General features: G+C 37.8%; 4 protein-coding genes across 37 annotated transcripts; 3 read left to right on the forward strand and 1 right to left on the reverse strand.

Moving 5' to 3' along the window:
* Nucleotides 1-23,509: 23,509 nt before the first annotated feature.
* PAM (peptidylglycine alpha-amidating monooxygenase) lies at nucleotides 23,510-162,390 on the forward strand. Of its 16 annotated transcripts, XM_083817898.1 has the most exons (30): nucleotides 50,916-51,102; nucleotides 61,921-62,053; nucleotides 62,968-63,062; nucleotides 64,050-64,163; nucleotides 66,952-67,006; nucleotides 78,268-78,780; nucleotides 79,834-79,954; nucleotides 89,135-89,192; nucleotides 98,687-98,774; nucleotides 103,404-103,489; nucleotides 104,862-104,945; nucleotides 113,392-113,440; nucleotides 113,917-113,984; nucleotides 115,648-115,728; nucleotides 115,845-115,921; nucleotides 116,225-116,328; nucleotides 121,975-122,162; nucleotides 123,374-123,442; nucleotides 135,638-135,943; nucleotides 141,121-141,250; nucleotides 149,369-149,485; nucleotides 150,014-150,086; nucleotides 150,630-150,837; nucleotides 151,479-151,679; nucleotides 152,712-152,854; nucleotides 155,675-155,774; nucleotides 157,138-157,191; nucleotides 159,317-159,520; nucleotides 160,971-161,027; nucleotides 161,556-162,390. In XM_083817898.1, the coding sequence occupies exons 6-30, from the start codon at nucleotides 78,689-78,691 to the stop codon at nucleotides 161,735-161,737; spliced, it is 2,940 nt and encodes a 979-aa protein (XP_083674024.1). In that variant the 5' UTR covers nucleotides 50,916-51,102; nucleotides 61,921-62,053; nucleotides 62,968-63,062; nucleotides 64,050-64,163; nucleotides 66,952-67,006; nucleotides 78,268-78,688; the 3' UTR covers nucleotides 161,738-162,390. The 16 variants fall into 16 exon arrangements, with proteins under 16 accessions (XP_083674014.1, XP_083674028.1, XP_083674015.1 ...); XM_083817899.1 differs by lacking the exon at nucleotides 66,952-67,006; XM_083817900.1 differs by lacking the exons at nucleotides 62,968-63,062; nucleotides 64,050-64,163; nucleotides 66,952-67,006.
* Nucleotides 162,391-171,318: 8,928 nt separating this feature from the next.
* On the reverse strand, nucleotides 171,319-182,872 carry GIN1 (gypsy retrotransposon integrase 1). 2 transcript variants are annotated; one of them, XM_083817906.1, is made up of 8 exons: nucleotides 182,741-182,872; nucleotides 179,357-179,502; nucleotides 178,212-178,405; nucleotides 176,792-177,097; nucleotides 175,913-176,041; nucleotides 175,652-175,816; nucleotides 174,929-175,217; nucleotides 171,319-171,939 (listed from the first exon to the last, which is right to left on the reverse strand). In XM_083817906.1, the coding sequence occupies exons 2-8, from the start codon at nucleotides 179,493-179,495 to the stop codon at nucleotides 171,641-171,643; spliced, it is 1,521 nt and encodes a 506-aa protein (XP_083674032.1). In that variant the 5' UTR covers nucleotides 179,496-179,502; nucleotides 182,741-182,872; the 3' UTR covers nucleotides 171,319-171,640. The 2 variants fall into 2 exon arrangements, with proteins under 2 accessions (XP_083674032.1, XP_083674031.1); XM_083817905.1 differs by having other exon boundaries at nucleotides 175,913-176,101.
* On the forward strand, nucleotides 182,668-235,121 carry PPIP5K2 (diphosphoinositol pentakisphosphate kinase 2). 13 transcript variants are annotated; one of them, XM_083817881.1, is made up of 32 exons: nucleotides 183,019-183,161; nucleotides 183,728-183,847; nucleotides 192,098-192,496; nucleotides 193,955-194,150; nucleotides 194,870-194,960; nucleotides 195,873-195,958; nucleotides 199,663-199,817; nucleotides 200,324-200,425; nucleotides 202,816-202,977; nucleotides 204,098-204,219; nucleotides 205,307-205,408; nucleotides 205,959-206,045; nucleotides 206,960-207,039; nucleotides 207,122-207,227; nucleotides 208,265-208,350; nucleotides 209,021-209,146; nucleotides 209,247-209,368; nucleotides 212,375-212,557; nucleotides 214,462-214,603; nucleotides 215,649-215,872; nucleotides 216,698-216,825; nucleotides 217,020-217,134; nucleotides 218,414-218,521; nucleotides 218,622-218,738; nucleotides 219,432-219,605; nucleotides 221,971-222,144; nucleotides 223,370-223,439; nucleotides 225,454-225,573; nucleotides 226,442-226,504; nucleotides 230,127-230,258; nucleotides 231,824-231,952; nucleotides 233,322-235,121. In XM_083817881.1, the coding sequence occupies exons 3-32, from the start codon at nucleotides 192,353-192,355 to the stop codon at nucleotides 233,423-233,425; spliced, it is 3,750 nt and encodes a 1,249-aa protein (XP_083674007.1). In that variant the 5' UTR covers nucleotides 183,019-183,161; nucleotides 183,728-183,847; nucleotides 192,098-192,352; the 3' UTR covers nucleotides 233,426-235,121. The 13 variants fall into 13 exon arrangements, 12 of the variants coding, with proteins under 12 accessions (XP_083674008.1, XP_083674002.1, XP_083674009.1 ...); XM_083817882.1 differs by lacking the exons at nucleotides 183,019-183,161; nucleotides 183,728-183,847 and adding an exon at nucleotides 182,668-182,754; XM_083817876.1 differs by lacking the exon at nucleotides 183,728-183,847 and having other exon boundaries at nucleotides 182,879-183,019.
* A 6,727-nt stretch (nucleotides 235,122-241,848) lies between these two features.
* Nucleotides 241,849-251,806, forward strand: MACIR (macrophage immunometabolism regulator). Of its 6 annotated transcripts, none has more exons than XM_083817925.1 (4): nucleotides 241,866-242,007; nucleotides 244,584-244,678; nucleotides 246,466-246,619; nucleotides 249,417-251,806. In XM_083817925.1, the coding sequence occupies exons 3-4, from the start codon at nucleotides 246,494-246,496 to the stop codon at nucleotides 250,059-250,061; spliced, it is 771 nt and encodes a 256-aa protein (XP_083674051.1). In that variant the 5' UTR covers nucleotides 241,866-242,007; nucleotides 244,584-244,678; nucleotides 246,466-246,493; the 3' UTR covers nucleotides 250,062-251,806. The 6 variants fall into 6 exon arrangements, with proteins under 6 accessions (XP_083674055.1, XP_083674050.1, XP_083674054.1 ...); XM_083817926.1 differs by lacking the exon at nucleotides 241,866-242,007 and adding an exon at nucleotides 242,040-242,357; XM_083817924.1 differs by lacking the exon at nucleotides 244,584-244,678 and having other exon boundaries at nucleotides 241,851-242,007.
* Nucleotides 251,807-254,227: the final 2,421 nt, after the last annotated feature.

The following is a 254,227-nucleotide window of genomic DNA, read 5'->3' on the forward strand; positions in this document are numbered from 1 at the left end:
ACAAGGAGACAATCTGTACTGCTGAAGGACATACTTAGATGCCTGACTGCTATTGGTCTAACCTTCTTACATAGCCTATTCCCTGCAACTCTTCTGTTTTGTTTCCTTTATACAATATGACAGCCATGATGGGTTTAGAGCAGTAAATACATGCTGCTGATGCTTAAATAATTTTTTTTTCTTGTTATCATCATATTTATCAGTCTAAATGTGATGCCGCATGTATTCCTCTTCCTTGGCTGATAACGCCAGCAGAGCAGCACAAATGTCACCCCCTCTACCTCTAGGGACAATCCTGTACTACAGATTTGGCATTTTAAAAATTTGCTTCATATGACTCAATGCGTTCAAATGTGTTTTGTAGTGTAAAGCACTAGCTTGAGTAACAACTGCAGTATATGTGTTACATACAGCAATAGTTTTCTCTGATATTTTTCACACTGAACTGAAAGGCAGCTCTTATTCTCCACTGCCTACCACTAAGTTAGGTCACTGTAGGAACTAAACTAGTCAGGGTTGTTGAGTCCAGGCTATTTGAGAGAAAAGCTTCTCTTTCCCCTGAGGGGGAAAAAAATAAAAAATAAATAAAAATAAAAAAGCAAGAGGAAGGAGCAACTCCATGAATTTGGAAAGCAGTTCCTGTCAAAGTTTTCCTAATTTAAACCAGACAAGCAGTGACTGATTCACCTTTTCTATTGTATAAAATCACCCACCTAATATTCTGGGTTTTATCAACTACAAACCACTGCATTTATGTTAATTTTCAAGAAGCTCTGCTGCAGCTGCTGCAAATTAAAAGTTAAACTCTGGAATATGTAAGACAAGTCTTATTGCAGGAGAAAAATTCCTTCTCAGGGTCAAACAGGGAGCCTTTAGCAGAGCAAGAAATGGAAGGTTAGTCCATTGCCTTTACCACAAAACCACGCTTCCTTCCTTAAACATATTGGCTAAGTGTACCACCTCAGAAATTACTACATTGGTCACCAAGATAAAAGCACTTCAGGAATTGTGAAAGTTTCCATTTCTACAGTAATGGAAACATGATCAAATCTCACACATTCTCATTAATTCTGCTTTCCAGTGTGGCTTGTTTCTGTGGTTTCTGCTACGGGGAAAAAAGAAAAAAAAAATAAAAAGCACAAATCCACTTAAACCAGCATCTGAGCAAGCCTGGGCTGTCTGCGTTTGCCAGAGTGTTCTGGCATGGGAACGTGGCTGCTGTGGGTCTGGTGCTTCTGCCATGACCGGTGAGCGCTGGGGTCTGTGGCTGGTCTGCAGACCACTGAAGGCTACTGCAGCCTTGTGGTGACACCTGCTCCAAAATCCAGAAAACTGGAAAACAAGCAATGACCCTGCACATCCTTTCCTTTTGCTCTTATTTCTACTTCAGTGCATAGCATACTTTTTTTTTAACTTTACTTTTTTTTTAATAACAAAAAAATCATATTTTTATTACATAAATATGATACTTCATAATCTGTTTTCCCTAGCAGAAGAAAAACTGGGGAGATTAACCACTGATTAGAACTCAACTGCTGTCTAATGCCTTTCATTTCAACATAGAAACCTTTATCCAGGGAATGTGTACTGGAAATTAAAGCCCTGCGCACAGGGCAGCCAGAGCTCAGCGCGTTCTACACTGACCTGCTGGCGACTGCCAGGAACAACATGCAGAAAGAGCTGTTTCCAGAGCAGTTGAGTTATGAAGCATTGTTTTCAACGATTTGGTTAAAAAATGTGTTTGATTCATTCAAATAAGAATGTGACTGCAGAGTTTGTCTTCTGTAATGCTATTACTATTTGATCGTTCATTATTTATTTGACTGTATTTGGGAAAACACTTGAATTTGCAGTCAGTGTCCTGCTAATAACTCAAGTCTTTTCCTCCTTTTTTCTCTGTCTCAACTCTTTAAATTCAATCCTCCGTTTCCTCTGGCTTACTTTTTCTATGCTGCTGAGAGCTAGCCAGATGGTGTTTGGGGTTTGCTCCTAGAATACAGATCTCATTAAGCCAGGAGTCAGTGGCTTAACAGGTCTTTATCCACATTACCTCATGATAAAGACAGCAAAGCCAGATCAAATATCTTAACCCAGTTAGAAGCTGCTCTTCAAGACAGCTTTGCAATTTTGTCTCATTCCTTCAGATAATAATGTAATGTCTGATACATATGTGTGTGTGCCCATGTGCATGCATGTGTGCATACCCCCATAACTTTTTTCTTGTGAATGCCATTTTTAGCTCTTCAGTTACTCTACAGAGGCACAAACTGCTTTATCCAGCTTTCATATTGCTTGTTCAGATGGAAAATATGGCTAGGTAAATATTGTGTAACAGTATAACTGATTTTTTTTCTGAATATTACTATCTTAATTATAAACTGTAGGTATTAACACCACCGTTTTTAACTTTCATCCATTGTATAAAAAGTAACTATATGAAGGTATTATAATATTTTCTAATTAAGAAATTTTTGAAAATCTACCTACAGAATTTTTATGAATCTGTAACTCCATGTTTCAGTTCTCCAGTATATAAACACTGGTGACAGCCAGGTTGCTGTCCAAAGCAAAGTTTTTTCTTCATGTAAGAAGACAGCCTCCTGTTCATAGAGGCAACAAAGCAAAAATAATTTGTCGCAGCAAACTGCTTCTATAAATTTGACAAGGAATTGTAAAAATGGAGACAATGGATGACAATTTTCCCCATCTTATTAATGACATCACATCATAAAACACATCTGAAATACTTAGGTTCCAAAAAATAAATGGCTTTGGATAATAAATAACACTATGGCATAGCTTGTATTTAATAAGACATAGCTGTGTAGACAGCATCTTTTGCAAGATCAGGGAGTAAGACACTCCATTCAATATCAGTATATTGTTAAAATATTTTTAATGTATTTAACAACTGTTAACAGGTTATTGTGAAGGAAGCTGGGTCAACAGAAGATTTTTTTTTTCATTTACATTGCATCTTAACAACTTTATCAACTTCATTTGCAGAGGAAAGCTTAAAAGGCTGTGAATATACATGACGATTTCAATCCATCACCCTGTGGTGAGCTTCTTATGATGAAATTGCAGGAGGAAGAGAAGGGAAAGCAATGCAAGGAAAGGAAGAAAATAAGAAATGAAACGCAACATAGCTGAACATATTTCTAGCTTACTGCATCTCCTTCTTAGGAAGCCCATGGGGCATCCTGAATCGTGTAACTAAATACACCATTGTGCAGCAGCTTCTGACCATTCTGTTGCTGCGGTCAAAGAGCAGCAAACACAGCAGGGACCTCCAGCACCTGTCTCAGGCTGCCAGGTGATGCCACTCTGGTGTACAGTAGCAAGAGCCACATGGATGTGCTGGCAGTGGGGACGTGTTCTGGTTGTGACTTGCACTGCACATACAAGGGGGGGGGGGATGAGGTGAGACTGTGGAAGGGCAAGGAGGGAGAGGGTGCAAGAGGAGCGAGCACAGCTGAAAGCTAACCAGAAAAACTAGACTTGCTAGTTTTGTCCCAGTGTGTTGATTTGTCCATGTGTGTTTATGGTAGGTGCTTCCATGCCGAGAAAATCTAGGACTGTGATGGAAATATAAAATAGGTTCCTCCTTCGGTATCAATAATGAGTAATTTTTGGCATCAGCATTTGTGGCTAGATTAAGTGGGTGACCTAAAGATCTAGTCCAGCATCTTTCATCATCCCAGAGATATGGCCTCCAGATCTTTCCCTGGATTGTCTAAAACAAAGAAATGCTGGAAATAGATAAAATGTTACACTTCCATTTAACTACAATGTGTTCATGTCTCCTACTGAGTTCCTCATATTCTTGTATATTTGCTTCTGGTTTGTGCAGAACAGTTTAACCACTCATAATCTCTCCCAGTATTGCCACAGCTTCAGGACAAAAATACAAAATTAAATAATAATAATAATAATAATAATAATAATAATAATTTTTTTAAAATATTTTCTATGTTGTGTAAACTACAAGTTCTGAAAGACTATTAACTGGAGCATTGTTTTTTGCCCTGCTATTCTGAAAATGAACAGAACAACCTGGAAGTGAATCAATTCCTGGGTAGAAACAGACCTTGTCATATTTTCATAGCACTCCGGAGTCATTTCCTCCTCTATTTCAGAGAAGAACCAAGGCACCACAAAAAAACATTGAGAATTTATTGTGACAATAAAATTAAAATGAGAGCATAATAACAACAAGTACAAACATACACACACAAAATCTGGTCATTTAGTGAGAAACATCCTTTCCCTCATGACTCATTCACCCACGTCTCCAAATGCCTTTAAAATAGATGGGCTGGTTTGCTCTCCGCTCTGCACCATGGTCCCAGCAGGACTGTCAGAACAGCTGCAAAGCTCTTGTGCTTTAAGGGAGATGAGGCCTGGGCCCACACCAGCCCTCTTCAGCTACAGATCCAAATATCTTCTACTTTCTGATGCAGAGCCAGTGAGCAATAGGATTTTTATTTGCATTGAAGAAGTCAAAAGCTGGCTATCTTGTCTGCCAGAGACTTCCACCCCATCACTGGCAGCATCATGTCATAACCCATCTTCTCATACGATGGGCTCCAGGGTGACCTCGCAAGAATGTCCAGCATGTGGCACCTCATCTAATGGGCCCACAAGGATGCCATACAGGGGGTGGGCATCTACTTACACAAAGTAGGAAATCTGGCTGGTCTGTTTTGCTTTTATTTGTCTGCAGTCTATCGTATTCTTTGGAGTTCAAGTATGTGGAAGGTATTTTATCACATTCAAAGCAGTGTAGCAGTTATTAAGTTAAACTTCTCTCTGTGATTTTGATAGTTGTTTCCTTTTCTTATCTCCTCTCCTTTCTTTGGATTCCCTAAGATTGACCCAGATTCCAGGAATGCCCCAAAATGAAACAAATAACTCTTTATACTTAGTTATGTTTTGCTTTCCTATCTTTTCAAATAAATTTAAATAATGAAATCTACATGCTAATCCCCTAAAACAAATCCTGAAGCTCGGGAACAAGTCAGCTACTGCTTTGCTCATTTCCTCACTTGTAACCTCTAAGACTTACAGATTCATGCCATCAGGACAGCTTGCTTTGTCTGCATTAAGTGGATCTAAGCCTTTAAGAAGCAATTCTCTAAGCCGTACATGGTCTAGTTCATTCTCTGTCATTACGTGTAAACTGATCTCTGACTTGAACTGATCTCCTGTGTTCCTCTGTAAAGAAAGATGCAAAGTGTTTAACACTGCTGCCACCGTTTCGGCATCTCCTGCTTATAAATTGTCCGGTATCAGTTTGAAGTGGCCCAGTGGTTTCTTTAATCCTTTGATTAAATCTTTCCAGGATAACATTTCAAAAGGTAGTGAAGGCCATGACATGAATACATGCACTGCGCACTGCTTGTACTTAGACATAAAGCAGACAAACACTTGTGTGAATGTCTTGTTCCACAAAAGCAAAAGACTGCTCTCCTCCTGCACATTGATTTTACCACTGCGTAAGCCTCAGACATTTTAAAATATTATGAGAGTATCCAAGAGTTGCAACAGGCAACCCCCCAAAGCCCTTCCTCCTTTCCTCTTAGAAATTATCGCTTTATCAATTTATGTATTGCTTGATATATAAATCAAGATTTTTATTTTATTTTATTTTTGAAATGGAATATCAGATTCAAAGTTAAAATACATAAATAAAAGCAATAACAACACATTATGTACTTGTCATACAGGGCTGTTTCTAATGGATGAGAGAGGGTGCACAGGTATTCTCTTGACAAGTAATCAGACACATGTACTGCACCAGGCAGCAGGAGGTGGGACAGGCAGAACAATAGCATCATTACTATCTTGGAAAAGTCTAATCCTGATTGTTCTTCCTGCCCTTTTGATTATACAAGGAATAGTGGGAAGAGAGATTGAGACTGACATCTGTGTTTTCTAAGAGGAATTTGTGTTACTGTGCTTGACCTGCAGACATCTTGATTGTCCAGCGAAGATAATCACAGTGATTGGAACCAGAGCTTTGAAAGAATGAAGGAAAGAAATACCAGAATTTACCATGTATTTCTAGATTAGAATTGATACTTGTTTAAGAGGTAATCATAAAAATCAAAACACATTATTTTAATGTTCTTATTAGTTAAATAACAGTAATTTTCTCTGTTATTAAAAAAAAAAGACACCAAGATCTTTTCTCTGAAAAATATCAAGATGGCATACACAAAAGAACACTCACTGAGAGAACTATAGGATAGAACTGCTTTAGATGTTGCATTTTCACTGACTCAGATGCTTGTAAATGGCTCATTTTCTTCATTCACTACCTTTAAAATGGAGCAATGAACTGGACTGCATGTGTCTCTTCTCTGCTTAGAAGCTTCCTTTAGTCCTAAAGTGAGAACACATGAGTTTTCCATGGAAAACTAATGGAAAGTCAATGAATCCGAGTCTTTGCACTGAGTACAGCTATCATTCAACTTCAAAACTTGCTGTCATTTAGTTCCAGTTGCCTTCTAATTTGCTGTTCCAGTTTTTAAGTCTTTTGCTTATGTTCTCAAAAGAACTTTTTTTTTATTTTTTTTCCTATTATAGCCATTTTGTGCCTATTTGGGGCTCGGTATCCTGCAAGTTTCCAGGATTGCTCTGTTACTGAGAAGAGAAATGTGTAATATTTATGTTAAAAGTATTTTTTTCTATAGCCGTGTGTTCTTGTGAAAGATATCCTGTTAAACTCCTTGCCTGTCACCAGCTTTATGTCTGCAATGGCACTGTGTGGAGTGGTTTTAACAAAATATTAACTAACTTAATGTGTAAGTTCTACATTTTCGTTGTTCTCACTATATTCTTGGTTTGCTTTCTGTCTATTATAAAGTTTGAATTTAATAATTGTTTCTGCATTATATAACATGTTGCCCTATAAATCTTGTATCGAAATAAGGGAAATATTTATTTCCACCGCAGTTGAGTAGAGTGGGCAGCATTCAACACAATCTTATAACTCACAATGTACCTTACTGAAACAACTCTTACTAGCATCTACAAATAACAGTCACTTAGTTTCTTAAGTTTGCATGAAGTTTCTACGGTGTGTGTTGTGTTCTCTTGTCTGTGCCTGGTTATAAAGGACTACATAAAAGATGGAAACAGTAAGAGTAGCGCAAGAAAAACAGCTTTCAAGGATGCAGATTCTCACCAGCTTTTTCAAATCATGTCTATCCTTGCAAAGTAGTAAAAAATGTAGGGTCTTAGGATGGATATTTATGTATTTGAGAATATGAGAAGGAAAAACAGATTCTTTGTAAAGAACCTACCCATAAATGAGGACCAAAATCCAACATAATGCTCAGGCTGACTGGATCCTGAACCTTCATGGAGTGTCCTGAAATTAAATCATGAATTATTCAGTTTACACAGAAAAGTTTATGAAAGGATAAGGTGATGTGGTTACTTTTGATAGCAGGTTTTTGTGTTTTTGTTGTTTGTTTGTTTGTATTTGTGTATATATATTTTTAATGCAATTTTTAATGAAGCAAAACATTTTATAGATGATGTAAAATTTGTCCAGAAGAAAACAAAACCAACCAACCAAACAAAAAAACAAACAAACAAACAACACAGTAGAAGTAGATTAATGGGAACTAAATGTCATTATATGAAAAGAGGGTAGAATAGGTGAGATAAGTTGCATTAATAATGTCTGGAAACTCTTATATATTGCCAAACCACGTTTCTGCAGCAGATAACTACCAGCAACAGAAACCCTTTCCTTAAATGGCAGTAGGTTAAATAAGCAGCAGCAATATGATGAAGGTGCTTGTGGATTCTTGTTTCAAAGAAGAAAAACTACAGCTCTGTCCTCTGGAGGCATAATTGAGTAACTGAGTTATGTAAATTAGAGATGGGCTGGCAGAAAGAATGTCACAAAACTGACAGTCTGCCTCTGAAAAGTCATGTTATAGCTTCCCAGTTTCCACACACACCAGTGCAATGAGTTGGTTCTAGCAAATTTCTGCACACTTAGCAGTTGAAGAAAAGGCTGATCAGTTTGATGTGCTGCAACTACCTGCAATCCCCTTCTTCCTCTTTTTTTTTTTTTTTTTCTCCCCAACTGCTCTTCCTCTCCTTTAACCCCCACCAATGTAATCAGAGTGTCAAGACACAAATTAATCTGGACTTGAGGCAGTGCTAGAAATGTCAGGCTTAATGGCATCTCAGGCACACGAGGTCTCAGATCATGTTTCAGCCTTATAATAGGCTAAGTTTTGATAGAGTTAATATTTTCTGTACAGACATTCTATAAGAAATCATTGTTCTAGTTTCCAGTCTTGTCTTCTCTCTCTCTCTTCTTTCCAAATAGAAGCAATTCAGAATGTAAATGAGACCAAATAGGGGATGAATGTGGAACACTTGAAGGAAATGGGGCAATGTATTTCATTCATTTCCAAGAGGAATTAATACATGTGCTTAGTGATTATTATTTAAACATCAACATTATTAGCTATTGCATTCTGGTTTTGTTTATATATATACGCATATATCATATATATATTCTTTTTCTGGTTACTGATCACTTACTTTGGTGCAAGAAGCAGCTGTTTTAGGGGGAATGCTGTAATGTTTCCTTCTCTTAACCGACGAAAGCACTGTGCAGCACTGGAGGTGTGAACAGAAATAACCTGAAGGCAAGGGAAGTTCATATAGCATACAAAATATACAGTACATAAGCAGCTATAGCTGCACTATATGTTCTAAGTGATAGCATTTTCTTATTTTTGGCAACTCATTCAGGCAGAGGTAATTGTATAGAACTTGAAGAAGTTCTCTGTTTTCCCCAACAGCCTTGTCCAAAGGTTCCTGTGTTTCATCTATAGAATATATGGTTTGCAAATTGACAGAAACTGACAGGTCTTCTACAATTTGGGAAAAAGTCTGTACCCCTTCTTTTCATAATTCTTCTTTTAAAGTTTCATAAGGTCTTTCTAAAAGAAGTAAACATACATAAGCAACAGCATTGAGAGAAAAGCTGTGAACATTGCAAAAAATATAGAAGATGGTTGTTTCCTAACTCTAGATTTCCAGCAAAAAGTGTATTTTGCATTAGATACAGATGTTGATAAGAACTTTTTGTGTCCACCACTTTATTATGAGTGAGAATGTTATCACAACCCAATGACACAGTTCTTCCATTTCCTAACAGAGGATGACTAGCCTTCACACACTGCACAGTAACTAAATATGGCAACTAATGTTCCAGAAGATGTTGCCACCAGCTCCTGATACTGACTGATGAGCATTATATAATGCAAATTGGAAATGAGAGGTTACACTGTCAAAACAATCCAGTGAACATTAATTCACATACACATACTTATTTCTATCTGCCATTGGCATTGTAGCAGTAATCAACTAGAAAGAATTGACCAACACAAATATCTGTGTGAGATTAATTTAATATAAAATAAGTTTAGCCTTCAACAAAGGGGCGTACTATGTCATCTTGCTCTGTTCTTTTCAGTAAGTGAAGCAATCCTAAGAATCAAAATAGAAGAAAATAGATCTGGTATGACAACCTAGTCTATGCTATAATAAGCCCCAAAGATGCTTTGAAATGCCCTTGATATGTTTCAAGCTATTTTATTCTGTTATTGCTGAGAGATGAGGAAAATATTAAACTCTTGTCTGTATCCTCAACAAATCTTGTGGGTTTCTGGAAACAGAACTACAGGAGAAGGTGTTCATGTAAGAATATATTTCTGATTTGGGAATAGGGGGAAATGCTGATATTCATTATCAAGACAGTCATATGGGGAATAAAACTGTATTTCCTTAATTAAGCAGAAAAAATGAGTGTAGGTTATAAAGTGGAAGTCAGAGAAGATGGAAAGATGAGCTGGAAAACAGCTTCAGGAAACTAAACTTAGAATGGTTTCTTTAATTTAGTTTGAAATGTTGGTAGAACTGCATGGGGAATAATATGGCTGTGATTCTATGCAGTAATATGTTATTTTTAGGTCATTCAAGCTGTGAATAAAACAAGAACCCCTGGGGAGACTTTTCTCTTTCTTTTGTAAACCTGGCCTCCTGCTAAAATATTTTTGTTCAGCTGTGGTGGCATGGGCTTTTTACAAGCCTCTGTATTGGTTCCACTTACTTCTTCAGAGAGAAAAAAAAAAAAAAATTAATAATGAATATGGGAATAGAGATGGTGCTTACAGCATCTCAAGGAAACAGAGAGAAAATAGCTGAAGCCTGAGCAAAATATTGTCCTTTAATTGGCCAATTAATATCAGTCTAGGTCAAAAAAAGGCAAAAATAAGTCTTGTTTCTGACCTTACAGCAGTTTAATTTTCATAAAATATCATACATATTGCATCTGTAACTAGCATAAAGTCCAGCTGTATTCTCCTTAAATCTTTTTCACAATGGTATTTGTTGGTCTAATTTATTTTTAGCTGTGGAATTTTCCATTGACTTTGATTTTGTAAACATAGATAGGTTTTCTTTTTATTATTATTAAAATGGAGGGGGTAATTATAAGGTTAATTTATCAGCTTCATCCAGAGTTGTAATTATAAGGGACAAGTGAATTGGTAAGTTCAGGACAGGACTGAATACATGGCTAGGAAATGAAGATGCTAGAATTCCCTGCCATGACACAAACAAGCAGTAAGTCATGACAACCACAGTAAGCAGCATCGGCCTCTGGTCTAAGATACTGTCGAGAGACTTGAAGGATATGGGAAGGGTGGATACTACCAATAATACTGGAAGCTGTATGAACATAGGAAAGCCAGTAAGCCAGCTGACCTCTTATTTCCTTAGTTTTCAATCCCTTTTGTGAGTTTTCCTTCTGCCTTCTCTGTTTAAAGAAACACATTACTGATATTCTTTGAGCACTTAGCAGTTAGCTCTCTAACACATGAATAAAATTTAAAGAAAATAAGGGAAGCATGATGCCTCTGGTTTCCATGGGCTACAAGGAAGGAAAGCTGTAAAAGAACCTTTTTCGCATGGTCCTTCTTACATTCAAAACAGGTCCTGTTCTATACTCATCCCTATCCTCTGCCCTATTCCAATGGCAAAAGCTTCCTCTGCACCGAAGAGCCAAGAGAGTTCATGCAAAGCAAAGAATGCTCAGTGGTACATGATTGCACATCGTCTGGGCAAAAGTACATTGCTAGGGAGAACAGCCACGTAGGCAGCTTGGCCAAAAGGGAGTGGTTTTATGCCAGTTTAGGGAGCATGCAGGTAGAACTGTGTAAAATGATATAACAAAGTGACTCTATTTTGACACAGTGAAATCCACTATTTCCATACTTTGCAGGCCAGCTAACTTGCTTTAGAGTTAACACTCCATCTACACACAGAAATATAATTCATATTCTGAATATGTATTTTCCTTAATGTACCCAGCTGCATGTGCAATTGTGGGTCCTTAGGAGAAGCCCCAGCCACGGAATGATTGACAGAAACAATGATTTTTTTGAAGTCTTTGCCTTTAGGTATGATTTATTAACACAGGTACATACACGTACGCACACACACAGACACGTTTGTATATATACAGAGAGAGAGTAAGATGGAGAGCATTAGAAGTCTTTCCATATCATCTCATCTGCCTGATTTTCTACATCCAGCTCAGGAAATAATCTTTATCCCACAATATCCTCAATACCCCGACATCATCCTATCCAGGATCTAAAACACGAATGAACCAGCTTGCGCAAATCCCTTGCACTTAGAAGAATGGCATCGAGGATACTCTCCTCTTCAGGGCATTTGTTTGTAGTAGGATGAGATGGGGGGTGAGAGGAAGAAAGAGAGAAGAGGTGTGAACACAGCGAGGGCTGTGGTGCCTTGCTCTCTCCTCCCAGGAGCAGGCCGCAGGCCACCCTGGCCGTGAGCAGGAAGGGGCCATGCAGAGCCCGTGGCACAGCCTGCCCAGGCATGGTGCAGCCCCGCACTGCAGCCTCACCGCCCCAGCCACTGCACTGCAGCTTCTGACCGTCCTGCACAGGCATCAGAGACAAAGCAGCAGCACCAGCCCCTCAACACAGGTGGTAAACTCACAGCATGCCAGCCCGCTGGCACCGCGTTGCCCGGTTCATCGTCCCTGTCCCCTAAGCACCCCTACCTGTTTTGCATTCCTTTTCGCGAAACCTCGCTTCTTTTATGTATTGCTATTCTTCGTGTCATTTCCTCCCCCTCCTTTCTCCCCTTTTGAAGGGGCTGTGCTTTGTTCGTAACAGCATGATGTTAAGCCTGATCCCTGGAAGAAACGCACCAGTATGAGTCTCACTGACAGTTTCCGAAAGGAAGAAAGATGCCTGACAGCTCAGTGGAGAGGTATTTGCAGAGCTCTGGAGGGAACGTTTTCTTATTTTGGCCAGGAGCTCTGGCTTGGTTGCCATTGTGGGCTAAGCCCCTCCAAGAGAAGCTCTATTTTACTGACGAAGAGAAGGTTTAATTTGCTCTTCAGCTTCAGTCTCCATGATGTCAAGGTTGAATTTAGTTCTCGGTCATGGAGAGATTTTTATGATGCACAGTAACTTTTCACACATGGTAAGCATGCCAGCTATATAGCTGAGGCATAATTACTAAAGAAATGTTTGTTAGTCAAGACTCTTTTCTAGATTATTAAGGTTTTGTTCCCCCTACAAAATCTCAAACAAATATGAAATAAAAACAATTAAAACTTTATATAACTAGAAACCCCATGTAGCAAATGATGTGATGTAATTACTGAACTACTGCCTAATCTGTTAAATGAACCAAAATCCTAAATGAGTAAATCTGCTGGGTATTTATATATTCCAAGGCAAATAACCTTGTGATTATATCATTAAGGTTGGTAATACATTGCCCTTTAAATCAGTGCTAATGGAATGTTTGTTAAGTTGCGCTACAAATTTCCTAAGCATCAAGAATCACATTATATTTCCAGTGTCAACTTTAAATGTGTCCTCACGTTCTCTTCTGCCTTACATCAATGAGAAACCCATGACATGCACATTTCCAATACAACCCACCATTGGTAGTGTTGTTTCTGACCTCCTATATTCTCTTGAGCTGGTAATTGCGTGCTATTACAATATCTGGGCTGTAAAAACACCACTGTTATAAACATCTGTGGCCATCTGCTGTTGGTCTGGGGCAGTAAGACTAACCACACTCTGAAACAAGCTACTGGCACTCAGAGAGGTGGCAACAGAGTATGGCTTGCCCATCCGCTTTCCCTGGGAAACCTGCTATGCTTTGTAAACCAGGTAACCCACCTGCCTCATTCCTGGCACAAGAACCAGGATTCAAACAAGCACCATGGTAATACCAGTATGAATATATGCAGGTTGGGGGGGGGTCTTGGGGTGGGGGTACTAAAGTCTCTGAATTTCCCAAACATTTCTAAATATTCTCCAAAATTAGTATGCATTTAGCATGAAAAGTGATGAAGAGAAAAGTAGGAAGGAAAAAATTTCTAAGGTTGCATCTACTTTTCATTAGCCTGTAGACACCATTCACACCATTCACAGCACCATAAAACACTGGTTATGATTCAGTGTTTGAAGTTCAGAGAGATACGATGTGTTCAGATCAGTGGATAGACATTTCTATCAATGGATAGACATTTGTGGCATGAAGTTATTTTATAGATCTTCAAACATACCCTACTGTTCTGCATCAGCTGACGAACAAAGAGCATTGCTCTGTTTTGTCCATTTGAGTGAACCTGATTTTCCAGCAGTACTATATATTTCAAAAAAAAAAAAATGGAAATTCCAAATTCCCAAATAAGGAAAAAATACTTTTAGTGGTTGAACAATTAGGGTGCTTTAATTTCAGCTATATGCTGAAGAGGAAGCAATATGTCGCAACTGCCACACTCACACTTGGATCAGGAGCAGGAATCCACTGCATAATGCACCAGAGATAAACACACGATCCTTGTCCCCTGGATCATTAGTAAACAAATTGAGACAACCTGCTTTTAGAACGGCATGCATTTTTCAATGTCTGCTGTCCAAGGTCAAAAACGTTCAAAGTTCAAAACCTTGCTATCTCATTTACTGTCTGCTATGAGATTAAAAAAAAAAAAAAAAATTAGTATTTATCTAGTAGTGTATATAATATGCCCAGGTGCTGACAGTAAAAACAAAAAGTCAAATAAAATTAAATAAATGGAATATGTTTTAATATTGCCTGCTGGTATACTGTCAAAGAAAAATGTTGACGGAAACAATAAATATGCACTACAATCACAGTAGTTTTCAAAAAGGTCTTTTTTCCAAAATTATTTAATTTGAAGGAAGATGTACATAAGATATATCTGTCTATAACCCGCAGAAGTACCTAAATGAAAAAGTATTCATTTTAGGCATAATGACTTTGCTTTGTGGCAGTGTAATGGAACAGGTAACTTTCTGGTCTCTCTTTCACTCCACTATATGAGCAAAGATTTCACAAACAAGACATTAAAGTTTTACTGAGGAATTACTGTTTCTGTGAATATTTTCATTTTCTTTAATACCTTGTGTCAAATAAACTGTACTGACAGATGCCTCTAAAGGATATACATAACATCAGTACTCTGCTCAATATTTCAGTTACAAATAACAAAAAATATGGAAAGAATTATTTTAAAAATGCATTTGTAACCTGATGGATTTGCTTTATATTGGATGTCTTCATCCCATGATAAACAATATCAGTGGGATACCTCAAGAAATCTGTCCAGCTGATTACTAGAACATAAATAATAAATAATTGTCATTTTAATTCATTGTAACACAGAAGTATAAATAAATTTACAGATTCACGTAGATTTTTATAATAGCATTCTGGAATTGAATTATCTAGCATAAGCTGCACCTGTGAAGACACAGCAAAATTTGAATGAGGATAGGCATGTGCATTTCAAATAGGCTGCCAGCCTCATGAGTTTGAGCCAAAGTCCTTAACAGCAAATCCCCTAGTCCCAGTGATGGGTTCTTTCAAGACAGTTCACTTCAGTTAGGTGTATGTGGCCTTGTGGATAACTCACTAATAGGAGTCTGAGCTGGCCTTAGCCAATCCTTCAGCTCCTCCTAAGCTTTAAGAAGATCTGGCTGTTTACCGTGAATATTCATTATTCTATTATAATGTTACTTAGTTTAAAATGAAGCTTTCAAATTAATTTAATGAAAGGACCTGTGTATGTGACATCAACAAATACGACACATTCAACTTCTCTTTAACAAGGTAATGCTTACAGCACTCCAAGAAACTTCTGAGACAGCAATGGCATTGAAATGAGACACATTTCTAATAATTTTGAATTTCATGAAAGAAAATATCAACAAAATATTTGACAAAAATATATGGAAGCTAGCACTGACAACTTTAGTACATTCTAGGAGACAAAGACACAGTAGTGACTGGAAGATTATCTGCAATTTGCATTCTGTATTTTCACAAATTCCTGGTATATTTTAAGTCATTACCAGGTAGAGTTTGTGGACAGGAATAAGTGAAGATTCCTAACATGTCAAGTGCAATGCTTGTGTGTTTTCAGGGAGCAAGACCAGGCTTTCTTGAAATCTCTGCAGTGTATGAACAGAAATATGCATTTCACCTTTGGGAAAATGTATTACAGTAAAGCATAAAACCCAGAAACAAGCTCTTCAGGAGTTTTTCTCCTTCAGAATTCTAGTGAAAAAACAAGTAGGCACCCACTATTATTATTCTAAGCAGGAACACTTAGAATTCTTCGTATGTATTTTCAGGATATTTGCCAAAATGTTAAAGCATTTCTCAGTTATTATAGTGTGTCACCTGGCTTTGGCTTGTTTGTGCATGCTTTTATTTATTTATTTATTTATTTTCTGAGAAACCAGTTAGTAATTTTCTCCAATAGGGACACTGTCTCTTAAAGCGAATATTTGCATTTTTATTCAATGAAGACCAGCGCACTGTACACTATGGGCACCACCTCTTTTGAAATACTTCTTTATTTCTTACACAAAAGACATAGTAATAGCCATACTAATTCATAGTTATGAATAGAATAACCTTCTGCACCACATTTTCCACTGCCCTCTCTGCTATGGTTAAAATGAAGAGTTTAATGGTAGCTTGTCTGAATAATGTAACCCCACCCCTGCTGTTAAGAGAATTTAATGGAAATGTAGCTACTTTATTTTATGATCTACAGTATAAAGCTCACAAAGAGCCTGACTGTGTAAGTGTTTTGTCACTCTGCCATCCCAAACAACAGGTCCACTATTAGAAAATGCGGTTTAACAGAACAAATATTTTCTTTCATAAAATTATGTTTATATCTGTGGTACAAAGGAAAGTTCAAGTAAGGGAAGGCTGACTGAAAAAAAAAAAAAAAACTTGTACAAATGCAGTATTTTAAGTGCAGAATTTCACTTAGTCGAAATGAATCCTCAAAACAGAGGATTAGGGGTAGCCTACTGGGCTCCATATATAATGTGGGAAATGAGTCAGATGTCCTAAAAAAATCCAACAAACTATAAAAGATGACCTGAAACATGTACATGCTGAGCAGGAAATCCTCTAAATTTAAACTACTGAAAATAAAAGGAAAGGACAAAAGGTAGTCATACTGAATCTTTCAGTTCTTCACTGTTTATAAGCCTGAATCAGGGCTATAGTCAAATGTAAATTCAAGGATATAGAGACAGGAAGAAATCCTCTCTTAAGAATAATGTGTACATGTATATTTAGTTGATGGAACATGGCAAAACTTGCCATCAAAGATACATGCTAGGGTGTTGCTGCCATATTCAGTGGTAAGACTATTTTCCATGAGACCTACCCGGGGATGATTACTGCAGCTGTAGATCACTTGGACACAGTGAAGTTTCAGCCGGTGCTACTTAGGTGTTTCACTGAACTTCTACTTAACTATAGGCTCCCAGATGCAAGACAAATAGTATAACAGCAGTTTTAATTCCCAAGCATTTTTTCTCCACACTCCTCCCCCTGAAAACCTGCTCCCATAAGAACCAAAAGATCTATTCAAGCACACGTAATTTTTCTGCTGACCAACTTGTATGTTACACTAACTTTACACTTTTTTATTAGAAACTCTATGCATTCAGCAAAAGAGGATACACTTGGCTGGTTGCGAAGGAAGCATCTAGGCTCCTTCCTCCAGAGAGTTCAATGACATGGACGGGAATTACTAAGACTGTGATAAGTATTTCTCACCTATCCTTGAAAAAAGACAAAGCTCCAAGAATTGCTGTTAGTTTTTCTGATGGATAAGACAGTCATAACCTGTCATCAGCATTCTATGTACATTTTTACAACCGTGGTTTGTGCTTTAAGTTTACATCCATAACGAGTATAACAATTTCCAAGATGGAAATCTTTATATCTCTGCATTAAGTTGACTGAAGATGTGGGGTTTTCTGAATGCAAGCAAACACCATTTTGGTACAGAAACAGAGGAATCTCGTACAAGCATTTATACAAACATGTCTGCTCTGAATGCAAAGAGCATTTGCATATAAAAGCACCACTGAAACGTTCCTGCGTTTACATTGTTTATTCACTTTAAGGAATTTGCACTAAATGCCAAAGGAAATTCAATAGGGATTGAACCAATGTGGTACTTCAAATGTCTCTTGTTGGGATTGATGTTCTGGGTTTTCATGTCATGTGTATATTGTCACGATGTACAGCAGATCTAGCCAATGACTGAATTTGATTTTAGACTTAGAGATAGAATTCCTTGATTTATAAACTATAAAGAAAGTAGATTAGTAGCATCTTAGAAATATATATATATATATATATATATCAAAAAAGCATTTACAGGAGGACTACAAAAATCAGAGGAAAAAAATACTGAAATCTACAAGACACGGACAGGTATTTCACAAGGTCTAGATATCTGGATTTTATGTCTTTTAGGAGGAAAAAAAAAAAAAAAGCTTGTTTGTGGTTTAAAAACTATTCTGTGTCTTTGTCCATGACAGGTGCCAAAAGCACTATCTGCATTTTAGTCAATACTCATTTCAGTCCAGCATTTCCCCATAAAAACAGGCAATTTATAATCAGGTTTAAGTTCAGTTATAATGGATTGTAGAATGGAGTTAAACCTTTTGGTTTATATTTAGAGGACTCCAGCAACATAATAGGAATGAATATATCTGCCACAATGTAAGAAATGAAAATGGATGAAAAACAATGTAGTTGGCTCTAGCAATACTATGCTCAATTATTTCAGAATAATTATATATCAGGCTAAAAATTAGACTCATGTTGTTATCTGCTCTGTTGCAGGACCAAGTGAAAGGATTCAGTTTCTGGAAATCTGGGTTCACTGGCCACAGACAAAAGCATGTCATGCATGGGGGAATTTCAGGTAGGTTTGCATACTTTGTTCAGCTTTCTGCCTGCGAGCCAGGAAATAATTGGTTTTGGTGGCATGCTGTGGTGTCATATCCCCCACATATTCCAAATTCACTTAATGGCTTGCTATCATTCTCTGTAGGTGATCATTGTACACTTGAGGGACAATGACCTCTGCAATGAAATACCTAATTATTGACCCAAAGGCCATCTGCCAGACTTCAGCATTTTATCCTGCTGCTTGCCTCATCTGGTTAGAGGTGCTTCCAGGGCTAATCTTCTGGCTAGCAAAGATCAATCCAAGACAAAGGAAGCAAAACGAGTGAACACATTACAAGGAGGGGGAAGATGAGTTCCTGATTTAAGGATTAAATGAATTTCCAAGGTTCTGTTTGGAGCAGATGGAGTAAATCTGTCTGGAAAAAAAAAAAAAAAAAAGGTTAGATATCTTCCTTTCCTCAGAGGCCTCAAGTAATGGCTGTCTTCTTTGTCACACAAAGTGGAAGTGGATATCTGAACTGGATGCTCTCTTTTCAAGAACAGGTAATTTGGCCACCACCCTCACACATTTCACAGTGATGGGATCTTGCCTCCTTCACTCTAGGAAAGGGGTATGGTTCAAGACCTCTGCCTTCCAGAGTGATTCCCTAGTGACTCTTGCTCTACAATACTTTTAGAACTCGGACAAACAAATTCTGGGATAAAGAAGAATAAGGAAAATAAATTAACTAAGTGTTATTGACTGATAGCTTAATAAAAGAGCAATACTTTGGGAGTTTGGGAGATTATCTAATTAGTTCTATATTCACAACTGGGTATCTTTGTTTTTAGTCTTAGAAAACTGAATAGTTGACAAGATTCTGTGAAACATGGTAGAAATGGGGGGAAATGCCTTATCTTCTTTACACTGCTGTTGTAAAGCTCAGTTAGTTAGTATTTAAATACTCTATAATAAACCTAAAGTAGTAAGTAAATATTAAATTATTTCACTCTTTCTCTTATCAGCGTCATAACATCATTCTTTAGCATTAATTTTGAACAGAATATTGATTTTACTGAGTGACTGACGCAAAGTAAGAGCTGGCACCCATCCAGCATCCTACTGCTTGTCATAGAACATACAGACTTGGCCATGATCTATATTTGTGATTGAATGATCTGCCCAGCACTCATTCTGAGGCTACATCCTTGTCCAGAACAGTAACTTTGGTGACATTTTGCATTGTTTGTGTGTAATAATTAGCTTGCAATGAACCTACCATCAGTTAGCCCATGACAAATCCAGCTATTTTGATTTTCAAAAGGTGTGGATGCATGACTCAACCCATAGAAAAGTGCTTTAATTCCAGCCCAACACTGGTAAGTTTTCCCCTGGATAAATTGCGGCTAAACATTGACATTTTTTTCAATTGTTTGTTTTGCAGTACTTGTTTCTCACACTTTAAACCATAAATCTGCTTATTTATACATAGCTGCCACTGTATGATTTGCTCTGGCCTCAAGAACTGCTGCTCTGTTCATGTGCCCCTGGCTGCAGTTACCTTTAAAAAAATGATGTTAGCATAGAACAAATTGCCTCTAAAAGTTAAACAACTGTTGTTTGTTCAGTGGACTTTGCTGGCAGATTCTGTCTTGTTCTATGCAAACAAACATTTATAGGTATAGTCAATTACGGAAGTATATGCAGAGGACAATTTGGCATCACCAGTCTTCTCCCTTTATCTTCTTTCATCTCCTCTGTCCACAGCTATTGTTCTTTCAAGGTTTCATAACAGTACCGGGCCTTCCTCCTCACTAGTGGGTGTATTTTCAGTTTTCTGAAATCTGTCACTATTTTGGAATCTTATCTTAAAACCGAGTAATGGTAACACTTTTTAAATCCTTACAATGTAGCAGCAGCACAATTCCCCATCAAGCATAGAGGACTACTGCCAGATTTGCTCAAAACACTTTCAAAATTTGTTGTTACTTCCCTTTTTACAAACAAGCATTGTTACATTAGGAAGAGGTAACCTTTTAGAATGACGTTAGATAACCTTTAGAATCACTAATCACTCACTCTCACCGACACTAGACACCTTAGTCATCGAGTATGTATGGCAGAAATTAGTGGTGAGCTGGTATCTGGCATCAGTCACAGCTTAACACAGTCAAGTACCAACTATGAATGTTGAACTACGGTTTTCCTTACACCAAATACTTAGACAAAGTCTAAGATGGAGTCTAAGGTCTGGTTCATATCTACTTAACACTTTGGCAAGTCTCCCTTCATTATTATCACAGACATCCAATTGTTTGGAGAAAAAAAAAAAAAAAGAAAAAAAAGTGAGTGTATATATATACATATAATAAATAAACAAATAAATAAATACATTTTAGTGAGACATTTGTAGAGATCCCAGAGGCAAACAGGCAAGAGTAAGGTTATTTAAAGACAGATCATAAGCCTCAGGAGATATGTGGATAATTTTCAAGGATGGTTATTTATGTTGGTACATTCAGATTAATGACAACTAACTGAAATGCTAGCACTGGGGCACCAGTAATCACTGGCACACACATTCAGTCATGTCAGATTTCTCATATGACTTAAGACCAAAAGACTAGTGTATATGTAGGCTAGCAACACCCCAAATAGATCAGATAGATCCAACAATATTTTCTGCTCTGAAGCTATGTCTTAGTATAAACCATCCTCAGCTGTATGTAAAATACGGCATCATTCTATATAATAGTTATGAATGATTTTTCTTTACAGTTTTTTAGGTATTGGCCTGGCAGAGCTAAAGATTAGTATCTTCTGTTCATACGAAAGGCAGCAGTGCCACAAAAAGCTTACCTCCTCTGAAATCCACAGGGACCATTGATTGCACACAGGTGCTAACCTTAGCGAAGTTTTGCTAAGGGTGCTAGCAGAGATAATTGAATTTGTGGCATATTTCCCTGTTTACCCAGACAAAATTAAACCTCCAATGGAAAGTTATTTGTTCTGTTGTATTTCTGCATTATGTTGAGGTATGAGAAGTACACTAAGTATGTCTGTGATATATATCTATATAATACATATCCAGCTCATTGGTTCTCTTTTTAAAAAATGGATTTTATCTTGAAAAAGATCTTGAAAAAATCTTGGAAATAACGATGAATAAGACTGCAGCCTGAAGGAGTTCATGGGCTGATTTCTATCCTCAAAAGAGCTCTTCAAAGACTTTCATCCTTTATGCTGCCAGCATGCTGCTCCATTTGCAAAGTAAAATCTCCACGCTGCTCTCCAGTGTATATGCTGTCTGCGCTTTTATATATGCTAGAGAAAAAAAGGAAGGGTGGCATTTTGTTCTGCCTAAAAGGGAGGTGGAAAAGGAAATGAGCTTCTCTGCCAGAAACAGAGGAGATGATGCTCAAAACAAAGAACAAAACAGCTTTCATTCAATTTATCAATGAATCTATGTGTTTATTCATCCAGCTAAAATATTTCATCAATATATATGCTAGCAGCCTTTATGATTTAACATTTACTATAGCTGTTTGCCGGTGCCAATACTACTGTGTTTTAGAAGCGCACACAGGAGGACTGCATGACTCAGAAGCTTTTTGGACGCATTCAAATAATACTTTCTCATACATCTATAACCGGCATGTGGCAACTCCGTGCTTGGCACTCATAATGAACATCTCTGACAGATGAATGAGTACACTCGACGCAAAGTTTAGTACATAAAATTCAGTCCATTCCTGCATGCAATAAAGTCTAAGTGCATTATCATGACATTGTACCCACAGACCAAATAAATCCTTCAATTTGATATAATTTTCACCTCAAATTTAGTTACTTAAGCATGCATCTACTTTCCAAATATTTGAAATATTTGTTGAATTAGGACCTAATGCAGGAGTCTATAGATTTAAAGAAAGGGTTTGCAAAGTAAAGAAACATGCCCCTCCCCCCCCCACCAGTTTTATTTCCACAAAAGCCTTATAGTAATTTATCTTTTATGAAAAAGAACATTTGGAATACTTTGTCTTTATCAAAAAGACATTAAAGTATATACCCAATCATGTATGATGACAAATATTTTTAAAACTCGGTGAAGTCAGCCTCACAGGAAATTAGAGGGCCTAATGCGTGGTAAATTTATTTTTCCGCACTTCATGCTAGGAGGCTACAGCCTAAGTTGCAAAATAAAAAAGCTGTTTTATTTTTCTATGCCAGAATATATCATATTCAAAGAAAAGGACAGGGAAAGTCTCATCTCAGGGTTCAGAAGATGAGGAGGCAAAAGTTAAACAGCACGTTTTAATGTATTCATTTTATGTGCTTTGCGAATCAGTACGGATTCATTTGGCAAAGAGACAAGTAACATAACTGAAATTAAAGTAAAAAACAAAAAACAAAAAACAACATTCAAACAACACTCAAAGTAATGAAAGCAATACAGGCAAATGGAAGTAAGTACAGCAGAATTATTTAGAGGGCCATTAAACATTAAGTCTAAGGTAGATTGTATAATGTTTACTATAGGAGTTGGCAGCATTTCCTTAAATTAGTGACCTCTTCTATACAAAGGTATTCACAAAAAGCCGAAATGTTGATTTCTTCCAACTTTGAAGATAGCACTTTGAAAAATCCGAAGCAACATCTTAAAGAAAATCTTCCTCAATGTTCCCAATTCCTTTTCAAAAAGTCGATAGCATAATTCGTCAGTGCTTTTCAATTTCCCTTTTCAAAGGCTTTGGCTCCGTGTACTAATACTTGCAGGTCAGATGTCCTGCACTCACAAGAAGGGCTGGTTTTTGAGGGCCCTGGTATTCCCAGAAGACAGCCCCAGGGAAGGTTTGCATACCCAGGACTGTTTGGGGCTCCTTCCACGGCCCAGGGTAAGGCCCGAAGCCCTTCGGCCGGGCCTTCAGCTTCCCGGCCGAGAGGCGAGCAGCCCGGCACAAAGTTACGCGGTACCGGCAAGGAGGAGGGCCGCCCGGCGATACGGCCGTGCCTCTGCCGGGAGCCCTCGGCACCTCGCCGCCCGCCGCCGGGGACCGAGACGCCCTGATCCAGCTCGGCCCCGCCGCCCGCCACTGCTCGGCAGAGGGCGACGTGCACGGCGCCGCGTCCCGGTCGGGGCGGTGCGGGCGGTGCGGGGCGGGGGGTGGTGGCGGGGCTGTCTCCACCCCGGGGCGGTGCGGGGCGGTGGCAGGAAGGGGTCGCGGCGGTGGCGGCGGAGCGCGGCAGCCCCGGGTGTCACTGCCGCCGCCAGCGGAGCGCGGCCGCCGCGGTGAGTGAGTGGGGACGGGGGGCGAGGAGCAGGAGGTGGCTGCGGCGGTTTGCTCCGCCGGTGTCTGCGGACGGAGGGGCCCCGGGCGCTGTGCCCCGCCGGACGGGACGGGACCGGACCGGACCGGACCGGACCGGACCGGGCGGGACGGGGCCGCCTTCCCCGGGAGGGCGAGGGCCCGGCCGGCGGGGCTGGAGCTGCCACAGGGACCGGGGCCGGGGCCGGGGCCGTGCCGCGTCCCGGCTGGCCGGTGGTGGCCGGTCCTCAGCCGGAGAAGTTTCCTCCGGGGCCGTGGGGACGGAGACGGCGGCGCTGGGCCCCGGGTCACCCCAAAACACCGAGGGGTCTCCGCTCGCTGCCGCCCCAAGGCGAGTCTGAGCCGCGATGTTATGGCTCCCACCGCCCTGCGAGCGACGGCTGTCGCTTTCCTTCTTTCTTTCTTTTCCTTTTTTTTTTTTTTTTTTAAACTCTCTTATTTTGTGGCTCACGCACCCGTCCGGGGTTTGTTCGCCTCTCCCCCAACTTCGTGGTGGTGGCTGCTGGAGGGGCCCGGTGACACCGCTGCCGGCCTCGGGCTCCGCGGGGAGGGAGAAGAGAAAAGGGAAAAGGGAAACCTCCTCCGGCAGGCAGCGGTGTGGGCAGGGTGCTGGCGCGGGGACTGCAAGTTCTGACTGCGGGAGCCCGGGGTGCTGCCTCCTGGGCGTGGGGGGGCCCCTCCGTGTCCTCGCGCGTGTTGCAGCGTTAAGAGGGTTGGCACTAAATCTTGCGTTCAGACAGCTACAGCTCAGTCCCCAAATATCATTTTCTTAACTGATTTATTTTGTAGAATGTTATTGTTTTCACTGTGTGTCTGATAGCACAGCACAGCTTGGGTTGGAAGGGACATGAAAGCCCACCCAGTTCCAACCCCCCTGCCATGGGCCGGGACACCACCCACCAGACCAGGCTGCCCCCAGCCCCATCTAGCCTGGCCTTGGAACACCTCCAGGGATTGGGCATCCACAGCTTCTTTGGGCAACCTGTGCCAGTGCCTCACCATCAGGAGATTAAAAATAATTCTGACAGAGATTGGTGAGCGTTTGCCAACTCGTGCTTGCAGAAAAAATGGAAAGCAGGTTGAATTTGGTTTGAAAGCTGAGTCCTGAACTCAGCTAGTTTCTGTGATGTGCTGGTCCCACTACAGGTGCAAGTGGAAAGGAGAGGCCCGTGGGTGTGGGCTGACAAACAGCCAAGAGCACGTGGGGAACACGCACACCTTCCTCCCTCAGGCTTGTGGAGGCAGAGAGATCTGATCCAGAGTACAGGTCCACCTCTGCGTTGCTTTGTCAGTTTCCTTGTCAAGTGGTGAGATGCCCTCCAACCCACTGCGTGTCGAATAGAATAGCATATGAACTAATCTGCTTTTTCAGATGTTATTTCCCTGCATGTGGTTGATTTCAGGGAAGTGTTCGGTTTGAGAGAAATTTTCTTCTTGATTCCTGTGTGTAGATCCTAAGGAACTGTGGTGATAAAGGCATACGTATTGAAGACAAGCTTGTTCCTGGCCTGTTGCCTGGTTTTACAAGTAGTCATGGCTCAGGATTTCTGCTGCAGTCCTCCTCTGACAGGTTGAGGGAAGTACCCATGTTGCGTGCTCAAGAACAATGGTGTGTACAATGAAATGAAGACTGTTTTTAAAAGTCACTAACTTGCCAGTTTTCCACATAACAATTTGATCTGACTGTCACTGATCATATTTGAGATGAAGAATTTAGTAGAGCTCCTGGGATGCTTATGTGTGTAATTATATCCAGACTTACAGTTACTAGTGCAAACAAAGATTTGTAAATGATCACAAATTGAGCCAAACAAGCTAGAGAAATTGTCTGATTTGTATGTGAAAACAGCTTCTAACAATTAGGATTAACACTTCATGGAGAAGATTACAGATTATACCATACCTTCCATGTTATGTACGGCAGGTTATACTGTATTACTCTGTTCTTGCGTCTTCAGAAGGATATCTGGAGCTGGCTATGCAGCTGAATTGTTGCTAGATTGGCTTACAAGTCTGGTCTAGAATAACATTTTGTATTCTTCAAGTCAAAGTATTTCAAGCAATTAAAAAAAAAACAGTTAAAGCATCGTAGTTCAGTGTAATGCTAAAGAGACAGAAAGAAACACTGGATGTACTGTAACTACATAGCATTGTTGAAGTTCTGTGTGTTTTTTTTTCTCATGCTGCAGAATTTGGTTTCATCAAGTAAATGCAGGGTGTCTTCCCAAGGCACAACTAAGTATTTTCTGATTACAGAAAACGGCAAATTGGAAAGTGGTGGAACCAATGAGACTCTTAATATCTGTAGGTTTAAAATCTGTCAAACAGTAGCCTTCCCTTCTCTCTGCTTGTTAAGCTTTTTTTTTTTCTGTTTTCCTTTCTTCCTTTTTTCTTTTTCTTTTTTTTTTTTTTTTAAGGCAGTAAATGAGAATATATAAAATGGACATACACTGGGCTGCTGAGAGACAGTGACGTTTACTCCTTAATGAATAATACTCTTCATTTCTCTGTGATGATGTTCTCCTTCCTAATGTTCTTTTTTTTTTTTTTAAATAGTGATTCAATATATTCCTACAGAAAAATGTAAAGGTTTTATTGAAAAATATTTCAATTCAGTATTTCATAATGATTATGGGTTACTTTGTAACTTGTGTTAAAACTAACTTTTGTAAATTTGCTACTAGAATTATGTGGGAATAAATGTGTGGAGAGCTTCTTTCTATGTAAAACTATGATAAATTTTTGGAAGGATGAGATGAAGTCAAGCAAGATTGAGACTGGCTTTTGAAACTCACTGTTTGTTAGATAGAAGTCTTGATGGTACTGTTTTTTGTTTTGTGTTTGTTTGCATCAAATTGTGCAGAGGGCAACCTTTTCATCTGTACGTGAGAAAGAGAACGAAATGTAGAAATCATGTTTAGAGGGTGTGTGGAGATTATGCATGAAGAGATGCCAATGGGAAGAAAGTTTTTCTGATTTAGTTAATAGAATCAAGCTGACTGACTTCTGTCTGAGGAAGAGGCTTAGCAGTCATGAGTTTGAAGCGCTCTGTCTCAGCAGCATTCCATGTATCATGAACACTTACCATAGTTTTTGCAGTGAAAGATGTCTCTCTCTCTCTCCCTCCATCTACCAGTGTATTTTATTATCTTTATTCAAATCTTTCACTTAGAGGAATCCCACCATTCAACACAAAGAAAAAAAAAATCTGTGCTTTGCAGAAACTGAAAGGCAACAAATGATAACCAAGGTTATTCTGGCTGCAGAGTTGAACTTCCTACATTTGATGCAATGGCCATCTTGACAAAAACAGTCTGTTTTAAGGTGCTGTGGTTCTGTAACAGCTAAACAGAGTATGTAATCAGAGCAAATCAAACAGGTGAAAGCAGTTCACAGGCAATACTGCATACAGGGACATAAAGCTTTTACTTTGAACAAAACCCACTTCAGTCACTTGCATTTATTTTCTCATAGGTCTCTTTTTCATCCTTTTGTACTCATTCTTTCACGCTCCTATGTTCATGAATACCAGGGTAGATGGAGGTATCCTGTTGGTCTGGCTGGGGGTAAGGGATGCTGCCTGCCAAGTCCTCATCATGTATTTTGAGTTATTTGTGACTGGTAATGATGTTGCATGATCTTTGCTGCGTTTATGTTTGCTTTTGACAAAGGATGAGGATGAGTCATGCCACATACTTGTGGTTCCACATAACATGGTATACTCTTGCATGTTACATCGGAGCCTGACGGTTCCTTTTGTTATCAATACTCTTTCTTGGATTTTATGGCTGTTCTTGATTTCTTTATTTGCAGCATGCATGCCATTCCTCTTCCTCTTGCTCTGATTTTTTAGCCTGTGCTGTTGTGCATTCATGCTCCTGGTATGCCAGTATAATATTTACTATATAAATCTCTATAAAAGAAGGGTATCTCAAAAGGTTGGTTGAAGGAATGTGTTATGAATCTGAACATTTGTTTGTGCTCCCTTTTAAAATCATCTATCATTCTGTCATGATCCTTAGTGTGATGGGTTAATCGAGGCTTAAATAACTTACAGGTAAATATGTATATTTGCTTCTGACACTCCCATTGGGTGTAGGAAGTGGCCTATTCATTTTCAGATTTAAGGTTTTTGACTTTTTTTAAAGCTGTGGTACTAGATAAAACCTAGAGGACCACTGTAAAACTATAAATGTTTGGTTTGCTTTTATCCTCCAAGGATACAAGTGAATTTTTGTTTAGCTGTGCATTTGCTTTCTGTTGTAGGCCTGTAAATCATGTCTTCCAATCTTTACAATAAGACACTCATGTTAAGGCATACTGTGGATTGTCTTTGTTTTCTGGATTGTTTCAAAAATGTCCATCTAGTTTCCAGCATATAATTTTTCATGGTCTTCATATACTCATTTGTTCTTGTTTAATATGATGCAGTAGTTTAATTCTTACTTCCTTCCTTGTAGTATTTACTCTGCTTTCTTTATAAAGAACAATCATGTCTTGTCTTAGACTTTTTACTGCTAGATTCAATGATTTTGGCTTTCACTTGTTTTGTACCAGGAAAATTAAGAGCTTGTTGTGATTCTAGTAGCCCTTTCTCCTGCTGGATACAGCTTGGAAGTATCTTTCTTGTACACAGTGACTGGGACTGTACCTGATCTTTCAGACAAAGACAATGACGCTAGTATAAACAGATAGGTGATGGAGAAAAATAGGAATGGATAACACATAAAATTGCTTTTTATTATTTGTTGTTATGAATACATAATAGTAGCTTTGATTATATGCTCACAGGATACATCTCTTCTTTACAGCTGATAAAATGGTAGATAAGAACAGAAAATCCCTACGTTTGACTTAAGAACAAAAATTTAAAAATACTTCAATTGTTTTGATTCTCAAAATTGTCCATTTCTTTTTTATCATATTCTGAACTTACGGTGAATGAGTAATACCTCTTCAACACTGCTTCAGCAGATTCTGTAGATGCAGAATATTGTATTTTAATTCTGTCTCATTTATATGAATATTAGATATGCTTTTTTTGATTCTGTCCAAGTTAATGAAACTCTGTCACATCATTCTTGTTTGAATGCAGGCTGTGGTTGTCCTTCCTTGATGAGTTTCGTACTTATTTTTTATATATATTCTAATGCAGTTTCTTCTAGCTTAACTAATAATCTTTCATGCTATAGTATGGCTGAAAATACACGCAGTTTCCACTAGACCAACTCTATTGTGTTTTCTTTTGTCTGGAGGGAGCATCTCTTATTTCATCAGAGAACAATGGCATAATCTGCCAATAGAACATAAATATTTCGTTTCTTCTGGCACTTCATTTTTCACTTCCTTCTGTCTCTAATTATTCCTAACTTCAGAATCTGTTTAATTTCCCCTTCTATTTGATTCTGTTTTATTAAATGTATCTTCAGTGAAACCAAAATGAACTTGCATGTAGGTATGTAGATAGTAAACAGAAGTAATTCCAAGGTATATTTCTAAACTACAGGATGATGTCAACCCATAAGTTGTCTGTCTGATGCTTCCAACAGTAAGTTTCAGAGGTCAGTAGCTTATAATGTTGAGAAATTTAAGTGTCGGTGGTGAGCCATTCCATGTTGGGGTTGAGATGTAGCTTTGCTATGAAGAGAGTAGAGACAGAGATTAGAAGAGAACTGGAGGAGAGCTATGGGAACTGAGAAGAAGAGCAGCTGATATGAAGGTAAGTCCCCTGAAGCAAGCCAGTGTGCAGAGGAATGTGGTGTCACTGGAAGAGTGAAGAGGAGGCTGATGTGAAGTGGGGTAGAAGACAGGAGGCAGTCAAGAACAGACTGGGATGGCTCATGTATCTAACTTGTATTGCAGCAAGTGTGTTACTTCTCACGTCTTCATTAACAGGTGTTTAAAACATTCCCAACTTCTGTACTTGTGGATGACATCAATTATTACTGGGTATAATTGGATGTTTTGCTCTGTGATGTTCATTAGTATGCATTCACAATCCAACATCAGCAATGCACTGTTATACTACTATCTTCATCTGTGTTGTTCCAGGAAGCCATAGAATTTTCTCTTGGAAGCAGATTCCTCCTTGTCCCCTCCTCAGTTGAGTCTACTCAGTGTGAAACTACACCTTTACATCTGTTCAGGTATTGAAGTCGGTTATAGCCCAGTGTTTTATCCACAACAACAGTGCTTACTTATTGCTGGGGGATTGGTTTTGATTCTGGGATTCCAGTGATTATTTTGCTTTACAAGTCAGCTATAATAGAGTTCTTTTCTCCTTAGGCGTCGTTCATGGGTCCTAAAGCTAGATGGTTTAATGAGTAGAGAGAAGAAAATTGCAAAGCTGACTTGATAGGTTTTCATGCTTAAATACTGCATTTAAAAGGGAAGGGGGATGGATGGACAGAGAGAAAAGCTATACTTCACTTTAAAACACCAGTGCTCTGTTTCAGACTTCCATGTTATATTATTTGGTTTTCTGTGGATTATTTATATTTAGAGTGGTTGGATTTTAGTTCTTTTCTATGCATGTTGTACTCTGGACTCAGTTAAGGAGCTGGATTGCATGGTACTAAGAATCCCAATCTCATTATGGAAGAGATTAGGATTTCTGGGGTGGATTTTAATAAATCTTTATCTTGGTTTAAACAAAATAGCTTTTGCTTTTTACTTGCCTACTGATGTTTTTGCTGGAACAGTGTTAATATATTTTGATCACAAAATTATTAGTTTTCTAAAGTTTGTTAATTCAGAGTAGTCCTTTCAGAAGACCTTTCTGTGATACATACATTTAAAAAACAGTTTAAAATGTTACATAGCTTTTATTACTCGTGACAGTTGATGAGAATGTTAATTAAAGTGGTATCTATTTTTGTTTTTCTCGTTTCTTTTTTGACAGCGAAAACATGCTTCTTAATGCTCTTTTTTTTTTCTTTTCTTTTTTTTGCCTTGTCTTACTGCTTAGAGGGATGCCTTTCTCCTAGAGAAATCACTACAAAATAACAGAATGGCTGAAGTTGGAAGGAGCCTTTGGAAGTAATTTAATACATATAATCTCACACCCCACTTAAGCAAGTTCAGCTAGATTGAATTGACCAGGACTGTGCCCGGTTGGCTTTTGAATACCTTCATAGATGGGTACTCCACATCTTCTCTGGGCAGTGCGTGGCCATCTTTGACCACCCTCGTAAGAAGGTGGCTTCTTGCGTTTCAGTTCATGCCTCTTGTCACTGGGTGCTGCTGAGAAGAACCTAGCACTGTTGTCTTTGCTTTCACACATGTCCCCATCAAACCGATAATTATATATATATTGATAAGATTCCACCCTCTCCCGCCCTTGATTCTCCTCACCTCCAGGCTAAACAGTCCTACCACTCCTCATATGACAGATGTTCCAGTCCCAGCATCATAATTTCTATAGCCTGTTCCTGGACCCTGTCCAGTATGTTCATGCTTCTGCTGCACGAGGGAGCCCAGAACTGGACGCAGTACTCCAGGTGTGGCCTCACTAGGGCTGTCTAGAAGTGAAAGATCACCTCCTTTGACCTCCTGGTTGTTCTGTTCCTCATGCAGGCCAGGATGTCCTTGGCTGGCTTTGCCACAAGAGCAATGAGTTGCTGTCTCCTTTCTGTCTTGTCCTTCAGAACCTTCAGGGTCTTTCTTGCAAATCTACTTTCCACCTGGTGAGTCCTCAGCGTATACCAGTGCATAGAGTTGTTCTTCCCCTGGTACAGGACTTCTCCTGTCAGCCACTCCTCCCAGTTTTGTGTTATCTGCAAATGTGCTGAGGGTACAGTATTCCCCTCCACCCAGATCGTTAATGAAGATGTTGAACAGGATTGGACCCAGTATTTATTCCTGGCGTATAATGTTGGTGACCAGCTTATGGCTGGTCTTTGTGCTGCTGATCACATATGAGCCTGGCAACTCAGTCAGTCCTCTTCATTGTCTGTTCCTCTAGGCTGTTTTTCATCACTTTGTCTATGAGGATGTTATGAGGAACTGTGCAAAATGCACATTGTTGGGTGATTTAGACTGTGTACTTAAAATAACAGTTCTCTGAAACAGTGTGCTATATAGATGTTCTGGAAATTCATGGAGAATGATAGTGCTTATGTGGGGGTTCTGAGTGAATCTGCTGCTGCATGGTATAGGTCCAACTCCAGCAACAGCTTGAGGTTGTTCTTTGCTGACAGTAGCTTTGCAGGCCTGAAAACATGTTTGTTTAGGGTAAGGTCTCAACATTTTAAGTGTGTTTAAATTGTTAAAACAGTGGATTATATGATAATACCATCTAACTCCCGTAAGAAATTGCCCATATAATTCACTCAGGAAAGACAGTTATCTTTTGTATCTTCCGTAAGTCATAAGCTGTGATGGTAGTAGCAGTGACTTATTACAGTCTTTCCATTGTGGAATGACCCTTAATAACTCTCTTGCACCAAAGATGTTTAAAGTTAGTTATTAGCTTTCTTTCATATAAATCTAGCTGGGTAGATGAGGGGAGAGCGGATGTGGTTTACCTTGACTTCAGCAAGGCTTTTGACGCTGTCTCTCATAACATCCTCATAAACAAGCTCAAGAAATGCAGCCTAGATGAGTGAACCTAGAACAGGTTGCCCAAAGAGGTTGTGAAGTCCCCTTCTCTGGAGATATTCAAAACCCGCCTGGATGCCATCATGTGCAATGTGCTCTAGGTGATCCTGCTCAGCAGGGGTGTTGGACTCTATGATCTTCAGAGGTCCCTTCCAACCTCGGCCATTCTGTGATTCTGTGAAACTGTTACTGATGAGAATAATCTGTTTTTCTGTCTTTAAGTGGTCAGCAATACATAGCAATCTGTGAGTGTCAACAACATGGAGGTCCTTCCCATGTTGGCCGTCCTCCATCCCTAACATACACACACTTTTCTGAGGTCCCCGTTCCTGACACTCTGAGGTGTCAATCAGCACAGACATCTACTTAAACATGGGTGTTTTAGCTCCAACCATAGTATCCATTGACTGCCAAAATATTCTGGACTGGTAAGACTTGGAGCATCGGTGTAATCCACAGGTTGCCGACAGATGTCGCTGCGGATTTGTGCAATACTGAGACTTCTCAAGGAGATTACCCATATCCACTTTCTGCAAAAACAGATTGAAATCACGTCTGTGGAGCATATTAAAGAGTATTGGCTGAGTATGCCAAAATTAAGAATATAGCCTCCTGTTCTTGGACCAGCATTTTGGAAGAGATCAGTTTGCCTGAGAGAGTCCTCTGTAAACGTTATTGTCTGTCCTGTGCTGAGATTAAATTCATATCCTGTTTCAGACACAAACCCAATAGACATTTCTGTGTGGTGGTGACCTAACGATAGTTGGTAAGTGGTGTAGCCTTGGACTCTCCCCCCTCTATTCAGACTTACTACTGCTTGTGCCAGCACTGTTGGCTGGTTCTACAAGGTGTGCGTAGGTGGAAGAATTCACAAATGTTCTTTTAGTAAGATGATATTATGCTCTACTAAACTGGTTCCCCAGGGATGATGGAGTATATGATAAACTCGTCCTACGTGGTTTTCACCAGCCCTGTTCTGGACTGTTTGTCCTGTGAGCCATTAACTGATTGAATACAAGTAGAAATACCTCACCATTGGCTTAATAAGCAAACACCTTTGATAGTGGCCTTCTGGTCAGCATGTACAGGAGGAAATACAGCCAGTTGTTTGCTACCACCACCTGACTATAAACCTTGACTCTGGAAGTAGCCCAGTATGATTTGTCTGCTGGGTGTGGCTGGGTGTTCTCCAAATTCTGACCCCAGAGAGGTTTGCTGCATATCATCCAGTCATCTGCTTGTCATCACTAGACTACAGTGTGAGACCTTTATATACTGCCCAAGAGCCAGTATAAAGATTTCTGAGGCTGTCAGTTCTTCCAGCACCATAGCCACAGCTATCAGTTTGACATATTGGCTGTTCCTCCTGTTCTCTTGGTAGTTTAGGAAGGCTTGTTGAGCCATTTTAAAGGCTGCTGCTTTCCGTTGGTGTTTCTCTTTAGCATTATCTTGTTGACTGATCAGTGAACCATGCATTTTGCTTCTGCTCTTGGGTTAATTGCTCATACGATGGAGCCTACTGCAGCCAAGATGGAGGCAGACCAGACTGGATAGAAAATGTGATTACCTAAGCCAATTTGTACTATTTTCTCCCGTAAAGCACTCACTGTATTTGGGCTGGTAGAGGCCACACAGAAATTCACCATTTCCATTTCATAGTACTAGTCCATTATGTCTTCCCAATTTATTGAATACAATCATTTGGTGGTACCCAATGTAAGGCCAGGAGCCCCAATATCAGTTACCTTGGCCCATTGGGTGATTCTTTGTTTCAGCTAGGGCTGAAAAAACAGCCCAAATATTTAGTTTTGCACCGATGGGGACAACCTCTATGACCAAAGTCCCAATCATGTATGTAGCCTGTCCATTTGCTGTCATAGGCTCCAATGAGCCTCATCCAGTGCTTGGAGCTTGAAAGGCTTATTGGCTATCTTTTGGCCTAACACTGCTTAATAAGCATTTTTTTTTTGGTCAGAGGTGGTTGCTTCCTTTTCTTCATGAAAGAACTGACTTTTTTTTTTTTTCCTTGTTTATAATGGTCTTAAGGTCTGGACCAAATATGGCATACATTGCCTCCAAAACCCCAAAGACTAATAAACTTGTACTTCTGCTCTGCTCTGCATTTCTGCTATATAGAATATGTTTTGTGTAGCTGACTTGGATATCTTTCTACAATGGCCCTGCTAAATTATCCTTCCAAATTTTGCTTCTTTTTCATATTTCTGAATTTTTTGATTATCAGTTCCCCAGCCATAATTTTGCATAGTCTCTGTAATATCACTCAGTGCTTCTCCCACTTCCCGCTCTGTGAGACGAGCAATGTGGATAACATAATCCACATAGCTGAGTGATCTACTGTGTGGGAGAAATACTGAAATCTTCCAAATGTGGGGCTGCCAGCCCATGGTGAATGATGGGGCTGTGTCGATAGCTCAGGGCAGCAGCACGCCAGGAGAGCACAGGTTGCTCCTGCAGTTCTTTAGCAGCTGGGCTTCCAAGGATTAAATGCTATCTGGATGGTGCCACGGCTTCAGACTCGACTCACTCAAGGAAAGTGGCAATGCTGGGTGCTAGAGCTGTGGGGGTGGGGGAACCCGATTTGATAATCAATAACCAGCTGTTGTTTTGTCAGAAGCTTCCAGGTGTTTTCATTGACCAACTGAGGCAAATAAGGGAGGAGCAGGCTGCGTTCTCCAGCTGTTCCAGCCTCTAATGGCTGCGTGGTCATCTGAGTGATCTTGGGGCAGTCTATACTGTTTGGATGCAGTCTGTTTGGGAGAGAGCCCAAACTGTTGGGACCCATAACCACTTTTTGCACAGTGATAGCGGAAACACTGCAGCCCGTGGAGGAGCCCCTGGTGGAGCAGGTGGATGTGGCCTGGAGGAGGCTGCAGCCCATGGAGAGCCCCCGCAGGAGCAGGCCACGGGCCGGAGCTGCAGCCCATGGAGAGGAGCCCACGCAGGAGCAGGGGGTCTGGGGGGAGCTGCCGCCCACCCGTGGGGGACCCGTGCTGGAGCAGTTTGCTCCTGGGGGATGGATGGACCCCGTGGTACGGAGCCATGTGGGAGCAGTTCTTGAAGAGCTGCTGCCTGTGGGCAGCCCCCGCAGGCTCAGTTCAGGAAGGATGGTATTCCATGGGAGGGACCCCACGTGGAGTAGGGGCAGGTAGTGACTGTGAAGGAGCTGCAGAGGCGAAGCATTAGGCACTGATTGCAGCCCCCATTGCTCATTTCCCTGTGCTGCTCAGGGGGAGAAAGTAGAAGAGAGTAGATAGGGAGAAGGTGGTTTTAGTTTGTTTTTAGTTTCTCACTGCTCTAGTCTGCTAGAGATAGGTAATAAATTTTATTCATCTCCTTGTGCTGACTCTGTTTTGCCTGTTATGATAGTTGTAGAGTGATCTCCCTGTCCTTATCTCACCCCTTTACCCCTTTTCATCATATTTTTCCCCCCTTTCCCTTTGAGGAACGGGAGTGAGAGAGTGGTTGTAGTAGAGTTCAGTTGCCCAGAAGGGTAAAACCACTGCAAAAGGTTGGGGTAATTAATAGGTTCTGAGGAGTTCTCCCTTTCTCAGCTGAGTGTGGAAGCAGAGGGGACCATCGGTCTGTCCACTGTCCTAGTTTCCTTTTGTGGTCTCTTTTGTCCTTTCACTTGCTTATATTTTTCCCATAAATAAAGTAGAGTTCCTGGTAGTTTTGTCATTTGGGACTTCAGATTCAAGTAAAGCTAAAAGCATCTTCTTTTGGTTAGCACTTTTGTGGCTTATCTACAGAATTTATATATAATGACATATCATTGCCTAACATGCTGTGATGTTATCTCCTTCATCTAGTCCACGAGTGTGCAGCACAGGCCACCCTGGGACACTCCATCACGTTCCCTTACAGCAGCTGCCCATGCTGACGTTTGGACTTCCCATGCCTTGAGTACAAGGCCCAGTAGGGCAGGTGTGGCTTGTTTGAGGAGCTTGTGATCTTGGACAAAATGTCTGCTACATGGGTACCCACACGACATCATAGTGTGGTGCGTTCGGAACGATTGGACCGAAGTTTAAAGAAGAGGTAGTGAATTAAATTTTTCAGAGCAGGCTTCTTTTCAATTTTTGTTTGTTTGTTTTTAAAAAAGAGGTCTTTTTTTAGGCTCATAGTCACGTAACTTGTGAAAGCAGAAATGCGCATAAAGCTTATTCATATGCTGATGTTGTATGCTCAGAAAACTCTTACAGGTAAAACTGCGTGTCTTGAAACAAAACGAGGAGTGCCAGATAACATGAAAAAGAGTGAAGCTTTTTTACCCTTCTTTGTGAAAAGATCAAACAAAATAACATTGTATTTGTCTGCCTTTGTTTTGGTCCATATTATACTACTGTTTTGGTTCTCCACCACATCCCATGGGATTTATGGAATACGCATTTCTTCATTTTCACTGCTTTTTATCTAACGTGATCCATTTCATTTTCAGAGCAAATTGAATTGAACGAAGTGGATACCTACAAAATCTTCTCTTCTGTTTTGCTTTTGGCAAAAAAATAAATAAAAAACTGCTTTTATACGCCATTGCTATCTTTTTTTCTGCAATAAACGTCTTCAAAAGAGTGGCTGTGATTTGCAGGTTGGTATTCTAAAAGTGGCTTCAGTGTCATGTGCTGCTTAGCCTTTTTTCGTAAGAGTTTGTGAGAATAATACAGGTAGCAATACTAGATTATCTGTGTTATTGTATCAGGTAATATACTGCCATTGAACTCATGATATGTTTCCGTGGAGATCTGGGTCACTTGTATTGAAATGATGATAAATTCAGTCTTTCCTGCTATAGTTGGCATTTGAATCTAATCAGAGTGGAAGCAAAATTGTTTGTTTGTTTGTGTTTTTTTGGGGGGGAAGAATAGAATATAGATTTTGTTGTTGTTTGCTACTTTTTACTTATTTCAGGGTAGTTGCCTGTAGTTAGTTATCAGTTAAATGAAATGGTTTATCAGTTAAATGAAATGGTTTCATTTATTTTTGAAATGGCCATGCTGTAGATCCAGAAACTTTATGCAGGTAGGAAACAAACCTAATGCTTCTCTGTCTCTTTAGGGAAAAGAATTCAACTTCCGTTACAAACAGTTCCTTTATTGCTATTTCTGATATTTGAACTATGTAAAATTAAAATTGAAAAAAACCCAAAACATTACTAGGTTAAAAAGAGTGACACTGGTATTATGTGTCAAAGAAAGAGTGAAATAGAGCTTCAGCACACTGTAGCAATGTTAAGCAATGCTTTTGGGTGTACATTAGTGCTTAGACATCTTAGAATACCTATACTGAGGCTTTTAGAATTGCTATGACACATTCCCTACTTAGAGATGGAAGTTTTGTTTTTGCATGGGGAAGGTCCCTCTGGGTGAGGTTAGCTGTATTCTGTGATATCTAATGGTAGAGCCTAGCAAAGTTAATCAGAAGCACTTTGCCTTTGTCAACTGTATTTTGCTATTTTTTTTTTTAATTTATGGTAGGCCTACTGCCTAGTGCTTCATAGTGTAGCACCTTGCTTTGTCAGGATACTATATGACAGCAAGAAGTAAACAAATAAGGAGGTCTCAAGGAGATTTCAAAATGAATTTGCACTGGAAAACAAGCTTTAACAACAAAAAAAAGGTGGAAAAAAGCTTCAGAAACTGCAAACTAAGGATTTTTTTCTTATGAATACAGAAGCAATGTCAAAATGTTCAAGATGACTTGTATGTAATATTGCACATACAGTACTTTCCTAATGTCAAGCTAAAGTGTTTTCTGAAAATGACTTGCAAACAAAAAGGATTAATGATTTAATTAAGCTCAAGCTCAACTCTCTTCATTTGCATAAGTGCAGTTTCCTGTCATCTTCAGGCAATTTGCAGTTTTTTGCAGCTATAAATAGTGTTCTTGTTATTTATTTATTCTGTTTGACCTCTTTTATTCATACTCTGTTCTGACTATCCATTTAGTGGACATGTTTGTACTAAATATGCCTGCAAAATAGACTATAAATAATTATCTTGTTACACTTGAGTGCTTTCTGAAGAATTTCTATGCACTGTGAAATACAATATGAAAGTTTCTCACGGTTAATTTCTTACAATGTTGGCAGCTTCATCTGTAAGGTACTGTCTGTAGTTGCTAAGGTTTGTTGGTACAAACTTGATGGACAAAAGTGCGCCAGAAGGTGGCTAACTGTGGCATAAAGCCACCTTAGTCATTGAATTTCTTGACGCTGCCAAGATCTTTTTGGAGGAAAGAAAGTTAATGGACCTTTCTGGCAGTGGGCAGAGCTGACTGCCACTCCTGCCTCTTGTTTCCTGACCCTAAGTCCCAGGATCCCCATCTTCCCTGCTAGGTCTTAGCTAGGCTGACCTTTTATCTGTTTTGTCCTGTCTCTCTGTTTATCCAGTCTCTACTGTTCGTTTCTTCAACCCATCAAATTTCATTGTAGACCATTTTTTTCTGAAAGTTGTTCTGCTGGTTACTTCTTCCTTTGCAATACTCAGGCATCTGTCCTACCTGATTTGAAACTGGGACATTTCTTTTCTGTTATGATGGTAAAGGAGTAGCAAAAAAAAAAAAGGGGGGGGGGTGGGCGGGCGGGGGAATGGCAGGCAGAATTTTCCTGCTGCTAGTTCAGATAACTGGATCTGGAACCAGACAGAACCAGACCTCTTTAAAGCTCTCTTTAAAACCTTTTATGTCTATCAAGTTGAATATTTTGGGGAGGGGAAGTGTGATGTGCTGTTCTGACAATACTATGCTAACTCACAAGGAGAGAGTACTAGGGCTATCGTGTTTGACACTTGTAGGCTTTTTGGTTTAATTTATCCCTACATTCCTATTTATAACAACTGTTTATCATTAAATACTAGTGGATGATCTCATTGGTTTGTCACTTTGAGAGCTTTCTCTTTTTCTCTTTTTAAGACAAAATAACTCTCAGCTTTGTAGCTACATCTTCAAAATACTTATTTAAAACACTTGTTTATCTATAATTGGCTTTTCCAAGTTGGTCTGTCTTTCTACAGTTTTCGCTTCATTTTTCTGCTCTGTTTATAATTAATGAGCTTTGTGCCCTCTTTTGCACTTGATTAACTTTTGTCAGGTAGTATTTTCATTTAATACAGAGTACTTTTTTCTTCAAGCAGTTGAGTTAGGGAAATCAACACTTTATTGAAACTTGGAAGACCACTGCCAAAAACTGTATGCCCTCTTTATACAGACTGACCTGAACTCTCAAGTTTGTGCTAGTGCTTTCAGGAGCAAATATTTCCAAAAAAAATGAATATATTTTCCATTAATATGCAAGATATATTCCATTACGCAGTGCTAAGAAACTGTATGCTCGCAACAGGACTCTGTCTGTGGTTGCTTTTGGTAAGCACCAGGGCTTTTTCTTTTGGAGGATGTTTAAATCATGAAGATCTTCATCTCTGTCTTATTTCATCTTTTTTGTCCCTGTCAGGACAATTTGACCTACATACAACCATGTCAGTTGGCTTAGGAAAAATTTTTGAGTTACTCAGTGTGTGTGTGAGATATGTATAATTTCTTTTCAATCAAAATAGTATATATTTAGTTATTACCTCAGAACTGACACTGAGACAATATCTATAAAATTGATCTTTGAGATAAGGTCTTTGTCAAGCAGTACGGTATTTGGGATATTAATTTTATTTGAAGTTGTTGGGGAGGGTTGTTTTTTATTTTTATTTTTTTATCTTTTAAATGAATGGATGGTAGTACTCAAGGGCAGGAATTGTCACATGCTGACCTTTTTACGAACTGCAAACTGATGTTACTCTTGGAGTTATGTTGGTATACTTGCATCTAAAACTGGCCTACTTTGTTTTAGAGTTACATAACCACTTCACTTCAATGGCTACCAGACCCCACCCCAAGCCACTCTCTCACTCCGCTTCCTCAACAGTGGAGAGAGAATAAGATGGGAAAGCTTGTGGGTCCGTATAAAGACAGGTGAATGGCTTACCAGTCACTATCACAGGCAAAACAGACTAGGCTTGGAAAATTAAGATAATTGCCACTTAAAATAGAGTAGTTGGTGAGAAACAAAGACAAAAACTAGAAGTATTTGGTCACACACACAGTAGAGAAATACTTCCTGATGTTCAGAGGAAGTCTCCTGTCTTCCATTTTGTGCCCCTTGCCTCTTGTCCTGTGACAGGACAGCACTGAAAAGAGCCTGGCTCCATCCTCTTTGCACCTTCCCTTCAGGTATTTATCAAAGTTGATAAGAACCACCCCCTGAGACATCTCTTCTCTGGGCTGAACAGTTCCTTCATCAACTTTGTGGCCCTTCGTTGGACTCCCTCTGGTATGCCCATGTCTTTCTTGTACTGAGGAGCCCAGAATGGGGCACTGTACTCCAGATGTGGCCTCACGAGAGCTGAGGAGAGGGGAAGGACCACCTCCCTTGGTGAGCTAATGACACTGTTCCTTATGCAGTCACAGCTGGCCTTCTTTGCTGCAAAGGCACATTGAGAGCTCATGTTCAACTTGGTGTCCATAAGGATGCACCACAGGTCCTTTTCTGCCAAGCTTCTTTCCTCCTCTGGTGCAGGACTTCACATTTTCCTTAGCTGAACTTCATGAGGTGCCTCTCAGCCCATTTTTCCAGCTTGTTGAAGTCCCTCTGGATGGCAGCATGACCCTCTGGTGTATGAGCCACTCCTCTCAGTTTTGTGTCATCAGCAAAGCTGCTGAGGGCACACTGCTCCATCATCTAGATCATTAATGGAGATGTTAAACAGGACTGACACAGTATTGACCCTTTGGGTATACCACTGGTTACTGGCCTCCAACTAGACATCATGTCACTGATAACCACCCTGTGGGCCTGTCCTTACAGCAAGCTTTCAGTCCACCTCACTGTCTGCTTATCCATCTCAACAGCTTGTCTATGACGATCTTGCTGAGGACAGTTTCAAAAACCTTACTGAAGTAAGGCAAAGTAGACAAAGTTTCAAAAACCTTACTGAAGTAAGGCAAAGTAGACAATATCCACTGCTCTCCCCTTGTCTACCAGGCCTTTCATTTCATTGTAGAAGCTTTTGAAGCTGGCTGAGTATGACTTCTACTTGGTGTATCTGTGCTGAATCCTTCTGATGGTTTTCTTCTTCTGCCTGGAAATGGTTTCTATAATTAGCTGCCTAATCTTCCCAGGGATTGAGGTGAGGCTGACCAGCCTGTAATTCCCTGGGTCCTCCTTCCTGCCCTTTTTGAAGATTTGAGTGACCATTTGCTGTCCTCCTGACCTTGCGTACTTACTTGGGTCACCAGGATTGTTCAAACGTTATCGAGTGTGGCCTTAAAATCACATCTACCAGCTCCCTCAGCACTTGTGTGGATCCCATAAGGCCTATGGACTTATGTCTGTTCAGTTTGCTTAAGTATTCCCTGACCCAGTCCTCTTCCACCAAGGATGCATTTTCCTTGCTTTAGACTTTGTACTGGCATCCAAGCCTTTGAGGTGGTTGTGTTTAATACGTCTCCTCACGTTTTCTAATGTAGAAAGAGGCCAACAGATTGGTGCGAGTAAGGTTAATTATTTGTTTCTACGTGGGCACAAAACTTATTCTGTAGAAATTAAATAGGTTTTATTTATTTTGATTGTGGTGGCTGCTGCTGTTAGCCATATCAGCTCCTGCTCTGGGTTAGCATTTTTCTAGTACGTGAGAGAGTAGAGCTGTGGCCAGCTGTCTGCCTTGGAGCACTCTTCTGCCTGTCAAGCTGGTGTTGATCTGACGGTAGAAGGATATGCTTTTAAATTAAATGTGACAGAAAACTGTCTTACTTCTTACCTACCCTCCAATTTCAAACTTAAACATTGTTAGTGTTTGCTCAAAGAATGCACTCTGAACCCAATAAAGCAAATATTATTACAGTCTGTAGTTTTGTCCCTGATTTAACAAAGCTTCTGGAAAAAGGACAGTAACACAGGCTTTGTAAAGGAGTAAACCATTTCTCATCTTTAAACAATTCTAGCGTCTTGCATGTATGAATTCTCTGAGGCCTTTTCTCTTGCTGTACATAAGCTGTCGGGTGGTTTATTTTTTCATTTTCTTAAACTTTGAGGTGTCCATAGCAGGTCTTAAGTGATTACAGTATTAAATTTCCATGAACTATACCCTGAGTTATTTCCCTCTTTCAAAGGAGGATTAAGGAAAATCACATTGTTTCATCTTAATCACACACAATCAGATAGGATTAGGCCCAGGATATTCAACTTTGTGACTGTTATTTTTGACTCATTTGCAAGCCAGAACTTCAACAGTGGGGGCTGTCATGTTCCCAGATTGAGAAAAGTAACTAAAAGTTGGCAATGTAATGAACAGCTACGTTCATTCTATGTTCCTGTTTTATGCTTATACAAGTTATTATATATTCATAACTGTGTTTTACAGTTAAGTAAAATACAAAACAGTCATGTCGCACTGTGGACATGAAGAATGTGATGCACCTGGTATCTGTACACTGATCTTTGCCATACATCTTTCATTTGTATCAAAATCTAAGTTGGTTTGTCATCTGTAAGTTCTTACGAGCTATGTCAAACTGTCTTTTCTTTAGTATCTTTGATTTTGCTAAAATCTTAATGCATATCTCCATAGTGTTTTCTTGGTGTTCATTTTGTAGACTAAGCACAGACACAGAAAGTACCCCATGCTTTTGGGCCTCCCTTAAGTGCTGTGTTGACATGGCAGCATCAGCTCCTAGAAAGAAACACTGAAACTTTCTGGGGGTGAGATATTTGGGTGTTGGTGTGGTGCCTGCTGCTGCCTGAGGAATGCCTCAACCACCTTCCTCCTTTTTGTTGTTGGGAGATAATGAGAGCATGTGCTGTGGAGTTCTGCCTCTGCTCAGGCATCAGGGCAATTTTCAGCAGTATCTCTGTATGGTGCTATCTGGTACAGCATTATTCTCCTCTCAAACCACATCAAAATATGATTGACTGGATTAGATAAGTTAGATATGCTAACTGTATTGTACGGTTAGTTGGTTACTACAATAGCTCATTGTTTTGCCTTCCAAGCAGTCTGTGACTTGGGATTATTATCAAGAGTGGTAGCATCATAACCGTTGTTTATTTTGTTATAACTGTTTGCTCTTTCATGGTGAAACTCAAACTGACTGTTACAATGGAGTGGTTTGTTTTTATTTAAACTGGTGTTAAGGACAGGTGTTGCATGTGTTACCAGTAGATATGGGTTTAGGATTATAACTCTGTGTGTGCTTGTTGCTGCTGCTGTTGTTTATTTTCAAAGGAGAGCTAAGAAATCGGATTTACATGTAGATAAGCAAAAAGTGCTTTGCTTGAAGGCTTGTTAAACTGTTTCTCTTAGCATGCTCTGTCTTTTCAATGTACTTTTAAGAAAATCTTTTCACAATACTATTTACTTTTTCTTTTTTTTTGCAAACTGCCACAGAAGGTTCTATGTAAATGACAAATCCCCACCAGAAGCAATTTCCTATTCATTTTGTGCTCTGACGTAGAATTATAAATTTGTGTTCTTTATGTCTACCTAGGTACTTTATGTGTAGGGCAAATAAATGAATCAATAATAAAACATGATGCAGTTGCAATAGTTTCTGTTTTCTTCTTCTATCTATGCTTTTCTTCTTAATATGTGAACTCTTCTTGAGGAAAATGTTACAGCTCTGTATACTGCCCTTTTTAGTGTTTTGCCTAGATTGTTGCTGTGATTTTGCGTTTTCGTTTCACTATTTATGAAGGGATTCAAATCCTTTGTTTTAATTGACTAATTCAAACATGTCTGACTTGCTGGATGCTTTGAGCCATCTTTAAATAAAAATGAACTTTTCAACATAATCTGTTTGCTCACCTGTAAGGCCAACATGGAAAAACAAATGGCAGTGTAAGGTGTAAGATTTCACTGTGAAGTTTCTGCTGAGCTCATTTAGGGAGTGCTTGCCTTGCTAAGCTTGCTTGCCAGCTGTTCCATAAAGCATTATCTTGTCCTAAGTAGATATTAAAATTTTCTTTATCAAAATTTACCTTCTGTGTTTCTGTCTAAAAGCTTGACAGGAGCTAGTGGGTATCATAGATGTAGTACACTTCTGCTGTGAAGTATTCGGTGCTGAAATTTGAAAGTTTTATAGTGCTATGAAACAATAAATCATGAACAGTATATCATGTTTCAGCATGAAACAGGAAATAGGTTGTAATTACCATGTTAAGTTTCCTCGTCTTTCCCTTCAGCTGGGATTTTCTTACCTGGAAAAGTAACCCACTTTTTTCAGGACAGTGACTCTTATTTGTGTAACAGTAACAGTGTTTGAGGCTGGGAACATCTATGGCAAATATGCAACTCTTGTTCCATAAGCAGTCTGAGGTCATACCATAACCCAGTTTGCTATAATAAAAGCTAGAAGCATAGAATCATGGAATGGTTTGGGTTGGAAGGGGCCTTCACGACCACCCAGTTCCAACCCCTCTGCCATGAGCAGGGACAGCTCCCACCAGACCTGGCTGCTCAAAGCCCCATACAGACTGGACTTGGACACTTCAGGGATTGGGCATCCACAGCTTCTCTGGGCAGCCTGTGCCGGTGCCTCACCACCGTCTGAGTGAAGAGTTTCTTCCCATTATCTAACCTAAACCTACCCTCTTTTAGTTTAAAGCTATTATCCCTTGTCCTATCACTACACCCCCTGACAAAGAGTTCCTACCCAAGCTTTCCTTTTGGCCCCCTTTAGGTCCTAAAAGTGTGCATCTCAAAGTGCGATTAATATGGCAAAGTCATTCTTCTAGAGCCAAGTTTCCAACTTTGGAAAACAAAGCATGCACTATCACCAAGACATTTTTGAGATTTGGAAATGGCATAAACCGAGTATGTCCCCTGAAGTGGAAGTGTTAAAATTACTGGACAACGGTGGAATGGATTGAGGAATAGATATTTATTTCTGTCTAGTATTTAGCTGGCCTTCAATGTGCTTTAGTTAGCTCTTAGGCCAGCAACGCAGTAAAGAAATGGTGACATAACAGTGACTGAAGGATAACACTATTTTAGGGCAAGGCAGGAAACTTTCTGTGGATTGAACAAAAAGCTGTGCTGACATTCCATTGGCAGAGCAGCAAAAGCTACCTGATAACCATGAATACATGAAGCTAAGGGAGTGGAAGGAAATTAGTATGCTTTTTTTTTCTGTGTCTGTGAGGAGCATGTGGACAGAGCGACACTAGGGTATTTTTAGATGATGGAAAGTTGTGGTTCACTTTGGAATTTTTGTCTGAAATGCAGAAATGTAAAGTGAGATGAACAGTAGGACTAGTCTTGCTATGTACCTCATTTTTCTCTCTCAAGGTGAACTGCTCCACCCTTAAAATGTAAGTAGATATCATTATGTGCATTGATGTTCCTTTTAAGGAAATGTATCAGATGTGAGAAGTTTTTGCCTTCTGCAAAAAAAACCTGCTCATATGTGTCAAGGATCAATATTTACAAGCATTAATTGGGTGTGGGTATTGTAGTACAGTGTTTGTATTTAGATGTTAATCTTCAAAGCTAAGCTTTGAACTGTAGGAATGATCCACGGGGCATCTTTTGCTACAGTTTTTAAAATACGAATATATCAATGCAAGTGCCTGGGTGCATGCTGTTTGTAAATACGTTGCACCATAACTATTTCAGAAATGCCTGGTCCTGATTCTGAGTTTTATTTTTATAGCTAATCCCTGGGTATTGCATAAAGCAAGCCCGCCCAAGCAGCAGACTCTAACTGAAGGGATGCACAGACTGGGAAAAAATAGGACATGTTTTAGGTGGTTAAATGAAAAAGAGTTGGGTAGCTGGAGAAAAAGTCACTTGTTGAGAACAGTTGTGGATCTATTCTTTTTTTTTTTTTCGTTTTTATCTTCCTTCCCCCACACCCACTCCCCACTGCTCCCTGCCGTAATGTGATCATAGCTTTTGTTTTTACCGAGTGTTTTGTAGCTGGTGGCAGGATGGTTGAGTGCCTCTGGGAGCCTTGAAGAGATGGGCAGCAGTGGTGGTGGTCTTTCCAGAAGCATGTGCATGTGTTGGTCCCTTCCCACACCACTGCAGTATCAGGAAAGATGTTTGTTATGGAGTTGTGTGCAAAAACAAACAACATCCAGACACAGTCTATAAAGAGAAAGCTGTGATAGCAGTTTGGTACTACGCTGCTTCTGTGAGAGCCTTTTAGGACTATGCAGTCCATAATAGACTTTAAGTGGGGCTGGTGCCAAATAAGAGCCAGATTTGAGTAGGTTTGGTGGTAGAACCAGGTGAAGCATTTAAAAATATTTTGCTTGGCCTGAAGTAGCTGTGTGTGTTATTTACCCTTTGTACGCTCCGTGATGTGGCCAGGTTCAGGAATCCATGCGGTAGAGTAAGGAGATCCTGCCTGAGGTTCTTTGCCTCCTTTTTACAACTAGTGTTAGTGGTAATAAGAATTGCTGCTCTGTTTCAACGTGTTAATCACTATAGAGGAATAGACAATCCCTAAATTTGGAGGGGTGTGTGTGTGTATGTGTGTATATATATATACACTGTGTTTACTTCATATATATCTACACACACACACATATGTATATACATATATATATGTATATATATATGTATATACATATGTGTGTGTGTGTATATATATGAAGTAAACACAGTAATCTTCTAATTCAAAATGTTTTCTAATTGAATTTTCGATTCATAATCCTTTATATCGCATCATAATATTTTTCGTATATTATGAACTTAAATTCATCTGGTTATTTTCAGCTATTTTCAATCTACTGCTAAGTGTTAATGCGTTTAATATTCAGCACTTCTTATAGCTGTACAGGACAAGCTATAAGAGGTAGTACCTCTTATAGCTTGTCCTGTACCCACCTGTTCAACAATTACTGACTTACATGGCTTATGCACAGGTTTCAGTAGGGATGGGGGTAAACACTGCTGAATATGTTCTGGGTAAATTTTGTGTGCATGGTCTTGGTCTCTTTCAAGAGAGATTGGGTGTGGGGGAAGAGTTCAGTGAAATATACGGGTGTAAGCAGTTTGGAATGCCTTTTAATAAGAACAGTACTTCAGAATATGCTGTCATGATTGCTAAAGAATGCAAACTATTTTTTTTTCCTCCATTCTTTCTATTGCTGTTGAAATGAGATTTCTGGATGATTACGGAGTCTTAGAAGCTTACACATATGAGTAAACAATTGCATGTGTCTACAAAAATGAAGTCAAGATTGCTGTTTTATATACACCAACCTTAATTTTTCAGTACTTGGCTTTCTGACCTTAAGAAGGAATTTGTGTGCTTGTCTCTCATTGTAATTTGCAATCCCATTCTAACATATTTCGATGCCCTAACCTTGTGCCTGTCTCCAGTCATAGTCCAAAATAATGTGATTGCTTATTGTTTTTCCTCTTAGAACCCACACCTTGTTCAGCTCAAATCAAGCCTCTAAGAAGCATGCCAAACTGTTACTTGGAATTTTATTATTTTTCTATTTCTTTTCTTTTTCCTTGTAATTGATACTTGTACCTTCTTGGTCTAAAGCGGTATTTTTTTGTGGAGATTAAAAAAGTAACATTATATAGACAAAGCCTTATGGCTGACAGTACCAACTTCCCATATCAAATTAAGCTACAAGGATGCTTGAGGAAGAAATGACTACCCTTTATTTTTACTTTCTTTATAAATGAGTTGTAGGTGGGTTAGCTTGAGATGGAAGAGGAGGTTGTAGAATTTTCCCAGAAAAATACTTTTCATAAGGTGTTCTAACTGAAGAAACTGACACAGTCACTTAGTTCCTAAATCAAGACTCTGAGGTAATGGATTTATTGGATTTATTTATTTTTACATTCTCTGAGGGGATGGATTTAATTTCTTAGAGGTGCCAGATACTGCCTGTCGCTCCTCATCTCAAAACTGAAAGGGTGTTGTGGGAAAAGTGTTACAGACGAATGTCACTTGAAATGCCATATGTGTCATTTAGCAGTTTAAGATTGCGTAGGTTTTCATTTTTGTCACGTGCAACTACATTTTCAGCTATGCAGTCAAGATACTAGCACTCCAGTTCTAGAACAGGCTTTTATATTTGGTTGCATATATCTGTTTTTTTTTTTTTTCTCCTTCTTTGTAGTCATTTGAGGATGAATTGGAAATGGCATGCACCTTTCACACCCTGGGTTTAGAAGGAGCTTCACTCCAGATGTTCCTCTGGCCCTTTCGGCTTCTGGTCGGGCACCTTTACCTGCTCTAACCAGCTTGTTGTGCCAGTCTGAGGGCGGAGCCAGAGGGGGCAGAGTATCTGCCATTTTCTGCTTCTGTTTTGAGATGCTTTTTGTCTCTGAACCCGCTCACCTACGAAGATGAGGGCAGTTCGTGTCCATTAGGGTCCTAATCCTGCCTCAGCGGAGAAGTAAGGAAAATAACTGGCTATGACTTTCTGCCTTGCTGCAGTTAGAGGGAACTTGTTCGAGTGCTGTGTATTTAACTTCTTGATAATGACAGTTCTCCAACTGTTCCATACATTTTTCCTACCAATTACATAGCATTAAATGTATGAAGTAGCAAAGGCTGTGATGGAGAGCAATATGCTTCTTTGTACCGTGGTTCAATAGTTTTTGAACCAGGCATGCATGCAGAAAGTTTGCTATGAAAAGCAGTCTATGTGTGTAAAATAGAAGTGTTCTGCGCTTGTACTTGAAAAAAGGCCAGCAAGTTTTTCTTTGGCTGGTTGTTTCTTAAAAAGTGCAAAATTTGATGTGTTGAATGACAGCTAATTCTGGAAGTGGTTGGAATATGAGGCCTTAAAAGCCTTCTTAATCTACCATGTCAGAATTTTCAACCTACCTGTGGGAAGCGCAGCTGTCTTGCAAGGATTTGATTAATGTTAGAATTGAAACTGTGGCACTTATTAAACAACCCATTTCAGCAGCTCTTCTAGACATTCATTTTAGACATCGGGGGAATCCTAACCATAAAGCGTTCGTAGGATCTCCGTGTGTTCGTGGGAAGCTGACATCAGCCTCCTGCTCAGGAGGCAGTTTTGATTTCTCTAGAAAGAAAGAAACGTTTCTGCATTGGCAGACTGGAGTCTAAACAGAAACCTGAACGTTTTAATTGGCACTCGTGCTTGATACCACAGGATAATGGTGTGTGTGGAGATCAGACTGCGGGCCATACAGTTCAGCGTGGTATGCTGTTCTTTTTCCACAGGTACAGAGTATGAACTGACCATCTCAGCTGTGATGTTGAAGTACTTGTATAATGAATCATCCTATGAACTATAAGTTTAGACTTCCAAGTATTCACAAAAAGCAATGAAATTACGGTAGCATTAATCTTCCAATGTTTAATGTATTTATATATTAAGAAAGCATATTTTACTTTTTATTTTTTTTTTAAATATCTAACACTTGTGGCAAATGGGAGTTGAGGACTAGATTGAAACAGAAGCTGTTAAAGATTTCCCAATAGTTGCATTTTTAAGGGGGGGGAAAAAAAAAGATTCTATCATGCAGTTTTGAGCCAAAAGAAATAGATGTAAATGATTGATTCTGTCGTTTCTGGGTAACTATCACACTCCATCTAGAAGAATTCTTAGTTGATCTCAGTGCTCGAGCAGAGCATTAGCTTGGGAGATGACCAAGAAGGGGAGGCTGAGTTCCTGGGGAATTCAAAACTGGAATGTTGGCATTGTTGTTTTGCAATGTGTGTCATATTTGTGTTAAAGAAGTGAAATTGCTTTCAGGATAACATTGTTATGCTTAAGTCAAACCTACAGACAATGATTCTTTCCCCCACCCATCATGCCCCTTAAGAAACAAAAACCCCAAACTGGTTGGAACTGAAAACAAAAAACAATGTGACTGGGTAGGGTCCCATTCCTGCTCCAAGGCTTGCTTTTTGGTTTTGTATAATTCTTGCTATTCATGTTGTTAGCTTTTAATTTTTAAAATAAGGAAAAAAAGGAAAAAAAACAGCTGAGCTATTTATATGCAAAATTAAGAGAAAATACTACAGTTCTTTTGAAAGTTTTGCCAAAACCTTGTATACAGCTATTTGTTGGTTATATCATGTCACTGCTGCTAATATTTATGTGAGCTTTGTGCTTCATGCATGATATAGTGACAGTCACTGAAGTTGAGAGACAGTGGGGTAAATATGTGGTGGCCTTAGGATTTTACAGCGTGCCAGTTGATGTTGTGCCTGAGCTGTAGTATCTGGACTTCAGATTCTGTTGTGACTGTTGACCCCCTGTTAAAGAGAAGCATCCTATACTGAATGCTGTGCCATTACTTGGAGAAAAGAATATCTCAATGCATTGGTATCAACATGTGCAAATAAGAAAGCAAAATACAAATGCTTATAAAATTGCTACCTGACAGTATTATTTCTTGACCTATGACTTTTGGCAGAGCTTGCAGGTGTCAGAAAATGTCAGTAATGGATTCAGGCTGTGGCATTTGTCACTTAAAAAGTCACATCACAATTAATAGATTCAGGATTCAGTGAGGGTTTTTTCCTGCGCAGTGTCACACTCGTTGCCTCTGTGACAGCCTTCATTTCCTACTTAGCAAATCAAAGCCTAGTAGCAAGAGCCTCAGGAAGTTGTTAAAGCAATTAAAGGCTTCTGTCTTGCAGCACATTGCATGGTTACCATAGTATCCTCTGCCTACAAGTCTTTACTGATGATGTCAGTATGCATACAGGGGCTATTCAGAGCATCTACATGAAGATGATTCAGCCCTTGCTAAAGATCATAAGCGCCCCTCCATATGTTCTGTTGTCTAGCATCGTTTTAGAAATTCATGAGGCTGGAAGGTAAGTGGCTTTTGCTTCATATTTAATAATTTTTTTTATATCCTAACACTGGGAGGCATTGCTTTTTTTATCCTCTGTTGCAGTCGTCCACAAAATACATAAACTGTGTTTTATGTGAACTAATTGCATAGCTTGTGTAATTTAAACTTGGCAAAGTCTAGATAATATTCAACAATATGAAAAATAGAAACTAAAAATTCTTTAAATTAAAGAATGCTTTACTGAGTAATTAGAGTTTTTTTCTTTTTTTTTCTTTTTACCAATTTAAATTCCCTGGGCTCTTATTTCTAATCAACAGAAGAGAACACAAAATATGTAATGGGAGCATTACCTAAGAGAAACAAGATCAAGCTTTTAATAAGAAAAAAATAAAGATAAAGAAAATAGGGGAAAAAAAGTAATTTGAATTGTGGGTTAGTTATGTGGATAATGGAGCAGTGGATAAACATAGTACACATGCAATTATTCTGCATGCAATTTTGCTTATAGCAAGAATGTTGAATTCTTATTGAAATTATGTTGTCACTCGTTAGCAAAGCAGAGGTTCTGGTTTTTATATTGAGTAGTGGAAAAACAATAAAACACTGAGGAATTTGATTCTTATGGGAAACTGACAAGGCTCTTGTACATTTTGGTCTTACAAGCTAAGTTTATTAGTAAGCCCAAGATGAAAAGCCATGAACTGTTTGGTTTCATAGGTGGATTTTTTTTTGTCTTCTCCAGTCCACTTTCTGCATTGCTTTACATCTTTATTGTTGCAACTGGCCATGTCCAGTGTTTAGTTTTTGATTCGGTCTTCTATCAAAAAAAAACAAACAAATAAACACAAAAAAAAAAATAAAACACAACCCTGGAGGAGCTGAGCTGCAGAATTATAATAAATAATTATTTTGTGTCTTCTTTTAATGCCATATAACTTCATTTTGGGTTTATTGTTTTTTGATTTCTCCACCCTGAAAATTCTATGGGGTTTTATTTGTTTAAAAATAAAAATCTGTGTATTTAATACTTAAAATTAAAACAAAAAATGTATGGGGTGGGAAGTGGGGGAGGAACTATTGGTGCAAGTGAAAACAAGTTTGTAAAAGGAGATTTTGGTGTTGCAGGAGAATATATGTTAATGCACATGAAGTGCATTTTGTACAAGCTCACCAATTTACCCTTTTTTCTAGTTAACTGTACAGCATACATACTTTAAAAATACTTAAAATATTAAAAATAAAAAAGCCATGTTTTCTTTCCATCTACTTGTTTTATTCTGGGTGTTTTGACCATAATGTCCATTGCTTTATTTAGATAGTAAACTGCCTGGGAGTGGGGTTCTGAAAGTACTTAGTATGCGTTGGCTATTAAATAAGGCACTTAGGCAGTCTAATGCTATGTGCAAGATCACTGGAAACATTATTAATCATTGTAGGCAAGGTGTACTAGAAAAATTAGACTGTCTAGTGATGATCATGTCTTTTCTTGGATTTTTTTTAAGCCCATGTAGACTAAGGATTTTTCCTTTCTTTACAAAGATAAATGTGCTATTTTTTCCTCTACTTGACTGCCTAACTATTGGATACTATAATAAAGAAGATTATTTCAGTTAAACTGAAGAAGCTACTTTCCCTTCCAGTGTTGGTATCTTTTAACTTTCACGTTTGATACTTACAAAAAATTGTTTATGTATGTACTAAAAGCAATCTAGTTTTGATCACAGTATACTCTATTATTTAACAGTTTTAGGTGCTCTGTTTTGGAAAAAAATACAGTGAAGTTTCCGTAGTCAGAGCTTTGAAACTACTTGTATTAAATGTCAAAAGATTTATATTATTTGGGCACATGCAATTTAGATTAAAGATCCACTCATAATTTTCCCTTCTGAAAGGGATGGGAAAAGAGCTGATTATGAGGATTTTGTGTTTTTTCAATTGAATTTAATGTGAGCAGTTCCGTATTATGGAAATACGGAAACATATTTCAAGTTGCATATATTTTGTTATCTATTGCAGCTTCTTGTGAAATTAAGAAGGTTAATGGTGGGCCTAAATGCAAAGAAGATTAGGATGCAAACACTAGGAATATTAAAAAAAAATAAATACTGGGAATACTATTTTTAAACCAGAAACTGTGTTAGAAGACAGATTCTAATCAGGAAAAAAAAATGCGTATCTGAAGTACATATGAGAGCAGTAGACTGTAGTTTTCATGTGTTTGTAAGTTCTTTTCATTGAACTGGTTTCTGTATACTTTTTGACATTTTTTTTTCAGTGGGCCAATTTGAATCTATACATAAAAAGGTGATTTGCAAGTTAGGTTATCATATATATTAAAGAACAGAACAAATGACTTATAAAAAAGAAAGAAAAAGGAAAGATTCTTTAAAAATAATACTCTCTGTTGGGCATGAAGTTAAATTGTAATTTTTAAGGTAAAAGTTGTTATGATATTAATTTAATCATAGAAATTGTAACTTGCTTAGCTTTCTTGAATAAGCATTTCAAATGTGACCAAATGAAATTTTAAAAAAATGCATACAAACATAAATGCTTACCTTTTTGCCAGTCCAGTTACGCTCTAACTGTAGTACCTACTACACTTAAATGTATATAAACCCTGTTCTGGCCAAAAGTTGGGGGGGGGTGGGGCGGGAGGGAAAATTGTTATAGTGCATTATTTACTCAAAATGTCTTTTTCAGATCGTGACATTGAATTATAATTGGAGTTTATAATTCTACCCTACTAGTTAAGCTAGATACTAACAATTAATCTAGATACTAACAACTACTCTTGTAGCATACTTAACCTCTGAAAGGGAATTAGTAGTTTTAAGTGTTACTTTTTGTAGTATGGGCTAATGGCAACGACATAGCCATTTTTATAATCTTTAGAACAGTATTTCTTGTCCTAAAAGACAGCATTGTATTAATTACCTTCTGTATCATTGTCATTTCTCTCTAGCATAGGCATTTGCTCTTAACTATAGTCCCAATTAAAAGCAACATGCTTTTAAACATTTCTTAAAGAGGTTGAAATGTCAATAAGCTATCAATTGTTACTGCCTAAATTTGCTTTTAAACTGCTTTGCTTGTATTGTCTTCTGGATGCAAACAATGTTACATGGTTATCACTGAAAGGAAACAAATTTTTGTTTGTTTTTGTTTTATTTTTTAAAGTCATTGGGGAAAATTTTGTCATATAATGCTGTAGTAAAGATTAATGATCTGACCGCAGCTCACATCAGCAGTTTGCTGATGATCACATACATAGATGGAGATTAAATTCCAGTCCTATTTCATTTTAATTCTGGGTAATAGCATCTTGAATAGTTACTCAAGTGGTTTTAGAAAGGAAGGAAAAGTAGGCTGTGTCTGGTTAGTGGCAGATACCTGGCAGCTACAACATGGGTGGAAGCCTGACTTTATTTTTTTCTCCTATTCAGGAGTTTTTCCTGCTTTGTATCCTTGGCATAGGAGGCAGCATGAATTTATGTACCCAACATAAATTATTTAGTATTGCTTTTGAGGAGCAGTTGTAAGAAAAAATTTTGCTTTGGCAGATTAGACGCAACCGTCCAATACATAACCCATGTAGCAAGGGAGCAGTGATTGTCCAGTGCACAGCTGTTTTTTTAATGCCTCTGTCTAAGGAGTCAGCAGTAGATTGGGGTTGTGAGCTTCTTTCTTTCTTTTTTCTCCCTTTCTTTGTTCCTTCCCTTCCTTTCCCACCAGAGCTCTAGACTCTGTTCACATGTCACAGTCAAACAATTCTTAATCAAAACAAGGCTTGTGTTTGTTCTTCCACTATAATCCTGTAAGGTCGTTTGTAGGGGTTCACGTTTGGGTGGACTCTGTGTTGTAATACTTGTAAAAGTACTTGAGATCCTCTATTAGAGTGGCATCATTAATCATTGGCATGTTTTCTCCATTCTCAGTATTCTGAGTAGAAAACTAGTAAGATAATAGGGGGAATAAGGGAAGGGATAAATAGTACTTTTTTTTTTTTTTTTAAGAAAAAAAAAGTCTGGAATACTGGCCATACAGCTTGAGGACATTGCAGAATTATGAGGAGTTTTAAAACGATACTGAGAATGAAGAGATGGAGATACTTATAAAAATAGACTGAAGAAGTTATTAAGCAAAAAAGGCTTGCGCAGGGTAAATTAGGAGCCCTTTCTGTTTCTATTATATAACAAGAAAACAAGATTACATAATAAACATAATGACATAATAAATTTTGATGATGTTAAGTAAATGTAATGTCTGGCTGCTGCTGAAAAGAGCAGTCTTGCTCATGCTTTCCTAGGACTCACTCTCTTGGTACCTTTCACTATCAGTCATAGGATGAATTTGTCCAGCTGGATGATGCAACAATCTGTAACAACACAAGTAGCCTTTGCACCAAATTAGCAAGATGAACCTATTCCACTTTAAGCTGTGGAATCACAGATTTTGTCATAGTCGAGAAGACACAATCAGCTGGCATGCAGAGCATAGGCACCTGAGCTTGCCCTGTTTGTTTTGTTTTGTTTTTTTTGGCTTAGCTGGAAAGTCAAACCATACCCTAGCATTTTGGTGGGGTTTTGTGTCTTTTAAAATCTCTCTGTTCGAGACAGCTTTTAAATACAAGAGCTGTTAGCTGGTACAAGTGATTTTAGTGAATTGATTTTTTACTTAATTTGAATTGTAAATTTTTGAATATTTTCACTAAGATTTTGTAAAGTTACTATTCAGACAGAAATCACAGGTAATTTTCTGACCTTGTTTGAACAAGAGAATCCATTTCAAGATCTGACAGTAGGAGCATGGCGTTCTTAAATGATGACCAAAAAAACCCAAAATCTTTCAAGCAAGGGCAGGGTGGAAGGGGTTAAAAAGGGCCAGCTGTGTATAGATAGCACACAGGTTGGCACCACAGTCAGGTGGCACCCTGTGTGGTCTGTCCTGCCATCTTTTCAGATTCCGTTTGGGCCCTTTCCTGGGTGAGGGCTCTGATCTGTGCACGCATGGGGCCTGGGCACCACCATGGGGATCCAACCGAGGGGCAGAGGGGCCCTCCTTTTTCGGTACCCATGTGTGTTGGACCACAGGTTTAAGGGCTGGCAGCTGGAGTGGGGCCTGGGGCCATAGGACCAACTGTGGTGACCAGCATAGGTCAAGCCAGGCTGGCCACAGGTGGGTGAGGTGCCCAGGGAAGCAGTTGTATGAGTACCTGTCAGGGTGAAGCCATGGGAGGAGATGGCTGGTGAGGGGACCAGGAGAGGCCAGCTGGCTGGTGGTGAGGCCACAGGGTGGTGTCCCTCCTGGGAGGACATGCCTGACCTTGCTTCTGTCTGGACCTGCAGATGAGGAGCCACAGCTGCCTCAGCTTTCTCAGCCTCATAGATCTGGCTAGATTTTTCCCCTTAACACAAAGTTTCTAAGCTCTTTTGCCTATTTTTGTCTCCACAGGATGGTGCGTCTGCCCTTTTTTTCCACAGAAGCTAATTATAATGGAGGAAATGTGTAGTCTTTGAGAATCAATCATTGGTGTTTACTCAACTGCCTCCTGTCTGTTATGGCTTTATTTGTACAGATGTATGTGGAATGCGGAGATGAAGGCTATGCAGCCTGTATTTAAGTCAATATGAGACAAATTGTGTCCCAATCTGGCTAAGATTTGCTGACAGGATGTGTGTAGTAATTTTAGTCTTAATAAATAAAATGACTTAGAGATAAGCATGTATGATTTTAGAAGATTGGATCCTTCAGTCAGGAGGACTACAAAGGTAGAAAAATCCATGTGCAACACTTGTGCGTCTTTTTCTGCATTATTCCAAAAATCTCCCTGAGAACTTTTCTGCTCTGTCCCTAAGATGTAGAATTTTCCCTCTGTAGCCAGATGAAAATGAAAAACAATCTGCATAAAATTCTTTTAACTGTCTGTCTTTCAAGTTCAGAGTGCCTTTCTTTTGCCTGAAACCATGTAAACATTTGTGACTAAACATGTTTAACAAAATGGTGATAAAAAAGGTAGAAACAGTAGTTCAAACTTCTGTTCTTTTAAAGGGATTCTTGAAGTTCTGGGGGTTTACGCATACTTCCAGTACATATTGACTTGTAACCTGTTTTTGCTTCATTGGTGTTTTGATTTTCAAAGTGATATTCTCCTGTTCTAAAACTATGACTTTCTGGTTTGGGGATTATTACAATATCCTGTATACGTGATTACTCTGCACTGGTGGGTAATTTAGGTGATCATTCTTTAAAGTATAAAGGAAAATATAAAATAAAAGTAATAGTGTACTGAGAAAAATGTTTTAGCATTCAGTAGAGCTTGTGTTATCCGGAGCTGGATATTTTGTGTCTACAGTGTTTAACTACAGCACCTAATTCTGGAGAACTTCTTTAAAAAGCAAAATAATCCCTTTACACTATTAGGCGTGTTCTGCATGAGGGCGGATGTAGGACTTCAGTGTATTTTATAGGATTTCATTTGAGGTTTATGTGGTTTTTGTTTGTTTTCGTCTTCAAGTCTCCTCTTCACCTCTCAATTTGCGGTGTTGTTAGTTTTGTGACTCGAATAGAAGTCAAAATGGTGAAGCCACACAATTATTTTGCTTTCTTGCTCTCTCTCTGTCTTTTGACTGTTTAACCTCAGAACAGAAGCAGTGCTGTGGTTCTAGCAGAGACATTAATTTATGATTCAATTAAGTACCTCTGTTTCTGTAGTACCATCATGTATTACCTCAGAGAGGTTATAGGTGAGGGTTGTATTCTTTGTTCTTTTTTCTTTTTTTCTTTCCTTTTTTTCTCTTTTTAAAGCAGTACCATTATTTTCAGTGCACTAAAATTTGTATAAAAGGAAGTGGACTTCTTCTGGGGGTGCTGCAAGAATCATGCCTGAAAAATCATGTTGACTTTAGTGAAATCTGCACAGTTTAAACTAGGAATGAATTTAATCTGAAATTGTCAGAATGTAAGTCTGTAAGTGACTAGCAGTGGAAAGGAGTGGGAGTCAGAAGGGTGCTTGAATTCCAGAACTAAACCTAGACTTGTGCAGAAACAAAGCACTTGTGTACCTCTGCAAGATATCAGTGTCTGACTTCTGTTACTTATTGAGCAAGTCCAATAGTTAAAAGATTCATCAGCCTGATTAATTAAATTCACTTGATGGTGTGTAAGGAGTCTCATGCCACCTGCCTGTGTCCTTACAACACACCTGAAAGAAGCTTTAGTGCACAAAGAATGGAGTGGTGAAAGATAAGTTGCTGTGTTCCTTAAGTGCTTCAGCCACAGAGAAATGCTGCTGTAGGGCTAGTGAAGGAGAAGGATTTTTATTTCTATCTTTTAGCTACCTTGATTTTATTTATTTATTTATTTATTTATTTATTTATTATTTTAAAATTCAGTATAACTTGAATGCTTTCACTTTATCAGGCATCCATGAAAAGAGGGTTATAGTTTACTCTGTGGTTAATCAAAGGGAAGTGAGACTAGTTTTGAAGGGCAGGAAAGGAGCATGCCATCTTCTTTAGAAAAGTACAGTAGAACATCAGTATGGCAGTGACTTGGAGTTTAAGCTGGGATTTATATTCAAAGGGAATGAACACGATAGTACAAAGTTTGCTTGTATTCTGGGAGGTGAGATGTGTAAGGCCACTGCATTTGTGTCAGTAAAAGGGGTTGAACCTGTTTCTCTCCTCCTGAGAAGGCAACAGTAGGCAATTTCTTTACTTTGTTTGAGAAAGTCTCTAGTTTTTTTTTTGTTTTTTTTTTTGATACAAAACCTTTTTCTTTTCAATTCATCAGTTTAAAAAAAAAAAAAAAAGAAAAAGAAATCTTGAAACAGTTCTGGTCATGATAACTAGGAATGAAGTACACAATGTCCATGTTATTTTACCTGTTAGTTACAGTAGCCTGACAATAAGAGGAGCTACCATGTAAAAATTATGAATGGTAAATTTTGTATTTTTGTTCTCCTGGAATTAGAGTTTGATATAATAATAAGAAAATAAACATCTGTCAGTTGTAGCTCTAATATAAGCTTTTAGAAGTGTCCAGGCTAATTATGGCCTATTCTAGCTCTGAGGACATCTGTTTTATTGAGGACATTGTGACTTTAGGAAAATCAGTTATGATGATGGGTTGTGAACAGCACTTTGGTGCAGGTGGACTTGATTTAGTTCTTGGCTTGGTCCCAAGATACCATGCAGGGTCCTGTGCTTCGGTTCCCAGTCTGTATAGTGAATTAGCTACCTCCTAACATCATGGAAGCTCTAGGAAAAGAATTTAGTAATACTTGTGAATTGATCTGTTTAGGTATAACTAGCTGTTGAAATAGATACCCATATATTTACAGAAGTACCCAGACAGTTGTTTTATGTATGTTTTGTATTCTTCATCATAAGTATTCTTCAGGAATGATTTTGTGACTCACCAGTAGTAATTTTTTTCCGTAGCTTTGTTTGCTATTTCAGAGCTCCATAATGTGTGTGCTTTACAAGTATGATTTAATACTGCTCTTTGTGTTATGTTGAATGTAACAGAGGCAGGTTATATCTCTTATCTTTTACTTCTATTTGTCAAGTTTGTGTGACAACAGTGTGTGAAATTCTGGTGTGTTATTGTATACCTAAAAGCTTTATGCAGGATATTACAAACAGTTCAAAAATGAAAACAAATGCAGTATTGTTACATTTTCCTAGACATGGTATTATTTGCTATACTTCCATGCAAAACATAAGCCTAAAATTTGCTTTTTTTATTTTAGTGAGTGAATGAGAGTTTATTTAAGGATGTATTTTAAACATATACTTTCACAGAAGATGTATTGTTGTCTTTTTTTCTTTTTTATCCAGGAAGCTATTAAGCTCTGTTCATATTTCAAGCTTTTAACCTTTTTCCCTGTAAATAGTTCATAATGGCTAGTTCTGTGTAACATCCTTTAGTTATAAAATGGTTTATCTTTTAATGTTACAAAATCGTGGAGCTGTTGCCGTTACAGTGGATGATTTTGCTGTAGCAGTAATTAAGACGCAGATGGAGCTCATCCTTCAAGTGTTTTTGAGTGGCAGATATTGTGGTCAGTGTTACTTGGTGCTGAACATGGGCACCATCTGTCTTCAGCCTGATTGCAAAGGGTGGTCTCAGGAGAATTTCTTGTGATCATTATGAGGTAATTTTAACTTTCCTACTTAGCAAGATATCTGTCTCCTGCCCAAAGATATTAAATATAATTGGAAAACAGATCTCCACTGTTGGATGAGACAGAAAAAGTGATTATTTTAGTGAGATCATTGGTCAGTAACTTTTTTGAATGTTTGTGTCTGCTGATGCATCTAATAATTAGTTAGTAGCACAATAAAATCAAAGTGAGAATGTTTCCAGTTTTCAGCAATACCACGGACTGGTTTATGTAGATTCTTAATTTTTATTATTACATTTTGTTTTGGAGGTCACATATTGTAAAATTTTGTCTACATAGGAGAACTCTTCTGGGATTTGAGAAAATTCAAAGTTAAGCTTAGACCTATGAATGTCTCTATAAAAAATTATTTGGTGCTTTTTTTGCCTTTTTTTTTTTGTGGTGGCTTGTTAGGTTTTTTTTGTTTGTTTGTTTTTGTTTTTTTTAACAATGGAGAACATGTATTTTTAAACTTAATCCTTGTGAGATTTTTTCTTTATCTCTTATCTAGTCAAAACTAGCCCTCCAGAAAGCTGTCAGACTTTCTACTTGATACGGCCAATATTGTGTTGAAAGAGCACAGTGTTGGCTTTTATTCATGGAATGTCAGATACAGCCTGAATTAACATTGAAAAAGACACTTTTTCTCCCAAAACATCACAATGGTCTTCAAATTATTGTAGCAGGTAGAGAGGCCTGATAAATAACTTGAGAACATGTTTTTCTTTGCAACTTAACTCAGGGTCTGAATGATTCTCTTGAGTCAAAGCGAAGTGACAAGACTGGTAAGTGATGCAGCTGTTTTGTCATTTGATACAAAATACCAATGGAAACAGTCTAGGTAAGTAATTACAGATTAAGCTGAATTACCTCATTTCAGAAAGGAATGAATAGGAAAAAATCAAGCATATAGGGAAAGCATGAAGCAGTGTTAGAACCGATTTTATATATTCCTACTGGAGAATGGTTGCAGCATCATGTGATTTTGTCTCCCCCTTTAAAACCTCAAGTGCAGTTCCTTGGCGAGCATTAAAATCTATTAAAACAGATCGAAAGCCAGTGGGGGAGGTGACTCAGCTGCTAGTCATATGTTTCTGGAAAGTTCTTCCATGTGGCGGATGTATGGTAAGGAGAAAGTTGACCTTCCCTCCGGTAGTTATGTTAGCGTTGTGTGAGGAGTGAGTACCTGCATCCAAGTGGCACTGGGCTTCCTCATGGCACCACCACGATTGTTCTGCCTCTGTCGTCTTACCTCCAGCCCAGCTCTGTGCACGGCTGCGCCCAGACTTAGCCCCTTCAAGGGAAGCATGGAGCACGAATGATGCTGTCTAGGTTCTCTGAGAGGCATCTGGGTGCAGGTGGAGTAGTGACCTGGCTGCCTGGTATTTCAAAGGTGCTTATTTCTGTGTGGCCCATAGGGTTTGTTACACCTCCAAAGGCTGCCTCTTAGGAAGCTATAGCTATGTGACGCATTGGGTGACTCTGATATATTTTCTGCAGTTACAGCACTAATAAATAAAGCTTTTATCTGTGATTGAAATCCTGTGTAAATCTACCTCAACCGTGGGGCTCAGGCTTTTGGCAGTCTGCCACAGTTTGTCTCGTCGTGCTTGCACACAGGTTGCGGCACAGCTCCAAAGAGGTGGCCATCTCTAATGTTTGTTTCAGGTAGCTTGTGTTGAGAAAGTAGCAAACTGCATTGAAACCTTCACGGGGAGCTGTACTTCCAGATATGCTTTCGGTCTACTGAGGGCGTGTAACTTTGGAAATGGAGAATAAGGACGGTTATGTTTCTCCAAGAGTGAGTATTAATTTCATATACTGTTTCTGTAGAGTTCTGCAAGGAATAAATCAGGTGTGCAAACTTAAAGGCAGTTATTTTTCCAGTAGGACCTTCTGTTTGATTCATTAGCTGTCTTCAACAAAAGAGTAACATTCAGTGTTTGTGTGTGTTAAAGCCATCGTTTCTGTTGCTCTGGAGAGGAAGGAGGCTTTGGAACTGGTGCATCTCTGTGTAGGGTGGCCCCCTCCAAATACACGCAGCATTCATTATGTTAATCAATGCTAAGCAGTGTCCCAATTGATGTTTGTTTACTTCATATTTTCTTAAACACCATACAGATAGAACTTAAAAGACCTTGCTGTTCAGCTTTTCTGTTTGCAAGTTTAGATACCAAAACATGTCTGTGTTGTTTTGTGCTTTTTTTCTTGTTGTTGTTTTAATTTGCTTTTATTTAATGTTTTTAAACAGGCAGTGTCAGCTTCATATTCTTAACTTGGCTCTTACCTTCGTAACAACAGCAGGCGCCATCTACATAAACCTTACTAAAATCTTCCTTAGTCTTTTTAGTGACACGCAGTGGTTGCAGAATGCAGCAAAGGTTTAAGGAGAGCACTGTACAAAGTAACACTGTAGGTTATTCATTAGCAAGGTGAGAACACTCAGTTGCAATGTGTGGGAAAACTGAAAAATTCCCAGCAGGTTTCATCAGGTAACAATTGGATAAAGAATGTAACAAGTTTCCTTATTACTTACCTACCTAACCCTTCCTGCCCCCTGGTACCTCTCTGCATCTTCCCCCTCTGTGCATCTCTCTCTGTTATAAATCTGTAATATGTAGTTAAGGCTTAATTGATACAATATATAAAAAGTTAACTCTAAAATGTGTCATAGATTTTTTTGTTCATTTGAGCACCTGCACATGACTCCTGCAGGGAGATGCTGGTGGCTCAGGGACAGGCATGGCATAACTCAGAGTGTGAGAAGGAGAAGGTGTAATGGAGGAGGGAGTTACAAGGACCTTTTCAAGGTAATGGCCATTTTTCCCTCGTTCTCTTCAATGTTTTGACCAGCTATTCTCACCTTGTATTATCTTAATAATAAATACTGTGGCTATATTTTGTATGGTAATCTTGTAAGAATCATACATAAGCATTTCTTAAACATCTATTACACAAGTGCACAGAGAAGTCTACTGTGTAATTTTTTGATGAGATGCCAGCCAGTTGCTTGGCATTTGAGCCACCTCTGCTTTCAAGTATTGTATGAAAAAACACCATTAAGGTGATTTATAAAGATCTGATAAAGTGCTGTGATTAATTCTCACATAAGTGGAAGACGTGAGGTCTTTGCTGGTACAGAACGCAGATTTACCTCTTGAAAGCTTTAGTTAGAAATGACATTCATTCGCTGCAGAGAAACGGCACTGTGTGATAATTCTTCATTCCTCACAAACAATGGGACTTTAAATAATGCATTAAACAGCCATACAAGGAGGGTTGTAAAAATATTTTACCAAAGGAAATTGCAACTGCTCACTGGACTGGCATGCGTAGTTGCTACAGTAATCCAGCTTTGAGTAAAGAAAATTGACATTGAGTTTTGAAGCCTAATTTTCAGAAGGGTGTTTGTATCTAAAATCAATACTCCTTGTTTTTAGTTCACAATCAGTTTACAATGTCCTAGTCTCTGGGTACAAAGTGCAGTTCAGCCCATGGAGTTTCTTTCTCACAGACGTGGCGTTTCCCATGTTTCAGTTTCTGATGTCATTATACCAGTCTGTGAGGCTCAAAGACCAGGTGCCTGCTAGTGTCTCTTGTACGTTTGTATTTTGTAAAAAAGTGTAGGATTTGATTTGAACCACGGGAAGATGATGTCTTGCTGGTATGAAGGTTTAGCTGTATGAGTTCTGCTCCTATTTCTAACACTTAAGATGTCTGAAGATTTCATCTTAAAAAGGCCACGTCAATTATGAAATTCCAGAATTACTGTCTGTCTTTGTTATCTTGTCACCTAGCTTCCATAATTGGCTTGGAAGTTTATCGTTGCCTTATTACAATAGATTCTTCAGTACCTTGATTTCAAGCTTGAAGTGCCGCAAGGTTGTTCAGGCAGAACCGACAGATTTATGGTAAGTTTAGAAATTATAAGTTTAGTTTCAAATGATAAGTGCAGGAAAGCTGTGTACTCCAAGCTGAGTTTGGAGTAATGTGTGTTCTCTGCCAAGCTGTATACCTCCATATGGGTGTTACAAGTTTCAGAAATGGAATGAATATGTAATGCTAAACCCTTTCTACTCTGTCCGTGACCGCTGTTTATGCTGTCCAGTTTCTATGGGCTGCCTGTTGTGGTCAGATTTTTTAAAACACTTTACTAGGTTTGCTCGCTAATTTATTTATTTTATTAGTCTGTGAAATAACCTGTATTATATTAAACTGTCAGTTAAAGTAACCCATTGCACAAAAATGCTTCTTCACTTGAGATAGTAATGGTGTTGAAAATGTTAGCTCTTCGCAACAACTGATCTAGGTACAGACTACCTTTCTGGTAGTGTGCTCGAGTCTGCTGGTAGGTGATCTGCTTTTCCTGTTGCAAGCTGAGCACTTTTTTTTTTTTATTTGGTATAAATTGTCATACTTCATACCAAAATATGTAACAAGGTCTCCTTTTTTTTTTTTTTTATCAATGGTTAAGGAAGACTTAAAACAGGACAATGAAATATTTGTGTAAACAATTTTTAATGCTGACCTAAAAACTTCAATCTTAGAAAGAGACTTGTAAGCAAAGTACAAAAATTTCAGTCAGAATACTTTCAAGTACTGCACTTTTGAAGTCTTTTGGGTTTCAGTTTTGGGGATTCAGCTTGAATAATTTACTTCTGAGTAAAAAGTATGTCTGAAAGTAGAAATAATGTTTATGCTAAAAATTGGTATAATGTTCTGCTTAGCATTTGAGAGGTAGATGTTTTTGGTTGTATACTAGCTCAATATGTAGTACTTTATAAATATTTTTTAATTGAATATTGTGGAAAACCCTATACTGATTTTTATTTTTTCTTTTTCCTGCATAAATGCATATTCATGACCCAGGAGGACTTTAGGCAGGAAAACAAAATGACATTTTCATATTTTACAGAGTAGTATACATGTAAAACAAACAAAAACAACAACAACAAAACGCTGCAAGATAAAATCAGGATTTTTGATCAGAATACTCAACATTTTCTCTCTTTTTGTTGTTGTTGTTCTAGCTTTTCTACTGCTATTTTTATCCAGAATATCCAGAATATTGTATTTATTTCTTCTATCTCCAGCCCCCTAGCTTTCACACTCTGAAAGAAAAATCAGATTATTTAAATAAATAAAAAAAAAGGTAAATCAGATTGGTAAAAAGTGGATAAAAGTTTAAGTTTCTGCCTGGCTACTTTTATTCTGTATTTGTTTATTGACAAAGGACACTAAGCTATACTCAAGTGGAAGTGTGGACTGATCAGGGGAAAGGTAAGCTGGACAAATAAGAAAGTACCGTAATTTTTTTTTTTGTAGGCCATAAGTGATAGTATTGTTTAGTTTATTCTTAGTTCTGTTTCATAAAAAGAAATCTACAAGTAGAATGAGAATAGGGGAAGTCATATGTTGTTAAAATTACTGAAAGGTGTTTAAAGTCTTGCTTTCAGATTTGTTTAATCTGTTGCCATTGTTTATCAAGCTGTGCTACCAGTAACTGATCTTCTCCTGATAACTTCTGGGGTCCTGAGTCCTTTCTGGTTCACTTCCTCCTTTCACAGCAGCTGTTACTTAACAAGCATCAAAATGGAGTGCTGGCATAAATCAATTACATGGTGCTTAATAAAAGACAGTGTTTTGACATGATAAGTCACTGATAAAACCAGCTGTTTAATTTCTGCTCTCCAAGAAACAAAATAATCACCTGACAAATGGAATAGGACAGGAGATAGATTGAGTTCTGAAGAAAAAGGCAAACAGTGTAAAATACATACATACAGTGATTATCAGGTAATCTTTTTATACAAAAATAGGTTAAACTTTGTATTTAACTACCAAACTGCAGCTTTTGCCAGTGTCATATTGAGTGAGAGGTGAGGGGAAATTCCTTGCAATACCAATATATGGTCTGTAAGAGTGGCCATAAACAATGAGACCTTTACTGAGCCAAAACACTGAGTCCTTTCTTTAAAGCTGAAGAGATTTCCTTACAGCTCTACTTGAATTCTTATATTCTGTACAAGCAGAAGTGCTTCTCAATTAATTGTTGAAATCAGTAAGGACAAGGTAAATCTTCTGTCCTTCGTTTTCTTTTTTATTAGAGTGAATCATTCTTAAATCACAGGCATCCTGCCCTAACAGAAAACACAGAGCTTGAGGATTTTGATAGTGGCACTATACATCTGTGTGTATACCTACTAAACCTGAATTTCAATTATATGAAAAATTAAGTTGCTCTTGAACGTTGTTGAGCAGAATTGGCACAGTACAGCTTTGTATGTGCTTTCTGGATTTGTTCTCCCCTGTACAGCAGTTCTGTACTTCAAGCAGTGTGCAGTTGTCTGCCTTTTACAGCAAGAGCTCGTTTGTTAACACTCATTCATTAGAAATATTATGATGCGTTATATTGTGACATTAGATAGTCATGAATTTTTTTCATGGTTCAGAATTTAACTAAAAGAATGTGTGCATATTCACAGATTAGTTATTAAAATGTTCTCTTTATTTTTCTAATAAGGAAGCTAATATTTTTTTTTTAGGTTTAGAGCGTTTGCTTGCTCCATCAGACAGCAGAGGCCAGATCTTTAAAAGAGAGAGTATATCTTTAATTTTGGCACTCACAAGGACCTACTCTTGATACGTGAAAGACTTTACTTCAGTGGTAAACTCTTACTCCTTCTTGTGTGTTCAAAGGTATCTGATTTCTGCTCATTTGATCAAGGATAAGTTTGCTTCTTAATTGCATGCTGTAAGTACACTAGCAATAATGAATTAGTTCTGGTTATCCTTAAGGTAACTTGTTGTCTATGAAATTAGTGAGCAGACTCTGGAAGAGAAAAAATTGGTATGACCCGTGGCTGTTAGCATAAAGTCTAATTATAGGATTATTTTAAATGTCAGCCATGATTTTGAAAATAAATGTAAGCTAATGCTACTCACAGTTCGGAGTAACCAGTACTTCAGTAAGCTTTTAAAACTGCATGTACTGTTGATCTCAGGTATGTAATAAATAATTATTTGAATAGTTTATTAAGTGGAGAGGAAGTGTACATGAGTCTTCCCTGATGCCTATATATGCTTTTGTCTGAACAAATAAAGAAAGAAAAAGAAACGTGAATTAAAAATGCCCATCCTCCTAAGACAAATTGACTGCTGCAGGAGCTAAGATAGACAATAGAGTTACTGGACTAAAATGGTGTCCCCCCCCCCCCCCCCCCCGCCCCGCTTTCCCCAAAGCTTATATCTGTTTTGCCTTATTTTGCTTGACTGAGACACCAAATACAGAAAAAAAGTATCAGTCATAAACTTCACCACCATTTATACTCTCTCTCAAGGCAAATTGCAGCTAATTTCCTTTTGCTTCTTACAACATTTCATACAAAGACAAAATACATGTTATTGAGAGTAGCTTTTGCTAATGTTACCCATTAAGTTATCAAGTTGGGTGACAGTTGGAATATTGCCCAACATTTGCACAGACATAAAGGGGAGCTTTATTTTGATATGCATTTTTTCTTTCCTCTCACCTGATTCTAACTACTTTACTGTTCACTGATTTTATTTTTTTAAATTAGTATACAGTATTCCTAATGCCTTCTCTTTCCTACTTGATACAGTTCATACTGAACCTTGCCACAGTTAAGGCAGGAAAATTTTTAATGTAATCTCTGCGTATATATGCTAAGATTGGTACAGTCTTTTGCATTTTACTAATTCTAAGCATCAACTCTTTGGATCAACCTGTATGTTTTCCATGTAACTGATAGCTACTGTTTTCTGGGATTGAATAATTTTCATGAGACTTGGTTCTATAGTAAATGCATTTCCCCCTTTATTGTGGCAGGTTTGTTGTATTATGGATGCCTTTTTAAAGCACTATTATTGCAACCTCGAGTGCATGGTTTCAGACATCATTCTTAACAACAGATACCTATTACACAAACTTATTTTTATGTGGAAGGCTTGACCTTTTCTGAACATGAATTCGTTCTGTTAAATTTGATTAGGCTTTAACAGGAGATAATTATTTCATCTGACTTGGTCTTTGCTTAAAAAGAATAGATACTGACTCTTCCAGCGTAACAGAGCCTAGTAGGTTCTTAGTATTTGTTTCTCACATTGGTTTTGGTTTCTGCTTTTTTTCTTTACTCTTCCTTTCTCCTTCTGCTCTGTTTTTCTTCTGTCTTCTCATGTGAACCTCTCTTGCTTTCCCATATGCGGTGGTGACTTCTACCAAAGAAACTTGGGCTACTTGATTATCCATTTATATCCTATACAACTCCCATCTATGTAGACAGTTCGTAGAAAAGCCTGCTGCTTGTGTAATCACAGGCAATTCATCTTCTTAATTTTCTTTTTGCTCTTTAAAAATTCCACTTAATATTGTGTTCAGCTGAAATACTGATCTATTTTATTGTGTTCAATAAAACAACCTTGTTAATTAGTTTTATTACATTTTTGATACTGAAAAACTGAAGTTACTTCCCATTACCAGATTTCCAACCATTTTTGATGACTGCAGAATTATTATTTTCATTTCCATTGGTGCTAGTTGTAAATATATACATATATATACACATTAGGAAAAAGTTTGTGCCATAAAAAAGGAACTGTAAGAGAATTCATTTAACTGTTTTTTGTTTGCATCTTATCTTGCTCAGTTAACTAATGATAAATTGAATTAGATACAGTGACTTCCACTCTTTTCATTATCATTTCTTTAATTAAGAGGTGTTACTATCTGAGCTTTTTGGAACAAGGAAAGACTATAAGATAAATTAATGAAAATATTTCAAAAAAGTTTGTGAGAGTCTATTGCAAATCTAAGTAGCTTGTGATTTTAATGAAGAAAAAATGCTGTAAATTGCAGTTTGACTGTGTCACTTAGGTTGGATCTGTGGGAGCACTTTCCAGGTTCTAATCTGTAGTAGGACACAGTTAAGAGTGTCCTGATACAGCACAAGAAAAAAAAACATTGTTTTGTTTGGTTGCGTTGGTTTTTTGTTTGTTTGTTTGGGGTGGGGGTGGAATACCATCAGCCCTCTTCCCTTGGTGTCTCTCAAATGAAATATCCTGCTAGAAGATGCTCCCAGGGCCTGCTGCCTTCTTGTGCGGCAAACTCACAGGGCAGTGGTTGGAACGAGGCCCTTTGAAACACACCAAATAGCTATGCTGACAAAATCCTACACATTGTCACCGAAAAAAAATGTTGCTTTTGTTCCTATATGAGTGCGTATATATATATATATGAGGAACTCAGTGAGCATGTTTTGAAGTCCTTTTTAGTGAAGGAACATGCAATTAATTTAATTCATTCATCTGTAAAGCGTAATTCAACTTAAACATTCCTCATGATCTCTCATTTGTTTTATCCTTGGAGGCTAATCGAAATTCTGTAAAACATCCTGCCTTTAGTAAATTTCTTTTTTTTTTCTTCTACAGCAAAGGGAAAACAAAGGACACTTCAGTGAACCTTTATCGTTATTGCGTTTGTTACTGATAGTGATCTAGATATTAAAATGAAGTAGGAAGCTTCTCAAGTGTTTTCCCTTTTAAGCAAGTAATTAGTACCATCCAACTTGTTATTTTTTTCAGAATATGAAATTAGTATTTAGCAAAGGTGTCATCTTTCAGTGAAAAGCATTGATCTTCCTTGACAAGAGAACTTTTCTTATTTTGATGGTTGGTCAAAGCGGAAGGTTTACAAGGTGGTTTATTGTGAAATAAAATGCATTTCAAATGCCATTGAAATGCAGAATGACCATTTTAAATGTACTCTCTTTGGTCTTCAAGCTTCTGAGAAGGCATGACTCCCACAGGAAGGAAAGGACTTCTTGCATCTCACCGTTTATTAGAGTGTTTCAAGCAGTTTCACCAGCAGATATTTCAGAATTATAAGAGACTTTAGTATCACTTTATTAAGGACTATTGACTTAGAAACTGGATAGTTGCTAATTAGTTGTATAAGGTAAGAAAAAAATAAAAGCCTTTCATTATAAGAATTTCTAAAAAGATGTGCAACTTTACTGATGTTTTACTATGGTGTTTTCTGTCTGTGGATGTGGAAGAATGAAAAATCGGGTTATAAAAATGACCTCCTGCTTGAAATCTTCTCACACGTTAGTAATGCCAGGATATTTATACGTTAATGTGAGCAGGAAATGATTTTTTTGTGGTGGTACATATCTCTGTAGCAAAGGTACAATCTTTTGTTCTTAAACAAGTTTATACCTAATAGTTTACGGTGTGGTGATGGAGAAAATGAATAAATTCCAAGAGAATTAGTTTTATTTTGGTCTGAAACATACCAATGCGTACCTGTAGTTTATGTAATGTTGTTTCCTTCTTTTCAGAAATTTGTCTCACACCTGAGTGATATCATAATTAACTTTTTTCATCATTTTGAGAAGTAGTATTTGTCATTTTTATCTTTTCTTGGTTTTTCTTTAGCAAGTTTCTAGCATAGGTGAAATCTTGTTTGGAGAAAAGAACATGGTAACAATGCATAAGGCTCAGAAACTTTGGGAAAGGGGAAAATATGGTTGGTGAGGCAGATCTACGTGTTGGCAGCTAAGCAAATCCCAAGCAAGAGCTGCTCTGTAAGATCTCTGTGAAACAGCAGTTAAATATTTTTTTAATCAGAGCTGTCTGGACTTTGAAGTCTGCTCCTTTCAGTTGTCCTCGAGGAGCTCATGACAACAGCTGTGGGCAGACCCAGAGCCTTTGGTGGCAGCCATTCTGACAGTTTGCATCACAAAACAATTGTGTTTGGTACAGAATTGTAATTTCACTGTTTAGTTTGCTCAGCTTTCACAATATTTTAGCATTCTCCTCTTGTCTGTTACTGGCTGTCGTTGAACACCTTAGTGGGATTTCTCTTGTTACAAAATTCCTTATTTTATCATCTTCTACAGTGTAAAAAACACTTCTGATAAATCATTTTTTATAAATAAGAAATTCAACATAATTTTTTCTGATACTTTCAGTATGTGTGTTTTTGGCTTTGTCACTGTGACTCCTTTTCCAGGAAGCTTCTATTCTGTCTTAGTTATGCACGTAGATGCTGTCCATCCATGTCAAGGATGAAACAGGAATGTAGTTTAAACATCTGTGCTTGCCAACGTCATTTAACTATTGATTTAAACGTGCTGCATGAATCTTAAAATAATGAGGGAAGAAATGTTAGACAGTAAATTAAATTTTTGCTTCTCTTGGTTTGTCTGGTTTTCCTCATGGATGCTTCTGCAAGCATCAAGAGATGCTTGCAGAAGAATTACGAGTCTGTTTCTAATGTCATCATATCTTATAAATTAGCAGAGAATAATAAACCTAACCCTCCTGGAAATAATGTCCGTGTTCTTTCTTTGCATAAGCACATCTTACAGCCCTATTGTTTTTTATACCTGCTTTTATTTTTAATTTCTGTGACCTCTTTTGCTGCACATGTAGCCTACTAAGTATGATTTGAACGTTTCCTTTATTGTTCCCTAAGAAGGGTTTGCTTATGGTTTGGCTGATGGGGTTTATGATATTTTTGAGATTCTTGCTCTTTATAGCAGTTAAGAACCTACAAATTGTATTGTCAACCTGTTGATCTCCAAAAGTGAAAGGCAGAGTGTAAATGACAGTTTCTTATCCTCTATCCCTTTGCTGCAGAAAGCTTCAATTAATCTCAAAAGAAAGCTGTCCAGTAGGTAAAACTCTCTATACCTACTGAAATGTCAGTAAATTGCAAGGATTTTTCTTGGTAAAGATAGGTTGTTTTCATATTGTAAGTGGAACTCATTTCTCAATAGGACGCCAACAAAAATGCTAACAGATCAGTAAAATCCCTCAAAATGAATGTAGGTATTCAGGCAGTCTCTCTTTTTTTTTTTTTTCTTTTGCACTTTTGTGTGAATTTTCATTTAATACTTACAGTCAAAAAGAGGAAAAAAAAACTTATTTTCCACATTAAGTACATTCTGAAAGCATGCAGAGTAATCCATTTAGAAAGCATCCAATTAAATTGCTGCAATATGTAGAAGAAAATTCAAGTTACAGTTCTTCATCCAAAGTATAAATGCTGTATTTCTTCCCATGGAATGAACAGTAGATTTCTTGTCATCACGAACATTTATTTTAAAAATATGCCCCATAGTTATGCTCAGCTGATCAAACTGTAGAAAAGGTTTTTCATAAAAACAATAGTAGGGTTTTTGTTTGTTTGTTTGTTTTTCCTTTGGTATCCATATCTGCAAAAGGTTTTGGCAGCAGAAGGTAAAAATTTGCAAAATCTAAATTAAACCAAGAGGCCAACTATATGAGACTACTCATGAAGATAAACGATTTTTAAAATGAGAATTTTGTTACACCTAATCCAGTTTGGACTGCTGCTGAAATGGGATACTTTCCATCTGCGTGCTCGCACCATTTCTTTACTGACAGACAGACGTACAGCAGTGCAGACTGGCACGCTGGCTGGTCGGTTGGATGGAAGAGTAGCGCTCTGCTGGGGTGGGATGAGGAGGGCATCAGCTTGATGAACCACTCCAGAGCAAGAGGAGGAAGCAAACATAAGGCAGCCTACAGGTACAATGGTGTTTGGGTTATGGTGGAAGTTCATCTTCGTTTTTTTGGAGGAACAGTCCAATGAAGTCTAGTTTGCAGCAGCAGCTTCTACTATAGGAAGCTCCTTAGTTTTTTTGGATGATTTACAATCATGCTCTAAATATTTTCCTGTAAAGCTATTTAAAGGTGAGTTGTTTCAATGAAAGTAAAATTTCTGCACAAAAACAACATCTCAAAACATTAAAAAAAAGGTTTTTAAGCTGGTGTGTTACTTATTCTAAAAGTTTAGTAAAATATGACATAGAAGTCAAGAATATTTTTTTGGTTTTGTATGTATTTAAAAAAAAAATCTCTAAATACAGGGCTACATTTAGCTGACCTACATAACATTAAAAGCTATGTGTTTTCTGTAATCATGAATTCATTGTTTTCCAAAGAATTATAAACTGTAAAACCAGCTTATCTGGGGAAGACTTTTCTGTGCTTCTGGCCACCATCTTACCCATTCATTCCCCTGTTTACAACATTGGAGTTGTAAAAGTAACCAAGAGACCTCACTTTGGCAGAGAAACTTTTCATCTTTCTCTGCCAAAATCCACAGAGAAAATCCTTGGCACCATCTGTTCGTGGTGCCCTTATTTTTGTACCAAAGGGAATGGTAGAACTTTCATAGTTAAAACTCATCATCCCCTTCACCTGCCATGTATTTCTCTCAAATCTTACTGCAAAGGTGACTGAGGCAGATGAATCTACCACATTTAACTAACATACTCAACGTGGTGTCCACAAGGGTGACCCCTAGGTCTTGTTCTGCACCTGAAAATGAGTGTAAGGCAACTTTGCAGGACTTTGCATGTCCCCTTGCTGGTCCTGAGGTTTCTCAGTCCATTTCACAGCCTGTCCAGGTCCCTCTGGATGGCACCACAACACTCAGGCACTTTTGGGTCATCTGCATATGTATGCATGTTGCTGACAACAGCTCTCCCGTCTCCCCTGTATCTGACTGCTTTCGTTGGTGTTTTAGGTTCTGTTGAGAAGGGATAGTTTGACAGTGTCATGCCAAACGCTTTTTGTACGCATCTTTGACCGAAGTGTTGTGAGTGGCAGCAGTCAGTGCAGTAATGAATGTGACCAAAGCTGATCCCACAACATACTGATTCTGCTGTGTAATAGCAAATAAATAAATAAATAACAAAGAAAGAAACAAAATGCTTCAATGAAGTGGCATAGTTGCAGTTTGTTTGTTGAACTGGCGCTCTTATTTGTATACCTGAGGTACAGCAGCATGCCTGTATATCTAACTGTCAGATACCTTCTTGGTGTTAAGTAATTATTTCATGAAGAGCTAGGATGTCCTCTTGACAAAAGTAGGCAATACATAAATGTCTCAGTGGCACACTCTTGAGTTTTGGAGAATCAAAATTGTCCACTGTCATAGTTATCCCAGTTCTAAAACAACACATGCTAGAAGTTGCAAAATTTAATAAATAAACAAAATCCTCTTTTATGAGGATGTCAGCAAATGGATGCTTCTCATCAAATATGCATTTTCATGATATGCATTTTCAGACAAGTGTTCAAAAATTATTTTGCACACATTAATTTTAACCTCATTTTTGACAACAGAGGTTGCAAAATATACTTATTTGTGATCTAAAGATGGCAAAGCTGAGTTGTTTAAGCTTGATACTTAGTCAAAGATAAAACACTGACTCCGTGCTATAGCTGAAGACAGAAATCATGTTGTCCATGCTCAGTTCCATGAGGAACTGAAATTTCAGTGCATGAGGAACATGAAACAAGATTCATCTAAGAGAAATTAATGCCCTTGATGAACCTTTGGATCAAGACTTTTTAGTGTTGACCACTTTTTTTTTTTTCCTTTGGTGGTAGTGGTGGTTGAAGATGAGGCTTTTGCTTGTGGCATGTTCACTTTCTACTGTTTGTAAAATGTTCTAATGATGAAACTGAGAACAAAAAATTATTATAGCATAAAATATATAGAACAAAAAATTATTATAGCATACTTCGTGAAACTGTGATTAATGCAAAGCTTTCTCCATCAGTAGTTCCTTTTGGAAATCGGTCATTTAATTAGTACTCTTTTTAATTAGTACTCTTTAACAGAAAGTTTCACTGTTCAGTTTTTTATGAAATCACATTGAAAAATTGTTACTTTTATTTTGTGTGCTATTTTCAGTTGTATTTTGAATTCCAGCTTCTTGGCCACTTTTTTCTGATTTTCTTCAGCTTGTTCAGTAAGATGTCTTCCTGCTAGTTGCTGTTGTATACTTTATTTTTTCTGTGTTCCCTTTTTTTAATATATCTGTCCTCTATAGTGTCTGAGGGGGGTGTGAGGGTTAGAATATCATGCTTATGTTGCTCGAGCTAATTTTCATCTCCCTTTCTCTCCTTTTACTCTGGTCTTTGTTATTAATTACATCTTTTTTACTTCACTTTTTTTCCTGTTCCCTTGGGTTCTCTTACTCCAAATTGAAAGCAGAACTGTAGCATCAGGATGTCCACGTAATGAACCTAAGTAACCGTGTAATCTTATTATTCAATCTCTCATCCTCAGTTTTTCCCTTGTTGTCTGGCATTCTTGCTTATTGCATCATATCTAAAATTAGATTAACATCTCTTCAAGTTAGTTTCCTTTTTTTCTTCATCTTGTCCCCAGATGCAAAATTAAGTTGTGTGAGAGCCTAATATTAAGTACCAGATGCATTAAATTTTTATCCATGTCATATCCATGTAGCTGATGAAACTGTAGGTGATAACAAAGCTTGTAGAAGAAGTTGGCCCATTTTTTAACAAAAATATACAGATGTTAAGTATACATGTATTCACCTCACTAGAGATTTCATTGTTTTGTTAGATAATTCCAGAGTATTATTCCTTTTATTCCCTTTTTTTGTCAGTGATCAGTGTTCTAAAAGCTATGTATGAGTCATCAGGCAGTTTGCTGCAATATTAAGATGTATTCTGGTCATTTTCACTATTACCGTGTTTAACTCTGTGGACAACATTGAAAGCTGCTGTAAAGAAACTCATATTTGGGATGAGGGAGGACACTAAATGATCAGGTTTCACAGTAGCTTGCTTTTATTAATTCATATACCAGGTAGATGTTTGTAACAGACTTGGTATAAACAATCTCAGACTTATTAAAGCTGAAAAAATGTTTATTTCTAGTCACTGGAAAGTATCTTTTCGCATTCCAGAAAATTAAGTTAGAACATTGTAACCGTGTGTTAAAATCCAATGTATTCCTCTGCCTGTTTTCTTCACAGCTCTTGCTTGTCAAATGAACTTACAGTAAGTTCTGAGAAAGAAGACATAATTTCTTGAATAATATGATTTAAAAAAAGGCACCAGCACCACCTACTTTGTTAGTCTTTAGCAAATGTGTTAAGTAGACTTTTAAACCTTCAGGTTTATTCAGCCATTCAACTTTGCAAATCTTTTAATCAAACAATAAGTTAAATAACTGAAAAGTTGGGTAGATATATCTAGGGAAACATTAACTTTTTTAACCATTTTATGCTCACAATTAATACAGAAGAAAACAATATCTAATATACTGATGAAAATCTACACGAAAAAAACTGCCACATAGGAACAAAACAATCAAAGAATATTGGTTTGTAATACATCGATATTCATTTTTTAACTTACAAGAAAAAATGCATCAAGTTCTGCAAAGTGCTCCCATTTCTTGTTCTGTTTTGGATTTGAGCCTCATGGTTAGGAGTGTAAGTGTAATGTAATTTTCAGTTTTGATAAGAAATAATTTTGTGTGTGTGTGGTTCTATGAAAAGGTCATAAGTGTGTGTTTGTTTTTTTTCTGTCCATGATGACCAGTTTTCCTTTCTTGAGTATGTGCTGAAGCTATACTAGAACTTCAGTCAAGTGACTTGCAAAGATGGTGCTCAGTTATTGTTGTATAATCAGGCCTTCAAGATTAAAAGTAATTAAGTCCTCCATCTCTATAGTTGTCTACTTTTTGTGAAGCATATCTCACTCTTTTTTCTAAATAATGTTCAGTTTTCATCTTAGTGCAATCCTTGACATGTTCTGCAGTTTTCCATAGTTCGCTAGTCATGATGAAGATCACAGAAAAGAAGACATGAGAATTTATATAAACAAAAAGAATTAGTCTCGTTTCATTGCTTGCATGAATTTTAGACAGGTTTGGCATGTTTTTGGCAAGCCGAAATCTAAGATGAAGTCTATTTTTAGTTGTGATGGAATCTTTTGTGTCATTCTTCAGTGAAGAATAGATTCAAGTTTAATAATGGTTAATTTAATAAAGTTTTTAAATTGTTATCTCTTAAATATTGTTCAGTGCAAAAGCAGTGTAGCTGCTAAACTTCAGGCAAGTTGCCAGCATGGATTTTAGTCTATCCATAAGCACTTTTAGAAGCCTTTTCAGTGAGTATGCCCTGAGATGGAAGTGATTTTTCTTGAAACAGCAATTCATTTCAGAACCCTTTTTTGCTTCTTTATCCTTATAGCAATATTTTGACCATGTTTTTCAGGGCCTGGAAGGTAGTTTTCTTTTTATTTATGTTGGTTTTGTGTTTAATATTTATTTTTAAAGAATTACTAAATAATACATTTTAAAGATTGGTTTTATTTATGACTTGAAATTTTTATTCTGCTGGAGTTGTAATGCTCAAAAATACCCTCAACCATTTGTATATATTCTCAGTAACACACACTATAACTCTCTAACATACTTATAAACTCCTTTTAAATTTTTGAAATTGAGTGTGTAATCAACTAAAGTAGGGAGATAAAGGCAGTTGAAGTTAATTAAAGTAATGAGGAGAGTAATGGCTTAAGCTGAAATAACCGTAAGAGAAAAATTTAGAAATAGTATTCAAGTAACATAAAGCACTCTGATCTCAATAGTTCTTGTTTTAGTATTTCTGGAAATAATTTGTTAGTATCAATTATCTGAAATGGATGAAAATAATAACTACAGTATACAAGAAGCAGATACATTAATGACATAATGGTATAGTACAGTTGTATTAAAAATAAAACATTATCCCAGCCTGCTATAAATGCAAAAACATTTAGCGATAGTTGATAACATTTGTAGATCTTGGTTCTTGCTGTATCAGTGTTTGGCTTTTTTAGCTGCTAATAGAACATTTACGAAATGCTCCAAATTTTGCCTTTTGCCTGTTAATGTTTTCTTGGGGATTTTTCCAACTATGTAAAATGTGTTCCAGAGTGAGTTCTGTGCATCAATATTGAATGTATCAGTTCTGGATTCTGTATGGAGGAGGGGGGAGGAAAAGGAGGAATCAACAGACGTGGAGCATTCTTCACTGGGTTGGGCTGTCTTGTGAAAGTACTTCCTAATGTGTCAAAAATCCTCAATGGGGATTTGCTAAGGACTAATGCTGTCATGTGTTAGTCATCCTTTATCTGCTTCTATTTTTACAGGTTCTGAAAGATGACTGACGCTGGTTTCTGTGATGCCACTGGGAGTCTCTGGCACCGAGGACTGATAAGGAACATGCAGATTTAACTGCACAACCTGGGGAGAAAGCATCAGGAGTGCTACTTCGTTTCAGCTCCTTAAGTGGACGAAGGCACGGTGTCATCAATCTCCAAGGGAAGACCCTTCAACAGATTTTTACAGCTAATAATAAAGACAACATAGCGTCATCCACTTTCCAGATTTACAGTTCATCACTTTCCAAGACAGATGGTCTGTCAGAAGCTGGAGGATGCCTGCAGAGCACATAATAATGAAGTAGTGAATTGATGCTGCTGCTGCTGTCTAATTGTCAGGATCACAGCTGATCGAGCTGCACTGCCCTTTTTCTGCTCCCTTAATCGGGCCAGGAACAGCAGGGTGGACATGGCTGGCCTCGTTAACAACCTGCTCATACTGTTTCTTGTTTCCCAAAACAACTGCTTGGGTTTCAGAGGCCCACTTTCTGTTTTCAAGAGGTGGGTTATGCAGGAAGACCCTGTGTGTTGAATGCATGTTTCTTAGGGCTGAGGTCACTTACTATATAATGAAAGTATGAAAAAGCATGTCCTAGGCAAAAATGTGTATGTTATTTGTTTGGTTTTGCTCATCTGTGCTGAGTTTTATTTGCAAAAATTTAAATGGCACTCTCGTCGTATTAATGATAGAAACTCTGTTTTTTTCCAGAGGTAGCTCTAAAATGGGAGTTTAGGATGATTACCATCAGGTTGATAAAAACAATAATATTGTTAATAATGTTATAATTATAATTAATAATGTTTTACGTAATGCTACAGGTATATTTGAGACTTTACATAGTAAGTAAATACATTTCACCTACCCTAGCTAGCTAGCAGTATAAAATGATGTTTTTATTTAAAAAGTGTTAATGAATTTACTTTGGAAAGTCTGGGAAACTTTAAAGGAAGAGGCCGAATGTAAAATTGCATAGGCAAACTTGAATGTGGGGTGCACAAGAGAAATAGCCTTTTTGCTATCCTGAAAGTATTTTACTGTATTGTTTTTTTAATTTGTTTATACATTGCAGTCAATATAGGTATTGATATTCATGTGAATTGTCAAAACCTGCTGTTTTGCTTTTCTGCTTGTAATGGGGATTGCTATATATGTCATGCTGTTAGAATTAAAAATTTCCCCTTTACACATTATTTAGATTTAATTTGTATTGAATTATACAACAGATACATAGTCTTAAAACAAAAACAACCAAAAATACCTCTGTCTTGAGTGAATAACACTACTTGACATATTCTAGTGAAATAATTCTGTCTATACATCCGTCTACCTCAGACAATTACCTAGATGAAATGACAGGTTACATTTTCAGCTAAAGTTTTCCAGACTAGTCCATCTGATTGTTCACTAAAATGTTTTCTAGAGAACATAAAGAAGTGAAATTGCCAGTTTTACTCCCATGTTGTCAAACTTCTTTTCTAGTTCTGAAGACCTATTCTTCCAGAAAGGTAGAATAAAAATCAGTATTTTTCAAATGTGTCCTCCTTCTTTTTAAGGTATAAAGATGCTACTAGATCTCTTTCCAGTGAATGCCTTGGAAGTGACAGGCCAGTGATTTCACTTGGACTGTCAGATTTTGCACTGGACATTCGCATGCCTGGAGTGACGCCTAAGCAGGTGAAAGAAATTATTTTTTTTTCTTTTTGCCACTTACTGTTTTTCTTTATAGGCCAGAAAAATAGATTTTTGCCTAAAATATCACTAACATAAAGTGAACAAGTGAACAAAGAAAACAGTAACTTTTGTAGATTAGTGTATGTCCAGAGAAAAGTAGGAATCTGAAAAGTAATTTCAGATGATTGAAAAATCTTTTCATTTGACTAGTGTTGTTTGTAATATGTTGGCTTCATAAGCTGAATTGCTGAAGCTTATTAAAAGAATGAGTTTTATTAAAGTGAAACATATGCAGCTGTGCTAGTGAGACAAAAATTTAGAATTTGAGCTTAAACCAAATATCAGATGGTGCCTCAGTGGATTTAGTTACATGAAATTGAACATTGCTGCAACTTTGACAAGCTGAGAGAGAACAACCAGAAAGCATTTCACAAGTTTAATACTTTTGACGTACTATTTTAAACCTTAAAATATTCCAGAAAAGCTACTGGAAATCAGTTATATTTCTATACTCTTTCGTGTTTGAAGTTGCTTATCTATTGAGCTAGATCAGTTAAAATCCAAGAAACTAGTTAAGAGTTGTAACATTAACATTTTTAAGATTCACTTAAAAGTCTGTGTTTCTACTGTCACTGTCACATGTAGTTTCATTAAGCAAGATAAACAATGTTTTTTTTTTCTATTATTATTTTCAGTGAGGCAATGCAGGGAATTATATATTTCATTGAAAGACTGTACGTCCATTTTAAAGGGCTGCAGATGCTTGGAAAGAGCAGGATGTTGTGCTGCAGTAGCTGATGACTCATTGTTGCAGATAGCACTTTCAAAAAATACTGAAGGGAAAATGAGGTTTTCAGTTATTGGGGACCATCCCTTTGGAACATATAATTTAGAGCAAGTGATGTCATTCCAGTAAGTGCAAACAGAAGCATTGTTCCTCTATTTTATCTAACTTATCTGCAACAAAACATTAAGCATCCCTTTCAGAGAGAGTGAAAAGTACTTTGAATTCTCCAAGGTGAGCATTTGTAATTATGTAAGTTTTAGTTAAGGCTATAATAGTTGTTGGGAAATAATACTCTTCACATGCATGTATGCTTATATCCAACAGCTTTTACACAAACTTAAATGTTACGCCCTAGTGTAGATTTGGGGGAGGGATGGAGAAGACAGACAGCAGTAGAAATCAACTTTCCAAACTAATTCTTAAAAAGGTAATAATAACTCCTAGTCTTATATACTGCTGTCCAGCTCATATTTTCCTTTCTTTGTTTCACCAACTCTTTACCCTTCTTCCCTCCATTTCCCTTCCTCCTTCCACACTGCCTCACAGTAGCTGAACCGGAAACCTGGTTGCTGTTTAGACAGCTTAAACTCTTACATATACAGCAAATATTGCCTTTCCGGTCATTGTTACTTATTTTCTTGTGGTTCACAGAAGGAATTAACTAACAGCTTCTTGGTTTCAGTGCTGTTTGTTCACTTGTGGCAGAAAGAAAATGGAAGTGAATAATCGTCTTTAGAGAGGAAATTCTTCTGTAGTAGCAGTTTACTACCTTGCTATCTTTTTCATGTGTCTTTTGGCCCTAATTATTGGCAGATTTATGTGGTCAGTGACTGCAGATCTGCAAGTTGTCCATACTGATGGTTACAAAGAAGCATATATGGGTTTGTTATTCCAGGGCCTATCTGTGAGTTTATCTCTATTCATGAAAGATGCCAATAAGCAAGGGGACAAGTGCAATTTTTAGATGTTTTGGTAGTGGATTTCTCGAGATGTATTGTTATTTTGGTTGTAACTAAATCCAATTCCTGAGTTCTGAATTCTAACAATTTTTATGGGAAAGATTTAAAAAATAAATAAAAAGCAGAATTATTAGAGAAGTTGTGAATGAGTTAAATTCTAGAGGAAAAAAATGGTATCTGTAGAGTAACACTAGTACATTCCATATTGTCTGTTCTTTATCATGTGAAAAGAAAATCTTACACTTCAGCTAGATCATTATGCTGTGATTTAATGCAAAGAAGTGGAACTTCTATTTAGATCAGCAATTGGTTAATCTGACAAATTGAGTGGTGTCTTTTTTTTGTGATGTGAAAGACTTTTACGTCATGTCCTTCACAAAGGACATAAAAATAATAGTGCGTATGGAAAAAGGCTCTTAGACAACTGCTGAACAGCCACAGTTCCAAAAAAAAAAAAAAAAGGGTTGGGCTGTTTGCTTCTTCTTGAAAAAGGTATTTATAAACCACATTTAAGTGCCCAGTTGCCACTTGTGTCTACAAACTCAGTGGCTGAATTTTTACAGTTTTAAGATATTTTCCATAAGCCATGAATTATATCATGAAACAGCTTCAACTCTTCTGCCTCCTTCTACCACCAATTAACTTAATTAGTGCTCTTAGTCATTTTCTTTGACATTGGAAATACTTGTTCCTACAAAACTCTTTGAATTGCAACTTGCATACTATTTTTTTAATTTAGATAACTAGAAAGCATTAGGACCTTCTGAAGGTGAGAAACCTGATACTTGGGAGCTCTGCAAGTTTCTTAGTAAGAGTTTGTCAGTGCATTCTGCTCACAAGAACTGCTGGAATGGTTATGTTAAGAGATTTTCTCCTAAATTTCTGAGATATGCTTTATCTTAGAAGTTCTGTTTCTCATCTCACTGTTTCTCATTAGATCGACTATCTTATTTTGAACACGTATGTCAGGTAACTTAAGTAAGCTTGAGTTCAGTTTTTTTAATGATTAAAACACAGCCTCACAAAAAAATGTATATGTTTAGCTAAATAAACTTCTGTGCTACACACCATTTCAAATTTTCTGAAACAACTACATTTGTGAGAGGTTGACAAATAAGATTCAACTCATACTGGAAGTTAGTGCTTTCAAAAGAGTAAGGCAGCTGGAGACTAGACAGCACAACTTTAGCTAACTGCGATGGCACTAGGTAGCTGTTCAGAAAACTGTATCATGTTTACTGTGTCTTCAGATTCTGTTTTTTAAATTTACTTGCATGCCTTAGAACTGCGAAGTGCTAATTTTTGTGACTGTACTCTAAACTCAGGTAAACTGGAAGTTTAAATGCCAGCTTTCTCTTTTCCCAGCAAAATGTAGGATTACAAATTGCTGAATTCACCGCTTGGATGCAGATTGATACCTTGAGTAGACTTCACAAACATAATTCTGTCCTCTTTCTTTGTTGGTGGTTCACAAATATGACAGTCATATTTCTGTCTAGAATCACAGTTAGTGAACAGAAAGGTGTCTAACGGAACTATTTAGTGCTTTGTTTATAATTCATGACCAGTGGACTTGTGTGACCTGCGGTAGACCTACAATCAGAAGGTTCATGTAACATAAGAATTGTTCTAGAAGGGCTTGAGTTATTGCTTGTTTAGTCAAAAATATCCCCAGACCTGAAAAAGAATGGGAACTACTGAAATAATACTGCTGCTGAAGTGAGGTCTTCCATAGTGTCCCTGTAGGCAGTTACATCTAGTTTTATTTTCCAAAGTCCGTGGTATTTCTCAGTAATTCTCACTGAAAACAGATGCTAAAAATTAAACAAACTTTTTGGATCCTGAAAAGTCTAACCATCTGTATGTATTCTCTGAAATTGACATGAATTTTTAATACTACCATGAAGGGTCTATCTAGATCATGAATATTCACACTCTTGTTCTGGAATGCCTTTTTTGCAGGAATCATTGAATTCTCTTAGTGCAGGGGCTTACATATAAAGTGCATAGGTGTCTCAAAGTGCAATACGTACACGTTTCCAAATGGCAGGAGGTGATGGAAGAGAAAAACTCCAAAAGATTTTGTATGGTCTGCACAGGTAGCTCCATATTATGATGAAGGTGGTGTAATTCTTTGTAGAAAGATTGGAACGTGTCTGGAACCAAGATCAATGTCTATCCTTGTATAGTTAGGTTAGTTGTGTGCCCCTACATTAAGAGAATGTATCTCATGTTGTCTAGGCAGTGGGAAGGGTTGCTATGAAAAACCCTGCATTTTCTTCTAATGATTACCTATACTCAGTGACTTGGTGGTGTTGTTGGTTTTTGTTGTTGTAGTTGTTTTTTGCCTTATGTTCTATAGCTCTGGCTGCCCTGTGAGTGAATCAGAGAGAACCATCTACTTTACATGGGTTAGGAGTTTGCTAACTGTGAGAATCTGCCCCTGTGTTGTGCATTCTTTTGGCACAAATGTCAAACACAAACATGCCTGTGAAAATGTTCCAAGCAGCTTTTGTGAGCAGCATCACTGAAGTGTATATTCAAGTAATACAAATCTGAAAACCAGTGAAGTAGAATAGTGGTTAATAAATATTTTATATTTCTTGGTGCTTTCAAACACTACCACCTCTTATAAGTGGGGGGAAAATACCTGCAGTACATAAATATTCTTTTTTTGTTTTGTTTTTCTTAATGCTTATTCCAATTGCACAGTAAGAAAAAATGCCACTAATATGTCATGTGAAGAATAATTTTGGTGTGGTGCTGAAGGATGGAAGACATTTAGGAGCTGTGGAGAGGACGGCTGTGGTGCTTTTGCAGTTCTGAGGAAAACATTCTATAATGATAGCATATACTTGAGAACGGTATAAAAATTATTGCTCTTCATAGTAAATTAATACTATTCAAGGACTGATTATTTAAATGTGAAGCAGTGTGTTTTATCTTCCAAGAGGGGATGGGATCAGCTCAATTTGAGCAAACCCAATACAAAACCCAGTACTATTAAGCAAAGTGAAGGCTATTTTGTGAAAGCATTATTGAGAATGCAGGGTAAACATTTACTCTGCCAGTAATACATTTTTGCTGTTGTGAATATCTGTGTTTGCTACAAATCAACTTAAGAAATACTGATAAAATATTGCAGTGCAATTAATACTGTATCTTAAGTCATTCTTTTAATTAAAAATAGGGATTTTTTTAAATTAATCACTACTGTATTTGAGTCTGGATGAGCTCTTCTTTGCTACATTAGTTTGGTACAGTATTGGTTGAGTTCTTAAATGTTCATTTGAAACTTTGTAAATATTGCTAAAAGTGCAAAAAGTGATAAAAGATGTAATTTAGTGAGATACTGTTAGTGTGGAAAGGCTGTGTGTAGAGTTGCTCTTGTCTAATGGATACTGCAAGTTTTTTTGTTTTCTTCTGTGATTTTTTTTTTGTATATGTATATCTTGAGCATCTTCTGTATGTTTTGCTTATCTTGAGCTTCTGCCAGTAGGGTGGCAGTGACTTGTGATACCTGTATACCCAAGTTTGTAGTTTTATTTCTAAGTACTAAGTAAGTTTGACACCCTTGGTTATAACTTCTCATCTCTGGCTTGTGTGGGTATACCGTAGCAGATAACAATACATAAAACAGGAAGCAAATCTGTCAGATACCCATAAATTACTGGCACCACTTTCTCTAGTTTATCTAAGACAGTCAAGTTGAGAATTCGTCCAAAGATCACAAGACTTACTCTGACTCTGGAGAAAATTGTGTGAATGACTTGCTTATTTCTTATGGTGAAATTCTGCAAAAAGTAGAATTCAGTGAAGTATGAATCTGAACCCCAGCACAGTGAATGTCAATAACAGAGCTTTATGAGAAATAATGTAATTATGAGTCAATAATGGACATTAATGACAAGGATTCTTCCTTTAATGAATAGAAGAGTGCGAGGAGGGCAGGAGATGGAAGGGAAAAACTGTGGAGGTTTTACCTTCCCCTGTCTCCAGTATGCTTTAAAATGCAGTTGTGGCATTTTGAAAGTTGTTCTTATCTCATCTTTCAACTTTTTTTTTTTAGACCTCTGAATAGATGCAGTTTTGCATAGTGCAGCAATCTCACTTTTTTTTTCCTGTGCTTGCTTTTTAAATACTTTTGAAGTTTACATAACAATTTCTTTCATAATTGATCAAACGCATGCACTTAGACTCACAGACCTACCTCGTGGTGAGATAGAGAAAATGAGACAGAATTATTGTTGATTATGGAGTGTGTCTTTTGAATCGCTTGAGTGTCAGGGTGCTACTGTTGTTGTGTTTAAAGTCTAGAACATTGACAATTCAAGATAAACTACCAGAATTTCTTTTCTTGAACCCATTAGCTGATTTTTCATTTGTTTTCTTTATAAGCTAAATAAAACCTGGCTTGTATGTTAAAAATAAATAAATAAATAAATAAAAATTAAAATTGAAAATCCCTTCAACTGTGCCAGCATGAGTTTTCATGCCAGTAATGACAAAGACTTCAGAATGATCGCATTAGTTGACTGCATGATCTATTTGAACAAGTCATCTTTTCTCTAACTATACCTAACAGTAGATGTGTATAAAAGGAGCATAAGGTGATGATCAGAGGGCCGGAGTTACTTTCCTATGAAGACAGACTGAGAGAGCTGGGCATGTTTGGCTTGGAGAAAAGAAGGCTTCAAGTTTCCCTGGAGTCTCATTGTGGCCTTTCAGTACTTAAAAGGGGGCTTATCAAAAAGATGGAGAGTGACATTTTACTCAGGCAGATAGTGATAGGACAAGGGGGAATAGTTTTATACTTGAAACATACGTTTCAAGATACATGAGGGGCAACTGAGGTCACTTGGTTTGTTTAGTCTAGAAAAGAGGAGACTGAGGGGAGGCCTCATTGTGGCCTACAGCTTCCTCATGAGGGGAGTGGAGGGGCGGGCACTGAGCTCTGCTGCCTGGGGACCAGTGATAGGACCCAAGGATAGGAATGGCATGAGACTGCATCAGGGTGGATATTAGGAAAAGGTTCTTCATCGAGAAGGTGGTCGCACACTGGAACAGGCTCCCCAAGGAAGTGGTCACAGCACTGAGGCTGTTGGAGTTCAAGAAACATTTGGACAGTGTTCTCAGACATGTGGTCCTGTGTGGAGCCAGGAGACTTGATGATCCTCGTGGATCCCTTACAACTCTTGATGTTCTATGATTCTATAAACTAAAAGAGGGGAGATTTAGATTAGGTGTTAGGAGGAAATTCTTCACTATGAGGGTGGTGAGGCACTAGAACAAGTTGCCAGCTAGAAGCTGTGGATGCCCCATCCCTGGAGGTGTTCAAGGCCAGGCTGGACGGGGCCCTGGGCAACCTGGTCTAATGGGTGACATCCCAGCCTGTGGCAGGTGGGGTGGAAATAGATGGGCTTTAAGGTCCCTTCCAACCCAAACCATTCTATGATGATTCTGTGAAGTAGGGCAGGAGAGTAGTAATGCAAAAATTAGAATGTTTTCCTGTTCACAGCAATAATGAGAGGTTCTTGGCTTGGAGTTTTAGTCCAGATTATGTTTAACAGATAATGATAGTTCTTTGTCATTGATTTGTAATACTACTTTAAATTAATCTATTATCTTGGCATATTTTTTCTCCAAATGTGCTTCTTTGCTTTTTATTTTACAGCTGTTGGGAACATTTTAAGAGGAGGTTGTGTTTAGGGTAATTTGTCAGGTTTGTTTCTTAGTTTCTCTGCTTTTAGGAAAGAGGAGGACAAACTGAAAATAATATGAGGTGGTAGAATGGAACTACTGTAAGAAAAGGGGTAAGGGATATAAAACTATGCCTTCTGTAGAATGGGATTGGAACAATTCAGGGCTTTGCCTGTACTGATGATCTACAGGCTCATCATGCTAAAATAACTATTAAAAACTCACTGTTTGGAGGAATTTGCTTCAGATTACCTTGGAGAACAATCTGAAAGTGGCTATCCTAAGGCAATATAAATGATAACAAATAGATGGAAAGTAAAAGACTTTGAGTATTCCTTTTTTTTATTTTTTTTCTCCAGAGCAGTAAGTCTTTTTGTTGTTGCTGTTTTTTCACTCATCCATCAGATTAATACATGAGCCTTCTTAAATGCAGATCAGATTAACAGAGACTGTGTCTAAACTACACAATATATATATTACGTAAAATAGATTATAAGCACTGGAGAGAGATAACAGAGAGCATGAAAGATGTTCAGTTGAGACAGTTGCTACTTGTAGATGTGTTATAACAGCAAGCCAAAGAGACATGACAGTTCTCCAACAGCTCAGGTAAATAAGTAGCACAGTACCAGTTTTAATACATTTGCAACTTCCAGATGACAATCTTTGATTAAGAAAAGAAAGACAAATATGAGTTCGTTTAAACTTCTAATAATTTGTGTAGACATTAAGTCACAAGTTATAAAATCTCATCCCATTATGTCTCTGTTCAATCCTAATACTCTGTCCTTAACTAATTTAATTTGTAATTGGGTAAACAATACTTTCAGAAAAGTGCATGTTGTCTTTATTTTTAGCCCAGGCAATTTGTGTGACTAAACTCAAGTTTGTGTTAAAAACAAAGAATCTGTTTATTTTTTATTTCTGTCATACTGTGAAGCATTTCTGCTGTTGACTTTCAAAGTTTGGGTATAAGGTTCAAATGAAGTTTAAAAAAAAAAATTAAAAAAATTACTTCCAAATCCAGGCAAAATAAAAAAGAAGACTATTTCCTTTTCAGTTTGCATGTTCAGTGTTCACTCTGTAGATGCATATACCTAGAGTTCACAAAGGCATTCATATCAGTTGCATAAGCTGATCTTTGTTCATACTTACCATCATCTACCAAAACACCAAAGTCAGTTTCTTATCTGTGGACATCATTGCCCTGTGTAATCACATACTGTTATCATCATTGTACCTGTCTTTCCTTCTCAGTGGCTTCCAAAGTGTTTAAGCCTATCTTTAGTATCTTTAATTAAGTTGAAGCTTCTTGCAGGAGGAATTTTTTCTTTGTCTGCTTTGCCCAGTCCTCATGAAAGAGAAGGTCCTGTCAGATTTGGAGTTTATAGGTGTAGTCAAATGCCAGTATTTGATGATCTTTTCCTTCTTAAACAGCCTTAAGTATGAAAAATAAAATTTAAATTAGATAATAGCATAACTGTCAACCCACAGGCCATATCCATGACCTTATAGACTAATGTCTGTTACATATAAATAAAATATAGCAATGAATTAATTTCTTACGGTAATCTAGACATCCTACATAATCTTTGGACAAATATCTCGGTAAAGCAAGTGGTGTTTTTCCTTGATGGCACTTTTGTAGGACCTGCCCTTCACTGAGCAGACATAGATAAAGTTGATTTCATCTTTTCATTTTAAAATGAAAATTTCTCTTCTTTTCTCTTTGAACAGTCTGATACCTACCTCTGCATGTCAGTACCCCTGCCAGTGGATGATGAAGCTTATGTAGGTAAGTATTGGTTTACTATAAGAACTTAAGCGAGCCATTTTGAAGAAGGTCAGCATTTTCTTTTTTTTTCTGTGACTGATATTGACTTAATCTTTGGCTGTCAGAGTTTCTAAAATGCATTCATCATGGCTAATGCAGAAACAAACTAGAGAGAGTTACTTAGGGTCAAGGTAACAAACTGTATCTGGAGAGATTCATGAGTAATAGTAGTTAAGGAGCTGCATGCAGATGCCTCTGGCAGTCAATATCAAACAGCCCCATTTGTAAAGTATTGGTTTCCTGTCTTCTGGCCGGATACTTAATTCTGCTCCACTGAACACACTGTTTATTTACCTGCTGGTGTAGGCTGTAAATCCTTTGCACTTACAGTCTACATTGGCTGCAGTGAGATTTTACTTATCCAGGGAAGAAGAAGAAGAAAAAAAAAACGAACCCTCTCTCCTCCATTTTTTTTAATGTTGTAGCTTGAATAAGGTGGCAGACAAACAGTGGGAAATAGTGTACCAGCACAGAGATCATACAGATCTGCAAAACAATACCATCTGTTCAGAAGGTCTTTGGGGTTCTTTCAATTTTGTTTTCCTTGCTTGTGAACCTGCAGTCGTTCAAGTAGAGAGAAAGCATGATGATTTTTCTTTAGATAGTTTCACTATCGGAATGTTCTTTAAACTGAAAATATCTAAATTCTTATCCCTTGTTGTCTTTCAGGATATCTGCATTTATAATAAATATGATAGAAATTTTGTATTTTTGTTATAAAGTATTATGGGACTATTGTTCCATGTAGATTTCTATGTGGAAATTCTTTGGATATAGAATCTTCTTTTCAGTCTTTCATGTTACATTTTGATATTTGAAAAAAAAAAAAAAGTTATTTTTTCTTCAGTGCTTTCCCTGTATTTCTGCTTAGCAAAGAAGTTGGCCCCGACTGTGAAATTATGTTTTATCTGTGAGTCTGACTCCGGGAAAAAAAAAATTATGAAAGGAATTGAATGGTCATTCTCTGATAAACTGTATTTACCATGCAGTGCATGCAATTGACTCTTCTGCTTTCAAGTAATTCATAGAAAGGCATACCACTAACCTGCTGCTTAAGCGGTTTATTTTTTTAATGCTTCATTGAGTTGCAAAATTGCATAGTTCAATTCTTTTTTAGATTGCTGCACATTTATTTCTGTCATTTGGTGTTTACGTGTATTAAATCCATACAAAATACTTCTAGTGGTGTATACGTTTAGAAGGACCTACTAAAAGAATTTACTTAAAAATGGAATTTGTGCAAAATCTCAATGTGACTCAGCCAGACAACCCATTTTTTCTCTGACAACTGAGAAACTTCTTGTTTTCATATGTTTCCTTTTTTTAATCAGATTTTGACCAGATTTAATTTTCTTTCCAATGATCACTGTGCTTGAATACACATAATACAAAGTAATATAAGGTCTGGGCAACAAAACCATTCTAGTTGTTATATGAAGCTTTGGAGAGCAAGAGGAACATGATCAGCAAATTAAAAAGAAAATACTATTCTGTGAACATGAAGTTTTCCCACAACAGTATTGCTTACAATATCTTATATTTGGATATTTTGAAAATAAATTTAAATTGCTTTATTTTTTTCCCTCTTTGGTCACTTCCACCAACATGTATTATCAGTGTGTGGTCGGTCTTAAGCATGTGATCAGTTCCATCTGACTTCAGTGAAGTCACTGAAAAGTGATTTCAGTTGAAAATATTTGTCAGATTGGAGTCTTCACAACCAACACAAGTTGCCTAGTTGCTGGAAAGACCAGACTCAGACATATCTGACTGCAGCAAATACAAAGAATGCAAACTGACCTATCTTACAAAATATATGAATAGAAATTCTAACTTCTTCTCAAGAAAGAGATTTTTACAATAGGCGTCATCCAAGAAATTTAACTTTACTTAATATCTTCAAGTGCTACAAAACCTAGTATTTACTTAATTGCATGCATGTATTTTGTGTTGCTTAAATAAGCATAATATTGATGTATACAATGAAATATATCTTTCTAATAGGATCTTGTCTACGTTTTCAAATAGTTTAAGCAAAATCTGCATTCATTGCATTGCCAATAGATGACATAATTAACTCTTTAATTCCTGTTTATCTTTGTGACAGCTTTTAAAAACTAAAAGATGATCTGACGTACTGGCTGTTTTTTCAGCAATGTATTGAAAAGTTAATATGTTCTCTCAATAGGTGTGAATATGTATAATGAAAACAAAATGAGTTTCTGAGACTGTACAGTGGTAAAACTAAGATCAGAATCTGTGTTCTGCCTCCAATTCAATTAATTTACACTCAATACTGCCAAGTAAATGTTTTCTCTTATCTTCGGTATATTTTTTTTACACTTTCCTTTATTTTCCTGCTTTTGGCCTCTCTCCTCCTTCCAACAGAGCGTGGAAGAGCAGGTTCCATTAAAAAAACCTTCAGCAGCACTATTTTTTTGCATATTGATGAAATATAAGGGCCTTGGAAGAGAGGACTTGTTGTTTTAGCTGCATACATTAGTAAGTAGAAAACACTGTCTGCAGATTTTTCCAGTATTTTTTATCAAATATTATAGAATCATAGAATGGTTTGGGTTGGAAGAGACCTTAAAGACCATCTAGTTCCAATCCCCCTGTCATGGGCAGGGGTGCCACCCACTAGACCAGGTTGTGCAGAGCCTTTGTTCAGCCTAGCCTTGAATACCTCAGGGATGGGGCATCCACAGCTTCTAGTTGGCAACCTGCTTCAGTGCCTCACCACCCTCATCTAATCTAAACCTACCCTCTTTTAGTTCAAAGCCATTACTCCTTGTCCTGTCACTATATCCCCTGACAAAGAGTCCCTCCCCAGCTTTCCTGTAGGCCCCCTTTAGGGACTGGAAGTCTGCTGTAAGGTCTCCCTGGAGCCTTGTCTTCTCCATGCTGAACAGCCCCAGCTTGCTCAACATGTCCTTCTTCTGCCTGGTGGATGAGGGAAAGGCTGTTGATGTAGCCTACCTAGGCTTCAACAAAGACTTTGAGATGGTCTCCCATAGTATTCTTCTGGAGAAGCTGGCAGCCCATGGCTTGGACAGGTACACTCTTTGCTGGGTTAAAAACCGGCTGGATGGCCGGGCCCAGAGAGTGGTGGTGAACAGAGTGAAATCCAGTTGGCAACCAGTCACAAGTGGTATTCTCTAGGGGTCGGTGTCAGGGTCCATCCTCTTTAATGTCTTTATTGATGATTTGGATGAGGGAATTGAGTGCACCCTCAGTAAGTTTGCAGATGATGCCAAGTTGGGAGGAAGTGTTGATTTGCCAGAGGTTAGGGAGGCCCTGCAGAGGAACCTGGACAGGATGGGTCGATGGGCAGAGGCCAATGGGATGTGTTTCAACATGGCTAAGTGCTGGGTCCTGCTCTTTGGCCACAACAACCCCTTGCAGCGCTACAGGCTTGGGGCAGAGTGGCTGGAAAGCTGAGCAGAGGAAAAGGAACTGAGGGTGTTAATTGATGCTCACCTGAACATGAGCCAGCAGTGTGCCCAGGTGGCCAAGAAGGCTGACGGCATCCTGGCTTGTATCAGGAATAGTGTAGCCAGCAGGACCAGGGAGGTGATCATCCCCACACAACAAGAAGGACATCAAGGCCCTGGAGGGTGCCCGGAGCAGGGCTACGAAGCTGGTGAAGGGCCTGGAACACAAGTCCTGTGAGGAGCAGCTGAGGGCACTGGAGTTGTTTAGTCTGGAGAAGAGGAGGCTCAGGCGAGACCTTATTGATCTCTACAGCTACCTGAAAGGAAGTTGTGGGGAGCTGGGGGTCGGCCTCTTCTCACAGATAACTAGTGACAGGACTGGAGGGAATGGCCTCAATTTGCACCAGTGGAGGTTTAAGTTGGAAATTAGGAGACATTTCTTCTCAGAAAGAGTAGTCAGGCATTGGAACGGGTTGCCCAGTGGCAACCTTGCCAGGGAAGTGGTGGAGTCACTGTCCCTGGTGGTGTTCAAGGAAAGGTTGGATGTGGTGTTTAGGGGCATGGTTTAGTGGGTGACATTGGTAGTAGGGGGATGGTTGGACCAGGTGATTTTGGAGGTGTTTTCCAACCCTAATGATTCTACGATTCTGTGATTCTTGTACTGGGGTCCTCAGAGCTGAACATGGGGCTCCAGGTGGAGTCTCGCAAGAGCAGAATAGAGGGGGGGAATCACCTCCCTCAAGCTGCTGGCAATGCTTCTTTTGATGCAGCCCAGGATATCATTGGCTTTCTGGGCTGCAAGCTCACATTGTTAGCTGTGGTGGTTTTACTTAGCTGGGAAGCTGAGCTCCACCACAACCACTCTCCCACTCCCCCTCCTAAAAGGGAAAGGGGGTGAAAATACAATGGAAAGGGCTCAAGGGTTTAGATGAGGACAGGGAGATCACTCAACAGTTATTATGACGGGCAAAAGAGACTTAGCATAGGGAGATTAGAGAAATTTATTGCCTATTAGTAACAAGCTAGAGAAGTGAGAAACAAAGGAAACAAACTAAAAACACCTTCCCCCTATCCAATCTCTTCTACTTCCTCCCCCTCAGCGGCGCAGGGAACAGGGAATGGGTGCTGCGGTCAGTCCCTGATGCTTTGTCTCCACCGCTCCTTCACGGTCACTCCCTGCCCCTGCTCCCCGTGGGGTCCCTCCCACGGGATGCCATCCTTCCCGAACTGAGCCTGCGGGGGCTGCCCGCAGGCAGCAGCTCTTCAAGCACTGCTCCCACATGGCTCCGTACCACGGGGTCCATCCATCCCCCAGGAGCAAACTGCTCCAACCTGGGTCCCCCACGGGTGGGTGGCAGCTCCCCCCAGACCCCCTGCTCCTGTGTGGGCTCCTCTCCGTGGGCTGCAGCTCCAGCCCGTGGCCTGCTCCTGCGGGGGCTCTCCATGGGTGGCAGCATCCTGGGGTGGTTCTCTCTCCTCACTCTTCCAGCTGCTATTGTGCAGCAGTTTTTGTTTTGTTTTGTTTTTTCAACACTGCTCTTACAGAGGTGCAAACATCATTTATTGGCTTGACTTTGGGCAGCGGCAGGTCCCTTTGGAGCTGGCTGAAACTGGCCCTTATCTAACATGTGGCAGCTGGTGGATTCTTGTCACAGGGGCCATCCCTGCAGCCCACTGCTACAAAAACCTTGCTATGTAAACCCACTACACTGACTCATATTAAGCTTCTTCTGAACCAGCACCCCCAGGTTTGAATTCAGGACTTTAGCTTTATTTCCCTAAATATTTGAAGCCAGCAGACTGCCATGCTTGTACAGGGACAAAGGGTATAACTTCATTCTGTAAAACTGGAAGGCTACTTTACCAGAATGTGCCAGCTAGTTTAGAGTCAGTTCTCAGACAGTATCAAATGAAGAAACTGATCAAGCTTACTTACAAAGAGTTACCAACTAGAAGGATGAGTACAGCAAGGTTTTGCCTTAAAGGTCTTTTTCAAGAATGCACCTGTGTATTTCTGCAGATGCTGTTTAGTAGAGGGTCAGATTGTCAAGGCTGAGATTTTTGTTTGAACCAGTCTTTCTGTGGTGAAAGATCTGCAAATGCTGGCAAACAGGTGTGGACATTGAGGAGTGTTCACTTTTGTATTGGGTTGTTTTGCATTTAGGTTGATATTAGGAGCATAACTTTTGCTTCTAATTATGACCAACAGTTAATAAGAGAAATGAAATGACTATGAGAATTATATGCAAAAGATATTAATGAATGAGGTCAATAAGTAATTTTTCAAGAAAGTATGATTCCAGTCACATTTGAAAATCACATCATGGTTTTGTCCTTACACTTCCTTTCTGATTAATGTTTATGGATAAAAAGACAAACCAGAAAATAGATTGAGTCTTTAATGGTGCAGGTGTCAATAAATATCAACTTTTGACTACTGAGCTGTAGTGATAGCTAAAGGGTGTTCTACAGACACTGTTAAGAATCGAGTCTGACATCAAGTCACTCAGCCAAGAAATTTGACTGTCATCATCACCTCCTGATGTTCATTCACATGGGTGACCAGTAAATAAACGTGTCTTTTTCTTGGAGACTCATGATAAGTCCCTATCTGTCAGAATGTTCTGTAGAAATGAGATGAAACCCATTACACTCAGCAATACAAAAGGAAATAGTTAGATGATTTATTACTTTTTTTCTGTATGTGACTCTCAGATGCTGCAGGTTTATTTCTCTAGTATGGCATATTACTTGGCAATAGCGAAGTTTATATAGTGACTTGACTGTATTGAAGACCTCTGATCTGTCAAACTGTGGACATTGATATGTTGATATTTTATGAGTAAACTCAATTATACTAAAAGAGCTAGTTTTTTTAAAAAGAATATCAACAATCATTGGATTGCTGTTTGTAAAGATAAAGATTAGAAATCATTTTTTTATGAACATATGTTAGCTAGATACTGTTATGTTTTAATTGACGTCCTGTTTGTTCATTCCTGTCTTGTTTCTTTTAGAGTTCATAATTCATAGTAGTATTTTTGTCAGGAAAGTAAGTAAAACTTGATTCAGATTTAGTTTATATACTGAAACTATTCCTCTTATTTCCGTAATTACTTTGTAGTGCTTCTCCATGCATTAAAAAAATAACAATAAAAAATTTTAAAAAAAGATAAAATTTATTTGATGGTTATACCTGAAAAGACACTAAATCAGAAGTGGTATTGTGGTTTTTCCTGACTTTTTTTGTTTTTCAAACTATATGTTTTGCTTTAAATAGAATATTATTAACAAAAGTAACTAGTTGGAAAAAAAAAAATAGCAATAATTCAGGGTTTTTTTAGAAGTTTTTTTTTATTTAAAAATGCTGAATTCATATCTCATTTTGAGTGCTTTAGTAAGAAAAGTACCAATCTCTTGGGTGAGTTTGCAGTCATGTAAGTGAACAGTACAATTCCAGTCACATATGATAATAGGTAAATATCACTGATATTGAGCTTATTAGTTCTCGAATTTTGGACTGTGAAAGTCTTTGCAGGCTTTCTACTCAATTTTGTGTATAACTATCAAGTATGAAGTGCTGTCCAATTATACCACTTAATAAATTCTCAAGTGTTGGTACTGTGTTTGACTAAAACTATGATTTTTTTCTTCTACAGGAAATCAAACTTACTTACATATTGACTTGTGTTGTATTTATTTTTTACAAAATATATAGGCTAGAAATGTAACTAGAGGCTTTTGTTTGATACTTCTTAAGCCTTTGTTTGTAACAAGTATTGTATTTGGTTTGAATCTCACGCTAATTTTTATGGCTTTTACCACTTTTTTTTAATTTTTTTTTAATGTTTTGGGTTGTTGGTTTTTGTTTGGTTGGTTTTGACCCCCCTCCCCCCCCCCCGCCCCGTTTTAGAAAACTGATATAGACCTGGCAGTGTTGCTAAGAAAATATCTATACCAGAAAAGAGTAACTGACTCTTGCAAAGCTTTCTGTAGCTCACGTGCAGACAGAGGTTTTTTTATTACTCTTTCAGAAGCAATGATGAAATGTAAGCTTGAGTAATGTGTGTAAGTGGTTCACATAGAATTCTGGTTTTAATTTGTTAATTGTAGTGCTCTATTTTCTATTTATACTAGTAGTATTTGTTATGCTATTTACAGTAAGTTTTATAATGGTGCTTGAAGGTCCCATTCATGCACCAGAATGTCATTGTGGGTGGACACTCTGTAAAGAATAAAAGACCTCTTGACTCACTCATTACAGTAAATATAGAGAATGAGAGAGTGGCAGGAGATTGAAGAGAAACAGTAAGGCAGTAGAAGAGGTAGTGTCTTTAGCAGATGAGAAGCCTAATCTTTAATTTAACATTTATTGAAGGCGGTTCTTCAAGGTGTTGCTGCAGTACCTTTTGTACAGGTATTGAGTTCTGCAATAAAGATCATTAAATTTCACATCTATGAACTAACTGCTGATAAACGCCTTCAGAAATTTCCTCTCTTGCTTGCATTGGCAACAGTAGCTTAAAACACTTGAAAACTATGACAGGAAGTCCATATAACGTAATGCATTATCTGTCCCATGCAAGAGTCAATCACGGTTTCACTACTAATTGTTAGTCATAAAAATACCAAAACAAAAGAACGTTATGTAACACAGATTAGTTTTACAGCTAAGGAATGAGTAAAATTTGCTAGTAGGAAGAAAGATCTTACACATACAATCTTTGGACTTGCATGCTGGTGACTTTAGCACTTCTGCAAACTCATTCCAACAAATATGTAGTACTTAAAGTAACTTTTGCTTCCTCTTTTCCCTGGTCATGTGGATGCATCTCTTGTTTCCCAAACCAGGCCCCCCAAGCTCATTTCTTATGATCTGCCTGTTAACCTTATGTATTCAAGCTAGCTTTCGACTGCCATGCCTTAACATGTGGCTGTTTTACCTCATTTTTTACTGTAAACCTCAGCTCCGAAAAGCAGGGTTGAAAGCTATCTGGTTTTTTTCTGTTTGTTTTTTTCCCTCAAAACCTGGGACAATAATCCACATTATCATTCACTTCAGGAGCTCTGCATCAGCTGCTGTTAACATATTGAGTTCAGAGTGCAAGTAAATCTGCAAAATTCTGAAGTGGAAATGGTTTCTGTGGTTTACAGCTTCTTGATCTACCTGTACTAACACTCTCAGAGCTAGAAGACACTTGGAGGCTCCTAAATGTTTGTGTACATGTAATGCAAGGAGTGACTCAGTTTTGGAATTTCTGCTGTAGAATAAGGTTAAAAACCTCCAGCTCTCTTCTCTGTCTCGCCTGAAGAAAAATTCCTTCACATTCCCTGCATCTGGCACATCATCTGGCACAGTAATAACAGAGGAAGTTGCTCAATGTATCTTGTTTTATTTTTAGAAATGCTGTGTATTGTACATTTATGATCAATATTACTACAGTGTGATCTAGTAAACTTTTTTCAGTACTGAACAGAATCACAAATATTCAAGAAACAAAAATAGTGGTTTTGTGGCATTGGATAAAGAACAGAGACATTTGAGTGCTGAACATTCATTCACCTTCATCTAAGTTTCTAATAATGAGAAATATTTGGGCAACAAGTGTGTTGACTTTAAGCGGACGTTGTTTTCCTTTCCAAAAGGGTTGTCACATTATTGAGAATAAATCATAATTCTATTCTTAGAGCTGTTGTCCCAAGAAAGATGCAGTAAAAGCGTAAACAAAATGAAATACAGGAAGAAGATATCACTCCAACCAATGCACCAGATACTACTTGCTCTTAACTTGTAATTTCATGTTTGTATCTTTGAAGAAGTCAAAAAAAAAAAAAAAAGTTCTGTTAAATCACAAATGCAGATTTTGAAGCTAAGATTTATATTAGACTGGTTACAACAAAAATTGTGGTTTAGGATATTTCCAGTTATTTTCAGTATTACAGAGAAATAATAGCATGAAATGCCCTTCCTTATGTAAATTATCATGAGAGTAAGGATACTTTTATCATTTTGTTTTTCAGTTGACTTTAAACCTCATGCCAGCATGGACACTGTCCATCACATGTTACTCTTTGGATGTAATGAACCCTCTTCTACTGAAAATTACTGGTAAGAGATGCAGGTTTGCTTTTGTTATTGTATCTAATTGTTTGTAGTGGGTTTTTGAGGAAAGGTTTTTATAGCAGGGGGCTGCAGGGGTGGCCTTTGTGAGAAGAATCCAGGAGCTGCCACATGATAGATAAGGGGCAGTTTCAGTCGGCTGCAAAGGGACCTGCTGCTACCCAGAGTCAAACCAATAAACGATGTTTGCGCCTCTGTGAGAGCAAATTTAAAAAAGAGGGGAAAAAAAAAAAATCTGCACAACAGTAGCAGGGAGAGTGAGGAGTGAGAAGCAGCCCTGCAGACCCCACGGTGAGTGCAGCAGGAGGGCAGGAGGTGCTCCAGGCAGGCAGCAGCAGTTCCCCTGCGGCCTGTGCAGGGAGAGGCCCCTGGTGGAGCAGGCTGTCCCCCTGCAGCCCATGGGTCCCACACGGAGCAGATCTCCACGCTGCAGCCCCCCCGTGGAGGAGCCCCCGGTGGAGCAGGTGGATGTGGCCTGGAGGAGGCTGCGGCCCATGGAGAGCCCCCGCAGGAGCAGGCCCCGGGCCGGAGCTGCAGCCCGTGGAGAGGAGCCCACGCAGGAGCAGGGGGTCTGGGGGGAGCTGCCGGCCACCCGTGGGGGACCCGTGCTGGAGCAGTTTTTAGTTTGCTTTTAGTTTTTCACTGTGCTGGTATGCTAGTGATAGGCAATAAATTATATTAATCTCCCTAGGCTAAGTCTCTTTTGCCCATGACAGTAATTGTTGAGTAATCTCCCTGTCCTTATCTCAACCCCTGAACCATTGTATTTTCTCCGTTGTTTTCTTTGAGGAGAGGGAGTGAGAGAGTGGTTGTGGTGGAGCTCAGCTGCCCAGCTGGGTAAAACCACCACATTGTTCTTGTGTTGCTTGCCTCCACATAAACCTCTTCCAGTGTCACAGTTTCTTTGAAAAGTAGAAAAACTCGAAGGAAGAAGAAATTTATAATGTTCCAGTCTTTCTACACTTACTATTTTTTTTTGCTGACTCCTCTGTAAGGAGGATAAAAGATTTTCCGATTCTTCATGATTAATTCACTATCTCTGAGAAGGAGACAGGAGCTATAGTGGCAGGGCGCTATTGCATACCAAGAAAGCTAGGCTGCTAATTTGTATTTAGAAGACTAAATCAGTAACCTGTTTTTCAGTAACCTGCTTTTCAAAAGAAACGAATACTGTGAGGCATATCTGGAGCCACTGAGGAAATGACATTATTGATGGCAATTGTTAAGCAGACTATAGCTTCTCCAAAAGATTTCTGTGATGCTGGTTTATCCTGGTCAGGATAAAAAATTTAAGCTTTTTGTTTGTTTATTCTAAGTTGCCAGTAGACTTTAATGTAGCTGTAGCCTCTTTAGTTAATTAATATTTATACACATACCTGCATATATAAAATTACATATATTTAAATATTTTAATGAGATAGTATACTATTAATATAATTGATATATATATGAAGCTATGTGTATGAAGATATGTATGTATATGTAGAGTTCTTGTGGTAAGAGACAAATTTACTAAACGTAAAGAAATTTTGAGGAAAAGAAATACTGCTACTAGCAAAAATATATGTAGCTTTTTGTCAAAATCTAGGTCATCATTTACTTTTTTGTTATGACAGACATGCCACTTACAGTATCTAGATGAAGTTACTGCAAATAATTAGTAAATCTGTTTCTAAGGGGTCCTCTCCAATGAGTTTAGAAAACATTCTTGAAATAAGTTTTTTTTTCAGTTTCAGGAAAACGTTGCCTCCTCCCCTGGGTCATGAGAAATCTTTTTTCTTAGAAAGGATTTTGTGGACTGGAACAGATGTAAAACTGTGCTTAAAGTTCCTAGCAAGAGCAATGAGATTTAATTCTTGAAGATAAGAATTTTCTACTGAGAAGGTTCTGTACCTTGGAGAGATTGGTCATAAAGACTTCAAAAGATGTTCTGTAATCCTAATTCTTGACAGATCTTGTGAACCAAAATTCAAACTGAAGTTACCACATGTATATGAATTGACAGTATGAGTCAAATAAGCATATGACAAAGCCGCCTCTTTTTTTTTCCCATTATCAGTGTTATTTTTGATTTGTGTAGTCAACTTTCAAATCGTTAGCGTCAGCAGTCAATAACCAAACCTCATGCCTTAAATTCTCTAAAAGTGGGGATGTATCCAAAGGGCTTGGGTATTTCAACAGAAACAGTACAGGCTGTTAAAATTTCTGCAGAAATAAAGTAGATTCACAGGGCTCATGTGCTCTGCTGTTGCCCAGCACATCAAAACAAAACAAAACAACAACAAAAAAAGCAACAGGTAGCAGCTTCTGCTCCTTGATCATAATCAGCCTTAAAACAGTCCAGCCGCTATCACCAGTTTTATCTGAGCTGATAAACTGCTGAAATCAAAAATATGTGCTTGAGCTGATTCGTCAAAATTTCATGGGTAATCAAGAATACACTTGGATGACTTAAAGAAATTGTTGAATTATTTGGAACTTCAGAGCCTCCTGGCAAGACAAGCCTCACACTGTGTCAAACTTAACACTGAAATGAGCTCCCATTTCGGATGATTCATAGGCGTAGTCTTTATTGAGATCAGGCAGGGCAACTTTATATAGCTCATCTAATCTAAACGAATGTAAAAGAACAGGCCATATATCACCACCCAAAAATTCCTCTATCAGATTCTTCTGTTGGCAATAGAGCATGGTTTTGGCAGCTTTTGACTGGAAGAGTTGCATCAATAGTTCCAGCAAAAGGTTCCAAAAGATGTCAAGACTGTTTCCATAAGATAAGTATTTCACTGCTTAGGTGAGAGGGAGAACAGTATAAAGATTTATATGTCCAAGCATAGTTTCCTAGTATCGTCGCTGCCTGGTGGTGAATGGAGAATGTGCTACACTATTTAGCTCGAGAAATAGAAGTGATCATTTTTCTTACTTAATAACCTCAAATAATAGAGAAAGAAATAGACGAAGATATTTGCTTTTTTAAGCAATGCAAGTATGCTAAAAAGATGGCAAAATACTAGTCTTGTTGACAGTTAAATATTTTGCTTTCAGACTAGGTAATCAGTCAAAATGTCATTTAAAAACTCCAGCTCATAAGCTTACCCAAGGCTGAGGAGAATGCATTTGGAAGGTCCATGAGAGTTTTTGAAAGGTGGAGAAGATAGGAGGAAATGGACAAGAAGCCCTGTTCCCAAGTGATAGGTTATTTTTTATTTGTGCTTGTAAACATATTTTTACTAGCTTTTATCAGCTACTGTTAGTGGTAGTGCTTTTTACTACTTTTAAATCTGTTCCTCAGCTGTCTTATCTCTTTGTTTGAATTTCCTTTGACTTTGGTTCAGAAATGAAAACTTGAAGTTTCAAGATCAGCAATTATGCCTAAATTAAAGTTGACCATTTTTTTAAGTATAATGAGAGAACAGCGTGAAAGAACAACATTCTTCCTGGTGACTCAGGAGGAAAGTTTGGAACAGCCTACCCTTTTGTTTTGTTTTGTTTTAACTAGTTAATGTGATAGAATATTATTTTGCTAAGGTCCTAACAAATACTGTAATATAAATGAAGGCTAGCTGGCCTGCTTTGTGGTGGTGGAATTGTGACTGTGCTTGTGGTTTCTGCTATTGATCCTCCTAGCTAATATTATTAATGTATTTCTGGCCTGTGCAGCCCAGTGGCTGGTTAGATCCCTGGAGTCTTTTGTATTTTTAGCTTTTATCAGTTGAAAGCTGCACAGATTTTACCTGCGGCTGTATGAATCATTAACGATGAAACAATTCATTTAAATCTGTTTGTCTTGTCCAGAAATGAAGTTCCTCTTTAGATATGTTTCACTGGGGAGCCAGGGGGTGGAGGGTGTAGTGAAGTGATCTCCAAATTAGTAATTGTGAAGGTCTAGAAATATGTGTTATGAACAAAAGTAGCAAAGGGAAAGAAGTATCCTGTTCCTTTTGCTGATGGTAGCCTCGTGATTATGGCAGTGCTTTCTGTCAGAAGAAACTGCAATAGCTAAGGCTATTGGAAATCTTAGAAAATCATATAGAAAATCATATTTTTCCTTCTGTGAAAGGGAGGAGCACGAATACTTTCTACTTGCTTCACATACAACCTCTCCTAGCGTACTTCTTTTTTGCCAACAATCTTTAGATGAATTTTAAATATCAGTTTTGACTTAAAACTTTCATGTCTTGCGTTTTTGTGTACTTTATACATGAACTCTGTCCCTCTGTGTAAATATGGCATCCGTTGCCATTTTGTGGCACTTCAGCTAATATTGCTAGAAATTTCCAGATGGTTCTTTCTCACAAAAGGTTCCTTGTTTCTTAATACTGGCTACTAGACTGGCAGGGGCTGTAAGAATTTTGTGTTTTTGATTCTGTTTGCCTAATATTATCTTAAAGCAGAGGAAGTAAAAAAAAATTAAAAAATAAATAAAAAAGTGAGAAGGTGGAGGATCTAATGATAGCCAGGAAAGCAGTCTACATTAGAAGAACTGCGTTTAATCAAAATACAACCAAAAACATCTTCATAGATCCTAAAATTAGTGGTTTTCCATGTAATTCACCTGCTGTTTTCTGATTTCAGAACTAAAAAAAATCCTTTTTTTTTTTTTTTTCATATTTTTAGGGACTGCGATGAAGGAACATGCAAAGACAAATCAAACATTTTGTATGCTTGGGCAAGAAATGCTCCACCCACCAGGCTACCCAAAGGTATCGTGCCTTTAATGTGAAGTCCTCATGTGCAGGTGCAGGGGAGAGGAGAGGATGTGGAAGTAAGCAGCTGGCACATCTAGGAACTTTATATAAAACTGTGTCTAGCTGTTGGAAACTGTATAAACTTTAACTTCATAAACTGGGAATGTATTATGCTAGCTAAATTTGCAGTATCATTATGGGGAGAAAAGGTGATGAGGAATTAATAATATATATGACATTAATCTTGAACTTCCTACTGTATGTTATTGGAAAGGTACAATTTATATACCTGTCAATGGCACAGTTTATGCCATCTCTCTGAAATTGCATTACAATATTCTTGTGTGTTTGGGAAAGCACAAACAAATTCAATCTAAATATTGATTTTTTTTCTGTGCTAAATATACTGAATAATTTTATGTTTTTTTCTTTTTTTGATGTTTTCATGTAGCTGAGCAACATGTTTATTTCCACTTTTGTTTGATGGATTATATAGATCCACTTTGCTGATTCAACATTAAAATTCTGTAGGCTACTAGGAAACAGGGAGAAGTGTTTTTTTCTAATTACCTCTAGTAGTCCTGGAAACATCTAGCAAGTATTAGCTTATATATAAATAAATGTATGTATATAAAATACCTGGAATTTGAAATTATTTTTCTTTTATCTTTTATTGCCGCATTTCATAATTGGGAGCAGTATCATGAAGCAGTTTATTTGAAATAATCAATTTTTACACCAGAAATATCAATTGATCTGGTTATTAAAATGTCAGTTAAAAAAATTGACACTTTGAGGATTCTGTGAAAACCTGGTGTTTGCTCTGCTGTTAAACCTCAGCTAGTAATAATTTTCTTGTCTTTAAGGTGCTCATAAATACCATATATGGAGGGTTTTTTTTTAATCATAGCGATATCACTGTAAACAGAGAGGCTGCAGTCCACTTTACATGGCTTTTGCCACTGGCAGTTTTTAATCTAGTGGGATTTAGTGTCTGTGTAAGTAGAAATTGCTTTCACTGCTTCTTTCCAGGAATTTTAATTGTAGAACTGGTTTAGAAAAATCTCTTTGGTGATGGTGGTATTTTGCAATTATTGAACTTATTTCAAATTCCTCCATTTTTTGTGCCTATTGTTATTTCTCTCAGCAAGTAACATAGCTTCATAAATTCCACAAGATTTTTTTTAGTGTACAATGTTAATTTTCAACTCAAAATATTTTACTTTGAATCTTTTTGTTTCCTTTTAATTTTCATGTGTTCATAATAAGTGTTACTACCTGTGAAGGGTACAAACTGTAAGAGATTGGGAGATGAAAGATCTAGCAAATGCTACAGGGATGGCAAAACTTGCCTTTTATTTAGTTTAATGTGTTTTCCTTCCCTTAGGTGTTGGATTCAGAGTTGGAGGAGAAACAGGGGGCAAGTTTTTTGTACTCCAGGTACATTACGGTGATATCAGTGCATTTAGAGGTAGGTATTTTTGAACTTTGTTCGTTGTTATATCAGTTAGAGAAATTCAGAGTATAAATGTTTTTATATTTACAAAATCTGCACAAAATATTTTTTCTGTTAGTACCACTCACAAAGATAAACATCAGCTGGCATGTTTGTAATTAAGGTTGTATATTAATTTAACTTCTTTATAAACTTGCTTTATCTCTGGTGAACAGATTTATTTTGTTTTAAAGATTGAGATCAAGTGAATTAAATGAATGAAGAAATAGATGAATAATCTTAAGTTTAGGGAGAAACTCCTTTGTGACTGTATAATTCAGCATTGTATTTAAGGAAGTTGGAACAAATACACGTGAAAATGGCTAACCACACTTGAATAGCTGGTGGGGATGATGACATACACGTGCCAGTCAAATACACTATCTGCGTTTGCAATTCTAAAAGTCGTAAATCATGGAGACAGTATTTTTCATAAAAAGATTAAAATAATTTCAAGAATGGCAATATGCTTATTATTGTGAGTGGACATTTGGCTTTCATTAATGCACATTCAAAAATTCATAAGATTGTAGACTCATAAAATGGCTTGGATTGGAAGGGACCTTAAAGACATGGTTCCAACACCCCAGCCATGGGCAGGGACACCTCGCACTAGACCAAGTTGCTCAAAGCCCCATCCAGCCTGGTCTTGAAGACTGCCAGGGATGGGGCATCCACAGCTTCTCTGAGCAACCTGTTCCAGTGCCTCACCACCCTCTGAGTAAAGAATTTCTTCAAGTCTACCCCCTTTTAGTTCAAAGCCAAGTGAAAAGTAATTACATTTTTTACTGTTTTTGTGAGAAGATATTTCTAATTTATTCTGCCTGTGAAAATTCCAGTGGAGAAAATATAATTTAAGTAATTTAAGTCCTAGTAATTTAAAGTCCCCTAAACCTTGACTGTTGCATTCAAAAATATATAATACAGAACCTTAGACTACTTTTAGAGATACTTTTAAACTTCAAGAATTATCTGAAACTATTTTTGTATGGAATGAGATGTCTGTTGATAAATGTGGCTTTTCAAAATGTAAGAATATAGTCATTACACTTTGCATAGTCATTGCACAGTTGTTGCAATACAGAATAGATGACAAATGATGAAATATACTCAGTTACCTTATTATGCTTCCAGTAGTGTATCAAGAATTCAGAAACACTGTTCAGAGTTTAATTTTCTGACCTGTAAATCATCGTAAATACAAAATATTTGGCTTGAAGTAGTAATTGTTTATGTATTAGCACCCAATTCCACCTCCTATCCATTTGGGGGAGAAAAATATAGTTAAAATTTATCAACGCTCATTTTCAATTATTTGTAAAAAGGATATTCCTTCATTTCATTAACTAGTTGTTAAGCTAATTATGCTTTCCTTTTCTCTTAGCTATAATCCACATTTAAATATTCATGTTTAGGTGCGCATTTTATGCTCTGCTTTCAAAATTTAAAATTTGGGTTTTAGTGTTATAAGGTACAGTTGTCACACTATTCATGATTCATTCTTCTGTATAAGTAATCACAAATCTGATTTAAAAAATAATTTTTTCTTCCAATCCCTAGATTTTTTTTTCCTGCCCTTGTAACAAAGATTAATGTTGTTTCTAACCGGTCGTACTATTACTTTAGTAGTTCCCAGCACGTGAGAATATAAACCTTATTCTCCAGAATCAAAGTAATTAAGTTGTCAATAATACCTTTCAGAACCAGTTAAAACAGGTTAATCACATTCCATCATTTGCTATCTTTGTAACCTGTTTCATTGTTTAAAGCCAGTTCTGACAATACCTTAATTCTTGTCACCTGCTGTTATCCGCTGTAACTTAGTCTTTTATTTGGTCCAGTCCCTTCTCTTCTTCAGCCTCATCATCTTCTTCTCTACCTCCTCTCTGCCACCCCCAGCAAATGGCTTGCCATGTGATGACTGTGTTTTTAGAAAAACTTGTTCTCAGTTTTAAAAAGTAACTTAAAGCGCTTGAAGTCTGTATTTTAAAGGTGTTTTAAAGACTATTTGAAATGAGAGTATTTTTATCTTAAAGTTTAAATTAATTTATCAATGTCTAGTATTTTTCAGTTCACATGATTGCACAGAAATGCGGTATGCAAGATTGTGTTGTATTTTACTGAAAAATTCTATTTTATGCAGTATATTGTTCATTCGGCTGTTTTTATAAAACACCTAAAACATGGTCAATACAGTGACAATAACTGGCTGGCTAGCTTTATGTGTGTGTGCTAGTAGTTAAAATACTTCTAGCGTAATTGCAAGTGAACTTGTGCGTTTGTCAGTGCTCTACCAAACCAATATTCACTCTGTTGTACGAAATGTAGGTACCTAAATCTCTGTATATGATGCAATATTACATGTACCTTAAGAAAGACAGACAGAAATTCATGGAATTCCAGAATGGTTGAGGTTGGTAGGGACCTCTGGAGGTCATCTAGTTCAACTCCCCTGCTCATGCAGGGTCACCTAGAGCATGTTGCACAGGACCATGTCCAGGGAGGCTTTGAAGATCTCCAAGGAGGAGACTCCACAGCCTCTCCGTTCAACCTTTTCCAGTGCTCTCGCACTCTCACAGTAATGAAGTTTTTCCTTACATTCAGATGGAACATCTTTTGTTTCAGTTTGTGCCCATTGCCTCTTATCCTGTTGCTGGGCTCCACCAAAAAGTCTGGCCCCATCATCTTGACATCCTTTCTCAAGATATTTGTACTCCTCAGTAAGATCCACTCTCAGTCTTCTCCAGGCTGAAGAAGCCCAGGTCTCTCAGCCTTTCCTCCTAAGAGAGATGCTTCAGTCCCCTAATCATCATCATGGCACTCTGCTGGACTGTCTCCAGAATCTCCATGCCTTTCTTGTACTGGGGAGACCCAGAACTGGGCACAGTACTCCAGATGTGGCCTCACCACGGCTGAGTAGAGAGGGAAGATAACATTTCTTGACCTGCTGGCAACACTCCATAATGAACCCCAGGATACCACTGGCCGTCTTGGCCATAAGGGCACATTGCTGGTTCATGCTTAATTTGTTGTCCACCAGGACTCTGTCCTGGTTCCAGTTAGGACAGAGTTAATTTTTCCTCATAGTAGCTGGTAGGGTGCTATGTTTTGGATTAGGATGAGAAGAGCGCTGATAACATGCTGATGTTTTAATTGTTGCAGAGCAGTGTTTACACCAGGCCAAGGACTTTTCGGCTTCTCGCTCTGTCCTGCCAGCGAGCAGGCTGGGGGTGCAGCAGGAGCTGGGAGGGGACAGACCCAGGACAGCTGACCCAAACTGGCCAAAGGGGTATTCCATACCATCTGACGTCATGCTAAACAATATATAGGGGTGGCTAGCCGGGGTGGGGGGCTGGCTTCTCGGGGATAGGCTGGGCATCGGTCAGCGGGTGGTGAGCAATTGCATTGTGCATCACTTGTTTTCTTACACATTATTATTATTAATACTATTATCATTATCACTATTATTACTATTATTGTTATTATTATATTCCTGTCTTAATAAACTGTCTTTATCTCAACTCACAGGCTTCTCTTTCCCGTTTCTCTCCCCCATCCCAGAGAGGGAGGGGGGAGGGTGAGCGAACGGCTGTGTGGTGTTTAGCTGCCAGCCAGGTTAAACCACAACAGACTCACAGGTCCTTCTCCACACAGCTGCTTTCCAACAGGTCAACACCTAACTTGTCCAGGTGCATGGGGTTTTTCCGCCCCACGTGCAGGACCCTGCACTTGCCTTTGTTGAACTTCATGCGGTTCTTCTCCAGTCTACTCTCCAGCCTGTCCAGGTCTCTCTGAATGGCAGCACAGCATTTTGATTTGTCAGCCACTCCTTCACAGTTTCATCAGCGAACTTGCTAAGGGTGCACTCTGATCCTTCATCCAAGTAATTGATGGATAAATTGAACAAGACTGGACGCAGTACTAACCCCTGAGGAGACACCACTAGTTCCAGGCCTCCAACTAGACTCTGTACCACTCAACACAACCCTCTGAGCTCTGCTATCCAGCCAGTTCTCAATCCACCTCTCTGTCCACTTATCTAACCCACACTTTCCAAGCTTGTTTATGAGGACGTTCTGGGAGACAGTGTCAAAAGTCCTGCTGAAGTCAAGGTGGACAACAACATCCACTGCTCTCCCCTCATCTACCCAGCCAGTCATCCCATCGTAGAAGGCTATCAGATTCATTAAGCATGATTTCTCCTTGGTGACTACTCCTGATCACCTTCTTTTCCTCCATATGCTTGGAGATGAATTCCAGGAATGAGCTGTTCCATCACCTTTCCAGGGATGAAGGTGAGGCCGACTGGCTTGTCATTTCCTGGGTCGTCCTCCTAGCCCTTTTTGAATATTAAAATGATGTGGATTTTCTTCCAGGTCTCAGGTACCTCCCCTGTTTTCCATCACTTTTCAAAGACGATGGAGAGTTTCTTAGTTGTAACATCCATCAGCTCCCTCCACACCTGTCCGGTTCCATGGATTTGTGGGTATCACAGAATGGTTTGGATGGGATGAGACCTTATAGACCATCTAATTCTAACTCCCCTGCCATGGGCAGGGACACCTCCCACTAGGCAAGGTTGCTCAAAGCCCCATCCAACCTGGCAAGCTGTCAGGCTTGCCTAAATGATCTCTAACCCAGTACTACTCAAACAAGGGAAAATCTTCCTTTATCCATAGTTTGTCTTGTCTCTAGGGTTTGGGATTCCTGAGATCTGGCCTTAGCAGTAAAGACTGAAGCAAAGAGGGCTTCAATAAGTCTTTCTTCTGTGTATCCATTATCAGAAGAGCACCTGCACCATTCAGTAGTGGACGCACGTTCTCCCAAGTCTTCCTCTTGCTACTGATGTATTTTACAGAATCACAGAATCATCTAGGTTGGAAGAGACCTCCAACATCACCTAGTCCAACCTCTGACCTAACACTAACAAGTCCTCCACTAAACCATATCACTAAGCTCTACATCTAAACATCTTTTAAATACCTCCAGGGATGGTGACTCAACCACTTCCCTGGGCAGCCCATTCCAGTGCATAACAACCCTTTTGGTAAAGAATTTCTTCGTAATATCCAACCTAAACCTCCCCTGGCACAACTTTAGCCCATTCCCCCTCGCCCTGTTGATTGTCTTCCTGCAGAGGGGGCAACTTGGATTTTTCTTTGCCCACCACAGTGCACAGCCATAGCAAAGCTGGTGGAGACGGGGTCTCTTAGGTGACATCGTCCTGACTGTCCCCACAGGCTGGGCAGGTCCAGTCTGATGGCACATCCATGACCACCGGGCTCTTCAGTGGGCTGGGGAGAGCTGAGGTCAAGAAGCTGCTCCCCTGCCCTGGCGCTGCAGCTGCCAAAGGGTGTCCCAAACTGCCCAAGGGGGAGAGGCCAGAGTCACTCGCTGTGCTGGGGTGAACAGCAGCAATGCCCCAGCCCCTCAGCAGAAAACCCACTGACCCTGCAGCTGCACTGTCCCGTGCCCCCCACCCGCAGCCCTGAGGCCTGTGTCCCTGCATAGCTCACCTCCACTGCTGCAAGCGCACCACACGGGGCCCCGGCTGCCTGAGCCAGGCAGGGCCGGGGAGACACAGGCAATGGCTGCAGGGAACGAGCATTGAGAGCAGGTGCCAGCAGCCCCACAGCACAGCTCAACCAAACCCTCGCTCAATGCTCCAAGCCTCACACATGCTCAGCTGGAGTCCAGGCATGAGCAAGGTGACATGGCCTCTGCTGGTGCCCCAAGATAAGCAGCGAGGGCTGCGGGCTCACAGCCCGTCACTCAGTGTCATCACCATGGGCCATCTGCCCCACAGGGCCTTTAGCACCTTGCCCCAGATGTTACGAAGATGGTTGGGTTGGGTTGGTGTTTTGATTTGTCTTTTTTCTTTATTTTTTTTTCACCTTGGATTCACCATGAAGTGGGTTGAACAGGCATGCTAAGAGAGTGGGGATCACTGTAAAGATTTATTTCCTATTCTTCGGTATGCAGATCTGATCTCTGAACTCCTTGCTGTAGTTTACTATTCACACACGCACAAACGCAAAAAAAAAAAAAGCCAAAGAAAACAATCCCGTAATTAAAGAATAATTACAGGATTATCCTACCAGCTGGCATTTACTGAAGGAACTGCACTCTAGACACGCACGTGACACAAGCAGCATAAACATCACGGTGGATTTGCTCTGTACAAAACCTGAACATGATTTGGGGTCTCACCTCTCCAGTTTATGAATTTCCACTAGCTTGTTAAGGTATTGATGGCTCAGTCGCCTTGGTTTGTGACCAGTGGAGACATGCTCTGTGGTATCAGCCACTCCTCCCAGCTTTGTGTCATCAGTAAACTTGCAGAGGGTGCTCTCTGTTTCATCATCCAGGTGGTTGATGAGTAAGCTGAACAAGACTGGACCCCGTACTGACCCCTGGGGGACACCACTAGCTACAAGCCTCCAACTGGACTCTGTACCACTAAGCACAACCCTCTGAGCTCTTCCATCCAGCCAATTATCAATCCACCTCACTGTCCACTCATCTAGGCCGCGCTTCCCTGAGCTTGTCTATGAGGATGTTCTGGGAGACAGTGTCAAAAGCCTTGCTGAAGTCAAGATAGACCACATCCACTGCTCTCCCCCCATCTACCCAGCCAGTCAATCTCATCATAGAAGGTTATCAAATCGGTTAACCACAAATGAATCTATGCTGACTATTTGTGATCACCTTCTTTTCCTCCACATGCTTGGAGATGACCTCCAGGATGAGCTATTCCATCACCTTTCCAGGGATGGAGGTGAGGCTGAATGGCCTGTAGTTGCCTCTATCCTCCTTCTCGCCCTTTTTGAAGACCGGAGTGACATTGGCTTTCTTCCAGTACTCAGGCACCTCTCCTGTGCTCCACAACCTTTAAAAGATGATGGAGAGTGGCCTAGCAATAACATTAGCCAGTTCACTCAGCACGTGTGAGTGCATTCCATCAGGGCCCATGGATTTGTGGATGTCAGGTTTGCTTAAATGATCTCTGACGCAATCTTCTTTGACTAAGAGAAAGTCCTCCTTTCTCCGGACTTGCTCTCTTGTCTCCGGGGTCTGAGATTCCTGAGGGTTGATCTTAGCAGTAAAGACTGAATTTAAAAATGTGTTCAGCAACTCTGCCTGCTCCGTATCCTTTCTCACCAGAGCACCCAGCCCATTCAGCAGTGGGCCAACATTTCCCCAGTCTTTGTTTTTCTACTGATGTATTTGAAGAAGTCCTCCTTCTTGTCCTTGACATTCCTTGCCAGATTTAATTCTAAATGGGCCTTGGCCTTCCTCATCACATCCTTGCATACTTTGACCTTGTTCCTATGTTCCCCCCAAGTGGCCTGTCCCTTTTTCCACATTCCATATACTTCCTTCTTCTGTTTGTGTCTTGCCAGGAGCTCCTTGCTCATCCATGCAGATTTCGTGTCCCCTAACTGTTACTTAATTCCATCTGCGTTGTATTGATCCTCTTTTCTTTCTGCAGTACCACTTGAATTTTCAGCAGTTTTCCTTGTGCTTAGTTGCGCTTAGTTTCAAAAATTCTAATTAGGCATGCCTTCCTAATTCATTCAATGCAGCTATGGGATTAGGTAGTTTAAATGAAAGAGCTACCATACAATTAAGACTGGCTTTTTTTTTTTCCTCATTGCTATTTGTAAAGGCATCGCTGCTGTCACTTACTGGTTCAGATTTTTAGATAAAGAAGTATTTGTTGAGAGACACAAAGCTGGAGAAAGTAGGAATTCTCAGGAGACATGACAGTGGACATTACGGAAATCCAATGGGATTGGATCAGCAGCTCTCATAATACATATAGCGAATTATATATTATGTAGAAATAGTGACTGTCTATTTTGTGAATATATTGAAAGTAAAGCCTAATATCTACTAGGGTTTTTACTGCCTTTATAGGTTATCCAACATTAAACGTAACCATTGTCTGTACAGATATCTCAAGTTCACATGCCAATTTTATTACAAGGTTTTCTGTTTTATTCATTGTTGGCTAACATATATAAATGGCTAAAATAAAATTTATCCCTAAATCTTTTTTCTAATTTTTGTCAAAATACATTTTTTTGATGCCAAGTAGTTTTTCTTGCTATTGTAAAAATGTCATGGTTTCATTTCCCAGATGCTAGTTCATAAAGATCTGCAATTTCTAGCGTCAAAAGACAAGTTTAGTTTTTCATCCACAAGAACTTTGTACAGACTTCACTATAAATGCAGCCCCGTGTTGTTCAGGTTTGTGCAAATTTGAGTAATATTTACACAGTATGAATGTTTTACTGAAAACAGTAAGATTAAAACTTGTCTGCTGTTTTTTTGTTATACACCAGAAGAATGTTATCTATGTGCAGTACTTTTGCATGCATTCATTTCTGATGATTAAACTGTTTTGTAATTTGTACAGATAAGCACAAGGATTGCTCTGGTGTAACTTTACATCTGACACATCAAAAGTAAGTACATTTAAAATATATACCTATTACAACTTTTTTTTCATCAATAGAGAAGACATTGAAACCTTTAGATTTCTTTGAAAAAAATGTGAAATAAAAATATTACATACTTACAATACGAAGCCATGTGTCATCTGCTAGCAAAAGTTTTTATTCCTGCTATGAGATTTGGTGACAGATTGCTATAAGGACTGAGTTAAACCGGATTAAAAGGTTCACATTTAGAAATGTGGGAAGAGGATAGCAATTATGTAGATAATCATGTTGTCCTATTTCATACGCTTTGTAGCAGATGCTTTAAAAACTGTAGGTCCATATGTAAAAAGAGGGAAGTGTTGTGTAATGGCTCCTTTTTCTGCAGACCAGTTTTGAAAGTAATCCAATATTTAGAAATTAATGGTATTGAACATATCATGTCACTTGCAGTCTGGTTTTACAAAGAGATTGGTTAGAAGAGCTTGGGTTTTGAATTGCAGGCAGCCTTTGATTGCTGGAATGTATCTCATGATGTCTGTGAGCACCGTAATACCTCCAGGCGAGAAAGGTAAGTTGTAATTCTACAAAGTGATATGTAATTTCAGTATATGATTCTTTTTTTTTTTTCTGTCAATTGTGGAAGAAAATATTTTTGAGACCAGCTGATGGAAGAGTTAATTGTTAAAATAAACAAATCATTAAAAAATAGTGATAATTGTATCATATTTCCTAATGACTACATCTGCAGAGGCAGTCAATACTGTAGAAAGTAATGTACAAAACAACAATGATCTGTGCTGCATTGAAGTTACTAGGATTCTTAAACCTATTTATTTGATTTATTGTCCTCTTAAGCAATATTTTACCAAAAAGGCCCTACCTATTTTCTCCCCTTTCCCATAAATCCATAAGGTTTGGACTCTTTTATCTACATTTGTCGTTCATGCTGTATATTTGTGATTTACTTAAAAGGTCAGTTTCAATAAATGAATTTCTATCAGTAAGGAGCTGCTCTTTAAAATTTGTATTCCTATATTCCTGGTTGGTTAAAAGGTCAAAATGTTGAAAAAAACACTAAAATGAAATTTCTGATCAGTTCCTATTCAGAATCATACTTGGTAGAATGTATCTAAAACTCAGATTGAATAGTCCTAATATTTTTTTCAAGCTAGTCTGGAATGTTCTGTTTTAAGTAAGTTGAAGTTTTGAAGTTGAACATTGAAGTTTTGTTTTCTTTTGCCATACTTGAGTTTCAAATTAGATATCTGAAGATGCCACTTGTCCCAGTTACAGCTTAGCTGCCCAAATAGGATGATGTGGTTAAATGTTCAGCTGGCTCCCACCTATTCAATGAATTCAGCAACTTGAAATCTCTTTGTAGTTTGAACTGAAAAGTAAGCTATTTTGCTGTTTAATCTAAAAATATCCAACTATTTTTTCCCCTCTACAGAAATACGTGATTAGTGTAGAAATGAATTTTTCAGTTGGATAGGATGAGAGAAGGGAGAACAAAACCAGTTCTATACCTGTTAATAACAAGTACTGTTACTGCCTTTTCATATTCCTTCAAATTTGTTGTCCTTAAGTAAGGCATCAAGTTTGATACACACATGAAAACATCAGCCAGTCCCCTTATACTTCTCTATGAGGCGTCTGCAGAGGAATTTCTCTGTAGGCTACCCCTTAGCTACTGTTCCTGCACCTAACTCCTAGCTTGCAGATGTTGTCTGTACCGCACCTCTTTGACAATGTCTGTATCTAAATCTGTAAGAGTGGGTCTATAACTATATAATCTTAAAATCAGGCCTTCATTATAAACTATATTGCTTTAGAATTATATGTTGATTTTAATTTCTCCCTGAGTAGACTATTTGTTTATCACAGCATATCTTAAATGTCCCTGAATGCATGCTATAAGAAAATGCATTATTTTACTTCATTAAATAGTGGTAGTGTACACTGTAAAAAGTGCTACTAAGTTTCAGCCCCATTTTGGATCATCACAGAAAGTAAGTATATGTAATACATTTTACTTGTTTTTATTTTAGGATGTCTTGAGATAGATACTACAGAAATAAAAGATATTATCCATCCTCTTTTAAAATTGTCTGTCCAGTGTAGGTATGCTTTTTGTAAACTAGTTTCACGCTGAATGAAGTACAGTAGTGTAGCTTTCCTCTGTTTAGTAAATAATATGTTTTTATGTGTTTATTGCCATCATATTTTAACAGTGGTTGATGCAGACATTGCCTGCCATTACAAAAGGTTTCCAATGCACCTTTTTGCCTACAGAGTTCATACACACAGACTAGGTAAGAATTTTATTGCAACATTAGGATTTTAAAGTATTTAATTGAAAAATGCTGAACCTGCAACATGTTTTTCTAGAAGTGTATCTGATATCCCTGTACGTGTTTGTATATTACAGGTAAAGTAGTGAGTGGATACAGAGTGAGAAATGGTCAATGGACATTAATTGGTAGACAGAGTCCACAGCTACCACAGGTTGGTTGTTGTTGTGTTTTATTTATTTATTTTTTATTATAGCTTTAGATTTTAATTGTTCGTATTTAAAACTAAGAAGTTTATCTGACAGTCACGTACCCACAGGTCTGCATCATAATGTTTCCACTCGTGCACGTTGTTGTGCCACTAAGCATGAATACCGATAAGTATTATTGTGATCACATTATGACATAAAAACCTTACTGCAATTACTTTTCAGACATGTAGGACTGTTCTTCTTGTGTGTAAACTGACGTCAATGAGACACTTTTACTAATTAGAGTGAATCATCCTCTCTTTCAGGCATTTTATCCAGTAGAACATCCTGTTGATGTTAGCTATGATGATATCCTGGCAGCTAGATGTGTGTTCAGTGGTGAAGGCAGAACTACAGAAACACATATAGGGTAAATCTTCTCTATTTTGCCCATTCTTCTATAACCATTTTTTATCCAAGGTATTGGTTATATGCAGAAATACATTTTTTTGTCTTCTTGTTACATAGTTCTAACAAACTTAACTGTATGAAGTTCAACAAGGCCAAGTGCCGGGTCCTGCACTTGGGACACAACAACCCCAAGCAGAGCTACAGCCTGGGAGATGAGTGGTTAGAAAGCTGCCTGGCAGAGAAGGATCTGGGAGTACTGGTTGATAGCTGGCTGAATTTGAGCCAGCAGTGTGCTCAGGTAGCCAAGAAGGCCAACAGCATCCTGGCTTGTATCAGAAACAGTGTGGCCAGCAGGACGAGGGAAGTGATTGTCCCCCTGTACTTGGCTCTGGTGAGGCCGCACCTCAAGTACTGTGTTCAGTTTTGGGCCTCTCGCTACAAGAAGGACATGGAGGTGCTCAAGAGAGTCCAGAGAAGGGCAACAAGGCTGGTGAGGGGTCTGGAGAACAAGTCTTACGAGGAGCGGCTGAGGGAGCTGGGATTGTTCAGCCTGAAGAGGAGGCTTAGGGGTGACCTTATCGCACTCTACAGGTACCTTAAAGGAGGCTGTAGAGAGGTGGGGGTTGGTCTATTCTCCCACGTGCCTGGTGACTGGACGAGGGGGAATGGGCTAAAGTTGTGCCAGGGGAGGTTTAGGTTGGATATTAGGAAGAACTTCTTTACTGAAAGGGTTGTTAGGCATTGGAATGGGCTGCCCAGGGAAGTGGTTGAGTCACCATCCCTGGAGGTCTTTAAAAGACGTTTAGATGTAGAGCTTAGTGATATGGTTTAGTGGAGGACTTAGTGTTAGGTCAGAGGTTGGACTAGATGATCTTGGAGGTCTTTTCCAATCTAGATGATTCTGTGAAACTTAAGTTCCACTGGAGCGATCTGTTTTGCTGGCTGGTTTGCTGGATTTAACTCTACAATATGTTCATAGCCTTTCTTTTTTGAATAATCACTTTTCTGAAATGTTCAGAACATCTCTCAGCTGAAACTATGCTACCAAAGGCCTTGCTCAGATGTTGTGTGGTTCTGCTCTTAGAGTAATTATCAGAATGTCAGTTATAAAAACTGTATTTTTAATAAATTGAAGTTATTGACCATTTAAAATAAAATAATAGAGCTTTGCAATTTCTTTTCACTATTTCAGAAACAAGATTTCTGTAAGTTTATAAAACTGTGATAAATTCTGACCCATCATAAAACCAAATCTTAAAGCTCAGAATAAAGTTCCAGTTGCCTTTTTCTCAATATAAAAATGTACAGGCTTTTATGAAAAACAATTAAGTCATAAGTGACTAATAATACATAGAAAAATCTGAACTGTGTGTTAGTGATGCTGCTTAGCCAAAGATGACAGAGAGAGCCCTATAAGGTCAAGTTGACAAATACATCTTTAAGAATACATGCAATATTAATATTCTCTTAACTGGCACAAGTTCTCTAAACTGTAATTTACTGGACATGTAGAGATACGAACATACCTTGCAGAAGTCTTTCTTTACTGGAAGTAAATGCACCAGCACCTCAAGCAATGACTTGTTTCATGCTCTACGCACGCTAAGATTGCATCTCAGTGTGGGCTTAAAGAGTTCAACACAAATTTAACTCTTTTCCATAGGCAGTTAAAATGCTGAACTAAAATGAATTGTTTGAGAAGTCGTTTTTACAAAGGTCATAACAGTAATATCCAAAACCTTTATGTAACATTCAACTGTAGACCTTTTGAAGTTCTAAAATTCTGACATGTTTCTATAACATTCTGCCAAGTAGTTTCTGTTTGTTGAATAATCCTTACAGTTTAAGAACCAGTCCCAGGAGAATTATGGTCTTCATTTTCAATGTGCTGATAACCTTCCAAAGAGAAAGAAGTGATGGGAACTTCTATTATGTAATTTCTGCTTGTGTTTTTGGAGGAAAAATACACAAACATTTTAAGAAAAAGTTAAAATAATACACAAAAATTAATGCAAGATGTGGAAGTATGAATAATTGGAAAACATGGGGAAATAACTATCACCATAAATATCAAATGAAAGGATAAAAAGGAGTGCATTCCCAACAATACTGGGTATATGGAAAGTTAGTAACAGTTAAAATAAAATGTATGAAAGTTGTTTAAATCTTAGAAAGTGTTTTCCTTATATTGCCATTGTCTCATTTCTGTTCAGAATGACTCATCCCTCCCCCCCAAATTTTTTTTGTTCCATCCTTTAAGCTTCAAATATAAACACTGAAAAATAAACAGGAAATGTACGCGTGAAAGGAAAACTGTGAATACATACATACCTGAAAAGGATCAGATCAAGTCTGCATGTTCACTTTCCCAGTCTCTAATTTTCTGCTTGAATTTTTGTTTTTCCTTGAACTATCTGAAAAAGCTCTTAAATTCCTTATGTGATTTATCTTTAATATACAGAGAAATCTGGGGTAAAACAAACTTATGGGTTCGCTTTGTCTGTTCCCCTTTCCAAAGCTGATCATTTAAAGCTTAGCTATTCCTAGTATATGCTTTCTGCCTGTCGTTAAAACATATGTTTTCAGTGTTATAGTTCCTTAACGGTGTTGTAATTTCTGTGATAGCCAGCTAGTGCCTTACATATGAATGCACTCTTTCTTTTGCTTGACATTTTTTGAGTTACTTCAGATGTTACTTTCCATATATTCTGAATTTCTGAAGGACTGGACACCTTTTCACATTACCGTATTCTCTGCTTCACTCAAATTATCTTGATGAATACTGTGTCCACGATAGGTCTTTGGTATTCTTTCTTGCTGCCTTTCTCAACGGCTACTGTGCAGCGCAGTTACTGTTTTAATGTTTTGTCTATAATAACGTGCAAGTGCACTGTCATTCGAAATGCTGAGTGATTGTCTTTTTTATAATACAGTACTCATTGCAGTTTGTTTTTACCTGTATTTCTTTGCATTTTTATCTAATTAAGATTGAAATTGCCATTTTTGGCCAAGTCTGTACTTCTGTACAGACTGTAAGTAGAAGAGGAAGGAGTAGGTGTTCTTGTTTGTTTTTAGATCTTTCATAGCTGTGTTGTCTGTTTCTTTGCACGTTAGATTTTTTTTTCCATGTTTTCATTTAGTTACACTAGCTCATGTCTGTTATCTTGCTCTGTTATTTCATGACCTCCATGGCTCACATTAGCCTTTTTCAGCCTGCTCTTCTCCTAGTCTGAAAAATTAAATGTGGTATTGAGGTATGCCTCTGTATACGTAGAGTTTGGCTAACAAAGGTTTAGAAATAAAACCTGATTTTGCTTGTGCGGTTGACACTGTATATTTTCAAGGTAATTACAAGATCACAGACTTAAAATCTCTGTTGTAGAGAGGTGAGGCAGGAGTCATCTCTTCAACAGTTTCCATAGGCCATTTTATTTATCTGGATTTCTCCTCAAACTCAAACTTCATAACAGAGGGTCGAATTAACCTTTGTCAAGTATGATCAACAACTATAACAACTGTTACTAATTTACAAAGGAATCTTTCTTTTTTCTTTTTTTTTCTAGAAACCAGTAAGTACTCCATGCAAACACCCACTACATTTTTATAACAGATAATATAATGTTGTTTCAGAGTAAAAATTAGAGTTGATATTGTGTCAAGTAATACACAGTTTACTAGTCTAAAGGACTTCAAAGAATTGGAGCCTAGTCAATGTCAAGTTCGTGTCTTTGTAGAGGAAAGTGCCATTGGCCATTTTTTACCCAGTAGTAATTCAGTGTATTGCACGGAACTCTTAATGGATGGAAAACCGTGTAAGCTGTATCTTTCCCTTTCAAAAATAAACATTTTTATTTTCAGCAATATACATTTCAGAAATTTTTATTTTCAAAAATAAACAAGTATTATACCATTCCAGAGAAGGTTCATGTGCCTGTAGCAAAATCTTCCATATTCAGTATTTAAGACTCTTTAACTGTATTATCTTGCTTTTTGTTGCTAAATCATGTTTTAGTTTCTCTTCACTGTGTATTGATCATATACCAAGATCTGAATATACTTCTAGACACACTTCTAGATACCTGTGGCTGTGATATGAAGGTGGTTTATGTGATTTTTTTTAATTTGTACATTAGCATTTCTACTCATTAAACTCATTCACAAAATGGGATTTCTTAGTGGTTCAAACATTTAATGGAAGGATTCTGTGTTTTCTATGAATTTACTAAAACTGTTGTTGATAGAGGTTTGTTTGTTTGTTTTTTACTGTGTCTACACATTTCAAAGTTTGTAATTTAAAATTTTTTACAGTTATGTGTCAGGTGAACCAGAGTTCATGCAACTTCCTCATTCCCTTTTTGTAATAGAGGCCGTCATAGTTAGAGTACAACAGTGAAATGAATGCTTTCTAAAAGCTTAAGCAGAGCTTGCCAAGTCAGAGTCTGATTTTTGTGGTCTTCAAGGGACAGTAAATTTTCAATGCATGGAGAAATACCAATTCCCCTTTTGAAACAGTCTCTTCTCCCATGTTCCCTCTATCCCCGCTCTGGCTGGTGTCATTATTGTTGCTATGGTGAATAAATGAATGCTGCAGGATGCTGCTGGAAAAGTCAGCACTGACGTCTTTTGCGAACAGCTAATAGGCCACCCCTGTGTCATTTTATGAGTGTGGGCTCACTGGTTAATTGTGAAAGCGGATTTAAAAATCTTAACATAAAACCCTTTATTTTGTGAACCTTTCTTTTTAAGTTATTGCTTATTCTATTGTCAGGACTATATAATTAAAGGTATCAGCACATATGGCATAAATAAATAAACAGATCACAGTGTTGCAAACAGCCCTGGTATTGTCTGCTGCATAAAGTAATGTTTTTCAGAAAAAATTCTTTCTCATACCAGCTGAACTTTCTATTGAAGGCAGGATTATGTAGCAATACAGAAGAGCCTCTTCTGTTTCAAGTACATGAATAACAGTTGTCAATTAGTCATTCCTCTTGTACTCATGTTTCTTCATACAGAAGCTTGAAGCTTGTGATCAAGTTATTCTCAAGAAGGCAGTGCTATCTTTTCTTTAGGAGTTATTTACGGTGTCTTAATACGTAATGAAATCAAGTTTTGCTGTGTTAGAACCACTGTGACTGGCCAGTGAATGCATGTACTTCAGCATGGAGGAAAACAACTGTCTTAAATGATAGCTGCTGAAATTAAACATAGAAGTTATTTCCAGTGATTTTAAATGAAGTTTACCCCAGGTAGTCAAAAGTATATGGGTGATGACATAATGAATGTTACAGTTGTGTCTTTTTCATCAGAACATGTACATAGTTGATGACACATTGGGGAATATGAAGAGTATACTGTACAAAAGAGGAGAAGGAAGAGCAGTTTTAATCATTGATGCCATTTTCTTTAGGGTCAAAACTTAGTTCTCAGGAATTCCTGAGATACTAGAGGAGCTTGTGCAAGCTGGTAGTTTCTAATGGGACTCGTTCTCTTCTAGAGAAACTTCTGATACTGGTTCACTGCTGTGAAGACATGAAGTGTTTTGGTGTGGGACATCTAAACATTTAATTGCAACTTTTTTAATATTCTGTTAAGCACGTTAGATAACTTCTATATTGAGCTGATTTTCCTCCTCTAACTGCTGCATCTTTTCTGTATTGTATAGGGGAACAGCCAATGATGAAATGTGTAATTTTTACATCATGTACTATATGGAAGCCAAACATGCTGTCTCATATATGACCTGCACACAGAATGCAAACCCTGAGATGTTCAGAAACATACCACAGGAAGCAAATATTCCTATTCCAGTCAAGCCTGATATGCTAAAGATGACTCATGGACATCATGAAGGTGGAAAAAAAAACTTGCAATCCATTTTATTTTAGGCTTTTTTTGCTGACTGATATGTTTGTCTGTGTTGCTTTATTATGATAAACTTTCATAGTAAAGAAATGCAATTTTGAATAAAATCGAAACTGTTAATTATAGAGCATTATGAGATTCTGCTCTTGATTTTGGTGAAAAATGTCTCTCAGTCTTTTGCCTATTTTCTCCTATTGTCATCTTTCAATTTCTAACATGCTTTTATAGCTAACTGAGCTATATACCCCAAAGATTGACCTCTTTGCTATGGTAAATATCAGCACTTAACATTAACAATTTTTAATAGTTGCTTTAGCTTCTATTTCCTGTGAAGTTGAAGTGTAACATTTCCGGATCCCAGTTTTCTAGATCCCAGTACCTTTATATGGAAGGAATCAAATGTCCGTTAAACACTGCTATGCGTATATGTTGGCACAGCAGTATTATTCAGAAGCAGTATGGCAAATATGTCAGTATAGTAAAGTACAGTTCCATGCAGGGCAGCAGATATTAGAGGCAGAATGCTTTAACAAGCTCCTTGGAAAGCTAATAACTAATTATGGCAAAATACTGCCCAGACAGAACTAGATCATTTCTCATTCTGTAGTTAGTTCTCTTGGAATCATTTGTTGCATTTTTGTTGGGCAATCCTTTGCATTATATAGGCAATAAAGGTCATAAAAGTTGGGATGTATTTCATCCTAGTTACTGAGTAATAATATGATTTATTTTTTTTCTGCTGACTTCATTGACTTGGGACTGCTGTTTAAATTGGGCTTTAACCCATTGATCAAGCAGGTTTATGCTACCCTTTCACAAAGTTTTTATGAAACTTAGTGAATAGCGCAAAATTTCATATCAGTTATCTGTATTGGTTTTAATTTAACAACTTCAAAGAAAAGTACAATACCCTAGATTCTTCTATAACTGTGTAATATGTCTGCCTACATTATGATGGATAGACAGGTGTAGAGTTCTAAATTTCTATCTAAACCCTCCTACTGTCCTGTTACTTGTGCAAATCTTAACTTTTTATTCTAGTTGTTTTACTGCTACACTGGTTGGTGCACCTACTATAGATGGAGGGGAAGAAAAAAAAAACACATATTCAGTTCAGAAGGACTGTTTTCACTAGTAGATGATGTTCAGTCCCATTCACGTGCAGAAGTTAACAGCATATTTTAAATTTCCTTTTTTAGAAATCAAGGATACTGATAAAAGTTCTTTGCAACTGTCAAAAGGAGAAGAGGAATTGATTCTGGATCAGGGTATGTACTTGTTTATTTCATTTTCAAGTAAGGAACTCATTAATGTTAAATCCTGATAAATTAAATCTCCTGATTGTTAAAGATAATGAAGTTTTAAATCTTTTTTTCCTTTAGCTGATGCAATTTTTAATGTTCTATTCAGTTAATAATATTGGAAGTTATATAAGACATTGTAGGTAAAATTTATTAGTGCATTATAATCTCATTAGATTTTTCTGATTTTGTTTTACTTTGTTAAAGAAGGTTGTAATTTATCTGTAAATGCGATCCTGGAGAATGGACACAAAGAAGTTGTGGCAGTCCAATAGAAAAAGAATTCATTCACTTTTCTTTAACGTGGTGATTTATGTAATCTGCTATTAGCTCTCCTCCTGTTCCTCAGTTTGTATTACCGTGCATATATTCTATGTATGTTACTATGCTTCAATATTGGTAGTACATGCAGTGGGTTGAGTGCTAGTAGTGTTTAATACTAAATCTTTTTCACAAAATTTGTATGTCTTCATATATGCATAACAACTCATGCACAGATGTGTACAATATTAAGTTGTAGCAAAAAGCATGACTAATATGTCTAGAAATAAGCTGATTGTTACTTAGGTTTCAGAGTTATTAAAATATGGCTGTACTTTAAAGTTCTTGTGGATTATATGTTATTAGACACTGGTTTAGTATCAAGAGTTTTTTTTTCAGAAGGAGAAATCCTTTTCAGGTATATCTTCATTCTGTTTTAATTGAACATTGCTGAGGCTTGTAGGACTTCGGACATCTTCTGTGTGTGTTGACTATTCTCACCCATTTTCATGCTGAATGGGCCTTAAGCTCAGTATTGTTAGTAGGTATTGGTGGTAGGGGGACGGTTGGACCAGAAGATCTTGGAGGTCTTTTCCAACCTTAGTAATTCTATGATTCTGGTATAAAATGTAAAATTAAAGTCAGATGCCTATGATGAAACTGGACTGCTAAGGAAGAATGAATTCATAGAATAGATATCAAATACAAAATGTTTAAAAGTTTACTCTATATTAGCTGTACTCTTGTGGTATTAAGGGAATAGTCTAAATATCTGGGAGATGTTAATCTAAGCACTTGCCTAATCTTCGTTTTCATTAAAGGTGGAAGGAAATTTACTAACATTTCCCAAAGGGGTTAAGCTTTCTATATGCACTGCTATTTTGTGAAGTTAACTCAAGTAATTGAGTTACAGTTACATTAAAAACTAGCATCTGGAGTGTAAGAGCATCTTTACTTAGGGTACATACTTAGTTTACATACTATAGACAATATTTACAATTGCAAATTTGAAATTTACATTAGAAAATTTAAGACGGATTTTTTAACAAATAAATACAATTCTAAAAATACTTGCTTTTTAAGCTTATTCCAGACCAGTATGAGCTAGCTGCCTACAAATATATGTGAAAATTTATGCTGACAAGCTGCTTCACCCTTAGGTTACTAGAAAGTTTATTAGCATTTGTTGAGAATGTTACCTATGTGCTTTATTGAATTCATTAATGTTTGAAACAAAATGTTTGAAACAAGATGCTCTTTGTAAAGTACTTTTCAGTTGTCTTTGAGATGTGTTTCAAAGCAACATTTCTGTAGTGCAGTTTTGTTTGCTTAGACCACTAGTTGGTATACATCCTCATCTAACACGTTTCTATGGAAACAGATTTGATTGCACTGTCCGTTTGAAGTTAGGTGGGTTCGTGATGTGAAATATCAAAACAAAGTAGTTGCAATGAGAGAATTTTGTTTCATGTTCTTAGCTGTTAGCTTAAGATAAATTCTCCCATCATTTACAGGACCCTGGCTTCAATTTTACATTGAGGTACCTGAAACTTCAGTTCAATTATACGTATGTAAGCAAAAAAAGCAAAAGGAAAAATGAAGAGACTTTGGTTTTATTTTTGTCTACAAAGAGAGGAAGTTGAAGGCTTTTTTAGAACTGTTTTTTGGCTCTACATGACCGTGTGGTAAAACACACGGGGAAAATCATGACCTGAAAGTGGTCTTGTCCATCTTCCACAATAACCTTAGTGAGTTAGCCAATATCTACCACATTGGAACAAGGTCTTATAGGTGACAGAATAAAAGTTCTACAGCGCAGCGTGGGGTGGTGGATCCCCAACCCACACAGAAGCAAGTAAATACTGAGGTAAAGTTTATAGCATTTTTTTTTTTTAATTTATGGTCTGATGTGAAATACTATGTATGATAAACTTATCTTCAAGACACAGGTCCACCAAAACTCAGGTTTTGATTAGTTCTATTGGTGCTGAGCTGTTGCTTAGTAAACTCACTCTGAAGATAATACTTCAATGATTTTTCCATAACTGTGTTTTACCCTTGCATTTTATTTTTTTCTTCATCATTGATGCTGAAGCAACTTCATTTTACTCTTCTTATTTTAAGGTAATTGAAGTAAACATTGTTACTTCACTAAAATTCAAATAGTGATTACATTGCCCTGGAAATATTAGCAAATCCAGGGAGATAGATACATGATGATGATGGGGACAAATTTTGGTGTTACTAGTATTAAATTTAAGTATTTGCCTCAGAAGGGAAAAAGAATAAACGTCTGCGGTTTGATAATATCAGCTTGTTAATAATGTGCATGATTACCTGGACATAGTTTTAGCAGATTTGCTTCTACATGTAGCTGGTTTATATTACTGATACCTCCTGGAGTCACCATTGCTTTTACTCTAAAATCTTGATTCCATCATCTTCAATAAGAAGCATGTTAAGAAATGGTGTAAATAAATATACTGAAATAAGTAGTATTCATCACACAGTGAATCATCACTCAGCATGAAGACAAAGCTAAATCCCTCTGATGTTAAAATTAAAATGAACTTACATTAATGAAGCTGACCTCATTATATTGTTTCTGAAGCAACAATGTCATGGCCTGGTGAGGATAAACTGTTTGTAGAAAGTTATTTATTGCAGGAAATGCAGTTGATTTAAACACTTGTGCATATTTGAGTGTTTCCTGTTCCCTCTGAAGCATAAACTCTCCAGCACAAAAACATTTTTTTTTTTCATCAAGAGAAGTTTAATTAAATTAGATTCAACAAATACAGTACTGAAAAAACTATTATCTTTTCATAACATTTCCCACATCTTTAGATGTCTCATCTTTCCTTGTGGAAAAAAGGCCTAAATGTTTTTCATTGTTTGCTCAACATTATCCCTGCCATAGACTGTGGTATGGTATAATGCAGTGTAGGTTTGTTTTGATATGCAAGCAGTAAAGCTGCCTTACTATCAAGACAGCCAGTTGCTGCTATACCTGAAAGCTGTGTAGACACAATATCAGGAGTTGTTTCTTAATAACAGGAGGGAATATACAGATGATGGTGAACCAAACGTGCATTATTTAAACTGTTGGCTTGTGGCTTATAATTTGATAGCTCACTTTGTATGCATTAGATGTGATAATAAACTTTCCTTTGAAGCAGAAAAGGCAAATATTTTTTCTAGTAAAGCCAATATAATTATGCATAAACAGTTTGTATATTTCAAGGCTGGCTTGAACTGAAAATTCATTTGCAGCCTATAAAACAAAAATCAAAGTTGATTTTTTGTTTCAGAAGGGTATGTGCATACACATGTATGTGTTACTTGCACATGTACTGTTGACAAAAGAGAAGGGGTTTTCATCTTATTTCTAATATTAATGTTTACTGTGATACTGGGGAAAAAAAAAAAAAAACGTTTTTGCTTGTGTCTGGCTTAGGGAATTTAGAAATTAGTACCAAAAAATACCTCATATCATTTGCCTCTTATGATGGAATCTGAAGTGGAAGTCACGGAAGTCATTCATTTGCTTTCAGAATTGGTGAATTGTACTGGCAACACATTTGGATTTTTTTTTCTCATCCCCCATTATTTTATGATTACTATGGACACAGGCTATTCCAGGAGCTCGAATGGTGAAATTCAATACAAGAGAATTCAAAATCTCTCTTTCTGAATGTCCCAGACAGAATAACCCCTTTGCACATTTGAGTGTGTTAACTGAAATCCCATTAAAATGTCCTACATTTAAACTAATATTTAAAATGATGTCAAAAAAAAAAAAAAAAAAACAGATATTAGATTTTATAAAGCAGGTCTTTAAGTCTGTGATCATGGAATCTTACCTGGTGGTAAGATCGGTTGTACAGAAGAACACTCCACTGGATTTCATTGTTTTAGAGGTTACAAATTACGTAGTGAGTGAAACAGGACAGTGTAAAGAGAAGAACGACTTCGTGATCTAATGCAATTTCATGCTATGTCATAAAATGGTCTTTTATTCCAGACTTTCATCTGTGTCTGGAATCATCTGCTGAATGATTCTAGGCAGCTAGGTACCCCTGTGAAGTCTGATTTCCTGCCTTGTTTTGCTAGTCTTCGAAGATGGACAAAACAAACAATTGAATCTGTCTTTCATATGGACAGCTCCTGCTGAAACTCAGTGTAGTTATGGTTTGAATACGTGATGTGAAATACAATGTTAAGTATCATGTAAATCAGTTTTTGAGATGTTTCTAGGTGGACGCCCAAAATTAATGGACACTAAATGGCAATTCTGGCTGGAATCTCTAGCAAAATAGTAGTAATTATGGATCCTAATTTGATGGGCAGGCTATGATAATGAAGTAAGTCAGTGTGTTTCATAAACAGAAATAATAGAACAGAAATGTTAAGGAGAAGTCTTTCTGTTCAGTTAAACACTTGTTCAGGGATGCTTGGGATATTCTTTGAATGAGGTTAAATGTCATAAATAGGGACTGCCCATTGATAGTATAACGGCAATTCTTTGGAAAAATAGCATACATCAGGTAAGAAAAATTGACATCATAATCCATACAAAATGGGAGATGAATTAAGGTTATGTATAATTCTGGTATTTATTACCTGTTGGATGCCTAACTGATCTTTAAATCATTTTCAGTTGTCGTAAGCTATAATCTCACATGCATGTGTGCACATCCACACATGGATAAATATTTTTTCCCAACATTTTTGTGACTCTGCTGGAAATATTTTGCTAGGTTGTAGCAGAATCTGTGAGTTGAGAAGTTCACTGTGGAGTATTCTGCTGTTTACTTGTACATTTCTATGAAATTTGTCACAATAAAAATATAGTAAACAAGGCTCTTTATACCTGGGATAGAAATTTATGATTTAAATGAAAGGAGAATTTACAGCTTTCCTCTTTCTGTCTTATCTCTGTTTTGTTTCCTTCTTATAAGAATGAAAAAGGGAGGAAATGCCTATGATTTCCTAGCAGACATGGGGTGAAAGGAAAAACAAAGCAGAATCAGCATGCAAGCAGATCCTTGATTTTTTCAAGTCATGAAGTAGCATGTTTCTGTGATATTACATAATGATAGTGTCAAACTGTAAGATCTGAGGTATGTTTATGCCAACACATGTACTCATAAGTTACATTCCTTTCTAAAATAAAGTTGTCATAGTTCACCTTAAAAGTTTACTTTTTCTAGCTTGTGTGGTGTTTTAAGAAAAGGGAGGAGTTCAGTATGGTAGATGGCTTAAGATTCTTGAGGTTGATGGAGAAAAGATGAGGTTTGGAAGAGAAGACAAATTTATTTTCCAGTATTGATGTGGGATGGAATAGAATGGATATGTTTTAGATTAAGGCCAAGTATTAGAGAAACTCTATATGTTTTTAGCCCTGGAATGTTTCTTTGGTGCACAGACATTAGATGAGGTCCCTTAAATAGGGAATAGCAATAAAAGTGTCTGAATTAAAGCTTGGAAGACAATGCTACTAAGAGGTACTAAGAGCAATATTTACAGTTAGAGAAGTAGAATTACAAAGATTAAAAATTTGCTTGTTGTTCCAGCACTAAAAGATCCTGCTGGAAGTTGTAAATAAAAGATGAGCCTCGAATTAGGTTAGAATAGGGTTATTCATAATCTTTGCAAAAGCATTTTCAGCACAGTAGAAAAGGGAGCATCAGATGTAAGCAAAAAATGGCAATTGGTATGGTTTGGCTACGTAAGCAGGAGAAGAATATGACAAGCATGAAAAGAAACCATTTTAAGTTGTCTGTTTCGGTCTTCACTGTTTGACACGTGGTTTATGTTCTTGAATTGCAGAGGGGCTTCGCTTAGGTATTTTCTGTAATGCCGAAAAAAATATTTATTAAACAGTGAACAGCTGCAAAACCTGGTTATGGTATCATTAACGTGTCTGAAGAATTGAAAATAGGCATTGTGTTAGTCTAGGAAGAGTTCACAGAAATGAATGCTGTTTTCATAGTTGTTCAAATAAAACTGTTGCACAAATATAAAACTCTCTAAAAAGAATACATTTTTTTATTCTGTGCAAAATGTTTCTGTCTTGTAATTTGCATATCTTGAAGAATGATGATCATAGATTTTAAATAAAAATGACCAAATAACAAGGATACTTAGGGATCCTTAAGAATATATATATATCCTGGTAATAACAGGCAGAAATTTGCCTTGCTATGCTGATATGCTCGTGAAGTTGAGGAAGCACTGTTTTGTCTGGAGAATGAACTGTGACCGGCTTGGGGTTTGAATATCAAGTTCCAACTTGCTGGGGAAGAAACCCCCATCTGTACTAAAGAATAGTCCTTAAGTGAAGGTTCTTCTATGTTTTCTCTAACACTTATCTCTGTCTTTGCCAGTTACACAATCTTTCAACCTAGTGACTTTATAAACTGCATTTTGTTTATAAACAAAACATCTATATATTAAAATATTTTGATGGCTGAATTGAAAACAAAGGAAGCCAGATTTACGTTGGAATAGTAGTAAAAGCCCTTCTTAGGAACATGCAGACATAGAGGAAAACAGGAAATTATGTAACTGTCAACAAAAGCTAATGATACTATTTTTTAACCTTTGCTTCCACCATTTTTCCTCTCTAATCTGCATTAAAATGGCTTGAGAGCAGAGGCAATTCCAGTTTTTCAACCATGCCAGTTTGGCTGTGCCCTAAGTGCACATCACCTAGGGCACAGTGATGGGGACCAACAACCTTTAGAGTAACTTAACAGTTTTCATTTCCTCATAGCTATCCCTTTGTCCTCCTCCCCTTCATACCCCTTCATAAAGAAACACCCTTATTTAATAGTTTTTAGTTCTCAGGAATCTTTCCAACACTTCCATCAAAACAGCAGATTAAATCAGAACGGTAGGACTTGTGAAAAATATTAGACTAGAAAACATTTTGAAAATTGTTTTGGATTGTTATGTCAAACTGTGTCCAATGTCACTTACTATAAATAAATAGACATCAGATTTTGCTCACTTCTGCACTTTCTATGCTTTTCTTCCCTCTTTTCTACCAGCAATGTTGTCTCATATATGTCTGTTAGAGCGGACTCACTAGCTTCATGTAGAAGCCAAAGAAAGCATGGTTAAACAGATACAGAAAATGAAACTTTTGCTTTAATAAATATTGATAAATATTTATTTGGAAGGCATTCAGTCATGAGGGCACAGTCATGAAGATGATAATGGCAGACAGATTTTGATTTCTTCATTGGTAAGATAGTTCTTCATCTAAAGAGTGCATTTCTCTGATACAACTATTGATATAGCACTTAGGCATTATTAGGCTGAGATTTAAGATGAGGCCATGTCATAGTTGGATTCCATACCATTTGGACCCTGATTTCATCACTTTCAAATAAAATAAAAAATAAAAAACAGTCACTATTTTTGCCAGACCAACAGGTTAAAGAGAAGCATTTTCCCGTAAGACAGAGACATGTATTTTCAGAATACACTAGGTTTTATTCAGAGATAATTTGGAAAACTAAATCTAACTATGAAGTTTTGTCTCTTACTGCAATCATACTAGGCTGAAACACTGGAGTTCAGAAGGACCATCATACTGGCTCCATAACAAATCAGACATACTCAAAAAGAGGTGACTTTCAATGCAAGCATTCACACTCCAGTTAAAACTAACTGAACTGCAGCATCACACAAATGAACTTTGCAGTAGCAGTCCCTTGTCAATGTAGATAAGCCATAGATAGGCTTTTGCTCTCAATTCCTTCAATTCTGATCATTTCCTGGCAAGATATCATTCTGCCAAAAGTCTTGGTGTTTGAAAGGTTGTATTTTCTACCCGTCTCTTAGCTTGATCTTGCAGTACCATGGCCAGATACTTCATACAGACCAGAAATTGGTACTTCCAACTGCGTGATGGTGTGAAGCTTAAGAACCATGGACAGAGACTGTTCTCTGAAAGTTGGGAAGATTGCAACGTAGAGGTGAAAAAAAGGAGACTGGTTTTAGTCATGGGCAGTTCAACACTATCAGGATTCTACCCCAGACCATTGTGGTCAACATACTAAACTGTTGTATTGTCTTCAACTAATCCAGCTCTACACCAAGGTCGAGTCAGGTTCTGTAAAAGAATTTGACTAGCATTGGACTGCCATAGAACTTAGGTTAAACTAATAGGGCTATGCTTTTGTGTCTTTTCATTCTGGAGGTGTTGGTCCAGCTTTGCTTCCTCCAGAACAGAATTAACTCCAGCTATTTGTAGCCAATTATCTTATACTGTATTACGTAGAGGGAAGTGTCCTGATAGATTAAGTGCGTGTAAGTATCCTCTCCGAAACTCACCTAATCAGCCAGCATCCCTGAGACTGGACTGAGTACTGGAAGAAAATAAATTATTCATGCTAGATTTCAGTTATTTCAACAAAAGCAAGTGATTCATGCAACCGTGTTGTCTTCAAGTCATTCTAAAGGTCAGGTTGTCTCATCTCAAACAAAACCAAACAAGTAACACAGTACATCTTGCTGGTGTTCCTTTCACACTGAATATCTTCAGGTAAGCAGCATCCTTCAACTGTTCCAGCTATTACATAACATGTAAAGCTGCAGCATGACCTCTTGCTTTGACATTTTCTGGATATTACTTCACAGAGAGCCAACTGTTAATCAGAGACAACATGAGTCTACTCTTTGTAAGTTATGTGTAGTAGATTCTGAATAACTTCTTAAAATGATGCTGCTTACAAGTTTACTGGAGTCTGCCTGTGGTTTATAACCAAAGCTGAGAAATCCTGGTTCCAGATAGTATGGGACTGTAATTCAAATGTGTGGAGTTCAGGGATTGGTTGGTTACACTGAGCAATTAGGAATGTTCTGTAGGAATCTACACACATTTTTTCTGCTTTGTAAATACTGTGAGCAGTGTAAAGTTGCCAAGAAACTGACAGAAGACTTCAGCCTGCTGTTTGTGCCAAGCATATAGAACTGTTGGGCAAATACATTATAAGCCTCATGGATGTCTTTTGGAACTTTAGGTATAGGGATTTCATATTTATTTTGTCAAAGAAACACATTTACTTAGGCTAAAGTTCACAGGTTCTGAGCAGCTGCATTTCACACTGCCTTCACTCTGTGAGGCACACCCTTTTCCATACGTTCAAACAGTTCCTGAATATTCATATACTGTTGTGGTTACAACACTGCTCTTTACTGAAAGCCTTTCAGGACAAGCTCATTTTGGGAAATATCTCGTCTATAGCCACTGATAATGACCTGTTCAACCTCCCTCACTCAGTACTCCAGTACTTGAAAAGTGCTTGAAAATTCTTAACATCTCTTATGATCAGTACTGGGAGTAAACTACGTCTGATCAATCTGTTTGAAGGTGAGTCCCTGATTGGTAGTTCCTGTGAAGTCCACGGGAATTCTCCCTGAAATCACCTTGTTCTCTCAGTTTTCCCTGGGCTTTTGTTGTTTCTAAGTTAGATTCCTCTTTTCTTCTTAGTTTTTGTAATCCACTGTATCCTATCTCGCAGCAGTCCTTTTGTAGTAAGAAAAGCTAGTTTTAGACAGGTAAACTGAAACTTTTTTTTTTACTTTTTTTTTTTAAGAAAGAAAAAGCAACAAGCACAATCTATTTTAGAGGGTGAGTTAATTGTTCTGTGTCAAACAGTACACATCAGAGGTAGAATGCAGTATCTTTGGCAGAAGCAGGAAGCTGGAGAACTTGTTTAAAATGAATGAGCATATGAATTATGAGTTAGGAAGCTGAAATCTTTAGACAAACTGTCACATGTTCTTATTGTGATGAACAATTACAAGCAATTAATCTGTTGAACTGACTGTTGATATGGAACTAGGAAAGAGCGAACTGGTCAGAGAGCACTAAAGGTGCTTTAAAAAGGTCTGCAGTTTAAAACACCACCAGGCTTGCTCATTTGGGGGAGACATGTCATAATTACGTTAAGAACACTGCTTTTGCCATTCTAACCTCACCTTTGGAAATGATTGCATATAAAATAGTTTTCTCATCTGCAGATCTCAATCCGTGGATAAAACCAAAACACTTGTATTACAAACTGTTTAATTTCTAAAATGGCGCAAAAATATAGTTAAAGACCATGAAAACTATTTTAATATCAAATGTTTCTCAAGTAAAAATTCCAGATGTGTTCCTATATCAGCACCAATTCCTGGATGCTTTTAGTGACTACAAAACTTGATTAACATAATTATAAAATTTTATCAGAATATATATGGTTTGTATCCAAAGCTATTATTATGTTATACTTCTGGAACATCTGGGTTTGTTCTGAATCAGTAGCTGAACTAGCTGAATGATGGTATGAAGGTTATGAGGCATACTAGCTTCATAATTATATTCGAAGCAAAGACTTCTTATTTTTTTCATATAGCTTAACATTTTTTTCTCTTACTTAATTTGCTTTGCTCATTTAATTTCATTGAAATTAGCCCTGTTACTTCAATGGTTATTTTCTGACAGAAGTTTTCACCTGGAATATTCCATTTGCATGGGCAAGGAATGGAAGGCTACTCAAAGTCATTGAATGAGGACTGTTTATAAACATGACAGATCTTCCTAAGGACATTTCCAAAAGCCAAAATTTCTGGGCTGCACATCATGGTTTCTGATTTTGTGTGATTTTTTGCGTGAAAGCTTTATTACTTTTAGTTTGCTTGTCTAAATAGTGCTTAATATACCCTGAAATCGGTATGAGATAATACACATTTTTAATAATGAGTGATTTGTACTTAAAATAAAATAAGTACACTTATTTGAATTAAATCTAAATGTGAGCTGAATGTCTCTTTCTACTCCAACGGTGTAACTGCAGTTTGTAATAGTTTCAGGCAGCCAAGATACGGGGTTAGTAAATTCAAACAAGTTGGGTACCTGCTGGTTAGTAGGGCATATACTGTTAACCTGCTGGTTAGTAGGCATGTCATGTCACCACTTTATTGAATCCTGCAAAAAGAATTGAGAATGGACTTCATCAAAAACAGTTCAGGTGGCTTGAATATTTTTTGAGGCAAGTTGTACATACGGCATTTGCATACTTAATTTCAGGTTGTATCCTTTGAGCTGTTGTTCTGGAATTTACTGAAATGCTTATCAGTTTCTAAGAAATCTGTAGTGATGACCGTGTTAAGCAACTTGAGAAAATACTGTTCCCTGCATTGCCAGCTGATATCATGGCTGATGGCTGTTACTGTTTGTAGGGAGAGGAAGGGCTGAACCCAAACCAAATTATTACATGAAAAATGTAGTGGACCACTCAGTGTTTCACTAGTCAGTCTTCTTTCAGCAGTATGCTATCTAGGATCCATTTGCAGTTGTAAAGGTTTGTTTTCTTTCAGCATAAGCTCCTTATGTGATGACAGATTTCAAAGGAATATATTTTGACATGCATCTATGTATACGATTGTCTTTATAAGTGAGTAAATTGATAAAACTGTGGAGTTTTTGCATCCCTATTATATAAAAACAGAATAATGCAGCAGTAGCCTGGCAAATCTAGATAATTGCATCATAAATATTCTTTCCTGAAATTATGCTCACCCTTTTTTTTTTCCTCCTCAAGAACATCTGCACAGAGGTAATGATTTTTTGATGCCAAAATGTCAGGTAAAAGTGGATTCTTGTATGTAAATGAAGATTATGATGATTTGACATTATCTTTTTATACCACAGACTTGGCTCATTCAGTTCCTGAGACACAGTTCACTCTAATGCTACAACTGACAACTGTTTGAATAGTTACGTTACATTGTGGTTTGCTGAAGTTCTCTAAAGCAATTTGATCTGTTATAATTGTTTTGTGTTTTTTGTTTGTTTGTTTTTTCCTTCCTTTCCTCTTATCTTTTCTCTTTTCTGTACAGGTGATTTCTATTCACTCCTTTCCAAGCTGCTAGGAGAAAGGGAAGATGTTGCTCATGTGCATAACCAAAACCCTACAGAAAAGGCAGAAACAGATCTTGTAGCTGAGATTGCTAATGTAGTCCAAAAGAAGGACCTTGCCAGAGAAATCACAAATCATGATGAGAGGGACAATACTATTCTTGTAAGAGACAGAATTCACAAATTTCACAGATTAGAGTCTACTTTGAGGCCACCAGAAAGCAGACATATCTCTTTACAACATCCTAAGCATGGTGAGGGAAGCTGGGATAAAGAACATACAGGAGGTGGGTTAGGGGTTAATTTTATACAGTGAAATGCAATGTAAGAGCTGTGATCCACATTAGCAAAATCTGAAGGGAATATCAATCGATGCTTGGAAGTATTTTACATAACAGCTTTCCTAATTATGGAAATATTCTGCCTTTCTTTTATAGCTGTTTCAGTGGTTTCTTTTCCCCCTGTATGTGAAGAAAGAATGTATACCAATAGCACAATACCAGTACTGTTTGGAATATAGAGTATTTTTTCCACTCTCAAGACTTGTACTTAATGATCTGATATCAATTATAAAGCATATCAATTATAAAACAAGCTAAACACGAGGATGTAGAAGTCAGGGAAGAAGGATTTTTTTTAATACAATTAACAACTTTGAAATGATCACTGGGATAACCTGTGTATTTTATGAGCTTTCTGATTTACCTTGGTTTGTCAGACACAAGATTTTATGAGGTTTATTGCTGTAATCCTATCGGCTGTTTTTCTCTCATTCTGAAAGAGTCATGAAAAATTATTCAGAAGAAAAACATTGTGCATATTCATTTCAAATTGGCTTTGGCTATCCTAATATTCTTGGGCTGGCTGTTTTATTGTACTAGGACTATGATTCATTCCCTTCAGGTTTCTATGACAGCAGAAACCGTGGAAGTGTTGCGTTTGTTTTACTTGCATTTTCGTCTGTGTGATACTGATTGTGTTTAGTCTTGCTAATGTGGAAAGCCAGATAATACAGTATGTGATAAGTATCTCATAAAAAAAAAAGATATGTATGCATGAAAGTCATCTGTATGCATAAGCTGTAGCAACACATGCTTGCTTTTATGTTGCAACCAATCAGCTTGATGTTTCCAAGTACTGTTGTATACAAATACTCATCATATGTCATCCATTTGATTTTTATTTCTGTTCAAAATGTGAACATGTAGTATCTCTGTTTACATGAGATTCTGTTGCAGTATTCAAATACAGCTCAATTCTGGGCTTGCATTTAACATAGAGCCAAAGATGAGGACTTTCCAACATGCTATTATATTAGTTGGTTAAATGAGAACCTATCAAACTATTGGCACATAAGCAAAAAAAACAGGCGGGATGTTATCATGTGCCTGACAAGTGATAATCATAAAAAATTCCATAGGCAATGCTGGAATCAAATGATTGGAAGGGTAGTGTGTGTGTATTTATGGAAAAAAAAAAAGATTGTTAACCTCATAATAATCACATGCGATGAGTAGGGAGGAAAAAGGTTAAGAAAATTGTTTCTTTTTTAACTGATTCAGAAGAGGGAGTGTCAGTGAATTGAATAAATACCTAAGTTGCAACACCGTATGGCATGAATTCTGAATTGTTTGCTCTGCTACTTTAGTAGTTATATATTCATCTGGTTGGAGTTTGTTGGTGGTGTGATAATAAATGGACTTCGAAATGACTCAAGGCTAAGATACAGCAAAAAGCAAAACTGAAATGATCTTAGCATTCTTTTCCAATGTTTCTGATACTAACTACAGAAATTCTGAACTTCAGAAGCTATCAGCGCCATCTTTTGGCAAAAGAACTTGTATTGCAAAAAAAATCTTCAAGTATATGTTTAAATTCTGTTTGGGGACTTTACATATTAAAAGAACACAAACCTTCTTCTCTAACAGATTTTCATTTAAAGGAGGAAGGAGTGGAATGTAAAGTGGTTTTATGTTGTCTTGATTTAATTTTAAAAAATAATTGCACCCATCATAAAATTCTTTGTTAAATCGAATTAAAAAAAAAAAAGACTGTGACTTGTGTTAAATAACAGTATTAACTTCATTGAACTATTTAGCAATTACCAGAATTCCGAAAGTTTAATATTTTTAGTCTTACAAATCCTCATTTTTTTTTAACGTGTAACAGACCTGAAATAGCAAGCAAACAATACATTAAGATCATTATAAATATTGTGTTCATAACTTTATACTGCTTATAACCTTCCTGCACTGTGTTATATTACCACCCTGTCACTAGTCAAGAAAGTTGTTCAGCATCACTGCAACTGGTACAATTATACCTTCTAATTACAGCAAGCAGTATAATTTTCCAAGTTTTAAAACTCGTTTTATGGTGCTTATTTACATATGTCAAAATATAAATGACTACTCTGATGGCAGGGAGTAAATGCAGCATGAATAAAATTTGTAAAGTTAAGAACAAAAAAAAGCTGCTAGGGATTTTTGGACAGTAAGTTGCAATTTTACTAATAAATAGGGGCTTTAGTCTTTCACTTGTAGGAAGATTAAAATCTGAATTGCATGTTGTAATGCTATTTAATTCTTAAGAGTTTTATTGAATCAAATGAATTACTCTAAATTACAATATGGAAGATCTGATCCTTCAGTTTAGAAATCTCATTTACAACAAAAGCAATCATTGTATATCTATATACTAGAAAAAGTAACTTTAATTTGTTTTAATAGGGAAATGTAATTGTCTTTGGTTTAGTATGTAACTGGTCTATGGACTACTTAGTTCTGCAGGGAATTAATAACCAGTCTTAGATATATGAATATATGATATATAAATTTAGTAAGTAAGCTTTTGTAAAAAGTTAATTCCCTTAGGATACACCTTTGTAGAAGGACTTTCAGTGTGAAACCTGTAAATGGACAAGAAAAAATAACAGTAAACCAATTCTGAAAAACTGTAAGAAGATCCAAAGGTTGTGTAGAGGCTGGAGTTCTTGTGATTAGACTATATTTCACTGTTTATTTGATGTTTAGACTTGATGATTCTGAAGGGTGCTTCCGATCTAAATGATTCTATGATTTTATTGTTTTCATCTGTGAGAAATCTTTTTGTCCTTTAAAAGTAACTATAAAAATTGTGTATTTTGCATGCCTTTTTGGAAACTGAATTTTACAAAGGACAAAATACAGGCTTTCTGTATTGAGACTTTTAGCTTTTCTATCTTTTTTGGAAAAGTCTCAATGACCAAGGGGCACTGAAACATTAGATGTACGTAAGTTTTATGCAGGCTAACTTTGAGCAACTGATGAAGCAGACACTGGATTTCTGTCCTTTTATTCCTTTCAAAATCCTGGTGTCCTGGTACAGGTGAACATATCTGGTATTGCACCTGCTGCTACCAACTAAACAGTACAGAAGTACTGTGGTTTTTATGAATATGTGTAATTTTATTTTTATCAACAGTTCCTCTCTTAGTTTGGAACTTTTTTCACCTAAAACTGCTATAGTAAAATTTCTTGGTTTTGAATTTTCTGGTTCGTTTCTTATATTCACTGCAGGTAATGACTGTCTTAGGGTTGCATTAGCCAACAGAGTTTCTCTGTCACCTACTCATAGCTAGGCATCTAGAACTACAAAAATGAAATATCTCCTAGTCTGTGATAAGTTTTCAGCACTGTTTTTTTCTTTTCCCTGTGTAGATTGTAGAAAATAGTTTTCCCTCCACCACGTTTGCTTTTACTCCTTAGACTGCATCTCTTCCAAGTAAAAAGGAAGTGGGAGTTATGCTTACCAGAAAGCTGGGTTGCAGAGGTTGTGATGAAGCTCTTGGAGATTGTGTCCCGTTTTATTTTTCCTTTCATGAGAATAACACTTCCAGATGAAGCCTGTTGTATTCCTTGGGTAATTTGTGTTGAGAACTTGTTTCAAAGCACTGATCTTTCAGCAGTTTGTGAATGGAGATCTGTATTACATGTGGCTAGGTTGTACCCCAATGATTGGTTTTGAGGATCACAGCAAAATACACAAACTTTGGGTTGAATTGAAATTTGCAAAACTGAAAATTGCAAAAATGATGCTATCAAACACTTTGAATACTACTGGAACAGTTCCAGTTTCAGATAACTGCAAAAAACCTCTTTTCTGTTCACCTTCAGTTTGTCCATGTGTACCTACATACAAAGCTTGTACCTTAGAAATATCCGAATTATGTTGAATAAATTCACATCTGAAAGAAAGGAGTGATGGATTTTCTAACATGCAGAAAGCTTCTTAACAGGTTTTGTTTTCTTTTTTCTTTTATCAGATTTAGTAACATTTTTCTTGTGGTTGTATTTTTTATTTTGGGGAATATAGTTCGATTATCTCTCAATAATGGAAGAGCAATCCAGACCAACCTCTTTCAAATTGCATACTAAGCAGTCTGTTTGTAAGAAATTAATCCCTGTAGCCAACATCCTGCTACTTTTCCAAGTTTCAGACATCTCTGTTCATGCATTTAATCATTGTAAGTCTATTTTTAAATAAAGCAAAGATTGAAGCAAACTTCTTTTTATGTCTTATTTTAATCTTTTTTGAATCTTAATTTGCAGCTATATTTTTCTCCTTTCGTTGAGGAGTTTTACAATTTAAGACAAAAACAGAAAGTATCCATTTTTTTTAGTAGTGGTTCCCTTGCTAAATCCTGTATTTTTTGTTTAGTGTGAAAATCAGATTTGTATTATTCAAAAACTGCCCAGCACATGTTCTTAGAAAGTGCCCTAACATATAAACAGTGACAGATACTTTACCCTCCTTCATTTCTTTCATCAGATTTAGATATGTATTTCCTATTCACTCCTGTAATCTTTGGATTAGGATACAAACACTAACTAGAGCTAATTAATGTATATGTTGGGTTTAAGAAATGTCATAGGCACACTTCACAAAACTACTGTTTTATTTGTTTCTCTTTTCTGTTTATCTTGCTCTTTATCTTGCTCTCTGAGTTGTTGTTTTTTTCGTGTTAAAAGCTTTTTTGAAAAAAGTTGTGAATCAGCCACTTCAGATGTATAGATGGTCTAGTGCTTCCTATTCTTTTGTTATGCTTTTTAAATAAAATACTGATAGGTTATTATTTAAATTTGCTTGCTTATTTTGGATAGTACTTGTATATTTCTGTAATTAACCAATATTAGAAAGTATTAACAAAGGTCTGAAGTTTCTGTCATCCTACATATAGCAGGATACCAGTGTTTGTGCATGCTTTACTGTAATAAAACTATGCTTGAAATTAAATTGCAATGCATTCATGGAAATTCTGCATGCAAGAGAATGTCCATACAATCCCCAGTATTCCATTCAAAAAGCCAGTTAACCAGTTTTATGTTTTTTTGGTTTTTTTTTTTTTTTTTTTGTGGGTGTTTTATTAGTATAAATGTGCTACATTAATGTCTGCCCTTTTTTTATTGTTTGTTTCTTTGGTCAGATTTCCACATAGAAGAGGCTGTGGAGTGGCCTGGGTTAGACCTCAAGCTGGGCCAAGTTTCTGGGTTGGCTCTGGACCTTGAAAATAACTTAGTTGTCTTCCACAGAGGTGATCATGTTTGGGATGAAAAGTAAGTAGATATTTTGCAGAATGGCTTGTTAAAGGTCAATTTGGTGTATGTAGTTTGTGTATCTTCTCAAAGAAACAAAATAAATTGCAGTTCCTGTTCTGTTTAAGATTCAGCTCTTTGGCTGAAAGTGCTTTCAGGAAACTCAGAATGGAAGTGGTTACTGACATTTTCAGGACTATAGGGTTACTAGATCTTTAGACAGTAAGAATATGCCTCCAGAGAAAAATAATATTCTACATTATGTCCCCAAACTTATCCCTGCTTGTCCATGTCTTTGGCTGGACTTATAGGTCTGGGAGAATGCTGTTTTAGTAAGGTATATTAATACCTGGGTTTAAGACTTGCAAAGCTAGCTTCAGTGCTGGAAAAAAAAAAAAAAAGGATGGGAGGGTGGGGTGTAGAGCATTCATTCAAAACAGACTTTCACCATTAAAAACTAGTGTCATCACAATAAAAAAAATCTAAATTTTATTCTGGCCATTTATTATTTTAAAAACAGAACATTCCAAATATAGTCTTTATTTATATAATGTCATTATGTCTTTAAGCTTTTAAACAGTATATCTAACCATTTAGTTGCAAAAAAAAATCCCTTAAACTGCAACAGAACACTGGGAGTAATTAATACTAGTTTATAACAGAATATTACATAGTACTCTTTGTAAATGTGCTTTTTAAATCTTCTTTCTAAGTATCTGTTCATGATACTTAGAAGGCTAAACAGTACGGTGTGTTTTTTCCAACTCTTGATGAATTTATTTTAAAATATTTTCTGAAAATTAGAGGAGACAGCTTTCTCAGCCTTATAGTAAAATGATGCTTAGAGTACTCTTCTATGGAGAAAAATCAATTGTTTTTTTGGCTAAATAACATAATGTAGAAGATAAGGCAATCATTTAAGTTTCTTGTGCATGGTATCAGTGATCTCTCCAGCTCAAGTGAAGTGTAGACTATCAAACTTGAAAGGATGGCGCATGCTGCAACATGTATTACTCAATCTTCAACTAAAAGCTGGTATTGATTTGTTTTTTCTCATCCTCCTACAGATGAATATAAATTTTCTTCTTTGTGTCATTGAAGAAAGTATTGAAAAAACATTTGAAAATAAACCAGCAGCTTTGTTAATTTCTCACATCTGAAACATATCTTTTGGGGGGATTCTGACAACAGAGGTATACCCACAGCCCAGAGCACAAAACTGGAATTTGAGACCAAGCAGTATTTAGGAAGTCTACAGAGGTTAAACTTAAACTTTAAATTTGATGGATGAGCTATTAGATCGATAAGGAATTGGCTGGGTGGCCTCATCCAAAGAGTTAGTCTGTAGCTCAGTGTCCAAACTGAAACCAGTAATCAGTGGTGTCCCTCAACAGTCCATACTGAGACCAATAGTATTTAATATCTTAATTAATGACACAGGTACCCTCAGCAAGTTTGCGGTTGACACCAAACTGAGTGGTGCTGTTGACCCTTTACTGGGGAAGGGATACCATCCAGTTGTACCTGGATAGGCTTGAGAGGTGGGCCCATGTGAACCTCGTGAGGTTCAACGTGGCCAAGTGCAAGGTGCTGCACCTGGGTCAGGGCAATCAATATGGGCTGGGTGATGAAGTGATTGAGTGCAGCCCTGCAGAGAAGGACCTTGGGATACTGGTAGATGAAAAATTGGATATGAGCTGGCAATATACACTTGCAGCCCAGAAATCCAGCTGTATCCTGATGGGCTGCACCAAAAGGACTGTGGCCAGCTCTGGGCTCCCCAGCACGAGAAGGACATGGACCTGTTAGGGCAAGTCCAGAGGAAGCTGTAGGGACATTCAGAGGGCTGAAGCACCTCTCCTGTGCACAGAGGCTTAGAGAGTTGGGGTTGTTCAGCCTGGAGAAGAGAATGCTCTAGTGAGACAATATAACCATCGTCCAGTGTATAAAAGCAGTTTATAAGAAGGAGAAAGGCTTTTAACCAGAGCCTGTAGTCACAGGGCCATGGGAAGTGGTTTTAAGCTGAAAGAAGGTAGATTTAGATCAGATATTAGGTAGAAAGTTCTTACTTTGAGGGTGGCGAGGCACTGGCACAGGTTGCCCAGGGAAGCTGTGGATGCCCCAGCCCTGGAGGTGTTCACGGCCAGGCTGGATGGGGCTTTGAGCAGCCTGGTCTGGTGGGAGGTGTCCCTGCCCATGGCAGGGGGTTGGTAGGGGATGGTCTTTAAGGTCCCTTCCAAACCATTCTATGAGTCTGTGATTCTAAACAAAACAAAAACTTCTAATGGTGTGGGTGCAGAGGATCAGAGTGTGGTCTGAAATCTAGAAATTGATGTACCCAATACCTGTGCTGGGTCACGCTAAAGATTCACTTAATTCAGTCCAGTCCTGGACAACAACAGATGCTCATACTCTTGAGTATTTGAAGCCTGCAACTAAGGGACTTCCCAGAAGAAAAAAAAAAAAAAATACTACATATAACCTACATATGTTTATAATCTCTAGAGAGTTTCCCCATCAATAAATGTGCCAGGTTATTTATGGTTTTGGAATTTGGAACCCATGTAAAACCTTTATACCCTTACCAGTGAATTCTGCAGTTTGACTGTTGCACAAAGTGTGGGAAAGTCGTTGTCTTAAAACTATTGCACCTGCTACCTCATCACTCATTTTATGGTCATCGGTTTGCTTCTGCCAACAATACACTATCATTTCCAATTTATCTTCTCCTGACACTCATAATTTCTTTGTGCTTCTTTAATATCCCTATCAGTTCCCTCATTTCCAGTGAGGTATTTCCATGAGAGTCCCAGTGTATTTGGTCCCTTTTGTATCAAAATAATTCATCATTATTACTGTCATCTCTGTATCTTCTTATAGTTCTTACTTCCTAAGAGGGGGGAAAGGAAGTATGCTTCAGGGTTATGTGTTTAAAGCACCTTCTGTCTTCCATCCTTTGTTCCTTCTGAATAATGTATAACATTGTATTCACTCTTGTCTGCCACTGAGTAGTCAGCCTTGAGTTAGCACCCTAGAGCTAACACCTAAGAGACAGTTTCTTTCTCTCATTTGTTAGTTAGCACACTTCAGAAAATACTCAGGATAAGTGTTTCCATATGGTAATGGTAAAATATCACATGTTAATCTGCACGTGAGTTTAGTGTGGAGGCTCACCATATTTGCCATCACGCAGGGATTGAAGTTGGAAAAAAGTAAAACTTCCTGACTGAATATATCTATGTGTAGAGTCCTTATTCACTTAAGGATTCACTTGTTTTGTTCACAAGTGTTGTTTTATTCCTCCTCTTGTGGAACATAGTTGATCAGTTTATAGGAAATTTATTTCTCTTCTATGAAGAAAGGCTGAGAGAGCTGGGGCTGTTCAGTGTAGAGAAGGCTCTGGGATGACCTTGTGGCACATTTTCAATACTTAGAGGGGGCTTGTAAAAAGGATGGAGAGTGACTTTTTGCTCAGTCAGATAATGACAGGACAAGGGGGAATGGTTTTAAACTAAACGAGTGGAGATTTCGATTAGATGTTAGGAGGAAATTATTCACTGAGAGGGTGGTGAGGCACTGGCACAGGTTGCCCAGAGAGGCTGTGGATGCCCCATCCCTGGAGGTGTCCCAGGCCAGGCTGGATGGGGCTCTGGGCAACCTGGTCTAGTGGATAGCATCCGTGCCCATGGCAGGGGGTTAGAGCTGGATGGTCTTTGAGGTCCCTTCCAACCCTTCCAAACCTAGTGCTGTTAGGAGCCCTTAAAATAGATAAGCTAAAACTTCTGTGGGCCTGTATATAGAGTAGAGTGACTTTAAAACAATGTATGTGGAAAACATGACTGAAGCTAAATATTTGTTCCAAATCTTGTTGCACAGGAAATATGCATACTTTTGTGTGCTCAGCCAGTGAGCCTCCCTTTCAGTTTTCATTTATTTCATGCACATATGAAATAGTTTGGGGACTGTTTCATGGGCTGTGCTGAAAAAAAAAAAAAAGTGATGTATCTGTTCTTATTTTTCATTAAGAAGGAATAGAAAAAGATTATTTTGAAAGGGAATTATCATGGCTTTTATATGTAGAAGAGGGATAAGAAGTTGTCAGGCTTGTAAGTTAATGTTTATCATTAGCAGTAAATACACAAGTAACGGAGTATAATATTCCTCGGCAAAACATAAACATGAATCGAGCCTGAAAGCCCAGAATTTATTTTCTCTGTTACAGTGCTTCTGTCACAGCACAGAAACAAATTAAAAATAAAATAAAATAAAATTATCTGTGCTATTAGGCACTGTACAAATGTTTCCAATGCATTATTAATATATGCCATAAAAGCTGGATTCTCATTCAACTAAATATAGCTGGATGAATGGTCTGTGCTCCTGTAAGGCAACTTCAGTCTGCTTTAGAGAGCAAAAACAGTTACAAAATGACAAGCCCTGTAATATAGTAGCAGCTTTTCAGTGGCTCTAACATTCCTTCTGGGCATGGTTAAAAAAAAAAAAAAAAAGCTCCTTTAATGAGTCATCTTCTTTTACCACATGCTGTTGTCAGTTTTATGTCTTTCGTGCCATATGCAGTGTGTGCTATTCAAAATGTAAATGTTTATATATATATATATATATATACACGTGTATATATGAACTATTCAGCTGGCTGAGCAATGAATCAGCTGGAAGTTCTTTTGGAATTTGTGATGAAAAATGATTGACCATGTGTGCAACTTATAAAAAACATAATACAGAATATATAATGCATTCTTGAACATCTGTTATTGCATTCTTAACAAGCTAGGTAGGTTAATTTAGGCTGAGCACGATGCCACAGTGGTGATGGATTGTTGATTGAGAGTAGAGCTCAGGGTTGTACTTTCAAGGTTTATGAGATCAGGTGGCCTGTCTAGATTTTAATATGAAACACACCAGAAGAAAATCAGATGTAGCAATAAATTATTTGCATTAGTGTAAAGTGGCCAGCTGAAGTAGAAAAACAGCTATGAAATTGTATTGGAGCTTGAAATTAGAAGTTGTGACAGATGCAGCATGTTTCAGTTGTCCTTTAACATGAAACTGCAGAACCTCTTAGAAAGCCATGCTGAGAGCAGAGTAATATGACATATAACAGTAAGGTTTTAATTCTTTTCTTGGTCTGCTTTTGCTTCTTTTAAGCTAGCAGGAGTCAGCATAGTCTGTGTCCTCATTTATCAAATGAAACGAAGCACAGAGTAGCTTGGAAAATGTTCATAAGCCCTGGAAAGGAAAGAATGACTCTGTAGCATACTAGTCTTACTGCTAGAAAAGGATATTTATCAGGGAGAAGACACATGAAAGATCAGTCCCATAACCTCATTTCAAAGTTCACTAGGCTTCCTTTGCTGAAAATACCATGCAATCTCATACTTATGCTGAAAGTACTCGGTTCCCTGCAGAGGTGGGTAGTTGTTAACAGGAAATGCTTAGAAGTCTGGACAGGACAGTTACTACGATCAGGAATAATAATAAGGAAAAACAATCAGTTTTAAAGCTGTCTACCTAATCAGTTCTGCAGAGAGATAGAATCTTGTCTTCTTCTTGTTGTTGCCGTTGCTGTTTCTGTACGATAGCTACCCTCACTAAGATTCTCATCTGTGATTAGCTATGCTGATTAATAATAATAGTCTTTACAGAGCTTGAGCCTAGAAAGGTTTTCACCCATATCCATTAACATAAGGTAAACTAAAACATTTTTAGCAAAGATAAATAGCTAGCAAGCAAGCATTCATCATGCAGCTGTGGAAAGGAGAAAAATCATCCATGTGTTGGAATAAAATACTTGACCCCAAGCCCAGTTATTTGCATGCATACATAAAGGTGTACCATAAGCCAAGCACCTCAGAAACTTCTGTTCTGCTGCCAAACATTCGTTCAGTCTGTCCAGCTTTGGTCTTCTGGTTGTGGTCATCTGTACCTTAGGAGTATTAGATTCCTGGGCCCCTGTCATTTACTGAAATCAAGCATTGTGGGTTGGGGCTTTTTTATTTTTTAATTTTGTGGGAGCTTTTGTTATTGGCTCCTTTGTTCGTTTGGTTTTGTTTTTAAAGAAAATGCTCAAAAAGAAGAGAACTTGCCTTAGAATATAACTTTCAATAATGATAAAAACCAAAATCTACTGGGCCATCATTAAATAAGCAAATAAATATCAGTAGGGCATTGTGTGCCAGTAGTCTTACCCTTGTTAGCTACGTGCGAGCAATATGCCCACCCCACCAAGAAAGCCAACGTTATTCTTGGCTGCACTAGGCAGAGTACTGCCTGCAGATCGAGAGGGGTGAGGTGGCCCTTCTCCTCCACGCAGTGCTGGTGAGGCCACACCTGGCGTACTGTGCATGATGGTGATGAAGGGACTGGAGTACCTCTCCTGTGAGGAGGGGCTGCGACAGTTCAGCCTGGAGGAGGCTCAGCCATTGATGTGTACAAACACCTGAAGGGAGGGTGCAGAGAGGATGGAGACAGGCTCTTTTCAGTGGTGCCCTGTGCCAGGACAAAAGGCAGTGGGCACAGACAGGAACACAGGTTACCTCTGAACATCAGGAGCACTGCCTTGCTGTATGGGTGACTGCGCAGTGGCACAGGCTGCCCAGAGAGCCTGGGGCTCTCCCTCCTTGGAGATCTTCAGAAGCCATTTGGACATGGTCCTGGGCAACCTGCTGGTCCTGTGGGAGCAGGGGGTATCACCAGATGACCTCCAGAGGTCCCTGCCAATGTCAGCTATTCTGTGTGTCTCGTTGTAGCATCACAGCAGAGTGTTCAGGGGGGCTCAGTAGAGAGATTTAGTAACGCCTTGTGCATAACCATTCACAGTGAAAAGGGTATATTGATTACTGTCAGAGGTTGAAGAAGTAGGCACAGATAGTTACCATATATAAAGATAATATCTAAACACTATTTCTAATTGTAGCCTATGGAGAAATTAGAACACATTCTCTCAGACTCTTCTGGTTATATATGAAACTAGTAGTGCCTTTCCGCATTGAAAATTCTAGACATATAAATATTTAATGTTATGGAGAGGCTGGGCTACCAGCACTGTACCATATAAAGTTTTAATAGCTTTATTCATAGCCTGGTCTGTGACTATAAAGCATGTTCCTGTTTACCAAGTTGCATCAGTCATAGCTGGATTTATCTTAGGGGGATTAATAAACAGCTTTAAAAATATACGACAGGAGGGAAGAGTATGTCATGCGTTCATGTGTTTTTTGTCCATAATCAAATACCCTTTTCTAACATTTAGGCTTAAATTTTGTTCAAAATGTTTTATGTGCTCTATTCACCTTCACTGAAGGCTGAACACATTTCAACAGGTTACAGTAATAGCCAGCTTCTCTGTATGGGTACAGATGACTAATCTTCTATCCTTCATTAAGTGCATGATAATTTTACATCTGGCAAGTGTCTTCTAGAAGGTTAAGCAATGCTCGTTCTTTATGTCTGAATTATACAATAACATGTTTAAATGTTTTTATTAATATATTCCATGTACCTTGAAAATTATATGTGGAGTTGTGGGGTTAAGAGAAACACATCTCATATCCTATAGTCTCCTGCAAGGGCACTCTGGAAAGGATAAGTACCTTAAGATCTGAATGTTACAGTAGCAGGTTCTGGCAAAATAACAAATTATGTTTGAAAAGAAAACAAACAACATAAAAGCACGAACACAGCCTACCTTAGTACAAAGTATACAAGTTCATATAGGTAATTATGCCCTGGTGATTAGCTATGTTAAGCTAAATTGTTTGATTTCCCACCTCAAATTTGCCACAGCAAATAAAAAAGCAACAACTAAAAAATATATATATTTGTTTGCTTGCTTGCTTTAGGATTGTCTTAATTATTGCTGTGTTGATTTGGTACTCCTTTAGTTAGGAAGTCATAACCTCAGTAGGAAATGCAGACATCCCAACATTAGAACTCTTACGATCATACAATATTACAAGGCTTATTTAAAAACAAAACAAAACAAAAGGTGCTAGTAACCCACACTGGAATTAAACTGGAATTAACTGGAATTAAATATAAAACCTGTCTTTGAGTTGCATGTGTAGTGGTCATCATTGGACTGTTCTAATGCTGTCTTTGTATTACAATATTTTTGTGTAGTTCTTTTGACAGCAAATTTGTTTATCAGCAAAGAGGACTTGGACCAATTGAACAGAACACAATTCTTGTCCTGAATCCAAGTACTGCAAAACTGCTGCATTCCACAGGCAAAAGTCTGTAAGTTTTTTGTTTTTCTTTTTTTTTTGTTGTTGTTTTTATTAATAAAAATATTAGCATTTCTGCATATTTTAGCCTCAAAAGTCACCAACCCATTTTCACATATCTGGTTTGTATTACATTATGTGATCTTGTGTTTATTTGAACAACAAAAAAAAAAAAAAGCCCAGCAAATAATAATTATAATCATTTCCAACTTTACTACATCTATTTTCTGGTAATTCGTATAATTTCATCTACCAGCCAGATTAACAGAAATGCAGAGCTGAAGACTATTGTATATTTTCTTTAAAGATACCAAATGTTAGCCTGAGTGAGAAAGCAGAGATCAAGTGAATTCTGGATTTGAGACACTCTTGTCAAGGAAATTCTTTAGTTACAGTGTATATATTTTGTGAAGTATTAACAGGTTGTTAATTTTTGAGCATTTCTTGATCTGTAGATAAAAAATGAAATCTTTAGATCTAATTTATATCATTCTTCCTGAAAGATGTCTCTAATTTGCTTCTTCCACATTTGTGCTTGCAGATTTTATTTACCACATGGTTTGAGTATAGATAAGAATGGTAACTACTGGGTCACTGACGTAGCTCTCCATCAGGTATGCTTTTGAACCCTTAACACAAGGACCTTAGTGTTGTGCCATTTTTGTTGTGCCATTCTAGAGATTTATGTAAACTTACGATTATGATGTAAACTATTTATGTAGGCTTGTTAAGACAAACATTAAGAATACACCTATGGAAATTGACCCCTATAGCCTTCATGGAATATAGTTGTGTAGAATAATTTGAGCAAAGTATTCAGAACTAAAAGTACCTGTTTTAAAATAGTGATTCTTTTGAAAGAGAGCAGATTTTTCTGCTACATCTTTGCTTATCAATTTTCCTATGCACTCAAGCTCAGAATATGAAACTAATTTGTTTGCTGTAATCATAGGAAATTATATTTTATGCAGAAATTTCCCACAATCAGAATGGTTATAAAACTGGTAATAGATGTCATAGTCAAGATATTAAGGTTGTGTTTAGTGTATGCATTTATTTTATACAGAGTAATAGATATCCTTTTCATAGGCAGACATCCGTCTTATATTTCACCCTCCATAATTGAAACCTCTTATCTTTCGCTATTGATTTAAAAGGTTTTCAAACTGGGAGCAGATGCGAAAGAACCACTACTGACCCTAGGAGTAGCTTTGCAACCAGGCAGTGACAAAAATCATTTCTGTCAACCAACTGATGTGGCTGTGGATCCAATCACCGGCAGCGTTTATGTATCTGACGGTTACTGTAACAGCCGAATCATCCAGTTCTCTCCGAACGGATTGTACATCATGCAGTGGGGAGAAGGTCAGAGCTCACTGATACTCTGCTATCATGAATTCATGTTATCATCAGCTGTGAGATTGTCGATACTGTTATTAGTGTGATTTATAAACGTCTATTACAGTAATACTATGAAGGCCCCAGTTCAATTTTGCCCTTCTTATTAAATTCCAGATTTTTCTCTAATGTTTATACAGCTAGTTGTAGTGGGTATTTATATATTCTCTAAAAAAAATAAAAAATAAGAGTCTGTTAGCATGCATTCAGCACAAGTATCAGCACGTCCTTTCTTAGCAATAAAATATTTAGATTTTCAAAAGTAATAATTTTTTTTCTAAAAGTGTGGTCAAATGGTATAAGCCTTTATCGTTTTTCTTAGATTTATGTCATGATCCCATCTATTTTAGGTTTTGTGAATAATTACATTTCTCTCTGACTCAAATTTATGTTATCAGGGATTATGCTATTGTAGAGAAATAGCTCATTCACAAATTCAAGTTTTACAAAGATAAAGCAAAAGTCTACAATAGTTTACCTAAATGAGTAAAACTGTTAGGAGAAGAACAAAAACTTTTCTCAATATTATGCTGCATTATGTGAAATGCTGCTATTTCTAAGCAGAACTTTGTGTACTTTAACACGAATGTGTACATTTTGTGTTGCAGAGACTTCTTTAGGCAGAGCCAGACCTGGACAGTTTCGTATCCCCCACAGCTTAGCCCTGATCCCTGACTTCAGTCAGCTCTGTGTTGCAGACAGGGAAAACGGTCGAATTCAGTGTTTCAGATTAGGAACTGGGGAGTTCGTAAGAGAGATCAAGCACAAATCATTTGGAAGAGAGTTGTTTGCAGTTTCATATGCTCCAGGTAATATTTTTCTTTCCTGTTCTTCAGATTTCAAGTAGTTCTTTAATGCCAGTATGTCACTGTGTACAATGTCATTTCATAAAGAGTGCTATCATGTATCTTTAGCCAGATGTTTATTCTTTTTCAAAGTAATGCTGACGTAATGGAAAATTTTAGAACTGTCCTATTTTCCTGTTTGCAGTGGGGGGCATGAGAGAAGCTTGCATATAATCTCTACTCCTGAGAAATGACTGATTAGACACTCTAAATGTAATGTCAACAAGCAGATTATATTGTTTGCTTCCTAGTGACGGCACAGTCCATAATTAGTAATAATGTTTTAAAATATTCATTTCAAGCTCCATTGAAGAGACCAAACTAAAGAGCTTCCAAGCCATCAAGTGTTGAGTTTCTAAAAATATAAAATCTGAAAGCAAACAGTTTTTATTTAGAAGTTGTGTAGTTTATTATCAAAATCTGATCATTAATACAATTACTCTATTAAGGGTTGTAGTCAGATTTTTAATACCAATACCGAAGGTAGTGAGAACGTCAAGATCTTGATGAGGAATTTTGGAATGTCAGTCTCCTGACTCTGTAGTTGATATCAAATTTAATATCAAGGTAATCTCTGTTGCATTTGCCTAGAATTTAAGAAATGGTGTAAAAGTTAGGATACTCAGTATTTGTAGCCCACTGCTGTCTCTGACAGCAGGAGATGCATTGTAGGGAGAGCGAGCAAGTCTGACTCCATTTTGTAGTCCACTCCTCTCCTGCTTCCCATGCACCCACAACCAGTTTATTTAAGACTGTTAGGAAGTAGCTTCTGACCATTTCTTTATAGCATCTCTCTATAGACTGGTTGTCTGCAATTTTTCCCTGTGATACCTTAGTTAACTTTCCTATTGTCATTTAGTTTCCTGTTGAGTTACCTCTGTCTCTGTCAGTCACTCTCATTTTCTCAGACAGCTTTTTACATCAATACAATTACTATTGACCTGCACCGTAGTTTTCAAGGTGTGGGTTGTTAAAGGAAATCCAATGTTGTTGCAGGTGGTCTCCTCTTCGCAGTTAATGGAATGCCTTACCCTGGAGAAGCAGAACCAGCGCAAGGATTTGTGATGAACTTCTCTACTGGAGAAATAATTGACACTTTCATTCCACTTAGAAAGGTGGAGTATTGCACAGAGTGCCTGGTGTGTATAATTATGTATAGGAGATTGTTGGTAACATTCTACTTCTCCAACTTTTATATACAACTATTGCAGGAAATTAGGTATTTTAAAATGTATGGTATTCAAAGGAATACTTCGTAATACAAACTTAGTGAAGATGCTAGAATTTCAGGTCTTAATTATACCACCTTTGAGATGATCCCTAGAGATGCCACCTTTAGTTAGGATAAGTTCGCTTTATTACTGGCAGATAGTTATTAAAAGCTAATTTAAAAGAAGCATAAAGGTCCAGAAATATTTATAGAATTAGATACTACTGTCCATTACATGTACAAAAAAGTGTTTTCCTAAGCAGGAAAAAAACTCAACCGTATGGTTACATCTGTTATTTGCAGAAGATTAATTTGAGGGCTAGATGTTATTTAAAGTGTTGTGCAAAATGAAGTTTAAAAATGTTTATTAAAAAAATATATAGATTGTCCTAGACAAAAGAATGACTCCCATTTCTGGGTAGCACATATACTCAATGATTTGCAGTCCGGTTTTAAGGGGTACTACAGAAAGATATTTCTTTTTGAGTATAGCAAATAGCTGTGCTGCCTACAAACTGACAAAAACTGACAGTGGGTTTATCGTCATTTTGAGATTCAGTGGGGATTAGATAATGTTAACTGTCTGTGCACAGTTACAGATCCTTGTAGATCTGTAGATCCTTGCTGTATTAAATTTTGACTCCAGACAGTAGAGAAGGTGTACAGTTTCATAAGGTGATCCAAGATCAGTCTTTAAACCAGGAATAGCTTGAGACAAGATAAATGAAAGTACTCCAATTTCAAACTTATTACTTTTAAATTGTTTTTCATGTTTTTATGGAATACTATACATACAAGTAAAATATGCACTTTTTTTCCATGATTCGGAAAAAAAAACACCTTATAAGAAAGATCATGAAAAACAAAACTTAAGTAATGAAAGTCTGTCTCATTTATTAATGTTTTGGAAGGATGACTATTGAAATGTTTAGCTAGTATATAACACCTGTATGTCTACGTCACTTCCATCCTATTTGGTTCACAAACAATTTCTCACATAAAGAAACATAGTTTGGGGTTACAGGGATTATTTTCTTTTATTATTATTATTTTCAGTTTTGATGTTGGTTGTGGGTTTTTTTGGTTTGGTGGTTTGTATTTGATTGTTTGTTTTATCAGTAAACAATTCTTTGTGTTAATGGTGTATAAAGGATGCACTATTCAGTCCTGAGATCTGAAATAGACCACTTACCAGAACTTACCCTGATAAGGTAGTTCACAATACTCAGTTTTCCAGTCTACTCACGAAAAGGAAAAATTCTTAATATAATAGCCGTACTTGCTGAAATGATGGATCTGGAAGTGTTAAGAATCTTGTTTTAGGGAGGAATCTGTAGCTCTCTATATCTAGACTAAGATAGTACATCCTCAGTATTTAGGCCAGAACAACACATGTTAACTACAAAGATACTGCCTTATCCCAGGTTTTTATTCCAGGTTCTTTGGTTTCTCAGTGCTGGGAAAGTGAACTGCCCTTTACTCTTGAAACTTTTTTCTGGGAACAGTAAAAATAGTTGGGAAGAGACATGTCTTCCAAACAGAGTCAGATGATTTTTTGTTCTTCTCTTCATTGTACTAATTTTAAGTTGCAGATGGATTAGGTGCTGCTGTGGAATGTGCTTGTCATGTGACAGCTTATTGCTTCTCATCGAAGTTCCTCAATTACTCTGTAGGTATCAAGGACAATAACTCAGGTCAAGAAATAAATGTGAATTCTAAAGACATGTGAGAAGACTGTTCTCGATAAACTAAAGGCAACATGGCCAAACTTATTATCTTTTACTGTGTTTGCCCACCTTTTATTTTAGCTTCTTCTCTCCAATAGATGCTTGTGTTACACACTTGTCTCTAGATTTTGCGATTATAACTGAGAGCCTATTAATATTTTAAGATAGCATAATAAATGTATAATAATAAGCAATGTCATCATTTAAAAGTAATTCAAAATAATAATTCAAATATTTTATGTATTTTGATATTTCTCCTGATCTGTCATACACAATCTGCCCTACAAAAATTGCAATGTATTTTTTCTGTTAAATTCTGGTGTTTCAATCATTACACTCCTAGCTAGCAAAATAGGATCCTCTGTTCACCTGTTCCAAATGTTAAATTTGTAAACAATAATACACTGGCATAGCATACCAACGTGCTTCCTTGATAAAAAAGAACAAGTTAGCTCAGACCTTTGCTAGATTTGGTGGAGAATGAGTGGTCTAGTGTCAGTGCTTACAGCTACTCTTGGAGTACATGCATTGTACATCACTATGTAGTATATAGTATGTACACTAGGTACATCAGTGTACTGATGGAATATGTACATACTTGTGTGCTGCATCTGGAGAATCTGTGCTCAACAACATTTAAGTTGCTTACTTTGCTTAAAAGATGAGAAATGAAAGCTTACAATGGGTGTAGCCACATGATACTATCTCAAAAAGTTCACCTTTAGTAATGTACATTTCAATCAAATATTAATTTTCTCAACATGATAGTAACTTACCACTATGTATGTGCACTATGCATCTTATATTTCACAGGATAAAATTAAATGTAAGAACATAAATATGAATTGTTTAGCATGAGTGTATCTGATAATCTCCAAGATATTATCCCTTGAGAAGGCAAACATACAATGGAAATGTAATTCCTCTTCCCTTCACTCACATTAGACCTGCTGTTTTTTCCAGGACTGGATATGACAATGTGTAGACAGCTAAGAGTAATCTGTCACTCCTTTTCTTCACAGAGGTTTGAGATGCCGCATGATGTAGTTGCTTCAGAAGACAAAACAGTATTTGTTGGAGATGTTCATGCCAGAACAGTGTGGAAGTTTGCATCCACAGAAAGTATGTTCTTTTTGTTCTTAATGCCACAACTTCACATTTTGTATCTTGAGATCAGTGTCACTTATCTGGTACTGGTTTAAAGACAATGATTTAAGTACAGAACAACTGCAGAAGTTGTTTGAAGTGATCATTCTTCAGCATTACTCTGTCAAAGGAGAGTCCAGGGTGTGTGAGCTGATTTTTCATAGGAGGAGGAATCCAAATGCATTTGCCTTATGGTAGATTTGTACCTCATTGTATAAGTATATGCTTAAAAGTATGAGTTTTTTTGCATTTTAGGTCTTTCAATGCGTCATTTGCTGACAAGTTCACTGCTTCCTTTGAAGTTATCATATCAGAAACTGTCAGGGGCTGAAATATAAACACAAGTCAGTTTTAAACTTCTTTTAATTTCTTCGGGAATATTTATCATTAGAAAATTAATCTAGTATAATTTGAAGCCCTATTCCTATCAAAGGGAAACACTCCCCAGTTTTAATCCACTAACCCCCAAGCCAAACAGCCTGACTTGTGGGAGAGGAACCTGATGAGTCAGGCATCAGTTTAGTAGGATTCAGAGAGAGGAATAAAAAGAATAAGAATATGTAAGGATTTACAAATATACTTCAAAGGAATAAAAATATAATCTACTGTTACATTATATCAGATAAAAAATGTATGAGGGAGAAAGACTCAGGCTTCACGGTGTTAGTCAACCAGTAACTATTTGCTATTATAAATAAATTTCTGACTAAGCCAGTTATTCTGCATTTGTCTGTTTACATTTTATTGATTTTCTTATGGGTCATCTGGTATCAGATGCTGTTAGTAACAGGACACTGGACCAGATAAATTGTAAGCCTGACTGGATGTGGCTTGTTTCTGAATCTATTAACCTGAAAAAGAGCATTTCTAGGCTTCTATTCAAAGAAACATAAAAACAAAAAAAAATGAATTTCTTCATCACTTAGAGGTTAGGTGAGGAAAGTCCATGTATCTTATTTTCTTTTTGACTGAAACTGCAGTATAACATTGCAGTAGCTAAAGAGTCCTGATTCAACCAGTCTTTAATCCATCATGATTTTGATTGTAATTAAATCGTGGTATTTTTATGGGACTCCCTGAACCCTTACACATGCCCATAAAGTGTCTCTGTGGCATAAGAGTTAATTATTGAAAACAGCTTTTATGAATCAACATCTCTTGTTTTTTCATGGTATTGTGAGCTATTGAATAGTTTACATTGGCTCTGCTTCGTGAAGTTCAGATGCTAATGGGATTGTTTACTGTAGGATTGTACTGTACATTTGACAGAGCTAGCAGGAAAATGTCACTGAGTGTCTTCGAAATGTCAGTTGTCCTGAAGAATAATTTTGTTTTACAGAAATGGAACATCGGTCAGTTAAAAAGGCTGGTATTGAGGTACAGGAAATAAAAGGTTAGTCTGATTCTGAATAGAAATTAAGGAACCAGTATTTTCACATAGACTATGACTGTTTCTGCCACTTTGGAGGAAAAAATGCTTACTAGTTTGATTGTTGTTTTGTTTTTCACCACCGTTTCATACAGTTACTGTACATAAACCGAGCTGCCACAGGAAGTAAGACAAAGCAGCTTGTAACCATTGTACCCAGTAGACACCTATTTACAACCAAACAACATTTTGTTTTCAGTGGTGATGTGCTTCACAGACACTAAGATGAAAATTTAACTAGTGGATTAACTTCACGTCACCATCTGGTATGTGTGTTAGCCCCCTTAGATGCAGAGAAAGCTCTGAAACGTAACTGTGAGGGTTACTCCCCAGCAACCTTTCCCTTGCTCCACAATCCTCAGTCACCAAAAAGAGGTTATCTGGAACAGCAGTTGTTTTGTTTTTCTGCATAGTCTTTCTGCACACAGTCTTGTCAGTTACACCATAGCGGGGAAAAAAATCGTTCATTCTGTTCAGACTTAATTCCCTAGACTTACTACTTTTTTTTCTTTTTTCTTTTTTTTTTTTTTTCATTTTAGCTGAATGAGAATGGGGAAAAAGAGAACGTAGAAATTTAATGTACAGAGATAAGGAAATACATGTAGATTAAGGTGAAGGGGGCAAAACAGTAATTCAGGCAGATTAAAAGTAATTCTAACCATTAATCTTCTGTCTCATAGGCCTTTTATGTACAAGAGGAAAAATTTATTTCCCTTTCAGAAAAAACAGTACCTGTGCCTTTATAAAATGTTCAGAAGTTCTTAAGTGGTTTCCTTTGGTTGAATTCAGTGTTTCTGTGGTTTGCTTTATGCATGTATAGAAATATACCAAAGATTCCACCTGCCAATTGCAACATACAGTAGAATAAACTAGGCTGGCCTTATAAAACAGAGAAATTCTTATTGTGAAAACTGTTGTCCTTCTGTTTTATCTCTGTTGGTACATCAGTCCTCCCAAAGCACTCACAAGGGAAAGTGTGGACATCACAGCATCCACAGTATAGCTAATCTAGGGATATGTCAATGCATTTCAGCTTTCTTGAGGAAGATACCATGCTGGATGACATTTCTAATGCTACAGGGAATAATGAAATAGTATCACATGGGTAAGAAACAGTTTTTAAGTAAGCACCTCTAAAGGGAAAACACAGAGAACTGAACCGCTCCTCATAGATAGGCAAGGCGCTAGTGGAAAAAAAGTGCTCATGTCTGTTACTACTACTTGAACAGACAGCAAGTTATCTTTGTAGTAGTGTTATGTGAAAATTGAAGCCGCTACTATTCATCCAGAACAGAATGTCATTTTAAAATTTGATACAGAGTCAAATAACATTTGTATTCAGTGTCTCCAATGCAGCTACTTCTTAAGACATGCTGTTAAATCAAGCATTAAAATACATAGCTGGACAGTTCTATTCGTTAAAAGTTAGCACGAAGAATGTGATCTTTTATACACACCCAAAACAATATGTAGAGGAATTTATTGAAATTCTTTTTCTTAGTGTAGATGGAGAGGTAACAAAATAGCCAGGAGTGAGTGGATGCCGTTTTCTAAAGCTCTTCAGATTTACAGAGCCGAAAGTCTTTCATGGGATTTAGCTGTTAGGAGAGTTTGACCCCCTGTCACAAATTTCTTGAAAATTAATTTAAATGTTTTCCTTTTTGTCTGTAATAATACAACACACACTGGATTTCTGTATTTATTGTGGAAATGTTATTACCAAAAGGAGATATTTAAATGATAGTAGATCACTATTGTTAGATTATTATTTGCCAAAATATCTTTTTGCTGGATTCCCCCATATTTTAAATGTTAGATTTTTTTTAAGGCAAAACTCTTCCTGACACCTCTCCTTTCCCCATGTGAGAAGAGGTGAGGGCATTCTTGCTGGAGAGTGGTATCGTTCAGGCTCTCTGCCTTACATTTGGGATAACATCAGCAAGAGCTAAAACTGGTTCCATAAATGTTTGCCTTTTGTTTCCTTGTTGCTCATCACTTCAGGTATTCTAGCTTGTTGTTTTCTGTAACAACTTGTTCTTTGTTGCTTGATGCATATGGATTGCCTGTGTAAATTGTCTTCTTTTTAAAGAATCGGAGACAATTGTAGAAGCCAGATTGAAAAACAACCCAGAACCAACAGACCCTCTAAAGAAGCAGGAAAAACAACATCTGGTCCGACAGGCCAGCACTGGAGTTTCCTTTGTTCTTATTACAACTCTTCTAATTATCCCTGTTGTTGTCCTGCTGGCAATTTTAGTATTTATTCGTTGGAGGAAGACAACAGTCTATGGAGGTAACCATGAGTAACTGTAGATCACAGTCTTTTGTTGTTCATTTCAACACATCACTGAACATTGAGGGACAAGGGTGTGAAGAGAGAGGCCTGCTGTCCCTTTTCCCTTGTACACAGTTTGGGTGATGCTGCATGCAAACTAACCATAAGCATACACATAACAATGCCTTTATTCTTTCACCTTAAGCCACCACCTTTTCACAACATGTGTCAAATGCTTACCTTTAATTGGCATCAAAAATATATTCATGTTATTGTCTAGAATGCATTAATTTTAATACTCAGTTCAGAATTGAATATTCAGCTTGGGATCTTTAAATTGTTGACAACAGAGGACTCTGTGGGTATTACAGAGGCATAAAAAATGCAAACAGATAAAATTTCTGAGATGGTATATTCTTATTCCCTACCATCTTATGCATTTTGAGATGTTTCCATGATGCACCTTTCTCCATTGCTATGAGGTCTTTGCTTGGTAATTACAATGCTATGTAAATTTGTTCTTAATTCATATTATATAATAGCATTGTTTCTGAGACATTGACAGACTGTAGTAGGAGTTTGATTATTACACTTCTTTTTCTTTTTTATTTTTTTGTATGCCATAAACAGTTGTATCAAGATAAACAAATAACAAAAATATATGTGGAACAGGCGAATAACAGTACTGTCATTGGCTAGGACATACTGTATGTCTTCAACAGTCTGATAGTACAGTTCAACTGAGCTGGATGTTTTTTATTTGCTGTGTTAAAATCTGCTTCAGGCTGTTTGTCATTGTTCAAGCACTTGGTGTGCTAACACTCTGGACTGTTACAGTACTGTAGTTAATGGTTGTGATCTGCAGCAGCATCTTTGCATTGGATTCTGATTGAGGCTGTGCCTGAATTTACAATGTCAAAGAGTGACACTGGTAAAGTAAACTTGCACAGATTTATGGAAACTGAGTACTATATACAGAAAGACAGTTTGATGGTGGCATTTTATTTTTCTTCAGATCAAGGATAGGAGTAGTAACCAGGGAAGAGTATACTCTGTTTTGCAAGAGAGGAAGTTCCTCCAACATATCCGAAGAAATTTACAGATCACTCTCTTTCGGAAAGCCAGTCATCCTTGAAGGGAAACTATACCACCTTCAAATGTCACGCTGTGTTTTTCAGTGTGCCTGAATGTAGCGCATGTTACAAATTACAGCTGAAGTAATGAAATTCTCAGAAATAACTTAGATGCGAATCTTCTTAATGGTTCAAGTAGCATAAAATAATCATTTGTTGTATGATTGTTCTGTTAGGAATTATAACTTCACCTTAACCAAGAAGCTGAAAATTCAGTGTCTTAGTGCTGTTGATCAATTTTATGAATGTCTTTGCTCTATGTCAGAAAATAGAGAAAATTACTTAAACAGAGTATGATTTTTAAGCTCATTTTTAAAATTTACCTTATTTTTCAGCTGATGGGGAACACAAACTTGACTCAAATTCAAGCAGAGTTTTAGGCAGACTTAGAGGTAAGAAACATTTAAGATCTTGTAAGCACTCAGTAAATGGAGGCTTTTTCGTTTGTTCACTTCTGGTGAACAAGAGATTTGATGGAACTTTCTCAGAGCAAGGACTCGGGGCAAACCACAGGTGTTCTGTGGAAGTATCTTTTAAAACTCCTCATCCGTCAATATCTGCCTGCTGAAAACAATGTGTCACTACCACTGGAAGATGAGTGGTGCTTATTGTGTATCTGTTGAATGGAATGAAGTGCTCTGAGATTATGGTCAAAATCAGTAAAGACAAGATGGTAGGAACACAGATACCTGCATAAAGACTTTTAATGGAACGATGTATGCTGGGAAAAAAATCATTTGAAACTTCAAAGATGAATTTCCTTCCTCTTCCATAACGTATATAATTAGTTATTGTGCCTCATGCTGACCTTTAAAAAAACATTCTGGAAGGATACTTAAAAGAAGTGTTGAATGCATAGATAGATTTTTATTCCCCCATACAAGAAAGCAAAGCTTATGACAAGGGTTTCTTTTCCATAGGGAAAGGTGGTGGTGGCCTTAACCTGGGGAACTTCTTTGCAAGTCATAAAGGCTACAGCCGAAAAGGGTTTGACCGACTCAGCACAGAAGGAAGTGACCAAGAGAAGGATGAAGATGATGGCACAGACTCAGAAGGAGAGTACTCGGCACCTCCACCCCCACCAGCACCTTCATCATCCTGAAGACGACCTTTGCGTTCTCCATTATTATGATTCAGTCCAGAATGTCAGATTCCATTTCCCTTAAGCACGTTTAAGATTTTTGTGTATTTAATTGTAAACTGTACTAGTCTGTGTGGGGCTGTACACTGGTTTCTTTAATTTTTGTTTAGTTTTTGTTCTGTTTTTTAAGTGGAGGAGTGTATGGAAGTTTCATATCAGTGCCGTTGTTTTTTTTATGTGAACATCTTAATAAAACAAACAGTCTTCTTCTAATTGCAGCACTGATTTAAAGCAGTAGTATTTTCTCATATCAACTTGGGGATCTTTTCTGTATTTGTAAATAAGTCGTATTACCTGCTTCAACAAAGTATTTTTCCTATAAATATTCAGTTGCCAATTTCTTTTTTGTGCCTTTCCTCTTCAATGTCCTTAACCTGTTGCAGTACAGAGAAAATACAGTGCCACAAGAAAATGAAGCTGCTAAATCTTCTTCTATTTTTTTAAAATCACTAGCATTATATTGCATTGAAGGAAAAAAAATTATCTATTTAATTGTTTTTTCTTCTTCTTGACTTGATGTGTTTCTGGGATGTCTTATTTTTAGATGGTACCACTGTTAGAACACTATTTTCAGAAGCTGAATGTAATTTGTGTAATAAAGTGTTCGCAGAGCATTAGCTGTCAGAGTGTACTTTGGAATTTTTGCATACTTTTTAATTTTTTTGTATACAACTTTTGTAAAAGTTACACAGACCACTTAATACAGTAAAAAATTTAATGTCTTCTACCAGCAGATAAAACGTGCTATTTTATATGGAAGCTGGAAAATATTTTGCTATGTCACAAGGTTTGGTTTGTTGGGGGGAGGGGGGTTGTTTGTTTTTGTTTTTTTGTTTTTTTTAAGACTAATAACCAATATACATGTACAAACTCAAACTTAAAAGATTTAAAGAGGAAATATACTTGTATTATAAAACTGCAGGGTATTTAATAAAACATGGTCACAGCTAAGAGGAAACCAGTGTCTCAAATTACATACGCAAATTAGGCAGGGTAGGCATCAGTGCTACCTGATTTGTAGTACTGATTTTCTTGTTTCTCCTCTCTTCCTTTTTCATTCACACAAGAGTAGTCCATGATTCCAGTAATGTACTCCCTCTTTGAAGAGAAGACTTCTGGAAGAGTTGCTAGATAGATGACTCACACAGCCAGGATAATTAAGTGTGAATCATTGTGTGATGCTGTCACGATTTATCAGTCTAGTTTGAGGATCAGAGCATGATTAATCTTCTTTTAAAAACTGTATTATGAGCAGAGTGTACACAGCTGTAATTGCCACAGGGTTTTATGAAACTGCTTCATTATCGTCATTGCAGGTGTTGTAACAGACTACTGCTGGCGATGAAAAGAACTCCATTTCATAGTCTGTATTCGATGTTGCTTCCTCTCCAACTATTTTATATTTTCCTAATGTTACAGTGAAAACAGACTTTTTCTGTCTTGCTTTTGGAAGCAAGGCAATGTTATTTTAGCTGTGGCTTTTGGTCATCCTGTATAAGAATAAAGACATAAAGTAGTTAGGAAGGATCTTCTTAAAATTTTCAGAAAAAAAAAAAATCACATAACTAGTTTACAGGAAGTTTCTGATGAGAGCTATTAAAGCTGTGGTGGCACCACTAACATAGGTGGTGTATGTGTCATCAGATCTAAAAGATCATCAGCTTTTTATCAGATGTGATCAGTGAGTGTGTATTTTTCTAGCATGTGAATAGCTCACATTATGTCAGTCTGATACTGGGTGTTCTTTGCTTCCAGGTTTTAGATCACTGAAGATTATACATAGCTACCTCCTTCCTCCTGCCATTTGTTTGATCTTTATCGCCAATTGAAAACAAAAAAATATTGAGAGTAGCTGAACACAGTTTAATGGCAAGTATGAGTGAGGGCAGAGCAATTCAGCACCAGCCACGGTCCTGCTCGCCAGAATTCAGAGGCTGGTCTCTACAAGAAGCCGTGGGCAGACAGCTGGGTTGGCAGGCAAGCTACTGCCTCCCAACAGCGAGTACCTCTGTGGGAAGGGTGCACCTATAAATTTGTGCAGGTACGACAGCAGAAAATCCGAACCTGCTTAAAGGTGCTGGATGTTCTTTCTCAGTTACTCTTAGTAAGCTGCATCTTAAGAATACAATAAAGGAATACAGAGAATTTAATCATTGCTAGGATTTTAATAAATGAATGGACCATCCTCTAGCCTAGCAGGTCATAGCCACTAATACTGTCGTTTATATATTAAGTGTTGAATGCTGGTTATTTGATCTCAGCTAGTGGATTTGGAATACCTGTGTTTAATCAAATTACAGCAATTTTCCCTGGTGAGACCATGTTTTTTAATAAGCACGGACTTGCCCATTTTAAAACTCCAAAGACATGACGCTAAATTTCAAGAGCTGCTGATGGCTTTGAGATGGAAGAATCTCGGCTATTGTGGGGGCTGAATATTGCCATTCAACTTAGTTTGATGAGCCGGCAAGGCACTGTTCTCTGTAGTAGTGCAGTACCAAGCATCTCCCTGTTTCGAACAGGGGCCCTTGGGAGGGGTGGGAAGGACAGAGGCCACGCTGAGCGGGCTGCCAGTGCTGGGTGATTCAGCAGCCAGCTGCGAGCCAGCTGTGAGCCAGCTGCGCGTGGGGCACACGGTGGTAACTGCAAGCAGCCATGGGGAGAAACGGATTGTAGCAGGCAGGTAACACCAAGTCACCTGAAGGTGTCCCAATTAAATGGAATTAATGGAATTACCACCCCAATTAAGTGGCTGTCCTTGCCACAAGTATCATTAGGTGCTAATTGATTCCTTGGAAAGCATCTTGATTAAGTAGGGTTTTCTAATTATGCTGTGCACTGTAGTAGTTAATGAGGATTTATAGATCAATACAATAAACGGCAGCAGCTCCTTGCTTGCCAAAGATTTATTTATGTCTTATCAGAACTTTTAGGTCAGCAATATCTGTCATGTTACAGTGGATTAGGATTAAGTGTTGGTCACAGTACAGAGACCATGTACTGATAGAAAAAAAAAATCATGTCAGTTAAGAGCTGAAATTATGCTAGTGCACTTTCTATGTAAAATAGATGGTAGTAAACCCTAAAGTTTTAGCACCCTGATTTTCCTTTACTTATAAGCAAGCCTGTTTTTTGTTTTTGTTTAATTCTTAAAAGTGAAAATATTTTTTATTCATTGCAAATTACCAAAAATTGTTAGCAAAATTTATGCTATGTTGTAACTGCTCTCAAACTCCTCTTCAGTTCCTGTGAAACATTGAGATTCATCTGCATAACCAAGCAAAACCTGCAAACTTCTTGCTGTTTCTGGACATTGTACTTTCAAAACAAAAAGGAGCATTCACCTGGCTTTGCTACACAAGTATTCGGAGAGGTGCATGGGAGAGGTATATCGGAGGCAATGGGCAAGTTGCTCTAGATGTTTCTAAATACTGAACTGCTCTTTTCTTTAGCTCCTTTCTGTTAGTGTTTCTATTAATTTGTTGCATGTGAAGCAACAGATTCTGCAAGTGAACCTTTGAGTGATTTCATTGAACAAAAACAAAACAAAACAAAAAAACACATAAAAGACGTAAATGCAAATTTTTTTTAGGGACCTGTGCCAAAAGTATAATTTTAATGATGCCATGGAACAATTTGTTCCTGGCAAATAGGGGTAACAGTTAAGCAAACTTGGTAAACAATTATTAATTGTTGACTACAATTAGTTTTCAAACTGACAAATATGAGAAACTGAAATCTTTTCAGTATTATTACTAGAATATAAAAAAAAAAAAAAAAAGAATGGGGTATGGCAACCCATCTTCCTAGCCATCACAAGCCACAGCAGGTTGAATCTATTTTCTAATTACACAGGTGTTAAGAGCAGAACCCTGCCCCAGCCACTGCACTTCCAGCCCACAGTGCTTTGATAGCCACCACCGCCACAACGTTTATTATTGCTTTCTTGGCATGTCCTAAAGCTGCAGCTCAGGAGAGACTTGTTTGCTTAATGAAAAGCCTTAATGCAAAAAGGACTGGATCCCACGATGTTGCCATTTCTTCTTAAGTTGTGTCTCTCAGGTCCCACACTGCACCACTCACATTGAACTGCAGGGGTGGCCTCTTCCAGGCACTTCTCTGTGAGATCATGATCACAGCCACCAAAGTTCAATGGGTACTGAAAGGAGGCTGGGTCTCAGGAAACTGCAAAGCTATACTGAATGTTTGTCACCAGTGGCAGTTATGGTGTAAGCTACCTAGTGCTCCAGCAGACTATTTTGATACGTAACTTACATGAAAGGTCAGTCATGCAGCATTCAAACAATGCTGGTTGCATTGCTCCCAGAAATACACCTACATCTCCATAATTATCTGGCTCCAGTCTCCATTCTGATGTTTCCCACACCGTCACCTGCCTAAGTTTTTACTGACTCCTTCTGCATGAAGAAGCGAACAGCCAATGACACAAAAATGGCAGGCAGATGCCTGTGCTATTTCCCCAGGAACATTTCTACCTATTCAATCATACTTTATTTCTCCCTGACCCTCCACACACAGATGCCTTTTAACTAGTCCTTGAGCTAGTGGCTACCAATGCCCCCAAACCAATGTGCCAGCAGCAGGCAGCGTGCTCCAGGTTACATTTAGCCTGCTGGTGGCTTCCAGAACCTCCCTCCCATTGTTGTTTCTGAAGGATTTCCCTTCCCTACATGCACTGAACTACAGCCCACTGACAAAATCAGGAATGTGTTGACTCAGCCAAATGCTAAATCTGTGTGTATGGCTACAGGCATATTTGAAGTAAGCATTAAATTGTAATTCTTTTTCAGTTAACATGCTAAAAACAGCGTGTAACTACAGAGCCAGTGCCAAAACACTGACATGCAGCCAGTTCTGAGAACATACTTTGGGAAGCAAAGGCCTTCCTGGAGAAACAATTTTGGTAGCTGCCCTGCTTTCTCAGTGCCTCCGAGGCTGAGGCAGCACCGAGCACAGGGTGTGAAGGCCTCCAGGACAGGAGGCCACCCCACGACCATGCCAGCGGTACCCGGGCCAGCAGAGCCTGGAAGTTAAACTAAATGGAAAAAAATAAACTAAAATACTGCTGGAAGTTCGCTGAGTCCTGTCCTGTTGCTACAGGAACAGTTCCTGCTCTTTTTCTAGGGCTTTAATTTGTGGAAACGATGGATGACAGCTGATGAGATAAACATTCAAAGTCAAGTTAATCCCTCTGATGGGGAACCCTGTGCATTGTTAACCACCTATCACTGAAATTCTGCACAAAATAAAGAAGTCATTTTTTTTGTGGACTTTTTTTCCAGGAGGCTTTCACTGCTGTGCCTGCCAGCTTTATGAAGTTATGATATTTTTTTTTTTTTTTAATGCCTGTGAACTGACATGGTGCTATTCATTTTGTACAGAAGGCGGCAGTGAGGCATAGAGAGATTTAAGGCATAAATTGTCAAAAAATGTCAAATACTTTGAAGTACTGAGTTTGTGAAATCTGATTTATTCCTTGTTAACCCACTTGGATATCAGTTTATACATTCAAGGCACTGCTTCTTGCTGTCAGCTGCAGCTCTGGGTACTCCCCTCCTTCTGATCAAAGCTCAGCAATTCTTACCAAGCACCAGAAAAGGACCACATACATTACAACCTGTAAATTATGGAAAGTTTTATCCATCTGATTTGTGGGCCACTGTGCTGGCAATCTGCAGCAGGGCAGCACTTCCTGGCAGACGGAGAATGCTGCACTTCCTATGACCTGCCCTGCTCACAGCACACCGATTTCTGCTACCAACGCAGCAAGGCTGCTGTGGGTCCCTTCCTCGCTGTCACGCTCTGCACAGTGCCAGGGCAAGAAGTGCTGCACAGACCACAGCCAGGAGCCCCGTGGGATAAAGATGCCCAGACCCACACTCAGAACCTGCAGCAACGTCTGCTACACAGGACAAATTCACAGACAGCTCACATATGGTGGTTTGTGCACTCACACAGCCCCATACTATGTCTGCAAGTGTAAAAGCAAAGGAGGAAAGGAGAACTGGCAGGGGAATGCACCTCTCAGGATTAGCAGTTCCTGAAGGCCTGTAGCAGGCCTAGCAGTAGGCCCATAGGTCTTCCAGGATGTATAGAAGAGGTAAAACCTATTATCTCCTGAAGACACTGCTAATTCCCCCTCATTTATTCAGCCTTCTAACTGAAGTGTCTGGTCTTAGGGATTTCTAAGGTGACATTTTCTTCTGTGGAATGCACAGGCAAGCAGCATGCTCTCAAGCTACGAGATGACGACAGCTGCTGATGTGCTGAGTTTCTGGCACTGGCGGGCTTGCGTGTTTTATTTTCAGGTACTCCAATAAGTTAATTGAAAGCACCCACTCAACTGCCATAAGAATAAAAATAAAATATTCCATTACCTATTTTGAAAATACCAAGGTTACTGTGCAAACAGATGTTTGATGCTAGGTCATTAGAGAAATGATGTCGGCTACTAAAGGTCATTGATACAGACAGATACTGTACCCAAATGCATAAAGGAAACTTATCTAGATCTCAAAAGCAGTGTTTCCAGAAGATTTAACTGCTTATTGTGAAAAGCAAATCATGACTCATCCCTGTCCTCCAGCAGGGAACATTCAGTTCTAGGGAGAAGGAGGGAAAAAACTTTAAAATGTCAAGTGTTGTCTGAAGCTGGAATGCAAGAGCACTTTAGCAAAAAATGGGCAAATGCTACACAAAAGTTCAGAAAGTATTCAAATAAGAGATACGGTTTTTATTTCATACTGAGATATTTTGAGTGCTCGTATAGGAGACTTTTAGTGAAAGATTGTTGTTTTCTGTTTGTTTTCTGGGATGTTTTTCATTTAACAAAACGGTAGCTGGTAATCAGTGGTAGTAGCAAACCCAAAGGAAAAACGCTTATATTCCTGTGCTGGAAGAAACAAGCGAATTGTCATTTCCTTCATGCTGTGCTCCCTTCTATTCCTCTTCTCTGAGAAAGAGGTCATGAGGGGGAACACTCTACATGAAAACGGAATTTCCATGAACGCTGTTACATCAGTAGTCTCCCGCTGCTATCCCATCATAAATCAGAACTGTGTGCCAGCAGAGAAGATGATTACAGATGAGCATTAGTAATTTTATGCAGGTTGGTCAAAACACGAGCCAGAAGCTGGTGGTGACGACTCACTGCGGGCACAGGCACATGCTCAGGAGCACTTTGCTAGGCTGAGCTGCAAGCTTTCCCTCAGCGTACCAGCCACAGCCTGCTGCTAGCAATGTCTCAGGTTTCCTGGTGGTACCTTTTTCACAGTTTCCAGTGATTGCTTTTTGAGTTGCTAGCTTGAAACTCATGTATTTTATTTCAGTAAACCTCCCACGTGCAGAGAAGGCCTGTTTAGGAGCACCCAAGAGACACTAATGGCTGCCTGTTAACACAGTATATTGCAATTACCAGGAAACCTGAATGATCAGCATTACACAATTTGTTAAATAGTTACTGTTTTTCCTGTCCACTGCCAGTTTAGCATTTTATTTCTCTCCAATGTAGCTATAACAAGTACACAGCACTTGTTACCCCTGCTCCCCTGCACACCTACCACAGAAAAGGGCTCCACTGAACTGTGTATGAATAAGGAACAGGGAAGGTAAAGCAAAAATATATATAATATATAATTACATATATATATATTTCATACACTCTTCATACACATATATATTTCACACACATACAATGCATCTAACAATATAAAGCCATCCTAGCAGATATCACTCTGGGTAGTGATCACTCTGCGTAGTGGAAGAAATAAAGGCAGATATGAAGGAGGAGGGAGTGGTTTAAATAACCTGGGTCTCTGTTAAAGGATCTGGTAGCCACCGTTCTGGCTGCTCGGGGAAGTTCAGGACTTGAATCGCCGCTACCCATGAACCTGGGCACAGCACCTGAACTGGCTGTTCTTTTTAAATTGCTGTTCCAGAGAAAAAATACTGTGTGACCACAGCGCTCACTACTGGGGGAAAATAATAAAATCCAAGTAAGGCCGATGCTCATAGTTACCAATTATGTCCTGTTTGCAAGCATTTCTTTTCTGTTGTAAAAAGTTCAATGTAATTTCACAGAATTCCCTAGCCTTTTTTTTTTTTTTTTTTAATACAATAAGCATATTTCCCCAAGCCCACTTACTTTACTATCTTGACTGCACTACAGCAGAGATCCGAAGAGCAGCAGTCCCCAAAGGGCGGCACAGCCTGCAGGTAGCAACAGTTAATAAATAAATACAAGGTTGTGTTGCTGTCCACACCCACCGCAAATCCTGCGTGCTGCATGCTGTTCTGCACAACCCACATCCCCAGCTGCCTCTCCGCAACTGCCTTCTCAGTCTCAGTGGGGGAAAAAGTACTGAGAATTAAGCACATTCAGAGGGGTTTTAAGATCAGATGCTGGAATACCACCGTTGTGCTGAGCTGTTCTTTTACACAGCTCAGGCCCATGACACTGTAGGCATACTGCACAATGGGTGTGAATTTCTGCATGAGCTAGATACCTAATTAGCCTTGGGGACAAAGTCTTTTTACCTAAGATTAGCTGAAAAACCGTTAATAAATAATACTTTCTTTTTCTAGATTTTGTCAAAAGACTATAGCAATACAACCAGCTATTTAAGCTAACTAAAAGCCACCTGTATTATGTCGCATGACATCCAGCAGCAAAGATGACAGAATGCGGCTATTCAAAGAGCAAGATAAGCAAGTCCTCCTCAGCCATCTGACAGAAGTTGCTGTATTTCTAAATTCAGCTCTCTACACTAGCATTCTTCCTCTTCCTGTCACTCCTCTATAAATAGAACCAGCTTGCATTCATCAGTTTTCCACGTGAAAGAGTTCCTGTTCACGTAACTTTAGTAGTAGATATATTTTCATCTTACCATGAAATAGAGTCTTCTTTGTGGGAAGTCCTAGCCTGTAACAACTTACTCAAGGAATTCAGAGAATAAGCAATACTGGTCCTCACCTTTCCTAGAGAACTATCAGTGGAAATCTCCAAACCTACGCTAGATCTGGAAAGAAGTCAAGGAAACCAGATGTTTGTGAGGAAAGCACAAATGAATGCTGACCACTGTTAAGATTCTGCCACGTGTAAGGAACTGAAATTGCTCTCCTTAGCAGAGCTTTGATGAGCAAGGAGCAGCTAAAGGCCTCACTGTTTCATATGCAAAATACTCGCTGTATTTGATTTTGGCAGCTTTACTGTTTTGTGAGATCTTAGAATGGCGGGTTAGACTAAAAGTTACAAACTGCAGCTTCTCAGGAAGAATGAGAAAGAGTTCTGTAATAGGAAAAGGACAACATAAGGTTCTTTACGTTTGTACAGGGGAGAAAAAATTTATGTTAAGTTGCTTAGGTTGTATTTATCCCACAATATGTCTGCATGTTAGCAATGAGTCATGTAAGGATTAATGAAAACATTGTTACTGTGAAATGATGTGCTGTGTCCTGAGACAGTAACGGTAGGGTTGGGCCATATTGCCATTTTACCAGCAAAAATTGGAATGCAAATGCATGATGAAAACTTACTCTTTTACTAGGTTGTGACAGTACTTCTGGTAATCAAGTGATTACTTCTCAATGCCCACATAAATTAACCACTGGTCACTTGCAGTGTTCTTAAATTCAGACAGTAGTAGAACATGTGCTTTTACTAGGTTGTGCCTACATTTCGTTAACAGAGCGATTGCTTCTTAATACCCATGTAAATTAACCACTGAATACCTGCAGTATTCTTAAACTCATAGAGTAAAGTGGATTTGGCTGAGGAATTTGGAACTGTTCGGTCTGCCACAGGTGCTCCAAACTGCCAATGAAATATGACAGGAGACCACTTGCTTAAGTGTCTTCTATCTTGGTCTGAAGCGTCCAGCAAGGTGAAGGCCATTGCTCTGGCTTTGCATTGTTTGGTTCAATGCAATGATCTTTTGTCGCCTCAGACTGATGTTTACCATCTGTTGAATCTTGGTCTTTGCAGGCTGAAGGTGGCATTTGCGCAGCAGACATGACTCCTCTCGCATAGGCATTTATTTCCCCTTCAGCAATAGGGTCTTGCTGGCTTGGATTATAAGATCTTTCAGATACGCCAATATAATCATGGTCAACAACTACTGCACCTTGTAAGAAGTAGTGGTTGCCTGCAAAATAAAAGTACCCATTAAAGTAGATGCTCCTAGTTTGCTGAAAGCCGTAATTAAATGATAGTGAGTTGCCAACTTACTTTTCAAAACTATTTTTGTAAGACGACAAGAAAGTTTGAAGGGCAGGAATCTGATTATATGGATTTCCTAATTTCACTAAGCACCAAATATTTGGTTGCATCTCACATATCCATAAAATAATGCTTGCAGTACTTCATGTTAAGAAAGAAGGGTTGTCTTTTTTTTTTTTTTCTACGTCAGTGGACTAGCTTGAGGCCTGCCATAGTCAGCTACTGAACTAATAACACCTTACATGAACAGGCATGCAGATTCTTCCGTGTTGTACACCAACTCACAAAGTAATGTGTCATCTCCTAACTATTGCTAGGAAAATCACAATTCAAAACAATAGACTTTAAGAAATAAAAAAGAAATAAAATACTTTTATAGAATTTAAAGACCATAATGTTGATTGCTACTGTATGGTACTATTGAACTTATCTTCTATCTAACATATGCTTGCCATGTTTGATTTTTCCAAGTGAGTTCAAATAAAATAAAAATAGTCTGACCAGCCAAATTAAATGGGTAAGTGTCCTCACGGGGTTTATACTTTTGTTTTGGGAGATGACTTAGGGCCAACCTTCTTGCTCAGATGAGGACCCTCATGTCAAATCAAGTATTTTAGGGGCTACAATTTCCTTTGCAAGTTACGTTTCTTGACAGATGTGTCCTCAATCTTCCTACTTGCACTTTTGAATCATTTGAGCACTGGAACCACTGGGATTCTCTTGAGATTAATATTTAAAGTAAACCACATTCAAATAAGAAAAAAATATTGCTTCAGACACACAGATGTACACGTGTACAAGGTGTCCGGCAACCTCTGCCAGGCTATACAAACATCTGGGTAGTAAGCAACAACCCAGGTCCACACAGACTTTTAATCTGTAATGCCTATACCAAGAGCACATATCAACACACCAGCTCAAGATTTATCTTTAGGTCAAGATTGTTACAAAAGGTTTGAAAAATACCTTGCTTCTTACCTGCAAAAGATTTTCAAATAGTGTAAAAAAATAAGCACTCCATTTCCAAGGCTTGTCTTTCCTGCTGAAAAAAGACTAAATCCACACTTCTAGTGTTATACAGAGAAGATACCCTGCTCCAAAATCTGAAGTGTAAGCAAAATACTTAATAGCACCTACAGGCCACAGATACCTCACCTAAGATGCACTTTTTCCACATTTATTTCACAGAGAACACTGCAAATGATTTGCTCCCATTCAAGGTTATGCAAAGGAAGAGCCAACAGACTGTTACTGGAGGGCAGGAGGAATAGTAAATAAGTTGCAGACAAAACAGTCCACCCCTGCTCATAAAGAGAGGTCCTTTGTTACAAAGATAGGCGTGTTTCTTTACAGATGAAAAAGCTGTCATTTACTGCCAGGTTTCACTACCCTTATTGTAATGAAATAATACTCCCTTTCCTGACTTCTGTTAGGCCATTTGATAAGGCCTGTCAATTACTTAGCACAGTCCAGTTTACGTTTCTGCACAATGTAAATATGTATGAATATAAAACTATAATTTTAGAATTGATAAATATTCACAATCCTTTAATTTTTTTTTTTGCCTGTGTCAAACAACTAATCTTCAGTCGCTTCCTGTGAAAGGGAAGAAACTCTCCATTTACTTTCTGCTTCTGCAGTATTTATTGGTAATGGTGTTATACACCAATCCTAGAAAGACAACTGCACCTAACTTTGCAAACAGTGCTACAATTTACCAAAGTCATTGCAGCAACTGGAGAGGACCTGCCTGCAGGACACATGTGACTTCTTCCTCACAGCTCAGTAATTCAGCAAAGAGCTGGAAGCCACAGAATGATAGTCTAAGCAAGAGCAGTGTCCAGGAGAAGTGATGTGATACTGCTGTTTTTGTTTACTCTAGCTGCAATAGAGGCTGACAAGTGACCTCAATACCAGCTTCCCATGTGAAATTCCAGAATTAGTTTCAGACTTGCATGCTCCTCAGTTTTAGGAGGTGATGGAAGAGATGGCTGTCTCAATACAGTTTATGCACTTTGAAGAACTAGGACTTAACCACACATGCCAAGAGGGTAGGAATTTCTTTTCAAGAACCCTGAACAACAAAGCAGTTCTGAAACAAAAGTCTTCCAAACACTGAGTACTCCTTTTATTCCAAATGCCTGAAATGACCCAAAGATAGCATCAGCAGAAAAGAAACAGCTGCTGTTGCTTGATTAAGGCAGCACCATTGCAAAAGAGTACTCTGAATGTGTAAGAGAAACATTGTCAGTTGATTTCCCAAGTGTTCGGGAATTTCCGCAAATTCTCCTTTTGAGCATGACATTTTATTGCTCTGGTACAAGAAACCTGTTTACCTCTTCAGTACTGAAATTTAAAACAAACTCTTCAAAAATCAGCTCTCTGAGGTAGTCTTTGTTTTTAAAGGTTTTAGCAAATAGGCCTTTTTGTTTAGAATTTATTTTTGAACAACAGGTACCATATATACTAGTCAGATAAGGCAAAAAAAATACATTCCCATTTCATGAGGAAAATGAATGTGAATCCTGGCTGTATCAAAACAGGAACACAGGAGTTAACAAATGCTCTTTGAATGCAGTTCAGCTGAATTATACTTCTCACATGTTTTGGCCAGCCAGCATGAACAGGGCCAAACCACATACTAAAAGCAACTTTAATAGAAACTATTTTTAAACCAACTTTGAACATGATTCATTAGCTCTGTTCCATGCTCTGCATAGATTTGAAGCCACTCACACTCACTGCTCTCATTAATGAAAACTGATTACATTGCTATCCAGTGGTTTAGTTCACACTAGTGACTGAATGATACCTGCTCACTGTGATAAACTCACCTAACACCAAGACATGACAGCAAAACTTAAAAATACATACATACATATATATATACACACACAAAATACACATGTATATACCTTTTTCATTGGACCCTCTTATGTATGGCTTGAGGTGAGACATCTTGATGGGTCTTTTCAACCTGGATCCTGTAGCATCTCTTAATATTGCACAGCCATTATCTGTGATATAATCTATAATACAAGGACCGACCCACTCTGACTGGAAACGACCATCTTTCCACCAGTTTTTTCTTTGTCTGAGGACTTCATGACCAACTTTAAGTTGAAGGGTATTTAATTGCTTTGGCTTCTTTTTGACAGTGATTTTGTTTCTGGTTTTCTGTTCTTCTGAAGAGGTTTTCTCCACCTGCAAAAGATATAGATGTGAAGTACATTTTCCAGAAGTAATCATGTATTTTCATAACATTGTTTAATAATGCAGAAACAAAAATATTAGACGTCTTTAGATGTAATTCATAATGCGTAAAGCTGGGGAGTTCTGTAAAAGGGGATTTTATCTTCATGTTCTAAGTCAATAGTCCATAGGCAATGTTTTTCAGCTTCCATGCATACGCACCCCTCTAAGTCAAATATGAATCTCCTGGAAATAGGTCTCCCCTCTTAAGTTTACTCCTTCCACATACATACAAGCATATGTACACTGGAATCTAGGGATCCCAGGCCGAAGGGAAGAAAAATAAAAAAGATGTATTGCTAAAGGTTATACTTCGAACTTCAAATCTTTCCATCTTCTCTCTCTTCTGTCTCCTTCCTATTTAAATTTGAAATTATACCATTTACCTGACAATCTGAGGTTCTCTCTTCTTCCAGTGCTTGACTGGCTCTTTTGGTTGCTTCAAATATTTTGGCAAACATATTGTCTTCTTCCATACATACATTCATCGGTTCAACAACATACGGGTTACGATTAAACATTTGGAAATAGGGAGTGGTTTGATCTGGCTCCTGTTTAAGTGGAGAGCAAAAAGCAAGCAAATTTAACATGCCGTTTTGCAGGTACTTTGGAGGACTTCAGTCGAAAAAGGAAGAACTTTGACTTACCAAATTAGTCAAATTGAAAGCATAGGCAATAGCAGACAAATGTTCATCCCAATCATTTGGATGGTCTGTGCAGTATTTGTTAAGGAAAGCTTTGATTGTCTTGCATGTTCTTTCATTTACTTCATCAGTCTGAGGATAAGACAATACTATTTGTTTCATTCCAAACAGTGCAAATAGTTCTTTGTTTATCTTAAAAAGAAAAAGAAGACAATTATTGAAAGTTTCTACCTATTTTGTTGGTAAGATGGTGACCGAGCACAAACTTTTCTATACATATTCCCACATAACTGTCCATACTCAGTAATGAGAGCTAAAAGAATCAGTATGGCTCTGGAGCCAGTAATAGGTGGTTTCTAAAAGCACTCCTGCCACTAACTTGATTTGTCATTTTCTCCATATCATAGCCTCATGATTTCATGATCTCTGAAGGGATCAAAAAGTGAGAAGTTCTTCATTATCACTGTATCTAAGGATATTTTTGACATTGGCCTATCTGCTATACTGAGCAATATGAAATACTTGACAGATGAAATACAGCAACATGTTGGTATGTGAAAGCTTGAGCTGCTTCAATTAAGTGACAAGATACACATTACATATTTTTTGCTCTTTACCAAAAGAAAACACCCCTGAGAAATGCTGTTTTATTTATTTATATATATTTATATAATTTATTTATATAAATATTACAATTGCAAATAATCAGTTTGTCAATTTCTGAACCTACTTTTTTTTGATTAAAGAAAATAAACGTTCAGGTATCAGATTTATGTTGTTTTTTTTTTCCTCCCACAAGACTGGTCTAAAATGTAAGTTTAATATGGGGAAAAGGTGTATTTTTCTCAAAAATAAACAAACAAAAGCTCAGTAAAGACATACCTGATGAGCAAGCTCCTTCCCTTGATCAATAGGCATTTTTTGAGGTGGTCCATATAAGAAAAATACACTGATGATTGCCTTAGCAATTTCAGCTGCTGAAGTGTCATGCAGAGGCAAAATAACAGCCCATTTTGTGAACAAATCTATCATGATTATGATATACTTGTGGCTTCTGTTGGTAACATTAAAAGGTCCCACTAGGGCTACAGTGACTGCTGTCCAGGGGTCCTCTGCTTTGATAGGATGCGGTTTGGGTGTGGTGGTGGTCGTATTCTTTGCCACTTGGCAATGCTGGCACGCATATACCTAGCGCAGAAGCCAGGGGAGATGCTGTCAATAAAAAGTGATGCTGAAGGTTTACAACAACAAAATATCATAAATCTCCATTATTCCTCTCTAAGTCAGATCAGACCCAGGCAACGTCAGATGAACTCATTTTATCTTTTCCTATGAATTTTTATCATTAGGTTTTTCAGCCCCATGATAAAAACAAAACAAAACCAAACAATAGTGAAGGCTAGGAGAAGGAAATGCACAGCAGTTCAGGATGAACTGTGCTCATCCTGAAAGCACTGTGCTCTTTCAAGTCCATAGTATAAACTTTAAAATTATCATCCGTAAATACTAAAGGAAGTATGAAACATCTGGATTGAAAGCAAAAAATCCCAATCATTTCCCTTTTGGTTCTATTGTGTATGCTGTGGCTGTCAAACATTGGCAGTAAGCACCACCTGCCACACATAACATGGGTCAGCTTTAGCTACAGGACAGAACCCCTTTTCTAAGTCTGAAGTGAAAGCGAAGACTCATTTTCAGTTCATGTTACAGTTGCACATGGACTCTAAATACTCAGGTGATAGAGCAAGCTGATAGCAGCAATAATTTTGCCACAAGGAACATGTTTACATATGGTTTGCTCAAGGATCAAGTTCTGCCTAGGGATTATGTCAACGTATATTTGGGTAAAGGAGGAGAAGGAACAGTCCTAAGCAGCAATTTGTTTACCTGCTTCCCAAACATGCCTAGTTCGAAGGCAGAGGCCATTTTTCATCTGCCAGCAGCCACTCTGGCCAGCAGTACACCGCGGGGGTGGTACACTGTATCCTAATGAACATACGCAAGACAGCTTGCCAAAGAAATTCCTCCCGAAGACCCCATGTGCCCTGCATACTGAAATGCAGTACGGCTCCCCACCACTGGCTAATATATTGCAAGCTACAAGGTTGAGAATAAAAGAAAAAAAAGAAAAATAACAAGAAAGCACTGTGCTTTGGCATAAAGTCCATTTAAAGTTTGATTGTAAGCATATGTTTCCTCATCATGAAGCAGTATGGGTGATTACCGTATCAAAGTCATATGATTACAAAGTGTTTGCAACAAAGACTACATTAAAAAATATCCTGTAGCTACGAAACCATACCCACTGTTTGACATCATTTGTTACAGAGGTCCAGTAGTAATTAGATTCCACTAAAGTCAGTGTCCTTGATATACCGTGATGAGTGCCTGCAGCATTTACATGGCATTTTGCAAGAACCTTTTTCTTCTCTTCATCTGAAACAATTACCAGGCGCATTTGTTTTCTGTCTTTTCCGACATAGAACAATTTATTTTCTGAAAGAAAAATACCAACAAGTTATACACGAGTGCTTTGCCTTCTGCAGTTGTTTAGTTTAGTAAACTATTGGGCATGACCCAGTATAGAATTTAGTAAGCCATCTTCATTTTACCTTTGTGTGACAGTAGGTTTGGTGTTTTTTTGGTGGTCGGTTTGTTTGTTTGTTTTTGTGTGTGTGTGTGTGTGTTTGTTTGAATTTTCTTTTTAACTATTTTCTCCCAAGAGCCAAGGGTTCACCAATATTTATTAATCTGGGCATGAGGTGTTACAAGGGCAAGTCAGAATGCAAACTATGTTCTCACAGGAAGTCCAGCAGAAACTAAACCTAGCACTGGGAGTGAGAAGGAAGAGCAGGATGTGTTATGAGGCATATTGACTGCCTGCCAAGTAACCATACATTGTGATCCGCAGCTTTAACTCCTCTCTGCTTTTTCTCTGCAAAGGCTGGGCAGGTTTGATGGGATCGAGCACACAGCAAACCACGAAGGCTCAATACCTGAAGCTTTCTTCATGGGGATATAACAAAGCTAGGGTGGGTGGGGAGTCACTCTAAGGTGACAGACAGCAAACCCATGCTTGCATTGCTGCCCACATCCAGGGTGCTCCAGCCCAGGGCCAAACATTCCCTGTCAATACCTGCAGACCAGGGCTTGTCCTCCTGCAGTTCTATGAATCACGGGTTGCAATGGATACAAATCCAGTATCTAAAACAAGGCTTGGCTTTCAGACAGATACATAAAACCTTTCCAGTAAGGACTAAAGCAAGTTGTGTTTCTGCAAACATTCTGTTATATATTAACGTGGGATAGGCAGGCTGTGTGTTTCATGAAGGATATATATTAACATCACAGCATGCTGCAGAGCAAGATAGCACTTTCAATTTTTGTATTGGTAAATCTTCACCTAAAAAATTAAAATTTCAGGTTAGTTTGAAATTATATGTTTACCTTTGAAAACAAATTTTTTGGCTGCTCTCCTGATTCCACTTCGTTCACTTGATAACGTGGTGGGATGATATTCCCCCGTTCTTTTGTAGTATGCAATCTGCTTCAGGTGGAGGCCACCGTTTTTTCCACTGCGTACCATCGCTAACCTGCACAAAATGCACAGTATTTGTCAGATGGAGCAACTGCCACAGTAGCATATCTTCAAGTTTCTCCTAGTTTAGTTTAGACTAGTTTAATTTACTGGATTACTGTAGTTCAAACAGAGGTATCCTGATAATGTAGCACGTTGACTTATCCAACTGAGCTGTCTCTCCAGAAAGCTTAGGGCAGCTGTATTTTAATCCCATGAATTGCTTCGTATCTTTCAAGCTTTGTGCCCGAGAGCCTATCACACCACCCACTGCACTGCTTTTGATAACCTACACCGTCATCAACATGAGCGATAAGGATAAGGAACACTACTCAACACACTACTTTGTTGTATACAAAGTTAGTTTTGTCAACATATATTTTAAAACTTCTGAACCAATGGAGTCTTCCACTGTATTCATTGCAGAGTGGGGAAAGAAATGAGACCAGAAAGAAATAGCTCTTCTTATTCTTAAACATTTGGATAGCTTCCCCATACAGGTGTGCTAGGAATTAAACGTGTCCCAATAGCCACCCTGATGAGAAAACAGACAAATAGAGAAACCAACTCCCCAGACAGAGACTGACACAAATTTATTTTTGTCATTAATTTGTCTGACAACTGGATTCTGATGTCCCAAATGTGATTCTGCACATAAGTAGGCAGTTAATTCCCTCACATGGGCTGACTGATCATATTAAAAAACTAAAATATCATTAGTAAAATACGTCATTGGGGCAGGAAAAGTTTAGGTCTACCATGAGTAGCCTCAAAATAATTATCAGTTAATGACAGACAGACATATTCATGCAGACACTATGTGATTTCAGTGTTTTTTTGTTTTTTAAGATCTGCTCCTCCATTAATAAACAAGTAGATGGAGCAGCTCTTTGATCCTGCTCTAATTGCCTCCTACAAGAGCAGGATCAGACTTGGAGTCTGCCATGTCACAATTTTTTAATGAATGCTCGTTATCCAGAGCATTCGCTAAATTTCTTCCTTATCTTTGCAGCGTCCCAAGACTACACAGTGTGGCAATGCATAGCCTGCTAAAAGCAATAATCAGCCTGTCTGCCCTATCTGCTAAGTGGCACATGATTGTGGGGAAAATGACAATATCCAGTCACTCCAGCATCCATGCAATTTCATCATGCGGTGATGCTATTTGAAAGCTTAATGTGTAAGTCAGGATATTTATTTTCCAATTTCAAGATTCTCACTGCCTTTACTATACGGGGAGTTGGAAAGAGGTAAAAAGCTCTACCGTGATTATGTCTGCTTTTAGTCACACTGTTTCTCCCAGAAAGTGAAATGCTGTATGTTATTTATAGAATATCATATTCCTCGTATATAGCTGGGCTGTGTTATCAACATCAAATGAATGCCAGGAACTTCACATTCAAGCAATGACAAGACCTTTGCCCCACAGAATACTTCGTTTTACATAAGCAAGACCTGGCTTTCACAAACAGCCAAGTCTCTTGTCATTCAACATTACAATTTTAAAGCAGTTCTCTCCTAACTGAGAGAACTTGTACAGATAAAACGCTTAGCAGTACAACCCTCTCTACCAGGAAAGAGGGTGTTTCAGAATAGGAAGGACTGAAGCCAGAACATGGCACTGTTTCTAGCAATCTTGGCTGGCAGAGCAGTTTCTTGGAAATTTAGAGCTGATAGTACAAGCCAAAACAGCTGACAGAATTGGTAAATTGGATAAGAGCAGGAAGGAAGGTGAGGCTACCATGATAAGAGTATTATTGTTGTTGTTTTAAAGCAGTTGATTAACTAGCATATCTGATAAGAAAAGATTATTTTAACTGTTCTTCACCAGCACTCTATTTACAAGGGATATGCACTTAAGCTTCGCTCAGGGCTTCTCCTGAAGGTGAATCAGCAGTTACCCAAGCACATCTGGAAGTCAAAAGGTATAATTCCTCACTGAAACATTGGGATAAAGGACCATTTTGGTTTTACAGATTTTCACATATTGCAAGAAAACACATTCCAGAACAGCCTGTATTCTTTCAGTAGTTTTTGCTCATCATGCACATCTTGTTTGAGACAGTGAATGTTCTCTATGCAGCACATGGCTGTGGGCTCTAAAAAATAAAAATGTTGCACAGCCATAAGACACATCTGAGCAGGACCACAGCTCATACTTCAGCTGAAGAGAAGTTGTCTTCATTCCTGCTGTGTCAGTTTCTGATATAAAAACTGGGTAGAGTGCACATAAACCAGTGAAGAAAGAACACATGATGGAGCATCCACATGCATTTAGAGTACTGACCAGGATCCTAAACTATCAAATTTAAGTACTGGAGCAGACTGCTGGATCACTGCCTAAAAGGAAGACATTAAGTGCGCTTCCTGCCTTTATATTTGGTTTCCTGTGCCCCTACTCATTTTTTCCCCAATACTACGGTCTTTATAGTTTGTTTTGCTCTATCTTGGGAAAAAAATAAATCTGAAGACAACAAGTTATGTGATCTTCCAGTTTTATTTTGGAATAAATCATTGCTACAGGTAATTCGTATGCTACCTCTGCCAGTATTTGTAACTTATCTAGCACTCTATAAAAATGATGTAATTATACAATCAATAATCAGTTCCCAACACTTTTTAAGTAGGAAAAGAAAGCACTGCTTTACAGTCAAGGAAAATATTTAGTCAAAGAGATCGAAAGTTTCCTATAACCCGGCCTCTTTGTTTGAGTGTCTTAGCCAAAGCAGTGGTAGCTCTTAAGACTCGGCTAATTCGCTTTTTAACATCCAGTTTCCCTCAAAAACACTACGGTAACTGCGAGGCGGTTTCCATCCCAGGAGCCAGCACTCCTGGCCGCGCCAGGTGCCCCCCACAGGGGCACCTTACAGCACCTGGGCGCTACGGGAGGCTCGCAAGATGGCGCCGCCCGCCCACGGCCATGTAAGGCAGTAAGGGCCCGCGGCCATCGCGCGGCGAGTAACTCGCTAACGCTGGGAAGGAAAGCGAAGGGAAGCGGCCCTCACTGCCACCCTCCCGCCGCGCCCCAGCCACGCCCCCCTCCAGACTACAACCCCCATCATGCACCGCGCCGCTCTCAGCCCCCCCCCCCCACGCGGGGCACGCCGGGAGCAGGCAGCTCGAAGCGGCAAGGCCCGCACATGCGCGGAGCGGCGCCGACGCGATCTTTTTTCCTCCCCCCCCACCTCTCCCCACCCCGTCCCGCCCTGCGCGCCGCGCCCCTGGCCAGCCGTGGGGTGCCGCCTTGCACGCACCTGCTGCAGCCGAGGTACCACGGCCGCTCCCCTCCGCCCTCCTCACCGCGGCGGCTGCCACCTCCCTCGCGGGACTTATGTGGCGCCCCCGGAAGCGCGGCGGCAGCTGCGGGCAGGGTGGGGGCGGGCTGCCGCGGGGGGCGGGGCGAGGCGGGGCGGGGGCGCGCGGGCACGAGCACGGGCACGAGTACGGGCACGAGCACGAGGCGGTGGCGGCTCCTCCATGGGAGCCGGCGGGGGCGGGGACGGCGCCGGGCGCGGCGGCGGCGCCACGCACAGGTGAGGCGAGGCGAGGCCGCGGGCGGTTGATGGCGGTTGGCGGCGGTTGGGGGCCCTCACAGCGCCCCCCCCCCCCCCCCTCGTAACGGCCCCCATCGAGCCCCACGGCTTGTGGTTCGGGCAGAGTAACAAAGCCGCTCGGGTATGAAGCTGGTCCTGGTAGGGGCAGCCGGCCGGTGCGACGGGACGTGTTTGTGCTTCACCCGTGAGAAACGTGGGGTTTTTGGTGCCGGTTCGCGTGCGCTGGCTGGCCGGTGCTTTTGGCGAAGGAGTTTTGTGCTCCTGGCGGCTGTGGTTAGAAGGGAGCAGGCCCGCAGGGGCTGCCGGGGCTGTGGTACTGGGCTTTCGCATCTCTGCAAGTATAAAGTCAGAGTAAGAGGCTCTTCTGTCCGCGAGCACGCGGGGAAGCTGTTTTCACGTCTTTGAATCGGATCTCTAACAAAAGCCGGCCTTCCTCGGAACATCCAGAGTTGCTGCAAATATAGGTGTCTGCGTGAGATGTGCCTGGCAAGGTTTGATTAGGAAATGAACTTGACAATTAATGATATGGAGGTTATCTGTTCTGTGGCTGTGCGGGAGCAGCGCTAGTGATGCATGCCAAGCATCGGTTTGTTTGCCTGTTTTTAAAAGTTCTCCTTTTCTGTCTGAGGGATGACAGTGATGTTTAGCAGAATGCTTTTTTTTTTTTTCTTTTTTCTTTTAAGGCAGTTCTGACTCTTGTGTTGAATGATTTTAGTAGTTGACATTCCCGTTTCAACTCTCTGACTGCTGAAGGGTTGAAGGCTGTGAGAAATGCAGTATTTGGGGTGCCTCATTTTAAAACTCTGAGTAAGTTTCAGCAGACCTCCATACGCGTGCTGAAAAGTTGTACTTTTAAGCAGTGAGATGTTAGGAAAAAAATGGTTCTGCGAGTGAATAATTTGATGAGGGAAAGATATTTGCATTGAAAAGATATTTCACTTTGTTAACTCTAAATGTCTAGAAATATTTTGCTTAACTGCAGAATTACTAGGAAGGAAATCAAATACAGGTAAGTCAGCAAGCTAGTTACTGTCTGAAAACTATGGCCATTGTGTTTTAAGACTAGAAACCTCATTCATCGACAACATAAAGGGCATGTCTTTGCTCTCTATAAGCTGGCTTTTTAACAGAATCCTGGTTCATATGGTTGTGTGGAGCTGTAAAATTTTAGTTGGCTGGGTTATGCTGCGGTGATACAGAGGGTCAGGTTGAAACCCCACTTTAGGCACAAGCTTGTAGGTAGAACAGTTCTTGGGTAAAAACATCCATGTCTCTGGCAGATTTGGGCAACTGCAGTTAGTTGTCCAGTCCAACTATGTTATTTCAAGAAATGTAAGCAAGCAGCACTAGCCACAGTTGTTTCCAGTAGAAAATGCCAGTAAGGTGGGTATTTTTGGACTCCTGTTGGTCTAGAGCATAGGCATCACACTGGTAAGTTTTGGCACAGTAGGTATCTTCTGCTTGGAACCTGGAGCAGGGAGCTCTCTCCTGTAAGAAGAAACCCACAGCTTCAAAGAAAACTGTTGGTGGATGGGGAACGTGCAGTTAGATTATCGCAGCCTAGTGGTCAGAGCAGTTGAGTGGAGCAGAGCAAACGCTGTTTCTGTTCCCTCCTGTCTCAGTGGTTTCAAGTAGTTTATCAGAAAAATGTCTTGGTGGTTACCAAGCAGAAAAAAAAGCGTGAGTAAAAGCACCTGTGCACTTAAGAGCTGAAGATGGAGTGCAGGTAACAGTGCAGAAATTAACAGGCCAGGGAAAATGTTTGGAGCAAATAACTGTCAAGGAAGACTTCTGGCTCTTGTTGGTTCTTCAGAATGCTTCTTCAGGTCTTAGTAGAGCAGTGAAGTGAAACTGAAAGGTTGGTCAGTCTCAGTTGTGGAAAGGGAGCTGTTAATTTTTCTGGTTGAGTAATACGTAAAGTACTACATGAGAATGGTTTTGGAACAGTGTACAAAATATTTGTGGCATTCCTGTAAACAGAAGGAATTTGGTGTTTTCGCAGTTGTCTTTAGCATAGGCCATGGCTTTTCATCTGTCAGTCTGAGAGTTGTGCTAGGCTTTTGGGTACAGCCAAGTGGCTTACTAAAAACAACAAATGGAGACTACTCCTCAGCTTCTCTGTTGTATAATTCGCATAGTGTCACCTCTTTCTGTATGATTTTGGAGCACTCGGTCCTTACATTTGGCAGTCTCATACATGAGTATGCTGTTAGCTCCCAGATTTCAAACTCTGCCAATTCATCCTTTCTGTCTCTCTTCTGCTCCCCCCTCCATGTGCTTTCTATGTCACAAACAACCCAACGAACCAACCTTCTTTTGTGGTTTGTTTGCACCTTAAATTGGGTTGCAGAATTGGAGTTATTAAACAGATCAGATGTCTTTTAGTGGTAGCGAGGCAATCATTTTTGCTGTTATTTATGCAGGTAATGAAAATGTTACTTACAGCAGCTCTAAGAGGAAGATGTCAAAAAGCTTTTGACATCTTTCTGAGACAACCTGAAAAATTGCTATTAAAACAGTTCAGGTTTTCACTGCTTAATTTGAATTGTAAGGAACTGGTAATGGGTTCATAGTGGTTTGAATATTCCTACAGCAGTAAGAGCTGAAAGGTTAAAAGGGGCCGTGTAGGGGGACAGGCCAAGGGAAGGACTTGTTTTGTGTATGTTTGTATGTTTCATGTACAGAATGCTGTAACAGATGAGTAACAGTTACACTGCTTTTACAGCTGAATGCTAAAATACAAATGTTGCAAAGTCTTTTGTAGTTGTTTTGTTATAAGGTTTCCAAAAGAAGTTTTCTTGAGAGTTTCCTGATTTAGAAATGTTCTATAGCTATTTAGTGTATGATGTGGTTTTTGTTTTTTGTTTTGTTTTGTTTTTCCATGAAATAACAGATAAGAAATGTTTCTTTATTTCTGTTCCATTACTTCCATTAGAGTGCAGTAGAGGTAGTGTTTGTTCTTCTGGTAGTGGTCACTACACAAAAGAAAATCTGGTGATATTCTTTGCCTTCGGTTTTACAGGAGTTGAGTATGTTTTTATAAGTATTCATAACATAGCTGTTAAAACTTTGAGCCCCTTGTGCATGCCTGTTCTCACCAGTGCTGCTGTGCTGAGCTGATTTGTTGCTGACAGTTACTGGAATGCTAATCTTTATGGTCTAAGTAAATATGGAAATACCAGGGCTGGATTCCTGAGCTGTTGAAACATGTAGCAGTGGGGACAGGAAAACTCTTTGTGGAAATGTCCTTAGTAAGTGTTAACAGATTACTTTTTGTTCTTGAATTCCTGTTTTGGAATATAGTTGTGGAAGTGGAGAACTGTTCTGTCAGAAAAAAGAATATAGCGTGCCACTGGAGTGAATGCTAAATTTTGAGTGCCTAGTGGCTGTCAAAATGTGTGATTCAAATACAGTCCTATTTGTATGTTAATGTTAAATTTGGCTGTGTATCACTTTGTCTAATTTGAAAGTTCTTTTATACCTTTTATTAGTAAGTGATACTAATAGTAGTAAAACTTAGAGTTACTTCTCCTTTGCAGTGTACTATTTTAATGCCACCTAGCTTGCCAGGTAAAACCTAAGATGAGTTTATTTTAAGGTGAGAATTTAAAATAAGCAGATTTACTGTTTTCTTATTCTTTGGTATGATGTTTTTTGTTTTTGTGTGTGTGGTTTGTGTGTTTTTTGTTTGTTTTTGTTTTCCCTCAATATATCATGCAGTGGTCATGAATAGGAAGCTTTAACAGAGGCAGAATGAACTGGTTGTACATTTAGATGAAAGTCCTTTTAAGAAACAATGCTCAGTTTAATCGAGGTTTTCAAAAATAACAGATTTTCAATCTGTAAATTGTAGAAGAGAACCCTTGTGTAACAGCTGAGGTTGAAAGGCAACACAGTCTAATTAATTTTACCTGGAAGGGTTATGGCACAGGAGGAGATCATTGCCTGAATTTTCTTGCTGTTATGTCTCTGGGAATGTGTCAGTGTGTATTCCAAGAGGAAGCCTTGCGTTTTGTCTTGCTTAGATTGTAATCTTCTCTGTTTGGGGCATGCACGTAATTATCTAGTCTTCAGTGTCTGAGATGTATGCTCATGCACCAGGTACGAGAGGATCTAGCACAGAGCATCTCTGCCCTTACACTGCTGCTACTGGACAATGCCTTATGGTATGGGACATTCCTCTGGTCAGTCTGGGCCCGCTGTCCTGGCTGTGTCCTCCCATCTCCTGGTGCACCCCCAGCCTCCTCACTGGCAGGGCAGCACCAGAAGCAGGAAACAGCCTGGCTCTGTGCAGGCATTGCTCAGCAGCAACTAAAACACTGGTGTGTTATCAGCATTATTCTCATCCTAAATCCAAAACATAACACCATACCAGCTAGTAGGATGAAAATTAACTCAGTCCTGGCCAAAACCAGGGCACTTACTAATACAGAAAAATAGTAGCTGAAAAGAATCATCCGTGCTGCCAGCGGCATCAAGATTGGGGTTGCCTTAGTAAACAGCAGTAGAAGTTTCCCTCAACAGCGCTGAAGTATCTCTCTAACAGTCCTTCTGAGGGAGTTGTGACTGTGTTTCAGGAGAGAGCTCTGCATCTCTGTGCTCTGCAGTTTGATGTTTCTCATTGATATACAACTTGAGAAACATGTGTTAATCCAGCCGTCATCTAGTTACCATGTGGTGATAACTTCATTTTTGACCTCAGGTTACTGTAGAAGTTTTAGGAGACTTCCGTAAGTTATTTACTGTAGTCACAGTCTCTTACTCCCAGATTTCTCTTTCCATGTCTCTTTTCTTGGACTCTTGTTATTTCATGTGCCACAAGAAAGAAGTGGATTCCTCTCTTTTTACTGTAGTGAAGTATTTGGAGGGAAAGAGCTTTAATTCCTATTTCTGAAAGCATTTATTCTGAAAATAAATAATATATTCATTTATATCCTGACTCAAATTTATGCTAATGACAGTAGCTTGCAGCATCTGCTGTGTGGAAGATAAGCTGGTAACCACCAGCAATTAGAATGCCACTTTATATGCAATTCAATGATTCCGTGCAGTGATTTTTAAGTGTGTCAGTATCTTTTCTTGATCCTGTGTCTTTGGTCTAATTTTTACAAGTTGTCTGGAAACCCTGGGACCCAGTAGCAATACTAGAAATGACAATCAAGTAACTTATCTACCTGCACAGCTAGTTTATGAAAGAAATCAATCACAAGATTTCTTTCACTTCTTCTGCAGTACTTTCACTTACTTTCTCTCCATAGGAGAGAGTGAATTGCATCCCATCTTTCATCCTGTATTGGTTCAGCTGAGAAGTAATTTGTATTTTGAGATGGCATTCGAGTGGCTATGCGTAAAATGCCTGCCTGCATTGTCTCTCTAATCCTGAAGAAAACACCAAAACAGCAGCTGGAGCTCTGCCAGATTTCATGGTGCCATGTACCTTCCTAATGTATTTTACCAAGTCACGTATCACATGGGTCTGGAGTAGACAGACATATCTATTCCAAAGTTGATATAAGAATGTGTGCTTCAAATTTGCAGTTGAGTGTCACCTTTCCTTTAGGTTTATAAGTGGATACTCTGAACAGTCTTCCAGCAATAATGCTGAGTGTACATTCCTCCACGAGAATTGGAGGAGTTTGTCTGCAGTTGAAAACTATGTGATGACGAAGAGAGTTCTCTACTTCAAACTAGTATCTTGGAAGTCTTGTAAACTGACCCAAGAGTGACACATATGATGCATAGCTCTAACAGTGTGTTGAGATAGGCTTGTGCTTTGCAAGCTACTTGTTAAAAGACACCGGTGGAATAGAGACCAGACTGCCTTCAGAGGGGTGAACAACGCGATTAACCTCACAGGAAATGATGTATTAACTCCAAGCAGAGTAGGTGATTGTCCAAAGTCCATTTTTCACAAGCAAACTTCCACTTAATGGATTTACTTATCACCACCACCAACAACGCTCTCCAGACTCTTTGAGTTAGGAAGGTAGAAAAACAGTAAGTTTCAGATAGGTTTTTGAGGGAGTTAAACATGTCAGTTTATCTTTTTGTGATTTGTAGACTAAGATGTGCTTTCCTTTCAGTCTTTATTTGTATGATTTCTTAACTACTTGCTTTGAGAAGTAATCACTTCCAATTAGAGACTCAACTACTGCTAGAAGTTCTCATGAATCACAGAATCATCTAGGTTGGAAGAGACCTCCAAGATCACCCAGTCCAACCTCTGACCTAACACTAACAAGTCCTCCACTAAACCATATCACTAAGCTCTAAATCTAAATCTCCAGGGATGGTGACTCAACCACTTCCCTGGGCAGCCCATTCCAATGCCTAACAACCCTTTCAGTAAAGAAGTTCTTCCTAATATCCAACCTAAACCTCCCCTGGGGCAGCTTTAGCCCATTCCCCCTCGTCCAGTCACCAGGCACGTGGGAGAATAGACCAACCCCCACCTCTCTACAGCCTCCTTTAAGGTACCTGTAGAGAGCGATAAGGTCACCCCTGAGCCTTCTCTTTTCCAGGCTGAACAGTCCCAGCTCCCTCAGCTGCTCCTCGTAAGACTTGTTCTCCAGACCCCTCACCAGCCTCGTTGCCCTTCTCTGGACTCTTTCGAGCACCTCCATGTCCTTCTTGTAGCGAGGGGCCCAAAACTGAACACAGTACTCGAGGTGCGGCCTCACCAGAGCCGAGTACAGGGGGACAATCACTTCCCTAGCCCTGCTGGCCACACTGTTTCTGATACAAGCCAGGATGCTGTTGGCCTTCTTGGCCACCTGAGCACACTGCTGGCTCATATTCAGCCGACTATCAACCAGTACTCCCAGGTCCTTCTCTGCCAGGCAGCTTTCTAACCACTCATCTCCCAGCCAGTAGCGCTGCTTGGGGTTGTTGTGCCCCAAGTGGAGGACCCGGCACTTGGCCTTGTTGAACCTCATACAGTTGGCCTCAGCCCATCAGTCCAGCCTATCCAGATCCTCCTACAGAGCCTTCCTACCCTCGAGCAGATCGACACACGCGCCTAACTTGGTGTCGTCTGCAAACTTACTGAGGGTGTACTTGATCCCCTCATCCAGGTCATTGATAAAGATATTACAGAGAACTGGCCCCAGTACTGAGCCTTGGGGGTCTCCACTAGTGACGGGCCTCCAGCTGGATTTGACTCCATTCACCACGACTCTATTGGCCTGGCTACTCAGACAGTTTCTAACCCAACAAAGAGTACACCAGTCCAAGCCAAATGAAATAACCAGTCATCAATTGCTTAACTCCACAACCTCTACTGCTGTCACAAAGTGCACTGTAGGAATATGTAGGGGAAAGAAAGCTTAAAAAAACACAAATCTTTTAGATGACCTTCTCTTTATCTCCTTCAAGGGGTTGCTTTTCCTTCTTTTTAAGGAAAGCTTAAGTTTTAAAAAGTTCTTAAGACATACATTTTATGTTTATAGACTTTGGGTGGGGAGAGAGGAGCAGAAGAAGCTGTTCCAAGAGAGCTGTTAAACTTTTTTCAGCCTACCATTTTTATTTTTTTTTAATCTTTAATACCATTTATAAATTTGTATTAGTTGCCAGTATATGTTGGCAAAATAACCTTCGCCTTTCTGAAGCTTGCTAGAAGTAGGACTTGGAAAACTTGCTTTCGTCACACTTTTGTAAACAGAATTGATTTCTCACAAAATCTAATTTCTAACTCTCTTGGGAGCAAGGTGAATTAGGTGTTTGAAGTTTCATTTTGCTCTTGTTGCTTGAAGGACAAATGGCTGCAATTTTATATGATAAGTGAAAGTAACTTTATTAATGAAAATGAAGGAGAACAGATGAGTAAGAAATGTGTTTAAGGTACAGGGTTTTTTAATTGACTGTTGTCACTCCTGGATCCATATGTGTCTGTTGCTCAGACCTCAGCCTCAGAGGTAGAGGCAACTGTATTGTTTACCCATGCTTAACCTATTGCTCTCTGACTTATGACAGATCCTTTCTAGGTAACTTTTGCTCCATTTACCACCCTCTTTCTGAGGAAGCTGAATGGCTGATCACAGTTGGAAATTTACTATTGCTTCACTTGGTTCATAGAACAGTCATTTTGGCAGATATTTAAAGTCAAATTCAGTTCTGCTGAGGCATCGTTTTTGAATGGCACTTACATAATGACCTGACTAATAGACAACTTAACCTAAAGCAATTGATCAGATGATCTTCTAAACAACTAACTGCTTATTAGCTTTCTAAATAATTGTAATGGATTATAATTAATGGTATAAATCCATGCACAACATACAGCAAGAACAATTACTAATTATTATGACAGAAGGCTGAGTGTTATGTCTTTGTTTCTGCAGCCAATTTACTTGGCCAAGATCTTATTTTCACATGACTGGTTAAAAGGGTACAATGTGTGCTCATTTCACTGGTACGTTACTGTGTTGAGGTACTTTTGATAGACGGCAGTGGTAGTATATACCTCTGTAAATATTAATTTTTCCACGTGAAAATAAAGCAACGCTTTGTTGCAAATAAATAAGCATGTAACATCAAGTTGGCGCATTAAGAATAGTTCTAATGGTGGCTTCATATTTTTCATTAGCATTTTCATCTGCTTGCTATTGCACATTTGATCAGAAAACGTTGGGGAAGATCAACTGATGACAGAAATGGGAGCTAAGTAGCAGAAATATTGGAGACTTTTGTTCTTTCATCTGTTGTATAAAATATATGGTCTGTACTTTACCATTCTTAAGGTAGAAAAATGCATTTGACAGTTTTACTCTCCTGAGTTATATTGTCTCATTTTAGTGTGAGTCAGTAGTTTGAAAATACCTTGAAAGTATTACCCTTGCTCTAAACATACGTATAAAAGTGTAGTCTGTGTACTCTGTAGTGTTTTATTTCTGATGCTTTTCTCAGAGATATATAGATGTTCAAATGCGTTTTCTAAATGAGGGGTTTATTTTTATGTGTCTTTCTCAAGTGTGGGTTTTGTTTTTTGTTTTTTGTTTTTTGTTTTGTTTGTTTCTTGTTGTTGATGTTTATTTGGATTTTTTAAATATTTTTTTGTAGGTTAAAAAATTGTTCTGTCATCTCAGGGAAGCAGTAGCCTGTTGTGGGTCTCTTGGAGCAACAGCGCAAACCAGTAATGAGCAAGTGATACCAGTTAAACAGTGTCTGGTTGACGTCATCACAGTGGCAGCACTGCTCAAGCAGCATCAACAAGTACGGGACTTCTGTGCTCCCAACTCACTGGGAAACATGCCCAGTATCTCAGCTGCCAAAGTGGCTGCAGTCTCTACGTAAATCTCTGTAGATCTTGTAATCATGTCTGTTAGCGCAACAGAGAATGATCCTCCTAGATTCTTCGTGGGTGGAGAAGATGGGGAAGAATTATTGGATTCAGCCAGATCTACGGATTATGAACACTTTTATGACCATGGGGAAGAAGAGGAGGAAGAATATGATTCTGTATGTACTGTAGGGACATGTATGTACTATACTGTATGTTCTCTAGCATTATTTTATTTTGAAGTGATGTTGAATCAGAAAAGTATAATATTGAAATGGTGTTCTGAAATGGGAAACGCCTGTTCATATTCAGACAATGATCTATCGGTTATGTTTAGAATTGCAGCACACTTGAAAAGTAGGTCTACCTTGGATTTGAAAGTGGATGTGCTGTACCAGGGCAGCCAAGCTTTGCAGGCATGATTTGGTTCTGGGACAGAACTTGATAGCCTAAGCCTCTATTATTTTTATTTATATAACTAATAGCAAAAATAGATGGAGAGCTTTTATTTTGTGTATGTTGTCAACTGCTGTAGAGTTACCTTTGAAGAGCCTGTTCAAACTGAAACTCAGATTTCTTTTTCATCTTACTGTTGTTTTCATTAAGATCCAACATGTTTTTATTCTTATTCTTTACCTTGGTGTATAGAAAGTGCATGCTAAATTAATCTTACGTTATAGCTTAGTTTAATATATTTGCAGAGTGTACTGGATTGTATTACCATTTCTTATGACAAACTCCTAATGTTATTGTGTATGAGTTACCATGTCATACCTTTTTTTTTTTTTGGTAATATTTTGTTATTCTTCTTACTCTGCAACATTCTACTGTAGGGAATTATGTTAAATTTTCACTGACTGCTAGTGTGCCTAGGAAATTTAAATGCAAGGAAGTGGTAGCAGAACACTTGACCATAATTAAAAGTGGCTGGGAAATGCAAAGAAGTACTGAAAATTTAGTAGCTCAGGCTGTGCAGTGCACTCAGTATATTTCAGTGAGGGAATGTGATTGGCTACCTTTTAAAAGAATGGTAACTTGAAATAAATGATTTTTCAGTTTTGTTTGTTTCTTTTTAAACAGAGGAGCAGATTGACTGTTTAGTGGGAAATAAAATTTTTAAAGGCTCATTACATGAAAGAAAATATATAGACTATACACAAGAAAACTTACTTTGTGCATAGACAGTTTCACTCAGAAATCTAGAGTAATATTTTGTTTAATTAGTTTTTCTTAGCATAATTCACTTCTAATATTAGGTAACAAGGTGAGAAGCCTTGTGATTACTAGATGTTGAAAAATTATACAGTTTAAAAATTAATTGCTGGTTAATTTCACAGAAAGTTATAAGCAAGATTTCAGACATTTATGATTTAATTTTTCTTCTGTGTATGTGCTCCTGATACAATACTCACAAAAAGTAGTATAGTGCTGTTAGACAGTTTAATTTCATGAAACATATTTCACAAGTGCAGTGGCATGCTGCAATTTGGTACCTGCTAGATATTTACCTGACTGAAAACTGAATTAGAGTTAACAGATAAATTTTATCAGAAAATGTCTACTGTGATATTATGCTGCTAAAACACCTATTACATTCTGAGAATATTTAAAATAATTGTTTTTCCCCCCCTCTTCAGCCACCAGAAAGACAAATTGCAGTTGGGATATGTTCAATGGCTAAGAAATCTAAGTCCAAACCAATGAAAGAAATTCTTGAACGCCTCTCCATGTTTAAGTACATAACTGTTATAATATTTGAAGAGGATGTTATTTTGAATGAGCCAGTAGAAAACTGGCCTTTATGTGACTGTCTCATTTCTTTTCATTCTAAAGGTAAATCTTTTAATAATACCAGAAATATTTTGACATCTAAATACTTTCTCCAATTTGAGTGTTTATTAACTTTTTTTCTGCCTTGCTTTTTGTTTCATTGGATTGTCCTAGGAAGCCATTCCTTTGTCTTGTTTAATGTAATACAACTGACTTTAAAAATACAAGCTTTTAAAATGATACTGTTTTAATAGCTTGAGAAAATCCTGTCTCACTTGGTATTTAAAATAGTTACTCCATTGGCAAATATTTGTGGAGCCAGTGGAAATGGTAAGCATTGAACTAATGCTTACTTGGTCCAATAACTGTAAAGTCATGCTCCTTTCCCAGTGGGACTGTTGGATCTCTTGCCATGTGTTTGTTTATCTCTAATATGTAGGGGGGTTTTGTGGGACTGTTCAGTGACTGGACTGAAGTTAAAAAACATATCTTCAGGCAGAAGCAATAGAAGACTTAGTTCTGTCTCTAAGGAAGTGGAGGGAATGTGGAGTGTGGAGATGGAACAGGAGATAACCACTACTTTTGACAGTGTACACTGAAATCAGGTTACAGTTTTATGATTGTCTTAAGCAGATGTTATGTGTCTGTAGCAGAGAGAGGGAACATCCTCTCACTTAAGCCATGTCTGTTTGTATCTGAAGTTTGAAAAAGCACATTCCAAACTGCTTACTGGTGTTGTGTCTTACAGTTTTAATTTATTTTTCTTTAAACAAACATTTTAGGATTTCCACTGGACAAAGCAGTTGCCTATGCAAAACTCAGGAATCCGTTCATAATCAATGACTTGAATATGCAGTATCACATACAAGACCGGTAAGTAATGATTAACTACCTTTAAAGAACAAATTACTTTTCAGTCAGACAGTGAGGATCTGTTAGCATTGCATAGCACCAGTTCCAATTTATTGTACAGTACTCTAAATAAAATTACAGTGAATTTTGTTTTATTAATGTCTTAATAGTTTTCTGTGATATGTATTTAGGTGTGTTTTTCATTTTACTGATTTTATATTGATAGCTCTGAAGATGTACCAAGGTAGTAATTGGGTAATACATTTGCTAGCTGTTTCACAAATAAATAGCTTAAGGTCTAGAAAATAAGTATAGCAGAGGTATGTATAGCAATCACATGGCTTTCCATAACTGTAGAATTCGTGTAGCTTACTTAAGGATTTTTTTTCTGTTCAGTGGAAACTTCTGGGAGTTGTTGGTATCCAAAGATCATGTGGTCATTCAAAGCAATTATTTTTTTTTTGTGACTGCAATCATGTATAGCAAATATTAACAATAATGAACAAAATACATAAGCATCGGAGCCTCTAAACAGTGAGCAGACTTGCTATTTTGGATTCCTTTAGTTGCTGTCATGTATAAACTTTTGCAGTCCTTCTTCACTGTTAAAATCATTTAACAAGAGAATTGTTCTGCCCAAATTGCTTTTACCGTACCTGAGAGGAGAGGACAGAATTGGTATAGCAAATGACACTTTTGTTGATACTGATGCAGTCACTGCAAAGGTACCACTGTGTCAGTGAGCCTTAAAGTATTATATTCATAAATAGAGAATATGCATATTACTGTATAATAATATGTGTAATCTTACATGTGGTTTTTGTAGGAAAAAAAAAATTATATATTTTCCTCCTTCCTTACTCATGGACTGTAAAATACAAATCCTGTCAGGATTTGCTGTCATACTATGGAACTTTTGTTCTTTTCTTCTAGGAGGGAAGTGTATGGTATTCTTAAAGCTGAAGGCATTTTGCTTCCTCGTTATGCAGTTCTGAACCGTGATCCAAACAATCCACAAGGTAAAAAAATTATGACAAATATATTAACCACTGATGTCTCTGTTTCCACTGGAGAGCAGTAGATACATAGCAGAAAGATGAATTTCACTTCCTAGAGAATTAATTCATTGGCTCAGAGGTTGGTTTCTCATCTGGTATTTAGTTAAAGTTTGTTGTGGGTTAACTCCTACTTGCTGACAGGGTAGCGTGAGATGCCAAAAAAGCCTTAACACTGTGCAAGCACTGTTCAGCTGTATCTCAAACATACATGTCTTAGCAACATTGTTTTGATTTTGATCACAAATCTAAAACGTAGCCTCATATGAGCTTCCATGAAGAATATTAGCTCCATCCCTGCCAAAACCAATACAAGTATGCATCTGAAAAGCACGGCTCTGAATTCTGGGCTCACAATCCTCTTAGAGCCTATATAGACCAACTAGAATGTGAGGGTCTTCAAACTCACACTGAGATACAAATATGTCACCAAGGAGAGCAGCATTTGTGAACTTATATTACTACAATGAGCAGTAATTTCAGTTTTCAGGAAAGTAATGCTGGCAGAAGCAACTCAGGCTGTTGAATCTTCTCATTAGTAAAACAGATCATCTAGCCAACTGCCTGACCACTTCAAGGCTAACCAAATGCTAAAGCATTTTATTGACAGCCTTATCCAAATGCCTCTTGAACACTGACAGACATGGGGCATCAACCACCTCTCTAGAAAGCCTGTTTCAGTGTTTGACCACCCTCACAGTAAATATATTTTTCATAATGTCCAGTCTGAACCACCTGGCTCAGTTTTGTGCTGTTCCCATGCTCCTGTCTTTGGTTCCCAGGGAGCAGTGACCAACACCTTCCTCTCCACTTCCCTTCCTCAGGAAGTTGCAGAGAGCCGTGAGGTCACCTCTTGGCCTCCTTTTCTCCAGACTAGACAACCCAAGTGTCCTTAGCCTCTTCTCATTGGACGTGCCTTCCAGACCTTTTACCAGCTTTGTTGCCCTCCTCTGGTTGATTTCAAAGATCTTAACATCCTTTTCATATTTTGGAGTCCAGAACCGTGCAGAGTACTCAAGGTGAGGCTGCACCAATGCTAAATGTAGTGGGAGCGTCACCTCTTTCAGCCTGCTGGCAATGCTGTGTTTAATACACCCCACAATGCAGTTTTCTCTCTTGGCTGCCAGAGCATGCTGCTGGTCCATGTTAAGCCTGTCATTACAAGCACCCCCAAGTTCCTTTCTGCTGAGCTGCTCTCCAGCCACTCGTCGCCCAGTCTGTACCTGTGTGTAACCCGGCATGTTCCTTTGTTGAACCTCATGCCTTTGCTAATCGTGCAGAGCTCCCATCTATGTAGATCCCTCTGCAAGGCCTCCCATCTCTCCAGGGACTCAACAGAATCTCCTAGTTTCATGTCATCAGAAAACTTGCTGAGGATACGTTCTACTCCTGCATCTGTGTCATTGATAAAAATGTTAAATAGGACAGGCCCTAAAACTGAGCCATAGAGAACACCTCTGGTGACCTGCAGTCAGCCAGGTGTACCTCCATTCACTACAACCTGCTGAGCTCTACCACTGAACCAGTTCATCAGCCAGCATCATGTGAACGACTTGTCCAGAAGGATGCTGTGAGGGATGAAATCTAGAAAGATTACATCTCCTGCCTTCCATTCATCTACCAAGCAGGTCACCTTATCACAGAAGGAGATCCCTTATCGTAGAAGGAGATCAGAATGCTGAGTCAGGAATTTCCTTTGATGAATCCATACAAAGTACTAGCAACCATATAAAAGGGATGTAGTCCAGACAGATCTGCAGATAATCTGCTCAGAATATCAATTGCAATTAATTTTTTTTTCTGCACTTGAAAACAAATGTAAGAGCTTTTTCTCCTAAAAGGAAAACTTTCAGCAAAAATAGAGATTACAATGACAGGTCAAGACATAAACTTAACAAATAAACAGTAGAGATAATTGAGGCATTCCCATGGTGTAACTTTTAAGGGGTAGAGAAATTTTGGTGAAAAATCTCTCCTTAATCGTGGGGGAAAAGGACTTGTGCTGCAATAGTCAAGGCTGCTGCATGCAGACAACCAGTAGTGGAAGGATTCCCAAACCCTCGTTCCAGAGATCTGTCATCTGTGAAAGGTGCTTCAGTCAGACACTGAGCCAATTCTTAGCCTATTAAAAGTAGTATTGCATTTGATACCACACAGCGTTCACTGTCCAACTACCCTACCTCTGATGTTTCAAAGAAGGTCACTGCAGAAAGAGACAAACAGCATGTTGTGTTTTCATGCTGATGTGCAGCCAAGATCCACCATGCTGTTCTCTCACTCCTCCTTGTAAGAATAGGTGGAGAAAATATGATGTAAAAAAGGCTCATGATTTGACATAAGGATGGGGAGATCACTCGTCAAATACAGGCACAGGCAAAACAAACTCTGGACATGGAGATTAATACAATTTATTGCCTATCACGAGCAGGCCAGAGCGCTGAGAACTAAAAGCAAACCAAAAACACCTTCTTCCCATCCGCTCTCTTCTACCTCCTCCCCCCAGGTGGCACAGGGGACTGGGGGCTGCAGTCAGTCTACAGCACTTCGTCTCCGCTGCTCCTTCATGGTCACTCCCTGCGCCTGCTCCACGTGGGGTCCCTCCCACGGGATGCTGTCCTTCCCAAACTGAGCCTGTAGGGGCTGCCCACCGGCAGCAGCTCTTCAAGAGCTGCTCCCACATGGCTCTGTACCACGGGGTCCATCCATCCCCCAGGAGCAAACTGCTCCAGCACGGGTCCCCCACGGGTGGGCGGCAGCTCCCCCCAGGCCCCCTGCTCCTGCGTGGGCTCCTGTCCACGGGCTGCAGCTCCGGCCTGGGGCCTGCTCCTGCGGGGGCTCTCCATGGGCCGCAGCCTCCTCCAGGCCATATCCACCTGCTACACCGGGGGCTCTCCATGGGCCGCAGCCTCCTCCAGGCCATGTCCACCTGCTCCACCGGGGGCTCCTCCACGGGGGGGCCTGCAGCGTGGAGATCTGCTCCATGTGGGACCCATGGGCTGCAGGGGGACAGCCTGCTCCACCCAGCTCCATCCTCTTCCTCCACAGGCCACAGGGGAACTTCTGCTCTGTGCCTGAAACACCTCTTGCCCTCCTTCTGCACTGACCTTAAGGTCTGCAGGGCTGGTTCTCTCACGTTTTCTCACTCCTCTTTCCCAGCTGCTGTCGCACAGCAGTTTTTCTTCCTTAAATCAGCTTTCACAGAGGTGCAACCAGTGTTACTTGTTGATGCAGCTCTGGCCAGTGGCAGGTCCCTTTTGGAGCTGGCTGGAGCTGGTGCTGATCTAACATGAGCCAGCTGTTGGGCTCTTCTTGCAGAGGTCACCCCCACAGCCTCACCTTGCTACCAAAACTTTGCTATGTAAGCCCAACATATAGCCCTACTCCCTGTCTTAAAAACATTTTCAAAAAATACGTCACATTCAATTTCTGTAGGAGACCATTTCCTGTCCGATGTAGAAATCTACAGAAAGCCTGGACATATTATTAATGTAACACAATATAGATTTGGTACAGCAGACATTCAACAAATGATGATCAATTCTTTGTGCATCAATAACAAATCAGTGAACCAAAGATTCATGGTAGTCTTTTTATTTCAACCTCTAAATCTCTAATAATTTAGTTCCATGAAAATATTATTACATCTGTTGTTTGCATTGTTTCTTCAGAATGCAACTTGATTGAAGGAGAAGATCATGTGGAAGTGAATGGGGAAATTTTCCAAAAGCCTTTTGTAGAAAAGCCAGTTAGTGCTGAGGACCACAATGTTTACATTTATTATCCAACATCTGCTGGGGGTGGAAGCCAAAGGCTTTTTCGAAAGGTGAGGATAGTATGCTAAGACTACAGAAATTCCATCTTGCTAAGTGACTCTATGCTTAGTTGTGTTTTAATGACTTTATAAAAGACAAACTTAATTCATGTGGAACATGAAAGCAAAAATATAGACCCTCCCCCTCCCCCACCCCCCCCTTTTGTTGTTCTTTTTTAAGCTGTAGATGTCCAACAGAATTGCAGAGTAGTTCTCTCCTGGTCTCTAGACTTGTTTTGTCGTGACCTGCCTGCATAAGAATAGTGCAATAAGGCAGGTCAGAGAAGTACATTTCAGGAAAACTTAAAGAATGAATGTTCCTTTCAGTAGATGGTCAGCAAGTGCCAATTCTTAAAGATAAAAGTATACACTGTCAGTGCATTTGGGAATGATCAAAATCTACTTTCTTTGTTTGGTACAGGAAATGTTTTCTTAGTAGAGGTATGGTATTTTAAGGATTTTTACAGTTTCTCAAGTAGTAGCCTATGAGTTTATTAATAGAAAAATGTTCATTTCAGATTGGCAGCCGAAGCAGTGTTTATTCCCCTGAAAGCAGTGTGAGAAAAACAGGCTCCTATATTTATGAGGAATTTATGCCTACAGATGGCACTGATGTGAAGGTATGACAACTGCGTGTTCTGATTTATATTTAGAACAATCAAGTGCTTCAAGATTTTGTCAGTTTTAAAGATGAAAGTGTATCATTGTGTTGAGGATTAATTTTAATAAAGTGTTAATACAGTTCATAAGAAAAGAATGTAATTTTTTTCTAGCTAAACACGATAGTTGTGATATAAAGAAGTTTAGCATACGTTGTTAGAATCAAGTGCAGGAAGCTTATCACCTGGCACATTGTCTTTGCTTTTTGTGTTAATGTTAGAACAGTATGTACTTCCCTGTGTAAACCAATAGATGTTACCTAGATTTTTTGTCTGAATATTTAAAAATAATACTAAATTTGTAGCTGAAATATGTTTTTACCGAATAAGAAAATCCTCTAATTCATAAACAAAAGTAACTTACTAAAATTATATAAAGTTGGAAAAGTAATACATTGATCTCACCTGTAATTATTTTTACTCTTTTGTTCATTTATTTTCTTAACAGATACTAAGATTAGGCACCATAAAAGAGTGATTTAATAGAAAGCAGTAACAGAATAAATGTTATCTATAGAGATTGGAGATCTATGGAGATTGCTTGTTTTGTGTTAATTCAGGCTATTTTAAGACCATCACTGAACAAATAAAACAAAAACTTTCTCATATGCATGAGATCAACGTATTTAGACAAAAAGTGGAAGTCAGAGTGTAAGATCTAATTCAGTCTTAGGCCAAAAAGGCCTTTTTATCAATTGCAGTCAACTTCTTCCACTTGGAGATACATGAGGAGAATGTTGTTTTTATGTTCTTAAGCAAATTCCCCCAATTCTTTTTTTTAAGCTTTTCTACTTTCATAAGCTATATTCTTCATATGGTGTAACACTTTGCAGGAGGTTAATCTGAGTTTACAGAATTCTGTGTAAGAGACTTCTGCAACGCGTTTTTAAAAAGAAGAGTTTATAGCAACCTGAAGGGACACGTATGACTTGAGGGGTGGGGAGTGTTTACTATTATTGTACTGTAGATATCAAACAGCATCCGTGGACTTAAATGCTCCGTATAAATAATGGATTTTCTTCAACTAACAAGAATGTCAACCTTATATTAGGCAGTTTTACCCAACTCAGCCACTTACCTGAATTGACCTTATATCTGACATTTCTGTCGTCTGTATTCTAATCTCAGCTTTCTAGTAGCTGAAGTATTACATTCATCATTCACACAGGAGATGCACATTCAGGTCGTAGAGTATGTTGATAATAAGCCATGTCTTAGAATAGCTATCTAAGACATATTTGTTATCTTCTTTTTTTCAAATGGTGTCCTGCACAACTGCATCTGAAAGCTATCTAAGGAAGCCTGCAGATGCCCCCTTAAATTTAAAGAGAAGCAAAAACCCACTAGAGACTAGCCATGTCTAGCATACTTTCAATATCACTTTACAATCCCAAATCATTGAAGCTACAGGTATGGAACAGGTATGTCAGTGTAGACTTCTAACCTTCATGCAAGAGGAGAGTCACAGCTAGTGCAGTTTCTTTGATTAAGCCAGGCGTTATTCTATTTCATAAGAACTAAGAAGGTGTCAAGATAGTATGAAAGTTCTTATGACAGCTTTCTTCAGTTCTGTTCAAAAACAGTTATAATGCTCGGCAGTATTTGCTATCAAAAGTTTTGACCAAAAAAAAAAAGTACTCAGCTAAAACAGAACAGTCTTGTTTTCAAGTCAAGTGACAGTGTCCCATTTACTGAGAGCTGTTGACAAGTCTCTTCTAGTACAGGACCCAGTACTTGCTTGCAGTGAGCATTAAAATTGAAACGGTAGTTAGCACACTCATTCTCTAAAGCCCCTGTCTTGTAATGTTAAAACTGGGAAGAATATTGCTTTGTTCAGTCTTGCCTAAAATATGAGAATATTTTTTAATAACGAGAATCACTTAGTCCTGCAGTCAGGTTTCCACAATCAACCAAACTCAAATCATTCTTGAATTAATCTGCTGTCCAAGTTCTGCAGATGTTTTGGAGATGAAAATGTTCTTCTTTGCCTCTGTGTTGCCATAATTAAGGAATTCATTTTTATCCTTTAAATGTTATGATTTATTTTCTTCATTTGTGCTTCAGCTTCATCCTAGGAGGTCAGTAAATAACAGATGCTCACTGAATGCTGTGCCATTGAGGAAGGTACTTCAGAGCAAAATTAGTGATGACAGCTGCTAGTATCTTCACAGAATCACAGAATGGCTGAGGTTGGAAGGGACCTCTAAAGGTCATCTGGTCTAACCCCCTACTCAAGCAGCAACAGTGTGATTGCAGTGATTATCACATTTGAGATAAATTTAGCAAGATGCATGGATACACTTAGTGTAACTAAATTACAATAAATCAAGAGTTCCTGTTTTTCAATAAAGGTGTACACAGTAGGTCCAGACTACGCTCACGCTGAAGCCCGGAAATCTCCAGCTCTGGATGGCAAGGTAGAACGAGACAGTGAAGGAAAAGAAGTAAGGTATCCAGTCATCCTGAATGCAAGAGAGAAGTTAATTGCTTGGAAAGTATGCCTTGCCTTCAAGGTAAGCTGATTACTTTCCTATCTGATCAAACATTTAGTGCTAATTAATTGTTTACTACTTGAATCTTGTGTAGACTTTAAATGTGTAGAGTCAGTGGTGATATTGTATGCTCTGCATCCATAATAGGGTATATTGTAGGCTTTGTGCAGAAGGTGAGAAGTTGAACTTCCACATTCACGCTTTTTTGTGTATAAGAATTCTTCTTTTAATGCATTAACAAGTTTGGAGGGCTACTTATGTTGCAAGAGCTTTGTGTATATTTCCTCACATGTTACTCTTGTGCGTTGCTAGTTCACAATGTATCTGTTCTATGCATAATATGTTCCCACATTTGGTTAATGGTTTCTAGTTAGGGAAATACAACTTCACTAGTAAAGTTTTTGTAACTCTTATTTACCTATTGTTTACACTGGGTCCAAATAAATGCTAATTTGGCATTGACATAGTGTTTCTTTATTTTAAGTGTTTGATATTCTCTATTTTTGAGTAATTTTAAGTTTCTTTTGTTAAAACATCATTCAGTCTCTTACTCTCCCTTCACCCTTCTTATAGAAAGGTTGTCTTTCAGTCTTTGTCATAACTTGTAACTATGATAGTACTCTGGAGGGTGTGAACAGCTGTCACCTTGCAAAAGGGCTTTGAGCTCTGTTGAAATATCGTTCAGGGTCCTATGCTAACAGTGTCAGTACTGTGTCTGTATCAAAACTATCCTGTCAAATTCAAATTTGGACAATAATATTTTCATTGATGCTTTATCATTTCTTGTGTGCCATCCATAAAAACAGTGTGTAGCAGGAAAGTCCACAGTCAGAAGGGGAATTTGCCATTGTTATTTAAGCTGTAGGTTTTGAAAGTTAATATAGTGCATAAGTGAACTTGACAATACTGATTTTGCTAAGGATATGTAGGAAGGCTAAAGTCAAGTTGAGGGTATAAAGTTAATAAGTAGGAAGATGTTTGCATATCATGAGTGAACCTAACATGGAACTGGCAAAAGATATGAAAAATCAAATCTGTTATTTTTGTCATGCTTCTAGGTGAATAACATGTTAAAATGTATTTAGAATAAGAAAACCTAAGGAAGATGATCAATAACTCGAACTCTTTTTCTTAAAAACAGCAAACAGTTTGTGGCTTTGATTTGCTGCGTGCTAATGGACAGTCATATGTCTGTGATGTGAATGGCTTCAGTTTTGTGAAAAACTCCATGAAATACTATGATGATTGTGCTAAGATACTGGGGTAAGAGTTTATTGATTTACTTCAGGAGTTCTGCCTATTGTATGTAACTATAGCCTATGTACTACTTACTCCTTATTCCTAAATAATTACTTAAAATTAAATGTTAAATTAAATAAGTAACATATTTAATAAATCTCTAAATAAGCCCTAAATTAATTCCTTATTTGTAAAATCATCCAAAACACCCGAGTCTGAGTGTTTTGCAAACACTGGAAGCTAAGTACTTCAAAAGCAGCATTAAAGTTCTAAAGGTATTTGAGATTTTTTTCAAGTAGAGAAGCATTTATCTGTTGCACTGGGAGCAAAAGAAGGTGTAACAATTTCAAGTTGCTGTAGATGTTGAATTCTCTGAAAAAAAAAAAAAGTTATCTTAGAGTTTTTTCCTTGTGCATGCAGGGAGTTGTAATACGATACAGTGAGAAGTAAATGGCAGACTTTTTTTCCTCGCTTTTTAGAAATGAAATCTGGGATTGTGCTAATTCAAGGTGCACTTTTTCTTTTGATGTTACTGCTTTTTAATGTAGATATCAGTTTGAGGTTCACTATATTTTGTCGAAATACTTGGGCAATAGAACATTATCGAGATCGAATAACCTTCTATATGCAGTGTTACCATTTTGTAGTTATGACCTTTATAGGTTTTTCCAGGCTTACCAATGAAATTTTTGAGAAATGAAATTACCACTAAAGCTACTACTAACTCTTGGGTTAGAATGGCTTTCTGATTTTCAGGGACTTTTATTTAGATAATAGCCAGATATCTGAATATTTAAATGAACCAGACCAAGTCATATCCAAGGAATTCTTGTAGGAACTGGAGTTCAAAGACTGAAGTTCCTTATGTATCCTGGGCTGTTAGGCTAGTGTTGTCTCTATAGCAGTTATAGTAGCTTTAAATTGTTGTTTTTTTTTTTTTTTTAATAAAATTAAAAGAAAAATATGTATTTAGAGACTTAAGGTCAATAATACTCTAGAATCACATCTAGAAAAGTACGTGCACATAAATATATTTGTTTTGGATCTTGTTTGCTACATTTACAAGCTTTTTTTTAAACTTAGTGTTGTTTTCTTTTTAAACCCTTTTTAGAAATATCATAATGAGAGAACTTGCTCCCCAGTTTCAGATACCATGGTCAATTCCTTTGGAAGCAGAAGACATCCCTATTGTGCCAACCACCTCTGGAACAATGTAAGAGAATAGTAGCTATGCCTGAATTGTGTACAACCCTAATGTAACTTTTGTGTGAATTTTTTTCTCTTCACAAGGTTTTCCCACTTTGGCCTATGAACGCTTGTTTTGTGTGATGAAAACAAGGAAGAAATCACAATTTCTATGCCAGCAATCAGAGTTTCTGATCCTTAGTCAAGCTGAGTATAGAACAGCAGATTTTCAAGTGTAGTGTTTTCTGTGCATAGCCTCCTTCACTGCTAATCCTTGTTCCAGCACCAACTTAATATGCGCTTCTAATAAACATGCTCTCTCATTTAATGAACCTCAAAATCATTTTAAAAACTACTTAAAATAAATATTACCCAAGTGGTTACTCAAGTCTTAAAATCAATATTTAAATTTTATACTTCACGTCATTTTCAGTTAACCTTATATTCTTGCATATCCTTCTGTCACTCCTGTAGTTGTGCCAGATAATGACAATTTTGTTTGATTCTTGGTGGTTTTAATAATAAATAAAAACTACTCACATATAGAATTGTGAAATATAACTCCTTTAAAATTTTAGGATGGAGCTTAGATGTGTTATTGCTGTAATACGTCATGGGGACCGAACACCAAAACAAAAAATGAAAATGGAAGTAAAACATCAGAAGTAAGTTGAATTTTGATTTAAAAAAATAGTTTGAATTTAGAGTAAAGCTCATTTCTTGGGGATGTGCAAGCAATGAATTTAAGCAGAAATTACATCAGGAGTTATTTTTTGTTCATTTTTTTCTCTTTTAATGTAACTGATGTCTTTCCAGCTAATTAACAATCATGCATCTCTTTCTAATAAGACTGCCAAATGAATTGTGCAGACTTCCTTCATCACATTCTGTGCCTTGTAAACAGCCCTGTGTGATTTTAATGAACATGCATTTATCTCTATAAATGTCTTTATTCATAATCAGAAGAGAATATTTCTGTTTCACCATTTGACTATGACTTCTGGCTTTCTCTTTATCTTACTGTTCTCGTGTCAACTGTTAACTTACTCCACCACCTTTTTGTCTTTTGTCAAAGTTTTATTAGTGTTTATTTCTGGTTGATACTATCTTTAAATTAGCATTCATAAAGTGTCTAGAAATAGGTGCAGTTTCAATAAAACATACTTATTTGTGTTGGGACTAGAGTCACGTGTTCACAGAAACTTGCAGTAAGGGTGTATTACTGCTCATTTTTTTATATTTTCTACTTCTGTTGAGGATTATTCTTGAAGGCTAAGAATACACATAGCTGTATATTCAAATATTATGCCATTTGATATATAGAATTTATTCCCTTTCTTATCAATTAGTAAGTGAATAAGAAAATGTTTTTTGTACTCAACTTTCTCTAATATGTTGAAGATATTCTTGAGAAATGGGTTTTGAATAAAGGTTGGCTTGAGCTCTGGACTTCAGATTTTTAACATGCTTTTCAAATAAAGTTGTTAATTTCAGGCTGCTTTAAGTTTAAAAGCCACTTGTTCAAGTAATATTTTAACTTATTAAATGTGTTTTTTAATCAATGTTCTTTCTCCTAAAGATTTTTTGATCTCTTTGAAAAATGTGATGGATATAAATCTGGAAAACTAAAACTGAAAAAACCAAAACAGTTGCAGGCAAGTATGTCTTTATTTTCTTGCTTTGGTGTTTTATAACTAGAATATTATTTTAAGTTAGTTCTTTATTTGCTTTCTTTAGGAAGTGCTTGACATAGCCAGGCAACTCCTTGTAGAACTTGGGCAAAACAATGATTCGGAAATTGAAGAAAGTAAAGCAAAGCTTGAACAGCTGAAGACTGTGTTAGAAATGTAAGTGTCTAATTTGCAGGCTGTATAGCAAGATGCTATGTGTGTTGCTGTTAGTCCTGTTTCACAGTTACTGCTTCATTTTTAGTGGTTATCAAATACATAATGATATATTAATTGAAGCACTTGGGTTGTCATGAAAGGGCAAGAAAGAATGTCATGCATTAGGACATCTTGAAGGAGACCAGAGCTCCTGTTTTCCCCGTATATTTTTAATGGAATTTGTTGTTTAAACAATCAGTTTATCTATCTTCCTAGTGTCTCAGTATACTACCTACATGAAAGGACTAGTTTCTTTGCTCTCAAATTTTATTTTTTTTTGCATAGGTACCTGGGTATAGGGTCTGCCTCTTGGCAGTGCATGAAGTCTGGAGCCTGTAGCAGGCTTTTACTGTGTATACTGTCTACTTACAACAAATTTGGAGGATTCCAAATATGATTTTGTATATGAAGTCTGAAATATTTAATAGAAGAGGAAAAGTCTTCAAGGATTGATAGAGTTGGGATCTCAGAACTCTAAATGGTAGCAGATAATTTTTAGAAATTGGGACAAATACAATTGTTCTTGAAATTTATGAAGATACTGAGTTCTGTTTGAGAACTTCCTTGGCTAGTAAAGCAGTGGCCATCTGCACTGCCAGATCACATTCTAGATACTGGTAGCCCATGTAGTTATGAATCTGAAAAACAATTAAACAGATAAACTATTCATGCAACCTGCAAATGCATAGGCAGTGGTTTTTTTTTTTTTCAGTTTTATGTTCAATGTGGTGAGAACAAGTATTGTATAATAATATTTGTAAATGTTTCATCCCAGAATGCTTGATATTTCTGTAGTCGTTCCATGCTTGTTGAATACGGTTTGTTTTAAGACTGCTTTGCTAAAAGGTGGTCAAACACTTAAATCAAAGACCAGTGTAGTTTTATGATATCCTGTTTACAGGAGCATAGTAGGTTTAGATTTGTACATGAAAACACTTAAAGTGTTGTGGTTTTTTTTACTCTTCATTTTCCTCTCTCACTTCTTGTTCCTTCTTCAGGTATGGGCATTTTTCAGGCATAAATCGCAAAGTTCAATTAACATATCTTCCTCATGGTTGCCCAAAGACTTCCAGTGAAGAGGAAGGTGTAGTATTACTTCTATGAATGTTAACTTAATATCATGTGTATTTACATAGTAAAGGACAAGTGGTATAATACGTCTTGATGTTAAGAACCAATATGTTGATTTAAATGGATGTTTGTATTGATGGTAATTACTTACCAGTCTCTTAATCTACTGAATTGCACACAGACTTATGAGGTAAATTTGTATTCCAACATTGCTTTTCTGTGACAGAAAAGTAGGGGTTAGGCAGGTTTAGTGATTCATCAAACATGGTGTCTTTGGGGGAAAGTTGGGGAAATCCCACTCATCGTTTACTGCTGACTTTAAAATGTTTCTAAGAATTTTCTGGTCCTCAATCTGTATTCGTTGACTGTAATAACTCGTTATTTAACATCCAATTTGTTCTAATTTTCTGACTTGATTTCATATTTGTTTTGGATTTATTATTTAATATTTTTCACTTATGTTTTCTGTCTAATTTAACTACTTCAGGTTTTGCTGTTTAAGTACCTGTTTAATCCTCTAGTTCAGTATTTTTTTAATTTTAGACAACTATTAAAGGTTCCTAATACAGAAGAGGTCATTTACTGCAGCCCTTTGTAGTCCCGGTATTTTTGCTTATTTGACAAAAAAAGAAAGGAATTATAATATATTTTGCTACTAAACTCCTCTCTTTGTGTACAATTAGATAATAGAAGAAATGAGCCATCCCTGCTTCTGGTTCTAAAATGGGGAGGAGAACTGACCCCTGCAGGCAGGGTTCAAGCAGAGGAGCTTGGAAGGGCTTTCAGGTGTATGTATCCAGGTGGACAAGGTAAAAAGAAAACAAAAAAAAAAAGTGTTGATTGGCATAGATCCCTTTTGAGGATAATAAAGTGTAAAATGAGAGTTTGAGCAATCTGTTTGTTTGGTAGGAGATTATGCTGGATTTCCTGGATGTGGTTTACTTAGATTACATAGCACTTATCGGCACGATCTCAAAATCTACGCCTCTGATGAGGGACGAGTTCAGATGACTGCAGCAGCTTTTGCAAAGGTACCATGTTAAATTGTGAGCTTCCAGTTTAAAAAAAAAAAAAAAAAAAAGCTGATAAGTCTCAAACTTTTTTCTTCTAAAACTTGGTGGAGATTTATGGGTTGTTATAGTTCACAGAGGCTGTGTTTCCAAAGAAACTTGCTCTCAAAGATAGTTTAGTGATAGGTGGAAAAGTTTCCAATTAATGTGCCAGGCATTAGAATTCTTTGAGCAGTTGCTTACAGGGTTTCATTAAAGAACTGGAGCAATATGCTTTAGTCCTTTTCAGTAATCACCTCCATAGTAGAGAAACATTTTTTGTTTGTACCTTGCTTATTTGTTTAGTGCTTACTTCCTGAAATTATCCTGAAATTTTGTCAGTTTCTTGAAAAATTTTGTATGTGATGAGTAAAAGCATTATAACTGATTTGAGTTAATGTATTCATTTTCCATGAGCAAAAAGTGCAATTTTCAGTCACTTCAGTGACTTGGATCAAAAGATCTGGAGTTCAAAAAGCAATATTTACATTGAGACCATCTTTCTCTTACTGATTTGTAACTTTACAGAGGAAATGAGAGGGTTTGAAAACCATCAGAAATGTGGACATAATAAACTACTTTGGAAATTTTTAAATGGGAATTTGTAAAAACTATAGACTAATGTGATTTTTTGGTATTAATAGAAATAATTCCTTTAAAAGTTGTTACAAGGATACTTTATAATTTTTGGCCTGTCAAAATAGCTACTGAGGAAGTAACACGTAGTGGCAATACCACAACTTTGTGTATCATAGGTAATTAAATTTTTTATTATTATTTTTGGTGTGAAATAAACACTTTGTGGTGAGATTTAAGAAATAGGAACTTTTGTTTTTTTGAGTACAAACAAGAATTTAAAGCAATTAGTAATAGAAAAATGTTTAGAAAAACTTCCTACATCTATAATGTTTGCCAAAGTGTTCCTTTACCCCTCCTCATGCTCTAGGCAAATTCCTCTTTTGCTGCTCCTTCCAAATAGCCTTTTGCATTTGTAATACTTCTTAATAATTGATTCACTTCCTTCTTGCAGTGATACGGATTTTGAATTGTGTGAGAGAACTCAGACAGTGCAAGCTTTACATAAAGACTTCCTTAGGTGAATGATTTTCAATAATAATTCAGAGTGTTAGAGTGGTTTAAGTTAGAAGAAGCCTCTGTAGTTCTTATAGTCCAACTCCACACAGAACAGCATCAGCTTGAATGAGGTTGCTCGTGACTGTGTCTAGTCAAGTTCTGAATAGTTCCAAAGATGGATGGCCTCTCCAGGTTTTTAATCCCACTCCTTCATTCTCAAGTAATCTTTTTTTTTTTTTTTTTTCCTCCCAGGTAACCCATCCCTAACTTCTTCACCTTCTGTGTGTTCCCTTTTAATCCATGCTGACCTTCTATATGACTTTCCATATGTCAGAATGCACTGCTTTTGTGTTTTGAGGAGGTTGTCCTTAGAGGCAGCTGTCCTGGGCACCTTTGCCCTTCAGGACACTCTTCCATGGGATTGTGTGAACGAGCTTAAGTCTCCTCATCTGAATGGCTTCTAATAAAATTGTTTATCCTCTAAGGATCTGTCACAATATCATGGTTTCTATTACCAAAGCAACCATTGACTTTCACATTGCTGATACATCTGAGAAACAGGTTGAGGAGAATGCCTCAGCTAGATAGTTCATCAGTATCCTATGTCACAGAATTGTCCTGAATTATCTCCAGTATCTGGAACACCTGTCACCTGCAATATTGCCCATGCATTGAGGTATCCAGGATTAGAGGCCCCAATATAAAACAGGACCTGCAATCAGGAGACATTCTTCACTTTTCTTAAGAAGGCTTCATCTATTTTCTGCTTTTAGTTGGGTGGTCTGTAGCAGAGGCCCACCATGTTCTTGCACGATCTTTTGATCCTTACCCATAACATCTCAGCTTTCTTGTTACAGATTCCAAAGTAAAGCTCTCAGTGGTCAAGCCACTCCTTTATATAGAACCCAGTTCTTCCTCCTTGCCTTCCCGGCCTGTAGCTATAGCAGAGATCCATGCATGTGAGCTATTCTGCCACATCTCTAACATCTTTGCAAAATTAAACCTTTGCAAGTGTTCAGAATTTCTTTTCCTGTTTGTTTCCATCCTGCATGTGTTGTTGTACAGGCACTGGAACAGGTTGCCGAGAGAAGTAGTGGATGCCCCATCCAACCAAAGCCAGATTGGATGGGGTGTTGAGCAGCTTGATTCTAGTGGAAGGTATACCCTGTCCATGTCAAAGGGGTTGGAACTAGATGAGCTTTAAGGTCACTTCCAACCTAAACCATTCTATGATTGTTATTTTATCTATCTGTCCTGCTTTCTCCTCAATCAGAGGATTGAGGAGACATCACTCCATTTCCTTTCTTATCCCAGAACCCTTCAGTAGCCAGAAGAGTCACAAAAGTTTCTAGCCGCCTCCATTTTGGAAGTCTCCATCCACCTGTAGTTCAACTATACTCTTTGAATGTTGTTCCATGCCACACAGGGTTTGGGCTTTGTAGGATCTCTGCAAAGATATTGTGTGTGTCCAGTTTGTCTTCCCAGATGCTATTCCGTCTCTTCCCATAGTGCCTTCCTCTGGTAACTCAGCACCTGACCCTGACCATGTCCCCCACAAGTCAGGCCACTATTGCTTTCCAGCCTGAGGGAGAGGCACCATGCACTCCCTGCAACCCAATGCCTGAACAACTGTGGCCTCACAGGAGCACTGTTGGCACTTCTGAGATGCCAGGATTACTTGAGCTCATGATGGGGATCTGCTGTATGGCAGGTCAGCATCACTGTTGCATGGATTGTAGTAATCCTACATATCAAGGCAGTGCTTTGAGGGTTGTTTCCACGCCAAGTCTTGTACATAAGCAAATGATACAATCTTGAATTTAAATTAGTATTTTGAGTGGGTTTTTGATCGTTTGTTTTTAAGATACTGTTACTTTCTCATGTTTGTCTGATTAACTATATCATTTGCTTCAGGGTCTACTGGCCTTAGAGGGTGAACTGACTCCTATTCTTGTCCAGATGGTAAAAAGTGCTAACATGAATGGTCTGTTGGACAGTGACAGTGATTCTTTAAGCAGCTGTCAGCATCGTGTTAAAGCAAGGCTCCATGAAATTCTCCAGAGGGACAGAGAATTTACAGCTGACGACTATGATAAGGTTAGAATATGATTAGTTTTCAATGAAATGAAATAAGTAGACAAGCAAATACTTGTATTAAGTTAACAAACAATAATTTTATGTATCTATTTTGAAAAATCATTTATGTGTTTGCAAATAGTTTTGAACTAAAAAGGAAGCTGTAGCAATTGTGGTATTAGGTATTTCTGGTTGTCTTGTAATTTGAGTAATCAGAATAGTTACAGACTTTGAAATAGGAATATACTTGTTGGTAGGGACTACATTAGTAAATCATCTTCACTGTTTGATTATTTTTTTTGATTATGCAAAAGATTATACTTTTTTTTCTAATTGTAAATTTGACTGTATGTAATATTACAAAATGTACTACCTACATCCTACAAGGCCTTTTTACTGACTAGAAGAATACTAAAATACAGAAAAGCAGTAGAATACTTCCTAATCAGTGAAAGAAAATGCTGACGTAGTACAAAAAGACGCATAATTGTTCATGGTTTAAAATGTAAGTACTATTTGTTATAGTTAAGAAGCTTTTTTTTCTCTTTCAATTGCCTTTACCCTGTCTGGTATAACAGGTAAAAAAACAAGCCCTCAAATGTTATCTCTTAAGTTTAAGATTAAGCTGATGTTTTCTAACAGGTGTTGAGAGCAAATTATTGAAAAATAATTTTACTAATTACACATTTACTCTATGTGGACTTAGTTAAGCATGTAGATTAAAAGAATCATCCAAATCACTGCATAAAATGGATTCAGCAGTACTATGAGAAAAGAGAGTGTTCGAGGTTTCAAAGATTTCTTTTTCTTTATTAGCACCTTTCTTTCCACTATAAAGGGGATTTGAAAAGTGACTGAAACTATATATCATTCTCTTCTAAAATAGTCTTCTGAAATTCTTTTATGAAAGTAACTAACCTTTGAGATTAAAAAGTGATACTATCTTTTCTGTTTTTTTTTCCACTTACCTGCACTTTGAAAAAACAATATGCCTTTTTCTTTTTCTGTGCCAGAGCACTATTCTTATTGATATACTTTGTCATGATAGGAAGGTAGGAACTGCTTACTATTAAGTAGCGAGTAGAAGTTTTCTATTTCCAGATTATCCCATGCATTTGAGGAAACTGTGGGGAAAGTGCAAATACGTATGTATATTATATAGCTAAATTATTTTTAATGTTTTTTTCCTACTTTGGTTTATGTAGATCTTTTCTGAAAAAATGAGGCTAAGGCTTATGTACATGGACATAGGCTGACACCATACTGACACCAACTTAATGGTGATAATGCATAACTTCTACAGTTTCTATGTTTAAGTCAGGTCTGAAGGACATCTTGTAATATATATGCACTTAAATGGTTTTTTTGACTGTGTTTGTGTGCTGCAGACCCGTAGAAACAAAAACCTAAACCAGAAAGAATCATTTTTTTTTTCCAAGTACCTGGTTCTTCCTTCCAGTTATATTAAGAAGGGTGCTCTATAGAGAAAGATGTGTTTTGTGAGGCATGTAGCCTAACTATAACGTTTCTTATAAAAGTTATGGTAAGTTTTTTAAATGCAACAGTTACTTGAACGAAAGTTATGGAAGATTGCTAAGTATATACAGATCTTAAACATCCTTCGAATTTTCATATCTTGAAACAAAGGAGGGTTTTAGGAACTCCTGAAACTGCTCATGTTTATTATATGGAAGTGGTTACTCTATGAATTTGTCATCTTTGAATCTGTAGTAAATTCTATTACCTTTCAATATATTTTTCTTTCTTAATTCCTCAAAGGGTGTAAATCATTGAGAAATTGTTTCAAAAATTACTAACAACCTACCTGAATACCTTTCGCCCGATTCTTGGAATCTTTAGTACATTCCATCTTATTTCTATCGTTCTTTCGAATCTGATCAGTTTGTGTTTATCTCAAATTGCAGCTTACTCCATCTGGAAGCATCTCATTGATAAAATCAATGCAGGTTATTAAAAATCCTGTAAAGACATGTGACAAGGTCTACTCCTTGATCCAGAGCTTGACTTCTCAGATTAGGCAAAGAATGGAAGATCCAAAGTCTGCAGGTATTTAAACATTTTTGTAGCCGTATTTAGTTTCTCTTGTTTGCATTTGAGAGAGTTATAATATAGCCCTTCTGCAGTAAACTAGCTTTTAGCTGAACTTCATTCAACAATGGCATATGGATTTTCAGTCTGATTCACTATGTATAATGTTAAAGTAAAAAACAGGAGAAACACATGGTCATATTGCAGGAACACCACTCTTTGTGGTGTTCAGAAGTTCAGGTTAGTTCTCAAACATTTACAGAAATTCTTGACATAATTATTTGAAATGCAGCAGTCCATGGAAAGAAAGGCAATATGCATAGTAGTATTGCATAGAAAGATACTCTGTATTAATGGTGGTGAACCAACAATACAGGAAAACTAGAGCTGGAACTGGCCACAGTGCTTTTTTGGTACTAACTAAATACTGGAATATTTGCTATCAATCTTCTTTGCAGTGTGTTGCAATGCAAATAGCTGTTGTTCTGAGGTTGAGGCATGCAAGTGTCTTGCATAGATAGTATCACTGCTCCAGTCTCCTGTCTTGTGAATGAGATAATCCAACCTGTCTACCAGTCTCTTGGCTTTTGCTTTTGACACATTTATTACATGACCAGTGCTGCAGGACACTTTATTCTTGGTGCTGTAGCTTTGTCTAAAGGGTGAGTGGTGCAGTTTTGCAAGGAAGCTTTCTGCTGTCTGGATGTGGCTAGATGTTTTCACCAGTAAAATTAACCATATGCACATCTGTTCCCTCTTATTGGAAATAGTATAGTTAGTTTATTTTCTCTTTTAATACACTTTTTATATATAAATATATATACTTTTATATATAATACATATAAATATATATAATAATAAAATGCTAATAAATAAAATAATAATTAATAGTAAAATATATATAATATATAAAATTTATATATACTTATATATATAAATATATACTTTTAATATACTATTTTATATATAAAAATTGTTTTCAGCAGTTACTACCATGTAATTAATTTTTTCTCTTGTTATTTGGATGCTGCTGATTACTTACGTGAGATATGTATTTATCTAGATATTCAGCTGTACCACAGTGAAACATTAGAACTGATGCTGCGCAGATGGGCCAAGCTAGAAAAAGATTTCAAAACAAAGAATGGAAGATACGACATTAGCAAAATTCCTGATATTTACGACTGTATAAAGTATGATGTGCAGCACAACGGCTCCTTAAAACTGGAAAACACAATGGAATTATACAGGCTTTCAAAGGCTTTAGCTGACATTGTGATCCCTCAGGTAAATATTTTCAGTTATGGAGTGGATTGCAGAATTAATGCTTTATCAAACTGTGTGAAAGATGTCTGCTTTGTATTTTCTATTGAAGGTCCCTTTAACTTCACGTCTTATTTTCTGCTAGGAAGCAGATTGTTTTGTTTAAGAAAGATTTTGTTTCAGCATTCACTGAAGTGTGTTCAGAGTGATTTTTTTCTGGCAGTTTATACTGCTACTGCAGCGTATTAAGGTGAATTGTCTCATCACAGCCATTCTTTACAGATTTAAGTGGAGCCCACATGATCAACTGTATATTCTTAAATCACATTTAATTTCATTCTTGCTGCTTTTAACAACTTCGTTTTCAGGCTCTCTGCAATTGATGCTGAATCATAGTCTATCTAACTTCCCTTGCCTTAAGCAACTGAAATTTTAAAGGACCTTTCTGCTGCTTCAAAGTGCTAACACTCCCTGATAAAAACTCCCTGATAAAAACACCTTAAGTTTCACAGAATTTAAGGCTAGGTATAGACAAGTTAAATTTCCATGTACTGCAGACTGATAAATTCAGATTAGCTCTAAATGGTGTAGGCTACAGAATATGAAATTATATTGTAACATCCTGTGCATGAAGAAACGATTTTCGATGTTATCTCAAACAGGAAAAAGGCAAACCCTCTCTTACTTGAAGGGGGAGGTCAGTGTTTGATTATAATAATAAGGTTAAACAAAACAGTTTGCAGCCAGAGAAAAGTAATAGATGGCTAATTAAATTTAATATACAAGCCTTGAATTAGAAGATGCTTTGATCTTTAACTGATTTTTAAAAGTCAATTCCTTCTTACGCAGGAATATGGTATTTCTAAGGCTGAGAAACTAGAGATTGCCAAAGGTTACTGCACTCCTCTAGTTAGAAAAATCCGTTCTGACCTTCAGAGAACTCAAGATGATGATACTGTAAATAAGCTTCACCCTCTGTAAGTCTTAATTTTTTTATATGGTTACATTAATTTCTGTTAGACTTACTGGAGATACTCCATAGCTTTCATACTTGAAACGTCTTACTAGTTCAGAATAATGTAAAACATATGACTCATTTATTGGTTGACAGCTATTTCTAAAATAGGGTTACATCTCATTATGGTCTAATTAGATTTCTTTTTCTTTTAAGTTACTCCAGGGGTGTTATGTCCCCTGAACGCCATGTTCGTACACGACTGTATTTCACCAGTGAAAGTCATGTCCATTCCCTGTTGTCCACCCTTCGTTATGGTGCCTTATGTGATGTAAGTTGAACACTTTTTCTGTGAAAGCTGTGATATTTTATGAGGAACCAAAATAAACAACTTTTACTAAAGCTGTATTAGTTGAAAGCTTAATTTTCTAAAGTGGCTTTGGAAATTATAATACTTTTTTAAACATTTGATTTCTTGTTTTATATGCAGAGACAAATTTCGAACTCCTAGGGTGGTCATTGGAAAACAGCATGCTCCTTTAAATTGAGTTCTGTTGGTGTATTCAGCTATATATGTTATGGTCTCAAAGGGGTTTGCAAAGGGAAGATAATCATTTTTTTGTCTTCTGTTGTCACCAACTCTTTTCTGTTCAAATTATCTAATTCAGGCTTCTCTGAATTGACTTTTGGATTGGCTTATTTTTGATTACTGGAATATTGTCAAGACCTTTCTACCTGGCTTCAAGAATGCTCTTGTAGTGCAAAGTTCCTACTGTTCAGTGGACTGTCTTTCTTTACCATACTGTTGTAGAATACTTTGAAGGTGCTGCTTTATTCTCCATCTGATTGGCTTTGAAACCAAAGACCAAAATAACAAGCTCTTCAGATTCACCAGTTAACCAGCTGAGCTCATGGAGAGAGGACAGTGTAGCACCACAGAGTCTACATAGATGTTTCTGAGACGACATGATTAAAGTAATATTTTTTGAAATAGCTGCATATATGTACTTGCTTCTGGTGACAGATGAGTAAACTCATTGGTCCAAAAAGCATTTTTAATCCTAGACCTCTGTAACATGCTACAGCAGATACACCTGTAGTTTGTTTTTTTCATAATTAATGGACCTTTGTTTTAGAGCTTGAAAAAGGTGAATATTCACTTTAAATAATTCAGAATATGATGCTTATTCTTCTGCTATACTTTAGAAGTACTCTTTGTCTGTTTAACTGCTATAAAGATACCTAGAAACGTTTCCCATGATATACTATTTGAAGCAAGTTTATAGCAGAGTCCAAGATTCTCGTCAGGAGAATATAAAATGGTGCTTCTGTCTACAGAGCATATATCGTTATTAACAAAATAACATGAAAGATACACTAAAATAAAATGCGAAAAGTTCTGATCTCCACTTTCCATTCATTTAATGAGTAATTTTGCTTCACTTTTTCTAGTTGTCTCAGGTTTTTTGTTAGCTATAAAGAGCTTTATACTGCTTCTGTGAAAGTAAACGCCATGTAAATAGGAGAAAATGGAAGTCATCAGTCTTTCTAAAGAAAATTGCTAGTTTTTATTTGTCAAGATGCTGTTTTTTTTTTTTTCTCTTCATAAGGAATCAAAAGATGAACAATGGAAAAGAGCTATGGATTATTTAAATGTTGTCAATGAACTCAATTACATGACACAGATTGTTATCATGCTTTATGAGGATCCAAACAAGGTATTTAAAATGGATGAATGTCTTCAGGGATGAATGTCTTCAGAAATAAGTAATGCTAAGCTATATATTAAAGTGTAAATCTATTTATCATTTTCTTCAGGAACTTTCTTCAGAAGAACGTTTCCATGTAGAGTTGCACTTTAGTCCAGGAGCCAAAGGCTGTGAGGAAGATAAAAATTTACCAGCTGGTTATGGATACAGACCTGCCTCCCGAGAGGTAATAATTATACCTTTCTTTAAAGCAAAAGTTATTTTTTTCCTGGATGCAGACACATCTAAAATAAACAGTGGGAAATTATTAGGTTAAAAAATACAAGTGTAATTTTTGAGGAGGTCCATTTGGAATGTACACAGATAATGTGGGTCTCCTATGGCTTTGCTAGACTTTTTACTACAAGTACAAACTATTCTTTGTAAGAAAAGTGGTAGCAATGGCAGTGTCACATTAACAATATGCTGGCAACTGAAATAAATATTTAAGAAAATAAGACAGTTTGGCATGCTTATTGGCTTGACAGCTCAACAGATTGTTGAGGACTGTAATTGTGTTTGTAGGTCTGTGAAGTTACCACATGAGAGAGGAATGAAAGCAAAGCTTGGCTGGAATTTTGACTTGTGAGGCTAGAATTTTACTAGTATGTCAGCAGGAAGTTGGGATAAGATATGTAGGCTGAACAGTCTGGCTAATTAAGACCATGCTGTCATACGCAGTGGCATGGTAGGAGCAAATACACGTGGATTATTAAGTCTAAATCAATATGCATTTTATAACTAGTTGTTCAATAGTATATAATTTACTGATATCTTTTATGTTGCTTTGTGTTTATGCAGAAGGTGCATTTAGTAGTCACTTCTCTATATGTGTTGCAAGGTCTGAATCTAAACTGAAAAGGAATTATATTGTTTGTAGAATGAAGGCTCGAAGAAAACCTCCCACAGAAACGATAGTGATGAAGAGGCACATGCTTCTAGAAGGGATGAAACAGATCGGTCAGTAGTGATGTTCAAGCCAATGGTATCAGATCCAATTCACATACACAGAAAGTCACCCCTTCCACGATCCAGGAAGATTGGTTCTGTTGAAGTAAGTGTTTATGTTTCAGAGAATGAATTTCACAGAAATTAATTTCTGTTTATTTTAACAAAGCAATACCAAACGTAATTCTGCTTTCGATTACACGGAACCAGTATGGTGTTAAGCCTCACAAAAGGGTTCCTCTTATTTTGTGGGAAGTCCTCCATGGCAATAATTTGTCTGAAGGAATTTTTTAAAATACGTGATTATTTTCCCATAAAAGATTTATTTCCTTGTTGTTGTTTTTTTTTAAGCCATATTAGAGGAAAAAAAAAACATATTTGAAAATGAAGACTCAGTCTAAACTTACATCTTCCAACTAACATACATTGCTTTTATATCCATCCTTACAAGACTGCTGGTGTTGGGAAGTAAGCAAACCTTCAGGGTCATCATACTGAGAGGGGATGGGGATTTGGGGGGCTCTAGGGGAGGTGCAGAAGGTGAGATAAATGTCTTCAGGTGTATTTGTTTTCACGTGGAGTGGAAGTGACTCCACTCCTTCAGCATTTGAAGGTAAGACAATAGACTGTAAGTTGTGGTTTTTTTTATTTTTAAATAGGTGGGGTTTGTGTTTCATTAAGTCTTTAGATAACAGCTTGAACAGTCTAGTCTCCTGTCTTGAAGGCCATGACATCTAGGTGTGCTTCACGGATACGGCTTTAATGTCACAGAGGTGGGGGATGCAGAGCATTGTCACTGATACCATTTGTATGGTTGAGTGGCAAAGCTTCAGTTGGTGCATAGTGGCACTTCTGTGACGTTAATGCTAGAAGCAGACTAACAGCTTCTTATTGCCTCATTTTCAGTTGCTTAAAACCATCAGAACTTAAGATTCACACCAAAAGCTTTTCCTTTCATGTTTGTGTTGGCAGTGGACTGTTTGTATGCAATGCAAGTATTACAGAAGTAAGATTTGCAAGTTATTTGGTTATTGGTAGTATGGAGAGAAAAAGATGCATGGTTTCCTTCTACAAGGATATCTGTATAACTTCACATGACTTTCATAAATTAACATAGGTAATAAATGTGAATGTCTTACGTTTTCTATTTCCAAGTTTTATCATAAACAAATGCTCACAACATCAATATTTTGGATTTTTAAATGCTCTTTTCAGTATGATCATGCAAGCTCCCCTCCTAGTTATGGGTTCATATACACACAGCTTAATAGACTTTTTACTTCAAACTTTTAATCTCTTTCATTTTCATAAATTGTGTGGAAGTTACTTTCAAAAGGTATTGGTAACACAAATTACTAAATTTTGACTGTGCGTGTAGTATGTCTCCTGATAGAATGGGTTCCAGCATTCAGTGACTGTTTATTTGCTGGAATATTTAAAGAAAACATACACTATGATTTATTTATTTATTTTTGTCCAAAAGGAAAATTGAGAGATTCATCTGGCCCACTGAAATCTGCAAAACCAGTATTTGGAATATTTATACCAAGTAGTATTTTCAAGTGTTTTTTAAAAAAGACATTTTACTGCAACTTAAACTGCAACTGCCTTGAACTTTTTTTTTTTTTTTTTTTGTCTGTAAGGCAATTCTCTTTTCCCTTACATCCATTAATTTGAAGGGACACTGTCAGGTATGAGATTAGATGGAAGTTAACATCGGGGGTATAGTTAGCAATATTTAGAGAAGCATGGCAACTGTAACTGAGTCATGGGAAAAAAAAAAAGATTTCAAAGAGTAAAATGAGAAAGTAAGACTCATCAGCATCGGAAATCAAATTCTGTACTGCAAAAAAATGTTGTTTGCTAATGCTACATAGGGCATGCAGGGCTCAGCCTGACACTGTCTTCCCTTGAAGTCTTATAGCTGTCCAGCTTTAGATAATGTTTAAGGCTTTTTTAAGGTTGGAAAACTACTACCAGTCAGATTGGTGTTACCTAACAGTCAGTCAGTTGTAAAGTCTCAAAGGTGATTCTAAAAATCAGAGTCTCTTAGATCAGGCTATAGACTATCAATGAAAATTATTAAGTACTAAATAGGAAAGTTTAATGTACTTAGAGGGGGAAAACTATTAAACAGTATGTCAAGGATAAAAGATATTCTGCTTCCAACGTGAGGAATTCTAAAAATTATGAACCAATTATTGATGCCCATTTTTCTTTCATGCCATTATTTAATAATTAATCTACCAGAAATTTGATTAGAATGTATTAAAATATAATTGATTGAGTGGAAGTGATAACTTCCTCATATTGTAATACTATTCTTCCCTACTCACTGTTTAATAGTTTTAGAAGCAGTATATTAAAAGGGTGCAAGCAGACTGGGTATTTTTTTTCTTTTCTGTTCATTTGGCTCTGTTGAATCTAACTTTGCATGCTTTGCTGTTTTTTGCCCCCTTTCTCACTTCCAGGAAGAGAGCCCCCTGAGTGTGTCTAGCCCAGAGTGTATTGGTACCTGGCTGCATTACACCAGTGGTGTGGGTACTGGGCGTCGAAGACGCAGATCAGGGGAACAAATCACTTCTTCCCCTGTCTCCCCTAAATCATTGGCTTTCACATCCAGTATTTTTGGCTCATGGCAACAGGTTTTTAAACTTTACTTCATTAAACATTATTATGCATTCCAAGCAACAACCAACTGTCTTTAAGGACATCTAATCCCTTGTTACGGATTACATTTGAAGCAAATTCTTCCACTTTTTAAAATTACTTCCCGAGAATGTCTGGGGGAAAAAGAGCAAGTGCATGTTTTTCCGCTGAATGTGTTACACACTTTCTTGAAAAATTGGTTTCCTTATAGGAATTGCAAATGTTACCACAGTAGAAAAGACATAGTCTACTGCCTAATAAAACAGATTTCGGCTTTGGCTTAGTTGTCCTTTAAGACTTTAAAAACGGCATTGCTTAATTTGGTGGTAGGTAAATTTAAATTTAATTTTTTTTAATAATTGGAACCAATACCATTTAAAATAATTTATTTGGAACTTCATATTGCTATTCAAAACTTGTTTTGCATATATCATATTTCCAGTGGCCTGGTATTAACTATTGCAGGGAACAAACTCTAGCACTAATAATTCTTGCGTTCTGTATCTGGAGGTATCTAAAACTCCCAACACAGTACATCATCCATTGACTTGTACAATATTTTGAAGATTTTTCTAAATATGTGGGGGAGGAAGCAGGAAAAAAGAGGCAGTAAATTTTTTAAAGTACCAATGAAGATATAAGATTCTTTGTATTTCAAGATATTGTTTACCTGTACGACAATGGATGGTGTTCTGTTAATCATATCCTTTTTCTTTGAAAATTTTCATAATTTCTTTTTGTTGTGGAAGATTATAAAACTATTTGTATAGGAAAAGTTTATATGAGTAAAGGCTGTGAGCATCTGAAGATTACACTGATTGAGCCCGTGCATGGATCAGTGATTGTATGGTGTCCTCAATAGCTTGTCTGTCTTTCCTTCCCTCCCCTCCTTTTTTTCAATACAGGCGCAGTTTAGGAGAGTGCATTTGGTAAAATAAAATGTCTCAAATGTCTGTTCTCATATCTGTCTTGGTCTGTGTCCTTTCTCATTCTGAATGCTTGCTTTGCACCACTTCATTGCAAGGAACTCATATGTGAAATGGACTCCCTTCAGAAGGGGATATTGCATGATCTTTCATGTTTCCTTCACATATTTTTACTAACACCTATCATACAGCTTATTAACACTTGTCTGTCTGAAGCAGGCTGCTGTATCAAGTTAAATGGACTTTTCATGCCACTGTCCTACTTTCCCTTATTTTTCTGTTTTTTTATATCCAGGTCCTATCAGAAAGCAATAGTAACTTACGAACACCAAGAACTATTCTGGAACAAAAGCAGAGTGGTCTAGGTATGTGCATACAGTTGAAATTTTGTTCCATGTCAGTAGCTTTTCATCTGCCTGTTGTTCTGCACAGTTGTACTTCCTTTAAAAAACTTCGATGTGAACAGGACCTGGTAGTATTTCCTATCAATAATGTGATGAGTGTGCTGGTCAAAATTGAACTGGTCAATTTTCTACAACAAAAGTTTCTAAATAAATCACAACTGAAAAGAGAAAATTGTTTGAGGCTGTTCACACTACTGACACTGTACTGACTGAAACAGGATTATTTTTACTGTAAAGTAGATTAAAAAAAAAATGTAGTTCATGACAGAGTTGACTGGGGTTTTTGCAAGAATCTTTTGGATTGAAATAGCCTACAATGGAAACAGTTAAAACATGTTTCTTGAAAATTAGCATTTCCTACTGTGGGCAATTGGTGGAACTGAAGGTGTCTTACCCAGGGGAAGGGGGAACAAACCTCAAGTATCTTGATATATGGGTTTTTGCACATATTCCCTCTCCAAAAATCAATTTCTTCTTTTCAGCATTAGAATGAATCATGCTATAATTCAATGAGTTGTTTCAAATTCTTTTAATTCAAGTGGTGCTTTTCTGTTGCTTCTTTGGAACTGACATTCACATGCCTGATATGTAAAAACATGAAATCTTGCACTACTATAAATTAATATTGATTTTTTTCTGTAAATGTGTCTTTTTATGGGAAAAATGAAGTGTAGAAAATGCATAAGGTACATGCATAAACTGAGAAGTAGCTTTTCAACTCTCTGCAAAGATCTGTATTTTTTTTGCATGTTTAATCTTTCTGTGATACTTTTCTCCCTATTATATTTTTCCATTAGTAAAATGCATACATCAGGTGCTCTTGTTTATTGAAGTAATTTTTTTTATTGTGTGCTTGCTAAAGTTAAACAACTTTTCTTTTGTCAATATGACACAATATGGCTTGTGGAAGTTTATTTCTGTGCATAGGTCAAGATATTACATTTGATGTCAAAGGCTTTTGCCACAGACCAGGCACCAATTTATTTTGGCTGTGATTGGTCACATGTGCTAGTAATGTTTCCTCTCATTAGGTCATCAAAAGTAATGAAAGGAAGTATCCCTGGATAGATACTTGGTCTTCAAAAATGAGCTATCTAAAATGGAAAAGATAAGTTCTGAGTGAAACCACATTTCCTTTCAACTATTAATGAAGAATCAAGGGAAAAAATTGCAGCATTTTTTTCCATTTTCTTCACTGTTCTATGTAAATTTAATTTATGGTGGATTATAAAAGTTATTTTCATCTTTCTTTATGTAGCTTTCCGTGATTTGTTAACACTCCCATCCCAGTGTCAGGATCATATAAATTGTAACAAAAGTACTATTACTTGCATGGAGATGTACAAAAGTCTTCTTTGGAAAGGAAGTTAAGCTAAACTCTATGAAACTTTTAGATATTTTCAATTTCTAACAATGATGGTAGCTGAAATACGTATAGAGTATTTCAGATATGGTTAACATTTTGTTGGGGCTAAAGGGGAAGTGTTTCCACGTCTGTGGAAATGCATGCATACTTCATTGAAGCCTATCATCTCAAAATTTTATTTGGATGAAAGCAATGAGTAGTATTTTCCCAGTTTATATTTGTTTGAGAGCTGCAGGTTTTAAAACACACAACGTTCACATCATCATCTTGCTTTTGTTTTGTTGTTTTGGTTATGTTTGCATTAATGCTAACTGGTAACTTTTCTTTACCAAATGTGTAAACAGGATAAGAAGTCACTTTGTTAAAGTCAGTCCTCTCTTTGCACATATGGCAGAGAGTGGTGTGTCATGAGTAGAAGCACAATAAATTATGATAGTTTCAGCCTACAAGTACCATTCTGACATTACAAGCATATTGTGAACCTGTCCAAGGCACTGCCAAAAGCTGCCTTTTGTGTGGTAAGAGCCATGTGCTTGCATGCTGCATGCATCCCCAATGTGAATGGACGAACACCTGGTTGTTGTATGTATTTTCTCTAACTCCCATCAGGGTCTCACTGTGCGGGCCTGTTTAGCACCTCAGTGCTCGGGGGTTCTTCAAGTGCACCTAACCTACAGGATTATGCTCGTACTCATCGTAAAAAGCTGACTTCTTCTGGCTTCATAGATGGTATGTGCACACTCTCGCACATGCACGCACAAACCCATGTGCCACATTAAACTTCTAAAGATAAATCATAGGCTACTGATTTTAATGGAATCCTAGAATCCTTTGCCTTAGTATTAATTGTATGAGTTTCTATTCCTTTATTGCCCATAGCTTGCTTATGTTTAACTTAATAGCATAGTTAATTCTTGTCTCTGTCTTGAATTGAACATTAGCTCACAAACTTGTTACACATGTCAGGAGATTTCAGAAAATGCATTTTTAAAGTAAAATAAAATTTTAGTTTTGAAATTATTTTCTCACTTTAAATGTCAGGTTTTATCATTCATTATTGATCTTGGAGCATATACAAGAAATGAAAGAAATGACAAACTAATAATTTGAATACTGATGGTGAAAATTTTAGGATTCCTGACCTTTTTTCACTGGGGATTGGATTACAAAAGAGCAGGAGATTTTCATTTTTGAATAACGTGGGGTAGAGAAGAAAGTCTTTCACTAGATTTCAGAATGTAAAAAAGCACACTTTTTATAACTCCTAGGTGAAACAGTATTCATGCTGTTTCCCCTCCAATTCACTACTCAATGTTCAACTCTAACCTGATATAACGTTGTATGCCAGAATCACCAGCTCATTCTGCTTGTTTTCATACACTTCATTACACATCTTGTAGTTACCAGCAATCCAAATTTTCTTCTTTTTAACCTCTATTTAGATTTTTAGCTCCTTTTCTTGGTCCCTTCTGCATGCCACTCAGTTCTAATACCTTCTCATCTTTTCTTTTTTTCTTACCTCCTCTTTTCCTTTTTAAAAATGTCCCTCTTTTGGTAGCTGTTACAAATTTCAGGTACCTGTTTTTCTCTTTCTTAGACACCACACGCGGTTCTGCTGTTAAAAGGTTTTCTATCTCATTTGCTCGACACCCAACCAATGGTACGTTTTGCTTTTATTTTAAAAACAAAAACAAAAGGTTCCTTGCTTCATCCCTTTTATTTTTATTTCAAATATGGGGTGTACAGTATCATCCAGCCGTCTGTCATTCCTAACTTCAAGCACAATTCCAAATATATTTGTAATCATTAGATATCCTGAATCCCTTCTTTACCATTCATTAGTCTAAATATAACATCAAAATTCATTCCTCAGAAAAATCCTTGAAAAAAATTGAAGTGCTACTTACTGTTAATCATGACTCCTGTAACAAATTATTCTCCCCAATTACTCATGTGATCAGACTGTATGGATACAACATAAAAACAGAATTAAATCTGATCTTTATTGGGTATACGCTTCTTGATAGCTACTGCTGCTTCTTCTTCACCTTTCTCCTGCTGAACTGTTTCCTTGATCCTCCTGATTCTAAAATAAATCACTAAATTGACAACTGGAGTTTATGATTATCTTCTTGAAGTGATACTAAATTAAAAAAGCAAAGCAGACACTTAACATACCTGCAAAATCACTATATTTAACATCAGACAAAAATTTATTTTATCTTATCGTGCTTCTCTGTTCATCAGTTGTGCAAATTACTTAAATATTGTGCTAAAAAGTCACAGCGAGAGAGTTGCCTGTTAACGTGAGAGTTAATTTGCCTTCAGTCTACCATATTTACAAAAAGAAGTCTGTTTAACACAGGACAGAGTTCCGTCTTTCTCTTTTTCAGCAAAACATTTCATACTTAATTTTCTGCTTGATTAAAAATGCCCAAAATATATCCTGTTTGCAAAAACCAAACTTAGTCTTCTGAATCCACCCAGTCTTAATGTAGTTTTTTCAGATTTCTTAATTGCATTTTTAAAATATGCATGACAGCTGGCTGAGTACGGTGGTGATGACATCATCGAAACTGCAGTGGAAATCACCAGCGTTTTAGTGTTAGATTCAAAATGTATTTGTTTAGAGATAAGGTTAAAGAAAAAGAGCGAGTTTTTGTTTTGATTTCTTGAGAAGCAAACCGGTCCGTTATGATATTCATTTGGAATACATAGTGAGTTTTTTGCACTGCAGTGCATGTTGAAGGAAAACTGATACAGTAGGAAAGATGGGAAACTGTTTTTTAATCTGTAGAATCAAATCAAGTAATATTTCCCAAACATTCAAGGTCAGAAAGTAAGAGCTGCACTTGAATACCAGTGGCCAATAATTGATTATTTTCTGCTCCATTTAGCGCTCTCTTTTTGTGGCTGCATTCTTTAAAAATGGATCTAAATTTCTTTTAATGAATGCTTCGATTATTCTGATTCATTTAATACAGATATTTTACCATACATCTTTTACAAGATTAATGCATGCTCTTTGAGCTCCTACGGAACCTAAATACATTGCAGGTTTCTGAGGTTTCTCTACTAACATGAGGACATATTGGTGTTGTTTTGTCTGTCCTATGGACTATCATTTTGATTCTCCTCGTCCCTTTCACTCTGTTTCTTTCTTACTTTATGTTATTATCATACCTTCTAACTCATTTCAGACTCCCCCCTTCCCTGCCATCTTTAGTTCAAGGAACATGGTGAAACAAGTATCTTCTGACAGTGCTTTACGTTACTTTCTGGGCCTCTTGTGCAGAACACCAACACCTCTTTAGGTGCTGGTCCATTTCCTCTGTGGAATTGCTAGGCTCCAGTGGTATGTCTCTATAGCTTTTAAATGTAAGACAGCAGGGTAGCTTTTTGAAATGCCGCGTGTACCCTTTCATTGTCTTGCATTTTGATGGGAACGGCACTTTATGAGACAATATAACCAAAACTATAAAAGGCTGGTAGTTTACAGGAAATTGCCTTTTTTAAAGGGATACTGTCAGGCTTCTTCATCATTAAAATTAAAAAAAATATTTATTATAAATGTATAATTTATCGTAAAACACTGCGGATAGATTTCCAGGATAACTTTTCAGTCATATCAAAGGCAAAGATGTTGCAACAACATGCTGGGATATGGCTATCAGATAAAAGAGTTGTTAAAACCAAATAAAAACGTATGGAGGGGCAAATTCCTGAAAGAAAAGGGCGTGGGTGTATTTTGAAATTCCTTTCTGGTTTTCTGTAACACTGCAGTATAACAGTACTAGTTATTAAAAAGTTAACCTGACATTGTCCCACTGCATTCAGTGTAAAATTAAAAAAAAAAAAAAACTCATCCAAATGACTGTGACTCTTCTGTCAGTGTAAAGAGCTAAGTCTTACTTTACTGTAATGCAAAGAAAGGGTTTGCGCTTTGCATGCATGCATTGTTATTTAGGATGTTAACATGTATGCCAAACATATTTTTGCTTACTCTGAAGTGTAGCTGTTGTGTTTACATGAAAATAGAAATGAAATATGTGGTGGTGTTTCTTTTGTACATGAAAACAAAGTTTCTGTGAAAGGCACTGTTTTATTTGTAGTATAAGTGAAGCTGACATAAATACACTTCAGGTGATTGTATATTGGGAGTGACTGTCCCTCGAGTTTTATGGCCAAGGTGGATCCAAATATAAATACAGATATTTTCAGCGGGAAATTTTGGTTACTTCTCTATCCAAAGCACTAAGTGGGGAGTGAATAATTAACACTGTATACCAGAGAATATTGATGCTTATTGTTCTGGGGGAGGGAGCAGGTCATAGTCATAATGGTATCTCTAATAAATGTACCTTGAACTGAAACTAAACATGACTTCATTCACTCGTCTCTTCATTTAAATATTAAAAAATAAAAATGTAGCAACTGTAAATTTACAGTATTGAATTGCAAAGTTGTAATGTTACAGCTGTATGTTGAAAACACTAATGGATGTATTTTCCTCTTTTGAAATGCAATTGGATGAAGAGCTGTTCATTGAGTTTTCAAACGTGTATCAGTTTACAGAACTGCAGGGTGATTTTTTTTTTCCCAAGATGCGTTTAAATGCTTTTCAGTATATTAGTAATATGGATATGCATGGTTGCTTTATAATCAATACTAATAGAAAAGTGAAGCCCAATAAATGTTTAGATTTTGGTTTAGTGTACTTGCCTGTTAAAATGTATGAAACTTACACTATTTAAATACCGTTTTTAAATGCCAAAAGGTAGGTGTAAAACTGTCTTACAAAGATAAAACGTGTAACCGCAAGGTACAAAAGTGGTAATAGTGGTTTTCCTTTTATATTTAAGGCAACAGTTTTTCACAGAATAATGAAGGTGATAGAATGTGAATTCTGCAAATATATTTCTTCTTGGAAGTTTTAGCATTTTTAGTTCTTGTCTTTGCTAACAGTTGATAACGTAGCTGTCAATTGATTTACCTGTTTAGTGTTCTGCCAAAACACATCTGTAAAGTTTGAAGGCTGCTTTCTATGCACATGGGATTTATATCCCATAGTGTGCTACATGGTACCTTGAGTTTAACAGATCCTGGAAACTGGCACATCTTGTTCCAACTCCTGTAACCTTTAATCATTATTTCAAGAGTACTATGTCTGCACGTGCTGATATAAAATAAGTACTTTTTGTCATGAATTAATAATTGCTGATGCAATAGTTTAAATCCTGTCTTAAGTCTGGAAATCTCTTTTCTTTATTATTTTTCTCTAGGATTTGAACTATATTCCATGGTGCCTTCTATTTGCCCTTTGGAAACTCTACACAACTCCCTGTCTCTGAAACAGGTGGACGAATTTCTCGCCTCTGTTGCTGCTCCATCAAGGGAAAGTCTACAGGAGACATGTACTGATTTTCTTTGTAATTACATTCATTTTAAGTTATTAAATATCTAATGTCTAGTTAACCTTTCCAATATTCTACAGGTAACAAGTAAGCTAAGAATTTTGCTTTAAAAATAAAATTAAAAAAAAAAAGAAATAATGTAGATAAACTGTAACTAATTTCTGGAGTATCATCTTGCTGTATGGACACTGTCATAGTCAATTAAAGTAATGCCTCTGCTATAGTAGTAGTATATACTGGTATAGTAGATTAAGGACTTCCTGAAAACATAATTTGTTTATTTTACACATAAATAACACATTAAGAACTTGACTGTATGGTCCACATTGTTAGTTGGATGATGAGGAGTTCTTTTTAATGAGTATGCAGTGTTTCCAGCTTTGTATTTTATGGTTTTACTGCTGGTAACCTCAGCAGAGTAGTGTTGCCTTTTACATCTTAAAACTGTGTTATACCCTGTTTCTTTCAATATTACTTAGTGTTTCACTGTAGAGTGGCAATTACTTAGTTTATAATAGTTTGTGCTGTATGTTTAATATTTAAATTATCTTGAAATTAAATCCAAACTGAATGCTACACGTGCGTATGTGTCTGGGAAGATGGTTTCCCATTGTTGAGTATACTGCTCTTTCTTTGGAAACGGTTTCAGTTAGGTCAGATTTTACCACTTATTAGATCTGTTACAATTTGTATGACCGGTGACTGGAAAACAGTCTTGAGGAATTGCTTAAAGACTCATTCTCTGGTGAGAAAAAGTTATACTTGCCAGTAAGAAAGTTTGTACATAACATTGATTCAAATGTAATGTGGATGTTAAGGATTTTTCCTTTTTTTTTTTTTACTGTTTCTTTATTTAGCCTTATACATCTTAGATTTGAATCAGTAGCTAATTTGATAGGGTAGAGCTTCTGTATCTGAGAAGGAAGATAAGCAATTTAAGAAAACTGATATCATTTGAAGAATTCGGAGTCTCATAGGCATTTCAAAGTTCTCAGCTATTTAAAATGCTTTGTTATGCTGGTTAGGAAGATAGTGTCACTTCAAGATCAGTTCAGAATTTACAGTACACAAGACAGTATTTTTAAAATACCTCCACATAATCTGTATAAAGGAGTAGTTGGAAGTCTGACTTGATAGAATTGAGGCCATAAGCAGTTTGTTCCCCTCTCTGCTTTCTTTTAACATTTGCAGTTGTCTGTGGTAGTCTATTGTATGCACATTTCATAGATGTTTTGAATTAAAAGCAATTATTCCACTGCAATCTTCATAACCTATGAGAAGAAGCACTAATATTGCCAGTCTTCTGGCAAAGCATTTATTACTGAAATTTGGCTTAACCTTCTGGGCAGCTTGGAAGTTATGCCAATTTACTGAGGTGAAAGGGAGATTTTTGTCTTTCATGCACTGAAGTTACTATTACAGTCAGTAATCTGTAGCTGAGTTGCAGTTTGTGTAACTGTGGACAAATAGCAGTTCTGTGGCTACTATTTTTTTGCATTTTGCTAAAGTGAATTTTTACTATTAATGCATGTGTATTCTTATTTTATTTTTGTTTTGCTTTTTAGCTTCTCCAACTTATATGAGTCCCCTGTCAGGAAAAAAAATTTCTTTAAATACATACACGCCTGCAAAAATTCAACCAACACCACTTGAAACCTTGCCTGAAAGGCTAGCAATAGAGAAACCAAGCCCATGTAAGTAACTTCTTTCAGAGACAGAATGACTAACTTCATTAAATTATTTCCAGCAATAGGGATTTTTTTTTAGTTTTCATTGTTTCTTAGGGCAGCTATTTCTTAACTTTACATGTCTGTGTAGGTGGGATCATTTTACAAGTCAGCTAGAACTCAACAGCATTGCACAAATTGTTTTAGCAGTTAAACTGTACTAACAGTTACTTTCTTTTATCTTCTGAAGTGTTTGAAAGTACTTCTGTGGCATCTAAATTCATGGGGGTTTGTTTTGTCTTGAAGTATGACAGTATTTCTAGCTATTCCCAAGAGAGACAAGTGGAGAAAAATTATCCACTAGGAAGCATAATAATGAACTGACAAAGAATGTTAACCATTCCTAAATGAAAGTCTGCTATTGACAAAACTGGGGAAGGAAAAAAACATCCTGGATAATTTAAATAGAGGCTACTGTGTACGTGGACTTTGATAGCTGAAAGAGGAAAAGAGAAACTTCCCCACAAAACTTGTAGATGCACAAATTCAAAATATATATAAATGAGATGAAAATATTTTTAATACTTTGTTAATAACAGTAGCTTGCTACACACAAGAATTTTTTCCCTTACTAATTAAAATCACACAACTGAACAGTATGTGTGTCATTACAGTAAAAAGCTTTCTTTTTTTAAATGTTTGTTTGTTGTATTTTTTTTCGCTGCTTATTGGCATGGAATTTGGAACAATACTTGCAAAAAAGAGAAAAAAATTTACCCTTTTTTCACCCAAAACTAAAAACATCACCATGTTGCATTTTTCTTTTATTTTCAGTTATGCTATTTATGGATCCAGTTTATTTTTGATATCCTTGGCTTTGCATACTGGTTTCATCTAATGGTGCTTTATCGGAAAAGCAGTTTTATGTTGAAGCCTGTTTGTATATTTGCTTTAGGAGTATGTTTTGTGATTATGTATGTGTGTATATATATATATATTTTTTTTTGGCTCAGTACTATTTTTTTTAGATATGCTAATGGGTCTTCAAAATTGAAAATTATAATATGAAAGGCGTTTATTTAAACAAATGTGAAATACTAGATCAAAGGTTTTCTTGAAGGTGCTACTTGAAAATGCAGAGTACATCTTCTAGGATCTTCTAGGCCTCTGTGAGGAAGTTCACCTTCCCTTGGTGGTACTGGAGGCAGGAATGTTTTGTTGAAAAAGTGACATGCTGAGATCAACAGTAATTCCCTTAGTTCTTTCTATCTCAGTGCCAATGTCAAGGCAGTATTCTATTTCATGTAAAGTAACACTTTCCTCATATTTTCTTGCTTTTGGTGTTTTAGCATGGATATTAAGTGTAAAATCTAATATTTTTTCTTTACCTGTACAGCTTCCAGTGGATCATCTGTTTGTGTATCTAATGTTAAGCTATCTCTTGAAGAGGCCTCACAAGTTGTAAAACTTAGTGGCAACACTCTTTCTGAGAAGAAATGAAATTGATCAGACAAAACTGGAAACAACTTCCTAAACAATTTTTGTGTGTGCTTTCAACTAAATCATTAACCATGCAAAATCCATTCATGTCTGCAATTCATAGTTCGCTTAATCTTTTGTTTATACAAGGTTGACTAATGTGCATTCTACGTATTTAGGTCAAATGTCTTATTTTCTAAAAAACTTCAGGAAATATATTTATTTATTCATTTGAACTGCACACTTCCAATGGAAAAGCTGCACATGAACCTTTTCAGTGTCTTCAAATATTTACTGTAAACTTGTACAAAAGAGAAAATCCCAATCCAGTGGTATGTGTTACAGTGGCTCTGCTGATGTCACTATAATGAAGCATTGTCTGTTGTCATTATAAGCTTCTATTTTCAGGAGTTTATAATTTGCCTGTGAACTTCTTTTGTGGGCTGAAATGTAACACACATCTTGGCTAGAAGCTTTTTTTTTTTTTATATATTTAACTACATTTCCAAAGAGATCTCTTTTGCCTGTTTTTAAAGATAAGCAGGTGTTTTCTGCATTTGAATAATTTTATATCATATATGCTGCAATAATTAGGCATGATGGAGTGAGTCAACGTATTTTCACTTTTGAGTCTCCTTATTTTTACTCTGTGTTTACATCAGACCTGTAACATTCAAATATACCTTCTCTTCTGTTGTTTAGTATACATGCTGTATACGGGTACCTGTATATCATCCAGCAGATAAAACTGTCTTTTATATGTTTTTATCAAAAAATTCTTTTGTTTACTAAAAAGACAGCTTTATTTGCTTTGCCATATGTTTCTACAATAAGGTGATATTAAAAAGCAGGGTTTATAAAAAGAGAAACGGTTACAGCTGGTCTGCTAGTAAGTTTATCATAAAAATTGTAAATATTCCATCCATACTTTATTCCCATCCCTTCAGAGTAGAGAGAGACTGCTCTACCAGAACTCAGTGGTTAATGGTGCAAAATACTCAGGCTTCATTATGGCATAGGAATTTTCATCCTTCTGTCCTTCCAATCTATAGGGTGGACAACAGCTCTCATTAAAGAAAAAGAACAATGAAGATTTTATAAGAGCTGTGAGAAGCATTATTATCTCAGTGGAACCCTGAGTTACTGGGTTATGTAGAGTAATGATTCAGTCTCAGCAGTTCTTGTGATTTTCTGTGGCATGATGAATCATTTAATGATTATAATTATCCCAGATGTATGAAAATATTGTCTACTTTTGTAAATTCAAGTGGCTGACTATTAATTGCTGACTTAATAAACTACAAGTTAGTGATTCTTTACACATTTAAGTTGCAGAAGAGGTAGCTTCTGAGTAATATTTTTAAGTAGGGCTCTCACTTGTTTCCAGAGCCATTGCAACTATAATTCTACTCACTTTGCCACAGGATCTGTTTTCAGTGTATACCACACATGAAATAGCTTCGGCACACCAATTCTAAAAAATGCTGGTTAAATACCAAAAATATGAAGGGTTTCACAGCTATATACTTAAAACATTTCATTTTTTTGTAGTGTAATTGTTATTGACAGTGTTTGTCTTGCACACAACTGAATGTACACATTGTTTACCATTTAAAAAATACTGTTCGAATAGAAGTATGCATATCATTCCAATCAACCAAAGCTGCGGCATAACTTTTTTTTATGTGCTCCTAAATAAAAACAAGATCACTGGCAACTTTTGTTCATTGCATTTTCTCTTTCAAGAGTGTATTTGAAGTGCAGTGAGTAGTAGTCTCAGTGCAAAAAAAATTTACAAATATGCAGTTAATATACAAAGACATCAAAATCACTTTTGATGGTGGACAACATAACTTACAAGAAATAGCTTAGCATTTTATGCTGAAAACACTCCTCAAAAAGGTAAACAGTCAAGTAGTCACACGTTCTCCTGTGTTTGCTAATGTTCCAGAATGATTCATGGAATCATAGAATATGTGAGTTGGAAGGGACCCACAAGGATCGAGTCCAACTCCTGGGTCCCTACAGGACTACCCAAAATCAGACCATGTGTCTGACAGCGTTGCGCAAACACTTACTGAACTCAGGCAGATTCAGTGCCATGACCACTGCCCTGAGGAGTCTGTCCCAGTGCCCGACCACCTCTGGGTGAAGAACCTTTTCCTAACACCCAGCCTGACCCTCCCATCTCATTCCATGATGTTCCTTTGGGTCCTGTTGCTGGTTGCCAGAGAGAAGAGCTTGGTGCTTGCCTCTCTGACTGATTACATTAAACGTAAAACCACTGTGTTTTTCTGTTCCTGCTTACTACACTGGCTATAAGGCAAAACATGGACTGTACTAAGCTGATTTGCTGTATGTTCAGCAGAACCTATTTTTAGTCCAGATTATTTATGCAATTGGATTCTCTCTCCCATTAAACTTTTTGAACTGTATGTCGTATTTCAACCAGATATGACAGAGGTCTAAAAGATTCGCAGAAAATCAATGGTTGAATTCAGCTGTAACTCCTGAAATGCTACCACACTATGTAGTTTAAGTGAGCAGTTGTTTCCTTCAGACATCAAGCATCTATTCCAAACAGAACAAAACCCAAAAATCCTTACTAAAACTTGCACAATTTTTTGAAGTAATTTTTTTTTTTCTTCTTTGTTATAATAAAGACGTTATATTTGAGTTCTACTAGCAAGTGAATTTTGTTGAGAGAAATCAGATGTGCTTTCTTAGCACAATTTGTAGGAATCCATATATGCAGGCCTAGAGACAGAGGCATAGGTAGGGAGGCATACAAAAAATCATATGATCAAACTCATCATGCAATCTGATCAATAGCATCAAAATCAGTAGAGTTCAAAGGAAGATAGCAGAGGAGCTGTAACTAAAACTTCTAAGAGCCATTTCAATGCAAGTGGCAGAACAGGGATTTAAAAACAATCTATTACTTCATTTTTCTTTATCAGTTTACAGCAGTTACATTGTTAGTAGACCCACAAGTAAATTGATAAAGAAGAAAACAATGGAGACTCCTAAAAAGTAATTTCTGAAGGAATTGCTAGGTGGTGCAAGAAATGAAGGCTAGTAGCTACTTATGTTTCTTTTTTCTTTTCAAATAATGGCTTAAATATTGTCTGTTTTCATGGAGAGGGCAAATTTCAGTATTTTTGAATAGTAATTTCTCATCTCCCACACCACTCCACGTAATATGCAGTAATAGCTTTCCAGTCCAAACGTTTAAGAATGATAAATTCTTATGATCTGCTATGAAGGAAAGAATCAGTTTTCTGAAATAACACTGAACATGACTAGACATCATGTTTTAGTCTTTAAGGTATACTGAGACGGTTGTATGTTTTTCTATAATAAAGTTGCTGGAAAAGAGGAACTGCTGTGGAAGTTACATTAAGTCTACTGACAATATTTACTTTCAAAAAGAGTCTGTTTTGCTCTGATCCAAACATAATTATGTGGTTGACGGATACTAATGAGAAATTCTGTTTTTAATCAAGTGGTGAATGAGAAGTGCAGGACAGGTATATTTAACAAAATTAGGTAAATATTAGCCTGAAAGGAATGTATACTAGATTTTTGGGGGCCTGAATGTATCTTTTATTCAACACATTGTTGAGAAATGCCCTTTTCATGCAACATTCTAGATCTGTATAATCTGATGTCCAGGTAAAATGGAAACATTCATCGAATGGTATTTTGTGGTGCTCCACACTTACATATCTCTATTTTATTCAGTAAGAGGAACAAAAATCACCTGCAAAGGAGAACAAGGTAATTGTGTGATTTTCTTTTTGTACCAGATCAAGAATTTAATAAAATTGCAATATCTTTGCTTACAGCAAAGCCATTTCTTGTCTGGGTGTCTCATTAAATCTCCTCCTGTTCTAATAACGTCTCCCCAGAAGAAAGAATAGCCATTCCTTCCATAAGATCATTCTTATTTATTTTATACTAATATAAATACTAAAACTGCTGTAAATGTTAAAATCTGGGCATAAGCCCATTTGGACCTTGTCTTGCTTAGATTCTTGATAACTTAAGTTCTTTGGGGTGAGGGATGGGAATATATTTGGATTCAAAATAACCATTTCCAAAGCCTCGATAAATTATTTTAAAGGACTGCTATGGGATAAATTTTGAACTATTTATGAATCTTAACTAAGAGTCTATGCTCCTTTTTAAAGCGGATGGGCACGGTGAATGGAGAGTTACAAATTACTGAGCTCTGCACAGAAGAAAAGCAATTAAAAGAACTCAAAAGAGGGAAATGATGTACTTTAAATAGTTGTGTTTTTTTTTTTTTTTTTTTTAAAGGAGATTCCCGTCTTTTCTAGACTGAATGGTGTGTACTGAACAAGTAAGGACTGATCCAAACAACTATTTCCCGTACATTTTGACTTCACTATAAATGATGCATTCTACCCACAAACTTGAATAAGGTTAAAAAAAGACCATAGGAACACAGAATAATTCAGGTTGGAAAGAACCTCCAGAGGTCTTCAGTCCAATCACTTGTTCAAGTCAGGGTCACCCCTGAGACCAGACCAGGTTACCAAGGACTTTAGACAGTCTGAGCTTGCAAACCGTGAAGGATGGAGAACGTACAACTTCTGTGAACAACCTGTTTCTGTCATGAACGTGTCTTTATTGCCTTTTTTTTTTTTTTTAACAGTCTAAGACTCGGTTTTGATACAGTTAGGTTTGACTGACAGACCTAGATTGTTATTTGATCCTGATGCACATCATGTAAAAATGATGTTGTCACACAGTAAATGGCAAACTTAGTACAATTTGAGTTTTCACGATGCATCTATCTGTACATTACCTAGTGGCAGAGGTTTTGTGTAGAGTCTGTGATCTATCTGTACCAAAAGATTTTGTTAGTTCATACTGCAGGAACAGCATTAGCAAGTACTCACTGCTGCCTATGCATGTACATACTAAGTGCATCATTTGTCTAAGGCTGCTCCAAATCTCCCCTTTCCGAGTAAGTTTTAAATTTTACAGTATAGAATAGAGTGCATCTTTTCATGTTGCTCTGTTATAATGCTCTTTGGGATAGTCTGAATCAGAGTGGGTACTAACTGACCTATCATCCGCAAAACACACAATACTCTAAAGACAGAATCTATTTCAAATTCTATACAGTCTTTGCCTCCTCCATCTGGACATGAAATAAATGCAGCCTTGCATAAGTAGCAAAATTCCTATTTAAGTCACCTTAATTGTGGAAAAAAGTAAATTTGGCACAGAAACCAAATCAACAAATACTTTCTACACTCACTGAAATTATTTATTTATTTATTTATTTAAACTTGGCGTATAATAAATAAAGGTGGGATTTCAGTCAATGATGTGCTTAAAACATTTTGTTCATGTTTTAAATAAATTGTCACCATAGTTTATTTTAACTTAGCAAAATATTCTTTTAAGATCTGTTAAATTACTAAGCTTTTGGTTTTGGATGGCAAAAGTCGCTAAATCATATGACAGTTACTTAATCGTATGTCAGAAAAATATTTTTATCTTTTAATATAAAAATATTCATTCTTTTAAACTTTTTTTTTCCAATGTGAAAATTATGCTACTATTTCATCCATACCTCTCTCAAGATTTTTTTTTTTTTTCCCCAGAAGTAAAAATATTTTGTATTTTATCCTGAATGTCCTCACGGATTTCCAGCAAAATCAAGATTTTCAGAATAATGTCTACAATACCTAGTAAAGAAAAAAAAAAGTCCATTTACTTATGTAGAATTCATTATGGTCCCTTCCAAATATATGTTCCCTCGTGCAGTCATTCACTACTGCTGTTCCCCACCAACCTTACCTTCACTGCTGGATGGAATTCCACCTCAAAGACTGACAATTTGGTTGACAGCAAGGGCAGAGGGAGGTTGTGGGTGGGCAGTTTGTTGGAAGGAAGTTGTGATATACGGGCTCAGAGGATTTTATTGCCTCATTTACTGCAGAACAACATAGGAAGGGGAGATTTTAGACTCAGGATAATACTGCAGATTTCACTGTGATACATACTGGATTTGTGTACTGTAGGCAACACAGAACATCATAATGACGCTGAAATACACTCTAAATTCCTCCTCTTGTCCTGCTGCTTTGCCAAATATGTTCCCCAGTTTCTGCATTAAATTTACTACTGATTTAGCTCTTAGGTTTTGTTAGCTGGCAAAACCAATGGTTCTTAAGGGCTTTCAGATCTAAAAAGACCTACTATAATCAAAATTCCTTCCCTTATTCCTTTTTCGTTTTTTTTTTTCTTTCTTGAGTTTTTATATCTAGAATTTCCAAGAGATGCAAACTCCAGGTGCATCTCAGTGCTTACTGGAAGGCAAGGCTAGGTGCATGACTGTTGTGGCAGTCAGTCAGTTAAGCACCACACAGCTATGCACTCACTCCCTGCTCTGCCATCCCACTGTGGAATTGGGAAAAAAAAAAAAAAGTTAAAAATCATGGGTTGACATAAAGACATTTTAATAGGTCAGAAAAGGAACGGACAATAATAATAATGATAAAAGCATATACAAAGCAAGTGATGCACAATGCAATTACTTATCACCCACTGACCAATGCTCAGCCCATTCCCAAGAAGCAGACACATGCCCTCCCCAGCCAACTCCCCTATTTTTATTGTTCTGCATGACACCACGTGTTACGGGACATCCCTCTAGCCAGTCTGGGCCAGCTGTCCTGGTTCTGTGCCCTCCAGCTCCTCGTGCACCCCCAGCCTCTTGCTGGCAGGGCAGCACCAGAAGCTGAAAAGTCCTGGGCACTGTGTGAGCACTGCTCTGCAACAACTGAAACATCGGTGTGTTATCAGCTTTATTCTCATCCTAAATCCAAAACACAGCACCATACCATCTACCACCCATGAGTCAGTATAGAGATGAGCATGGGTCACTTCTTATTCAGCAACATCTAAAGCCAGCTGGATGGCCTTCATTTCTTCAAATCATCTCAATTCACCTTCTCATTCAGCAGTTTCTGCGACTTACCATGTAGGACTCCATACAGCAGCCTTCCGCCTCTAATGCTTTCCCACTATATGTCAGGACCCATCAGTGAACAGGGCATATTGCTTCTCATTTTCTGATAGCTTGTTATACAGTGGGGCTTCTTCAGCACATCACCTCTTCCTGTGATGATATTTTGAAATCTTTGCCTTCTGGCCAATCCATAACTACTTCCAAGACTTCTGGGTGACTGGGGGGGGTTTCCTAATCAAGCCCGTTTTGTGATCAGTGTGACCCACTTACTCCACGTAGCACCAGTTGCATGATCTTATGAGTCAAACTTGGCATGTCATTAACATCTACTTTTGTTTATGGAGGCTGAAGCGAGCATCCCTTTTGGAAAGGTAAACTGGGAGGTAGCTTTACTAAGTTGCTATCAAAATTTCAGTGTGATGTTGAAGAAGTTAAGCCATTGACAGACAGCACAGTTGTGACCTTGTGGTGTCCTGCTGAACCTGGTGGCGGCTGGCAATTATTTTTTTTTGGAAGCAAAAACCCTGGAGAGTTTTGCCATGTCTCTTCATTGCATCCAGTGATATAAAGGGCAGATACCTTTCATTTTTGCTGTGAAAATCCAAACTAAAATACTGATGGCGTTGAGATCTCCAAAGGATTTCTGTTGCTTTTATTATACCTCTATTTTCTGCCAAGGGAGGCATCTCTAGACAGTATATAGAAAGTTGGGTTCCTCTTGTTCAAAATAAGTACTCGTTATATGTGGACCAAAGGAGTTCAACTCAAAGGTGTTCAACTCTTCTTGTTTTACCGAAGTGCTTATTGAAGTGTTTAGGGCTTAAAAACAACGGAAAGTAACTGGAGATGCTGGGGCCTTGCAGTTGCACTCAAGTGATGGGTGTCTTCCATCAGCCTCCTGTGAAAGGAGGAAACAATTTGGAGGAGCAAATTAAAATTAGGAGACATTTCTTGTCAGAAAGAGTGGTCACGTTGCCCAGGGAGGTGGTGGAGTCACTATTCCTGGGGGTGTTCAAGGAAAGGTTGGACGTGGTGCTTAGGGACATGGTTTAGGGGTGACATCGGTGGTAGGGAGATGGTTGGAACAGATGACTTTGACAGATTGTCTTTTCCAACCTGAGTGATTCTATGATTCTATGATTCTATGAGCTCCCCAGGCGGCTCCTGCCCAAGCCCTGCAGCTCCGCAGGGTCACCCGCAGGGGGAACCCGCACCGGGTCGCTCAGGCCCTACCGCCCCGCTTCCTCCCGCTCCCCCTGTCCCTGCTACGGCAGGGGGGGAGTCCCGACGGACCCCTCCGCCCTGCGCCTGTCCCGGCACCGGGGACGACTCCGCGGGGCCCCGTGGCTCCCTGCGGGGACGATCGGCGCGGGCACGGTCCGGCGCGAGGCGGGGCCCGGGCGGCCGCTAGGGGGGGTCGGGCTCGACGCTGCCGCGGCGTCCCGCCCCCGGCGCCGAGAGCGGGGCGGGGAAGGGCCGCGCCGGGCCAGGCCGGGCCGGGCCGAGCAGAGCCGAGCCGAAGGGAGCGGAGTGGAGCCGAGCGGGGCCCCGGCTGCTCCGCCGCCACCCTCGGCGCCGCCCTGGAGCTCAGGTAGGAGGCGGCCGCGGGTCGGGGGTCGGCGGGCTGGGGGCGGCCCCGTCATGCTCGCCGTGCCCCTGCCCTCCCTTCCCTGCCGTCCCGGGTGTGCTCGGGAGCGCGCTGCTTGCGGGGTGGTCTTGTTTGTTTTTTTTAAAAATTTTCCCCTTCCTCGATCAAGAGCGCTCGCTAGGGTGATAAAGATGGAGGAGGGAGCTGCTCGGCGCGGGTTTGAAATGGAGGGAGGCGAGGCCCGCGGTGTCGTGCGGGGAAAGCCCCGGTGCGCCCCCGGTGCCGTCGTGAGGCTGCAAGGAGCCCAGCGGGGGGCTGTGGTGGGCGCGCGGCCGTGTCTGCGTGGCCCTTCGGTAAATGCGGTGCTAGGCAGCGGCCGAGTGCGGGAAGGAGCGGTGGGGAAGGAGGCAGGGCGCAAAACTTCGGGGCCGTTGCGTGCGCTGCTTGTAGAGAGATGAGGGAGGTGACCTGCGGCGTGCACGGTGTAAGGGAATGAATGGCACCTCTACTGCAAGCACCTCCGTACCTGCTGCAGGCTATATCTCGTCGGGACAAAGAGCCAGTCATTGAAAGTGTTTCAGCTAAACAAATGGGAGATCCAGCAAAGCAAATCGCGTGGATTAAGCGTGACGTTTTCTCCTGTAACTTGGAGAGTGCATCTTGTTGTTAACTACTGTCTCTCTGTGCACTGCTGTGCCTACTCAAACCTGAATATAGCATTGTTTTTGTTTACGTTGATGGCTTCAAAGTGCTATCTACGGAACTGTGTTTTCAGGCATGGTAGCATGGTATTCTGGCAAACATGCGTCTCTTGTCTGACGTAGAAGCAACGGGCACCCCTGCTGCTATTAGCATTTTGTTTTTTTTTAAGACAAAAGTCGGTGTCTATTCGATGAAATCCATCATGTTTTTAAAACTTTGTTTTTCTTATTTAAAAGGCAATTTAATTTTTTGATGAGCCTTTTTTTGTGTTATACCACTAAGTCAGCTAAACTGAAACTTGAGAGAAGACGACTTTGAAAATGAATTTTTGGCTAGCAAGAAGGTGAAAATCAAAGATACAGAGAAACGTATTCTTTGTTATTGCGCTATTGTTTTTAAACTTAACTTCAGTTCTTACTAGCTGAAGAACAAACTGATTTATGTCATGCCGTGTGTCAGCTTTCTTACAGGTGTCACAGGGTTCAGTCTTTAGATGAGCAGCGGTAGGGAGCGGCCATTACATGTTGGCTGGGAACATCCCCGTAACAAGGGTGGGTCTGGGGCAGCGTTCATATGCAGCTCCAACCAGCAAGGAAGTGGCATCGCCAGCTGCAAGGACCATACCAGTTTCAGAAACATAACCCTCTGTTAAACTAAACATCTGATATTTCTTGGTGAGGAGGGATTACATGGCCTTCTTTCCCACCGCTTTCATTTACTTTTCCTGCTTGCTCAGTCTGCTTATACAAAATTCATCAGCCTGGACCCGCTCCTGAAATCGCATCTGTGCAGGCACGAGCTGTGTCAGGCTGGCCTGGCCTGCGGGCTGTCATGGCGGCATGGTGATACAGTCGCTCGTCCTTCCTCGGTAACTCATTCACCATCCTCTGCTGTCTGTAAGGGTACTTGTAAGGATGGCCATACTTGTCTGTTTAGGGCTGAATTAATAACAAGAGCTAACAAACTAGGTAACTGGCTCTTGCAAAAGGAAGGTATATTAGAAATGGAATCAACCTTCTTTTGCAGAGCATGTAGCAGCTCGTTGTTCTGCTCGCAGCATGTGGCTTACCTGATGGTTGTACCACCTGGCTCAGGGGTTTCTCCCTCCCCTGCCCACCAGGGCAGTGCCCTTCCTTCCCACCAGCACGCCTAGGGCTGCCCTCATGTCGTTCTTGCAGCTGCAGAGGGGACTGTCCTTCCGCATCTCATCCTGAAGTCACCACGCTGGCTCTGCTGCCGCAGTCATATCTGATTGTCTGAGTTTCCTGAGGCCTGTGAGGTTGTGACATACACCCCGTGCATAATTTCATTTCCATGTGTTTATCTTTGAAAAAAAAATCTGTTAAGCTGTGTTCTTACTCCATCTGCATGTTTCCTTATGGGATGCAGCAATTTAATGTTGCCTCGGTCACTTTTTCTTTGACTTAGAAAAGTTTGGTATTTCTTAAGGAACGGAAAGTGTTGACGAAGAATGTGAACAGTTTACTGATACCTTTCATGAGCTTGTTCTGAGATTTCTTTTCCCCCCCACCCTTTTCCTGTCTCTACAAAACAAGGTATTGGTCTGTAAGATACACTGCAGGTTTTTTAGGGAGCCTTGAAGAGCATGGTGAAGCAATGTTTTTCTAAGTGCCTTCAGCTGGAGGGTTAAGAGACAGTTTAAGAGCAGCCACAGGCCGGCAGCGGCAATGCCTGCCTGCAGCAGTATCACCAGCTTGCACTGGGGGGGCTGCAAGCTGCACACAGCTCAGAGTCTGTGGGCTGCCTGCCCCTGCTCTGCATACCAAAACCTGGCACCTTTGTGGATACTTTTCTAGAGATGAATTTTAGCTCCACATTTCCGTCTCCAGTAAATACTTCAGGTGTTTTAATTGCAGATGGGAAATAACTATTTCCAGAAACCTTTGCTCAACAAGCACGTAATTCCATCAGCATATCCATCGATGACAGCAAAACAAGATAGGATTTCAAGGTATACGTACTGTATGTATATGGATTTTTTTTTTCTGCTCAGACTGTAAGGGCAAAGCTGTAGGCCTTTTACTTCCCCCCTTCACAAACAGAGATGATTGAAGTACTTGATCAACAATGTGTTGGCTTCACACACGATGGATGACATTACTTGCTGTGTTATTTCCTAATGTTTGATAGACAATCATTATATCTTTCAACTGCTTTGTGTATTCTAAGAAGTAACAGAAGCTCAGAGAAGGGAAGACATTGAAAATGGTACTACTCGAGTCGACATCTCTATCCAATGTGTTTGATGCCTGTACATGGTTGGGATGTGCTGCATTTATTGCCTCTTTCCCTTTTGCCACCCGCTTACTGCATGTTAAGAATATTTTATCGGTGAGACAGATCTTTGTGGTTCTTAGCAAATGGAATTACCTGCAGGCTTGCCATCTAGAGAAAAAGGAAAAAATATATATATTTTTAAAAAATCTAGTTGGATGGGCAGAAATCTAATGCTTATCTAATAACAAATAAAATGCATCCTTGAGGCATCTTCTCAAATTAGTTCATCTTCTAGTTGAGAGGATAGGTAATAATGGAACTTACAGAGAAATGACTCATTTTCTGAGAGCAACTTATTGTAGTGGTTTCAAAATCACGCAAGCTTTTCGTAAAGATTGGGACTATCAGGGGAAACCCCACTTCTTTCTTTGTTTTCCTTAGATACTGAATAATTAAAGTTGATTTGTTTTTGAGTTGCTGTCTCTTTGAGGAGGAGACAAATGTAAGTAACACATCTAACAGAAAAAATAACATAGTCAGAAAAAAAGGCAAAAAGTGTCCTTGGGTACAGAAAGAGCACATGGCTACAGGTCATTTCAGGGCTCTAATCCAAGACAACAAACAGTCAACAGTTTATATACTAGTGTGGTGTGTTGGTAGTAAGCAATACCCTTTTGTTTGTTTGTTTTATTTGCAACGTGCTAATTCTTGAGCAGCATCCAATACCTTTGTGAAATATTAAAAAATCAGAAAGCTCCCATATATGTAAAATGTTTTTTTTTTTTATTTTATGTTTTTGCCCTCAAAGTTCTATCCTAGACATACTAATACATTCTTTAAGGAAATAAAAAGATTTATAAGAGTTAACCTAGTATTTCTATTCATTTTCCTTTTTCTCTGGTTTAGCCAGCTTTCTTTGGCTGGATTGGGTCAGATTACTTTATGTGCAGAGCCTGCTTTGTAATTTAAAGATAATCATTGTCATCTTGTAGAACCTTGCTGGGGTGAAGTGTATTCTGGAAGCACTTTTGGTGTATATTGGTTGAGTGAGCCCTCTTAGCTGTTACTTTCAGTTGTTTCCCACACTTCCCAAATATTTGAAGCAGCAGCAAAGAAAAGCATGTGCCATCTTGTTCATCTTCCCCTTTGTTTGATTCTACAGTAAATCTTTAATTATAAATTATCTTGAAATGGCATCACTCTTGTCATTCTCTGAGAAGCGAGAAGAAAAGGCAACTGTGATCTGAAAAACTAATCTTTTTTAATCTGAAGGCCTGTTTTTCAGCGTTGTAATTGATGCTGAGAATTACAGATGAGCTCACAGTATTGTACAGCAACAAACCTAGTAGCAGTCATCTCCTTAGTAGTGGTCCTATAACCATGGAAATGGCCTAAAATTGAGTCAGAAAGTGTTAAAAACTTTTGTAGGTACTGGCGTGTGCATTCACAGACACTGTGAATCACTCAGATGATTTTCTTCTATAGAAGTCTTAAGTGATATTTCTCTATCTTTTTTACCAGATAAGGAAGCAAAGCATATTGAAGCCATATGGCAGCTCGAGTAAGTCACATTAAATCTTGGGGAAGAACAGCTGAACACATACACACTGGATTTTGGACCTCTGCCTGTGGAGCTGGCCAGTCATGCCTCGCACCAGCAAGCAGTGCTGTTCCCGTAAGCTTCTGATGTTGATGGCAGCAAATCCTGCAATTTGGCTGCTGATGCCACTGTTGTTGTCAAATGTCTGTTGGATTTCTGTTCTTCTCGCACGTGGAAGCTCTGTGGTTTCAGACTGAGGTACCAAGCTGAAGCTTGCTGACTTGAAGGCTTTTTCTCCTCTGGGTTCTCCTTTGTACTGTTTTTGGCCAGTGAGGGCTCGTTGTTCTTCACCCACCGTCTAGTTGCTCTTTGAAGTTGATTGCTTTTTGTTATCAGGCACACACCCATCTTTCAGGCTGACACAAATTAATGTTTAAAGCTGTGTTTAGGAAAGGGATCTCCAGTTGTCACGGCCTTTTTTCCATCTCAAAAAGTGCATGGGGGCATCCTTCCCTCTCTCCTTTTCCTTCAGGCTTGCATTATTGTTGCAGATGTTCTCTTTTTTTTTGGTTATTGCTGTTTACATGTGTCTAGATAATTATTCATTTCTAACTTTGCTGTTTGACTGTTCTGTTTATACTTCTAGAATTTAGTTGTACTTTTTCTAGCATTGCTTCTGATTTCTAACAGAACAATCTGATTTTTTTTCTAAAGTTTATTGGAAAGATTTTTGAACTGCAGGGTAAAAATTAGGAATTAAAAGAAATATTTATGTTTCTTGGCTAGAGCATGGGGTAGCCAAAAGTTTCAGTGCAAGATTTTTCTATGCTATTGCTTCTAGTAACCTTGGTTCCTGATGTTATTTCTACATGAGGAATTCTCATGAATATAACGCCGTGGCTGAAATCTTACTATGTTACTGTCTCACTGACAGATGCAGTGCTACAGCAGGAGACAAACAACTGCCTCTGCTATTCTGAGAGTCTTTATGTCTCCATAAATATATTTCAGAATGTCCGCTAGATACAATGGACCCTATTCTTGATTTTTTTTATGTAGTTTTTTTTTCAGTTAAAATTACCGGGTGTTTAGTTTATGACAATATTTTAATTTTTTATTTATCTTTTGCATGTATTAATATATGCATATATACATATATGCATATGTAATGCATGTATTTTTTAATTGGAAATCCGTACTGGATGAAGTGTGTGTATGCGTCTGTAAAAGCAATGCTGCGTAAAGCGTGTAGTGAAGAATCCTAAGTAAAGCCATGATTATGAGAAGGACTGAAAAAAGACTATAGTAGGTTTACTCATTTATTGCAATAGGACTGGAGCAGCAGGTAGATTTGAGACGAGGCAGTATTCTGGTACCCAAATAGAAAAAAGGCTTAAGTTTTGCATGAGGATAGATAGTTTGTATTTGTGAGTTAGATTTGCACACAACTTTCCCTTACTATGTTAACACAAGTGAAAGGAGAGTCATCTTGATGGGATTTTCTGTGTGTCTATTTCCAAAAGTTTCAATAAAGTATGTAGATGGTGGGGATATTTGTCTTTGCTTGTTGCATCCTTACTCACCTGCCTGTGGCCTCCTAAGTCCTTCAGTATGGCAACTAGTTTGTAAACTTTTAAAGCTGCTACTTGTGATGGCACACGTTACAAGTCAGTCTCATTTGTGAAAACCTTACTGCGCTAACAGTCATATATAGTGCAGCTTGGAATTTTGTTTCTGCTTGACACTTGCATACTGGATTTTCTTTCTGCTTTGAGTCTCATTGCCTATAAACACAACAAAGCTATGCTGTTTTTTTTTTTTATTTTCTGAAATACATTGGCGAGGGAGTCACTAACCTACCACTGAGAGTAAAGGTGAAGCTGACAATGAAGGAAGCGTGGATTTAGAAATGAGCATGACCATTGTCATTTGTGAAAATGGCTGTGGCATAGAGATTGTGTAAATGACATTGAAAACAAAGAAGAGTTAAGCTTTCTCTGTGCTTGGTCATCTGATACATGTACTTGCTGTGATATCAACCTTATCTTTCCAAGTTAAAGATGGTAATGGCTTGTGGCAGAAAGTTGTCGCACTGGAAGGGCACCAAGCTTTGTATTTGGAATAGTTGTGAAGGGAGAAGTAGGGCAAAATAGTTTTATTTCCAAAGCAAATAGAAAAAACAGGTGCCATAGAAATCAGAGCCCCGTTTGTTCTTAAGATGCTTATAAGACTCTCATGCTGTATTTATTAAACACTTGGAAGCCATTTCCTTTGTTAGAAATATGTCAGAGTAAACAATGTGGTTTTGGTTAGCTGTGAATAAGGTGACAGTTTTTTGGAGGGGAATCCCTGAGAGCCTGTAAAGACAGCTGTTGAACAGTCAGGATGCCATCCTTTCCACCTAAGACAAGCTGTTTCCACATCTGGAAGAGGGAAATGTTGCAGTGCCCTGGAGATGACGTCTGCTTCATGGTCGTACCTGAGGTCGTAGCTGTCAGACAGACTTCTTGAAAGCTTTGTTTGCTGAGGTTATTGTAAATGGGAAAAATTTGCAGCTGAGGATGGGAGAAGCTACTGTGGACGTGCTAATGTATGTAGGTGGCCTCAAAGGAGTGGGGTATAAGAAATCAAGTGGACTAAAATGGTTGAAAAGACACCTGTTTTGTGTACAACACTGCTCAGGAATGTCTGTAACATATTTAAGGAATATATTTATGGCATCTGTTATTAAAAAACACCTGAAATAACTTTAAAAGGCAGACAGATGTTGGTGATAGCTTGATTACGAGGCCACCTGCAGCGTGTAGGACGAGTGAATGGAGAAGTGCTGGTCGCGACTCCTGGCTGCTACAAAATCTCATTTCTGCAGCTCTCCCTTAGTCCCTCGTACTGCTTAAAGGCTGTTTCTGATCAAGCTCTGTTTAATTTATAGGAGGATAGCCCTGTGTTTAAAATGGAAGTGGACATAAATGGAGAGTCCAGAAGTGCCGTATCTGCCCTCCCGGTGCCTCTGGCAGAGGTGAGCGCTGCGGGCAGGATGGAAGCTGAGAAGCCCCGGTGCTCCAGTACGCCCTGCTCACCCATGCGACGGACGGTTTCGGGGTATCAGATCCTCCACATGGATTCGAACTACCTGGTTGGCTTCACCACTGGAGAGGAGCTGCTGAAATTAGCCCAGAAGCGTATGGGAAACGAAGAGAATAAAGGGGAATCTGGGCCTAACTTGCGCTCCAAACAGCTTGATTCGGGACTCGCGCGTTCCTCCCGCTTGTACAAAGCCAGAAGTAGGTACTATCAGCCATACGAGATCCCAGCCGTCAACGGGAGGAGGAGGAGGCGGATGCCCAGCTCAGGGGATAAATGCACTAAGGCTTTACCATATGAACCCTACAAGGCACTTCATGGTCCTCTGCCTCTTTGCCTTTTAAAAGGTAAAAGGGCTCACTCAAAATCTCTGGACTACCTCAATTTAGACAAAATGAGCATTAAGGAACCGGCTGACACGGAAGTGCTACAATACCAGCTCCAACACCTTACCCTTAGAGGGGACCGTATGTTTGCGAGAAACAGCACATGAGCTGTCGTCTCAAACTTAGAGCCAATTTCTGATCATTGTTCTGTTGCTGCAAAAATCCACTGTTGTACTGTGTACACGACTGTCCACATTGTAGGTGGTTGTGTCAGCTAAATGTTAAGAGAAAGAAGTTTATTTGAATGCAATCTCGACAATGCAATGTGTTAGAAGTACTCGGAGGGAGAAATCTTTCCTGAGGAAGCAGCTTCTAATGCAAACTTGAGTGCAACTGCTGGATATTTCTCTGGACATCTTTTAACAACAAAAATTTTAAAAAGGCTTTTGTTTTTTTGGGGGGGTTGGGATTTATTTTTTTTTTTGTGCAGTTAGATCTAGTGGTTACAGTAATTTAACACTGAAAAATTGGTGGTCTGCTTGGTTGTTGCTAATTTTGGCTTGATGTTAGAAACTTCTCTTGGATAAGTACTCAAATTTTGGGGGCTTTTTGGTTTCTACTTTTTGTTACTGTATTCTACAGTAAAATATATGTATGATTTAGGTTTTTTTCATTGTTGAGAGGAATATGAGCTTGGATAAATCGGATCACCTGTTATTTAAACAGTCTAGTTTTGAAACTGGGCTTTCACTGCTGATGAGGGGGAGATCTACGCATAAAATAAACCATAGTTAATCTGCTACTTTAATCCTATTAATTATTTTTTTAGTTCCTGCATGGAAGTAAGTGCTTTGCCTCCTCTGTTCTATAGATTTTTTCAGGTTACATACATGGGATATTAAAAAAAAATCTTTTTGGGGATGAAGAGTTTTTGTTAGTGGAATTTATTTTTTACATCATCTGGACACCTAATGAAGGATTCACTTTAGATTCCAGTAGATACACTGGAATGTCTGCATTGGTGTGTCAATGATGTTTTAATTCTAAATCGTGAGTTCTATAACATATGTTAATGGAAGGTGTGAAATAACTGTGCTTGCTTTGAAAAATTAGTTGAAGAACTGAACTCTTCTATTGAGATTTGTAAAGCAGATTATATTTTTCTGATGGAGCACAAGTGAAGTATTTCTGTGTCAGCCTTGAAGAGATGATCCTGGATTATTCAGAGTAGATTGAATACACTGGCTTACTTTGTTGCTTAGGAAATTTTTATCCAAACGTGACATCAAAAGCAGTTTTGACAGCTGTATTCCTAGATGTATTTAAAACATTTTAGTAACTTCTGTTTGAAGATGGAAAATAGTCTTTAGGCTTTTTTTAGGTGCAGTCTATTACTGAAGCAGTGTGTGACTTGGTTTTGGTTGATTACCTCTGTAGAAGTTAAAATTAAGATCACGTTATTTTGAAACATAACTTATTTGATCGCTTGTTTCTGGTACAATGCCTTTTTTAAAAAAAGACTTTCGTTTGTTGTTCAGAATGAATAGGAAGCACTAGTTGGTGCACATGCTGTGGAAAATGAAGAGTTCTTCTCATTCTGACAGTTAACTCCATGGCTGTAAATGAAGGCAGCCTGGTTATCTGCATTTTACTAGTTTGGGTTTTCTTTTTTAGACTTACTAGAATTTTTGCAACAACTGATGTGTATTTTTAAAAGTTAACTATGCTTCTGCAAACTTAATGTATTGAATAATGATCTCTTCCTATATAGTCTTTAGTTTGAAAAACAGAATATGGTCAGATGCCAAAGAGATGGGGATATTGTTTAAGAAATAACCACCACTATTTATTGAAATAACATATAAAACTGTATTTCTGGCTGAAAAAAATAATAAAAAGTGTGATAAATACCTATTGTTGTGGAGTCTTTTGCTATGTAGGGGAATTAGGACATTTAAATATACAACTTTAGTCAAATAATTTGCAAACACAACTATAAAGCAGGAAGCTTGGATTTCTGTGAAATTAATTCTTAGGATTATGTTTCAGGAAATAAGACATGCAATTATTAATGATTTGATCATGTTTCCAATGAGGTCCCATGTCATAATTGTATAGCTGTATTAATAGGCTGCTGGCTGGTCTGTTTTGCCAAGTTCAAAAATAAAAAATGTTAGTTTTTTTATCTATTCTATGACTTGCTTGTCAGAGTGTTCACATGTGCCAATATTGTTTGTTTGACTGATACATGTGTGCAGTTTTCCTAGGGTGTTAGCATTTGAGAGCCTGAAGTTTTGGTCTTATTTTGCTGTTTCTAGTATCTTCCACTAGTCTGTTAAAATCAGAAATGAGATTGTTTCTGGCTATTAAAATTAATATGAACAATATTAATATGATGTTTTCAAAGTGAGATCTTCACTACCTGTCATGAGGACAGAGTTGTCGGTATTCTTAGAATTAAGAAAAAAAAAAGATTCAAAGAAACAATGTTTCATTGTCAGTTTAAGGTATCTTTCAGAGGATCAAAATTCTGAAGGCAGAAACAATACAAGATACTAACACAAATTGTCCGTTAACACCAAAGCAGATTTGGTATCAAGTACAAATGTATAAGCTGGGATGTTGAGTCAGATCTTAAGTTCTGGCACATCACTGTTATTTTTGTTAACTATACTACGAAGGATTGGCAGGAAATCCATTCTTTTTTCAGTGTTTTCTCCCCTTTCAAGGAGAAAAAATTGTAGGTACTCCTGCCATGTTATGGTTCATATTTGCAGCTGTACACAACACTGAGGAAAATGCAATGTTAACTTACTTTCTCTTGATCCATCTATTATGCTCTGACTTACCAGTTTTCCTGGGAGTCTATTTTCTTGCTGAGCTTATTTACTGTAAGTGGGGACTGTTAACTGCTGACTAGGGCTACTGGGCTGTATGGTAGAGCAGGTAGCAGACAGGATTTAGAGCCTTCCAAAGCTGCTCTCCTGGAAGGAGCTGTTCTTCTTGGAAGACCAAAGTTATGGAGAAAGGTTTTCTAAACTGCTCAAAATGCATGTGTTGGTGTCCGGACATGGAGAAAGGTTCTGAGTAGTTCAGGGGTTGGAATGTAAATAATGAGGGGGAAATACAGAAGAGAAGAGGCCAGTATAATTTTCAAGAATTAGAACAGCAGAAAGTCCATAAACCGAATAAAAAGATTTTAAAAAATCAATAATATCTGCAGGATTATTATCTAGTTGGAAAAGCTATTTGGTATCAAACTGTATAATTTGTTTCTGAAGAGATGAAAAAGCTATCCAGAGCACAAAACCGGGCTTAAAATCTCTAAATGGGTTTCAGGACTCGGTGGTGTTTGTTTTTAAAGTCTTAAGGTCACTTAAGCTAATGTTGAATTGAGCTAATGTTAAGTGTTAAGGATCAAATGGGTATTTGTAGTGATAGGAAGGAAAAAAATTATCTACAATATTGACGAAGCAAAGAATTGTTAATGCATACCATCATTATTGTTTTCCAACTCTCTCATTGCTACCAAATAATCCAAAACAGAAATTGTACAAAATTTGACATTATGGATGCTTGAGAGCTCAGTCAAGCTCAAGTCAATTATTAATGTTAAACTGTGTTTTAAAGAGATGTGTGCTAAGAAGAAAGAATAGCAAAAACTTGCCTCCACGAACATACAAGAAATAAACTAGTTTAGGAGGAAGACTAAAAGTGGAGCTACATTACAGAAATGTAACAAGGTAGCTAAATTCAGCTGCAGGAAAAATGCAGATCTCAAATTGAAGGAACAGTAGGGCTGCTACAATGATAATATCTTTAAAGAAGAAAAACAAAGAAACAAACAAAAAACTTGGCAGCCAACAGAACGAGTGCACGATGTTTGTATGTTGACTGAGTTGGGCAATACAGTTTTATTGATGATCTTTTCTGGGGGCTATTTGCATGAGTGGTTTTCAGGGATTTGCTCTGTTAACTGGGACATCAGTTTCTACAATGGGTGGTTCACTGAACACTCTAACAGAGCGACAAAAACATGTCTGATTGAGTGAGTGTCAGAAGAATGTATTTGTAACTTTTTTTTTTTAGGTGTGCATCACATCAGTTAACATCAGTTAACTCAGATTTTCTGAGTAATTGAGAACATTCAGACAGATTGTACTCCCCTAAATTAAGATAATGAAATATTTTTTTTTCTGTTTTCCCTCATTATTCCATCATAAAAACACTCAGGAAAGATCCAGCTCTATCTTCAGGACTAGAATATGGAAAATTTTCTTTTTTTGGAAGCAGCAGGGGGAATTCCGAGTTGTCTGCAGTATTTGCTTCTTAT

Source organism: Anser anser (genome assembly GCF_964211835.1).
Source record: "Anser anser genome assembly, chromosome: Z".
NCBI classification, from domain to species: Eukaryota; Metazoa; Chordata; class Aves; order Anseriformes; family Anatidae; genus Anser; species Anser anser.

Bases quoted from the DNA above. Each gene is read 5' to 3' on its own strand.
- MACIR (XM_083817924.1), top strand. From the start codon at position 246,494: ATGGCAGCTCGAGTAAGTCACATTAAATCTTGGGGAAGAACAGCTGAA. The intron at 246,620-249,416 runs GTAAGCTTCTGA...TTTAATTTATAG, and splicing joins CAGCAAGCAGTGCTGTTCCC to GAGGATAGCCCTGTGTTTAA.
- PPIP5K2 (XM_083817882.1), top strand. From the start codon at position 192,353: ATGTCTGTTAGCGCAACAGAGAATGATCCTCCTAGATTCTTCGTGGGT. The intron at 216,826-217,019 runs GTAAGTCTTAAT...TTTTCTTTTAAG, and splicing joins GTAAATAAGCTTCACCCTCT to TTACTCCAGGGGTGTTATGT. The intron at 222,145-223,369 runs GTTTTTAAACTT...TTTTATATCCAG, and splicing joins TTTTTGGCTCATGGCAACAG to GTCCTATCAGAAAGCAATAG.
- GIN1 (XM_083817905.1), bottom strand. From the start codon at position 179,495: ATGGTACGCAGTGGAAAAAACGGTGGCCTCCACCTGAAGCAGATTGCA. The intron at 175,817-175,912 runs GTAAGTCAAAGT...CCACTTAAACAG, and splicing joins CTTTCAATTTGACTAATTTG to GAGCCAGATCAAACCACTCC. The intron at 175,218-175,651 runs GTAAATGGTATA...TATCTTTTGCAG, and splicing joins AGAGAACCTCAGATTGTCAG to GTGGAGAAAACCTCTTCAGA.
- PAM (XM_083817888.1), top strand. From the start codon at position 78,689: ATGGCTGGCCTCGTTAACAACCTGCTCATACTGTTTCTTGTTTCCCAA. The intron at 103,490-104,861 runs GTATCGTGCCTT...TCCTTCCCTTAG, and splicing joins ACCCACCAGGCTACCCAAAG to GTGTTGGATTCAGAGTTGGA. The intron at 104,946-113,391 runs GTAGGTATTTTT...TAATTTGTACAG, and splicing joins TGATATCAGTGCATTTAGAG to ATAAGCACAAGGATTGCTCT.